Source organism: Nilaparvata lugens, chromosome 7, assembly GCF_014356525.2.
Source record: "Nilaparvata lugens isolate BPH chromosome 7, ASM1435652v1, whole genome shotgun sequence".
Taxonomy (NCBI): Eukaryota; Metazoa; Arthropoda; class Insecta; order Hemiptera; family Delphacidae; genus Nilaparvata; species Nilaparvata lugens.
This window is the reverse complement of record NC_052510.1, coordinates 48,042,350-48,330,707: the sequence shown is the minus strand read 5'-3', so window position 1 is coordinate 48,330,707 and position 288,358 is coordinate 48,042,350. Positions and strand designations below refer to the sequence as shown.

Here is a 288,358-nt window from a genome sequence, read left to right as displayed (position 1 = left end):
CAGAAAGTGAAAGTGAAAATTTTTATTGAGAAAATTGTATTGAACCCAATACATAACCTATAAACCTGAGTGTATATAGGAAATGACATTGGGTAATACGGCAAGGCAAAAGGATCTCTCTGCGGATAAAATCCATATGAATAAATAAATTTAATTTCTAATAAACTCTGATTGGTTTTTGACATTCGCAGACATAGGTCCGGTGACAGTGACCACAGACCACGCCTATCTGATGCAGCAGCTGAACGCCATTCAGGTGTTTGGCGGTTCCGATTGCCCCGAGATGTCCATCCACGCCGTCAAGCTCGCCCTGGAGACGAGTCGCCCTTACTCCTACATCTACGTCTTCACAGATGCCAGTGCCAAGGACCATGCTCTGGTCGACGAGGTCCTTCCCCTCGTGCAGGAGAAGTTGTCAAAGGTACACTCTCATCAAAATCAAATCAAATTCCATCTTCATTGCTTTCAAAATCCATCTATATTGTTTTTTCAATAATAATGCAATGATAAAATAATCCTCAATCCATTCAGCTTGATTGCACATTATAATTTTTACTATTTAGGAATAGAACTATTGATACTATTAATACTATTATTGTTTAATTTATCTTTATTTAGTGAGGAATATTGTTTATTTGAATTGATTGTAATCCATTTCAAATTGTGATGTATAGTTGAAATGTATTTTATGGAAATAAATTTGAATTCAATTCAATTCATTCCCACATGAAATTACAAAACTTAGTGCAAATAAAAAATAATTTAATATTTTACAATTATATTATGCGAAATACTTTAGTTACAATAAAATAATAGAATGAAGGTAAATTACATTTTTTTTAGATTCTAACAATAGAAAACAATTGAAAAGTGGGATCCCCAAGAAGACTATTCGTCTGTGAATGGGGGAGAGTTCCTAGAAGCAGAAAGTGATAAAATGGAAGGAAATAGAGAGTAAAATAATAGTAGGCAAAATAATAGATATAGTAAATCAACAAAGATACTAGAATAGTACCACTACACATTATTACATTTCCTTGCATTACCTTTTTTTGTTTGCTTACAAAACATGCACAGAAATATGTGTGACATCTAGCTAGATCAACAACAAATCGAAAACGGAATATATAACATATTAAATAATCAATATTCGTTGATAAAATAATTTATAAATGCAAAAAAATTCATACATTCTAATTTAGTATTTTAACTGCAATTGCATCGAGTTGCAGCTGCATGGAGTGCATTTCATAAAATAAAATTAAAAATACGTCTCAAAATAGAATAAAATTGAATATAATTTATGAACAACAATTCCATTCGATTATCAAATCAACAATTTTAATTTCGTCTTTTCATTAAATAATACAATAATCTATCAAATTGAAATATAAAATCTTATTAGAATACTCTTTGATTGACTTCTTTGACTTCAGTGATTCCCTATTTCCCGTAGCCTATTTCAATCTTTTCATTAGAATATATTGAATTTTCCGTTGAAATAGGTCACAGGAAAGGGGAATTCTATCTACGGTATATTAATAATAGGGGATTACACAATGAATTGGTCCAATTAAATATTTGTAATAATAATAAATGATAATATTTCATTCCAAAAAACTTCACTGCGAATCAGTAAGAGTACATTTCTAATTATTTTTGTTATGTAGAATTTATCAATATATCGAATAAAGTTCTAAAATATCGGAATATCGAATTGAAACGATATTAACAAAATTGTGATAGGACTAATATTTAGTTCCCAATAAGTATCGCATAAAAAATGTATAACTGTTCTTGCTTTGATTGATATTTTCTTTGATTCTAGTGATTGGAAAATCTCCTTAGAATTATTGTTTTGAATGGATTGAATTTATACATTTATTTTGAAAAAATAGTATGATATAGATTCTTGAATGAAAAACCTTGGTGTGAGTTCCTTTTTTATTTGTGTTTGGAAATAGCATAAATCAGCATTATTCATTATTTATGTGATTAATTTCACTCATATGATCCAAAAAATTGAAAAACAATCGGACTGATCAATGAATACATTAATTGTATTCAACATGAAAGGAATTCACACAACATGTGAATGTTGTGTGAATGATTTATATTAATAATTCCTTTTTTCATTGTTACATGCTGCTTATTATTATTAACACCATCGACTCAGAGAGATCTATTAACTGGATTCAATAACCGGTTCAAAGCAAGAAAATTCAAACTTTTTTAAAATTGGAAAAATAATTTGTCATTGACGGAAACTCCCGGGTCATCTCTATGTCAGGAATAGTAGATAAGACTTCTAAAAACTGCAGCAAAACAATGTCATTCATACTCTTATATCGTAATTTAATGAATGAATTTTCAAATGTAACCTGATTTCCTGTATGAAGTACGATACACTTATCCAATCACATCTGGCATCGATTTAGTTTCCCCTTCGAGTTCAAATATTATTTTAAGGTTCTATATCTATGAGATTCTCGTATTGATCAAATGATTGATTATAGTTTTGTACAGTATATAAGTATTTAGATTGATGAATAATATCGTAGCCACCTCTAATACAAGGCCCCAGCCTACGATATTACAACGTCGCAGTGTAGGTCTAGAATCTAATACATGATTGGTGAAAAAGATTTTTAAAAATACCAGCTCATCTTTTTCACCAATCATGTATTAGATTCTAGGCCTACACTGCGTCGTTGCAATATCGTAGGCCGGGGCCTTGTATTAGAGGTGGCTATGATAATATGCACACAATATACTTAATGGCTATTCATGTTCATATGCCATCATGAGAAGCTAAGCACCTCAATTTTTCCAAATGCATTTCCAAAAGGTTCTATATCTATGAGACTCGTATTGATCAAATGATTGATTATAATTTTGTACAGTATATAAGTATTTAGATTGATGAATAATATCATAGCCACCTCTAATACAAGGCCCCGGCCTACGATATTGCAACGTCGCAGTGTAGGCCTAGAATCTAATACATGATTGGTGAAAAAGATCAGCTTATCTTTTTCACCAATCATGTATTAGATTCTAGGCCTACACTGCGACGTTGCAATATCGTAGGCCGGGGCCTTGTATTAGAGGTGGCTATGATAATATGCACACAATATACTTAATGGCTATTCATGTTCATATGCCATCATGAGAAGCTATGTACCTCAATTTTTCCAAATGCATGAGTGATCAAATACGCATAATTTCCAACTGAATTTTTATCAAACCAAGCCGTAATGTTAGATTTCAACTAGATCTTGAAATTGAATTGTTTCATTGTTTATTTCGATGATAACTGTGATTATCCTTATCTATTAGTTCAAAAGTTATGTTCTTTTATTATATACTGATTTATTAATTCGATGATGTTGTAGGTGGTTTTTGTAATGACTGGAGATTGTGGTAATCCGAAGCATCCGGGGTATTTGGTGTATCATAAGATTGCCGCCACTAGTTCAGGTCAAGTTTATCATCTGAACAAAACTGATGTTAATGAGGTTCGTATAATAAATTACGCTCAATTCCGCATATTATCACCAGTACTGTGTACTCATAAATCTCATTTCTATTGTCTCATTACACGAGTTCCAATTGTAAATAGGCTGAAAAATCGTGTTGTCCTCAAACAAAATTATGACATGTTAATTTTTTATTATTCAATTCAATTCAATTTTATTTCCACAAAAAAAAATCATAAACATATTAGTTATACAAAATAACCAATAATCAAGGGAAAAAATGAGCCAATCATTATATCGATATGATATTTATTTATTTATTTACAATCAACTTAAGGACAAAGAAACAGACTACAGTCCAAAACTTCTTTTCATCCCAATTTCATAAAATAAATTGTCCAAATATAACACTACATCGATACATATAAACTTACTGAATAATATTATTACAAGATAATATTTATAGAATTTTAATAATTTCAGTTGTGATAGTGATAATAAATCATTATTGACAAGAAATTGACATTTATTTTTCAAGAAATGTTCATATAGCCCCAACAGGTAGCCAGTAGTCTATTATTTTGAATAACACATACCGTACCGACATTAGTTTTTTTACTTCAATTTCTCTCTTCTGGACTCAAATTCATAAATCATATGCTAGTTTTACTTCAATTTCTCTTTTCTGGTTTCTAATTTATATGTAAGTTTACTGGATTCAAATTTATAAGTTAGTTCTGGAGTAGGTTGCCTCAACGGTATATAGAATAAGAATTTTCATCTGAATGCCGTGGTTGCCTCTATTATTTGTTCCTGATTGTAATTCAACCAACATTTTTCTCACAAATTGACTTGCTTGGTTATTGTTCATCAAGGTACACCCTTGAGGTAAATTAAGACATTTTTGTTGATAAATTACTTATTCTGTATTCAAGATAACTTGGAAATTTCATGAGATTCATTAAATAAGAAACAACTATGAATATTATAAATGATTTGAAATTTAAATGAATAAATAATCATTTTATTTGCTCACGGACAAGTCATACAAATACAAGTACAAAGTTACAGCTCAATCAAGTTAACATGCACAATATGCCAAGATTGTCATGTCAACCACAGCCACATGCCAAGATTGTTGAACGGACTTGGCTGTCGGGTGGACGGATGGCCCATTAAGTTTTAAGCGCACAATAACCATGCTTCTGAGAGAGAATCAGAATAACTGAATTTACAATCAGCAGCCATAATTTTCTCAAATATATCTATCATTAAAAAAGTATCACTCTTTTGACTTTAATTTTTCTTTATTTGCACATTCAAACTCATTTTATTCTCACTTACCCCTTATTTTCAAAGTTCTTTGCTGGAAGTTATCATTATCATCCTCATCTTATCATTCATATGAGACTGCATGCTCTCTCATCATCTTTATTGATAATTTTCACCTTTAACTCTATTAACGAATGTTTTAGAAGTCGTTTTCTAAGTATTATTTTTTTTCTTTTCAAACATTAGTTTTAGTATATATTTTTTTGTTTTGATCAAACTATATACTGTACTTATTGTTGTGTTATTATTGGAAGTAATAACTTATGTTGTGTTGTACTTATTGGAAACATATTTGGGAAACAACACCTGTTGTTTCCGATGTGATATTGTGAATAAATAAATAAATATTTCAAAGAAATGAAATACTAAAAAAATATCAGTTTATGAAAGAGCACGATTTCACTCTTCATATATCTCTTATTAATGTATCTACTAATAATAGGGTATTTAATTTCCCTATAAAATTATTTGATGCCAATGTGAGTAGCTTCATGCATGGTAGTTTGAGAACTGTATTCTGCTTAGCATTACCTGGTATTCAAACAATTAATAGTATTCAGAGAACAATTACAGAGTTAATAGAAAATTGTTCAGAGAAACAGAAATATCAGTTGAATATGATGATAAGACTTTTCTTAATAAATTTGATATTTGGCTGAGTGAAAATCCTTTCTATGACATTGAGGAATTCTTCGAGCATCCAGATATAATTATTTAGTGTTAAGTATTGGAAGTGCTGATCTGGTATAGGTGTCATATTTGTTCAATCAATCAATTCTGTTATTCAATTCCAAATTTTATTGTCTGTCCTGGTGTTAATTTTTATTGTTTTATTTTATTTTATGTTTAAATATATATAAATATATTTTATTTTATGTTATATATATATATATATATATATATATATAATATATATATATATATATATATAACGTTTTTATTCACCTCAGCTTTAGACTAAGGACTATGCTCCGTTTTCATGACTTTGTCAATACATGGTATAGTTGTGAACGACAATAAAAACATTCGATATGATTTGAATAATCTTGAAAATTCAGTATTTGAAGATTATTGTAAATTTCAGGAACCTGACCCTGGTATTTGGACGTTGCAAGTCGACGTTGACAGTGATTCCCAGTTCACCGTTCGAACCACCGGACTGAGCAGTTCTGACTTTGGCTACGGCTTTTCCAAACAGCCCACCATTAATCCTGCTTACACCGTCGCTCGACCCTTTAAAGGTATGCTACGTCGACTATTACTTTCCACCTCTATTATCTATATATATATACATATAAAAGCGAAATGGCACTCACTCACTGACTGACTGACTCACTCACTCACTCGCAGAACTAAAAATCTACCGGACCAAAAACGTTCAAATTTGGTAGGTATGTTCAGTTGGCCCTTTAGAGGCGCACTAAGAACGGATTTTGAAAAATTTTCCATAGATATGTCCAAAATCTGCGTTTTTTAGCGTTTTCACATCTTTATCGAGAACAAATGACCAGAAAATGTTCAAATTTAGTACAGAAGCTCAGCTAGGGTGTAATAATGTTGTGATAGAAGGAATTTGCAATAACGTCAAAGATACGCCCAAAATCTGCGTTTTCCAGCGTTTTTTTTTTTCTTTTTCTCAGATTTCTCGAGAACAAATGAACAGAAATTGTTCAAATTCAGTACAGAAGCTAAGCTAGGGTGTAATAATGTTGTGTTATAAGGAACTTAAATTATCCAAAGATACGCCCAAAATCAGCGTTTTTCTCAGCTTTTCTGCATTTTCTCAGTACTTTGACTTTCTGATGGAATGAAGCATGCTCAAATGAAAAATGCAGGCGAGCGTAGCGTGCCCGCTGATCTCATTTTTGGACGATCTAGTCGGGGGTCCAGGGGGCGGAGCCCCCATGCTAGGCGGATATGGCGAGCGAAGCGAGCCTGACGGCTGTTACATCATATTTTCGAATTCTAAAGGTGCGTCCAGACTTTCGCTCTGCTCCGCAAACCGAACGTCACTCCAGCAGAGCGATTGATGATCGACCGGGGAGCAAGTAGAGTGGTTCGACCGGGGAACGCGAGAAGATCTAACATCTTCCGTAACGTTCATGATGGGGTGCGACTGCAGAGCGGGGGCGGAGCGACTGCGGTGCGATGGAGGAACGAGGGCGTAGCGTGCTCGGTGAGGGTTGGAGGCGCGTATATGTGTACGCAGCTTTAGAAAGCATTAAAAAATATTTACTAGAGCTCAATAGTGAGTTTCACATATCTAAGAGAGCACCTGATTAACATTGGTTTGCTATCCATTAAATTCAACCGTGATTAATGACAACAAAAATGCAATTAATCAAAAGAATAAAATACAACAATAATAAATTTTGCATGCAATTTGCGGGGAAAATATGAAATATATATTGATTTTTGCCGATTTTTTATTCCTGGAGGCTTGACAAATTAATCCAAGGAGCTAAAATTCTTCTTCCCTGGATTCGTTTCTAATAAAATCAGACTCTGTTACATAATTCTACTATATTTTTTCCTACGGCAAAGCATCGATTGAACTTCAACTCAACTAATGACGTTTGTAGTTCAAGGCAATTTCAAAGACTAAGGCTAAGACAATTTCAAAGTTGTTCTTTGAACTAGAAAAACCAATAAAAAATAAATTGTTCAAGTGTTATAAAATCGTTGTAGCTTACTTTGTTTTTTTCAATAAATAAATGAATGGAAAATTAATCATATTTTTATTTTCAGGTTCTGTTACTAATCTTCTAGTTTGGACGACTGACCCTGAAGACTTGAATGACTTCAAGAGTGTTCAACTGACAGGAATTAATGGCAAAGTGTATCAGATTCTTCCACTAGTTCCCATCGAGGAGTACAATGGTCTTTACAAAACTAAACCGTTCACTCCACCGGAAGACTTCTTCTATATACACGTGAGTTTATCGGTCTCTAACTCAAAATACCTTCAAATCCCATTTCTTTTACATTAATCCATCAACACAATTATTCTAATTCATATGGTTTGTTTATAATCAATCCCAGTTTGTTACCTATGTGTACGACAGTGTTTATCGAATTGCGCTTGAATTGTGCATTATGTTGCTTGAATTGATCAATTTAAACACTGATTTAACATTTTTAAGGATAATGTAACATTTATGTGATTGAATGAAACTTTGAATGACTTAATATAATATTTAAAAGGATAATATAACATTGAAAAAACATAGTTTTATTTTAAAACTGTGTTTTTCCAATATGGAAAAAATCCATGAGTGTTGTTGAGTGAAATTTCATATATATTAGTTCATTTATAATTGAACCTTGAAAAACATTACCATATATGCATATATACATATGTACCATATGTATGGTTTATCTAAAATTAATGCTTCAGATTACAATAATTGACATTTTTTAATTAGTAAGGTAACAATTGGAATATGCTGCTTATGTCTATATTATGATGTGTTCCAAAAGAAAAGACGGATGATATAATCCTGTAAGCCTGTTTCTTTGCATTCCATTCCTTCCGAAAATGTCTATGAATAAATTTGCTATGTACAAGAAGCCTGCCATTTAGTTGCATTTTTTAATAATATAAAATTATTATTATTATGTTGTATAGGTTCATGGTGTAACTAGTGATGGACATCCTTTTAGGAGAATAACACCTACAGCTGTGAGCCCTGCCAAAGAAGGTGAGAATTTCTGAACCAATATTTTAATGTTTTTCTCAACTCCAAACCTAGTTATTTAACTGTGTGTAGTGTTGTTATCTTCATTATAGAAAGTGAAATACGAAAGCCAAATGACATTGATTTCTATGTACATTTAGATTGTAGACTGTAATTATTTTGATATCAGCTATGATATTATTATTAGTTTATGCTTTTAATGATTTTTTGCAGAAAAGCCAGTAATCGTTGTCAACAGTAATGAAGTGGAGGTGTATGCTAATGGGAATGCAGTCCTAAGCGGTTTTGTTAAATCGTATTTGCCGTTCAAAGTTGACTGGCATAAGAATGGAGTGAAATTGGGACCAGAACAATTTTTTCCGTAAGTATCTAACGTTTTTATTTTAAAAAAATTAGGAATCTTGAACAACATAAAATAATAAATTTAGCAGAACTCTTTTTCCCCGTAATATTTTGATGGTATAAGCTTAAGCTTATCATATTGTAGTTAGGTACTTGTATGGATAGCATCTTTTTCTGTTTCTGAATACATTTTGTAATGATGAAATGAGAATCTGAAGTAGGATTGATCCAAATTTAGTAGACAGACTGTCTACTAACGTTGGGAGTGATCTACCTTGGTCAGAAAAACTGAATATTTCATAAACTCACAATACTAGTCATAGAAATCTGGTACAATGAAATGAATAATTCAAATGGCAAGGAGCCATTAATTTTATAAGGTATAAAACTTTAATCCTCATTTCCACTCAAAACATCAACATCAATAAAAATAGATAATTTGAATTCCAACTTTATTTGGATTCAGTGAAAATGTGAGAAAGGCCTATTCATTTTTGATAGTAGGCTATTAAGTTAAAATACTTGAAAACGAATTTACTGTTCACCTTGTCAGATACAATAATAATAGAAATTTGTTTCGCGCACAGTATTTATGAAATCTTGTCAAAGTTTATCAGAAGGTTCTTACAAATCATGTAGGTTCTCCAATTTATATTTTCATTTAAAAAACCCATCTTTTCATTTTTAATACATGTATGATGATTACAATTTAATTTTTATAATATGCTTGCTAGGCGACCCACACTACTCATTTTTGAACTCATTGAAAATTAATTTTCTTTCATTATTACAGACACAGTGCCAATACCACCTATGAAATAAAAAATGTTTCGAAGAATGATCAAGGAATATACATTATTAGAGCCATGAATGAAATTGGTAGAAGCTACAAAACATTAAAGGTGACTGTGAAAGGTTTGTCTCAGTAAATGGTGTAAGCTAACAATCATTATTTTCAATTAAAATATTCGCATGCATGAGAATATCTCCCGTAGTTTTAAATATTAGAAATCTTTAACTAGAACGTGATAAATGGCATGCATAATAATGATCTGCACTGATAGGAACGCTTACAGACATTGTTTTGGCGCAAGCCGCATTGAAAAGAAGGCACAAATTAATTTGTGTATAAGGTATAGAGCAGATTTGTGTATAGGGTCAACCAGTATGGGGTTGATTTGGCAGTAGAACGTTAAATTGACTGACCATGGTGGTATCCAATTTAATTTTTAATGAAAAAGACTAAGAAATTGTCAAAAACCACAGATTTATTGATACTTAGAAAGACCGGTTTCGGTTATTACACCATTGTCAATCTCTGATAAACGTTTATCTGATAATGGTGTAATAACCGAAACCGGTCTTTCTAAGCATCAATAAATCTGTGGTTTTTGACAATTCCTTAGTCTTTTTCATTTAATATGAATAATTACCACAATATCAACTTCTCAACTACACAAAAAGCAATTTATTTTTGCTATAACTTTTGAACGGATCAATTTTTTCTAAATTTTCAAAAATTTTTACTTGTCTTGTTTCATGACGGTTCCATAGACTCCTGAACCGTTTGGATCCGTCAAGTCGTTTTGTCACCGTGGTCGTGTAACGATATAATAATTATATAACAATTATAAACAACCTTCAATATTGCTGTCAAATTATTTTATGTTTTAGAGAAAAGTTGATTGTATTGAAATGAAAATGATGTGTGATGATAGGTGGTATCCCAGTAGTGGTTGCTGGCAGTTCTGCAGGGCATGGTGTCGTGAGAGCGGGGGATGAAGTGACTATGGGATGCATAGTCAGCAGTGACCTGCCTTACACTGTCACTTGGCTCAAACTAGCCAATCCCAATGCAAACGATCTAGCTGGTAAGCGCAATCTGCAACAAATTATAATGTTCTTTCTGAGTTGAGATATAAAATTTCCTTCTCTGGCAGATTATAAGGAAGAGAGAATTGGAGTCTTTGAAAATAACAGCCTTTTCTTTGCCTACACCGAAGTAGAAGACTCTGGAATCTATGTATGCAACGCTGAAACGTCAGGTGAGAATATTTAAATTTGTGTTAACATAATTTATTTTATTCAGAACTTTAATTTTTCTACAATACTGGTTTGCCTAAACATGGCGAAACTTGGAAATTGAAGGATATGAATGTAGAATTGGATGTTTTACTTATAACTCATGTTCTCTCAATTTGGACTTTAGTTAATCATAAAATGATTTCATAAAGAAAAGATAACTTCATTTTATCTCATCCTATCTTTTCTATTATGATATACACCTACTTTTGAAATCATAGTAGCCTAGATGCATATTTTACTTTGATTTACCATTGATAATTTATATGCAGCAACACCAACTCCAAACCATCTGAACTGGGACACCTTTTACTCGTCAGAATTTATGACCTATTTTTAACATGTATCACAATCATGCAATTAACTATTTTCCTCCCTCATTCATACATTCACTATTACAAATAATGCATAAAAAAGAGGTAGCATATAGATCTCAAGACGAACTGGACAAGATTGTCTTTAACAAGAACGTTTTGTGATTTACAGTTGGCGTTGGAAAAAGTCGATTCCACCTCAGCGTCCATGAAGATCCAAAAGTGGAAGTTCTGAAGAAAAGCAATGATGTGGTTGTTGGTGAACAAGTGACATTAACTTGCAAAGCGATAACTGGTAATCCTAAACTAGCATGGACAAGGAACGGCACTCTTATGCACGTGAGTATATAAATGAATGGAGATAATTGAATTGAATTACACATATGAATAATATAAATTGGATATATTATAGGGACTAGATTGGATCTATAATAGTTCCAATTAGTCAATAATTATATTATTATAATTTTTCTGATTGGATTGAGAAAACAAGGCACAATTACTAGTGAACCTACTGAAATGTGAAGCTTTTGCCAAGTTATTCTCAGTTTTTGTGATTTTGAAGTTGAAGTTTTTGACAGATACTGTGTTGAAGTTTATTTTTAATTTCTCAAGTATCATAATTATTCCTGTATTGAGCTGGAAATGATATTGATAGATGTCATTACATACTAAAAGCTTATACACACTCCACTTACTTTAATAATAATTTATCACCAGTAGGCTAAGATGTGAATTACGTAAAAATGATAATCACGTGGAGAACACTCATCTCCATTCTTTTATATTCACAATATCACAAGTATTTTTTGAATTTCGTTTTGTTTCAATAAGCTTAAGCTTAGAAAAAAATTGCATGGTTGCCTGTAAAGTCGGTATACGGGCGAAAGTTTTACGTGACAACGACTTTGAGTGGTAAAATAATTTTAATGTGAATATTCATTCGTATAGTAGGAAGAAGGATGAAATAATAACTCACAATGAAGAAAGAAAGAAAGAAAAGAACTTTATTTACAAGACAATATTATAGCAGTATTGATATTAAATCTATACCTATAATAAATAATAGTATCACTTGATGATATCAATAAGTGTTCTAAGTTCATTTAGCTTGGCATTTTCTGCCGTCAGCCGAAGTTGAGAGAGAGAAAAAAAGCAATAACCACTGTAAACTTTTGGTGATCAATAGAAAACGAGCAATAAATTATAATATCTTGAACAGCCTACACAATTAATTAATTGATCAATGAACAATACAAACAAACAATGTGGCAAGGCTTGCGTTATAATATTATCGAAAGCATGAAATCAAAATAATATACCTAATTTCTTATTCTGAATTAATATTCGCAATTATACAACTTATTTTTCTGGTATAAATCAGTAATTGAACTCATTTATTATTTCCCCTCTGTACTTTAATGCAGCTTTCACATATCCCACTAGATTCCTCCAACTTTTACCATTCAAATACTCTATTACCTCTGTCCTTTCCAATAACCATTGATTAAACCATTTTTTTCTTATTTCTGCCAAAATTTTACATGTACCTACAAAATGAAATATATCCTCGTACTCATTACTATTACACATGGAGCATCTATAAGTGCCTTCCTGTCTTTCCAGCCTGAAGTTGAGTGGTAATAGGGCTCCTCTAGTTTTGAAAATAATACTAATGAAGTGCCGTTTATTACTATCATTGATGTAATCTCTTATTAAAGTCTCATCTTTGTTTAAAGCTGCGTACACTGAGTGGAAGTGAGCAAAGTGAGCCCTGCCTATCCATTCGCTCCTAAATCTTTCCCGTATCTTATCAATCAGGAGCTGACCTATCTCAACCCACCTATCTCTTTGTTCCAATGAATCCGGCCAATCTACCTCATACTCCCGACACAACTCTAGCCAATGCTTATACCAGCCACATTTCTTTCTAATAGAAATTTCCGAAATAATTCGTGGGAATCTTTCGGCGGGCATAGCCAAAGTTTTCAATATATAATTCAAATGCTGGCATAAGGTAGTCAACCACATTTTATCCACCCCTGATTCCAAGTATAACACATAGTCAGGAGTATTCATTGGCAGGGAGAGCAATCTTTTTATGAAAAACCGACCAAAACGTTCAAGTTCCTCCGATTCAATATACCCCAATATATATAAATATTGATTCAATATATATAATATTGAAGATTACCAATTAGATAAGATGATTGAAATGAATGAACTCGACTGCGCTTTGAAGAAACTCCGCGGAAATAAGGCACCCGGATACGACAGAATACCGGCAGAATTTTATAAAAATTCGCCTACTGAGTACAGGGAACTACTACTAACCTTTTTCAATAATATCTTAGACAGCGAATCAGTGCCTACAGCTTTTGTTAGATCAATTATATTTCCACTCCACAAAAAAGGCGACAACATGGACGTTGCTAACTACAGAGCGATTTCATTTGTCAACTCAGCAGCTAAGATTTTTTCAGGAATATTTTTGAGAAGAATGGAAAAATGGGTAGAAGGTGGGAATGTATTGGTGGAGAATCAGGCGGGTTTCAGGAGGGGCTATTCGACTGTAGATAATGTGTTTGTTCTGCATAGTATAATTCATTATAAGCTGAGCGTTGAAAAGAAAAAAAACTTACTGCTTCTTTATCGATTACAAATCCGCATTCGATCTTGTGGATAGAGAGGCTCTATTGTATAAACTACACGGTTTGGGTCTTTCAAATGACGTATGTACGTAGGCGCCACCTTAGATAGATTTCCTAAATTTTCAGAGGAGGAGGTTTCTTCAGCCTTGAAAAATGTCAAGAGCAAAATGTCGAGTGGAGTGGATGATATTCCAAGCAGTATATTGAAGGAGTGTTTCGAGCCAATAAGAAGTATAACAACAAAGCTTATCAATTTATCATTCAGCTCAGGAACGTTTCCTTGTCAATTGAAGGTGGGGAAAGTTATTCCAGTTCATAAAAAAGGATCCACTTCAGAAGTAAGCAACTTTCGACCAATATCAGTCACGAGCTCATTTGCTAAGTTGTATGAGAAATTGGCTATAACAACCGTTGCAGTGCAGAGCACCTTGAAGTAAATGGAATTCTCTCTTCAAGTCAGTTCGGGTTTCGACACGGAAAGTCGACTATCGATGCCATTAATAACTTCCTTTGCCGAATATACAAGTCACTGGATACTGAAAAAAAGGCTTTGGGTTTCTTTATCGATTTCCAACGAGCATTCGATAGTATTGAGCACGATATTTTGATAGAGAAGTTGCGACATTATGGTTTTAGAGGTTCAGCACTAAAATGGCTGAAATCATTCACAACGGATAGATTGCAGATTGTAGAAATTGAAGACACAAAACAGAAAATAGTGAATCATAAATACAGATCGAAAGCTTGCCAGATAAAGAGAGGAGTACCACAGGGGACAGTTCTCGGTCCTGTATTATTTTCATTGTTTATAAATGATTTACCCAGTAATGTACCTGTTGCCAGTAGTGTTCTATTTGCAGATGATGCGAACTTTCTTGTTGTCGGAAATAATCTGCAGCAACTTCTAAGGCAGGGAGAGCTCGTCATAGAAAGCATCGAGAATTGGTGCAGGGCAAACAGACTCAAAGTCAACGTGGAGAAGACCTGTTTTGTCAATTTTTCAATAATTAATGATTCCAACCGCCCTGCATTCCCTAATTTACTGGATTTCAAGATGGATTCGAAAGAAATCAAACACAAGGTGCTTGTGGCTTTCTGGGAATTGAGGTTGATGCTTGTTTGAGGTGGAACAATCATGTTGACGAAGTTGTGAAACGACTGAGCAGAGCGACATTTGCTATCTCAAGATTAACGTTGAATATGAACAAGAGCGTAGTGTTCGCGGCTTATTATGGATACTTCCAACCTCTACTGACATACGGCTTGATATTCTGGGGCTCTTCAACTGGACTCGGCAGAGTATTCAGATCACAAAAGCGAGTAGTCAGGATGATGCTTGGGAAACCTCCCAGAACCCCTTGTAGGCCCCTGTTCCAAAGCGCCAGAATTCTCACTCTTCCCTGTCTATACATACTCGAGGCTGCACTACATGGATTTAAACATAGAGCTTCCTGGGCTAGAGGATCGGACATTCATAGCTACAACACGAGGTCTAGGAATGCTCTAAGACTGGATGTACATAGAACTTCGTTTTTCCAAAGTAGTCCTGATCACATGAGCAGAAAAATATTGAATTCTCTCCCACCTATATTATCTACAATTGAATCCAAAGTTTTGTTTAAGAATAAATTGAAGAACTGGCTAATAGAAATGTGTTTTTACAGTGTGGTGGAACTTTTGATCAGAGAGGTGCTTAAAATGTTATTTGCGATTATTTACGATGGTATTCACATCACATATGTATAAATGTATTTATTACGTTATCTTACATTTAAATTTGTAAATTCTCATGAAATTGAAATTTTATATAGTCTATTATGTATGACGACTGTGAAACATATTTGATACAATATGTAAATGCAGAGAATAAACTATAAAAAAAAAAAAAAATAAATAAAAAAAAAAAAATAAATAAATGCGATCGTTTGATAAGAAACTTGTATAATGATACAAATGCCGTGATTTGGTGTAATGGAGGTATAACACATGGTTTTAATATCGAGAGTGGCTTAAAACAGGGCTGCCTGTTATCTCCTTATTATTCCTGCTGTTTATTCATGACATATGTGAGTCTATAGGGGAGGCTTGACAATAGATGGATTCAGAATCAATAGCCTACTATATGCAGATGACTTGGTAATATTCTCAGACAGTGCTACAATGCTACAAATAATGATAAATGAGCTGCGGAACTACTGCATACGCTGGAATCTTACGCTGAATATGGCAAAATCTAAGGTAATGGTGTTTCGAAAAGGTGGAAGATTGGGCAGAAATGAGAAGTGGTATTATGGAGAAGACAAATTAGAAGTAGTAAACGAATATAAATAACTCACAATGAGAGTGAGTGAGAGGCACGCGTTCCTTCCACTCGGGCATGGTTAGCCCGCGCCCACCTAAGAGCGAGAGAGACAACCATTGACTTGACATTTTGAATTAGTGGCGCAGTCGCAGGAGATTGCTTGCGGCGCCTGCGCAGGTTGACTGCTCCGTTTCACTCTCTCTCCAGGTGAATGCTTCGGGTTGCTGGGCTTGCTGCTGCGAGCGTTGCTCGCCACTGCTCCTATTCGTGCTCTTTCCAGACGACCGTGAACCGAAACTAACGCTCTCACTCGCTCTCATTGTGAGCGCATAACGTGGGAACGTAACGCAGTTTCTTGAAGTGTCTCCCGGCAAACCAATTTATAAGACGTTGTCACGTCAAAATTATCATGATATGAATAATTCAATTCAATTCAATTCAATAAATGAATGAAATAAACAAATATATTTTCAGGGCAACAATCCAAGATGGAAAATTGTAGAAGGAAACAATCAATCAGAGTTAATTTTGAGTGGAATTCAAAAGTCAGATGAGGGAGTTTACAAATGTGAGGCTGAAAACGAAGTTGGAAACGGTGAGTGTAACATTCAGTTGTTCTCCCAATTTTCTAGAAAAAATTAAATTGTATTTAAGTCACATCTCAATCACAAGATAAAAACACAATTCTGCAACATTTCTGATACCTTACCCGTAACAGTGTTCAATTATTTGAAATCCTAATTTTACTTGAAAATATTAAATTGTATTCGAGTCACATCTCAATCACAAGATAAAAACACAATTTTCTGCAACATTTATGATACCCGTAACAGTGTTCAATCATTATAAAAATCATTTCAATAAATTGTTCATTACACAGAAATTTTTAATTAAAGCTATATCTTCCAAACCCAGACTGTACCCAACCAACGATCTATTTACCGATTTCAAAGTTCTAACCGTTAGACAGCTGTATTCAAAAAGCCTCATCCTTTATATCATAAAAAATAAAAACAAATTAGATCTCCGTGTGACTCAATATAATTTAAGACCATCTAGTACAACCTATAATTTTGACCGTACTGTTCTCGAGGTATGCTGTAGACAATTTGTATTTGTAGCAAATAAATTAGTCAATTTTCTTCCTGGTGAGGTACTGGGTATTGCAACTACTTACAATTTAAGTAAGATTATAGATAAATACATATTAGATTACAAGCTTGATGAGAAACTATTCCAATAACGTTACTTATTATAAATGTCCGTATTTGTCTCCTTTTCATTTTTTCTTTTTGGAACGTCGATATATATTTCTTCCAATTAAAACTCGAGTGACCCATATCCTAAAATACTTAATCAGATTACGCTGTGATTTGTCTGGTGTATTGAATAAAAATATCTAATTTTTATTAGATGCAATATTTAAAAAAAACATAAAAATTTCTGGATTAACCTGTCTCTCTCTTCTTAGTTTTTTTTCTCTTTTCCTCTCAATTACTATTTTTAACCGCTAATTCTGAGTTGTTTTTTCTTCTCATTTATTTTTCCCAACTTCACTCTCAACTACTATTGAATTCTATTATAGGACTCATATCTGCTCACAGGTTCAACGTCTATGCAGGTATTAATATTTTCCTCTTGAGTTAGTGTACTGTACTTTTTTGCATAGATTAACATTTATTATTATGTATTTTTCTATATTATACACTGTTTTGTAAATCTCATTAGCGTTTCTCTTTGCTGTAAAGTGTTGTATTATAATGTTTTGTTTTTGTTTATTTTGGGAAATAAAAATCATTCATTCATTCATTTCAAATTATTATTTCTGTCTTCTTTCTTTTCTGATGAAACAATGAAATATTGTCAGTCGAATATTTATAAGAAGCTAAATTGTTAATTACTAATAAAATCTTATCACTTTATTGTATTTCCTAGATGAGGTGGAAACTGCAGTGCAAGTTTATGAGATACCGAAAATCATAGTCGATAAGGAGAGAAAAGTTGTGGTTGATGGTCCGACAGAAGTTGTATTGAAGTGCCACGCTTACAATGTCCCTCCACATTACGAACTAGTTTGGGTTCCAGGACGAATCCCGGAAGAAACAAGCAAGTTATTATTTTTCAATTATTTACTAATAATATGAATTTCCATTAATCAAGGTAGATTAGATGTGAAGAGACGCCTTCAAGAGAGTCAAACAATGACTCTTTCTTGTGGGAGTATCATTATTGAAAACGAAATTTCTTATGATGTTATATTAGTTGTTGAAGAACGAAATCCTTTTCAATTTCTTGGTAAGTTATTTATTGGTTGTTGAAGACTTGAATCAACTTATTATAATAAATTGTCAATTCAATTCCTGTTGAATAATAATTTTATTTGTGTGAAATATACTCGTTGGTTATATGTTATAAAAATTGAAACTAAAACTTCAGAAAGATAAACACGATAATTATGCTGTGCTCTGCACACGTTCTTATCATTGAAGTTTTAGCCTAGTATTTTCTCTGGTTGAACCCTCTTGTATATTGGTGAAATGTGTATAGAGAGAAAAAATATACTAGAACGGATTTTAACAAATACTGTATGATTTTTCAGATTTGACACAGATTTTCTATGAACAGAATTCTTCTCCCAAGTATAATTTAAGCACCAAGGGCTACTTGACGATTAGAAACGTTGATAGATCTGATCAAGGATGGTATACATGTCTGGCCAAATCGAAAGGTGAGAATGAGTAATACTGGCCAATTCGTATCGTGATAATTGATAATATGTTGAGTGCACATACTGTCATTATAATCAATATTTTTCTGGGACCATCGAAATAGTTCAAACACAGTTTGTTTCAGTGTATCCACTCCAGCCTAAGAGTTGCATTTGTGAGTTTGCACCATATAATAAGTCACTCCTGACCTAGAATTATTTATCATGTTTCTGGAACGCCTCTAGTCTGGAATACTTTAGTGAATTTCATGGAGATTCTTGAGAAATATTGTAACACGGTATAGGATTTTGTAGGTGGTCACAAGATTACTATTAATTTCTATCATATTTCACAATCTAATCTAGATCATCATAATATCCAATTGAGATCGTTCTATTTATACTGAATCAGTTTCTCTCCAATTTATAAGTAAGTACCTAATTTATAAATTTTGTGTTGATGCAAGATTCTAAATTTCCAGGTGGAATCAGCAAAGATGAAACGTTTTTAAAAGTTGAGGAAGTGCCCAAACTTACGGTGATTCCGAATTTGATTCAGTTCAAAGAAGGGGAAGATATTTATGTGCAATGCTTCTTGGACGCTGGTTTACCAGTTCCCAACATAATGTGGTTTAAAGATGGTCGAGCACTTACTGTAAGTCGAATTGGTTATCCATTTTATACAACATTTTCATGTAATTGCTATAACAAACAATTTTTTTCACAAAATCAATATTTCGCGTGGAGTGATGAAATAATATACATCACATAATTATATATTTTCCATTTCATACAATATTCTTGCTTTTATATTGATAGCCATAACACATCATTTTTTCACTCAATCAATATTTCGCATGGAATGATGAAATAATATACATCACTTAATGACAAGTTTTCTGAATATTATAATAATTTTTGAACTTTTTTTTGTTTTGATCTTAGTTATACATTTGATATTGATTTATACATATGACATTGACATTTCAAACTTTTATAATTGACATCTTATATGAAAAATTTAACTATTCAAAAGAGATGAATTTAAGTGTATGAAGGAAGTTAGTTAAAAAGTTTACAGTCATAATTATTATAATTATATTAATTATGCAAATCTTATACTGTGTGCCACTTGTCAATGAATTAATATTGATTACAGGCTCAGTACTATCACATTAAAATTGAAAGGAGCAATGATACATTATTGAAACTACAAATAGAAAACGCTCAGTTGAAAGACGCTGGGAGGTATGAGTGCAGAGCTATAAATGATGTCGGTTTTAGTGAGTATTTTATTTTTAAAATGTATAGGTTATTAAATTAGAAGATAGAAATTGTAGTAGTTCTCCTTGACCAAAAAATCAAAGTTGCAAAATAATTGTAATCATAGCCATTTAAAATTATTCAGTCCACATGTTATGGTATCAATCAAACTTTATGACGATAATATTCTTATTAATGTATATGATTTTGAATTCTCTTTAATAACTCAATATTTTCTTGTTTCAAGCTATGATTATGTGAAATATTTATATCATTCTTTAAAATATATTTATTTATATAACTATAATTCTTTAAAATGTATAAATTCAGGGCTACTTTCTTGTATTTTTAAAATATAAATATAGTACCAATTCTTGTTTTATTATTTTATTAATTTTAAAGGGTATTATATTTCTATTTTATAAACTATAATTCTATTTTATATAATTCTATATTCAATTCATCTAAATTCATCATTTAAACTTGTATCATGACTTTGTAAAAATGTGTTCAAACGGTACGTGAAAAGCTCTCACAATCAGTCTTTCCATATATTTATCAGAACATAATGTGTCATTGTTACTGCAAATTTAAATTTTAAAATTATTTGTTTTTCAGGTCAAGCGTTCTCAGATGTCCATCTTATAAAGACACCAACTGCTGTTGCGTTGGAAAAGTCGTCCCTAGTGAAAGAAGGAGACCCTGCCACTTTAACGTGTCTCATTTCTGGAAAACCGCCTCCAGAAGTGAAATGGTATAAAGATTCACAAGAAATACTGCAGAACAGTATTGAACAGCCTGAATACGTAAGTAGATGGAATACTTTCAGTACTTTGATTATATAGTATAAATTGGAATCTAAACAGTTTAGGGCTTCATCATGTTGTTCCTTTCCTTGAGTGTGGTGATGATTATACTCAATGTAGATAAATTAAAAAATAAATATACCGTGTTACCGTCTGATAATTTGGGTGGCTTTAGTAGGAGAATCATTGCAGATATTAGAACGCTTGATCTCAAACCAATTATATAAACTTATGATATTGCTGTTATATTCAATTTAGGTAAATGTGATATCAATTATTAACAGTATATTTTTTATTACAAATTTTCAACACCGTATAGCTTTTAATTTTATTCAGGTAATGAACCAGAACAGTTTGCTACTTGCCTCAGTTGACAAGAGCTCGGCTGGAATCTACAAGTGCAAGGCTGAAAATGCTTTTGGATTAGCTGAGGATTTCATCAAATTGGAAGTCGGCAGCAATCCAATCATCAATGGTATTTCAAACAGTGAGTAGTATTCTTCAAATTATACAAAAAGTATGAACCGTCTGGTTCTAGAATTGAGTAATAACTATATTTTTTACTATATGGGAACATGAAGTATATGAAGAACCAAAATTTATATGGTACTATAATATTATATCATATTAGAATAAGACATGCTTATAATTCCAATGAATTGTGTTTAAAACTGTATGATTCGTCATCTCCGATCTGAGAAGAGTTCCATTCTTGAGAATTTGATTTAGCTATTTAGTATCTTATTTTCTATTTCATTGCTATAATGGTCAGAAAACTAATTCATGGAAAAGTGGGAACCAAAGTATCTCAAAATACTCTCATGCTTTATTTTCTGACCTTGAATAGCAGAGCACTATTCAATTGTAGTTGAATAGTACCATTACCACTTATACTTATCACTTATGTAACGGCGCATCCACCAAAATATGTAACGGTGGAAAGAAGAAGAAGGATCTATTGCTTTCGCTTTTTATTTAACAATACAATCAAAGTTTCTGATTATAATATTCAGATAATAATTTATAAGGGCTACTCGCTTAGCTGATATTTGGTCGTTCAGTTTTTTTGATAATAAAAAAACAAAAATTAATATTTAGAATTATAGATCTGAAAAATTTTTAAATGTACAATTAACTATTATCTTACTTTACCTTAGAAAGAGTCCCTTGGCCTGCTCCTCAAGGTCCAGTTGAAGCTCTCCCGATTTTAAATAAAAAAAAATATATAAAAAATCTCTGCCAGCTGATGAAAAACACCAGCTTTCCCTACAAGATTCAAATCCTGAAAATACAATTATGTAGGTTTAAACTGCCCGGACTGCGACAGCCTATAATTGAATTCTCAAAACAGAATCCTTCAGGTAGCCAAATGCCTTAACTCAACAACTAACTTCACAAGCGGTTCAAGGAATACGGGCCTCGAAAGAAAATTCAAAATCTATTTATGTGAAAAACACATGCAGCCTTGATTCACAGACCAAAAGTCAACTCACTCTTGTTTGTATAGCATGGAGCTAAAAACCATAATATTGCCTTCACGAAACGAGATAAAACACACGTTTCATCTTTGTACATTGGAGATCTTCTCGCTTTATCAATTACATTTGATAATTAAATCCGCGACCAGATCTCCAATTCACAAAATAATATTTCAAAAATTGAATAGGTTTTGATGTCATGTATGACACTTAGTACTTACATTAATACTTATACCATGCAATCGATGGTATTTCATGTAATATCTGTTGTAGAATTGAACATCAATAACAATATTTTTTTTCAGGCACCGATATTGAAATTGAGACTGACGGTTTCCTGTATTGTAATGTTGTCGGCTATCCAGAGCCCAAAGTAACCTGGTTTCGTAAGGATTATCGTCCTTTAGATAGTGAGAGGTTCATAAAAACAGAAACTGGCGAGCTGCATGTAACAAGTAAGTTTCGTTGAACTTTATTTCTGCAAACTGTATTTTGTATCAGGGGATACAACATTTTTGTATTTCCAAAGACTGAGGAGCTCATTTCAATGGAACCTATATATTTCTATATATTTTTTAGAAGCGAACTTAAATTTCATAATGCAATCAATTCATTCAATTCAATTTATTAATGTCAACAAAAATTAATATACAATTCATACTTAAAACATAAAATACAAATTCTTTATAAAATAATGAATATTTACATAAAATATCATATTCTAAATAATATTGTTGCATCCCTCTTCAAGCAAAGCTTGTGAAAATCAACTATTAAACTTTCTACTCTAACATGGAGTTTATCAATCACTCCAAGATTGAACTATTTCTTATTATTCAGATTAACTACTATATGGTACTGAGATTTTTAAAGCCTTATTCTGTATTTCGAACCACTACTGTTGTAGAACATGATCTTATCAATATAGTTTACATTGTGATGCTATTATAACTATAATTTCAAAGTCTACGATTCATAAAAATGTATGATTCCTAAAGATTCCTATGATTCCTAATGTATGATTGGGATGACATTGAGGTTTTGTGAATGAAAGTCATACATAATTTTGCTCCTGGGTTTTGGAAGATTTTGTGTTATAAATAGTCACGGATAAGTACAAATTTTGTATTAATTTCATTATTAATTGTTTCTTGATCACGTTTTATCATTTTGTTTTAGATTTTAATTCTTAATTCTATTTTATAAGCCAAACATCGTTTAGAGGTTATTTTGAGGTTAGGTTTTCGAGATTTAAAAATAAACATAGATAGTTTACTTGACTAAAATTATAACCTAATTAAAATCCTATCATTTATAAATCAATTATTATTATTGCAAGTAATATAATTTCTTAGATAGGAAGATGAGCTCAATAGAACACCGAAGGTTATTAATAGAAATGTAAACATTGCGGGAGTACTTACGCGTTCCCAAAACCAAAATTCAAAAACGCCAAAACCAAAAACCCCAGTTCCTCAAACTACTTTAGCCAAAAAGTTGCTCAACTACAAAGTAGCCACACTAATTTAAAAAACCAATTAGAAGTAACTCTAAAAACGTCTGAGGAAGAAAGGTTAGGGATGGTAGAAGAAATTAAATCTTTGGAACTGATTATAAAATTACAAGATGAAGACCATAAAAAAGAAATACTAAATCTAAAAAATCAATGTAGTCTAATGTCGGAGGAAATAAAGAAACTAAAATCTAAATTTGATAATACTAAATGTATGATAGAACCTCCGTCCAAATGCAAAAAATAGAATCTAACCTAAATGATGGGAAATGCTCTGAAAATGGTCGAAATAAAACGTACAGTGAGGTTTTGAAGACAGCAACCAAAAATATAGCTGAGGGAAATAAAGATAGGAAAGGGAGAGTTCTGCTACTGACGTCCAGTCATGGACGTGATTGCAGTGATCTCCTTGATAAAAGATTGAAAATAAATTTGATGTCCAATGTTTTTTCAAGCCAAGTGCATCAATTAATGCAGTTGTAGAGTCAGCTAGGGAACAAACTAAAGACTTTGATGAAAATGACTATCTAATTGTACTGGGTGGCTCAAATAATATAAATGAACCTAACTTGAATCATCTTCCTCAAGTAACAGAAAAAATCAAGGAAATTGTGCCACTCAGCAAAAAAACAAACTTAATTGGCAGTGACGTTTTCTTGACAAGTGATGAAGGCCCATTATGAAGTTTCGATTAATACCCTATCAAGCCATTAATCACTTGATATTGCTACAAAACCAGCAATTACACACAGAAACAACCAATCTTCAACCACCAAGGTTGTTGCCTCCACGGCATATATGGCAAGATTATTTCCTGCAGGGCACTCTGTCACCAACTTCTCACAACGTCCTGTTGACGAGGAGTGTTTCGGAAAAAACGGATGCCATTTCGTACATAATTAATTTTACTAGTATCTGTTACTCTCTGGTTATTAAAATGGCATTTTTTGGGGTTCACACTAGCAGATAAGAAATTTGATTTTGTTCAAAAATGAGTTTGTCATAGCAATTCCAAATCCTCCATACTTCATTGCCCAACCCTGTATAAATAGGAATATAAACAGTGTTGGACTTGAGCCTGTTGTTCATTTCTATAGTGCTATGATTGTACTCGATGAAAACAAATGAAAAATAAAATAAATATACCATCTAATAATTCGGGTGGTTCTAGTAGGAGTTGGAATCATTGCAAATATTTCACAACACCTAATTTCAAACCAATTATAATATTGCTTCAGTAATTAGTTTAGGTCAATATATTATTAGGTATTTTATTCTATTACAAACCTTTATTGGTTTTATTTTATTATTAGTTTTTAATTTTATTCAGGTAATGAACCAGAACAGCTTGCAACTTGCCTCAGTTGACAAGAGCTCGGCTGGAATCTACAAGTGCAAGGCTGAAAATGCTTTTGGATTAGCTGAGGATTTCATCAAATTGGAAGTCGGCAGCAATCCAATCATCAATGGTATTTCAAACAGTGAGTAGTATTCTTCAAATTATACAAAAAGTATGAACCGTCTGGTTCTAGAATTGAGTAATAACTATATTTTTTACTATATGGGAACATGAAGTATATGAAGGACTAAAAGTTATATGGTATTATAATATTATATCATATTAGAATAACACATGATTATAACTCCAATGAATTGTGTTTAAAACTGTATTATTCGTCATTTCCGATCTGAGAAGAGTTCCATTTTTGTAAATGTTATTTAGTTATTTTGTATATGATTTTCTATTTCATTGCTATAATAGTTACAAAACTAATTCATGGGAAAGTGGGAACCAAAGTATCTCAAAATACTCTCATGTTTTATTTTCTGATCTTGAATAGCAGAGCACTATTCAATTGTAGTTGAATAGTACCATTACCACTTATACTTACCACTTATGTAACGGCGCCTCCACCAAATATGTAACGGTGGGAAGAAGAAGAAGGATCTATTGCTTTCGGTTTTTATTTAACATATAATCAAAATTTCTGATTATAATATTCAGATAATAATTTATAAGGGCTACTCGCTTAGCTGATATGTGGTCGTTCAGTTTTTTTGATAATAAAAAACAAAAATTACTTTTTAGAATTATAGATCTGAAAAAAATTTAAATGTACAATTAACTATTATCTTACTTTACCTTAAAAAGAGTCCCTTGGCCTGCTCCTCAAGGTCCAGTTGAAGCACTCCCGATTTTAAATTAAAAAAAATATATAAAAAAACTCTGCCAGCTGATTGAATCAAAAACACCAGCTTTCCCTACAAGATTCAAATCCTGAAAATACAATTATGTAGGTTTAAACTGCCCGGACTGCGACAGCCTATAATTGAATTCTCAAGACAGAATCCTTCAGGTAACTCCTGGCAGAATGCCTTAACTCAACAACTAACTTCACAAACGGTTCAAGGAATACGGGCCTCGAAAGAAAATTCCAAATCTATTTATGTGAAAAACACATGAGTAGCCTTGATTCACAGACCAAAAGTCAACTCACTCTTGTTTGTATAGCATGAAGCTAAAAACCATAATATTGCCTTCACGAAACGAGATAAAACACACGTTTCATCTTTGTACATTGGAGATCTTCTCGCTTTATCAATTACATTTGATAATTAAATCCGCGACCAGATCTCCAATTCACAAAATAATATTTCAAAAATTGAATAGGTTTTGATGTCATGTATGACACTTAGTACTTACATTAATACTTATACCATGCAATCGATGGTATTTGATGTAATATCTGTTGTAGAATTGAACATCAATAACAATATTTTTTTTCAGGCACCGATATTGAAATTGAGACTGACGGTTTCCTGTATTGTAATGTTGTCGGCTATCCAGAGCCCAAAGTAACCTGGTTTCGTAAGGATTATCGTCCTTTAGATAGTGAGAGGTTCATAAAAACAGAAACTGGCGAGCTGCATGTAACAAGTAAGTTTCGTTGAACTTTATTTCTGCAATTTGTATTCTGTATCAGGGGATACAACATTTTTGTATTTCTAAAGACTGAGGAGTTCATTTTCAATGGAGCCTATTCTTCTATATATTTTTTAGAAGTGAACTTAAATTTCATAATGGAACTGTTAATAATTTTAACTGTTATTAATTAACTGTTTTTTAACTGTTATTAATTTTTCTACTCTAACATGGAGTTTATCAATCACTCCAAGATTGAACTATTTCTTATTATTTAGATCAACTATTATATGGTACTGAGATTTTTAAAGCCTTATTTTGTATTTCGAACCACTACTGTTGTAGAACATGATCTTATCAATATAGTATATATTGTGATGCTATTATAACTGTAATTTCAAAGGCTACGATTCATAAAAATCTATGATTCCTAAAGCTTGAGGAACATCTCTATTCTTATTAACACTTGTCACATAACATTGAATGTACGGTACTCTTGAGATATAGATGTGGATATAAATTCAAACCCTGATGATTCCTATTTTATATCTAAAAATTAATGATTCCTTAAGTTTGATGAACATCTCTATTCTTATTAACACTTGCCACATAGAATTCGGTACTCTTACGGCATTTTACGGTAGTCTTGAGGAATAGATGTGGATAGAAATTCAAACCCTGATTGAATTTCTTCTGGAAAAAATTGGTTACGTCAATTGAAAATGTATTCTGTTGTTCACCCAACAGCTATAGTGTGGTCCACGTTATAATGTCAGTGAATGAAGATAGAAGAATAGCGATGCCGATTCTCTGCATCAACTAATTATATTTCTACACTGTAAAAAACATAATTGTCATCGTTGTGGACCTAGAAAAGGATAGTACCACCGTCTTTGTCGAATGATAGACAAGGATAGCAAAACCAAAGTTGATCAAATACTGTCATTATAACATAGACCTCACTATAGAAATTCATATATGAAAAATAAGGTACCTATATAAATTCGAATGTATTTTTCATGTATATTACAGATGCCAGAAAAGAAGATGAGGGTGTTTACACGTGCGTTGGTGAGAACATTTATGGGTCTGTGACATCAGAGGTTGAGGTCAAGATAACTGGAATTGGTGAGTTTTCTACATTACCTATTGAAAAATTTAATATTTTTATTTGTACGATTGGTGCATAAATGTAATGTTATGAGAAGAGCAATGAGTTTGATACCAAAAGGTTTTTATGAGGCTCGTAGGTTATTTCTAGACAGAGCCATTTAAGGCTGTGCAAAGGCTTAAATAAAATTTCTACTGGTGATATTTTTCAAAGTTTTCCAATTTGTATATCATCAAGCTATCAAAATGAAAAAGTTTTCTCAGGAAAACATTTTTGCGATCATTACTTTTTGAGGTATGAGTGCCTAAAGTTTAAATTTTTGAACATTTCAAATTCGGTAAGAGATAAATCCATGAGGTTTAGAGGATAAATTCTTCATGGTATTGTTGATTGTATAAGACTTTTTTTTTTTTGAAAATATCAATTTTTGAGAAAGATAATCAATTTACCAAAAATAACTCAACTAAAATTTATATTTTTGGTCATTTTTAGTAAATTGAATAACTTTCTCAAAAATGTATATTGCTAGAAAATTTTTGTTTTATACAATCAACAATATCATGATATTAATCCTTTAAATCTCATGGATTTATCTCTTACTGAATTTGAAATTTTCTGTCCCAAAAATTTAAACTCTAGGCACTCGTATCTCAAAAAGTTATGATTGGAAAAAATGTTTTCCTTAGAAAACTTTTTCATTTTGATAACTAGATGATATACAAATCGAAAAACTTTGAAAAATATCACCAGTAGAACGTTTATTTTTAGCCTTTGCACAGCCTTAAGGATGACCGTAACATTAAGGAACTTCTAGTTACTGAAGTAAGGAACAGTAAGGAACTTCAACTACCAGTTACTGATTTTAATTAAAGATTGTCAGAGCAATTGTTATTTCGCCTATAATCTATATGAAAAATTAATGTACTTTATTTATTATGCATTTTGAATGTAAATGAAGCTTTCTCATGATTTCCAAATAGCTTCCATTGCCTTACTCAATCCTCATTCAAAGACCGTAGGTACGATTCAACTTGAACCACATCAATCAAGTCTATGATTATTAAAGTGTGAGTTTTTCATTATGAAAATTTACTTGCTGATGTGTTTTTTGCATCTTGTCTCTTTGTTGATACAGTGAACATAGTTTATTTTCACAGTACAGCCACTCCTCAAAAAGACACAAGAACAAGAAGGAAATTCCAAAGAGATCAAGAAGTTCTTGCTTGGCGCCGGGCAAAATACCTTATAGAGTGAGGGAGATCGAAACTCACTCTAAATAAAGACCGAAGTGGAAAGAGTTCAAGCTTGAGGAACATCTCTATTCTTATTAACACTTGTCACATAACATTGAATGTACGGTACTCTTGAGATATAGATGTGGATATAAATTCAAACCCTGATGATTCCTATTTTATATCTAAAAATTAATGATTCCTTAAGCTTGATGAACATCTTTATTCTTATTAACACTTGCCACATAGCATTCGGTACTCTTACGGCATTTTACGGTACTCTTGAGGAATAGATATGAATAAAAATTCAAACCCTGATTGAAGTTCTTCTGGAAAAAATTGGTTACGTCAATTGAAAATGTATTCTGTTGTTCACTCAACAGCGAGAAATTCATATATGAAAAATAAGGTACCTATATAAATTCGAATGTATTTTTCATGTATATTACAGATGCCAGAAAAGAAGATGAGGGTGTTTACACGTGCGTTGGTGAGAACATTTATGGGTCTGTAACATCAGAGGTTGAGGTCAAGATAACTGGAATTGGTGAGTTTTTTCATTATTGAGACTCTTTACTAGATACACTTTCATATCGATTGGTCCAAAAACATACTTTTTTGGGAAAAGCAGTAAAATTGATAGCTAAAGGTTTCCATGGGCCTCGTAGGAGCCATTTGAAGATGACCATAAGTTAGTAGCATCAAGAAGCTTCTGGTGAACAACCAGTTACTGATGATTATTAAATATTGACAGAGCAATAATTGCTATTTTGTCTGTAATCTCTATAAAAAAATATATACTATATCTCTATAATTAAAGTATATCTGTAATACTATGATAATGTATTTTAAATAGGAATGAAAAGTCTTTCGCAAGATTTTCAAATTTGTTCGACAAATATCATCTATTGCATTACTCAATCCTCACTCAAAACCGTACTTTTCAACTTGAATCACATCAATAGTTTGTCTATTATGATTATAAAAGTGTGAGTTTTTCATTATGAAAATTTACTTGCTGATGTGGTTTTTACATCTTTTCTCGTTGTTGATACAGTGAACATAGTTTATTTTCACAGTACAGCCACTCCTCAAAAAGACACAAGAACAAGAAGGAAATTCCAAAGAGATCAAGAAGTTCTTGCTTGGCGAAAGAGTTGAAATGCCTTGTGTTATATTACATGGTCGACCATACCCGGAGAAGAAATGGTATTTCAATGGACATCACTTGCAAACAACCAATCAAACCAACTCTGTTTTATCTATGAGTGTGAGTACTCATCTTATTAATTTTATTTCGTTCAATACAATATTTCATTACAAGTTCGACTCATTCACATTACACGAACATTCATTCACAAGTAACGATTAGATTATACTGTTCTTGAAAGTGAAACTCTATTTGATAAATCAACGTTAAGCTCTGTGAATTTGTATTACTTTAAGATTAGAATAAATTATCAAGAAATCATGTGAATATGGTATATTATCTCTAATATGAGCGTTCAGTTGAAGTTTTCTATTGGAGCTCCTTATTATTTCCACTAGATGACTTATTCATTTAAGATGTCATTCATTTTATCCATAATTTACAATATTATTTACAACGTGGTCTTTCAAATTTGAAGAAGCTGGCAATACATTGTCAATTGTAATAAAGAATCAATCAATCAATAAAGCTAAATTTCTACAATAGGACTATAACTTGGAAATCCTGAAAATATTTCACATGTATTATACAACCTTAATGATCGTTATTGTTTGTGAATTGAATATATATATATATATATATTATATATATATATATATATATATATATATATATATATTCTTCTTCTTCTTTGGCTGTGCCTTGTCCCATTTAAATGGGGTCGGCATTCCTTTCTCTTAGTCTGCCTCTCCACAAAGCAGCCCTATCCAATGCTTCCTCTTTCCTCCAACCACTCTCCCGCAAGTCAGCCGCTATTCTATCTCCCCACCTCATCCTAGGTCTACCTCGTCCTCTCACACCATCCAAAACCAAATCCTGCACTCGTGAATGAAATATATATTGAAAACCAATAATTTGGCTCAATTTTCCTGATTATTAACATTTTCTTTTTCATTTGTAGGATGATGGCACATTGGTCCTGAATAGTTTACTACCCAATCAAACAGGAATCTATGAGTGTACTGCTTCAAATCTGGCTGGAGTAGATAGGATCAGAATAGAGCTGGAACTGTTTAGTAAGTTTTGCAATAATTGAATATTATTTTAATCTCTCAAATAAATCTTTTGGTTTCTTGGTATTGTTTGCAGTAGCCTATTGAATAATTTTAGAAAATGAATAACCAGAATAACTACCGAGAATATTTTCTTTTTATATTCACATGATTATGTAGAGCGTGTTAACGTCCCCATTTTTTTAATAATTCTGTTGTGCAACTTGAATCAACTTGCAACTTTACTTGACAATCTGATATCGCTGTGCCTGGTCTTGGCATTAACAGAAATCATTTTTGAACGATTGATAGAGCAGATGAATGATAACATTCCTAATTATCGGTTAATTTTAAATTCCATCAAATTCTTTTCTACACTTTCTGTTGAATAATTGTTTAATTGAAATTCAGTATATTTTTCTGTTCTCAGGACAGCCATTAATTTTAGGAGATACACCCAATGAAGTGAGAGGACTACTAGGCCAAAATGTGGAAATTCCATGTATAGCTACTGGAGATCCCGCCCCAGTACTTTCCTGGGAAAGGCCTGGATATCACCAGTTGCCACTGTGAGTTTTCTGTAAAATATATATATTGAAAAATCTCTCATTCATATAACGATTAATAATTTTGGCAATGAATGACAATATAGAGTACCAACTAGTTCAAATCAAGTAATTAAAACTTCAATGATTTCTTCTTGATCGCTTATTCACGCTACTGAAAACAATAGACGCTAGGAGTACACCAGTTAGTCAAGACAAGACATGATCAGACATGTTTAGTCACAATACTTCACATAGTTGCTTATGACGCAACTCACACTGATTAGTCATTGCAATCAGACATGTCTTCATAAGCAACTATGTGAAGTATTGTGACTAAACGTGACTAGTCTTGTCTTGACTAAATAGTGTGCGCCTAGCCTTATGATAACTTACTTGAATGAGAATATAAGTCCAATGAAAGCGTAAGCTTTGAACGCTAGACATAATTAATTAGAATTCTATTTATTTACTTTCAATTTTATTAGAAGATAACTTAGGTACTGATGTACTTTGAAGGTAAATAATAACAAAGAAAAGTCAATAAACTTGTTCAAATATGTTTAAAAAATGATAGTTTTGGTGCATTTCTATCTCAGTTTTAGGGTACTCAAAAGTTATAAAATTATATTTTCTATTTATTTCTATAGGGTTACTTAATCCTATTAAGCAAGCAATTTCTGTATATATGTATTTATATGGTTATATGGTTATAATGGATATATATTTATGTTCAACGGATCTCGAAAACGGCTCTAACGATTCTCACGAAATTTGGAACAAAGTAGGTTTATTATATGAAGATTCGATTGCACTAGGTCTCAACCCTTGGATAACTCGCTGAAGGACATTAAAAGGATAAATACGTCCTTGGAAAAACAGCTGGAAATTTTGTCGTCTGTCGATACCGTAATGGAAGAGAGAGAACGAGTACATGTGTGAGGGATCATCCAGTTGATCTCACGAGAAGAAAAATTCAGCAAGAGAAACTTATTTTTGTTTATTTCTGTTATTTTAGAAAACATGTTTACTTCAGAAAGTCCAAAATAGTAACTAGATGCTGTTAGTGTAGAATAGTGAATAGTATATTAACAAATATTGTAGCAAACATATTAAATCATAGTAAATCGAATTCATAGTATATCTATTTGTAATTGATGATGTGGTTGTTTTTTGACGTGTGAATAAATATTGTTATCTTGATGAGTGATAGTAGCTTAACCTAGATATTGATTTGGACTGTAGTATGAATTTGAAAAGGGACAGTTTTGGGCATAAGCCTGTTGTGCCTCCTCATAACTGTAAAAATAATTGCACGACTGAGAAAAGGAATGAATAAATAAATATTAACTATAAATTCAATTTTTCGTTACAAATTTTCTATGCTTTTACACTCCAGAGCAAAGCTCGGTCCCCCGATATTGGTTCTATTATATACAATCACTGGTAAGTTTCCCCTTTTTATTTTCTTTCAATTTTATTAGTAGATAACTTAGGTACTGATGTACTGTAAAGATAAATAATAACAAAGAAAAGTCAATAAACTTGTTCAAATATGTTTAAAAAATGATAGTTTTGGTGCTTTTCTATCTCAGTTTTAGGGTACTCAAAAGTTATAAAATTATAGTTTCTATTTATTTCTATAGGGTTACTTAATCCTATTGTATTAAGGAAGCAGTTTCTGTATATATGTATGTATATGGTTATATGGTTATAATGGGTATATAATTAGGTTCAACGGATCTCGAAAACGGCTCTAACGATTCTCACGAAATTTGGAACAAAGTAGGTTTATTATATGAAGATTCGATTGCACTAGGTCTCAACCCTTGGATAACTCGCTGAAGGACATTAAAAGGATAAATACGTCCTTGGAAAAACAGCTGGAAATTTTGTCGTCTGTCGATACCGTAATGGAAGAGAGAGAACGAGTACATGTGTGTGGGATCATCCAGTTGATCTCACGAGAATAAAAATTCAGCAAGAGAAACTTATTTTTGTTTATTTCTGTTATTTTAGAAAACATGTTTACTTCAGAAAGTCCAAAATAGTAACTAGATGCTGTTAGTGTAGAATAGTGAATAGTATATTAACAAATATTGTAGCAAACATATTAAATCATAGTAAATCGAATTCATAGTATATCTATTTGTAATATTGATGATGTGGTTGTTTTTTGACGTGTGAATAAATATTGTTATCTTGATGAGTGATAGTAGCTTAACCTAGATATTGATTTGGACTGTAGTATGAATTTGAAAAGGGACAGTTTTGGGCATAAGCCTGTTGTGCCTCCTCATAACTGTAAGAATAATTGTACGACTGAGAAAATGAATGAATAAATAAATATTAACTATAAATTCAATTTTTCGTTACAAATTTTCTATGCTTTTACACTCCAGAGCAAAGCTCGGTCCCCCGAAATTGGTTCTATTATATACAATCACTGGTAAGTTTCCCCCTTTTTATTTTCTTTGACGACATGATCGGTTTTGAGTATTCATCCAAATCAAATCGGTCCTGTCGCCAAAGAAAATAAAAAGGGTACTAATGATTCTATACAATAAAAAAAAACTTGTTTTTTATAATACACAAAATATTCTAATAATCGATTATCAATTGTTTATAATTAATAACCAATTTATTTTCAATCTTAGTGAAGTTCAATGAAAAATTATATGCACATTCTAATATACTAGATTTTTAGATAGTATGTCCTAATAAACATGGAACCATTTACCAAATTCGTCAACAGTTCGACCCTATTTGTTTTCATACAGTGGCTCATATATTTCTGACAAACAAATGGAACCAACTGGGAGTGAGGATGAAAACTTGTCAATAACTAAGAAAACCTACGGTGGATTAGTCCTTGTGAATGTGACCCTGGAAGACGAGGGCACCTACGTTTGCATAGCTGGCAATTTGGCCGGTACAGCCAGGCGGGCTAGATCTCTTCAGGTCTTGGGTGAGTCTTCAAATTAGGCTACTTTTTGGATTCTTCAAAATACAATACACTAGATTTTCATCTACTTTTCTTTTATAGGGCTGCTACAATTATTATTGAAATGAAATAAAAATCAAGTACATTTTTTGTATGAAAAAAATGTTCATTAATAAAATATATAAAAGGTATTTGACGATTTCATTTCATAGATTTTATTTGAATAGTTTAATAGTTTATACTCGGTCAAACATGAAATTACAATTCATAAGATATGACGTAGTTTTTCATTAAATCTATCAATATAATCATTATAGAAATTACTAGCACCCTCTTTTTACTTTTTTATATTCACACGAATAGTTTTGAGGTACTCACGCAATTTTCAAAAGTCAAAAAGAATTCATTTTTCTGGAAATAGAAACTAGTTCTTTCCTAGATACTAGTTGTGTTGATATAAAAAAGTAAAAAGAGTGTACTAGTAATTTCTATAACAATTGAATGACTTTAGTAACCTTATTAAAATACTTTATACGAGTGCTATTTTTTTTCAACTTCCGATCGTGCCGCTAGAAGGCAATGCGAGCGGCATTGGCCAACAATGCGCGGCAGCTGACTATGCACATCTCACACTATAACCTCACTCGTTTTCGGCCATCTGTAGTCATTACCAGTTCATCTAGCGACACATAAACATGGCTAATATGATGGAATCTCCCGCCAAGTGTGAGTTGCGAAGTGTAATTCGTTTTTTGCAAGCTGAAGGGTTATCCGCAGCAGAAATTCACCGTAGAATGAAACAGAAGGATACTGCGGTACATTACATAGTTTGCGGAGAGCTATTGAGAACAAAAGGAGAGGAATGCTCACATCGGGAGAGGTGCTCATTCATGACAACGCCCGTCCTCACAGTGCTGCTGTGACGAAGCGTCTTCTTGACGGGTTTAAATGGGACGTTTTTGACCATCCGGCGTATAGCCCAGACTTAGCACCAAGCGACTATCACCTTTTCCCGGAACTGAGGAAAATGCTAGGAGGACAGAGCTTCCGAACAGACGATGCGCTGCAAGATGCTGTGAAAAACCATCTCAAATCACTGGCGGTTAACTTCTATGAACAAGGTATTAAGAAGCTTGTACCCAGGTATGAAAAATGCCTCAATCTGAATGGTGACTATGTTGAGAAGTAACTAATAATGTAAATAACTTTTGATAATAAATTCATTCAATTACTCTCACTAGTTTCTTTTTTATACCCCATCGGAAGTTGAAAAAAAATAGCCCTCGTACTATCAATATAAACCAAAAGATAACAATGTCTTGCATCAATTAATTCGTGATCAAAATGTATGTTAATTAACTTATATGGAAATGCTGAAGCTATAAAGTTTTGAGAAAAATTGATTGTTACAAAGTTTGAATCGTACTAAGTTATCGGTGACGTATTTATAATAATTGTGAGAAGACTTCGTATGTGGTTCATGTTGTGTTTGATATAAACAGATCATAAAAAGAATATGAATTATATGTATATTCCTCTCTCATCAATTACTTTTATCAATCATTTTATTCACCTCTGCATTCATTTTCTTGCATTATTACATACTTGAAATATTCTCAGTACCTTCAAAAATAACATCTCTGTCTGATTTCCTTCTATTCACCTTTGCATTTATTCTCTAGCAAAATAAAATATTCATTTAAAATATTTTCATTACCTCCGAAAATCGCATCTCCATCAGAATTCCTTATATTTATACCTTTGCATTTATTTTCTTACAATGTTAACTTTTTTTAATATTTTCAGTGCCTCCAAAAATAGAATCTCCATAAGAATTCCTTATATTTATACCTTTGCATTTATTTTCTTACAATGTTAACTTTTTTTGAATAGACTTAGAACGTTGTCAAAAATCCACTTTAATTAAATAAAAATTAATATTTTACAGGAGAATGCTTTCGTGTGTGCTCACACATCATCAGCAACACACACGAAAGCATGCTCCAGTAAAATATTAATTTTTAATTTTTATTTAATTAAAGTGGATTTTTGACAACATCCTAAGTTTATTCAATTATGGAAAAGTTCCACAACATCAACATTCACACTACAAACTTAACTTTTTTTTAATATTTTCAGTGCCTCCAAAAATAGCATCTCCATCAGAATTCATTATATTTCCCTTTGCATTTATTTTCTAACAATGTTACCTTTTTTAATATTTTCAGTGCCTCCAAAAATAACATCTCTATCGGAAGATGTGTCAGTGATAGAAGGACAAGTAGTTGAGCTGTTCTGTGAAGTGGACGGTAGACCCACACCCTCGGTCACATGGCTCAAAGACAACACGCCTCTCAAATTTCACCACGCTTTCAATTCTAAATCTATAAGGTAAGTGGATCGGTATCTCTTCTTTTATATTCACACGACTAGTTTCTTCACCCAAATGAAAAAATCAAGTAAAATCATGAAAATACGTTTTGTTAAGTACATACTGCAATACTGCAGTTGCTCTCTAACTAACTTAATCATTTCATAGTTTCGACACTTTCTTGTGTGTTACCGGTATTTGAGCAGTCCATAAAATTATCAAGCCATGTTTTTATTTGCGCAAAAATGATTTACAAGCATAAAATGGTCGAATTTTATCGCAATTTCACAGCAGTGTGATCAATAGCATATCGTCAAACCGGCTAACTTGGGACAGTTTTCAACTTTGACTTGAGATTCGGTTCCATTATTATTCCATTTTATTTATCCTGTTCCCAAAACTTGGGTCTTTAAATAATACTTCAAATATATACATTCAATTTCATTATTATTCCAACCTGTTCTGAAAAAAAATTAAAAATATGGTGTCCCAAGTTCCCGCAGAGGTTGGGTAACTTGGGACACCAATATGATTTGCCTGTAATTAGACAATTGAGTGGTTGAAGGCGTGGTTGAACTTGAGACATTAGATTTTGAATAATATGTTTCATATTCATAATAAGAATACTCTAACTGTAAAATAGTTTAATAATTCATTATTGAGTGTAATAATTGAGAGTTTACAATAAAGGCTCAATTTCTAGGTTAGAAATATTAGATTGTTATGACTGTTAAAAAAGTATCCAAAACTGTTAATCAAATGTTCAAAACGTTACCTATTAAATATGTCTAATGATGTGTTCCCAACAAATCCACAATGCCAGAACTCGGAATAAATTGCACTAACAGCTGGTAAGTTGGAATTGGAAGGAAGTGGTTAAACTGTCACAAGTTAGCCGGTTTTACGGTACAAGTTGAATCATTTCAAGTTTAGGTTTCCATTATAAATCTATTGTTATTACAACCATCTCTAATAAAACTATCAGAGGTGACTGCCTTATTATCTAATTCAAAATATGCTGGGTTTTGAAGTTATATATATTGCAAATCTATCAACAGTCGTTGATAGATTAGTTACTATATCAAATAGAAACTATTATATAAATGAGTTACGATTTTGGATTTCTTTCAGATTCAGCTCATCTGCCATTGATGAAGGAAAATACACATGCTTAGCTAGCAGCAGTGTTGGATCCGATATGAAGAACACAACAGTCAGTGTACTTGGTACGTTCATTTTTTCAAACTTTATTCGTCTCGGTGTCTCAAGTCACCAAATTAGACATTCTACTAAATTGCTTTGTCAATTATTGTTGATGTTTTTCCCGTCCATTGTGTGATTTATCTGCATTTTCACAATTCAAAAGGTGCATGAAATACCGGTAGCTATTGTGCAACTTGTGTGCAAAATCGGGATTTTTTTTTGAACAAGATATAGAATTCGGCTGAGCAAAGCGTAGCTGAGCTTTACTGTTATCGCAACTCTTACTGTTATCTCAAGCCGATTATTGTCGATTATTGTAGATTTCTACTGTTTTGTTGGGGTGAGAGTATATGAATGGCACAATATGAGAGACTTCCAGCGTCACACACCTTTTTGGGAAAGAAATACGTGGACTATCGGCTTGAGATAACAGTAATAGTTGCGACATAAACGCCCTACACCATGGGATATCTACTCAAGCTATTGTTTCTCCATGTTAATACTCAATAATATAGAATAAAACTTCTCCAATTATTATGGAAAATTAAACATTAATACAGACACATTTTAATAAGCATAGCATTATTTAGGCTACTTATTCATTCATTTGTGGATACAATTACTGATCATATTAAGAATAATTATTATTGGGATGAACAACAGGCTTGGCCCAAAGTTAATAGTTTCTACTCCCAAATTTTGATAACATGTTAAAAAAGGTTATGTTTTCACTGTTGTTGAAAGTTCAAGCCGATTTCGTCCAAAAATTTCGGCCAGCCGATTCCTGCATGCTTGCAAATGTTGATGCCATGCCATTGTCCAAGTTAATGTACCCTGCTATTTAAAGATTTACTGTAAATACATTGTTTACTTTTGTATTCTCCTCCAGTGCCTCCGATTATCAAGAACGGTGGAGAAGAGAGAGTAGAAGTTGTGGAAGGAGACAGTGCAGAAATTCAGTGCTCAGCCTCTGGAGTACCGAAGCCTACAATTTCTTGGCAATGGAAAGGTTTGCAAAATTCGTCGGACTCCATAGAGGATGACCACTTTAGGTAATTACCTATTCCTCTAATCATAATCTTAATTATTGTTATCAAGCTTGACTCGCAACATTTTTCCTTCATCTTAATAACATACTCTTCTCCCAAGAATGTATTTTTTGGTGAGGGTGTTGCCCACTTGAACTTTAGGCTTGTGCATAGACAACGATGTGGATGATAATGAGAGATGAATGGACCTGCAGTTTTAGGTGGGTTCCGAACCACCGGAAAAACCACCATCCAAAAAATAAAGTGAATACAATAGAAGTTACAATATTTTTAAAACATTTTTTTGTTTTTAAACAATTATTCATTTTTTTAAAAACATGGTGAATAGTCTTGGTTAGAGCCAAGAGAAGAAGTATTGCCTCATTTCTAGTACCGTATCCTATTATTTTCGTTTTGTGCTCAGAAAATGAATAGTATTATAAAATATGTGGGACGTTTCCCTGTCAGTCTTTCAACTACACGAAGTTCATGTACTGTAATTTTTCCTTTACACTGCTTTTTCCTGTACAAATTTTTCTTTCATTGATTATTTTCGTCTTCCATCCCAGTTCTAATTAAAAAAAAATTCTGATAGTTTTGTATGCTATTACTATAATATAGCATATTATGATCTTAATGAAATCTATGTTCTTTCATGAATATAAAATCCTCAAAAGTGTTGTGCCTGAATAAAAAAAATGGTCATCCTCCTCCGCCAAAATTAATTGTTTTCTGCCATTAATATTGTGATTAGCTAATTGATTTTCTTTGAATAGTTTTTGTATAATAAGCCTACATAAATGTGAGGTTTCTATTTAATTAATATATGTTTCTGTTTTCAGTGAAAATGAAGACAAGTTGAAGATAAAAAATGTCACCAGGGAGTTAGCTGGCTTGTACATTTGTGATGCTGAAAACTTGGCTGGAATAACGCAGAAGGTGTTTCGTTTGGATGTGCTAGGTGAGTGTTGCTGTCAATACTCTCAACTAAAATTTATTTTTTACACAAATTCAATTCAATTCAATTTTAATCCATTATCCAGAAGAATCCATTCTTCTGGGACTGGAGCTAAGATCAATTATATAAGGCACTGTAAGAACTCTAGAAATCGGGCATATGTCTTACTGTACTGCTGTAAGGAACCATGCAGTTTTTTTGGATCTCTTACAACTAAGTAACTGAAAAGTTTCAAATTGAATTACTGTATATACAGCACTTACTAATGTCATTAGTAAGTATAAACTTACTAAGAACTTACTAATAAGGTATAAACTTACTGTATGTCATTTTCTTGAGTGGTTTTTATTGTGCAATGCTATACAAATTATTTTTTTTCAGTGCCTCCACGAATTTTGGAGGACTTTCCAGTGAATGTGAGTCTGGCAGAGGGTGATGACTTCTCAATGCCTTGTACTGCCTCTGGACAACCCACTCCTGCCATCTTCTGGCAGAGGGGTGCAGTTCTACTGAGATCCGGTCATCAGGATGGTACAATACCTCAAAATTTTTATTCAATAATTTAAATTAATATCTCTATTGCAATGTTTTATTATGACATATCTATGTCTAATGCCTTTGTCCTTAGTATCCTCTAGTCTAGTCTGTATCACATATCTATCTTTTTTATTATTCTCATCCTTCATCCTCTAGTACCGGTACATTGCAAATTTACAATTTATCACAATTAGAGCAGTTTCGGGCTATAGTGAGGTCCACGTTATAATGGCAGTGTTTGATTAGCAATGGTATTGCTATCCTTGTCTAACATTCAACAAAACGGATAGCACTACCTCTTTCTTCCTTTGCTCTGTTGCCGATCGTTTTTTAACAATTTAGAATTAATAGTTAATTAACAAAATACTTCATCTTATTCATTATTTCAAACAAGAATGAACCATTAATATTACATCAATAAACCTGTATCTGCTACCGTATATAGAAGGCATTGACAAGACAGGATCGGTAACATTTTCCTCCTATCTTCCTCCACTGCCATTATAACGTGGACCTCACTATAAGTCTATTGCTCTCACCCAGTCATATCTACATTATGATTTGTAATTTAATTGATTAATAAGTTAATGAATTAATATTATTAGAATTATCAATATTCAATCATGTTGAATGTTATGTTAAGTATTCTGTACTGCATTCAAAGATAAATATGGAATTAGAACAATCGTTGATTGTAAGCTATATTGTCATGAAAAATCGACTACAATAATTGAATTGTTGTGATAGTACAAATCTAATCAAGTTGAAGTCGGAAATTCCGAAGTTTGTACTGTAAATAAGTTATTATATACACTTGAGAATGGGATAACTAGCCTGCCTAATACTATAGTGAGGTTGTCCACATTATAATGGCAGTGTTTGTTCAGCAATGGTATTTTTTATAATAATTATTATAATAAAATAATATAATAATAATTAATTAACAAAATATTCCATCTTAATTATTATGGAAATCCATTATGAAATTATTGAAAAGTATAATTTCTTGCTTAATAAAATATTATTGATTATTTTTAACGATAACAAACAGTTAATATTACATCAATAAACCTGTATCAGCTACCGTCTATAGAAGGCATTGACAAGACGGAGGATCGGCAACGTTGTTCTCCTATCTTACTTCACTGCCAAGTGGAACTCACTAAAGTTGTGTTTTATGTAAACATAAAATATGGATACCAGTGATTTTTTATTATTAATTTATTATATTATTATTCTTTGCAGGCAACAAATTTGTGATGCAAGACAATACTTTGGTGCTGACAGCTGTTACTTTGGAATCGAGTGGTAACTACTCATGCATGGCCTCCAATACTGCTGGATCAGCTAGCAGAAATTACTCGATAGAAGTCTATGGTTAGTACTCACGGAACTCATTTTTTGGAAACTCTGTAGATATGTTTGGTGTGTAGTCTTGTAAGAGAAAATTTATTTAGTTCTATGGATGATTATTATATTTCTAATGAATTGATATCTCTAATGGTTTTAAATTGTAGACCGAATGTGGCTTAGCTAACATCTTCGAGATTGTAATCTAAAACTAGATCTAGGCCTTTATAGTTACTCTTCTGTGATTCAAATTAAAATTTCCATTTTTAATCTATAGTTGAGAGTTCCTCTTTTGATTATTTTTTAATTTGGAAAAAATAGAAGAAATACTTCTACATGGAATTTTTGGAACCAGTCTTTGAATTGGAAATTTAATTCATTTGTGTAAATGAGATTTATTGCAATTTCAGGGTGAATGTTTCGTTCAATAATTTTATTATAAATTTAACAGCACAAGGATAATTTAATCATTTTGATTCCTTTTATCTTATTGTAATTATTTCTACTGGTAAAAAATCTTGATTTATTGTTTTATTTGTAGTTGCCCCAGTAGTAGTGGACTCATCAGAGACCAGAGTGGAAGTTATGGAAACAATGACTGGAAAACTGACTTGTCCTGTTGCTGCAGCATCCATAATGTGGCTCAAAGTAAGTAGATAAGTCTATGCCAATTTTTGCTTTAGAACTATAGGCCTACTCACAGCAATTTAAATTTATGACTTCTTTCGCTTTAGAACTACTCTCGCAGCAATTATTAATAGACTTTATCAGTTATTGAATTTCTCCCAAATACATTTCTAGATTAGATTTGCTGCAGTAATTCCAATCACAATAATCATTAATAATAATAAAGTTGCGTGCAATTACAATAATCATTCATAACAATAAAGTTGCGTGCAATCACTAAAATAGTCTAAGGTGAACTTAGCACTCTTGCATCTTTTGGCGTGAGCACTCTTGATCGATCAAGCTGGATTCTCACTCATTAGTATCAGTGAACTTGTCCCTTACATTGGAAATATAATTTGCATGTGTTCTAATGAGACTATTCATACTCGCTTGGCCGGGCTGAGTGGGAATAGTTCCATAAGAACTTATAAGAATTATTTTTCCACTGTACTGAACACGTTCACTGATATTGATATGTGGAAATCCACATTTATATTGTCTTGGTTTTAGACAATATAATTTTATTAAAATCATAAATTAACCTTCTATTTAAAATATTTCAAACAACTAGTTCCGACCTTTGGCCATTTTCAAGTTCATACTGTGGTTCATTTTCAATACAAATTTATTACATTTATTTTAATAATACGTTATTACATATTTATATATTTGAATATTGGTAATATTAAAAGGTAATGTTTCTGATGACCTCAAAAGCGTTTACAATAAAACATATTCTATTCCATTTCATAGTTTAATGATAATTTATTACACTTTATCATAGAGAAAATATAACATGAGAAGTTATCCCATTTGGTATGAGGCGTTTATGTTCTTGTAATTCAAGCCGATATTCCTAGTAGTTCTTTTTCGTAAGCTATGTGACGCTGTTAGTCTCTCATACTATGCCGTTCTTACACTCACCCGGCCAAGACAGTAATAATCGCCAGTAGTTTACGGCGATTTTTTATTATTATTTTTCTTTTTTCATTTGTATGTGTACAATTTTTATTGTTAAGGAGACATATTTGGGGAAACCCGTTGTCTCCATTGTGAATAAATAAATAAATATCCTTTAGTTAACAAAAATCGGCTTGAAATTTGGAACATTAACCTATACCATCTTACCATAGGATATCTTCTTATGCTATCTTTTATCCATGATTCTATCAACTCTATCGATAAATTGTCAATTGCAGAATGGCAGCGCAGTGGATTTCAAGGCGAACGAGCGCGCAGACGACGTCCACTTCAAGACGGCTGACGAAGGCCGCTCTCTGGAGATCGTGGAGGCAAGCTCGGTTGACAGTGGCGTCTACACGTGTGTGGCTACTAATCCAGCCGGCACGTCGCAGTTCAAATTCATGGTTGATGTCATTGTCTCTCCGTTCTTCCACAACGAATACGCCGTCACCAATATCAAAGTGCAGCAGGGTGAACCGGTGCTTCTCAACTGTTCGGTTGGCGGCAATCCTAAACCTAAAGTAAGGAATTGATGCTAGAATTCAAGTGTTTAATATCGAAATTAGTTTCAAATGCAGGTTTATTTTGAATATCAAATTTGAATTGTCTGGTGAATCAATGAAACAATGTCTCAACTTCCCATTTTTCAACATTTTTCTCCCTATTTACTTTTATTTTTAGGGCTACTGAGTATTGAAACACCATAGAAATTATTACCAAGTACCCGTAGGGTTAGATAACACAGGGTGGTATGCATGATTCGAATCAACTATAACAAACACAGTAGACCTACTCATATTTCAACCAAAGTGAAATTTCATCTTTCAATGTGTAACTTGTCACTTGGATGGATGAAATGAAAATTAATTCTTCAATGTTGTTTTCCATCACGAACTGCTTATTATTAAATCACTTTTTGCTATTAGAAAAAACGACTAGCAGTCAGATATTTTACAATAAATGAATTAATCACTCACTGTGACAATGAGATCTTTCGGCAGGTTCGCCATCTTCTTGGTTGTCACCTTGGTTGACAAGGTGATCTCGTTGTCACAGTGAGTGATCAATTCATTTATTGTAAAATATCTGACTGCTAGTCGTTTTTTCTAATAGCAAAAAGGAAATTAATTATTATCGTTCAGGGAATGTCAAATTAAAACTGTAGCTGTCGATGAAAAATAATGTCTGTCAAATGTGATTCCTGTAATCGTTGTGGGAAGTTGTCTAATCTCCTCTGAAGCATTCCACGTGAACCACAAATTCAAACGAAGCATGTAGCTTACAATTATTGTATCCCTTAGTAGATCAATAACACAAGTCATTTGAGAGGTTCCACCAACAATTTTTATAATGAATGTAAGAAAATTGAGAGGTTCCACGTAAAACTGTTTGAATAAATATGCCGTATGTTGAATTTTCCTAAAAGTTGGCAGGAGTGTAAAGATAGAAATAATATCCACAAGTGTTATACTTTGCTTGTAATCAATGTGTCAATTTTTTACTTGTGATGAACTCTATTTCGAAGTGAAAAGTGTAAATTTAATGTATTGTGTTCACTATATAACCTTAGTGTCCGGTTTCCCATTAGAGAACTTTGGACTATATACGGCGAGGTGGAACTACCCTTGGGTCTCCCCACCATTCAAAGCCATACGCTAATAATAATAATTGTGATGATATTCGTGTAGGATACATTAGAACTTCCTCACAATTCTTATCGATCACTTAAAACTCTAGTTCAATTGATTTTTATACTGGTTTATATTCCTAATCATTCAATGATTAAGTGCTTATGTTATTGATGATAAAGAAATAAAATAAATCTGTTTGTAAAATTTAGAAAATGAAATTATTTTCAAACCTATGATTTTTATCCCCCTGACTGATCCTGTAACTCTGTATTCTGTTACCTAATACTTGTGAATTATTTCTAATCATTGACTATTTTCGTAGATGAGTTGGCGCCGTTTGGAGGGGAATCTGCCAGTGACGGAGCACACCGTTCCAGGAGTTGTATTCGATAAAACCAAGGAAAGCATTAGGATACCGGCAGCTGAATATCATCATGCCGGAAAATACCATTGCTCGGCGTTCAATAAACTTGATAGAATTGACCGCACATTCAAAATAACCGTCTCTGGTGAGTGCCGCATCATGAAAAACTCCACTTGAATTTATTTAAAATAAATATGGAGTGTTATCATAATTATAAATAAATTTATTGTCAAACATTCAAATATGATACTTTATTTTCATAAACATTTCAAATTATACTTTATTCTGAGCATTTTGATGAAATAATAATACCAATAATATTTTTTAATAGAATTAGGCTACCGGTACTAATCTATTACAGTTATACCACTTACAAGAAGTAATCTATGAGAAATAAATCAAAATGTTTAATATGTTTTTGGTGCAAGTACCTTGTCTTGATATATTAATGAGAATTAAATCGATTAATTGGTTTTGTAGGACCTCCCGAGATTGATGGAAAGTCTGAAGAAAGTATAGAAATAATAAATGGTGAAACGCAGATTTTGACCTGCTCAATCTCTGGTGTCCCAGAGCCTGAATTCTCATGGATATTTACAACAAGAAGGTATGCTGATAACGATAAATCGTAGACTTTTAGAGAAATATATACCGGTAATTTATACATTTACTACTTGTGCAAATGATCATTTATTTATTTATTATTTATTTATTAGAACAGTCACAAACACGATATTTGGAAAGAGAAACAGGCAATTGCCCAACACTTCTTCAATTCCTTGATTTTGGCACATAAATAGTCCAAAGTGAGGTTAAGTTTAAAATTTCTGTTTTCACCAAAGATTAACACTCAAAGAATACGTATTCGAGATATGACTGATGAATTTTGAATTTCAAAGGGTTGATAAGAGCCGGAAATAACACTAAATATATATATATATGATAGATCTCATTAACTTGATCTTTTAGGGCTATAAGCCTTGTTTTTTATACCCAATGAAAAAATAATCTATGATTAAGTGTTTTTTATCATTGATGAATATCGGGGTACCGAGCTTCGCTCGTTATTTATGTATTGATAAACAAATTACATTTCTTTAGAATTATACATACACTTGAATTCAGGTCCAATTTCCAGTCCAAACATTTGAAAACAGAAAAGTTCCAATTTAGATTGTTTACAAACCAAATTGAATAACAAAATAACACTCACTAATCACTTAAAACTGTAAAATAATAATAATTAACTCTGAAAATTCTGATACTTTAATTTATATACTTCACTTTAGATACTTTTTAATTCTGATACTTTAATGTACTTTAATTTAGAATGATATACCATGTTATGTTAACAAACAAGATTTTTGATCAATTTGATTAAAAATTTCTTTCTCATGAGATAAGCTGATTGATTAAGAGCCCTCCAGCAGCTGAGTGCATCTCACAACTTTCCTTGCCGTTATGAAAATTGATCACCTGACGCTTGTTTTAATATTTTACAGCTGGCTATACGTCAGTTTATGAATTTCGGGGATGAGATATTTTGATTTTCGCTGACTCACTTCCATTATCCACAGACGACGAAAGTCTCAGCTGTTTTTCCAAGGATGAATTATCCTTTTAATGTCGTTCAGCGAGTTTTCCCAGCCATGAGACCTAGTGCAATCGAATTTTCATATCATAAACCTACTATGTTCCAAATTTCGTGAAAATCGTTAGAGCCGTTTTCGAGATCCGTTGGACATAAATAACCATATAAATAACCATATAAATAACCAAATATATAAATATATACAGAAATTGGTCGCTTAATATAATAGGATTATGTTTCCTGCTGCTTCAATCGTTATTTGTTGCTTTACGAATGTTGATGATAATTCGTATTCATTTGATTTCGTATTTGTTTTTCAGGCATAATAATGTTACACTGAAAGAGACCAGTAACCAGTTGGTGCTTGCTAATTTCACATTAGATGACTCTGGTGTATACTATTGCAAAGCAACAAAATATGGCTGGAATTAAGTTCAAGACTTTCAATGTTTCCATAATCGGTGAGTGGTGACCTACTCTTGATACCGTATGTGAAAATTTTTAGCTCATAATTTTTGAAAACTTTATCAAGTCTCAATATAATATTGAATTATGGAGAAAAACCTGCAAAATACAATTTGAAATTGAGCAGTTTGAACGCATTGTCTGCTGGGATTTCTTATCAGTTATAGTGCTCGATTGTTTTTTTTTTCAATTAAATTCTCTGTTTTTAGCTGCAAACCTTGAAAAATTCAGTAAATTTCATAGGAGAGTCAAGGATTAGACCGGCTGACGTCGCTGATTATCGCTAACATCTCTCTCTAAGAATAATAAATCAACTGAAACTGTAAATAATTAACGCAGCAAATGATCCATTTAGTTTTCTCTCATTGAGTAATTCCTATGTAGAAAGCTAATCATGCTTATTTACTTTTCGCTTTCTGTTATTCAATTTTCAATTTTACCCGGTTTTTTTAAAGATCATTGTCACTCATTTTTATTATGAGAATAACATTTTCATTTCCAGAACCACCTACAATTGAGAGTTCTGAGTTCAGAGAGACAATCAGGGTGAGATCGAATGAGGCTTTGAAACTGAGTTGCATAACTAGAGGAATTCCTCAGCCGTCTGTGGCCTGGCTACGGAACGGTCATATTCTGAAAGCGGGTTCCAACATGCAATCTGTGAATAATACACACACTGCCACCCTGCCAGCTCTCGGTGGAAAATACTCGTGTGTCGCTTCAAATAAGGCTGGAATGACTGAGAAGCATTTCTTGGTCAAAATCTTGGGTGAGTATTCCTATAAGTTTTTGAATAAAACGTACAATTTTCTCATTATGTATGCATCATAACGAAGAATTCATTCATTTATCGACCCAACATAAAATGAGAATACTACAGGCTGACGTCCAAATTTACTCACGAAACAATCTAAAATTACATGAATTGAATGACAACTACAATACAGACATAACAAAAACGGAATAGACTTAGCTGTATTACAATCGCTACACATTATGATGAAACCCTTAATAAATATGACAAATTCAGCCTTCATAGAGGGCTATAGAATGGAAATGTTCACACTCCACTCTACAAAAAAGAAAATGTATCTTTTTCGATAATATTAGTATGGCCTATTAGCTTAAGTACGAGAAAAAGCTGCAGGAATCTTTTCGCTGCACTAAAAAGAAATGTGCTTTTCTCAAATCGGACCTCATAAGTAGGTCGAAAGAGATCAGTTTCCGACGAGAAATCAGCTGGAGGCACGAGAATGTTTTCTTTACCGCCCTAGTGCCGAAAATGTTCACTTTGTCATTGAAAATGTTCACTCTCGGCTCTAGGACGGAAAACAAAGTGACCTTGAATAAAAGCTGATGGTGCCCGATCAAGCAAATTTCAATTCATCAAGTTTTCAGTTAATCAGATTTTCAACACATCAAGTTTTCAGCTCGTCAAGTTTTCAGTTTGTCGATCTCTCATCTTGTCAAGTTTTTAATTTGTCTAGTTAACAGCTCGTCATGATTTCAGTTCGTCAAGTTTTCAGATTGTCATGCTCTCTTTCCGTCAAGTTTTCAATTTGTTTTTGTGTTGTGGCGAAAAATAAAGTTCGCAACTCAAGCAAAAATGTTTTGCCGACTCTCGAACGCTTCAAGTTCTCGACGACAATCTCGAGCCAGCAAACACACATTTTCCGCCAAGGTGCAAAATAGAGGCCTACTATTACCATCATGTTTTACATTCCAGAATCACCAATTTGCAAATCAATAAATAATTAAATCGAAACTAGCATGTCAAGAAATATTATGATTGGATATTGAAAAATTGGTAGATTCATAATTTTAAATTATATAATAAGCATAATACAGTATATATTATTTATACTATTATAAATATAAATAATATAACAATAGGTGCATTATGGTATTAATTTTTTGCCAGTTGCACCACGATGGGCGAAACACGTGGAGAAGCTGACAAGCGACGACGCACTGACTCCAGTGGTTGGCTTCCCTCTGCACATAAAGTGTCCAGTCACGGGCAGCCCACCACCCGACATAACCTGGCTGAAGGACGGCCAACCACTGCCTGCTGTGGAGGGGGACTCGGTCTACTACGCCGAAGCAGAGGTGGCGCACTCTGGAAACTACACCTGCTATGCTGTCAACAACGCCGGCAACTTCACCAAGACTTTCAAAGTTGATGTTCTTGGTGCGTTTATTTATTAATTTTTAGATTTTCAAATTGAACTACAAGACTTAACCTATCTCGGACTATGTGTTATCCAAATTTGGGAGAGAAATAGCACAAGGTTACCTTATTTTCCCTTTCCCTATCACTTTGATCATGTACTTATTGTGTGAATGAATAAAGAAATGAATGAATGAATAATGAATCCTACTTAACGATATGAATGATTGGGAAAGTGACAACCAACTACGTTAAAAACTTCATAAATTTGATTTTATTCTTATTGGAGCTCAAAAGTAGGTACCTCTATACTCTCAAAGATTACATTTGAAAGATTTGCTCACATTCAACGTTTTCAGCCAGTTATGGGTGGTGCAAGAAAACAGGAAATTTTTAAACTATGTAATTTTTACCAATTTTCAATTGAAATTAAAATTTATTTCACACTCATAAATACATGTACAGAAAATCAAAATAGAGTCCAGCATGGCAAATACAATAATTCAACCAAAATTCAACAATAGATTGTAATTGAAAAAAACACTGACATAAGATTACTCTTGTTCGCCAGTGGGAGTAGGAGATAAGATTATCATACACTTAACTTGATTCAAATTAAATTAGCACAAAAGTAAATATATATACACAGAATATAAAATACTAAAAAATAGAATTGAAACAAAATTCATAACAAAATAAAGACATTTTCTCGAGTATCTTATACTTTATAACTATGGTACTCTCTATCTATATTCATATATATATAGTGATTCATATATTACAGTGTATATATAAAAAACATTACATGGGAAATAAGTTAGGATGAGGGAAAATCGTAATTCTGATATGAATGAAAAAAATATTGAAGTTGAAATACAATTCTGGCAAATCGTAATTCTTATACGAAAAAAATCACAAAACATTCAAATTGAAATAAAAATAATTTATCCATAAAACTAACAGATAACTAATGAAATGACTTGTATCAATCATGCCATTCATGATCCATTAATCAAAATGTCCCAAGTACCTCTTTTTTAAGATGACATTGGAAAGATCAAAGATGTGCTTACATCGCGCACAGCCTGTTATAGCGGGTGGTGCAAGGAACAATAAATTTTGAAATAACTTCTTTTCCACCAATTAATTCATAAAACTAGTAAATTACTTATCAAATGGTGCATTTTTCAAATGCAATTTATGATCCTGCAATTGAAATCACAGAGCTGCAAACTGTAGCCTAACATTAAAAATTTCTCGTTTCCCTACATCACCTTGTAAGGTTCTCAACTGTTGTAAAGTATCATTTATCGTTATTCTGCTATTAGCTACGTCATTCATGTTTTAAGAAACTGATAGGGTTTTAGATATTTTTTCTGAATAATCCTTTTTTCTTATCTAGTGCCGCCAAGATTTTTGGATGGAATGGAGACAAGGAGATTGAAATTGGAACCGAATATGACGGCAATTCTCAACTGTAGCTCGGAAGGAAATCCAAATCCGAAAGTAATGTGGCTACGAGGACTGACTCCTATCACTCCTCAGAACACCTCTCAAGATATTCTGGTATGGACTTTTGATTTTTATTTCAGTTTTTCTGTATTCAATGTATCACCATTTCTATATTTTAGTACATTTTTTCGCGAACGCTTCAAAAGTTGGTTTGCTGTGAATACTTTCCTTCAAAAGATTTGAATGGTCTATTCAAACTGATTTTTTTATCTTTTTGACTTGTAAGCAAATGAAAAACTATCTCTGATATCAGAGACGTCAATAACTGAAAACCATTTGCGTTCACAGAAAATTCAGTTTAAAATTATTTCAGTATTGTCTATTTGCTATACAAGAATAGCTTACACTTTGAAACGATTGTGTTAAAAATCCTTGAAATTGTTTGCTCCATCCATATTAATCATGATTATTATTTGGTTCATTTTCTTAGAGATACTTTATAAGTTTCACTTTCCTTGCCCTATTACTATAGGTAAGGAAAAGTATTGCTTTCCGAAAAAAATTAAGGTACCCCAATTTCCAAATATTTCTATACGTTTCAAGGTCCCCTGAGTCCAAAAAAGTGGTTTTTGGGTATTGGTCTGTATGTGTGTGTGTGTGCGTGTGTGTATGAGTGTATGTGCGTCTGTGTACACGATATCTCATCTCCCAATTAACGGAATGACTTGAAATTTGGAACTTAAGGTCCTTACAATATAAGGAAACCAATTAACGGAATGACTTGAAATTTGGAACTTGAGGTCCTTACAGTATAAGGATCCGACACGAACAATTTCGATCAAATGCGATTCAAGATGGCGGCTAAAATGGCGTAAATGTTGTCAAAAACAGGGTTTTTCGCGATTTTCTCGAAAACGGCTCCAACAATTTTGATCAAATTTATACCTATAAAAGTCATTGATAAGCTCTATAAACTGCCACAAGTCCCATATCTGTAAAAATTCCAAGAGCTCCACCCCATCTATGCAAAGTTTGATTTTAGATTCTCAATTATCAGGCTTCAGATACAATTTAAACAAAAAATTTCAAGTGGAAAAGATTGAGCATAAAAATCTCTACAATTAATGTTCAGTAACATTTTCACCTTAAATTGAAAATAAGCTCGAAGTTCGATAAAATAAGATTATTAAATTGCAAACTGTTGGCAACTGTTGATTCTATTAAATCATTCACTATGAAGAGATAGCAGACTTCGTGTGTCTGCAGCGTTATTGTCCTGTCACCAGCTGGTTTAGATCTTTGAATAGTAGACTTGAGATGCGCGAGTACACTAGCGTCAGGTGATCAATTTTCATAACTGCAAGGAAAGTTGTGTGAGTGCGCCACACCATATTTTTTGATTGGAAATACTAGTACACTTCGTTTGATTCTCGAATCACGAATAGTCTCTTATCGTATGGTAATAATATTATAAATACCTGTAGAACAGTTACACACAGAACTATCAACTCTTTCGAAATAATCTGTTATAACTCAAATCTAAAAATGCTCACTATCTATATGGGTTGAAATATTGAAGAAATCTTATTATTTCAGGAACTTGAGAGTGTAACCGGTGCAGATTCTGGTGATTATCTTTGCATCTCTTCGAATTTGGCTGGAGAATTGGAAAAATCGTTCACTGTAGAAGTTCTAGGTCAGTTCGAATTCAACCTTCAACTATGTCTAATAATCATATCTGTATATTGTTGCAAATGATATCCTGAAGAGAGGGGAGAGTGAGAGAATACTATAGGCCTATTGTCAAGGCGCGACATCTTGTTATTTTGTTGAGTTTATCATTTTGCAAATTTTGTCAGAGTTATCAATTCACTCTTTGTTTTCAATTGTTCTCAATTCACAAGTTGTTTCATCTAATTTGATGTCATTGAAATTTTGTTCATATAGAGTCGGTCTATAATGTCAGCCAGTAACATCAGGAGTCATTACATTGTACATTACAAGTAGTGTACATTTTTACAGTCATGTATGGCCGCCGCCTATCATATCAAGACCAGAGTCCTGGCCTACTTCAGACCAAATTAAAAAGCTTACTTATTTACTTTTCTCTATAACATAAACAGCAATGCTTGTTAGTTTATTGCCAAATCATGAACTATTCAGCTTTGGAGAATATTACCGTACGGCTTTAATGAATATATCAGAAAGGATAATATTTCTCATACGACTATAGTTCATATAAATGTTTCAGTAATTATTGATTTATCTTTATTCCTCAGAAGCACCAGGTGTGGATAGCCTCTCCGCTTTGTCAGTTCCCAATTTGTTGGTAAAATTGCATCACAGAGTGACAATAAGATGTCCCCTAACTGGATCCCCTTCTCCCAACATAACTTGGTTCAAGGCAAGTACTCATTTCTCATTACTTATAAGATTTAATTCCATTTCATTCATAATAATACATGATGATATGATAGATTTTGAAGAATTTTGCTTGTGCGTGGGTAATAAAATGAAAACGTTCGAATGATTGATCGAATTACTCATATTACTAAAATTTGTATTTTACTTTCAATGATCAAATTGTATTTTATTATCAATGTTACTTGAGTCAAGATTACTAAGATTAAAACAAGATTAAAATTACTAAGATTAAAACAAGATTACTATACATCAAACAAATTAACTTTCCTTCTGTAAACTTTTATTCAAGCAATTTTCTGCTTCGTTCAATCCGCCCTTCATTCAAGATGAACGCGTTTACTCGGGGACGTTCATTCAAGTTATCTTGAATGAAGTAAACATGATCTCTGAACCGAGTAAAGTTGGCTCAAACAAGTTACTTGAACAATGTAAAGACAGCGTCAATTGTATGATGTTTTCATTCTTTAATGAAGTAAATTTTAACTTTCCATCAAGTAGAGTTCTATCAAACAAGTAACTTGACCAATAAAAAGGTGGATTTAGTTATAACTTGTAATTAAAAAATAAATACTCGTATGAATAGAGTTTATGAATTGGATTGTTAATTTTTGCAGTCATGTTAGACCGCCTGTCCCGGCCTACTCAAACCAGATAAAATAGCCTAGGTACTTATTCCTCTATTAAGGTCCGGTTGCACAAAAGTTAAATTTTAACCGTGATTTATTTCACGAGAACCAATCAGAGAAGGCCTTTTTGATAAGACGGCTTCTCTGATTGGTTCTCGTGGGATTAATCACGATTAAAATATTTAACCAGCATTTTTTAACCGGCACTAAGAGTACCAACATGAATTCAGTCAAACATGTACTATGAACTACAAAGTCTTATTTTTCAACTGCCATGAAATATGTTCACAGGATGGTGAGAAGCTTAGCAGGGAATCAGATGATAATAACTTTGAAATCTCATCAGACGAAAGAGAGGTGCAGATAATGCATGCTGTGACCAGTGATGCCGGCGTGTACCAGTGTGTTGCTCAAAACCAGGCAGGTCACAAGGATCTCTCTTTCGAACTGTCTGTTGTCGGTAAGGATTCTCTGAAACCTTCTTAATCCTGATCTATTTATTAAGATAATTTTTAATATGATTTTGGGATATTCAATTGTTTTTTAATCTCATCCAAACTTGATTTCATTTTACATATTTCACTTATTTTTGTATTTTTATTCTAATGAGACAAATAAATTGTTCAAATTAAATTTAAAAAGATTACGGTAGACAGTTTAACGTTAATGTAATAGATAATAGCAGAAGTGTTGCAGTTGTACAAGACTCAATTAACTAAGTTAGCATGTCAAGAATAAATCGTAATTAATTATCCTCATGTTTAAAACAGATTTAATTACTCTTGATTTGATATTTGCTTTGCGATTGTTGGTTATTTTGAGTTTTGGATGTTTGAAGACTTGATTAAAATTGTTGTAGCTTTAGTTAGAAGCAGAATCAATGTCTTTTATGATGTTTTCCTGAAGGTTTTACATTCTAACGACTCTGTACTAAGAATTGCCTTTACTAAAATCATTCACTGGAGTCCTTTACCAATGATTGCCAATTTAAATTTATCAACACCACAATTTCTTCTGAAGATACCGCTATTGGAATTTAGAGTTTGATAGTTAGCTATTCTTTACCGGATAATAGTACTGTGAGATGTTGATTCTTTTTATTTTGAATACTCGGATTCATGATAGAACTCTTGAAAGTTGAGTGTGAGTAGAGCTAGCATTATATTCCACAAATAAGCCCTGAAAAATCATATATTTTTCATTTTTGAAAACCTTTATTCATTTTTATTTTAATCCATAGATGTTACAATAGTTGATTTAATTGTGTAGTCCCCCTAGAATTAGGAGAATGGATCATTTTTGTAAACCATTCATTTTTCTTTTATCAGATTTGTCAATAGTTGATTATATTTTGTAGTGCCCCTAGAATGGGGAGACTGGAGCCAATGGGAGGTGTGCAGTGCAAGCTGTGGAGGGGGAGAGCAGAGGCGGGAACGCGTTTGTGGCCAGGGAAAGGACCTCGATCTGCTATCTCAGATGAATCTGGTCAACCTTGACAAAAGCAGTTGTCTCGGTGACGCTATTCAAATTCGCAAATGTAATCAGTTCCCCTGTCTTGTAAGTATTGGCTATCTGATAAACCACTATGTATGAAATGAGTTACTAATGAATAAGAACTGCAATACATTCTGCAACCACAAATATACAGTATATGGAACAAAAGTTTAGGTTAGATAACGTCACGGGTTGTGACTTTTTGACCACTCTGTATATCCTATCTCATAGGTGTTTTCATATACAATAAATTAATGAATGCAATGAAATGTCAATCAATTATTGAAAATATTATGTATCATAAATATGGATTTTCAAATGAAATGTGCCTATTTCTGTATATTTTCAGATATTGAATAGCACATATACAATATCTAAAAAAATTTAACATGAGGATAATTTCCTTGTTTCTCACAAGATAGCGTTGAATAGTTACAATGTAAATGAGACCTGGCCACTTGGCTCTACATACTGGACTCCAAGATCGCCTAATCTCACCCAAAACTAAACACTTGAATAAAGAAAATAATGTTGAATTAATAATCTTTTAATTTCACCCGTGTAATAATCATAATCTGTATCTATACCTCCATTTACATCTATCTTGATCATCTATGCAGAAAGCTAAAGTTTTAGGAAGTACATTTAGAGTTCATAGGAAGTATTAATAAAAATTCATATTATTGTAATCTTGTAAATCAACATTATCTTTTATTATATTACTCTAACTACATTTTTTTCAAATTGTCAATTCTTCAAATCTCTCTTTTTAAGATTTCTCTCACTAAAATATTTCAGGAAGTTTCACTCTGAATCTATGAACAGTCCTGTCAGGCCTGGCTGCACAAAACCCTGTTACATTCTAATCATGATTGAATGCCAGTCTTGTAGAGGTCATGTCTAATAAAGAAGAGAAGTTTTAAATTTTTCATTTCGCCAATTTGAACTTTTTCAGACTGAGGGTAGCTGGTCAGAATGGAGTTCGTGGAGTGATTGTTCAGCCAGCTGCGGTCAGTCGTTCAGTAAGCGGTCGAGAGTGTGCGATACTCAGGAAACCGATATGCCCTGCTCGGGTCCTGATTCTGAATTCAAGACTTGCCAAGTTCCCAGTTGCTCCTTCTGGTGAGTAATTATTAAATTAATTAAATTTCATTTTATCATTGCATTTGAATTCCTGTGATAATGAATCTCCTACATAAATTAGCATCTTTCGTGTGATTCTTTTGTTTCTGTCTTGTTGCAATACGAAGCCTTTTGCTTTCATTTATTTGTAATGTTGCTTTATGGCCAATAAAATTTCATGATTCTTGAATCTAGTCTATAATAGCAATAATTCAATATTATATATACTGTATTTGTGATTGAAGGGGCTCGTGGTCTGAGTGGAGCGAATGCAGTGCATCGTGTAATCACGGAACCAAGTCGAGACGTAGGATGTGTGTTGGCATGCCTGGCAGCTGTGATGGAAAAGATGAAGAAACAACCACCTGTAACACACATCGTTGTCCAGGTATATTTAGCACTAATGCCTAGTTAATTTCTATCTACTTCAATTTTAATAATTATTAGATTATATTTAACTTATTTAATAAGTAGTGTTGAGAATATAATAATATATTCTTCTTGTTATACACAATATCACACGCAACCACTGTATATGTGATAGAATATTCTATACAGAGTGGGTGAAAAGTCCGAGAACGGCTTCATACACAAAGGTAATTTGACGGTGGGTGTGATTGGGGATGTTACTCGAATTGAAAATACTACTGTGCTATGACTTTAAAAATCTGGTCCGCCATCTTGGATCCGCCATTTTGAATGCAACTTTATTTTTTTAAATAGGAAGGTGGTCATGTGATACATGATTTCCACACGGAATTACAAGAAAAAATGAATGGTGAAAACTGCACATCGATATCTCAAACCGTTTAGAAGATATTCACATTATTAATCAATACCACTCATGTATTTCATTTCTGATTTGCATGGTACTTATTGATAATGTGTATATCTTCTGAACGGTTTGCGATATCGATGTGCGGTTTTCGCCATTCATTTTTCCTTGAAATTCCGTATCGAAATCATGTATCGCATGACCACCTTCCTATTTAAAAAAATAAAGTTGTATTCAAAATGGCGGACCAGATTTTTTTAAAGCCATAGTAAAGTAGTTCAATTCGAGTAACATCCCCAATCACACCCACCTTGGAATCACTTCTTTTTATGAGATACTAAGCCGTTCTCAGACTTTTTTCTCTCTTTTCTGCTTAGAATAGTATTGATTAATAATGTGAATATTTCCGAAACGGTTTGAGATAACGATATGCGGTTTTCACCATTCATTTTGTAATTTTGGCATTTTGGCATTTTACAGTTATTATAGATAGGAACTCTTCCCCCATACACAGACCAATAGTCTATGTGGGGGAATATTTATTTCCTGAAAATATTTGTTATTGAATTGAGATGTAATTGTTTTATTGATGTATTTTTTGATGGAAATAAATTGAATTGAATTGAATTGAATTGATTTTTTCTCCAAATTCCCTATCGAAATCATGTATCGCACGATCACCTTCTTATTTTAAAAAATGAAGTTGCATTCAATATGGCGGACCAGATTTTTAAAGCCATTATAAAGTAGTTTTTTTCAATTTGTGTAGGATCCCCAATCACACCAACCGTCAAATTATCTTTGTGTATGAGATATTAAGCCGTTCTCGGACTTTCCACCCACTCGATCTGTATGTATTGAGATTTTTCAAGACTTCAAAAGAGTTTTTTTCAGTTTTCAAGTGCTTGTTGAGTGCGATTTCTTTATTTAATTTGGCTTTTAATCTACATAAATTCAAAATAATTTCATGTTTATATGTGTTTACTTCAATATTTGGACAAGTCAAGGAAGCCTAACCTACTTTCTGAACTAAGTCATCACCTAAATTTGGAAAAAAATAACACAAGAATTGGCTTAGTATTCTATTTACCAATGTTTTCACATCAGTGTTGTTTGTTATGTGAATAAATAAATGAATTAATTTTTCAATTAGCATGATGAATGTCAATGACATATATGGAAAGACAGTCAGTATGTTTTCTCACACCTCACCGTCTCAAGTTCACCTTACAGCTTACATTAACTCTGATTAATAATATACAATAAAATGTCATCAACTAAATATCATTGCTTCTTTGTTCACATTGCTTGATTAGAGGGAAACCAATTTAGATATTGGTATTTCTTATGTCTCTATCAAGATACATTCTATTCACACCAATCTGGAGATTTCCTGGCTGAGTTCAACTTTAATAAAAGTTCCCAATTTTTAATATTAAAAATAGGTATTCTCTCCATTTTCCAGTGAATTTATCTGTTTCAACTTATAAGCTTACACCTACTTTTAATATAAAATCTACTTTCCCTCAAAATTTTATCAAGAAGAAACTCAATTCACAATACTTCATTTATTGGAAGTTAATCAATGCAACACAATTGAGTATGACTCTACAATTGGATTTTGAAGTAAAGAGTATATTGTATTGAATAAATCCATCTTTGTTCATTGAATTTAAAAATCTGCGTACATTTTGTCAAATAAGTATTGAATGATGATTGTGTAATTTAAGTAATCCATTCAGTTACTTGAGTATCAAATTGCATCAATTAGCATTAATTAAAATACGCGATGGTTCTACTTAATTCCCGATTACATAATATATTGTATTCCATTGCCATTATAAGTAATCAAGATATTGAACCCCATCTTATCGATCACTACTTATCCATCTTCCTCAACTCACTATATCTAATTTTTCAAGTGATTTTTTAGTTTTTTTTCAATTCGTTTTATCTTGATAAAACTGTAAAGTAGATTTGATTTGCAGATTGAAAAATGTCGTTTGCGTGGCTGCCATAACAAAGCATCTACGCCGAAGTTGGCCAACCTCAGAGTCAATGGGAGACTAAATGGCGAAGAATTGGAAGAAACGAATCTGGTAGCTAAGGTTGGCCATTACAGAGGCAAGAGGGTCGTCACTGCTACTGTCGATGACATTCTCAAGCAACAAGCAAGTATTTTAAGCAATACTATTTTATAAGTCAGCTATTCCATTTGCCACATCCACTTAGAGTAACAAGTATAGTTCATAAGTGTAAGTAAAAGTACTTATAAGATAATTATAACATATCATAACTATTTATACTGTTATTTTTGTATCATGAAAAATCAGAATCGTAGAACTTTTCTTTTCATCACTCATTCAGTTGGAGAATGACAGAACAAAAATGATTCAGCAATGTGTAGGCCTTTCATTACATTGTATGTCTTACTGAATTATTATTACTCAATGCTGTTTTAAATTAGGCCTTTAATTTCATTTTTTGAAATTGTAGCTTCACTCATTGCTGTGTGAGTTGACTGAGGTTTTTTAATTTTCTTATTTTTCATTAACAGCTTCAATTTCACCTGCCCTTGTTGCCTCTTTCGAATGTGAAGACCAGTATAAAATACTATAAAACATGTTGCTTTCCTGATTTTCATTATTGATAAACATCAGGCAGAACGTTTTCCATCTCTCATGAATTGATGAATGAATGCCAAGACACTCGGTATACATTCATTCTTATAAATTTTCCTAATTATTAAAAATAATATAGACAGAAAGCCTGTTCTTGAATTCATTCGCTATTTATAGAGAGTAATGTTAGTGGATCTGATTTTATTAATCTAAGGCAGGATGCACACCGGAGAAACGCGTTTCGTGAAAAAAGTTTCAGGAAACGTGAAACGAAAGTTGCTCGCAATCAACTGATAAGATTAAGCAGGGAACGTTTCTTTTGTATGCATGCGCGAGTGAAACGGATTGCATGAAACAAGTTTCATGAAAGAGGGCTTCTAGAAATGCATTTCTCCGGTGTCTTAGATTCAACGAACCATAGGTATTTGAATACATACTATTTTTTTCAAATAATGCTCTTGTGGTGAAATGAAAGGGATGTTTTCAATTCTACAAAATTTGGGAAATTGACAACATCTCTTTCATTGTACCTTGTACCTTGATAAGGAAAAATTCCACATCTCTGTTTCTAGTGTGAATTCGAATGATATAATATATATATATATATATATATATATATATATATATATATATATATATAGCGAGTTTTTGCAACTTCAGTTATGTCGCTTCTCGCACCCCAATCGCCATCTTTCCTTATTTATCCAGTTTCCTTCAAAGAGACCTCTACTCTCCATTTGAATGTGGACATTGGATACTTTCGCCATTGGATACTCTCCATTTCTTTCGCGGTCTTCCACGCCTATTTCTGTTCGCTGGTATCCAATTTCATACTTGCAAAGGAAGTCTTCCTTCATTCATTCTGCGCAGGTGTCCATACCATTTTAATTGTTTCTCTCCAATGACATCCATTATTGTGTTTTTTGCGCTCATTCTCTCTCTTATTATATCATTCCTGATTCGATCCAGCAACGTCAATCCTAAACTCCTCCTCCAGTACATCATTTCGCCTGAAATAAGTTTTTGAGAAGTTAATTTTTCCACACACCACACTTCTGACCCATACGTCATGACTGGCTCAATCATTGCCTGGTATATATATTTTTTGTATTTTTGGTTATGTTTTTATTCCATAGGATTGGATGTAGTGCTCTTATCATATTTTTTCCCTTCCTTATCTTCCCCATGATATCCACTCTATCCCTTCCATCATCACTAATAACAACGCTGAGGTACTTGTACTCCTTAACATTTCTAATCAATCCATTTTCAGTTTCAATATCCTGTCCTGTGCCTCCGAACTGCATATATTGTGTCTTTTCTGTGTTAACCTCCAAGCCCCATTTTTGTATTCTTCTATCAATTTTATTATCATATAGGTCATGTCCTGATGATCGATCTTCTGCTAAAACTACCTGATCATCCGCGAAGAGGAATGTATGTACCTTGGAATCCTCTAGCTCAATTCCCATTGGGCTGCATTTTTGTGTCCATTTCTTTAGAGCAGTACACATATACATTTTGAATAGGGTTGGAGAGAGGCAGGAACCCTGTTTGACCCCTTTGGTTTGAGAAAAGGCTTCAGAGTTTTTATCGCCAATTTTTATTACTGCTTGATTTTCCTTGTACAATGCTTTCACTGTATTTATGAACACATTATTTACGCCTGCTTCCTTCATTGTGAGCCATAATTTCTGTAATGGAACTGAATCAAATGCTTTACACAGATCTATAAAAGTAGCATGCAATTCCATACCTCTTGCTAGTCGCTTTTTTATTAGAAGTCTCAGGGTGAATAGATTGTCCACACAGGAAGGGCCTGGTCTGAATCCACTTTGCTCCTCTATTTCTATTATTTCCTGTTCTATTCTATTTTTTAAAACTCTTTCATAAAGCTTTCCAATGGATGATGTTACACTAATACCTCGATAATTATTACAATCCCTTCGATTTCCCTTTTTGTAAATGGAATGTATAATTATATGATATCTTCCAGTCTTTAGGAATCTGATCTCCTTTCAAACACCTGTTAAAAATTTCACACAGCAGTTCCAGCATTCTCATGGTGGCGTTTTTAATTAGCTCGATAGGCAAATCACCTGGTCCTGGGGCTTTATTATTCTTCATTTTAAGCAGTGCTGTTTTTATTTCTTCCAACTTGATTGGCTCTGCTTCTCTTATTACTATTTCCTTCACATCTATTCCTGTCTCTAGATATTCAGTACGTTGCTCTGTAAAAAGATTATTATAATGCTCCTTCCATTGTTCTATTCTTATAGGATTAATTTTTCTTTTTTCATTCAATTTTTTTTTTTTTTTTTTGATTGTTTATAGTGGCCCAATATAATTCTAATTATAATAATGATAATAATTCTAATGATAGAGATCTAAATTTTAGAAACATTTTGGCACATAATTAATCCTTTCAGTTGAATTCATTCATTCTTGAATTTCATCAATAATTGATAAAATTCCAGGCAGGCTGGTTCCCATATCTGACATTCCTGATGCCTCCTGTCCAATGGAACACCGCCTATGAAGAAGGGTCGGCTGACAATGGCTACTCGCTGACTAACGGCAACTTCGATCAGGAGTCTCGCTATCAGTTCGCCACTGGTAAATTATTATTTAAATTATTTAACTCCATAATAAAATTGAGCTTACTTTCCTGATTTCAAAAAATTACTCTGATAAGAAAAATAATAACCTAAAAACCTGAAATAATCTGATAGACACCTCTAGAAATAGATCAAATCCGTACAGTTATAATCATCTCTACTTTGAACAATTTATTGAACTGAATTTAAGAATAGTAAACGTTTTGAACAATGACTATGGTCTGTTACTTCATTTCATTATTCTATTCCTTGTAATTAGATAAATAATCATTTTTCTCAATGAAACCAATGTATTACTCTCAAAGATAATAAATTATGATGAATACAGTTTTTTAGTCCAGCAAAACTTATCCGAAAATACGTGACTAAAACTTATCCGTATGTTACTTTTTGAATCGATATTTGTATGTTTTTAAATTAAATAATTTCTTAATTTATATTGTTTCTTCTTATTCACAGGTCATGAACTAGTAATTGACGCAAAAGGTAGAGGAATAGATCCAGACAATGGAACTTTGCAGGTGGATATTGAAGTGATAGGAAATATCCCGATGGCTCAGCCGAAGGCCTCTGTTGTAATAGAACCTTTCACAGGTGAGTAATTGTTTTAATCAATTGGTAGGTGTTAGTTTTATTACCCTGATGAAATCAGTTACTTAAATAGCTTACTTACAGAGCATTATTTAGAGTGAAGGATTTGCCTTGAAAAAACAAGACTCAGTATTTAATGTAAACTACCTAATTATTTTCCTATTGTAAATAGGTAATCGATTTTAAATTCCATATTTCGATTACCTTAATGACCCAACAATATCAATAATATTCTTAACTGTCTCTCAATCTCTTCTCTGTTTCTCCCAATTTTTCTCTTTCTAATTATTTTTTCATCTTGAAATAAAACCTTATTTTTCATAATTATGAGTAAATTTTACAGAAAACTGACATTGTAATTACATTTTTATAAACCCATTTTATGTTGTTTCTTTTTTAATTTTCAGAGGATTTTGTCCAAACTGGCCCCAACAGATTATTCTCTTCGTCTGAATCTACTGTGGATGTTGATGGTAAACAGATACCTTTCTTCTGGAACAAGACTGTATCTTATGACACCGAGCTGGGAACTATGCCGTACGTATAATTTATTACTGCTAATCCACCTTTCCATTATTTAATAATAATAATATTTTTATTCTTGACGACACCTAATGTACATTAAATTGTATTTATTGGTGGATTAACGTATTCTATTCTATTCTATTCTATTCTAATATACCAAATATTATAGGACCAGCGCATACAACTGAACTCCATAAACTATTCAGTTCACCGAATATTTTAAGTAGTGAACTATGAACTTTGAATTGTTGAGCTTACCGTATATCAGGCCTACAAGTAGAGCACACACATTTAGCACTTACTGATTGCTGACGGTATAGTTTTTGACATATCATCTAAAGGTGCGTACAGACTTGAGACTTGAGCGCCACAAACACGCGCATTCCACTTTTCATCAGCTGATGAAAATATTATATCTATTTATAGATATAATATCTTATTATATCTTATAATAGCTTATTATATCTATACCTTACTTTTTCTGTACAAATACAGATAGCTGATAAAAAGTGGAATGCGCATGCTCGTGACGCTCAAGTCTGTATTAGTTTTTAAAGTACGGTACCTAGAAATTTGCATTTTAAAAACACTATAGAAATCATCTTTCTCTAATGTGTTTGAAGCTTTCCGATTTTTTCATAATAAATTTACAATTTCTGTACAATATCATAATACATATTCGGGAGCATAAAGTTACTTCAACTCCACATAAATTTTATCATAGATAGTAGGTATGCTCTAGTTTCATCTGTATTCTATTAAATGTAGCTTCAAAACTATTTACTCTTTCAATTATTTAATTAATTTCCAACAATTCATGTACATAGTACAATGAATTGACTGCTAGTACTATCCTCACCTCACAAACTTATATAATTTCTTACAAACCTGTAACTTATCAAATTAGTATTTTCTAACTAATAACCATACAATCTTTATTCACTCTGCAACTGATACTGTAATGTATTACTACCTCAAGCAATACAACGAAATTTGAAGTTGTTTTCTATGAAATGCATTTTATTAGTATTTCATCAAATACAACAGAAGTGGAAGTTGTTTTCCAGCAAATGTATTTTATGAGTATTTCCTTTGTTTGTAAACAAATATGTTTAAAAAAATAAATTTGCAGTTACCCTGTTGAAAGATTGGCTACAGATGAGATCCTCTCTGACTACGATGCTGATTCCCAGCGCCTGTTCTATTCAGCGGCCAACTCCATTTCATCGCCTTATGGGCGTGACAAGTGTCCAAAGGGATTCAAGCTGGATCAGAGATACCAACATTGTCGAGGTATGATCACATTTTCAAAAACTAATTATTGCCACTTTAGATTAGATTTCTTTAGTCATGCCAGTTTAAATATATACACTAATTTACAGTAAATTTTCATTCCATTCATTTATTAATACAATTACATAATATAGCTGATTATTCAATGCATTTTTAAAAGTAAATAAAGAATTATTGATTAGAATAAATGTTAATGACATTTGAATTTCGATAATTATTGTAGACCTAATGACTAATAAATTGGCGTTGCAAAAGCACTTCGGGTAGATGGACAAAAATGTTATGCTATAGCTGTATCACCAAATAATAGTGTTTTAAACTCTTAAGAAATTGAAACATTGAAACTAGGTAGATGAACAAAAATGTTATGCTATTGCTGTATTATCAAATAAGTGTTCCAGACACTAAAGAAATTGAAACTAAACTAAAAAACTGGAAATAAAGATGGAATTTATATTACATTGATTGGAGTTTTGATTATTATTGAGCAAATTTTATGTTCACAGACATAGACGAGTGCAAAAGTAAAAGAACCAATGATTGTCATCATTCGCAGACATGTGAAAATCTTTTCGGAACCTACAGATGTATTTGTGCTGAAGGATTTAAACTAACAGCGAATGGAAAAAGGTGTCAAGGTAAATAACAGCTAGATTATTTATTCATTCTACTGCTAGATAATTTGATATTTCCTATGCATATGCCTACCTTATCCCGTGTTATCTTGTCAATAACAATCATTTTCACATAAAACATTGGATTTCATAATATAACTAGTACCCTTTCATTCCTTTCTTTCTAATGATAGAAAATAATAATATATACCTCACAGTTGAGTTGTGAGTGATGTTGTGGTACTTTTCCATAATGAAAACACAAATTGAAATGGTAGAGCCACGAAACCAGGTTCTGTATTTATGTTATAATATTTTATAATTATAAAAAGTGGTTGACAATTCAAATTTGTGTTTTCATAATGAAATATACTTGCTTTCCCAATCAAAAAACTATTAAGTAGCTCTATGAAAATCAATTTCATATAAATATTCCTCTTCAACTAAAGATGAATTGGAATAGAATTAATTTTTAGTGTAGTTTATGTGTAGTTTTGTGTAATTATTGATTTGATTTCCATTGCAGATATAAACGAATGTGAAGAAGGCCTACACGAATGCTCTCATACTTGCATCAATACAATTGGTGGATACAGATGTGCATGCCCTCTCGGAATGATTCTTCACCAAGATACTCTCACGTGTAAAGGTAATTGCAATTTTATTCTACTCAGTCTTCCAAAATTCTTTATTTATCATATTGTTTATTGTAACAAGAAAAACCTCAACACTATTTCATTTTAACGGGATATTACTTGTGAGTTTCTATAGTAAAACACAAAATTGTAACATTTATTCAATTAGCTGCTCAATTTATTAGCAGTAGTATTATTAAATAAATGAAATTCAATTCCCAATAACCGGAGAAAGCACAAGATAAATGCAAAGACCTTAAAGATATATAGACCCACAATGCCTATGCCTTCCCAATGATAGCTCTCACTTGAAATTGAAGGCCGCCATTGGGGTATTTTAGCACGAGATATTATATCTATATATTTGTTATATCATAGATTACAAAGGCATTTAGGAGGTCCTGCTTATAGGTTGCCCCCTCAATGGCCGATTTCAATTCCAAGTACGACACTAACGCTGCATGTGAGTCTATGCATCTTCAAGGTCTTTGGATAAATGCATCCAAAGAATATTCAAATCAATTTATATAATCATATACAAATTAAAAGTTCTAGGATATACTATATTGAGCTTAGTCTTAATTATTGCATTAGATAAAATATCTTTTTACCCACATTTCAAGTTTGGATTTCCATTTTGAAAACTCAATTCATTTTTCTCTACTGCTCTAAGAATTCAATTCAATTTATTCACAAAACACAGAAATACAATGAGTAAAAGCAATATACAACAAAACAATAACAGTAACAATGATATTAACACATTAAAAGACAATATTGCTAAAATGATGTGTGCTGGAAGAAAGAGGGGGAAAATACCTTGCCAACTATGGTTTCCCATGTAATAGGCAGGTAAAAAAGTAATAGGCAGAATAAAAGCTTTAATAGTTATTTGTATATCTAGAGTGAAAAGTGCTGTTTTTTCTCCCTGAGGGAAAAGTTTGAAGCCCGAGGCGAAGCCGAGGGCAACAATTTTCCTGAGGGAGAAAAAACATTTTTCACTCGTTATATACACAACATTTTTCCTCCACCTACATTTTTATAAAAACGGCAAATAAAATAATTTTTAAAAACGTATGTGACCAAACAATGTGTTACAACATAATCTAAAAAGTAAACAGAAACAGCTGGCTTGTAATCACAGTTCTCCTCCGACAGCACTATCTGTCGGCTAAAGTTGTAACAACAATGACAGCCACAACTACAGCTATGATTAAGTTCCCGTTTCAAATTTGATTAGTTAATAAGTAATATTCGTTGGCTGGTATTTTGAATAACATGGATTAAAAGAAAAAATATATAAATTTGTTCTAGTATAGTGATATGAAGTTTGTAATAATAATTTCAGCATACAAATATAAATTTTATATATCGATCAAATGTCTGGTTGAGGTATTGAATTTAGATGGTTTAATGACTACTCTATATGCTTCCTCATCTGAGCTTAGACCTTCTGACCTATTCCAAATGAACGTTTTTAAAATAGAGATGCTTCCCATGTTATTTAAATGGAGTCACTTTTACTCCCTAGGGAGTTTTTCTGTTTTTTAGTACCGAGAGCGAAAAAGTGACACTTTAGTATCATGTTTCAGGGAGTAAAGTAAAGTACTTTTGACAGTAGGTGGAGGAAAATTTAATTATAATGTGGTTGAGCTCACTATGACTGAGTGCAGTTGATTTTTTTATCCCACTATTTTAGTATTATAAATCTTTAGTTTCTAGAAGTTAATGGGCCGAAAATTATTGGACATAGAATTAGAAAAATAAACCTCTTTTTGTTCATGTTTCCATTTTTAAAATTCGGGAGAACAGTTTTAGGCTAAACCTGATTCACTCCCTATCATAACTATACTGTATGTTTTGTAGTAATTGAATGAATAAATTAATAAACTTTGATTATTGTTACAGAGGACAGTTATAACTACGATTCAGATTTCGCCAGTGATTGGGGAAATGATGATTCCTATAATACTCAACACAATCGCCGTAATTTGAACTATGATGAGTATGACAGTTTGCTGGCCCTGAATCAAGTGAGAGAAGAATGGCTCTGTCCACCGGGACAAATACGAGAGGATAATCGGTGTATTGAAGAAAAAGGTAACTTCAATATAGGTAATCCGAAAAATACTCATGTTTGAATATCATTGATTATTTTTCTCAATGATAATCTTTAGATAAGAAGTGTTGTTCTTCATTCTGGTTCAGCACATATACAATCACTAGCCGTCAGGCTCGCTTAGCTCGCCATATCCGTCTAGCCAGGGGGCTCCGCCCCCTGGACCCCCGACTGGATCGTCCAAAAATGAGATCAGCGGGCTCGCTTCGCTCGCCTGCATGTAGACCTCAGCGGAACCTCTGTACCGAATTCTGGACCCCCGACTGGATTGTCCAAAAATGAGATCAGCGGGCTCGCTTCGCTCGCCTGCATGTAGACCTCAGCAGAACCTCTGTACCGAATTTGAACGTATTATGTCAATTTGATCTCGAAAAACACCTGTTACTATATCGGCGGATCTTTGGCGGAAAAAATTCTTCCACCTCAGCTAAACCTGTTTACTGATTTTTTTTTAATATAATTCCATCAATTATTGAAAAAGGTGAGGAAACGCAGAAAAGCTGAGAAAACGCTAATTTTGGGCGTATCTTTGGCTTTATTTCAAATTCCTTCTAACACAACATTATTGCACCCCAGCTGAGCTTCTGTAGTAAATTTGAACATTTTCTGTTTATTTGTTCTCGATAAAGCTGAGAAAACGCAGATTTTGGGCGTATCTTTGGAAATTTTTCCAAATCCGTTCTTATTGCGCCTCTAAAGGGCCAACTGAACACACCTACCAAATTTGAAATGTTATGTCATATTTTTATCAAATGTTAGGACGATCCAGTCGGGGGTCCAGACTAAACGTCTGGCTAAACGGATATGGCGAGTGAAGCGAGCCTGACGGCTAGTAATATAATATTCCCAGGAATAGCTCTGATTGAAGTAGCAGTACCCAATCAATTTTTCCGCGATAAATCAAGACCTCCTAAATAGGTATTTAGGAGGTACTGGATAAATTGGTATTTAAGTGGTCCTGGATAAATGCATTCCAATCTTCAACTTAATGCGAACCTGACAAAATTTTTAATTTAGTTACCAGACCAACTGTTTCGAAGAGGTACTGTCTCTAGATTATAGTTCTATATTAACATATGGTATGGACATTTCAATAATTATAATTTTAAGATATTGGGATAAGAAGAATATACATGCTAAAAGACGAACTTTAAACCCTTAAAAACCCTTAAAGAGTTTAAATATCGCCAAAAGATTTCTCAGTGCGCCTCTAAAGGGCCAACTGAACATACCTACCAAATTTGAACGTTTTTGGTCCGGTAGATTTTTAGTTCTGCGAGTGAGTCAGTCAGTCAGTGAGTGAGTGCCATTTCGCTTTCATATAATATAAGATTACACACACACACACACACACACACACACACACACACACACACACACACACACACACACACACACACACACACACACACACACACACACACACACACCACACACACACACACACACACACACACACACACGCATGTAAAAAATGGCCACAATAAGATTCATATAATTTGCTCCTTCATTTCACGTTTTTGAACTTTTTATGTGTGATCAAACTGTTTGAAATTTGGCTTTGTGCTTTTTCAACTTTGAACGCTCATAAAAAGTTCAAAAACGTTAAACAAAGGAACAAATTATAAGAATCTTATTGGAAATTTCTTCCTCTTTCCAACCATGTCCTTGGAATTATATTTTGACTGATAGTTTTCTAGTTATTAAATTTTTTTCAAAAATATCGAAAAATCGATATATCTCGAAAACTAAGTTCGATATAAGAAAATTTTACTGGACATTTTTTGTTGCAAATTCTATGTAGAATCCATGGTCTTCGGCTGTTACACCTTTCGTGGGACACTCTGTATAGAAACTATCTAGATTCTATGAAGAATGAGAATTTTCATTAAGTTTTCCTCCAGCTATTTTTAAAGAACTTTCTGAAATTAATTAATTTTCATTTGGATTTTTAGAATTCAGTAAGCTATTTTTGAAATTAATTTCACGTAATTTGTATAGCGTTATGTACTAATAGGGGGTTTTCAAGTGTACTCTCGTTTTGTTGAAGGAAAAGGCGGCAAAGAGCATTGCAGTTTGGAAAAGTGTGGTGAGCATGAAACTTGTCTGCCAACAGTGAGTGGGTATCGTTGTGTGGAGACTCGTTGTCCTTTGCTCTATCAACACGATATTCAAACCAGGTTCGTTCATATTTATATCTTACTTTTCTACTTAATCCCAGGGCCACCCAAGTCCAAGTCGACATTTGGCCGTACCAACAAAAATCCTCCAGGTGGATCTATCATGAGTATCACCTTCTATAGTCTCCATATCTGACTTACATAAAAATAATAATATGGTGACAGAAATTCATAATTATGTGAATATTCACTTATCAAGTTTATGCATTGAAATGACACATTGTCATGTCAGATTGATTTACCAACCAGACCCAACATTACAAACTGATTGTCTGCTTGTAACCTTCTAGCACATGAAATACTGAAAACACTAGCCTATAGAATATTGTCTGATATATTGTATTTATTTTTAACTTATTACCATCAGTGAACCATGGGTGTCGAAATATCCATGTAATTTTTGAAAAGAAATATTTGATATCAGACAATATCTAGTTCTTCAATGTTGATTTCCATCACGAGCTGCTTACTATTAAATCACTTTCTGTTATTAAATAGAACGACTAGCAGCTTAATTTCTTCAATAAATGAATTTATTCACAACGAGATCTTTCTTAGATGGCGGATCTGCCGAAAGATTGACATAGTAAGTTAATAAATTCATCTATTGAAGAAATGTTGACTGCTAGTCGTTCTATTTATTAACAAAAAGTGAATTAATATTCTAGTGTTTTCATTATGGATAAGTATCACCATATTCATATAATACAGTATCAGAATACATGAAATACAATTTATAATCTATTTCAAATGTGTTTTTCGCTTTTATTCTCCGTTTTTATTCGTTTTGTAATCACTGACAAATGTAAGTTTAATTTGACATTTCTTTGTGTTTTTGTCGGTCAGGAAATGCTTTGCAGTCTGCACTGAGAGTCGATGTGAAAAAGGCGCCAAGGAGTGGGAGGAAATAACATTTGTACCTCTGCCACTTGAATCGGCGTCCGTTCAACAGTATCAAGATCTTCTAGAACTTTCCACTGAGGACGAATCCTCCAATATGATCTATACTGTAGCTGAAAACGAATTCAGTAAGTGCAATTTTATTATTTTATTCTAAGAATTACCTACTAATCAATGAAACTATTTTTTATTCTGTTGCATATCCATAGTTTTCCACTATTAAAATTAAAATTTAATTCTAAAAACACATATGGAGTGAAAATGCACTTACATTGGTAGTGATACTCTCTATCAGAGTCTGATGATGACCGTACAACAGGTCGAAACGATCGTCACTACCAATGTAAGTGCATTTTCACTCCATAAGTATTTTTAAAATTCAAGTTCTATTTTTCTTCAATGCTGTTTTCCATCACGAATTGCTTATTATTAAATCACTTTTTGCTATTAGAAAAAATCCCACATCATCTTTGATTACCTTCTCAGCCACAACAAACCCAATAGACACCAACAGCACCAACAGACACTAATCCAATAGACACCAACAGCACACTAAAAATTGCCATCCTATCCTTCTACTTGTCTAGAAGGATACTTCTACTTAAGTACAACCAAGAAGATGGCGGACCTGCCGAAAGATCTCGTTGTCACAGTGAGTGATTAATTCATTTATTGTAAAATATCTGACTGCTAGTCGTTTTTTCTAATAGCAAAAAGTGATTCTATTTTTTATATTGTTGATGTTTTTTACTCTGAATGTGGAATATTCATTCAGCGAAATTATGATTATGGGCATATAGGATTCTGAAATGAAAAGAAATTGTACATCATTCATCGTTTATATAGAAACTATCTAGATTATATAAACAATGAGAATTTTCGTCAAGTTTTCCTATAGCTATTTCTAAAGTACTTTATGAAATTAATTAATTTTCATTTGGATTTTTAGAATCAGTAAGCTACTTATGATATTAGTTAACGTAATTTGTACAGCGTTTTGTACTAATAGGGTTTTTTCAAGTGTATTCTCGTTTTGTTGAAGGAAAAGGCGGCAAAGAGCATTGCAGTTTGGAAAAGTGTGGTGAGCATGAAACTTGCCTGCCAACAGTGAGTGGGTATCGTTGTGTGGAGACTCGTTGTCCTTTGCTCTATCAACACGATATTCAAACCAGGTTCCTTCATTTTTATATCTTACTTTTCTACTTAATGAATAAATGAATAAATGAATAAATAATGAATAAATGAATTTATTTCCTTCTTAAGAGACATAGTAAAAACACAAACAGAATCTTGGAAATTAACTGATCACGTTATCCAGTTATTGTGATCAGTGTGTAATACATAATATTAAATTTATAAAACAACAATAGTTTGAGTCTAGTCTAGCATAATAAACTTGAATAGTCGTCAGTACTACCTGCAGCGTGTAAACATCTTGTCTAATACACCATGGATAATATGATCATTATTAGGATTTGCAATATTATAATCAGTTAATATCAACAAAGTAAACAAAGTAGGTAATATATAAACATAAGATAATAGAACAGAATAGGCATATAAACGGATAAGTTATCTCAATACAGTTCTCAAGGTCGATGCATCATTCAATTCAAATAGCCAATGTATGAGTTTTTCACAATATTTAGTGTAAGAAGCACATATTTTAATATTAAGTGGTAATTTATTAAATAAATAGGGCCCTATAAACAAACAAGAATTTCTAAAAATACATTTTTTAACTTTAGGGGTACGGTACAGAATCCTATCATTACTTCTCATATTGTAATACAGGTTTTCAATTCCACAATTTCCACTTATTAAATAAAACATTTTTAGAACCTTAAAAATATAAAGATTTTGAATAGGCATGATTTTCAAATTGCAATATAAGGGGAAAGAGCTTTCTCTTTTTCTTTTATGTAATATTAATCTAATAATATGATTTTGTGATATTCGCAATCTATTTATGAAAGTTTTGAATGTTCCACCCCAACATATCAAACCGTACTGGAGCCGAGGATGAATCAAAGCATAATATAATGATTTCATCAGAGTTTGATCACATAAATTTCTGAGATAATAGAATTTCCTTATTGATCTTCTAATGTAACCATGTAAAATCTGAATGTGTTTTTTCCAAGACATTTTTTCATCAAATGTTAGTCCTAAATATTTAAAAGAGTCAACTCTTTCAATTTCTTCGCAGCTGCAGTCTTCTCGAGTACACCCTTGAGAATGATATAGGATTGGGGCGGAAAAGTCTACAGCTCTATAGTCGAAGTTTATGTATTTTGTCTTAGATACGTTAACTATCATTTTATTTTTACTGCACCATTCTCTCAGGATACTCAAATCATCTACTATATTATTTTTTATAACTTCTTTGCTTTTATGGGAGTACAAGAAAGCAATGTCATCTGCAAAGGCTTGAATTATTCCATTGAACTTTATATTTAAGAGATCATTAATAAAGATAATGAATAAAATAGCTGAGGAAACGGAGCCCTGGGGGACGCCGACGGTGACGGGAAGGGGGCTACTGAGGCAGCCCTCAGCGCCAACCCTCACCTGCTGTTCCCTGTTACTCAGAAAACTGCGGAACCACCGCAGCGCCACTCCCCTGACTCCGGCCGCCTCCCAGGGCCACCCAAATCCAAGTCGACATTTGGCCGTACCAACAAAAAGCCTCCAGATGGATCTATCCTAGACATCTTCTTCGATAGTCTCCATATCTGACTTACATAAAAATAATAATATAGTGACAGAAATCCATAATTATATGAATATTCACTTATCAAGTATATGCATTGAAAGTACATATGTTAGATTGATCTACCAACCAGACCCAACATTACAAACTGATTGTCTGCTTGTAACCTTCTAGCACATGAAATACTGAAAACACTAGCCTAGAATATTGTCTGATATAGTGTATTTATTTTTAACTAGTTACATGCATATTCCTACAGCTATAGTGTCATCTTCCGTGTACCATAAGTATCGAAATATTCATATAATTTTTAAAATGTTGATTTCCATCACGAGCTGCTTACTATTAAATCAATTTCTTGTTATTAAATAGAACGACTATCAGTTTAATTTCTTCAATAAATGAATTTATTCACTTGATGTGACAACGAGATCTTTCTAGAGGTGCGTACCGATATACGCGACGCGAACATGAGCACTTCACTTTTAATCAGCTGATGCCAAGCTTTTTATATCTGTATCTTACCGTTTCTGTAAAAATACAGATATAGTCAGCTGATTAAAAGTGAATTGCTCGTGTTCGCGGCGCGTATATATGTACGCACCTTTAGATGGCGGACCTGCCGAAAGATTGACATAGTAAGTTAATAAATTCATCTATTGAAGAAATTTGACTTCTAGTCGTTCTATTTAATAACAAAAAGGGAATTAATATTCTAGTGTTTTCATTATGGATAAGTATCTCCATATTCACCTAATACAGTATCAGAATACATGAAATACAATTTATATGATCGATTTTAAATGTGTTTTTCACTTGTATTCTTCTATGATCACAACCACTGACAAACGTAAATTTAATTCGACATTGCTTTATTTTTTTTGTCGGTCAGGAAATGCTTTGCAGTCTGCACTGAGAGTCGATGTGAGAAAGGTGCCAAGGAGTGGGAGGAAATAACATTTGTGCCTCTGCCACTTGAATCGGCTTCCGTTCAACAGTATCAAGATCTTCTAGAACTTTCCACTGAGGACGAGTCCTCCAATATGATCTACACTGTAGCTGAAAACGAATTCAGTAAGTGCAATTACAGGGTGCTTCAGAAGTAGTGTCGAACATTTTAGGGTATTGTTCCTAGATGATAGGAGACTACAAATGTCGTATTTGAAGAAATATCCAAAATAGTATTGAAGCATCACTTATACGAATCGACAATATAAAAAGTAGAACTTGAATTTTAAAAACACTTATGGAGTGAAAATTCACTTAAATTGGTAGTGACGATCGTTTCGACCTGTTGTTGGTCATCATCAGACTCTGATGGAGAGTATCACTACCAATGTAAGCGCATTTTCACTCCAAAATTTACTTTGTGAACATATTAGTGGTCTGAAAATTTTGCGAAGTGAAGAGCTACAAGACTTAACCTATTTCGGACTATGTGTAACCATATCTAAATTGGGGAGAGGATTAGCACAAGGTTACCTTATTTTTCCTCTCCCTATCATTTATATGATGTATACTTATTATATCAATCAATAAAGAATAAAGAATAAGTGTTTTTAAAATTCAAGTTAAATTCTAATATTGAAAAAGTATGGATATGCAACAGAATAAAAAGAAATGGATTCATTGATTAGTAATTTTTAGAATAAAATAATATACAGGTGTTTCAGAAGTAGTGTAGAATATTTGAGGGTATTGTTCCTGGATGATAGGAGACTACAAATGTCGTATTTGAAGTGTCCAAAACTCAGCGGTTATCCTTATAGCTGCCAATTTGTTTTTTCACTTAGGAATTTTTATCTCAAGAACGAAATGTTGTATTGTTCTGAAATTTGGCATGTATATTTATTCTAAAAAAACTCAACTTTAAAAAATGAAATAAAAAATTCTCGATGTGAATATTCAAAATAACGGCCATTTTCAATTTTTGATGGCGAATTTCACGAAAACCGTTCACTTTACAGAAAATGTACAATATATTTCATAATAAATTTCATGGAATGTTAGTAAATTATGCTTATAAAATTGAAATTTATTCATAACACTGAGACTTATAAGCAAAATGAACTACCCTATCTATATATATATATATATATATATATATATATATATATATATATATATATATATATATATATATCCTATATAACTTATGTACATAATATGATAGATGAAATTCCAATCTACAGTTTGGTTGAAATTTTATCATTTTGGCTCTTTCACAAAAGAAACAGGAGATTTTCAAAAATTGGCAAAATATGCCAGTTTACTGGTCTAAATGAGATCATGGATTAGCAGACGTCTGGGGGATATCACTGCCCCGTCTGTGATACGGGCTCAGACGTGAAATAACAGTACAATAATTTTGACAAAATAAACCAATAAACATCGTAAAATATTATCATAGAGAAACAATAGCGTAAGTAGATATCCCATGGTATAGGGCGTTTATGTCGCAACTTTTACTGTTAACTCAAGCCGATTACTGTCGATTTTTGCTGTTTTGACCGGTTGAGAGTGTATTGACGGCACAGTATAAGAGACAACCAGCGTCTCACAGCTTCACGGGAAAGAGCTACGAGGACTATCGGCTTCAGATAACAGTAAAAGTTTCGATATAACATGGTATATCTACTTATGCTGTTTTTTCTCTATGATATTATCTTCTAATTTAAGTTATATAAATGAAAATAATATTCAAAAACTAACAGAAACATTATCTAACGTCAGAGTTATGATTAAGGTACTTCATTAGCTATTTGATGAGTTGAAGTTACCTACTCTGAAAATTAAACTATTTTGACCTTTGCATTTTCTTACATAACTAATGTACCTAATAAACTCATAAAGGTATATTGATTGAATAAAAAATATAACTAAATACAGTGAAGATATTAATAATGTCATCATCAATAATAGATAAATATTTTGTTTATTAAAGCTTGTTAGTAATAGTAGTTTTGGTATCATCAATTTTAACCTCAATTCACCACCTCATGACTCACCCTTGTCATAAATTTGAAGATTTGAAACTATAGTATGATTGTTCAAAATGGATTCTGAAAATCCGAAAGCGCTCCACAGTGAGTACTAGTTTTAATAACTAATATTCAAATATATTAAACTAGTTAAAATAGTTCACAAAAGGATTATTACTCGCAGTTCGTCATGTATAATGAAATAGATGAACAATATTTATCATAAAAAACTTCATGGAAAGTTATTAAATTATGCTTCTAGAATTGAAATTGAAATTTATTCATAACACTGACACTCAACAAACAAAATGAATGAATGAACTATCCTTAAAACAAAACAGTACAATAATTTTGACAAAATTAACTAAAATACATTAAACAATTATCTGCTAATTTAAGTTATATAAATGAAAATAATTCAAAACCGAAAAAAAACATTATGTAACGTCAGGGTTATGATTAAGTTACTTCATTAGCTATTTGATGAGTTGAAGTTACCTACTCTGAAAATTAAACTATTTTGACCTTTGCATTTTCTTACAGTGATAAGATTTACATAACTAATGTATATTGATTGAATAAAAATATAACTAAATAAAGTAAATATATTAAAAATGTCATCATCAATAATAGATAAATATTTTGATTATTATTGCTTGTGAGTAATAGTAGTTTTGGTATCATCAATTTTAACCTCAGGTAAACCTTTACTTGAGTACCTTTACTTATAATATTATTTATAGTAGTATCTATCATATTTTTAATGTAAGTACTGATTGTAAAATGTTATGGCAAATAAACCAATTTCAATTTCAAGTCTCCACCTCATGACTTACCCTTGTCATAAATTTAAAGATTTGAAACTATAGTATAATTGTTCACTTTATTATTTTTCTATGCCAGCATTTACTCTAACTTATTACCTCTCACAATCATCCTTGTTTTCTAACTTCTAATTTCCAATTTACTGTTGAAAGGATGTATTAATATTAAAACAAGTTGAAACAACATTATGTATTTTGTGGTGTAATTAGTTCAATTCTGTAGAAAATATTTTTTAAATAATGTGTATTTATTAAAGTTCGAGTTTATTTAGATTATGTTTGTTTGGAAAATTTAGATTTTTTATTTATTATCATTATTTTGCAGACCTGCCATTACGAGTTCGTATTGAGAATAATGCTGGAATTCTATATTCGATGAGATATTTCGACTTTGAAGGAGTGAACAAGTAAGTTTTTTATTCTGAATAATTATTATACTTTCTATGCAAAGAAAAACTTGCCTTTTTATAATCACTTGGAGTATTACTTAGACTGCTTTGGTAAATCAGAGTAGTCTCATCATTTGAATGAATTATACAAGTATAGTGCAAGTTTGATGTGATATCAATAGTTAGTTACTATATTTCGTACAAACTAGATACTGCATGTCAATGGTGGAAAGTAATTCAGTTAAAGTAGTGAAAAAGTTCATAGTATTTATAAAGGTGGAGGTGATTTGTAGTTTTGTTAGACGATAATAAATTATCTTTTATTTCAGGGTTGTTATTCAAGCGACTACTTATGAAGATCACACATCAACAGCTCTGAGTATTTATACGTTTGTAGTCTTCGTCTATGATCCATCTTCAATATGATAAGTCTATTTAATAATACAGAATAATATACTTGTATTACTTAGGTGTAGATAAGTTTGTAGCGAAGTTTTTATAGACGTTCATGAGACAATCGTTTTTTAATAATATACATGCCTGTAAGATACCGTATTGTAAAATGTTGTTCTTTATTTAAATATAGAGAATTTCTATGGAATAAAATGTTATTTATGACTCATTTCTATAATTGATATTGATTTCATCCTGATTTATCAATATTTACATGTTATTTTAGTGCCTCCTATTTAAATATTGCTGCAATAATAATTATTGGTTAGATGACGAGGACAATTATTAAGGCTGCTCGGTGAACCTTTTTTATTTAAATTGGATAATCTTTTTCAATATCATTATCTTTATCAATATCAATATCATTATCTAAAATTAATCTTTTTAATATCAATTAAGATCATTATAAGAGTGAGAAAAAGTGGCAACAGTAACTTTTAAGTGGTGTAATAAGCGAGTTATGGGTTGCTGAAATTGCTAACTCTGTTTTCTTTCCAGATCATAAACGTTCTCGAATTTTCCATTAGAGTTTTTTTTAATACATTCAGTATATCATTGTATATCAAAACTCTTCCCTGCATAACTCTCCTCAGTCCTTTTACCACCAACGCATATTTTCAGCAAACATTCAAATCAATTTTCACATGATTCAAAAAATGTATGATATATGGCAGGTTGAAATCAGGAAGTAAAAATAGCCTGTTGAAATTGGGGCAGGAGGTATATCATGTCCGAAGGTCAGTGACTTATATTCGAGCTGAGATGTTTACAAAGCTCATCACAGTTCGCATGATTTGCACTACACAAACAGACTCACCCCTAGAACGCCAATCTAGCACATTTTTTGGACAGTGGACGCGACTATCTTTCACTCATTCAGTTACTCTGTGAGCAAGTTACCGTTTTCATCTAAATCTGATGTGTGATTTATGAAGTGCCATTTTAGATCCAGCATAATTTATTCAGGATGGCTTCTTCAAAATCGGTATTATAAGGTGTGTCAAGACATTATTAGTTTTCCCTATATTTTTCATGTACATGTATAATCTAGTTGATTAATATTCATCAGAAGGAAGTAGAAGCATGAATACTAATAGTTCACTATTTGTTAGGTATCGAATATCTTCAGAGCTTTGTTTCTGTGATCATGTATTTCCATTCAGTCCGTGAAATCTATGATCCTACATCATTCTCATTGAACTTTTATTTATAAAATAATATTTACCCAGTTGATATAAGTTACTCACGATTATGTATGGACTGATTCCAATTTCTTCAGTTTCAAATTTCATAGACAATGAGAAATAGACGAATATACCTACTGAAAAAAGAGAGAATAAGCAGATGAAAAACAGCATAAGCAGAATTCATCAATGACTGATTAAATTGAAAGTGACCACGACTTACAATTTCTAATTGAATACTTTCTCTGATTTTATTTGAAATTTTCTATTATGTTAGTTTACCCAAAACATTTTAACTTTAGGGCAGCCTAATTATGTTTTGCAATTTGATATATGTTGCTTTCCTTCTCCATTGTCATTTCCTTTAGAATTTATTGTGATTTGAAGTTATTCAATAAGTCTGTAAAAACATTATTAAAGGCCAAGCAGGCCTATTTATTAGTAACCAGAGAACGTTAAAATACATAATCAAAGGACGTTGAAATACATAATAATTCAATAGTCAATTATAAGACAGCCAGAATATTAACAGATTACTACTGTATAAATAGTTTTACAATCTACTAAATTTTACAGAATGAAAATTAATTTTTTCAAGAATGCTGATTCCTGAACAGACTTCAGTGGGAGTTTATCAAGCTCGAATGGAGGAAAATGATTACAAGTACAATTGAAAGTGTGAGTATGAATATTTTATTCTAAATATTTTTTTGGATGAACCTTTATTATTCATCTATTATACCTCATAATATATTTTCTTAAATACCGTTATTAAAGTTCTAGTTAATAACTTCCACAATGAATGGTTTAATACAATAAATACCTGAGAGTCATCAAAGTTATATTTAATAACTTCCACGTTATAATGGCAGTGGATAAAGATGAAAGAATAGCAATGCCGATTCTCTGCATTAATTAATTAATTATATTTCTCCACTGCCAAAAACATAATTGGCATCGTTGTGGACCTAGAAAGGGATAGTACCACCGGTTTTGTCGAATGATAGACAAGGATAGCAAAACCAAAGTTAATCAAATACTGTCATTATAACGTGGACCTCACTATAGTGAGAAAGATCTAGTAGGACAATTCTATATTTAAGATAGGCCTAGCAATTCTATAAGTAGCGGTACCAATTAATAGCTTTTCAGTCGGATTGGTAATATTTTTTAGTAAGTGGATCAATCAATAAAATATATTCACTATATTCACCCTTTTCCTACCCCTCTTCAATAACAATCAAAGATTGATCTCCTCACTCATCTCTCATGAACAAATTTGAAGCATCCTTTAATACTACAATAAAATTAGTTCCATTATATTTTTATTATTTCAATTTATTAGCCGGTTATCGTATACCGGTAGGCTACCAGTAGTTATAGCAAAAATGGACTTCAGTCTACCCAAATTTCATTAGGACAGGTTTTTCATTATCTTTCACAAATTTCTGAAAACAAAGTAGCCTATATGTTCAAAACCGACTTATATATTCTAGACCTACAGAATCTGTTCCAAAGTATGTCAGAAGGAATTGTAGCATTCAATCAAATCTGTTATCAAAAATCTGAAAAGTAATTTCAAGCGTCCTTGACACCTTACAAGTTCTCTTGAAGTGTGTTAGGCTATGTTACACACGCAATCCCATGAGGCTGGACACTCTTAGTGAGGGAAATATTGAAGCAAGACCTTGTAGCAGTACCTATACATATGTTATTGTTTGGCTTGTACTGCGTTATTCAATGCTGTGAATATAGGGTTGTCGACTTTTCAAGTATGAAGCTTGTAAATTATTATGGCATGGGAAATGCTTGTCGAGGGTGATTACATACACGCACGCAAAACTGATACACTTCTGTATACTGATCGAGACGAGAAGTATGATTCAGGGCGATGGTTGTGTGTACCCTGCCCTACCAAAATTGTCTTCAGATTGAAATCAAGGTTGATCTCTTGAGGAACTAGTTCTAGAAAGGCATGCCTGTAGAAAAATGGGGAATCAGATCAGGCCTCGAGTGAAAAATGGGGCTCTGATGTTTCCAGAGATGGGGGATGTTATATTGTCACGGATTCATAGTTTTACTGACGAATAGTTGAACAGAAATATTGTTGAATATTTTACCTATAATATAATACTGTGAAGCAGTTTGAAACCATGAGACGCTGAATAGTATAAGCCTAGGCACTACAAAAAGATCTTTTCAATGTCTCATCAAAAGCCAAAGTATTATCTTTTCTATCACAATAAAACGTGGTAGAAGGATGAAAAAATAGTCTTTATTTTGTCCACAAGGACATAATAGCTTTAAGAAAATAAGATAAACTGTAACGAAGATTCACTGTATGAGAGATTTTTTAAGAGTTCTATTTACATTAATGTATGTAGATCACTGTACAGTATCTACAGGTACTGTTACTGTATTGTATAATTTTTTTTATAAAGTAACTGTAGATCACTGGAATGAAATCATAACACCATAGCCTACCGTAGATTTGAGTCATATTTTGAAACTTTACTTTATTTTAATATATTAATTTGTAGAAGTAGCGATGTGTTCAAAATTATTGAGAGACAAAATACAGGTGCAGGCTACCCTTTACTATTTCTCTCCCGTATTTTTAGTACCTAATCTTATTAAACACATAATTTTTAAATAATTTCCTACAATCCTAATATCGTCACAACCTACATTTCAAATATATTTCTATTCATTCTGAGGCTAGGAATATATTACCCAACAGTATAGACCACCCCAACGACAAATGATTTTCCCTCAAATTTTGCTCCACTTTCAGGCAAGAAACTATAACAGTTCGAGCGACCTGGTTCACAAAAGTGATTGGGGTCAATGATTGCAATCAGTTGCCACATAAAATGGGTACAATTCATGTAGATTTTCTCAAGTCCCCAGCTAAGCTTAGCCCGCCCACTGGAAACACCTAGCACACATTTTCATCACAGCGTGAGTGGGGGAAGGCAAATTACTACAGAGTTTCCCCTGCTCATGCTATTGTTGACGCGGTCTTTTCAAACTCAACTTCTTTTCAAGCCGGTCTCTACTTTGTGATAGTCGTTCGTGGGGTTGATAGGCTATTTCCTTATTAAACCTGTCTCTCAGAACATAGATTCTCAATATAGCAGAATTTATAACAGTATTTATAGAGTTAGAGCATAACTTATAACTGTCAACAAACAATTCTCACTAGGTACTCTCTTAACAACTCCTAATATAACTTACGCGTACAAGCAAAACATTACAGAGTATGATCACCAAATTTCCATAAACTCAAAATGTATAAAATTGGTTTTAAATATGTGCTTTTAAAATACCCTCTATCAGTTGATAATATCCTAGCACCGTACCGTACAGTGTGAAATCTGCTTTGAAAAATACCCTCTATCAAATGATAATATCCTAGTACCTTGCCGTGTCAATCCTATTTGACACGTGACAGTGTCATGTTATCAGTGATTAGTTCGATAATTATTTCAAAGTTGGGAAAAGTGCAATTGTGATTAATTGAAAGTGATGAACGTGAGTCATGTCGTGTGGTGTTGCTGATTTGTGTTCGGATATTGCTAATCCAATAACTTTTTATCACATGCGGGCGAAACATTACAACCTTTTATTTGTCAACATTGGAACGCAGATATACCTGTGCAGTGTAAGATATTACTAGCCCTTCTCCTGAAACAATTGCAATATCAATAATTGTTTGCATGCTCGTTTATATCAATTGCATTTTATTCATTTTGTTTCTCAAATAAATCGATTCATTTTAATATTGAACAACGTCAAAGTATTCTAGTTGTCCTTTCAAGATATTGAGATGAATATTCTCCATACAAGAAAATGATCAAGTTTATTTCTATGTCCTCATTTGATGTTCAGTGTTTAATATTAAAGAAATTGAGGATTTTCCATCATAGAACATTGAAAAAATATTCAATCTGTTCCTTGAACAATATTTTTTCAATTTTTCATTTCATGAATGTTGAATGCTTCATAATTTTTGTGATACTCTGATATGATTTTAATTTCAAGAAGTGCTTCTCTGGAATCCAACTTTGTTTCTTCCTATTCTACTACTTTCACAATTTCATAATAAAATAAATCGAACTAAACAGGTGCACACCCTACACTAATAGATCCTACCATAGAACACTATCTAGCAACTACAGTAGCTTAACAGTAACAAAGTATTATTTATCACTGCAGTTCGCAAATTATGAAAAACAGCATGAATATAACTGAAATGAAAAGTACCTTCTTAACATACTTTCCATCCAGGCTCAACATTTCTGATTCCTTTTGTTTTCAAAGATTTTTGCCAATGTGAACAATTCAATTCACAAAATATTTGTTAATGGAAACCATTGAATATGATTTTATGCCAGCTTTCCTTGTATTTCATAGCGTTGTATGCCATTTCCTCAATAGTAATATAGTCTTAATATAAATTACATAGCCTTTCATAATCTCAATTTTCACAGTCTCCTAGTTCCTTACGTTATCATTTTGAGGAATAATATTTGTAGTACTTTTTCGTTATCAACAGATGGTTTTGACGGCTGTCTCAAAATGTTCCCAGTATGAATGTTGCAGTCTGATAGTTCCTTTCGCTATCATTTTGAGACTAATTTGTGGTACTTTGTCGAAATCAACAGATAGTTTTGATGGCTGTCTCAATATGTTCCTAGTCTCATATTTACCAAGTTATCATATTGAGAATAACTTGAATATTTTTCGTGAATCAACAGATGGTATTGACGGCTGCAGCAGCGGCAGCGTTGACAGGTCGTAGCGGCGAAAGACGCGGCAGCGGTAGTGGTCGAAGCGGCAACAATGTGGAGCGGTTCATCGTACGCGGCTCGGGAACCATAATCAAAACCACCTCAAAACGCCTCCTGCCATCGATCAAGAGGTGAGTGCTATTTGCCAAGGCTAGTAAATATACCTATATAATATCATTGGGTGTTTACTCCATCTTGTTACACTCGCCAACTTTGTAATCTTGTCACGTGTCGCGTAATATAGACTGCATTGAACACCTTGTTCTTTGTGTGGGTATTTGCCTTTGCAAGTGGTGAAGCATTTTCTTGTCAACTAATTTGATGTTATCTTTTTTATTTTTGATGGAAGATTTTATTAGAAATTGCAGTTAACCAACTGCAGGAATATTCTGGTCCTTCTGCTACTGTATTTAGTTCTTCGGTCAATATTTGCAGCAGCAGAAGTCCTTAGTTCTATTTATATAGCTTTCATTGGATATTTGAAATAATTATCATACAGTAATGGTTTTCAATTTTGTTAATGCATAATTGAACGTCATTCACAAGTCAGTGAATGTCGGTATGAATTGAATTTAAAAATAAACTGATTATGATAATATGAACTGTATCCTAGGCCCACAATTTAACTCTATATCCTTTGTGTAAGTATTTACTTTTATATTTTGCCTACTTTTGAAGCATCTATGCTCTTATCCACAAATAAATGAGTGCCAATATGAAGTGAATCAGGTATCTGTAGATATAATGTATGAGTCGGTTGATACTCATTGTAATATAAATTTGTACCGACAAATTCATATATCAGTTTTACAAAAGTGCTCTCTGATGTCTGTTTAACTATAGTCAACCGCACGAAAATAGTCCGATGGAAATAATTGGAAAAGATAAGTGCAACGTTGCCAAATAAGAATTGATCAACATTGTCCACAGCTGATTATATATGAGAATTATTCAATATTTCCATAATACGAATTAGAATAATTTATCCTATCACGTAAATATGATCGTGATATAAATGTATTGAATCAAGAAAATTAAAAAATTGAACCATTAAAAGTAATAATAATACTTATAAAACTTTCCAGGTAGACCTATTCTTACAACGCTTTTATATGTTATTGAGAAAGTTTTCAATTTATTTTCAAAAGAATAACTTATTTTTAATCTTCAATATCCAATATTTCAATTGGGAAGCTAAGTTGATTCAATCGGATCTTTTATAAGATATAATCAATTTCTATGTAAAATAAAATCAGGCTAGTCTACTTTTTATTCCATTTCTATCATAATCTACAGCCATAATGACTTATTGCTAGCTATCATTGGAGAATCGAAAGTCACTTCTGGAGTTCATCGCCCTCTGAACCAATCCACCCTCTAATCAGATAAGAGAACGTCATTTGTGAGGTTCATCATTACTGGGCACACTTGAAAGTCCTTAGGGGCTGTTTGTAAATTGCAACGTCTCTATTCCTACTGGCCTACAGAAAAGTAACACTTCCTGGTTCGCATATAGATATTATCTGAATAAACACGAAACGACAAGTGAACAATAAACTTCCGCAATACTTTTCCACTTATTGCTTTCAACTTCGTTAGTGTGTCTCTCTCCCCTTCTCTTCGTCTCTTTTGGCGCGAAAATAGTGTTTCTTGATGTGTTCCACTTATCCTGCCAGTCGCTCAAACTCGCATTTGACGCGTCCAATTTTGAAGGTGCATTTGGGTTGATTGCTAATAATTCTGTCTGCTGTCAATGACCCCTGGCATAGATCGAATTTTCGATTTCCTGTAAAAAATTGAATAAACTGTCAAACGTCCACATTATTTCAATAAACACAATACTCTTGCGCTCCATTTGTAAAATAAAACATAGAAATTAGTCCAACCGTATTCGAATTTAGTATTCTCCCACTTATATCACCATCAAACTGGAACGATTAATCCAAATCTGATTGATTAAGGTACTGAATAAACATTTATGTTATTGGAGGATTCAGGTTAATAGATTATCCTCATTTATGTTGGTGAATAGAATAAATTGTCAATAACGCAAATCAATAATCACAATAACTCTGTGTTCCACTTTCCTAATAAGACAAACAAATATTAGTCTACCTAGACGATTTTTAACGCTGTATTTTCTTTTTATCTTTTACTTCCTTGAAACTAATACGATTTTCAATACATTCTCTCTCATATAATATAGGTTCTGAAATCATAATCAATTAGCTGTAGAGGTTATTGGTATTAATTAATTATCTCCGCTCTACTGTACTGTCAAAATATTTTTTATACAGAATATTTTGCATTTTGATTACCTATTTGGTTATTTTGTTCAAAAATATTTTTAAACACTTAGTGCAGGTTGCACAAAAGCCGGTTATGTTTTAATCGTGATTAATTCCATGAGAACCAATCAGAGAAGCCGTCTTATCAAAAAAGCCTTCTCTGATTGGCTCTCGTGAAATTAATCACGGTTGAAATTTAACCGGCTTTTGGACCTATTAATTGTTTTGCTAATGAACATTGGCAATAGCACCAAAAAGCTTTTGAATTTCAATGAATGGTAGCTATGCTACCTTTCAAAAGATTATAAAATTGTCAATTACATGTAAAAGTTCCATTTATGACATTCTAAACACTGTTGTAGAAAATATACTAGCGTATTACATTAACATGAACTGCAAATGAAGTGGAATAATAAAATCTAGAGAGTTTCAGGTTGAGAATAGATTATCCTAGAATATATTATTTTAGATGTTTATGGGAATAGCAAATGGAAGTGGCTACTGGAAACTTGAAGTTCAAGGACCGACGCATGCTAATCTGGCAGACTTGGTTTGTTGAAAATGCCCGCAATTGGTCGAGTCCGAAACTAGCCAGTGGTCTCTGCTTGTTGCCTATTGATCTCACCCTACACCTTCATGATATTCCCTCCTTTTCCACCCTCTCTTTTCTCCAAGTTTTCCCTTAAAACCTCGTCAGGTCGACCCATACGCTGACCGCTGTTTTTTCCCTTGAAACACGCAGGGGGCTGTTGAACGATCATGACAACAACCATGACTACATGACGATCATTAATCAGACATTGCCATTGGGCAACAATGGAAAACTTACTATTATCACCCCTCGCAATGTTGTTTCAGAAACCTTCAGATGAAAGATTTGTCAAGTTTTGGTTGGTTTGAGTGTGACGTGATTGACCATACGTTCAGTGAACTCGTTGGTCAGTGACATGCACATCTTTTCTTAGCCCTTACATTGACAAAATTGAATGGCATTCAATCGTTGACCTTTCCTTCCTTCTATAGTCATCTTGAATGTGCGATCAAATCACGTTCATATTTCAGGTGAAATTATCAACAAAAAATCGTTGATCATTGTGAATATTAATTATTTTAATATTACTCGTACAACTACCAATTGAATAGTATAATTCCCTACGCCATGAATTGTATAGGTAAAACATCAAACTATTAGAGAGAGAAGGGAGAGAGTAATTTTTCGTGGATAAGTATCGGCATCGCTATTGAAAAATTAAAATAATATTTCTCACTCAATGAAGTACTGTACCAAAATGTAAAAAAAAGATTATTTGAAGAACCATAACAAAGTATATTCCATTCATTTATTGATGCAGAACTTGGGCATTATTGAGAAACGCTTTTAATACCAGAATTCTTATGTTATTGATTCCAAAGTTCAGTCATGTCCAAAGTTCTGAATGTCTTTTTTTTAAAAAGGCCGATCCCTTCAAATATTGGCTTTCTTTCCCATCCTCTCATTATTACAATAGAGTTGGAGTCAATTCCTTTGGTTTTTAATCTGGTAAGTAGTTAGTTAATCTCCCTTATCTCCTTCACGATTTTTGATACAACATTACAAAATGTTTTTGAATATTGCAAGTTATAATACTATAGATTATGGTTGATAAGAATGAATTCCTTCTCAAGCTGATCTTGCATTTATAACTTCAGGAATAAATTTATAACACGTCAGTTAAGTTAACTTCTTGAAATATTATTTTCATGTTTGAATTTCAAATACAACTTCACGTATCTACTGGAAAGTCACCAACTTCAGTTCAAATGAGATGCTGGTCCTCTGTATTTCCCAACTGAAATTTGATGTTATAAACCGAGCCTCTAGTCGAAATTGAGACCAAGGTTAATCTGATTAAGGAACGCCAGGGTACGCAATTTCGCAATACAGAACTTGCTCCGTCTCATAATAACGTAGGCTAACATTCAATTTCTTTCCTGTTTTCTTACTCTACCACCTCGTATTAATTGTGCAACTTTCACTTTTCCCTTTCGACCTCTGACTTCCTCATTCTTTTTCATTATCTCTCACTTAGTTCTTACTTTCTTCTTATCTTCATCCTTTATCATCTCCCCAGTTCCTTCCAACAACCAATTCTACCCCCCTTCATTTATTTCACTTATCTTCGTTTCTTCTTACACTTTTTTCTTGATCGTTCACTCTTTTTCACTTTTATTCTACTTCCTTATCTTCTCTTACTGATATCCAATTCATCTTTATTCAGGTAAAGAGTTTTGTTCGCCTCATACTACTTCTCTATCGATCCATCTGTATTTTCTCCTTCCTCCTTTCACCGCAGCTATCACTCTCTCCATTTTATTCACTTTCTAATTGTCAAACACCCTGTTGATCTGGTTCTAGCACTCATACTACAAGTAGTATTCTTCCCTACTAAGTACTCGTATCTTCTTTATAATTATCAGTATTTCATTATCACTCATCTCATTCTTTCCTTTCCCAATCATTTTCCTCTCCCAATACCGACCTACCCTCATGGTTTCTCATTTTATACTTCTCTTTGTAGTTCTCGTTCCTAACAATGTTCATTTCTTTATACAGTTTCTTTCTCCTCATTCATGAGTTTCACCTATTTCTCTTCCTCTTCTTGCACACCTCTCCCTCAATTTCAATTTTATTTCTTCAATTAAACTTCCCACGCTTACTTCTACTCTTCTCCTGTCATTCCATCATGTTCTCTCAATTCATTCTCTGAGTTTTTATCTCTCGCTCAATTTCTTGACCCCTCACCACTTCCCTCTCTTCCTCTTTACCGGTATCTTTCTTTAATGATAACACTCTGTTTCCATTTCAATTTCCTCCCATTACATACAACTCTGCCTACCTACTTCACAATCTTCTCTTTCCTCACACAGGTACTACATACCTATCTCTTTCAAATCACCCTTCATCTTTGTTTATTATCATCATTAACTCATACAATTCAAAGCTTCTCATTCCCTTCCAAGTTTCCTTACCTTATTCTCCCTCATACAATTGAACTTCTCAACTCTTCTTCCCTTTCCCTAAGTACTCCACAAACATCTCATCTTCTACTACCTAATCATTTTGTCCTCATCCTCATATTTATTTAATTATTTATTCATTCATTGTCACAAAACTTCAATCGATCAATATCTTTTGTAATTTACTTTCCACCATGCATTACTTTTTCTAGTTTTTCAAACATGCTTCATCTTTCACCTCGCACAATCTAGACCACCATATACAGTACTTTACTCTTAACTCTTTTCACACTCACTCTACTTAGTACTTACTCTACTCTTAACTCTTCTCACTCTTAGTGCCGGTTGCTCAAAAGCCTGTCAAGTTTTAATCGTGATTAATTTCACGAGAACTTATCAGAGAAGCCTTCTTTTCAAAAAAACCTTCTCTGATTGGTTCTCGTGAAATAAATCATGATTAAAATTCAACTGGGTTTTGTGCAACCGGGTTATACTCTTTTTACTTCACTTACTCTACTCTTATTATTATTTTCATCCCTCCTACTTTACGTTTTTCTCTTCCCTCACATTCTCTTCTATCTCATCTTGTACACCTGATAATATATTCATAATATAAATTGAAACAGGATACACACGACACGGATAGATTAAAAACACTTGAAAACTTACAATTAAACGAAATTTTTGGGAGCTGGGCCGCCCCCTTTCTCAATCAAACAGGGAGTGAAGTGGTGCAGCTACCGAAAATTTTTGTTTAAATGTAAGTTTTTAAGTGTTTTTAATCTATCCGTGTCGTGTGTATCCTGCTTTAATTTATATTATAAAACTTTGAAGTGTTTTCCGTTATGTGATGATAATATATTCATTCATATCATTCGCTCATTTCTTTACTTTCTTTTTCAATTCAATACATTTGAAAGATGAGAAGAAGAATCTCTTCCACACATTTCCTTTCAATTTTCTTCCCCTCCCCCCATATAACTTTCCCCTTCCCTGCCGACCACCACTTCCACCACCGTGGGGCGATTCAATTGCTTGTCTCACTTCCTCGTTTAATTCAGTGGTGTATCGACCCGGCTAGTGGCTTCTTACTTGCGGCTGAGGCTTGCTTCTTGCGGCTGTCATTATGGTTGGTTGGTCGCGTGCGGCAAATGTGTGGTCACGTGGTCAGTGCTGGCTGACCACTGGCGTTGAGTGACTCAGTTGGACGCCAAGTGTCGCTCGATTCGCATCGCCGTCACTTCCAGTGGTAGTGTAGTGCAGTGCTCTATGACTCACTCTGTGAAACGTCTTCTCCTTCATCCGTGTACAGCCCCATCAAGCACGCTCATCATCATTGCACCCATTGCTTCATTGCTTATCATCATAACTCTATTTATTTTCCCATATAATTTTTACAAATTATTCTTGTATAGATTCCAATAGAATTCCTACAGATTATTCTTATAGAATTCTAACAGATCTTTCTTATAGAATCCTTACAGATTATTCTTATGAATTCTTATAGAATTCTCACAAATTATTCTTATAATAAGTATATAGAGTACCTTATAGGGTACCATACTTACAGATAACCTATTCTTATAGATTCTTATAGAATTCTTACATATTATTCTTATACATTCTTATATAATTCTCACATAATATTCTTATAGAATCCTTACAGATTATTCTTATGGATTCTTATAGAATTCTCACAGATTACTCTTATAGAACCTTATAGGATACCATACTTACAGATTATTCTTATAGATTCTTATATAATTCTCACAGATTATTCTTATAGAATCCTTACTGATTACTCTCATGGATTCATTCTTCTTCTCCGTTCTTTTTATCTTTTTTGTCGAATAAATAACTTATTTTATCATTGTGCGACTTCAAATTAAATCAAATAAAAACTTCATCCTCTAAGATTATTTTTATTATTCTTTCGGTTGAGGATTCTTATTGAATTCTTACAGATTATTCTTATGGATTATTTTACGATTCTCACGGATTATTCTTATGAATCCTTATAGAGTTATTTCAGATTATTCTTATAGACTCTTATAGATTTATTCATCTTCTTCCTCCTTTTTAATCTCTTCTATCAAACACTACTCTTATTTCATCATTGTGCAACTTCAAATTGAATCAAGTCAAAACTTATTTCATCCTTTAAGATTATTCTTTCTTCAAGAATTATTTTATTAATTTGATAAAACTCTTAAGATAAACATTTTAAAACTTACATGTTTATTTGATTCAATAGGATTTACCAATTGATAAACATAAACATTGTTAAACTCCCCTGTTTATCTGATTCAATAGGATTTAGCAATTGCTTATAATAATAATAATCAGAATCTTATTCATAATTGGAAAATTTTATTTGATGTGTTTTATTGTTATTTCTTTAACTTTTCCGTCCTCTGCAACTTTTATTTTATAGCTGTAAATTATACTTATATTTTGTGCAACTCATTTCATTAATTTTGACATTGTAAAGCTTTCCTGTTTATCAAATTCAATAAGTTCAATCAATTGTTCTGGAATATAAATAGGATATTCAGATTATCAATAATGTAATGCAAATATCTGTTGAATTCTGATCAGAGTCTGAATTGATAAATTGATGTGAAATCATGATCAGATTTTGGTAGGTCTCCAATACATTTTCAATATTATTTGTATATTTCTAATCAGGATCTGATTTCGGAATCCTTACTTAATAATTGAAAAACTTCTGTTTTTGAATTTAGAATGAATATTTCTGAAACCAGCACTTTATTTATTCCATCTTAAGAAAATCACCTTATACTTCATCTGTCATCACTCATTGAACCATCAATTTCAAAATTTGAAGAATTCACTTTCCCACAACGAGACTGAAGTGATTCTAAATTTCAGATTACCCGAGTAAATTCTTCCAATCTGTATCCTATAATTTAGTTATCGACCAAGACTTATTTAATAGCAGTTAATCTAACAACAAAAGACTTTTACGTTACCGGTACCATACCACTTCAATTCTTTAAAATTTAGTTCGATCTAGACTTATTGAATAACAGAGTGCTTCTAAGAACAATAGACTTTTTACGACTGAAATTCTTATGACACTTCAAATGGAGTCTGGTCCGAACATTTTCAAAACTTCTGCGAAAAACGGGAATTCGGGAAATTTTCAAAATGAGTCCGTCCAACATGCGGCTCCGACCATCACCCAACCAGCACAACCCGACTTGGAGGTGGAGTTCGAAGTCACATATCCAATCAGACCTCACCATCATCCCGTCTGTGCTCTCTGGAATGCTGTGTGAGTATTTCAATATGAAAATATAAGGTAATCAATGAGAAACAATGCAATAATAAGATGATGATGATCTTAATTTAAAAATCAACTTTGTGAAAATAATTAAGGACTGTAAAATTTTTTGAAGTGAAAAACTACAAGACTTAACCTATTTCGGACTATGTGTAACCTTATCTATATTTGGGAGAGGAATAGCACGAGGTTACCTTATTTTTTCTCTCCCTATCATTTTCATGATGTACTTATTGTATCAATCAATCAATCAATCAATATAGAATAAAGGTTATGAAATTAAGAAAATGTCAATGTGAAACAATGGCGGATGAAAAACCATAATAACTTAATTTTCCAAAAACAATACTTCTCTATATTTATTTTCTCCCATTTCAAACTTCAATTTAAACTGAGATTCATCAACTAAACTGTGAGTTATTTATTATCCTTTGCATTGTTTCTATCGAGTTTAATTTTGGATTTAGTTCCATGTCGTTGATTTATCTAATATATTTTTATTGGATTCAAATTTTTTATGTTTAAAAATAGTTGTTTATAGTTATTTTCATATTTATTAATTTTTTTAATATATTTATTTATTTAGTTTATTTTTCATATTTGTTATTATGTTTAAAAATTGTTGTTTATAGTTGATAAGCGTTTGTTTGTTACTAGTTTGAGTGAGCTCTATTGTATCACAAATTTATCCAGATTGTCTTTGAAGACTTGTGTCTAAAATTTAACATATTCAGGTCTTGTGGCTCCTGACATAAATTCTTTTGATTGAAGCTAACTCTTTTTCAAGAATTATTTCAAGTAAATTGTAGAAAATAGTTCATTACTCGTCAGGACTCTTATGATATTCAATGATACACAAAACACAATTCATTGAAATGATTGGTTAAGGACCAACAGTCACTGCCTAAATTTTGTTGCCCCAAGAATCGTTAAATTTTCTTCAACGTTACCAAGTCAAATTCGAAATGGCAATTTTGAAAAGATGAATGATTTCGTTCATAAAAATACCGTATAAAATTACTCACTATAGAATTATTTTTAACTAAAAAGGTTGGATCAAATATAGGAAAAATTTAGTTCGAAATTTCTACCTAGCCTACTTGTATTGTCTTTGATTAAACTTACTTCATATAAGCAATTAATATTTGAGCCAATAGCATAAATATTGAGTAAACTATTGAGAATCGAATTAAATCAAAACTTAAACGAATCAAATTAAAACTGTATTTGAGTCTTGGTTCTTAGGCCTATATTAATATCACAATACTTAATTTTTCAACTCTAGAAATATAGATCAACAATATATAACACTACTGCAGTTTGAGGTCAATGTATTATCCCTGAAATGGCATTGTGAAGGCTTCTCTAATAGAATTGCAAACCGCCGCATTATTACATCTGATTCTGCAATCTGCTTTATTCTAATCCGGTCCTTCAGCAGAGTGGAATGCGTGAATTTACTGATCGTACTCATTTGTCAGTTTTGGAATCCATTCAATTATTTTTAGTAAACATTGGTTCATAGAGAAATTAATTTATTAGATCATCGTAAGTGACATGAACATTTAATTAGTTCCATAATTCTTAAACTACGCAAAATAACTTTTTAATCATAATCTATAATATTATAAAGGAAAGAATTGCTTATACAGTATACTCGTACAAGATAGGAAAGTCACGAATGACGCATCATCAAGTCTGAACTACTAGGTTGATTAACTAAAAATTTTCATATGGATTCTTAATTTTTTACCATCACACCAATGATGGTTATATGTCTATTTTAAATTTATCAAGATTTCAGTAGGTCAAGCTTTCAGTTTGTAAAATGTTTATTTATACCCTTGTGGAGCACGGGTTACCTGCTTGTTATTAATAAAGTGGAAGATGAATGGATAATAGTCTAAAAATTACTAACACTTTCAATTTCAGAAAACCGAGTCCGCCGGAATTTGTAATTAATATATAAGGGTATAATTAATTATTAATATATTATTATAATTATTCTAGCTAGTATTCCATTATGAATCAATATCACTATATCCCACCAAAAACAGTATCATAAATTGTTATATCTCCACCAATTTCATAACATGAATGTAAGGTTCCTTATCCGTAGATAAGTTACTGATACAGTGAACACATCACTCTCAAATTTTTATTGCGTTTACACTCCTCCATCTGATGTAGGTGCACCAACCCCAATCCATCAAAGCCATGAGAGTTTATAGAAGTTGTAGAATCGATGGTCCACAGGTAACCTTCTCAAAATTGAATAGTGGTCCATAAATTTCGAATAAACTGCTGCAAGTTAGGCATCTCGGCCTCACTGTGATACATTATCCCGATGAATATTTGATGTGAAATGGCCTCGTCCCTACTTCTAACCACTTACTTGTCCAACTCGCATGCCAGTAAACAAGAAAGTAATTCCAAGATTAGTAGACTGCACGACGGTGAACTATTCAATTGAAGGGGTAAGTGGATTAGGGTCATTTTGAGTGGAGAGTGCCTTAACTTAGTTGTATGTAGGAGATTGGAGATGTTGTATGTAGATTAGATGATGGTTCAATCTGATGTATATTTCTAAATTTTATTTCATGCATCAACAACTGGCAATTCTCCTAAAAAAATTATAAAAACACCAAAGATCAAATCAAATAATTTATTTGCCATACAAAAAAATATAATATAGATATAACTGAACCTCCAACTCACCCTGTCTCTTCAATGAAATTATCCTTTATTATACTGACGTTGTTATACAAATTTTGTTTTTAATGACAATAAATGATTAAGGTTTGGTTTGATGTGATTGATATGATGCAAACCTGGAATAATAATCTACTTGTAGCCTATTTTTTGCTAGGATAATGTACGGAAATAGGGTGTATTTCGCCCTGCAGGATATCCTCAAGTCCAAGAATGTGTCAAAAAAAGGCAAAAAAAAAATTTACACAACAGTTTTAAGACCAATAGTCTTATATGGTGAGACCAAGACCAAAGACCAATAGTGACATATGGGGCCGAAGCTTGGACATTGACTACAAGAGAAGAAGGAGGTCTGCTACAGAGATGGGAAAGAAAGTTTTTAAGAAGAATTTTTGGAGCAATCAAGGAAAATGAAATATGGAGGATAAGAACAAACGAGGAACTAGGAAGATTGTTCGAGGAGACCAGTATTTTATCTGTTGTGAAAAGTATGAGGCTGAGACGGGCTTATCATCTGCACAGAATGCCGGAAGGGAGGGTAACAAAAATGGTGCTGGAAGGCAAACCCGGAGGAAGAAGACTACAAGGAAGACCAAGAAAGCGGTGGGTTGACGATGTGGAGGAGGATTTGCGAAGACTGGGTGTAAGAAGATGGAGAAGAACAGCAGAATGTCGAGAGAGATGGAAGGATGTGGTTGTGAAGGCTAAGGCTCTGCATGGGCTGTAGTGCCAATAATGATGATGATGATGATGATGATGATGATGATGATGATGATGATGATGATGATGATGATGATGATGATGATGATGATGTAGCCTATTTTAGAATTTGAGCAATTAGAAATTGCATACATCAATATCGGCAATTAATTAATTAAAACAACATTACATTTGAACAGGGTCACATAATATGATTACGATAAGAGCATTAGCCTATGTTAAATTTTTTGCGACTATGTTTAAAATCATCAAATACGATACGCAGAGAACTTTCCCATTTAGGATTTCCTTATTCATTGATTCTCAGTTTTACACAAATATTATTCCACAAATACAAAAAATACACAATCCAATTACGTAGGTAGTTTAACTTTATTTGAAGCTATGCTCATGCACCAACCAAACACTAAATTAGAAAGAAAATATCAGACTCAGGCAATATTTTATTGAATTATTCAATTTATATAAAGCAATAAGGAGCATTTTATTATTTTAAAAAATACAATATTGTATTTTCACAGTAGTTGCAGTAATTGCTTTTTTAATAACCGTTATTCCCCATTTAAGTGTGGAATTGATTCATATAAAAATTGATCAATTTATTATTTTTAACTTTGTTGTAGTTCAGACACTGTGTTTCTTGTAAATAATTGAAAAAAAACACTTACTTTTCTTGGAGTATTGAGGTAATATTCCAAGAAAAGTAAGTGTTTTTTCAAATATTGCTCTTAGTGTAATTTAAAGTTATTATATAGTATTTCGTCATGGAAAGCAACATCAATTGATTATTATTAGAAAGATATGGAACGAGAAATGATATGTGGCTAGTTAGGCATATTGATTTGAGGCATGAACATTGATTATTAGGCATTAACAATTGTATATTATAAGCAGATAGTAAAGCAGACAGTAAGTAGCTTATGCTAATCCAAAGAGTCACAGATATACTTGTGATACATACATTTTTGTGATGCATTTAAATCCATCCTTCCCTGAAACATCAACTAAAGTATCACATCTCTCTATAAATGTCCTCCAATGAGAGAGGTTCACATTTTCAGGCCATTTTGTAAGGGAAATAAGTTCAGTCCAACCTTGCCTGTATTGGCAAAGTAATCTCAGAACTAATATTCTAAACACTATGCAGTAGAATTCGGTAAGCAGCCGATCGCTGGGCTTAAGTGTTTCATAAAGGGCCAAACAAAATCAGGCGTACCGTATTGAACACTTTACGTCTTGACCCAGATTTTTGTTCGAATTTGCATCACGAATAGTGGTGAGTGTGGCCTCTTTTCCAAGTCAATTCCATTTCTTCTGCAAAACCCTAAAAGAAAAATGGACATTATTCTCTGCTGATTTCTTTCATTTATAGAAAAAGTGTTATATGATTTAGGATTTCAGCATCATATGACTGGGTAATATTCCTCATGTGGCCTGGGCCGCCTGGGTCAACATTATAAGGAATTAGATTTTTTGTCTTTTTATAGAATTACTAGTACCTTTCATCATATAAAAGTTCCCTGTGACCCTGTGGAATAAGATAAAAATGCTGTGGCCCGGTTGCACAAAAGCTTGTTAAATATTAATCATGATTAAATGCCACGAGAACCAATCAGAGAAGCCTTCTTTTCAAAAAGAGCCTTCACTACTGATTGGTTCTCAAGGCATTAAATCATGATTGTTGCGGCAGCTGTTCATATTTAACAATGATTAAAATTTAACAGGTTTTTCTACAAATGGGCCTTTATGTTCATTTCTGTTATAGTTTGATTCTTTCGGTTTTATAGTTTCTTTTGGTTTGTATAATTTGTTTTAGAAGTAGTTTTAATAATATTATTAATAAATTAATGTGTCCTATTATTCATTTTGTTGTATGGAAATTGAAAAATTGAAGTTACTATATATTTAAAAAATAATAATCCTGAATGAATAACACTCCATAAATTGGAAAGAAAAACATTATTGTTCATAGTATGGAATGCTTAGATCTTTCTTCGGTTTAGCTTTTCGTTTCCTATGAATCCAACATGAATTCCAGAAACAGATACATAATATTATGTGTCTAGAAAGGCTCCCAATGATGACAGAGCAACTCTTAATTGGGTGACCTAAATAGACATAACAAGGTTCAATGTCTGAACAAGGCCAAACAAACCCAAATTTACAAATAGGTCTCTCACGTCTAACAATAATCCGACTTCATTAAGGCCAGTGCCAAACGGAGAAACTTATATCCATGATAATAGAGCACAATCTTAGTTTAGCAATCTATGCTAAGAATCTAACAATATTCTGTAAACTAGTAATTAGATTCAGTTTTACAGTAAATCTTTGCTATTAATACCTCTCGTTTTATCGGGTTTAGAGACTAGCGGAAATTAAAACTCAATGTTCTATAAGTTGAGGCAATAGAAGTAACCTCCACCACCTCTTCCTGTTGATCTTAAATTGAATGATTACTTGATTGGTTGGTTACACACGGATCTGATCCATTCTTGAAAATTGAACCTAGGTCACATTATTCAAGTCTATTCATATTCTCAATAAAATTGTTATTCTTAGTTTCTTTAACCAATATTTGATTCAATGAGCTAAGCAGAATTATTACTATTTTTGAATGATTGAAATTAATTCGTATTTCTGTGTAATTCCGCGATATTCAGTTACTTTGAATTCTAGAGTAATGGTCTCTTAACTATTTATTTGTTATTATAGAACAGCATAAAACTTCATTACATACAACTACATTAGACATAAATTATCGGTTGTAAGCTGTTCTCCATGGATTAACTTGATAAGAGTGATCTTCAATATTATAAGCTGTTGTCGCCAATGTTATTCAAATACGGAATTTGTGAAAAATAATCTATGAAGATAGTGTTCTCAAAAATCACAGTGATTTTTATTCTTACTTCCTCACAAAGTAAGGAGTCTCCAACCACTGTAAAGTCTTTTTATTAAATTATTTTTTAATGGAAAACCAGTTCCATATTTTTTTGATACATTTTACTAGTACAAGTCAATAGTTTTCCGGTTCAAAAATATTTTAGAAATATTTTCTTTCACAGGAATGAAGGGTACTAGTTGATTCAATAAAAAATTCCATGTAATATGAAGGTTTTTAAATATTATTATTTGAAGATAAATTCTCCAAACAATTTTTCTTAGATTATCAGAATAAATTTCTCTGAAGGAAGAATATCAATATTTTACTGTACTATTGTCATAACAATATTGCTCTGTTATCGTCATGACTGTTACTAATCTATAAATGATCTTGCAACACATTCTGTAAGTAAAGTATGATTTAAGATGAGAAGAATGCCAACAGAGTGGGTGGGTGGTCTTGATGGCAGTAGAATGCAGTAAGCACGTCGGTCATCAACCCTTAATAATCAATCGATTTATTGTGTTTGTATGTCGTGTCGTGTCGCGTCGCCCTGAAACTTTAATGCGTTTATGCGTAGGGCTTCACATGCACTCAAGCACACTGACTTGCGTAAAGTTCGCATTTTTCCAATAAATTCCCTCCTGTACAGTCGTTCTACATTTCCAATTACATTCTTCCATTATTAGAAAACATACTCATATTTTATTCTATTAATTTTCAATTACTATGAAAACTTTAATTCTAAAATTAAATTCAGTGAAAGAAATTTTTTTTGATAAACAGTCAAAGTTTTATTCAACAATATAACTTTACTAATTAAATGAAACAAACATCAATTTTGTATAAAATTAATGGAATATTTAGCAACAATAATAAATGTTGTTGAAATATTGTTATATACCGTATCCATGTGACTTATTATTATGCATATATGATTACTATGATATTACTATTACTTATTACTGTGATATGCAAATTGTAAATTATGTTCTTGTTTCATCTCTTTTCTGTATAGGGCTACTTGTCATATAAATAGAAAGAAAAAACTCAGTACTGTTTTTGAATTATTTTATCACAACATGTTTCAACATTGATGCCATTTTCAAGTCTAAACTGAATTTCAAGACTTGAAATTATTTTATCACAACATGTTTCAACATTGATGCAATTTTCAAGTCTAAAATGAATTTCAAGACTTGAAAATGGCATCAATGTTGAAACATGTTGTGATAAAATAATTAAAAAAGGGTACTGAGATTTTTATTTTTATTTCCATTTATGTTATTGTTTTATTATCAATAATCACAGAATTTTCTGATTCAATATAGGCTAATATGAAGCTTGAAGAAGTGAAAATGAAAATCTTCTTCATCTAAATGGATAACAATTTAGTAATGCCCTTCAGAACTCTTCTAATCCTCGAAGTTACAAATTAGGGACTACAATCTAATAAAATATGTGGTACAAGTTAAAAAGTAGTTCATGGTTCAATTACAAGTTTATTTATTCTATTTCACAGTCATGTACAAAGTACAAAAGCAGAGAAATATACATATATACAGTCAGTTTCAGTAAGATGTTAGGTTTTAGGTACCGCAGACACTTGTAATGCAAAACACAATGCAATCAAAATTGTAGACTAGAAAATCAAACCTCCAATCTGGAAAGATCAGTACTTCCCGAAAGAAATGAACATGCAATAATAATTTTGTTCATGACATTGTTACTTGGGAAGTTCGTTGACATTGCGGTTCTGAGGGAATCGATTGCAAGGTGTATTATTTTCGCTGCGACGATTTAAAAATAGCCGCCTGAAAAGATCGATATCTCGAGTCTGACTTCCGATTCGATACGGCAATCTATCAGCTGGTAATCTGTCATGCAGCAGTCAGCTGATTGATTTTTGGTTTCTATGGCAACCGTCCGGAACTCACCTGATTCTGATCGTAACCTGCAAAGTGGTGTGAGGTTGGGGTCTTTGTAAAGCTTTTGACAGACCTGAATAGATCCATTCTTTTCTATTCTATTCAAAATCAAAACAGCTCTTTCAAGCAGGAAATAGCTTAAATATCATCTTTCCAAGTTTCAAATTAATTATTTGATCGAGTGTTAATTCGGTGGATAACTTTTAGATTAACTCTGTTATAACATGTCATTTTTTGACTCCATGTTTCATAGTTTTATGAGTGATCCTTTTTTCAAGTGAGTACTCAGTTTGACCTGCAGTATATATACATGCAAACTTTAGCTTATTATTGAATTTGAATGCAAATTGTTCAATTATTTTCCTTGACTAGTCCGATATTTCAAGCTAGTTTCTTAGCATAATGTAATTGCTTATAACTAGGTTAATATGTCGTTACAGGACGCCCCGTTCCAAAATAAAATATATACAAGATAAATATATATTACCTAAATATCTATATTTTCTTGATAAAACAACCTTCTTGACCTAATTAATCATAACATAACGCCAAATCAACAAGATTAAGATAAAACCTCGAATGACTTCCCTGAAAGGAGATAAGAAAAAATTATCAGGCTACTGGAATTTCTCATAAATGCAAAATGAGATGACTGAAATTTTTCATAAATGAGATTAGAGATTGTTGAAATAAATATTCTATAAAACTAAGGAAATAGCTGTAATGTCTTACAAAGTTCAAAATTATTTATTTTGTTGTTGGTAATCCATTTTGTTTTCACTACCTATTATTGCTACTAATGTATTTTATATATAACTTCAAAGTAAAAAAATACTCTTATTCTTTGGTGTGAATTTTTAAGTTATATAAAATTCAATAGGTAGTGATAATTATTTATTTGATTGGGTGTTAATTTGGTAGAGAGCTTTCAAATTAACTCAGATAAAACACTGTTTTAATATGCCATTTTTTGACTCCATGTTTTATAGTTTTATTCTATAAAAATAAAACATAGTTTCAAAACATGCGTTATTTAACTATCAAAGATCTTTGATCAAATAATTAATAGTGTACGTAATACAGGCCTTGCCCAGTTCTATTTATGTTTAGACTTTGAAACATTTTTTAAGAGGAAACACTTACTCTTTAACAGTAACAACGTTTTGTTGGCCATCTTCAGACTGAAGGTACCCTAACTGACTCTTGCTTTAAAATTATAACTGTCCAAGTTTTGAAGAAGCTGATTCTTGCTTCAAGATTATTATTGTTCAAGGTTTGGACAATATTAATAACAAGGTTTGAGGTCTGAAGATGACCAACATCCAAATTCAATCCAATTTCTATCTAACTTTAGGAAAGGAACAGTTTTGGGCTTCAAGCCTGTTGTTCCTTTCCCAATCATTCATAGTTGAGAATTATATTGTATCTATCAATGTATATATAATATATAAATAAATGAAAATAAACAACAGGACGAAACTCCGTCATTAATAAAAAATAATTTAAGTGCTCTCACTTCAAAATTATTTTCTTTCAAAGTTTGAATCAATAGTGGAAAAGAAAGGATTTACAAGACAGTATATACGTTTATAAACATTATGATGGCTACGATTGCCATTCAATTCAAGTATTGTATTGTTGTATTGAAGCGAAACTTAGCCATGAGAATGATTGATCGGCATTGTTGCAGCACTTCGGCGGCGTCAGGGGGCGGCGGAGGTGGAGGGGGTAGCCATGGCGGTTTCCATGAGGTGGCGCGGATGATGGATTCGCTGTACATCGATCCATTCGCGCCGTTCGGCTTCACAAAGATCACGGCCACTCATCGGCCGACGGCCGCCGTACGTGCTAAGCCGCACCAGTCTGCGACTGCGGCCGAGCATCACAAACCGCATCAGTCTGCGACTGCGGCCGAGCATCACAAGCCGCACCATCGTCAGCCGGCTGCCAGTGTTGCTCCTGTGAGGCACCACCATCATGACGGTCAGTAAAACCACCTAACCTAGAAGAACAAAGTCGGAGTCATATAATATAGCAGGTATTTTATTATCTATGTTTGTGTTCCAGAGTACTTCTCTGTGTTGAAACTATTAGACTGGATTCTCACTGGTAAAGTGAGAATATTAGTTATTCCCACAAATTAGAAATTCAAATTTTATTTATTCAAACTCACAATATTCACAATCAGAATCAATAAGAGAAACAAAAACACACAGCTCAGTAAGATAAAAAATAATTAATGGAAGATTAATAAAATGAATACTGGTATGTTTTATTAGAAATACGGTAAATTTGTGAATTGGAATAAAAAATACTACTTGCTGGAAGCAAGTGAAATACTACTTACTGGATTTGCTGGAAGTATACAATACTCCACGTTTGCAAGCAGGAATGAATATCACTTTGATTAATTTTAAATGCATGAATAAAAGGAGAAAGAAAAGACTAGCAACCATTCACTCTCACATTCACTAACCTTGCACACTTTCCAATAGCAGCTCATTTTACTAATGCTTATTGCAAGCCACCAACAAAATTACACAACATTAAAAAACTAGACAAGGAACCTAGATTCGAGTAGATATGCGTTCGTCGCAATAGACTTCTTTTAAGCTGGATTCTCACATATCAGTATCAGTAATGGTGTCAAGTACATTAAAAATTTAATACACATGCGTTCTAATGGGACTATGGCTCCACTCATATTTACGCGACTCAAGTCGAGAAGAGACTTCAACTCTAGTCTCTTCTCGACGCAGCATGTGTTTTCAATTGATGACACTCAGACCAGTCGATTCTAGTCTCCGCGACCTCACGACTGTGAGACTGAGTCGAGCGTCCACTCGACATGTTGGTCGAGCCTCGACTTGAGTTGCGTAGTACCGTGCATTTTCAATGATAGTGAGGTTATGTTTCATGAAAGTGATGCTTTTATCATTTTAGATAAGACAATATATTCATAATAATTATTATAAAATTTTTTACATGCTAAGTAGTAACGAATTAGATCTTATATTTTTAATAAAGTAAGGTTAGAAATGGAGTAGCATGGAACTTAAGTAGTGACAACGAGCAAGAAAGTCGTAAGGTCGAGAGACTGCAGTATCCTCGACTGGAGTCGTACGATTTGAGTCGAGGTAGAGCCTATTCGTATTCGCTCGACCGGCCTGAGTGGGAACAATCCCGTTAGAACTCATAGGTATTATATTCTCACTGAATCGAACACGTTCTCTGTCACCGATAAGGGAACCCAGCTTTGAGTAGGATTCCCATATCAGTGACTGTAAAAGTGTCTGGCACAGTGTATGAGCTCTGATTGGACTGTTCCATAATATCCCATTTGTTAAAATAATTTCCCTCTTTATGCAAGAAGTGAGAATTCCAAAAAACCCATGGGAATAATATTTTCACTGTACCAATCTATTTCACTGTCACTGGTGTGTTGGAATTCTACTTCATTGGAAAAATGTTCATACTGTGCAGTTAACTTTCACTGTCACATATGTGGGAATATAACTTGAGGTTTTCAACAGAATTAAAGTACCTTAGAACACGTCAATAAATAATTCAAACCGTCAATGATCTTCAGCCGAGACCGATAATTCAATATGCACATCCGATAACATGGGATTGACCTGGCTAAGAACTGATGGTGATAAGTGATTTGAACCCGGGATCTTTAGGCTGCTAAGCAAGCACCCTATCCACTAGACCACAGATTACTCCAATAGTATTACTGCAACAGAACTCCAACTGATCTCTCAAATTATTTTAGGGACCATTTCTAAAACCAACGAGAAGAATGAGAACCGGATTTAAATTGTTTCAATGTTAAACGTACTTGTCGTTATAACAAACAATAGTCACATTACTTTTAATGCGAATAATTAATTCCCAGATTTTTGTAAAACGTTTTTATCACAAGCATTATTGACTGAGAATAGCTCTCTCAGAATTGGCAGTCAGTGTTGAAAGTAAATATTTCTAAAACTATGAAGAAGATTAAACCCAGAATTAAGTTTAAGTTTGAGTTTGTCCCACTGAAAAGTTTATTCATTATTATCAATAAAGCCACACAATTAACAAACGTTTTGACAAACATCTTGAAGGATTCAGGGGAGAAACATATCAAATTTTTGGACAAACAGTTTTTGCTGTGAGTTGAGAGATGACATTGTTTGTCTAATAATAATACTCGTACAATTTGCCCAAACTGTTTCAACAGACATACATTATCAATTTCCCGTTAAAAAAATAGTCTAGTATGTAAAAGTCAGCATAAGTCGAGCATAGTCTGTACGCACTTTAATGCCGCATCCACATGTTGACCCAATGAAGGCTAATGACGACCAGCGCCAGTGTGTGGATAGGTGTTTTGCCAGCGCTGGCCTTCACTGGCCTTCATTGGCCTACGTTGGGTCACCAGGCTGGGCCAGCGACTGGCCAACATGTGGACTAGGCATTATGTATAATTCTGTCCAAGTTTTCAATTAATGCCAGAATATTATATTTTAATAGAGTAATGCCATAATTTACTTTAATGCATTGCAGACGGTGGTGGAAGTTTGACAGTGCCAAAGTCGAAGGCTTCAGCGACAAGCGAGGACAGAAGATCTCAGCAGCAGCAACAAGGCAACAGCAATAGCAGCAGTGAGAACACAGCCGGTGACAGGTGGGTGGCCTCTCTAAGACGGAGGGACCCCGAGATACAGCCTGTGCTTCCAGCCATTGCTAACCGATCCAGGTAATCACTAATTGAACACTTGAATAATAAAATAATCTGCTATGTTATAATCGAAACACTATACTTATCGAAAGTATTATTTATTTTATTCATTTTATTTATTTAACAACAATGACAAAACAACTTAATCATAAAATGATTGGAAACGGAAAAACAGGCTTATAGCTCTTACTATTCCATTCCCGAATTTTGATTGCATATGAGCATAGCCACCTCTAATACAGAGGTATTAGAGGTGGCTATGATATCAGTCCAAAAGAAGTTATGATTCTTCAGCAGTTTTATACAGATACATTTTGATCCCAAAATTATCACAAAATATTTTGAAGTTAGAATTACTATAGGAAATCAATTCAAACAATCTAGGTACTGTATATTTATAGTATCAAGTCAAAAACTTGGAAAATATCAACATTAAAAATTTTGAGCCATAATAAAACACCAATATTATAACTATAATTGATTGTTATAAAAATAAGTTTTATTCTGTTTCAATAATCAATTACCCTTAAAAGAAAAGTAAATAATGTTATAATCGTATAAGGAATAGTTTTCTCTCCCTTTCGAGATGACACCACGATACACATCGTTGTCTGTCTTTGGGTTTCAACTTTGTTCGATCAGATTATTTATAGAAGGTTGTGACAAGGCAAAGGATTGACATCACTATCTTTCTCCACTGCCATTAAAACGTGGACCTCACTATAATTGGTTTTATACGATTCCTCAGCTAATTTTACATACTAATTAATTATTCAAGTTATATTTTATATTAATATTTCGGACTATGTGTAACCTTGTCTAAATTTGGGAGAGGCATAGCACAAGGTTACCTTATTTTTTCGCTCCCTATCATTTTGATAAGTTACTTATTGTATGAATCAATAATACAATAAGTATCTTGAAGAGGCTGTCCCGTGCAATTTACCGTCAACATCATCTCGGTATCGAAGCATTTCAGGACCCATGTTTCCATATTGTATCTCAACCTAATTTGATCGTCTTTGATTGTGAAACCACACGTTAAACCACACCTGCAATGGTAACTTGCTATACGCATGCACCGTGAGGGTCGGCTTAATCATTCAGGGCTCATGGCAGTCTGGACAAACTATAGTGCAGTAGCTTATATTTATTTTTGTTGGGATTTCTTGTATTTTGGCAAATAAATTAATTCATTCAATCTTAAATCATATGATTTGTTGTGCATAGACCGGTAGTGCAGGTGAGCGGAGTGCGGAAAAGCCGCTCGGTAGAGACGGCGGCGCGTAAGGAACAGCGCAAGATCAGTCTGCGACCGGTCGTCAAGAAGATTGTGCCGCAGGACGGGGGCGGTAACGGAGGCGGTTGCGGCAGCGGAGGCGGCGACAGTAGCGGCTACTCGTCCACGGGCGGCGAAGACGACAAGATGGACGCCGAGGAGCGGCTGCCGTTCAGTGCGGCTGTCACGGGATACGAGCCGCATCTGGTAGAGATACTTGAAAGGGATATCTTGCAGCGCAACCCTGACGTGCAGTGGGACAGAGTGGCTGGATTGGAGGAGGCCAAGACCGTTCTGCAAGAGGCCATGGTGTTGCCGATGCTCATGCCTGACTATTTCAAGGTAATCTAACGTCATATTATCATAAATCAAATCCAAATAATTCGTTATTTGCCATACTACCGTACAGTTTTCAAAATAAACAAAGGGTAAAAAGACCCCTTTTTGTATAAAGGAGGTTGATACCGTACTGCGTGCTCCAACATGTCAATGTCAGCCTTGAACAGAAACAAATCATTCATTGAAATAGTTTTTATTGCCATGAACTTGTATCGACAAACAAAAAGTCAAGTTTATGGAATTTAACTTTGGTCATACTACACTTAGAAAAATTGTGTACTCCAAGGCCGACCATGCACGTTGCGGTATACCGAAGAGGTATTAGTGCAGGTGACTTGTACAAGTATACCGGAGCATGTATACGAGCCACTTAAGGCAAACCTGCACAGGTAGACCGACCTGCGCAGGTGACCGGAGAAGAATCGAATTTCAATCCTTTCTACCTCCGCAGGTATACCTCTCCGGTATACCGCATCGTGTATGGGTATGGCCGGCCTAAGAAAATTTACCAAGAGGGAAAATAGTACCGGTACCTGCACAGGTTTAGTAAAATTTAAAGCTTCTGTGACTTGAAAAAATAAAAGCTTATGGGGCGGTTGCACAAAAACCTGTTGAATTTAAATTGTGATTAAATACCACGAAAACCAATCAGAGAAGACATATTTTCGGAAAGCCTTCTCTGATTGGTTCTCGTGGTATAATGATAAAAACTCAACATGCTTTTCTGAGACAAAGTCTGCATATTCAAAGAATTATACAATACAATAAATAGGATTTTTAACCAGCTGCGTATCCAATTCTCAGATAAATACAGTACTTTAAATAGTATTATATAACAAATCCAATAATATTGATAGAGAATTCAACGTTGTGAAAATATTTCTAAATTCTTATAACACTTATGTCAATCCCATCTCATCTAAATCAAACAATGATTACTCATCGCGCATCATCAAAGCAAAATAAAACTCATATAGATTTGTGAACTTTGCAGGGGATCCGGCGGCCTTGGAAGGGTGTCCTGATGGTGGGCCCCCCTGGCACAGGCAAGACCATGCTGGCCAAGGCGGTAGCCACTGAATGCGGCACCACATTCTTCAATGTCTCCTCTTCCACACTCACTTCCAAGTATCGCGGCGAGTCCGAGAAGCTAGTCAGGCTGCTCTTCGAAATGGTCAGCATCCCAGACTAACCAAATGTCACAAGTATATGAAATTATTGATTAAATAATATTTTATGTAATTTATTGTTATAATATTATTGGTGGCTTCTCTTTGTGTGTATGTGTCGAATCACCTGCTATTGAAATAGATTGATAGCAAGGTGTTGTAGCACAGTTACGACTGTACCTGTAGATTATTACTGTAATAGATTTTTCTATTATCTGTGGTTGTAGGTTATGTTTGAAGAAGCTGATTGAGAAATATTCTTATAGAATGTAGATGAAGGAAAAGTGTTGTCAACATCTAGGCACTAAAATGCAAGTTTTATTTTTTCATTTATTTGCTATATAAGTAATTACAAATTGTAATTATTCTCCTTAATTCTTCATTTATAAAAAGTAAATCTTCATTGGGCAAATTAAATGAACGTTTATCTCGAGAAAACCTTGCACTTCTGCGTTCTGCCCCTAGATGTACAAATAGCTACAGTAATAACTAAGACTGGTAATAATTAGAAATTTACTCTTAAGCTGCGTTTACACCAAAGTTATTAACAAAATATTTATTTCTCCGTACTTATAGATTCTATTAGATTGAACATAACTTATCATACACATGATGAGCATAATTATGTGTTTGTCAAGTTCCGTACAATCTAATAAAATCTAAAAGGACGGAAAAATAAACATTTTGTTGATAACTTTGGTGTAAACGCAGCTTTAGGGCCTAGGGATTTAGCTAAGTTCTAGACTTTAAACAGGTGGAGTCAGAAAATTGGCTTTCCAAAACGGGCGCAGTCGCAGTAAATAGTAGCAGCAAAATGATGTTTATTTTCTCATTATTCTAAAATTGTAAACGTTTTTCCTTGACGAAATTAAACATTCCTAAATAATTCAAAATAGCTGAAACCTTACACTATTTTCTCTCTATTTTATGTTGTGTTCAATTTTCTAGTTTTTCGAAATTTAATTTAAACGTGGACTACGATCTCGCCCCGTTTCAGACAGCAAATTTTCTGACTCCAGCTGTTTGAAGTCTAGAACTTAGCTAAATCCCGAGCTCGGAAAATCGGCCCTTAAAAGTGTTCTACTTGACCAAAACACTTACTTCCTTTTGTGTTCTAAAGTCAGCACAAAATTACTGCGAACAGTTTATTTATTGTAATGAGTAATTGGCATGAGATGACACTGTAATAATAACAAGAGCAACAATAATGAGAACTCAAGTTTCAAGCTGGTATGAAAACTTACAGCACTATCATTCGATCTGAAACGTTTCTCATTTGTAAACTATTTTGCAGTTTAGGAAAATATTATAATCAAGTTAATATGATATCAAATAAAATTAATTTAATTAATCAACATCTTAAGTTAACAAATTAACGTGTTTAAGTTAATCAACATTTTTAATATAATTGTAAATTGCTGTTTATATCATGTTAACTTAGGCTAGGCGCACACCAGTTAGTAAAGACAAGACAAGACATGATCAGACACGTTCAGAAAATATTTCTAAATTCTTATAACACTTATGTCAATCCCATCTCATCTAAATCAAACAATGATTACTCATCGCGCATCATCAAAGCAAAATAAAACTCATATAGATTTGTGAACTTTGCAGGGGATCCGCGGCCTTGGAAGGGTGTCCTGATGGTGGGCCCCCCTGGCACAGGCAAGACCATGCTGGCCAAGGCGGTAGCCACTGAATGCGGCACCACATTCTTCAATGTCTCCTCTTCCACACTCACTTCCAAGTATCGCGGCGAGTCCGAGAAGCTAGTCAGGCTGCTCTTCGAAATGGTCAGCATCCCAGACTAACCAAATGTCACAAGTATATGAAATTATTGATTAAATAATATTTTATGTAATTTATTGTTATAATATTATTGGTGGCTTCTCTTTGTGTGTATGTGTCGAATCACCTGCTATTGAAATAGATTGATAGCAAGGTGTTGTAGCACAGTTACGACTGTACCTGTAGATTATTACTGTAATAGATTTTTCTATTATCTGTGGTTGTAGGTTATGTTTGAAGAAGCTGATTGAGAAATATTCTTATAGAATGTAGATGAAGGAAAAGTGTTGTCAACATCTAGGCACTAAAATGCAAGTTTTATTTTTTCATTTATTTGCTATATAAGTAATTACAAATTGTAATTATTCTCCTTAATTCTTCATTTATAAAAAGTAAATCTTCATTGGGCAAATTAAATGAACGTTTATCTCGAGAAAACCTTGCACTTCTGCGTTCTGCCCCTAGATGTACAAATAGCTACAGTAATAACTAAGACTGGTAATAATTAGAAATTTACTCTTAAGCTGCGTTTACACCAAAGTTATTAACAAAATGTTTATTTCTCCGTCCTTATAGATTCTATTAGATTGAACATAACTTATCATACACATGATGAGCATAATTATGTGTTTGTCAAGTTCCGTACAATCTAATAAAATCTATAAGGACGGAAAAATAAACATTTTGCTGATAACTTTGGTGTAAACGCAGCTTTAGGGCCTAGGGATTTAGCTAAGTTCTAGACTTTAAACAGGTGGAGTCAGAAAATTGGCTTTCCAAAACGGGCGCAGTCGCAGTAAATAGTAGCAGCAAAATGATGTTTATTTTCTCATTATTCTAAAATTGTAAACGTTTTTCCTTGACGAAATTAAACATTCCTAAATAATTCAAAATAGCTGAAACCTTACACTATTTTCTCTCTATTTTATGTTGTGTTCAATTTTCTAGTTTTTCGAAATTTAATTTAAACGTGGACTACGATCTCGCCCCGTTTCAGACAGCAAATTTTCTGACTCCAGCTGTTTGAAGTCTAGAACTTAGCTAAATCCCGAGCTCGGAAAATCGGCCCTTAAAAGTGTTCTACTTGACCAAAACACTTACTTCCTTTTGTGTTCTAAAGTCAGCACAAAATTACTGCGAACAGTTTATTTATTTTAATGAGTAATTGGCATGAGATGACACTGTAATAATAACAAGAGCAACAATAATGAGAACTCAAGTTTCAAGCTGGTATGAAAACTTACAGCACTATCATTCGATCTGAAACGTTTCTCATTTGTAAACTATTTTGCAGTTTAGGAAAATATTATAATCAAGTTAATATGATATCAAATAAAATTAATTTAATTAATCAACATCTTAAGTTAACAAATTAACGTGTTTAAGTTATCAACATTTTTAATATAATTGTAAATTGCTGTTTATATCATGTTAACTTAGGCTAGGCGCACACCAGTTAGTAAAGACAAGACAAGACATGATCAGACACGTTCAGACACAATACTTCACATAGTTGCTTATGAAGACATGTCTAATTGCAATGACTAATCAGTGTGAGTTGCGTCATAAGCAACTATATGAAGTGTTGTGACTAAACGTGTCTGATCATGTCTTGTCTTGTCTTGTCTTGTCTTGACTAACTGGTGTGCGCCTAGCCTTATGGAACAATAAAGAAGTTTCAAAGTCAATCAATCAGTTTCAATGAGCTAATTTTAATTGTCTTATACACGTATATATTTTAACGAATATTTAATTGATTATCTTGTATATGTGATCTAATAGAGTTGCTGTTTTTCAGGCGAGGTTCTACGCTCCAAGTACAATCTTCATCGACGAAGTCGACTCTCTTTGTTCTCAAAGAGGCTCAGACTCTGAACATGAAGCGTCCAGGAGGTTCAAAGCTGAACTGCTCATTCAAATGGATGGACTAAATTCTAGTGGGTGAGTAGCAATTTGTTCCTAATGGTTCGCATAAAACGTGCCTACTCTAAATACACTGAAAGTGACAGATCATGGGCCAAATTCTATTTTGGGCTTTATAAAGGACACTTTGAATGTGTCTTCGACGTCGTTACAAGCTGATGTCCCTGAATTTTTGTAAAGGTTTGAAACAACTGTAGTTTACTGTACTAAACCGGCAAGTTTCTGTTGGAAATTCAAGTTATCTGTTATTTTTTGGATTAAAGCAATAATTATATTGCGTGCACATCCTCTTTGGTGCTAACAAACCGAACTGTTCAGTATTGCTCTTTCACTCAATTTATATTGAGTGAATCCATAACTTTATTTTGAATTTGTTAGATACGAGAATTTTCTCAAGTGATACTAATTGTTTTGTAATACCGATATACCGTAGAGAAAATATAGCATAAGTTACAGCTTTTCAAGCATGCTATTTTTCTCTCAATGGTAACAATGATAACAGCCTGACGCGTCACATGATGTGCGAGCTCTGCTCGATTTATACAGCTTTCTGTAACAAAAATTAAACTAAACTACGGTAATCATATTATTTTCAGGTGTTAAACTCTGACACCAGACCTGCGCCAGCCAGGTCACTCGATATTATTATTATTATTATTATTAGGTGTGAGTGTAATATAATGTCCCACGAAGACGAAAGATGTAACAAGCGGTGCTCACCTTGGATATTTGCAGTTTTCATTACTCTGGTATTGCAATGTTCCAAACAAGTTTATAATCATTTGAAAGCTTATAAAACAGCGAAGTTTTCCCATTATCACCCTGAAAAAATCGAGGGAAAATTGTTTGAAATTTGGCTTTGAACTCGACGAATACGCTTGTTTTTAAAATTGAGCGCTCATAAAAAGTTCAAAAATGTCAAACAAAGGAACAAATTAGATGAATCTTATTGGAAATTTCTTCCTATTTCCAACCATATTCTTAGAATTTGATTTTGACTGATAGTTTTCCAGTTATTGAAGTTTTAATGACGTTAAGTAGGCCTATTTCAAAAATATCGATAGATCTCGAAAACTAAGGTCTATATAAGAAAATTTTACTGACCATGTTTTGTTGCAAATTTAATTTAGAATCTAAGGTCTTCGGCTGTTACACCTTTCATGGGACACTGTATAGCAAGTTTATTAGATGCTTAAAGTGCTTGAAGTTCGAGGCACTTGAAGTTTTTAATTTACGTTTTTCTTTTTTCAGTAATGAAGATAAAAGTATGATGGTTCTGGCAGCAACCAATCATCCTTGGGATATCGACGAAGCGTTCAGGAGACGCTTTGAGAAACGTATCTACATTCCATTACCTGATGGTGAGTCAAACTGTCAAATCATCTCCAATGTCATTAGAATCGACTTAATTTTGTGTTTAATAGTTTCAAGAATCTATAAAAATAATTAAATTGATTGTAAGGTATTGTTATTATAAACAAATTCTGGAGTGGCCGTAGTCGAGTGGTTTAGACGCTGGCTTGGATTTATTTATATTTCCAACATAAATCTGAAATAGAAAAAGGTCTCCTTTAAGAAATCCTACTGTATTCAATTTATACTGATAGTAAACCATATACATTACTAATTGGGCTATTCAATTTATGCTGATAGTAAACCATATACATAACTAATTGGTCCTACTATTTTTTAATAAAATATGTTTGGTTCTAGTAGGTAAATTTGTTATCATTCAGGGCAGAAACAGCTTTGGATTAAGCCTGTTATTTAGGCTATTTATTTATAATTTCTACAAAGTAGCACTGATTGGGAGAGAAAAACTAAGGATACTCCTTGTACTATTTCTCTCCCAAATTTAGATAACATTTTAAAAGTCCAAAATAGGGTTATGGTTTCACTTTACTAAAATTTAGTCCATTTTCACTAAAAAACAACGGAAACTAATAATTTTAAATTTTGACGGTTAAAAACAGAATAGAAAACAAAAATATCACACTCAAATCACCATTATGTTCATTTTATGATTTGTGAAAGTTTATATGAATAGAATAGAATGACTGCCTTCATTTTTTCCAGAGAGTGAAGTTAGGGCGCAGTCGGCCCTCTCTAACACTCAACTCTCAATGAAAGTATCTAACTTCCTAACTTGTATCAACTTCTATATTGCTTTCATCTGTTTGAATCAAACAATAAGCAAAATTATACATAAGTACCTATTGTACCACATTACAAACTTACAGACGTCAGTATTATAATTTTGTGTATTATTTAATACCATTCATGTTTGAACAATACATACCTACGGTACCTCAATTCTTCAAAAAATTATAGTGTGAGTCATAATATGGCTTAGGTATATTTGAATTCATTCCTTGGAATTCTCAAATTATGCTAGGCTTTTAAAACAAATTATTTTTGAAACCTTATTGTAATAATTAATTTCGAAAATTATTTCAACAAAAAAGTATTTCAAACCTATTTCATGAAAGTGTGGGATAATTGGATAAGAGTCGTTTTTCTTTATTCTAGGCAGAAATCTTTGTTTCGCATTTGATAAGTAACACAGATAACCATACATATTTTAAAATACATTTATTTGTTTTTCTAGTTGATACAAGAACAGCGCTGTTGAAATTGTGTTTGGAAGGAATAGCAATTGATCAAGAGTTGGACACAAGCATGATTGCCGAAGACTTGGAAGGTTACACTGGATCCGATATTACAAATGTTTGTCGGTGAGTGTCGATTCGTATGTTTTTTCAATTATTTTTATTACAGTTGTATAACATTGTATCATTATTTAGTTTTCAGTTAAGATGCATGTTCTACTATAAATAACTTCATTTTCAATCTTACTCAACTTTGTAATAAGATAATACTCAAATTATTTTATAATGGGTTTGTAAAAACCCTACAAATCATCTCTAACCGATCAACTAATTTTATGTTGTAAAAACTTGGTATCCCATTTTTTACAAATTGAATTTATGATCTGACTGGGACACTTATCTTTGAAATCTAGAATTATTATTACTCTCTTCAATTTACTGATATATCGATTTTATGATGCCGCTTATCATCCAATACTTACGGCAATAATTTTACTCAGGACATAATAATACTGTTACAGTACTTATTGAAATAAATTCAGATATACCATTAATAAGTAACATTAATAAGCTGACTGAAATCCGATTATAGTTTACAGTTTTTACACCAGTCACCAATCATTGAGAAAATCAAATTGAAACAACATCATAATTGTGTGGATATGTATGTATTCTGTAAAACTTCAAACGTAACTATGCCATGTTATTTCAATTAATTTCTTTTATGATTGATGTTCACTAAGATCTGATTTCAGTCAGCTTACTAACAATTCAACTTTGAAAGGAGAAATGAAACTAATGAAAAAATGAGCTCATAATATAGTTTGAACTAGAATTATTTATTTTTGAACATTCATCTAATTATTGTTTAGACTGGGACTATTGAACAACATTATTATTGTTCATAAAGGTATTAAGGCTTCGTTACACTATTTTCTACTATTAATGTCACACCTTTTCATCGTAGCTGCAACTGTTTGGAAGTTATTCCTGTACAAGCTAAAATAGTTTGATATTCAACGTCATATTTTTTATTAATTTCCTAGAGGTAATGGTATTTTTGTTTTCGTATACGTCCCTTTTTCCATAATAATTATGGAACAAATAATTATTATTTATTCTGTTTTGGACATCATTTGACAAGTTTTATCCAATTATTTGCTATGTTCTGTTCTCAGAGATGCCGCCATGATGTGTATGAGACGGAAAATAAATGGCCGCACCCCGGCTGAGATAAAGAAGATGAAAAGATCGGACGTTGATTTGCCAGTTACAGCGCTGGACTTTGAAGAAGCAATGGCAAAGTGTAAAAAGAGTGTCAGTTCCAATGATGTAGTGCGGTACCAGGCATGGATGGAAGAGTTTGGAGCGTGTTGAACAATTCAGACCAAAGTTGAGGAGATATACCGAAAAAATTACGAAGTTGAGTGGTTCCTGATGGAAAATGAAGCCAAAATTTCCAACTTCAAGATGTGGTTCATGTTGGTAGAGAGTGAGAACCAAGGTAAAATTCACGCCATCAAACATGTCTGTCCAATTAGACATTGAAAATAACTCTCATCTTGACTTGTAGTTGGTAGTAGATTGGGATGAATTTGAAGCTACGAAACTAACCGTACTCCATTAAATCTAGTTGACATACAACGCTAGTTTATTTTACAAACTAGCAATATTTGTACCTATCCAATCCCATCATTAAATCATAATCCTATTCAAATAGTTTGGAAGTTGGAATTCTTTGAGGCATTGTCATTAAAATGATACTCATACTATTTATATCCTTTTTAAAATTATTCTCGTTTCAATATATCTTTCTTATCTTGACTTGTAATAGTAGATGTTAGAAATTCCTGTAAGGGTTATTAATAGAAGAGTAAACTAAACTCAGGTAAAACAACATTTAGTAATGTAGGCTTTATTGTAATTAATTTATCAGACAATCAAACTTATTGAATCGACTGATGTGCAAGTAGAAATTTATAAAATGTGTCATCTAATTTTTTATGAATGATTCGGCTCATTGTTTTATCTGTGGTAAGTTTTGGACTAAGTGATTTATTTTGTTTTGAAGATTGTTTGTTTCTAGAATTTGAATGATTTGTTATGTTTCTAAATTTAATAAAATTATTGTTCAGGAATGTGTTCTGTCTAGAATTATTTGTGTACGGTATTAATTGTAACGGTATGCTAAGAAGCATCACCATTTCACAACTACTGTAATTCTTCAATTATTGTTTATTTTGGATTGAGATGTGTAGATAGTTGTACAGTAGTTTCCAGTTTAGTGGTGGTGGTATTGAACGGTAAAGAGGAACTAATATTTTCAATTTTATTTCTTTCTTACATAATAGCAATGATAATAGGGTTTTACCTGGTGCCCTAATATTAGAAATTTATATATATTTGATTCTTCAATGTATAGTAATGATTGTGAAAAAGGATCGTGAAAATTAATTCTCAACATTCAATTTAAATTTATTTATCTTTCTTCAAAAATAACAACAGACCCTGCTAAACATTTAAATATTGCTAATATTTTCATTGGTATTTGAACAACATTTAAACATCAAAAAGCATGCAACATTTCGAATATGTCATCAACAGCTTGTTTTTACAATATTGAAATAAGAGATAATACATTTGATGTTACATAAACAGTCTCTGAACGTTCCAAGGATAATAATAGATACATGTTAATTGGTTCACGTACATTGGATTATTCGAATTACAAAAATATATTTTCACATTGAATATTATTAAGTACACGATTAGTTTTCCTACACACAGTCGACAAACTATTGAAAATGAGTAAACTCTTCAAAGTTATAGATTTTTGTTTCAGTTTCTGTACAAAAAGATGAAATGCAAATCTAGATTTTTCTAGAGGAGACTTGTTCTAAAATGGTCACATGAAAATATAAAAATAGACAACATTTTATGCTGTTTAGATTCATTGTAGTTTCGATGTGTTTGGTTAAACTGAAGAAATTTTCAAAGCATATTCACATTATTCAAGTCTTATCTAATATTTACTAGATTATATTATCCGGTATTTAAACCATTGACCAAATAAAAAAATCGATGCTTTTGCATACATATCCAATATATAATTTTATGAATAGACTTCACTTTCCCAAAAAAGTATAATGAAATAGCTATAATAATTTGCGCAAGTCAAAGTGAATAAGTAGACATAATATAACTTTGGCTTTATAAGCAATATCTGCAAAAACACATCAAATATTGTTTTGTTAGTGTACATAATGAGGTCAATAATAATTTCTTAAATAAATATTTTCAAATAAAATTACGATGGAAATCCAATCATTACTATTTTGGGAAACTAATTGCAGGTCAAAATAACAACGTATTGAAAAATCAATTAACAAAAATAGTTTATTAAATTTCAATAACATCAACATCTTAAAAATAATGGAAAACGTTTTCAAATACACTTTAATAGACTGACCGAAGAATAATTAATTTATTCTCGAGTTATTAAATATTCAACAAGGATAGATTATTATTTATCAGTGAAAGAACGTAGTTACGATATGAACAAAAAAGCAACACATTGATGAATAAAAATTTTTACTTGAGAAAACTCAGAAATCAAAAGATAAACAACCACTCAAATGAATTAAAACATTTCAAATCTATCCCTAATAAAAATCACGTTCAATTAGAATAGAATACCTCGATCGCGTACCATAAATCATAATATTATTTGACCAATAAACTTAATATCTAATTAATTTATGCATTCGATTTAGACTCAACACTCCGTGAATTGAGGTAAATTTTCTTATTCTAAACAAAGATAAGAGATAATGAGAGGGAGATAGAAGATCGATTTTCGTAAAATTAAGTTGAAGAAGACAAAGAAAGACAATTAGAGAGAAATAGCGAGATTCTCCAGTCGAAAAGGGTGAAAATTTTACTTAATGATACGCTATGTATGTAAATGCAGTTAATACAATCAGTTCTCAAATATTGAGTCATTATGACATTCATAGAAAATAATTTCATGCATTCATTTTCAATAATACTTTCTAATAACCACCCATTAAACGCACTGAAAACTGCAGGTATAAAATTGTACTTGATATTGAGTGGTAAATAGTTTTTTATAATAAAAAGCAACAAGATTATTTTCTTGATTCTGCTACGATTCTGCGATGTTATTCTTCAATACAAAAAATTATAATAATCAGTTTACTAGTTTAAAGGAAATGATATTATAGACTACAAATGAACATAGTAGGATAATATACTAGTAGAATTTGAATAATATGTATTTGGTATAATTGTATGGGTGGTTCTAGAAAGTACGCCTGTTATGTAGTACTAACCAAGTTCATTCTATGGGAAGTACCATAACCTAAAAAATGAACAAATTATCTTGGCCAAATACTTAGTTAGAAAAAACTGACTGAAAGGATACCAACAGCATTTATATATTCTTAATAATTTAGACACCAATTTCTAAGGCAATAGTCCTATAACTAAATTTAGCAGATCTATTCAAACAACGATATTGGAAAAGGCTCAGAATAGTGATTAATTGACATAATTATTATTCTCTTCACGAAAGTGAGATAATGTCGAATCACCTGCTACTGGTCTGATTTTTGATGGGAGACCATTATCTTGACTGTCCAAGTTCATATCAGGTATTCAAGATTCAAGGTTTGTATAGCTTATAATATTATAGTGTTGAAAATGTTAGGGGTAGTCACCACAACAATATCAGGTACAAACTGAAAAGTTATCATAAACTTCAAACTAGACAGTCTGTGACATATCAGAAAAATATTTACAATTAAAGCTGGGTTTTTGTTTGTGCATAGATGCCGTCGTCCACCACGACAGGGTCTCAGATTGGGTAGATTTCAATTTGTCTAAATAACCTAAAAGATTATGTTCAAATTATGTTTTAATGGGGGAGGTTGAGTTTATACTTTTAAATGGCAATAAGTTATTATTCTTGAATAATAAACACAAATAATGAAAAGTTATTTGATCAGCTGGTTTAGCACACTTGAAATTTGGACAATATGAATGTCAACAATGCTTGTCGTCGTCGACTGCGGAAATTTACGCACAAACGAAAATGCACCTTTAGTTTGATAATTTGTGCTAAGGTCATATTCAATGACTTGTTACTAACAAAGTAACAATACTTGTAAAGTATTCAATGTAAATATTTCAAAGTAAATATTCAATGACTGATCTCTAGGGACATGGAATTTTATATCAAAAAGATGAAAGAAAAATCAACTATTGGTGGATTGTTTCAGTTTAATAGTATTGTATTTTGTTATTGTTTTGTTTCATACTTGAAAGCCATTTTTTGGAAGAAAACAAGTATTATTTGGAAGAACTAAAGAAGAATACCACTTCCAAGTACCATACTTGAACACTGTAGAAACTGGATGAAATATAGTTAACTTGAGGACCAAGTATCCTACATTTCAGATTCAGTTTGAGATTTACAGAAACGTGGAGATAGTCGAGAGAGAGCACTTCAATTTCCACTCAACAGCAATTATAAATATATCTACAGTATAATATTCTGTACAATAATTCGATACGACATACATAAATACACCGATTAATATTACTTCGTTTTTCAGTTAAATACATAATTTTGAAGCTACGACTGAACACAATGCGGTCTTGCCTCCTTACTTATTCTGTCTTTTTCGATCCTCGGGCTGTCCACGCGACTACAAGGTTCCGAGCGAAGAACAGCGAAAAACTGTGCACCTGCACTGCCAGCAGGATAAACGCATACCACAGCAGGGCTACCGGATAATCCTGAAAACACACAATTTTTGAACGAGCGTTAGCGAAATTCTCACTTTTGACTTACTAGAGCCCAAAGTCGTTGTCCGTCTATGTGTATGTTCGACAAGAACTTTAGAGAGAATTGATCAATCAGCTTCAAATTTTGAACACGAATTCTTCGAACCTTTTTACAGGTCAAGTTAGTTGGACAACAAAATTGTCAATTGGCATTGCCAGGCGCTATTGCAATAAGCATATAGTAATCCTGTCAGGCAGCCCTCAAGGCTCTTGACTCCAATGAAATCAAGTCCAAATTGGTGTGGGAGTGCCACAAAACGCTCAGCAGGCTTGCAACGCTCAACTCTGTGCATCTTGGTTGGGTACCTGGCCATGTAGGCATAGGAGGTAATTAGCGTGCAGATGAGCTTGCTAAGCGGGGTTCTAGTATGCCATTCCTTGGCCCAGAGCCGGGCTGTGGCATAAGTAAAACAACTGCCCTCCACACAATAAATAAATGGTCCAGGGACTTACATCACCAGCAATGGCAGGGTCACCCTGGTCAAGCACTTGGCAAAAGACTGCTGACAGACGCAAGCCCTCGCTTCACCAGGTGGCTGGTGAGTCTGGGTAGAGGTCAGGTCAAGCAGGTGATTGCCCTGATAACTGGACATGGCCACTTCAGGAAACATCTCCACACAATTGGACTCAGAAATGAAAGCCAGATGTGTAGGCTTTGTAATCAGTCTAAGCATATCATAATGGATTGTGAAAGTCTTGGAGCTAGAAGAATGGCTCTGTTTGGCTGTAAGCAACCAGGTGAGGAATGGGATGTTGGTATAGGGAAGAAACTCCTGGACATTGTAAAGGACACAGGGGTTGGTTTGCCTAACTAACATACTTGGGACACACAATAAGCTTCGGTTGACGTGTGAGGTTCTTCGAAACTTTGGATTCTTGAATCCGTCCCTTCAAAACATAAACATAAACATAGTTGGACAACACAATAATTGTCTCACTCCGTCGTCCTTTTTCAAGATATAAAAATAACATTGGAAGTGCATAAGTAAAAAAATTGTTTTGATTGATTATTATTTATAAAGCTCGGGACACATATAACAGCACCAAGCCCGTGCCGAGGTACGGCCGAGCTACGTCCGCGACACGGTGATGATGGTAGGAGAACACACATATCCGTGCGACAGCTGAGCGGCAGCAGTGTCTCAGTTCTGTAGTGCTACTGTGATCTGATTTCTGAATGTGTTAAACTATTGTTAATAATATAACACTATTAAAGCTTGTTACATCCGATTTAAATTTATATTTTTCAATTTTAAACTGTAGACAATGAGAATCATAGTGCTGGTATATATTTCAGTGCATAACAATACCACAATCAATCATTTATCGGAAATATATATCAGCAATAAAATTGTTATCTTCTGCCTTATGTATCTAAACGTAATTAGTTTTAAATTTAAAATTTAAGACACAGTCACGGGTTCCTTCTTTTATACTTTTTGTTGTTTATTTTATTATTTATTATATTATGTCTATCATACCTTTGGCTTGACTTATTATTTGGTTATACTTTTACTTTTGGTTCAACTTATTTTCCGTTCAACCATATTTCTCTTCACTTTGATCATAAAAAACTGGAAAATTCCGTATCTCATCAATAAGTTTTTCACTCTATGTTAAACGAGCCCGCAAAAAGTAAACTGAACTAGTCGGTGACGGCGCGGGCACGGCTCGGGCAACAAACACGGTGACGGTGCTGACGCGGTGCGGTAGTATGTGTCCCTACACGTTTGAAAGCATTATTTGTTTCCTCACTCGCCGTAGTACGTCTATCCACGGCCGTGCCGCGGCGCGGATATGTGCGTCCCGGCCATCAGTCAGCTGGAATTATTTTCATGCTATTTCTGTAATAGCTGATGCTATCATTTGGCAGTTGTCAGACAGACTTCATGCGCCGACACATGATTTTAGCTGAATAATACCATAGAGAAACAATAGCATGAGTAGATATCCCATGGTATAGGGCGTTTATGTCGAAACTTTTACTGTTATCTCAAGCCGATAGTCCACGTAGTTCTTTCCCGTGAAGCTTTATGACGCTGGTAGTCTCTCATATTGTGCCGTTCATACACTCTCACCCCAACAAAACAGTAAAAATTGACAATAATCGACAGTAATCGGCTTGAGATAACAGTAAAAGTTGCGACATAAACGCCCTATACCATGGGATATCTACTTATCCTATTGTTTCTCTATGATAATACACAAAATTAATTTATAAGTTCTATATTAAGACGTCTATCTGCCTGTCTGTAACATACACGTAATTATTACTACTTGTGATAGCATTTGCTATCACAATTTTTTTGTTCAAAGTGTTAAGGACCCAATATGGCGGACAAAAGTTTTGAAGCGACAGAAAGTTTTTTTTTCATCTGGGATAGGATTCCCATGGAACCTACTACTGTAATATCATAAATATTGTAAAATATATATTTAGCTGTTTCCATAATAATTCTCGCCAATGTTGTATAATTACAAGTTGCGGATCTCAAAGATCAATACAACAGTCATGAGCGAGTTCTTAAACCCAGGGGGTCTCTAGTTATTTAATTTTCAATTGTTTGAAAAATTTCTGAATGTGGAAAGTCAGAGATAAGAGAACCAGGTATAAGAGTTGAGAGATGACAATATTATTGTGAGCAATTTAATTATTCTATGTCTGAATTTATAAAATTTGATGCATGTATTCATACTGTTCATAGAACTACTACAGTAAGATCCACGTTATAAAGGCAGTGTTTGTTTGACACTGATGTTACTACCCATTCTATCATTTGACAATCTATCATTTCTATCTTTGTCTATCATTCAACAAAGCAGATAGCGCTATCCTTTCCTATCTCCTCAACGTTGCCAGATCACTGTAGACGATGTAAAAAATATAATAAATTAACTTTTTTCTTATTCAGGTACTGTATTATAATTCTGTACTGATAAGTATAAAGGTGTTAAGTCAGTTTTCATAATTTTTCAGGAGAGCAAAATCAAAGTTCAAAAATGAAATTATGAAATTTATAAATCATTATTGAAAGTATTGGAACGCTAATCCTTGCTCTACATATTTCTTCACATCTTTACTGTGTCCAATGATGGTTTCTCACATATTGACATTTTTATACAGGTGTAAACAAAAATGTGTACGACTTGAACCCTTTGTTTCAAGTATTTTATGACTTATTCCTTTTTGATCTTGATTTGAGTTGATTTGTATCATTTATATCAATACCCTATTGCCGCGTCTTGTATTGATTTATATCAATACTTATTTCTTCTTTTGAAAGTTATAAGTTGACTTGTATCATTTTTGCCAATACCTATTAGATTTAATTTCACCTTTTATTGGTTATGAGTTGACTTGTATCACTTATATCAAACATGATTGATATTTTTCTAAGATGTATCCATTTTTACCATGAGAATAACTCTAAAACAATACCACATAGACTTGAATCCTTTATACCAAAAAAAGAACAAATTTTTCTGAATAAGAACATCTAGAAAAGTCAAAATTGACATTTTGTTACCAAACCCCTTTTTACTTACCAGTACAGAACAGAATTAGTTGCTTTATTATCCAATGAGTGAACAAATTATAATTTAATTGTTGGAGAAATTCATATTTGTAGGAATTCTGATGAAATTACGAGCTTACCTGCCAAAGAGTTATATCACCCGGCTCCTCTTCTGAAATGTATTGCCAGAACTCTGAGAAATAGTAGACAGCTGCGAAGAGTACTGGCCCAAAGCCGAACACTATTATTCCGTACATGTATCTCTTCATTGTCTTGATGCGATTTTTCCTCACTGCTGACAGTCCCAGAAACGACAGCAGCAAGCTTATGCACCAAATGTATTCCCACCAAAGAGGCTGAAATTAAATTACATCGAGTTAGAATTCATAAATAAAATTCCATTGTCAATAATAATAATATAGTAATACAATTATAATATAAAGTCTTCAACTTCTGAAAATTTCAATGGTGACGATTAAGCTGCAAAAACGGGCTGCTAGGATTATAACTGCAAGCGAACATCATGCACATTGCAAGCCCATTTTTGTTAGGCTGGTTATCCTAACAGTGGTCAGCCACTTCCTTCTTCTCTGCCTCATGTGTATCAAGAAAATCAACAAAATTTGTTGACTCGGACTGATGTACATCACCATAACACCGTGCAGATAATTCCAAATTCAATGCACAAGGCTCTAGAATATCACTATTGTATGAACTAGGTAATATTATTTGTCGAGAAAAATGCAAAGTTTTATTGAATAAATAAATTCTTTGTGAACTAACAAAATAAATTACTAAACTGTAACAATTTTGAAGTTGACATTCTAGCCAGCTTATAAAACAGATATTTAAGTCAGTTACGGTATTTTTATATTCTATTATATATATTTTTTTCAATTCAGAGACCTGGGTTCAAATCCCTGTCCGGGCAAGATATTTTTCTCGAGCCACTCCAGTATTTTTTAGATGAGTACATGTAGTCGTCTTTCATAGCTGCCGCCAAAAAACAGACGTTAGGTCATGTCAGAAGCCCTGAAATTAATCAGGTGCAACCTGAAAACTCTGACATCAGACTAGAGCCAAGCTGAAGTTATCAAGCAAGGCTAAAAATGGGAATGGACCAAGATATTTTTTTGGTGATTGAGGCGATTTTGGTTATCAACTTAAATTGATTAAAGTTTACCAAGAGTAGCCCAAGAAAAAGTTGAGTAGTATGTAAAAGCAGCAAAACAATAACTAAATAAATTTAATACCTTTGGTACTTGTAGTTCTTCAATCTCCAATATGAAAATATCTAATCTGTCAAGTATGTCCGCTGACAACTTTGCTAGCATTGCAAAGAACAGTAGGTAGTGGAAGAAAATGCAATACTTCAATCTGGACTTATTTTGGGCACTGAAAAAGGTTAAAAACAATCAAAAACAATAATAATAGTGTAAAGAATAACTATACTTGTAATAAACAACTTTTATAAAAATACAACAAAGTTAGAATGATAAAAAATGAGATCAATGTGTTAAAGTCCAATGATTCTCAAATTCTAACTGACATCTTGTACAGAATGAAACCTGTGTTACTCTTTGTAAATGAATCAACCATTATAATGAAAGATTGTTTGATATTGGATGTTTTACATTATTATTGATTTGGTGTGAAGTGAAAAGAGATGTTGATTTAATGCACTCATAAGTAAACCTAACCTAGCTTTTGTGATAGAGTTGTATTCTCTATAGTAAGTTATACGGTACTAGATTATTGGATGACAAATTTTTATTTAAGCATTCAAACTCTAGCTTTAATTTGCCAAAATAAGAGAATAGCTAAAATGGTAAAGAAGCATTTTTCAATTAAGTCCACATTTATACAAAATGTGCATCTTTAGTGACCACAAAATGCTGATTGTTTTGATTTAATAAATATTATATACAAGTATACAACGTATAAAAAAGAATGAACAACCTGAGATTTTCTAAAAAGTACAAAGATATTATAATTTAATATTTAGTTTTTCAAAAATTATTAACCTTGCTTAAAACCTAACCTTGCTATTTACCTTATTTGATATTGAGCAGCGACTCTTTCACGATGAAGATAATCATTTCCGTCTGTTCCAGCTACAATAGGCCCACCTTTAGATGCCATCGTTTAGTTATTTAATGGAATTATTCACAATTATTGAGATACTAGCATTCCAAAATTAGGTAGAGCTAGAACCCCAGACTTTATGTAGCAAAATACAGTCCAACACCAACAGGCGTCAGGCAAGGAAAGCGTCTGCTGTTCACAACATATGACTGTACTAATTCCAACGTAACACAACAAATTTAAAGGTAGATGTTCTTGAATAAGTAAAAACATGGATAAAAATAATTTTAAAAAATATGCGAATTGATTCAAACGTTATCTATCTTGTTGGAGATTGATGAGTATATTATTCATAATATATAAATACAAGTAAAAATAAAAGATAAGAAGAAACGTATCAATGATTGGAATAACAATAAACTTAAAATATAATAATCGTTCTTTTTAATCTTTTGAAGAGAGAGAAAGATAAAAAATTATATAAATCATTCTTTGTTTGGCTTGGGTAATCATCCAGGTTTGTTCTATAACTTGATATGCAGGACTCCATGGATGAAAGATTGTCTTTATTCTTCTAATACGTTGTGGAAATGATGAAAATGTGTTTTTCTGATAAAACTCTCCTCATAAGTCTTGCTTTATAAAAGATAAGTTTTATTTTTAATCTATATTTTTCATAAATATTGCTTTTTATAATAGTTTTGAAGTTGACTAGTGCAGTCGTCGATTGTAGATGATAATTTCAGACTTGCTGTGCTCAAAAAAAGTAGATCTCTTTCTGAAGCTTATTTTTCCATTTTATTGTCTTAATACAACAATAAATAGAAGTTTGTCGTGTTAGTGTGTTACGAATCTACTGATATTTCAAACATAATCATTTGATCAATGATATTTAAACAATTTCATCTTTTGTTATTGTCGCGGAAGAATATTTTATAACCTTTCTGCCCTAACCTCCTTTCGCGCTATTCATCTATTGATGTAGAAATGCGAAATAACGATGTGAGTTGTGTGTAAAAATGTGTCCGTTTCGGTGTACTTTTTTTGTAGGAAGTGAACGGTATTTATTTAAAAATGTGTTTGTGTGAGTGATGGGAATATTATGGTTTTCTGTGAAGTGGCTCTCGAACATTTTCGGGATAACGTAAAGAAAAGCTAATGTGTTTGCAGCGGCGGGGTGTTGGCAGCGGTCGAGGCTCTGCCTAACATGGCTGCAACGCAAGCTGAACCCCAGCAAAATGAGGTGAATCGGGATTTAGTGCAACAAGAACAACCTCCAGCTTTAGCAAACCCGGGTTTACAAAATGGTACAGACAAGAGTGCTAATCGTAATTTAGGCGGATCCGATTTAGCCGGTTCTAAAGGTAAAATATCGAGTCAAATTAATCACCCTGTAGAGATGAGTCAATACCGTCAGGAATCTGGTGCAGGTCCCCCTCTTCATAATAACGATCAAAATGCAAACAGCAGTGATGAAGTGGCCGGTAAGATCAATAATTCGGATAATAAACCATATTCTCATAATTCGGAGCAAGGAGGAGGCGGAGATCAGAATTATGGGAAAGGTCCTTCGGACAATAGCAACCAAAACATGCAAGGATACGGCATGCCTTTTGGTCAAAGGCAGGGGTATCATCATTCTGATCCTAATAGTCCAATGCAAATGCCTAGTGATAACAATTTACATCATCAGAGTAATTCGTATGGACAATACAATCCTCAAAACATGAGACATGGCTATCCTGGCTCGAAACCGATGCCAGGCCCCCCTAGACCCCCAAGTGGAGGCTCTGTTATGAATTCAGGTGCAAATTTTCCCCACGGACCTCCTCAGAGGTTTATGACAGGTCAGAGCATTTCCCAGCCGACTGGTCCGACTCCTACCCTCAACCAGTTGTTGCAGGCGTCGAATCCAGTTCATCGGTACCAAAATAGTTATCCGGACTATAATATGCCAAAATCAGGGGAACAACCACAGGGAAATATGCCCTATAACCAAAACTGGCCTCCTCCTCGGTCAATGCCGCCATATGGACCTCAGCAGGGTTCACCAGGATTCAGGAATCCTCCTTCATCGGTGAGTTGTCATTTTTTATATTTATTAGTTTTGTATAAGTTTATGTCCCAAATTTACGCTTATTAACTAAACCTTTATATTGGGCTTAACTGTCAGATTAGTAGGTAAGGTTATGAATTCTTTAGTATGTAAGGTTGTGCCGAATTCTTGCTTTAAATGTTGTGGAATATCACTATAGCTTAAAATATTATGTGCTAAAATCCAATATCCAGAATTATTAGAATCTAGAGGTGTTAGCATTACCTCAAAAGCAAACTTTTGTAGAAAACGGTACCATACTGTATAATTGGGTAGCCTACCTATGGTAAAGCATTATGTGCCTTATTGTACCATACGGTACTGCACTGTAAAATCCGGAAAATCCCTTGAATTGATTAGTAAAATTACAAAACTAATTTTATGTGTTATTTGTGATTTAAAAGTAGGCCTACCTAGCTAGCATATTCTGAAAGCTAAATTTTTCATTTCAGCCAAGAATTTCTTAATAGGTTATCCTTATTTCAATATTTTTTAATAAGTAAATAATCTCAACATGATTAGAAATCTGCCAACTTATTGTAGATCTAACTTACTTTAGTAGGCTTATCTGCTTTTGAATAAAACTTTATCTTTATAAATTAAATTTATGGAGTAGGCTACATTTTCCTATGAAAATGTATGTATTCCTATGTATTTTTCTTGTTCTTTATCTTACTTGGCATTTAGATCACTGCTTTCTCGTAATAGCCTTTGAAACAGACAATTATAAAACAAATTACAACTATAAACATTGCTTATAATTTATTGAACACCTCATTTATATTCAATTTCTCCATAATTTCTGTTCAAATCTATGTAGAAATTTGTGGCACAGAACAAGTAAGACTTTGTTTTTAGTGGTAGAGGGCTCAAACTTCAATAATTTTTAATAATAAATAATGAATAGCCTAACTTTTACTATAAATGCAGTCTATTGCTGCTTGTAATGGATGCACAGATTTCATAGCACATAACCTAACCTGTATGAACTTTCTTGAGCCTAAAATTTGAAGACTGAAAAGCTACTAAAAATTTACTTCTTTCAATTACGTGTTTTAAGACTATCATGATGACTATTTGAATGTTGTATGGTCTCATTTTAGAGCCTTATGCAACATTATATACTGCAATCAGAATGACGTCGTTGGCAATGGCAGAATTTTTAACCGGCAGTGAAAAAATTGAAATTTTAACTGTCTCCGCCACCGTCATTCAATTTGCAGTAGTGTGAACAAGGTTTTATTCTTTAGAGTTTACCTCATAATACATTAATTTAACTTACTCTGTTCCCAAAAATCTCCCTCAAATTCATTAGGTAGACCTGAATACATTATATTAGTCAACAGCGATTGATTAATTAGGGGTTCAAGAAATATCTAGGCTATCATATTTTTCCGATTGAAAAACAGTTTTGCTTGAGTAGGCTAACTATAAAAAAAGTAATTTTTAGAACCACCTAAGCTTTACCAGTCGTTGGCCATTGATTTTACCTAATTTTCTGACAGATAATTCCCCCGTATATTATGACCAGATTTATTGATGTTTTAATCTATTTAAAAGTAGATAAGATTTATCATTTCTTAATTTATAAATAGAATATTTAATTCAAAGGCAATTGAAGTTTGTTCAATTCAATTTGAAGAGAATTTAGGAAAGAGCAGGATCTTTACTAATAGTATAAGTGTGTTTTTGCTTAGAGAATCGATCAAAGAGTTTTATAACATGTCTAATTTGATAAAAATAACTTATGCCACAGAATACATAACAATGAACAGTAAGGGCCGTTTGCACAGTCGAAGCTTAAACTGAATTTAATTAGCTGTTGGCTTAAACTCAATGAAACATTATAATATACGATACTTGATACGGATTTAATCCAGTTTAAAATGAAATTTAGTTTAAACTGTCACTGTGCAAACGGCCCTAAGTGTTTTTTACTCCGTGCTTATGCTTTTCAAATATTCATGAAATTTTAATTTAGTTTCTGTTTCCTGTAATAGATCGAATTACGGTACCGTACACTACGTTCATTCAATTTTTCATATAACTAATTTATTGCGCATACGGTATACAATATTATTTTGAATAGTTAGAAATGTATCTTATTGGGTAGTCTAGTCAATTTAGACCAATTTTTATTTTTCAAATGAGTGTTTTATTAAAATTGCGTCAAGTGATTAAACCAACATTTCAATCAGAATCATAGCTTGTACTGTGTGAGAAACTCTAATTGGGCCTATTCGAACTGTAGCATAACCTGTATATGATAAACCTTCCTATATCATATTGAATAAGAAACTTTTGTTTGAGTGACTATGTTGATATATTGATGATCCATACTTGACAATAATAATCATAATATAGTACTGTATTCTATTCATGTATAATGATGTCTGGAACTTCTTTGTCAGATGCAGTCAAGTTTGTATAGAGTTAAGAACTTGCAATACAGGACATTTATTCTTCGCATGTGAAATGTAGGAATCTCATTATAAATTACAGTATAATCATCATTCTTCCCATTAAACCACTTATAGGACTCAATAGGAAATTATGGTGGTAATTTATCCTCCTTATAGCTTATAATTATCCTCCTTAACTCATTGTTCAAATAAAGTACAGAATGCAATAAATAATATCTTTATTGATGTACTGACAATGTTGATCATTGTTATCTATTAGCACAAGTGCTATATTATAATATGGTTGCTACTGTATTTCTATGTCATTTGTAGCCCTTCACATGTAGGTAACATAGTACATTTAAAGCATTACTAATGTAGCCTATATCTAGCCTACTTGTTTAATAATCAACCTAAAATAAAAACAAACACAAATAATGATTATTCCATCAGTGTAATGCCAAAATCTAAAAACATTTTTGCTTGTTCAAACAAGAAGCTTTTACCATGCTAATCTGTTTGAGGAGCAGCGTATGTATTAATAATGTGGATTATCGCATTTGTTTACTTTTCGAGTGGCATTTCCATTCACAATCTTGGCACATTAATTAGACGTTTGATAACCGCAGATGTAAACTGAGCAATATTTCTATTGGGAGCAGATTGTGGGGCATTTCTTGTCAGTTGGCCAAATTCTAGGTACAAAGTTTCCTTTCAACTCTCAGCACTAATTTCCCATTAGATAAATGCTTATTTATCAAATTAATGTTACATTTTCATTGCCGACTAGATTTATTTCCCCCAAAATACTGTGATTGGTTACGTTTAATTACGGAGAGGAGTATTACTGTTTTCGTACAGTAATTTCATATCGTTTTAGAAGAAGATCAAATATGTTTGTCAATAGTTTATTTGTTTTTGAAATTCTCCAAGTATCCATTGTTTTCTGTAAATCGTGAATATTGTTGTTATTTTCACTTGATTGTTAATATAGGTATTTTTGATAAACAATAGTTTATTTTTTTTTTAAAAAGGATTGTTTTTATTTCATCATTAAACAATAGTTTGTTGTTGAGCATTTGCTCAAATAATAATACTTGAAATTTCATATTTAAATTATATCTGTTTATTTATTTTCACTTTAAATAATACACCAATCATATAAATGATTAGGAAAGGATCAACAGACTCAGCTCTGAACTCTCCTTATTCCAAACTATGATATAAACATTTCCAAAAGATAGATAATGTTTTATCTCTTCAAGACACGAATATAATTATTTACTCATTGTCTTACCTCTTAAGTCTACACAGCAGTCTGGTGAGTCGTTTAATTCAGTGCCCAATATACTTTGAAAGTAATGGAATAAAATAGAATAGAAATCTTTATTTGTCATAAGGGCTATGTCCTACAAAGAGTTGCACACAAACATCACTAATAAATAGGCCAACATAAATCACAACAATATAAAAACACTGTAACTTACAGAAAAAATTGATAATAACAGAAGCACATTTATAACATCAACACAATAAAGAATATAACAAGCAGATAAAATTATTTAGGATCATTAATAGCATCATCAGGTACCGATCACATTTGGTGTACCGGTACACTAAAAAATTGCAGATTCATCAATATGGCAAGCCAGATTTGATAGTAATAGCTATTTTTTTCTCATCACTGTAGATAATAATACAGATGAATAGATAGGTTCATGTTTCACCTAATCACTTCCATTAGATGCATAAACCAAGCTTGACAAAGATTAGCAGTGTGCTAACAACCCTTTATATCATGAGAATTGTTTGTATATTCTGTTTATCGTAAGAATTGTTGGTATATTCTGCTAGTACACAATGGTTTTTATGTTGGTACTGCCTAAAATCACATTGATAATATTGCATTACTCATGTTCTGTTTGTATTGGATGTTCAAGAAATCTTATTATATAATTATGTGTTCCTATTATTATGCAGGCTATTTTGATTTTTTTTTCATGAAATTGAATTCAATATTGTTATATCAATATTCTTAGTGATTGATACACCTGAAAAAATGTAGCAAAATTAGTCAAGAGCTAACAAGAAACAACCAATAATTATTGTATGATTGGGGATATAATTTTGGGTTTTATTCCATTATTAGAGAATTAAGGAATTGCTCATTTCTAAATTCATGAATATAAAGCATTTCTAATTGAAAATACAATAATTATTTATTAAGATCCTACCCAACTTCCATCACATTCTACGATCTAAGGATGTTTTGCCTTTTACAATCTTCAGGAACTATTAATGTTTATTCATAAATTGAGTAGGGATTTTAAAATATCTATAAAAATATACGGTCATAGAGGAATATTATGATTCCTTGAAAATTTGATACTGAGGAACTATCTATGTTCATTCATGAATTGAGTTGAAATTTCTACAAAAATGAAATAGTGGAATATTATGATTCCTTATAATTCTTTTCATTCTTCCAGTGAATTGAATCTTATTTTTTCCCTACAAAATATTTAGCTCTTGAAAAATACTATACAGTTTTGTGAACAGAATCTAATTGAGGTTGATTCTTCCAAACTATACCTAAAAGTGTATTAATAGTTCGAGGATTCTGGTTAACAAGAATTTTAAAAAGTTTTTAAACCAACATTGTTGTAAACGAGAATATTCCCATATAAAATCAAAAAACCTTCCTAGCCATAATCCTAACCCTTTACCTATTCACAGAATGAAAAGTTATTATTGTGAACGGGAGTAGGCTTCAATTTTCTAGTCAATTCCTATCATTTTGCGGGTGAACCTAATTTTGTTTAGGAAATGGCTAAGGTGTTCAATCCCATACCAAACGACTTTCCTCTACACTACACTAGTGCCAGTCTTCCAAAATGGTTTCAATCACGTCCATTTCAGATTCGCAAATTCAGTGTTATGAAAATATGTTAAAGAATTGGATGTAACATCTTATACTCCTAGAAATATGTTCAATGATAATTTCAAATAATCTCTTATCAATACTTTTGATTTTTTGAGTTGATACAGAATAATTATGAAACTATTCAATTACTGACAATGCTTATTCTCAGAATAGCCAAATTACTATCACAAAAGGTGTCTCTAAAGAAGCTATCGAATCAAAATGGTTTTAAATTGAAGCAGGATTTATCTTTTCATATTATTGAGTTTGATAATAGGCTATTCCAATTGCCACTGCAGTACTGTACTTTTAACCTTTGTTAATGTGCATTATACATATTATTGTTTCCTAGGATCTTCATCAGACAGTGTACATTATTACTATTTTCATTTTTTTTGTCAACTTGTCATTTTTTCAGTTATTTTTGTAATATTGTTTACGGTCAAGTCCGTTATCAGTAAATATATTTTATTGATTTGCAATTTTGAATCATGTCCCTCCATATTAAATTTCAGCATCTCTCCGTCCGTTACTGACATGAATATAGAATTTATGTGTGTGGGCAATATTCCCATAATATACCTCTTAAAATCGAGGGAGTTGATCATCAGTCTTAGAGGAAACACAGCCTTATATTGATGGAGAATCCAATTGAGTCATTTTGGTATTCCATACTCATCTATTCTTTGTATATCTAAATCTAGAATGACTCGTGGCTCTTGTAGGTATATTGTGCCTATACTTATTGGATGCCTAATGCTTAAAAGGATATCCTCTAAGGTGGAAATTGTTATATATTTTGAAATATAGTTCAGATGAGAATGAAAAATATAAAGAATCGATTTCTAAGAATTTGTTGTTGAGATTGGGAATAACTTTGTAAACATGATATAGCACTTGACTTGAATGGTGTACTTGGGCATTTAACATGTCCTATACTTGACCACGTGCAATTGCTGCAAACCGGTTTCATTGGCAAGTCTCAAATAATAATGTTTCCCCTCTTCTCCACCTCCTCATCATACTTTGAATCTGATATCATTTATCTGCTTCAACGATGCCGTTTGTTGTTGTTATTTGTGATGGGGTGGGAATGTGTGTGGTGGGGGGGGGGCGAATGGGGAATGTGTGGAAAGGTCTTCTAATCACATCTCGCCGTGACAAGCACTGACCTTGACCCTCACAAGTGATGTGCTCGTTTCTTTTTCGTTCTCTTTCTTTCAAATTAATGATGCTCTTTTCCCGCGTTTTTTGATTAGGCCATCAATCTGTCATCTGTTCCGTTTTATCTTATTTGTGTGCGTATTGAAAGTAAAAGACTGATTCTAACTTTCTGCATGCTTTATTTTTATATAGGCTACACAGAAACTCCTTAGGATTCTTTGCCCTTTGGCAAAGGATAATGGAATTGTGTATAAAACCGTTTCTATTGACATCATATCCAAAAACGTTGCTATTTGCTAGTTCAACAACTGGCTTATGCTAAGCCACATTCTTCGTTAGATTACTATCTTCCTATCTAGATACTAGAACACTGAAGGAGCAGTCGATTGTTATCTATGTACAGATAATACAGATTTTCATGTAAATTCCGACTTGGTGTAATAAGTGATATATAGGGAATACTATTCGGAAGTTACTTCAGAGTACAGTATAGTTTCTAATCTTGTAAAGGGTTTGCAAGTAGAATAAAATTGTACATTGCTTGTGACGTCTGTCTTTGTTTCCGATTATGTGTCTTGAATTTTCATTGGATTTGCGTTATTATGAATTTTGTAACTAAGTTAGTGAGGATATAGGAGAATATAATTTTATTTTTTGTTTAGTGATGCCCACATGAGTTCTAGGCTTGTGCCTGGGTAATAGAATGGACGCAATGAATAATTTTCCGCAGTTAATGAATTGAAAACCTTTTCTATCAGCTTTGGATCAAGGCAATTCAATGTGTTTTTAAGGTAGAATAACATAGGATCAAAGGATCAAAAATGTGGATTTTATTTTTGTGTTTTCAATTTAATGAAGATGCTCGAGATTCAGCTGAAGATCTCTTGCTCGATTAAGTTTGTGTGCCAGTCAGTGGGTAAGGACCAGTGGAACTAAAAACCACTCCACGATCTCCAAGAACTGAACTCACAAAACAGCTGTTGTTTCCTGTAGTTCCCAGTCAACAACAATATTCAAATTAAATGAGCGTACAAGTTCACACAGTTATTAGGTATTGTTTGGCGTTAGTTGTCCAGAGTTAGTGAGCAAAGCGCTTCTCACAAAGAAACTCAACTCTCAGTTACTAGTTGTTGAAGACGTACAACTCTCATTTAATTATTAAGCATGGTTGCTTTTATCTTGATTGTTTTTTAATTAAACTAACAATTTCTAATGAACTGGTGGTAGTAACTGGAAATAGTCATCCTATTTCGAGTTGATAGTAGTAGTAGTAAAACGAGGGAATCCATGAATAGAAGATTGGAATGGAATCTTCCATTCTGGTCTGTCACATGTCACAATCATTGCTAGAAGAGATGTCTCAGTATTGAATCCCTTCACCAAAATTTCATATTGGTCATCGATTTCATCCATTAATTCTGTCACAAATATTACCTTAAGAGGTTGAATGAAAAAGACTAAGAAATTATCAAAAACCTCAGATTTATTGATACTTAGAAAGACCGGTTTCGGTTATTACACCATTGTCAGTCTCTGATAAACTTCTCAGAGGCAATATGACGTTTCATGTTTATCAGAGATTGACAATGGTGTAATAACCGAAACCGGTCTTTCTAAGTATCAATAGATCTGTGGTTTTTGACAATTTCTTAGTCTTTTTCATTCAATATGAATAATTACCACAATATCAACTTCTCAACTACACAAAAAGACCTTAAGATGTGTTTTGATCTTGAATCCTTTATCCAATATTAAAATCTGGTCGAAGCTCATTTCATTGATTGATTTTCCAAATTCCCCTTCTACAAAAACAAATTGAAATCTTGCATTCAACTCTGGTCTGCTACTCTCTTTGCCTTGTTCCGATTTTTAATCTTTTTTTTTAATATTTAAATCTGACCATAGGTTCCATAGACGTTTTCATCCATTAGTTGATCGAAATTTTCTATAATTTATTTATTAATTTACTCACATTTCATAATACACAAATGAAATACATGATCAGGAAAGGACAATTCCTACAAATTTCAACTAGAAATCCTGACTGTGTGCATGAATTCTGTAAATTACTCACTGTCATATAATATCCATAGATACTAAATCCAGATAGTATAATCCATAGATATTATATATACATCTATATCCATAGATATTATATTATCACAATGTAATAATTCATCATTTGGCCAAGTGTAGTTAGGGTACAATGTTGTAGAATGTGGTGGATGCAAATGCATAACTGAAAACTCTGTTGTCGCACGTGAATAATGTAGACGTCATTTGCGCTGGCAAGTGCACTAGACCCCTCCCCCCCCCAAACCCATAACCTCAGTGGTTGCATCTGCTTGCATCCGATGCAACGTTGCAGTCCATCGTGTCTGAGTGAAAAGGTCAGCTTGTCTGCTCACATGCAGTTGTAATGTATGGTAATCCCCTGCTGCCAATTCCCTGTGTGTCACCCCTCATTCAATCTTGAGGCAGGCTGTTTGATGGGGGGGGGGTGGACCCGTTTCCATGCTAATCAGCAGGTTGTCCCTGCCCCCTCTCCTCCCAAAAACCATCACTGAATTGATTATTTATTAGTGTTGACATCAGCTGAACTTTCTCCATTCAACAAGCTCACCCTGTGGGCAGGTCAGTGACAAAATTAGTTGAATTACTTTGGGATTCTTCATTTGCATAGATTAACAATTACGGTTTTTTTAAACACTTTCAAAGAATAGGAAAAGGAAGTCTTAATCTTGTTGGTGTGGGAATTTTGGGATCTATGTGGCTTTGTGCTTCACTTTGGCATATAGGGAAAATAATTGTTACTATTCCTAATCTCATTTTCTAGACATTTATCTCAAGATCAATAATGCGGCAGTTGTTAAAAGCCTTGTTATCAAATTTGCTTGTAGTAAAAACTCCAAGGTTGATACCTGTATCAATTCATTGCACTAGAGTCTAGATTTTTCGTGAATGACAACCAAACATGTTCAAAGCTTATCTAGATTTTTCGTGAATGACAACCAAACATGTTCAAAGCTTGTCTGTATCTCTAGCTAAGGACTAGGAAAAGGGTATCCAAATCCACGCCCAAATTCTATGGTTTTCAGCGTTTTTATAATCTTTTTCAATAACTATTACGACTGAAAATGTCAAATTTAACGCACAGATTTAGCTGAGGATAGTTTAGATCCCAAAATTTACCATTTCAGTTATTCGTTTGAAGTAATGAGCGTTTGCCTGATTAATTGTCAGTTACCATCCAGTGGTAGAATTTGGAATGTATCGATTGACCAATCAGAAGAAAATACACTTGAAAATTCATGCAGTTTTAGATTGTTCATTACCTAGTTATTGCTGTTTAATGTTTTCTCTTGTCCAACATTCTATGATTGTTTGAATTTTGAATTTTTTGTGAACTTTTCTACAAAAACTGTTTTGATTTTTCATGCAGGTTCAGCTTAGAAGGGTTTTGCAAATGCGCCCAAATTGTGCCTGAAACTTTTCAACTAGGCTACTAAGTTTTTTGAGTTCCCCTTACTATAAACTGTCGAAATTAAATAATAGGCAACCAAAGATTTCTATTCTAAAGAAGTCTATTTTTATATGTATTTACATAATTATATAGTTTATGCATTCACATACAGTATAGTATGTGTATGAAATAAAGAGTAATGTAACATTCCATCCTCTCTGGCATCTACTAAGTTGATGGCGGTAAGGGGAGGAGGTTGTTGGGTCGCAAAAATGGGTTACCACTCTAGGTCCCTCAGAAGACATTGTTGATTATATAGTAATTAAAAAATTTTAATGATACAAACGGTTGAAACAACAAGCTCAGTAATTAGAAATGTTTTAACAATACAAATCTGCTATAGGGAATGATAAGTCCTAAAACTTATTGTTTCTGTGGAGTCGTAAGATTACAAGCCACTTTCTACTACAAGATATAATATCCAAAAATGTGTTGAAATTGAGTTAAATTTTGGGATTGAATATTAGCAAAATAGTCGGGTTATTTTGTGTTGTTTTGGAGAATTTAACGTCTATAGTCTATAGAATAAAATATGCACTAACAAGGAAAGACTACCGGTAGAATTTATTTATAAATCTTCAATAGTTATTCAAAATAGTCAATGTCGAAGTAGTTGACCATGTTTTTAATATTTTGCACCTTGCACCCTGTTTTTTCTACTAGAACCTGACTGAGCATCAAGAAATAGTTCAGGCAGGGTCATCAGGAATAGTTTTGTTCAAACCGAGAAGAATATCATCTGTCTCGTAATGCAGGACTACACCTGTGCTTTGTTATTCTTCTATCAGCTTGCGGAATTCTACCTTCGTCCTTGACTAAATTTTCCGCATCACTGCTCTTCTGAGGGGAGAAAAGTGACCCTCTTCCTATAACTTCAACCCATAGTGAATCAGCTCAAGACAGCTGCCGCTCTTTGATTGTACTCAAGGAAACATCAGATTCTACAGGTTGCACCTTTGTATTATCTTACAGGGATTATCAACACCTTCATGCATACTATTGAATGGCTGATATGTTGTTCATCCGTCTCAATCCTTTATGAATACGATTCTTTGTTTCTCCCAATAAACAAAGTCAATATGAACTTGGACAATAATGTTTTTGTAATATTTATTTCGGTAAGAATCGGTGACACAAGGTAGTAGAAAAGACAGCTTTTCAAGACAAGCAGTTAGTTATTCTGTTTGCTTTAAATGTGTCTTATTTCACACACACACAAACAAGTTTAATACAAATTAACATAAAGAATACATTCAAACAACAACAACAACAAATAGAAGAAGCTCAGTATAAAGTTCAGTTATAGTGGAAAAACAAGGATGCTAATACAAACAATTAATCTAGATTTGTATGATTTGTATCATGGAATCTAGCTAAAATTGAATTTATTTTGTTTGATTGACTGTAGACGGTTATTGAGAATATTTTTATGTCGTTTACGTTTGAAAGCCAGCGCTACTCCAAACCATTTGTTATTGATAAAACAGCCCCAATTTGTATATGTTGATCAATATAAAATATTCAGTAATTTCCCTATTGATACTATTGAGTATATTTCCCTATTGAAACTGCCCCAATTTGTTTATGCTAATCAATATTATTAAAATGATACAGTTTTTTCCCTATTCAATCTATTAGTGTTATCTGGATTGTTTTTCAATAAAGCTTGTCTTTTCATCGAAATACATTTGATAACTTACCAACTAGGCGCACATCAGTTGGTCAAGACAAGGCATGATCAGACACGTTTTGTCACAATACTTCACATAGTTGCTTATGAAGACATGTCTAATTGTAATGACTAATCAGTGTGAGTTGCGTCATAAGCAACTATGTGAAGTATTGTGACTAAACGTGTCTGATCATATCTTGTCTTGTCTTGACTAACTGGTGTGCGCCTAGCCTAAGGTAGCTGACAACTTTCTCATCTGTTTTTTTGTCAATTATTGTTGAATATAATCCGTTTATTGGTTGTTAATAATAAACTTATTATTCCATATCTCTCGAATTCATCATCTGGAATTGGTCATCGTTTGAGAACAATTCCGTTCTAGTTTTTTAATAATAAACGAGCAACAATTCTTTCTGTAGTGCAGTAGCATTCATTTCGTAAGAACGAATTATTGAGCTGAATTACTGCTCTTGACCATATTTCAATAAAGGCTTCCCTTTTCTGGGACATCCCCTTTGTTCATTTTGCATTTCCAGAGAGAAAGAGAGGGTACGAACTGAGTAGGGACGAATAAAAGGGAGAGAAGAAGCTTTTGAGAGAGTTTGAATTCATCGCTGCTATCTGACAGACATTGAAGCCGCAAGGTAGAAAGAGAAATGTCAGTTGTTTGAAATTCAGGCAGGGATGGGCGGGCATACGAAAATTATTCGTGGGATGGACATTTGAGATTCTGTGAAGGGAAGAAACTTAGTTTGAAGTGAGGAAATTGGTTGCGGATGAGGGAAGAGAGGGAAACTGATATGAAGGGATGGTTGAAGGGCTTAGTAAGTGAAGGGCTGGCAAAAATAAACTTGAGAGACATATCGGAGGGAAAGACATATCTGGTGTTTCTCTCTCTTCTCAGTACGTTGGTTGGTTTCGTCATTTATGAATCGTCCGTCTTTCCCTGCCTCATCCTGGTTTGCAGTTTAGTTTCTCTCTCTCTCTTTTCGGTACGTTGGTTGGTTTCGTCATTTATAAATCGTACGTCTTTCCCTATCTCCTCACCTCGGTTTGCAGTTTAGTTTCTCTCTCTGAGTCGCCTATCTGTGGCAGCAGAGAACTCAATGGGATTGGCAGACACAAAGTGGTGATGCCAGAAGAAAGGGATGGTAGTCGTGTCTGTCTCTCATCTCTCTGGCAGCAGGCAGGATAACTGGAAGCCCCAAAGAACGAGTGGCTCCACGCTTTGATGTGGCTGCTGATGCTGCTGATACCGCATGATGTCATGACGCCCCCACCCTATCCATCGGTTGGGGAGAAGAGATAGCGTAATGTAATGGCCGCGTGGATTTAGACCGTCACAAGTCGGAGGGGCTGCGCTGTCCGAGGGTAAAACCCTCCACCAGCTGTTTTTTATCTATCCAGTTCGCTTCTCTCTGCTTTCGTCGTTCGCTCTTTCTAATCGCTTCCTCTCTCTGTTACAATAATAGTGACGATTGTGAAAGGCTATCGCACAACTGTTGTCGCACTACCATCCTGACATCCTCTCTTTCTATTATACCCCTTTCTCTCCACGACTACAATAATATAAGTCTCGTTTTCCTGTTTTACTGTATGTCCATCCTTTCTTGTTTTCTCTTACATTCCTTCTCCCATATGAGGCACATACTTTTGCTTTTCTCATTCTTTTTCATCCACTCCCGTTATGTATGTAGTTTTCACTCAGATCTTATCTTTCTTCGTTTTCTCTCTTTACTTGAATATATTCTGTCTTTTCATATGAATGCTTCGTAGCAATGGTTTCTCCTGACATCCTCTCTTTATATATTATTCTATTACCCCTTTCTCTACGACTACAATAATATACCGTCCCGTTTTCCTGTTTTACTCTTCTGTTATGCCCATCCTTTCTTGTTTTTCTTCCATTCCTCCCATATGAGGCATATACTTTCTTTATCATCCACTCCCGTTCTGTATGTAGTTTTTTCTCATAGTATATCGTTCTTCGTTTTACCTTCTTTACTTAGATATTTTCTTTCTTTTCATATTATGTATTATGCTTTGTATCATTGGTTTCTCCTGTCATCATTATCAGTATCATTTCTATATCCTTTCTAGTTTCGGTCCCCCTTTGCTTGCCGTTTCCAACATGCTCAATTGTATTTTTTCATATAGGATGTGGCAACGATGTTAACCATGATTTATAAGTAATCCAAGATGTGTAAAATATCCGATTATAAATTATTTTAATAATATTAATAATTATAATAAAATTTGACGTGTAAATATAAAAATGAAATACATAGACTGAGAGAATAGAACGGTGATAATGATATGGACGGAAGTACACATTATTTGTAGTTCATCTATTGAATATTTATAATTATTCCAAACAATTCATTCTATATATTCTATTCCTGTATTAACGTATATCTAATCAAACTGTTTGCCCCTCAACTTCAACAAATCATTGACGATGAGATGAGTATGAATATTCATTGATGGAGGTGGGATCTCGGTTTTGAGAACGGTTTTGATTTTTTGATCCATAACATGAATATGATGAATACACATTCAATATATACATTTCTTAACGAATCAACTTTCACTGTTACAATGGACCATGAATATAGATAGCGTAGAAATGTCAACCCTTGCAATATCAAGAGCAATAATGGAACCAGGTTGTCAGCTAAATTGATTGCATTGATTAATATTCTTGATTGAATGTTGAAAAGTTTTTCTATTTGATCGCGGAAAAGGGGTCGCAGATGTTTTTTGTGTGTTTTAATAATTGGTTTGCGAACCCTGGAGGTAATTATGATTCAGTGCACCCTGCAGATCCACAGAACATATCATTAGTGCCTGTGATCTTTGTCGGTGTGCAACGTTGCGAAATGTAGATTAGGAGTGGTGCCGGAGTGGTGGGGGTAGTTCACCCCTGGACTTGGCCGTGATCAATCGCCCCCTCGACAACCCTTCCCTTACCCACTCCTCCCACCCCTTCGAAGCCCATTGTTAAGGCTCTTACAACTCGATTCGTTCCTCTTTCCCAACTTTTCCATGTCGTTTCACTTTGAAGCACGTATCCATTCATGTCATTCTGCAATCTCTTTCAATTCGATTTCCGCCATCAACCCACCTTTTTGTCTTCTATATCTGTCAATTCGTTGCCCCGTGGTATCTCTCTCTGACGAATGATTTAATTCTCTCGTTACAACTAGTAGTTCTGTGATCAGTAGACCTCACGAAGTATTCTCATCCATAAGTACCTGATTGAAACTATTGACCTTATGGAAATACAGCAATAGACTGGCTTCTCCACACATCTGTGTAATCACTTGTCAGCTGATTTATGATGAATAATACTATAGTCTGATTTTTACTCTTATATTGGCGTATGAAGGAGGGTCCTTTTTCCTTTTATATTATCCTTGAAATACTGAATTTCCAAAAACCTTGAATATACGTCGACGTGCAATTAAAAAAGGAACATACCTGTCAAATTTCATGAAAATCTATTACCGCGTTTCGCCGTAAATGCGCAACATATAAACATTCAAACATTTAAACATTTAGGGTCGGTTTCCGAGCCCGGGATTTGGCTAAGTTCTAGACTTTAAACAGCTGGAGTCAGAAAATTGGCTTTTCAAAACGGGGCGTAGTCGCAGTTGTTATTTTCTCATTTCTGTAATTATTGGAAACGTTTTTCCTTGACGAAATTAAACATTTCTAAATAATTCAAAATAGCTGAAACTACACTATTTTCTCTTTATTTCATTCTGTGTTTAATTTTCTAGTTTTTTGAAATTTAATTTAAACGTGACTTTGACAATAACTAGGCCTACGACTACGCCCCGTTTCGGAAAGCCAATTTTCTTACTCCAGCTGTTGAAAGTCTAGAACTTGGCCAAATCCCGAGCTCGGAAACTGGCCCTTGAACATTCAAACATTTAAACATTAAGAGAAATGCCAAACCGTCGACTTGAATCTTAGACCTCACTTCGCTCGGTCAATTAATAGGCAGTTTGATAGTGTATCTTTTCAACGATGTTCCAAGATTACCCAGGACGTTTGGTATTCAGTTCATGAGAAATACATTTCTGAAATTTGATATTGAGAACTCCGTGTTATAGCCTACTGTTTCACTTTTTATAAACTTTTAAAATTTGTTGATCTGTCATTCGTACTCTTATAACATTTCAATGTGAGAATATCATTGACCAATACCATTGAAGGATATCATAGCACTAGAAGAAAATACCTCAAGTTATGAAGATGTATAGCTACTTTTATGAGTAAACCTTACTTGTTTGAAGTGTACTATAAGGTATTCTCCCATGTATGAAATAAAATTTCCAAATATTAAATTCTGAATTATCTTAAACAACTGAAATTGATTTTCTCTTCTGTTGGTGTAGTATTACCTGAACTTTTGTTTGCTATTTCTGTTTCCACAAAGTATGTATTTATCCTTAGATGTACTTTAAGGGCCGTTTGCACAGTGATAGTTTAAACTAAATTTCATTTTAAACTGGATTAAATCCGTATCGATTCTAGTTTGTTATAATGTGTTACATTTTTAGTTTAAGCCACCATCTGATCAATTTCAGTTTAAGCTTTGACTGTGCAAACGGCCCAGTCATCAGTATTCTTTCTTGAATTGTACTGATTCGAATTACAATATAATCTGTTTTTGGAATACGCATTTTTAGAGTATGAGGAAGATTTAGAGAGCATGAATTAAAGGACATTCCTGTAAAAAATCTGGATAACTAGACAGGAAATGATGGAAAACAAATTATTTCTTCGTGTCTGAGGGAACCCCTCCATCTCGTTTTAATAGACTTGCTGCACTTGCTGTGACACAGAGACAGCTGCTGGCCTGGTACGTGTTATGTAGTGTGTAGTGCAGGTGACAGAATGTCGTGTGTTTATCGCCTCTTGAATAGCTTCCAATAGGGTGCCATTGATATCCAATTAACCTTGGGGTCGTCCCTATTTGGCCTGTAATCGCTGTAGCCCTTGTCTTAGTTTGTGTTGCTATCATCATCTGTGTCATCAGTTTTCCTTGATGGGGTGTATGCCTTTGATGATGATGATGATGATGATCGTGCAATTGCTGGTGGAAGTCATTACCTCGACTATTGTTACGACGGCCAAACCATCCCTCCTTCCAAACATTGTTGTATCCAATACCACAATAACACCAATCGTCTCATCACCTTCATCGTCCTTCTCTCTTGCATTACTTGTGTTATCCCTATCTTCCTGCTCTGTCTACTCCTTCGTTGTTATAATGATTACCGATTTTTCCATGTAGCAGCTCTATGAATGTGAACAGTTTTTCAAAATTATTTTTTTGATAAGAGGCTTTTTAAAATTCGATGCTTTTCAAAATTATTTTCTTAATAAATAATGAGGCTTTTGGCTTCCTGTACCTGTAATATTCCCTTTGAAGAAGATTTAAATTTTACTGAGAAATAAAACATGCTAGTAATCTGTTGACAGTGTTCAATCTACTAATTTATTCTCCCATGTATGAAATTTACGATTATCCGGAGGATTATCTCAAGAAAGTAAAATTTATGTTCCTTCTCCTCTTGTATTCTGTATTAACATTGGCAAAGTTGTTCGGTTGTTATGTATGCATTAGCGAAACGGCATCACAATACTTGAAAAACTTGTGGAATTTACAGATGTTTGACAAACAAAAATACTCATGACTACTATATATTATTGCAAATTCTAAAATTAGACTGTTTTCTCAGTGGAAACTAAAAATGTTTTTATTTTTGTTTACAGGTGAGTTGGTCATTGAACAAAGACTCTGTACCTAATGCACTAGTGATTTCTTGTCAGTCCTTGGAGGTAAGCAATGATTTTCACTACCGTATCTTTCCTTATACTGTATTTCAGAAAACTTTGTTCTGAATAACATTCTCCATTTGTTAAGAATTTGCTATATAGTCTAGTGGCCCTAGCCAATTTCACTTTATTGAGTACTTCAGCTACAGGACCCTGTTTTATTCAAGGTTTCATCTTTATACTGATGAAGGTGAAGATGTGATAATTTCACATGAAACCTTGATTTTGTAACTTGAAAGTAATCAATAAATTGGAATCTACTACAGCCTATAATCAATTTTCTCAATGATGGAGAAGTTCCATATCATCAATTTGTGTTCTACAAATTTTGTTTCTATGTCTTCCTTAGTTTATATTTCCTTTGATCTTTTACCCTTGTATTTTAATTTTTCAATAGATTGTACTGCTGTACTAAAATGATTTATTACATTTTGCATTAAAACAACTCATTTTCAATAGCTTGACGGTTTTTACCTGACCTGAATAATGTCTTATCGATCCCAATTCAGTTTTCATTCATCATGATACAGTAATGTTTACTTAACATATTCAGGTTTTCCTATCACTTGATCGCATATTTTACGATTTGACATTAGTTAAAAACTTTTCAACAACAATGTTTCTTGAGACTTTGGATCGAGGCCAAAACGTTCCTAAAAGCGCTTCAATCATTCAATAACAGTTCTCTTTTTTTCTTCATTGCTTGAAAAGTAGTGTCTACTATTTGCTTTAGCCATGTCGATAACATTGATCGGTCCATGAATTGGGAACGTTGCGAAAACAGATTCAGAGAGATTCATATCGGTCTGTCAGCATTGGTTTGAATGGGCAGCATTGGTGTTACTTGTGAGGAATGCTGACAGTATAAAGTGGATGGGTGCGCCTGGCAGCATTGGTTTGAATGGGGGACATTAGTGTTTTATTCAAGGGAAGCTGACAGTATAAAGTGAATCTCTCTATAGGTGCGCCTGGTTGGTTGTAGATGGAAACGGATAGAAGAGAACGTTGTTGGAGTTGGAACGCTTTGGTAGCTTGCCTCATCGGTTCTAGTTGTGCGCATGCGCAGTTGTTGTTGGCTTGGCTTTGAGAGCGTGTTGAACGAGCGAAGAGTGTGTTGTTCCATTATTGAGTGAGGAGTGAGTGGAGCGCTCTCACTCGGTCGCCGGTCTCGCCCCAACTGCCAGATATTTTCCCCCACCACCTCGTTTCCTACAGGCTTGCCAACCTACTTCTCTGAAAGCCACAAATTTACCTGCACAAAATGCGAGAATTGCTTGGTTTTGTGGTATTGAAATGAAGGTTTTTTATGAAATTGATGAATGTTGAAAAATGAAGATTGAACTACAAATCTGAGAGCATTGTGCAATATCAATATCAATTTATAGAGCATTATCATTCTAGGCCCATAGAAGAAGTATTATACAAAAATAATACCTACTTACAAGATTATCCTTCAATTTATACCATTATCCTACAATTTTTACAAACACCAAACATTTACATTATCAATTATAAATCCCCTTTTTCAAGGATGAATTTTCTCTAAAATATCCCTGAACACCAAAATCATGGCTTTTAATAAGCAAGAATATTTTAATATTCTCTTTTGAGAACATTGAAGCTCATTGCAATAACGTTCAGTTCTGGTGGATTGAAGGGTGGTTCTTGAACGTTAATTTATTAATATTCACAGATTTTTCAGCATCCTTTTGATTACACCAAAGTTGAGTTTCATTTAATTGATTCATGGAGGTTCTGATTTTAGGAGGAGGGTTCTATCCGAGAATGAGAATCATAAAACCGTAACTTTCTCTAATTTATTACTACATTTTCATTTCACATGATTGGTTCTATTTTACATCTTATGCAAATGTATTTATGAGCAGAATTCCAGTGATTTCATTCATCCATCACAATACTTGAGTATATTAAATTTGCCTCATTTTTGCTTTTTGTGTATTACCAGATTCTTGATAAAACTCCACTTTGAGTATATTTTCCTTGTAGAAATTTGGATTTATATAAGAACTGTATGCAACGAATAAGATCCCCTTCTCTAAAGATCCTGGATCAACCCACTTCTTCAAGTGTCAGGCAGTCGTTTCTTCCAGCAATCATAGCTACATCTCTCAAGCATTTCAAGCATCTGCTCAACATGTGAATTATTGTAGCGGATTTGGTTCTCAAAATAACTTTTGTTCCTTCGAAAGGAAGATACGAATAGTTTTTTCATGTAAGATAGAAATCACAGTCCTTGATCGCTGGAATTCTGTTTGGTCTGAACATGTGCTGTTGGGTCTGTCAGTAAGCTAGTAAACAAGCTGGATATCATCCCACTTGACCAATTTTATGCCAACTTCGAGCATGTTTTGTGGATCGTATGTGAATATTTCAGCTTGATTCTGTCATTCAAATGTACATGAAATTTCTCATTCCATGCGTGGAACAGTCTCACTCTAACTTGACGAACTATCACCTGAGTCAAGTGGCTCCGTTTTCGTCAGATTTCCTTTCGCTCTCTATGAATTTTTTTAGCCGGTTGCACAATAGCGGGTTAAATTTTAACCGTGATTAATTTCACGAGAACCAATCAGAGAAGCCGTCTTTTCTATAGTTTGTGTAAAATAAGTTGATACTTGGCCCTCCATCCGAAGAAATTATAGGGTTGCCAAATCATGTGAAATTGCAACTTTCTCAAATTTTCAATTCAACGTCAGAATTGGATTAGACTATGTAGCTATCTTATCAATGAAATCTTTTTTTTATTCGAAAATAAAACCAATTTGTTTCATCCCATTTAACCGGAGTTTCTTCATTTACTGTATTGCTGAAATTCAATCACAAGGGTACTGATTGTCAGAGATAAAGTAGTACAGGTAGGGCCACTGTTTTTGAAGTTAAAGTTTGAGTTGAGGGTAGTTTAAGGTTCGTTTTTGAGGTGACTATAATAATTGTCAACCGCACGAAAATAGTCCGATGGAAATTGTACAGATAAGTATCCCTAACCTCCTCCTCCCACCACTCATATACTTCGCCAATTCATCAGGTGTATTATAAAAATATTTATCAATTATCAATTCTAATCAGCTTTGGACAACGTTCATCAACTTTTATTTGGCAACGTTGCACTCATCTGTTCCAATAATCTCCAATAATCCACTCATCTGACTATTTTCGTGTGATTGATTATAGCTAAGGTGCGTTATGGTGACCTAAAAACAGCTTTTGGATAGAGCAATCAATGCAATGCAGTTTTTGCAAAATTCAAAGTCATAATATAGGCTAGTTAGACCTCGACTGAAAAAGTTTATTGCTTTCCAATTCTGTACCTATAGGGGAACAGAAGGTTGGCTGAAGAATCAACTTACGCGATCTCTGGTGGCAAAGTTTTCCCCAAAATAAGTTTATATCTTTTCCATGGAAGCGCTAGTGATCGTGCTCATGTCAAAAAATTTCAAATTCATTTAAAATAAGATTATTTTTAAATTCAAAAGTAGGCGCTCTGCCTGTATCTGTATCATCTTATCTCCACACAATAAGTTTCTACACGGAAGCGCTAGTGTTCGAACTTCTGATCCCCTATTCACTTTGACAAATTGGGCTAGAGTTGAATGAGAGATTTTGTCGTCATGGCAACGTAATGCCAACTTTCCACTGAACAAACGTTGAACAACAGGTCACATGTCAAGATCAGCTGTTTAAATCTAATAGCTGATTGTTATGAATGTCAATCAAGATATTATCTCATTCTTGTTAGATGCGTGTTCTGTGATAGCTGTTTTGTTATTGTTTCAACTTGGATTAGTGTGCACTAATGATTAAATTTGTGTATTGGTACAGCATAGTGTTTCTATATTATTAAATTTCGTTTTCATGTGTTACAATAGGCAAGTTTCATAATTCGAATAATTTCCAGATCCGATTTGCTTCTGTATTTTCAAATGAAAAAGACTAAGAAATTGTCAAGAACCACAGATTTATTGATACTTAGAAAGACCAGTTTCGGTTATTACACCATTGTCAATCTCTGATAAACACCGTTTAACGCAGTTTGTCAGAGATAGACATTGCTGTAATAACCGAAACCGGTCTTTCTAAGTATCAATAAATCTGTGGTTTTTTGACAATTTCTTAGTCTTTTTCATTCAATATGAATAATTACCACATTATCAACTTCTCAACTACACAAAAAGTTCTGTATTTCCCTTATCAATTACCTTTTTACGATACGAAACATTTATAAGATTGCTTACAAGAAAGGGAATTCAGTATTGTAATTGATACATAAGAAAAATGCAAATCGAATATTTTTTGCTGAGCATTTAATTAACTACAAAATGTACTAGTATTGTACTATATCATATTATCAGAGGTCATTACTATCGGAAATGAGTCACTTGAAATCAATTTCATTCGTTATGTTTCCGTAGGAATTACGTTCTATCAAATTAATCTCCTCTTTGAATCGTAAAGTATTGCAGTTTTATAGTAAACTACAGTGTAGTGATATTTGCATTTTTGTTCACGGTTTCCTTTCAAATTATCATCGTCATCGTCAAACCTTTTTCTTCCTTTTCTATTCGCTTCTTCCTCTTCATCATCAAAACTTTTTCTTTCTTTTCCATTCGTGCTTCTTCCTCTTATTATCAAACATTTTTCTTCCTTTTCCATCCGTCCTTCTTCCTCTTCATCATCAAATTTTTTTCTTCCTTTTCCATCCGTCCTTCTTCCTCTTCATCATCAAACCTTATTCTTCCTTTTCCATTAGTACTTCTCTCTCTTGATTCCGTTATCTGAATGTTGATCAAAGTAAAGCTCCATTTCTGGTACACTATTTTCTTTTTATATTGATACGTGATCTTGAGATGCATTGTTGAGAATTGATTTATTACCCCACCAATGTACTCGGCATTCTTTGGAATCCAACAATTTCCAGTTTGGCATATCTTGAACAATATAAATTTCCTCGACTAAGATGATTGTTGTCTTCATAATTATCTTGTATCAAATCTTTTCTTATTACTTTTTAGTGTATTGTAACAGTCGCTTATAGATGCAAGTCAGAACACCTCAGTGCATAGGATTGATTTCTTCCGTCAACTAAAAACAACTTCCAATAGAATGTTGATTGTTAGAAGGGTATCAAAATATCTCAATCAAGAACTGATTCTCCATGTAACTTATTTCAAGGGAGCATAAAAATTAATCATTGTATCGGTGTATTCTTAACGAGCATTATGAACGACCACGCTTATCGTAGAGGAAAAATGGGGGAATTAATTGAATCTAATGTTGACGTTCATTTGACCATCTCCTCTCCTACTCTCCCTACTCGTCTATCGTAGTCTAGGAATGTGTTGAACTAACTGGCCTTATTCTGTTATTTTTTAAAAAGTAATTTGTGAATGTAAACGTAGGATGGTAAGATTAATTATCTTACGATGATTAGAAGTATGTATTGCAATTGATGCTGCAAAAGTAATACAATTACAGTATTATGTATTGTAAACAAATTCACTATTAAAGTTTGAATTTATATCTTGCAACTAAAAAATAATCTGAAACTTCGAGAGGATCGATTTTATGTATATATTTTACCATCCACCTCATCAATTAGTTTCCAGGTCAATAAAAAACCTACTGATTACTCCAAAATTGCAAACCTGAATAACCTCACCCCACCTCTCCACCCCTCATTTGTTTACTCGCACGAGCCATAAGGGCAGGGGAAATGGGGGAATTAATTGAATCTAATGTTGACGTTCATTTCACCATTTATTACCCCTCCTTCTCTCCCTTCTCTTCTCTTTCCTCTCTTTTCCTCTTTCCTTTCCTTTGTCTCTCTTCTACATCCCCTTGCCGCGGTGTGTTGGGAGTTGGGAACAGCCGGCAAATTTGACGTGAATAATAATATTATTACTGTTGTTATTGTTCTTTGTTATGTACGTTTTGCACTGCGAGGCAAACAGGCTGGAGGCTGTTTTTGGATTTGCCGGGCTGTTATTTTGGCAAAATTTGAACGATGGGTGTGGAGGCTGGTACACGCCCAGGTAACCTGAGTATTTTCAACAGTGAGGGAAATTTAGTTGGGGAAATTTCCCAGGTACCTGTTACACTGTATGTTGTTTGGAGTCCACCCATCGCCTCCAGGTTGCTAATGATGGCTAGGACCTACTTTTCCTCGAGGGATATCCCCCTAAAGCAGGATTCCCTCTTCAGTATCAGTGAACGTAAAATTCACACGAGCTCCAATGTGACTATTCCTACTCAAGCCAAGCGAGAATGAATAGTCCCATTCGAACTTATGGGAATAATATTATCACTGTACCGGACACGTTCATGTGGAAATCTAGCATTACTCATAGCTTCCCGATCCTCCATCACGATTTTAATGTTCTTCTTTCATTCCCCGCTTTCATACCATGAATTTAAGGCTGTGCAAAGGCTTAAAATAAACTTTCTACTGGTGATGTTTTTCAAAGTTTTTCGATTTGTATATCATGAAGCTATCAAAATAAAAAGGTTTCTCAGGAAAACATTTTTTTCCGATCATTAGTTTTTGAGATATGAGCGCCCAAAGTTTAAATTTTTGGGACAGAACATTTCAAATTCGGTAAGAGATAAATCCATGAGATTTAGAGGATAGATTCTTAATGTTATTGTTGATATAGTAGGCTAAAACAAAAATTTTCTGAAAATATGAATTTTTGAGAAAGTTATTCAATTTAATAAAAATGACCAAAAATAACTTTCAGTTGAGTTATTATTGGTTAATTGAATAACTTTCTCAAAAATCAATATTTTCAGAAAATTTTTGTTTTACTAGATCAACAATACCATGAAGAATCTATCCTCTAAATCTCATGGATTTATCTCTTACCGAACTTGACATGTTCTGTCCCAAAAATTTAAAATTTAGGCGCTTATATCTCAAAAAGTAATGATCGGAAAACAAATGTTTTCCCGAGAAACCTTTTTCATTTTGATAGCTCCATGATATACAAATCGAAAAACTTTGAAAAAATTTCACCAGTAGAAAGTTTATTTTTAGCCTTTGCACAGCCTTAACGTGTAAAACTATAAAGCTACGTTTAAAACTTCTTTTATATTCGATATATTGGATTCAATTTGTATTACTTTCCAAATACAGTATCTGACATCAATATGTAGAGTTGAATGTTGGCTTTTCCAAGCATTTAAAACTACTTTTATATTTGATATATTGGATTCAATTTGTATTACTTTCCAAATATGACATCAATATGTAGAGTTGAATGTTGGCTTTTCCAAGCATTTAAAACTAGTTTTATATTTGATATATTGGATTCAATTTGTATTACTTTCCAAATATGACATCAATATGTAGAGCTGAATGTTGGCTTTTCCAAGCATTTAAAACTACTTTTATATTTGATATATTGGATTCAATTTGTATTACTTTCCAAATATCTGACATCAATATGTAGAGCTGAATGTTGGCTTTTCCAAGCATTGCCTTTTTCTATCATTACTCCAAAGTCCCCAAGTTGAATGGGAAAGATAAAATAACTTAATCGACAAAATTTGAAGAAGCTAGTGCTGCTATAACAGTGCTGCACAATTCTTGCATTGTGATTCTTCACTCCTCATTACCTCATTTTCATAATCCTTGTCCACATCATTTCCTTTAAAACCGGGAAGTTCAATGGGATAAGGCAAAAATAGAGAGGATCACAACAAGATATGATCTGTGCATAGAGAACTCTTGGAGCCAATATTATACTACAGTATAATGCTATACTAATCTTTCCAGTTGGACGGTATCCCAACATTCGACTATCTTGAAGCTGTAGAGCACGTCAAGTGGGAGAGAATACCCAAAATGAGTTTTCCTTTAATAGTTTCTAGTTTATCTTGTTGTGTTTTGTTATTCTCTCTAGCCTTGTGTAATGAATGATTCGAACAGAATTGATTCTTCTGTATGTACGAGTACAGGAAATAGAAACAATTATTGGTTCTTTGGAGTCTCATGTTTTTGAACAAGTTCACTTTTCAGGTTGATAATATCCACTTTTATAATCTCATTTCACTTTAGTCCACATAATCTCCATTTATAGGCTCTTTCAGATTCATTAATCTTCTAACAGCTTGATAGCTTGCATAATAATGATGCGAGACATCTATTTACATCTATTTTCTCTGTTTATAAACAGCCGAGTGTTTCTAAACTTGTTAAATTGAGAAGTTCAAGTGAAGAACAAATGTCGTGAACTCATCTAGCAATAGAACCCCCAAATCAACGATTACACTTTGTGTATGCATTCCCTTCATTAGCAAAGACTTTTACACTTTTTCACAATCTCTATTATCTCTAGAAATGCGGTTAAGTTTCATTTGATACAACTTATTTGGATCTGATAATTTGAAACGATACTGAAAGTGATTACAAGATCCAACGTATCAGCAACTTGAATCGTTTTATCGTTTATTTTCATTCTCAGTGACGTTATCACTTGAACTGAGAGAAATCTTTTCTTTGCTGTGTCTTTACAACTCTGATCTTCCAGCGATAATTTATCGATTGGTTGGGATGAAAGAGAAATAAGATTTTCCTCCCAATTAAGATAAATGGCGGAGTTCGGAACCCAATGTTTTCCTTGTGAAACCTTCTTGTTCTCTTTCATTCGGATAATTACTCGATGTTCGTTGTTTGGTATCAGATGTTGTTCTTGTCCACCCTATCTTTGTTTTCGATTAGCGGTTTCTTTCCAATCACTACTACTTTTCAAGTTGCGACATCAACTTGTCCAAGGATTGGAGAAGCTATTTTGCTACTCTTTCCAGTCCCTCCTATCACATGTAATCATTAGAGAGATCTCACTTTTTGAACTGAATTGAACTCTATATTCTCAATGGGGAATTGAGTTTCAACTCGCTAATATTAACTTACAGATTGGATAATTTATCCAGTTTCTTAGTCTACATTTTACATAAAACATTTTCCCCAATAAAACGAACTACAGAGTTTTCTTATTTGCGTCATACTATCAGATTCTAACAAATAATTTAATTTTTCTATGATTGAATTTTTAAAAATAATAATTACAAATAGATGAACTATAATATTGAACATTTTTCGAACTCAGAAGATGAACTGCAGTGACTTCTCATTTGCGTCTTATGAACAGATCCTTACGAATAATTGAATTTCTCTTACAACATGAAGAAAGGTCAATAGTTTAACGGAGTGCCAATAGATGATAAATTAGTCATGAGGTAACTTATTTTTCAGAATCATTCAGTACTTCTTTGAATCACAGTGCTTCTAGTCAAACACAAGCACACCCACCTCTGTAAATTATTGTCTGAAAACATAATTTATGGCAGTCAGAAACCTTAGGATGAGTTCAAGAATGAGCACTTTCAAGATTGTGTGAAACCAGTTTCGTCTCCAAATCCTTTTAAGCTAATTCAAAAAGTAGGTTCAATTTTTTCAGCTCATTCTAATCCTTGAAAGGCTTGAAAATTTTATCAAATCCCATTATTCCATATCGCTGAGTCCTGACCTCGTTGGAGAGGGCAGCATGTAGTAGGGGCGTTTGCCGTCAGAGATGGGTTGAAAGAAAGCAGAGTTGTTCGGTTGGCAGAGAGGTTTGTGTTCTGTTCTGTCCTAATCGCGGTCCACTTTATTTATTGCTGCGGCTTGGTCCGCAGATATATCAAAGCACCGTAAAGGGGCCAACTCCTACATCTTCTTTCCATACTTTTTCAACCATATCTAAAACCTTCCTTATCGTCAACTTCAACTGGATCCTATTGGAAGCTGTTCCACTCATCCTATATTCCATCACCTCCCTCAGTTTATTCATTGGCTGCCATGTTTTATTTGAACTGCCTATTCAAATATTTATTTGATTCAAATGAATATTGTTTAGATTTGTCTTTTATTACGTTTGTGTTTGGATTGATGGTTTTTCTACATCACTATGAGAAAAATCATATTCAATAAAAGATGAAAAAATTACCATCTCTATTTGGTTTCAAATCATGAAATCAAAATCAGCATCACATCAGAAAAATATTTGATAAAATTAATCGCCTTGAAAATCGTTTGAATTTGTATTTTTTCTTTGTAGGTTTGGTCACTTATTTTACTGAAGTAGTAGAATGATTCGTATTTCCTTTTTCTGTTCATTGGTAATCAACCTCTTGTAATCTGTATGAAGTATCTTGTGAAACCCATTGGGAAGCGGTTGTCTCTATGGTCTTGCTGGCATCTATTCCCTGGCATTTGATAATAAGTAGAAGTACGCCTGCTACTTTAACGGATGACTACTTGAGCCAGCTTCGATAGTCATTACTAGGTATCTAGTTATCGCTGTTATCACTAGGAGATCAAAGCTATCCTATCATCTCGTTATCATTCACCTATTTTCTGTTCTGAATATGTTGATTGTTCATTTGTTTTCATTATAATTTAGTATTAATATTGATATGCAATGGGTCTTGCAAGACCTTGCAATACATTGTCATTTGTGATGATTAATCAATTCCCTACACAGAATCTTGGAGAATGTGTGAGCATCACATTCAACCAGAAATCATCATCATTTATCGCCTTGATTTTTGTATGCTGAGCTCTTGGTGAAAGTCTCATGGTTTCACGTCACTCAGGCTTCCTGATCTTTCTACCTGGAAAGACTCCAGTGATTCATCACCAGTTCTACCTCATGTCTGGTAGTCTGATGAATCATTGTTATGGCTAATGTCAATGATTCACCATCTTCGGCTAGTTTTATGTCTAAATCCGATTCAATCACTTGAGTTTCTCTGAGGCACTCAGTTGAAAGATTTTGATTTCAGGTTGTAACTACAACAAGTTATTCTATTCCCCAAGTGTTTCTGTGTGTTTGCATCTGTGTCACAAGTGTTCCCGGAATCCTCTTTGTCATTTTCCTGCTCTTGTTGCTCTCCAGGATATCATCAATCTTCCAGAGCTAGATTAGTTAGGGAAAACGTTTTTGTGTAGTATTGAATTCATATGATGTTACTGGAGAGTGGAGAGCTACAAATAGGATTCCAGGAACACTAGAGACAGTGGGACACAGAAGTAAACTCACAGGAACACTAGGTACAGAATAGCATGTTGTAGTTACAACCTGAAATCAACATCTTTCCGAACTGGTAATAGAATCGAAAACATTGAAACTCTTATTGGTGAGTATTCAAAAACATTTTTCCTCCCATGTCAGAATAAACCGTCTATCGTTCTGGAAGATGTTCGTTCGAATAGAACACTTCAAACACTAAAAACTTGTAAAAAACTTCACAGCTTGTAAAACATGTTTCAGTTGACTGAAACTTGCTAAACATTTCTCAATAGTTTTCAGCCAACTTACAACATGTTTCAGTTGACTAAAACTTGCAATACCTTTTTCAATAGGATTCAGTCAACTAACAATACGTTTATTAACTGCAATGCTAGGCTACTACAAGTTTTCGTTTACTAGAACTTACCTAACGTTTCGATAAGTTTTCCACGTGAAAAGCAGTATAGAGAGTGATGCTGTTGATCAATAGTAAGGGAAAGTGAGCTTTTGATTGGAATTGCATTCAGGTGAATTGAAAGTGCAGTCTGGATTTGGCGCGAGATGAGTGGATCGGTTGGTGAATGGTGGTGGGTGGAGGGACGGAAGATGTGACAGATTTGTGATTGTGAGCGCGCGTGCGAGTGCCGACAAGCGAAGGTCAAGGCCGCAAGGTCGTTGCTTCTGATGACGATGATGATGATGATGATAGTAGCATCAGGATCATCGTCATCTTCAGCATAGCCCGATGATTGTGACGCTTTTGCTGCTCCTTTGTTTACAATGGAACACGCACGCTTCTCTTGGCACCCTCCCCTCCCCCCACATACCCTTTCAACCCCCCCATTTTAACCCGCTTTATTTCCATTCCCGCTACCGTTTCCCTGCCCTTTGTCGTCAATCTTGTGCCAACCCACACCAAAACTCGGCAAGAACTTGACGCGAAATCGGAATCCGGCCACTTTGGCTGTGTGCCAAATGAATGGTGATGTGTTGCTAGTATTTAGTCCTGGTCCCTTCGAAAATATCAACTGATGAATGGTATGTTGTGTCTGGTCATCGTCTGTTATAATCACTTTCCATTTTTATCTCAGCCTTCTAATATGAATTTGAGTGAAGATTCATTCATTGAAAAAGTTTCAGTCAGCTGAATGGCAAGTGGTTTACAAGTCTGCTCTTCCCTTTTCATTGGTGTTTCCACTAAAACTATGAAATGATGAGATAATATGTTGGCAGGAATCAAATTCAGAACTGTCTTTCTCTCACTTGGTGATTAGTAATGGTTTAGATCACTATTCAATACTTGTCTTTTTTTGGGCCACTTCAGGAATGCTAATATGCTCGTCTGTAGTCTGAAGCCATTTCATCGTATGGTGAGGAAATAACTGTATTTTGGTAACTGGAAATACTGTAGAGGTGCATACAGATTCACGCGCCGCGAACATGAGCAATTCACTTTTAATCAGCTGACTATATCTGTATTTTTACAGAAACGGTAAGATACAGATATAAAAAGCTTGGCATCAGCTGATTAAAAGTGAATTGCTCATGTTCGCGGCACATAGTGACTCGTAACACATAGTGAATTATGAGGAGATGCCAAGATGAGAAAAGCGCTTTGTTCCTTTGGATGCAGCACATTTGATTGGGTGGTAGCATAAAGTCTGTGCTTGAATGTTGTTGGGATTGAAACTGAGGAAGAGCAGACTGCATAGTAAAACCTCACAAACTCACCTATTCGTCCTATTCTGAACGAAAAACCGGATTAAAATCACGATTTTCAGGTACTAACTTGGTTGATTAATTGATATTTTTCCTGTATCGACATTGTTCAATGCTAGATTGGAGATTACTGCCCAAACGTAGCCACATCATCAAATAAAAATCCTCATTTCATTCTAATCCTGTAGTTATTCTTTTACTGTAAGCCAATGTTGGAAGTTTGTGTTTTGCTTCACTGTTAGGTTGAATGTGCTTGATCTTCAATCGAGATGGTTCAGAGTTCATCATTATTCATATGGTCTTCATTAAACAAAACTTTATATCATTCGTGGCTCATTATATGCTCTGAAAGGTCTAATTGTACAATAACAGATTGCAGATCGTGTATAGTTATTTCTGGGGACATTGTTCACTATGTTGATATACTTCACATTGTCGCTATGTTGATATATATTGGCTTGAACGTTGATATATTTCCCCTCTCATAACCAGCAATAAACTAAATATCACAAGTGCACTCTATATTTCCAAACAGTAATAAGGATAAGAGGAAGAAGAAGTATGGAAGTAGAAGTAGCCAAGATAACAACAGTGAGCGTGGACCCAAAAAAGGAAGGATGAAATGCAACCTGTTTGATGAGACGTCCATTCATTGCGACGTCTGTTGAGTCTACAATGTCCATTGAGCCGTTCATTCATAAACAAGCAGATCGTACCCCGCGGGCGTGCCACCTATTCGTAGTAAAGAAAAGAGTGAGTCAATAGGAGTGAAAGAGATGGAGAAAATAGTGAATGAAAGTCTTGAGGGAGAGAAATGCGGTCGTGTGGAGGGGGGTGGGTTTGTCGAGCAGTATAAATTGCTTTTTTGTAGCAGAAGATTTGCCCGTAGTCCTGCGTAAAGAGCATGTATATGAAGATGTGAAGGAAAGAGATGGAGCAAACCAAGAAATAGACGTGCAAGAGAAAGAGGAGATCACAGTGCTCACGTGTAGACGGTATCGTGCGCCCATGCGGGTGCGAAAGTGTCTTCGTCTGATAGCAGACGTTTGTGTGAGTGTTGGCATTTACGTTCGTTCGGTCGTCTTCCTCCCTCTCCCCCCGTACCACTACCCCCCTGCTCATAAACAAACGGGGTAACGTGGGAATGACTGCGAGGGGGAGTATTTATTATCATGAGTCTAGCCAGGGTCCAGACACGAACCGAAGAACGACCCGGCCCCCATAGACAGACTCACGCGCATTCACACTCACATATCGTGGACCATTACCAGTGTTGATAATGATTCTCGTCGAATTCAGTTCCGCCTGTTTAATAGGTGTTGCCCTTGCCTTACATTACTAAACGATCAATTTATCAATCTAAAAGCAAAAGCTCTTTTGTGTGTCGTATAGCAGGTGGAAATGTTGAGTTGTGTAACTGGCAGTTTTGATATCTAGCATAAACTTAAGAAAAATATTGATCACAAGAGTATAGATAAGAACAAGGTACCTAGAATACATTCTAGGTACATTGGATAAGAGTATGAGATCAAGATTTTCAAGAGTATTCTATGATCCGGAAGGCATTTCGCCGCTCCACTCCAATTCAGTCATTATCATGTCTAAGTCTAGATGATAATTTGGATGATTTTCGGCAAAAGAGTCCACTGAATTGAAAGTTGCTGAAAAATTAATACACGATCATCCACAACATTTTATTTTACAATGATTCTATGAGATCGAGTGGTTTGAACTGCAGTTTGGAAAAATGATCAATCTCGTGCTCATCACGGTTAGGAGCTGCTCGTGGAAAATTATCATTTAAGTTGTTCATGTAGTTGAGAATTTATCAATCTGATTCTCATCAAGATTAGAGATGCTTGTGGAAAATACTATCAATCATGTTGATGATCTTTATCTCTTGAAATAACAAATAATCTCAAATATTAGCATGGTGAGGAGATTTCATCTTTTGCTAATTAAATATATTCTTCGTAGAAAATCTTCCTACGCATCCTATTCATTTCTTCCGATCACTGGAAAAATACTTTGAAAATAAGTCTGTTCGGTTGCTCTCCCTGAACTGCCTGAAACAGTAACTGCAAGACAGTCAATTATAAATAGTTTTTTGCTGACGTGACCCTGAAACTCATCACCCCTATTGCATTATAATTAACATTTTATTCCACAACTGAGGGACTTTCAAGTACAATGCCCATTATAATGATTCATTCTAATGTCATTGTACATAATTTTATTTTTGTCAGTTTTGAATTAGAGTGCTTCAAACGTGAATGAAATAACCAATTCTTGGCAGCAGGGAATAAGAATCCTCTGGTTCCTATTTTCCCAACCAATTCAGTCCCATAGCCACAGTGTTGCCAAGTTTTCCTTCACCACCCACACACCCTTGCAAGCTTTCCCAACAATTTTCCTCGAGTGTGGGTGTAGTAAGTAGGCCGGCCACTCTGTTATTCACCACAGTCGACCCTGTTTCTCAATAATGTTACCAGCTTTCCAATCTCTTTCTCTTTCTTTCCCACGCCTGAAGTAGTGACACTAAGTGCGATAGAAAATTGTTGACTTGTCGCTCTTCCCTATCAATCTAACTACCCCTCGCCATACTGCTACTTGTTTTCTTACCAAACTCTTTCTCAATAATGTTACCAGCTTCCCAATCTCTTTCTCTTTCTTTCCCACGCCTCAAGTGGTGACACCGAGTGCGATAGAAAATTGTCGACTTCTCACTCTTCCCTTTTCCTATCAATCTAACTACCCCTCACCATAATACTGCTACTTGTTGTTTTCTTTTCAGCTCTGTCATTCAAACCACGTGCCAGCCATCCTCTGTCCTTCTCCTGCCCACTCATACTGTCCCATTTATTTATCGGCCGCACTCTACTATGCGGTTCTTCCGTTAATGCTTTACCAGTTTCCATAACAACCGTACCAAAACTGTAAACGGCAGTTCGATATCTCCTTGACAAGGTCACTTGTTGGATAACGACACAACAATAATGATGATGATGATGTTGATGATACTGGTGACTACTTTGACAATGATGGTGATGACCATGATGATTATGATGATGATGATACTGGTGACTACTTTGACGATTATGTAACAAACGGTACCACTCCCTTCACTCTTCAACAGCTGCTCGTAGTTGTAAATCTCTCCTTTTTTCTCTTATTTTTCTCGAAAGCGTGCCGCTCACCGCCGTCACTTGTATCCCAATACACATTGTTATGTTTGTGAGTGTGTGTGTGCGTGTGTGTGTGTGTGAGTAGGCAGGCGCCGTCTCGTCTCTCCTCTTCATATATCTCTATATATACATGTATGAAAAATACTGGGATTTACCTACAACGGTTTCTGTGTCGGATAAGGTTACGACCTTGACATACATTCAGCACACGATAAAAGATAGGTCAGACAGTGTGTTAGTGTGTTGTGTTGCCGCACTTCCTATAATAGAGTATTGAACCGAAACTTGTTTGCATAAATAGAGTGGCCGGCGGCGATTCGAATAGAGATAGCACTGTTATTAGTTCTTGATATTTGTGCTTGGTTTATCGTATTGTGTTTAATGTCTTTAATGTTGAAGTGGAACTATTGATTGAGATTGGATGGAAAACTGTTGGAATAGTGGTATTTATTATTGATGTCCTCATTGATTGGTGATGTTACTCTTTACAGCCATGAAAATATTCCATGTTAGAGGGACTTGACTATTATACTCCAAATGAAACAAGTTGAGACTTGGACATAATACCCGTGTTACCAAATTGTTCGAATTTTCAATGCAACACATACGACTGGATGTATTCAAATCAACAACTGTGTATCAACTATCTTGTTAAGTTGTAGAGTGGATGAGTGCAGTATGAAATATTGATAAGGAATCGACAGGGTGTTTGAAAAAGAACTTCCTAGTTTTAGGTATAAATTTAATGTGTAAATTAATGGAAAACTTGAAAGAGAGAATCTTCAAGTTTTGTTCAACATCAGTACACTTCAACATGGGATCCATTTGTTGCTATAGTTGAAGTCTGTGTGGACCTTTGTGGGATGGTCACTGATGGTTGTGCGAGATCACTTGCATCAACTAGCCGTTCATTTTGGTTGCTTGAGACGTTTCAGTTCAGAAATATTTTTCTAGAAATAATCTGAAAATGAAGTTAGATTAAATAAACTACAGATTTTTCTGAATTCATAAATCTCAGTATGGTGGACACCTATTCTGCTATTATCTACTATATGAGGGACAACTATTCACCTATTTGAATGTGTTTGTAGCTTGATTTTCTGGCTTAGTTTGAGTTGTAGGTTACAGGATAGTTGTTGTTGTATAGATGTGCTAGAGTTGTGTTTACTAGGCTCGTGGTAGAATGTGTTGAGAGCGATTCGTTGTATTGGTAGACGAATTTGTTTACCAGAACACAACTATTCACTTAGCCAGGCTACACAGTCTTGTTTTTTGCAGTGGAATCTGTTGGGTGGGGAAATTTAAGCTTGTGCGAGAAAGCAAAATATCTTGGAAGTAGAATAACGGTCTGAAATCTTTGTTAGAAGTAAACAAAATAAACTATTGTGAAATGGGAACTACTTTAGTGGTGATCCAGGTTCAGAAGATCCTGTAGTAGGCTGAAGGCAAACGGACACAGCAACAGACGGACGTATGGAGACATAAGGAGTAAAAATACATCCCAAGGTGTTCGAATATTGCAATGCACATTGACGTCCGTCTGTCTCCATATGTCTGCCCATGTCTTCATACAGACGTTTGATTTTTTTCTCCGTCTGTCTGCTGCTTTGTGCGTTCTCCTTTAGGCAATAGTTCAATGTGAAATGATATTTGACTATGATAACATGACAATATTTTAATTTCTGTGATTCACATAGATCCCGTTAAAATTAGTTTACATTGAACGTTTCCCAAAGTTGTCGTCATCTAGAACTAACAAAAATGTCTTCAAATCAACTAGAATTCGACTTCATCATTGATTATAGGGCTTCAACCCTAAAGATTACAGTGTTGTCATCAGTCACGAATTTTTATGTTGATGCTGAATTTTAAAATTGTGAACGGTATTATTTGTCACCAATTTGTTGAGCCATACTGTAATTTGACGATAGCAGTCATTCTTACTGACTCATCTCTTCTACAGGACATCTAGCTGTTTTTGTTTGTATTTTCAACCCATCTTCTTCTCTACTTCTATCTCATTTTCTTGTCTATTATTTTCTTCTCTATTTCCTTGTCTCTTCTATTTTTATTTTCCTAGTCATCCTTCTTTCTGCCTCACCTTTCAACAGGCTATATAATTTAACCTTTATGCTATGACATTCTTTTTCCTTCCACCTTCATTTTCTTCCATAGTGATCTTCCTATCCTCAGAATGATTCACTATTATTATTATATCGCCTTTCTTCATGCTATGACATTCTATCTTCTTTCTTCCTAGTGATGATACCTATTTTTCTATCCTCATCCTCAAAATGATTCACTATCCTTCTATCACATCCGTTCTCCTGCCATGCTTCTATCCTAGCCTTCTATACCATTCGTTCTATTACCATCATTTTCTCACTAGTGATGGTATCTCATTCTCTATTATGTTGCCGTGTCCGATTCGCTAGTAAGGATTCCTTGTCGGTGGTCTACAATGACAGCTGAGTTGGCCAACAGTTAGGATTCACTTCAAACTGTCAGCATTAGTGATATCAACGCTTCCCATTCAACCAATGCTGCTAAGTGAATCAGGAAAGGTAACAGTGGGACTCACTTTAAACTGTCAGAATTCGTTATGAATAATATCAAGGCTTCACATCCAACCAATGCTGCTGACGTTGGCAAATCAGTCTCACTCTAACCAAAGCCAAAATGCGTTCAGTAATTCGACGCGGAGAGAATACCGAAATTGCTGTAGTTATATTCAATTCCAATGGCAGTATTGGTTGGATTGGTAGCATTGGTGTAATATACAAGGAATGCTGACATTTTAAATTGAATCTGACTGTATGTATGGCCCGCATCTTGTCTTATTCCCGCAGCGGTGTAGTGTTCGCAGTTGTAATCTATTGACCTGTATGTGCAGTAAAATGATTTCAACATCATTATAATGACAGTTTCTCGACGAATGTTGGAACTGTTTCTTTTTTTTTAAGAAGAAGAATAAGAAGTGGATGGTGGTGTAGTGGTCAAGTGGCCAGTTGTGGTCGACTGTGGTGGTTGTGTTGTGTCTAGTTGATTTATGAATGCACACCAAATATTGGACCGTCATGCTGGTAGGCAGGCAGGCATCCGGGTTAACGTCAAACCTCAATGATTCAATGTTGGAAGGGTGATTGTTTCCTGTGGTATACGCTTATGGAGAAGTGATAGGCTGAATATGAGAGCAAGAGAGAGAGAGAGAGAGTGAGAAAGATTGAATGATTGACTGACTATATACTGGCTCATACACATATACAATAGCTCACAATACAACGAAGTTTTAGATACATTTACATAATATAAACTGAGAAAATAATTATTGAACTGTTATTATATGAAAAAAATTTATAATAACTATAAATAACATTGATATGCATCTACATAAATTGGCGGAGCTTTGGACATAATTATCAATGTCCATTCTTCGGAAAGAATATTCAAAGTATCATTCCCAGTAACTCTGTACTGGAACGTAGTGTCAGAGAGAGAGAATGGATTATATTAGAGTTCTCGAAAATTCGAACTTTTGTTTGCATTTTGCACTGTGGTATTCATTGTTATATGCAGTATTCACATGAATGGAATCACAAATTGAAATTGTCAACCACTACTATATAATTATTGTCAACCTACTAGTACATAAGTAGTAGAACCAACCACCATATAAAAGTGGTTGACGGATTTCAATTTGTGTTTTCATTATGGAAAAGTATCACAACATAACTGTAATATTCACATGATATTGTACCTCAATTTCAAGATTTATTACAATATCCCAACAAATGTTTGTCAGTTTATCATTGAGAACGAAATTCGGTTTGTTAACTGAAAAAAGTAAAGTAAATTCGTATGGCTTTTGTTGGTGGGGAGTCCCTTGCGGGAAGGTCCCACCGCCTGAATATATAATTTAAGCCGTCAATGGGCCTTACGACTGTCATACTTCAGCCGGGACCGACAATTTAACGTGCCCATCCGATAACACGGGAGTGATCTGGTTAAAAAACTTTCGGTATTGAGAGGGTTCGAACCCGGGATCTCTATGCTGCTACGCGAGCGCTCTATCCACTAGACCACGGATCACTCCAACTGAAAACAATAATCATGATGATTTTGGAGGTGTGCATTTGATAGATCTGCAGTGAACTGTTTGGGGGATTTGCACAAGTGGCGGTGTGAACTGCAAGCTGCATTCAAGTGCGCTGTGACATGCAATGCTATGCACTCTGCACTGCACTTGATACTGCTGCCACATGATACGGCTGGCTAATTGCCTAGGACTCCACACGAGCAGCTAGCACTAGGCGCTAATTGTTGCTACCCTAATAAATTGCACCAGAAAAGGAGAGGGTCGACTCGTGATAATGATGATGATGATGTTGATGATAGATGATAGCAATGATGATGATGATGATGATGATGATGATGATGATGATGGTAGCTGTGATTATTATGATGATGATAATAGATTATAGAAATAGTAATAATCATGATGATGATGATGATGATGATGATGATAATAGATGATAGCAATAATGATGATGTTAGCTGTGATGATTATGATGATGATGATACAGTTTTAGTTTTGTGATGTGCTTCTGTTGGCAATTGTTTCTCATTTTAGTTTTCATTTTGAGTTCATGATGTGTATTTAATGGTTGTCGTGTGCACAAGACTGAAGACTGATGTGAGGTCCTCGTTATAATGGCAGTGGAGAAAGATGAGAGAACAACGTTGCCGATCCTCTGTCTAGTCAATGCCTTCTATAGATGGTAGTTGATACAGGCTTATTGATGTAATATTAATTGTTCATCTCCGTTCAAAATAATCATATTTTATTAACCAAGAAATTATTTTTTCAGTAATTTCATAATAAATTTTTATAACTTAACATGAAATATTTTGTTAATTATTAATTCTACATTTTTGAAATCGATCTGGCAACATAGCAAAGCGAGAAAGAGATAGCGCTATCCGCTTTGTTGAATTATAAACAAGGATAGCAATACCATTGCTAATCAAACACTGCCATTATAACGTGGACCTCACTATAGTTTCAGAGAAGTAACTAAGTAACTGTACTAAAATTCACATGAAAGTTGAATAGTGTATTTGTTTTTTCCTTTCAATGTCAAATATCTGGAGATTACATCGTTGTCAAGCTAAGTTTTACAGGATTCGATTGTCATTGATGCTAATTTGAAAAGTATTAAGGTCCCATATATTAATTGTATGAGTCTATAATCGATATCATAGCTATTGGGAGGGAACTATCTATGGTGGAAGGGGACTAGGCTCTAGCTCAGGAGTTAATCTCTAATTTTTGGATTCCTGAAATCTTCAGAATTGATCATTTATGATAATAATAATTCATAAAACATATTCAATGTCTACAATAAATCATTCCCATATAAATAAACTCTAGACTGTATATTCTAAATTAAGGTTTAAAGCCGTTTTGGGCGGATTTCGGTTCTTTGAATTGCATATGTTTATGAATGAATAAATTGAATAAATCTATTTAAATGGTTTACATATAAGTGTTTATGTAATAAAAGTTAGAAAAAGGGTACTATGTACTACCCTTAATTGATATAGAAATTATTTTATAGAAAATATTGATATAGAAATTTGAATTTGTTTGTTGCAGGTGCAGCAAGTACAAGGCAGCCGAGGAGGCTACGGAGGAGCGCCGGGTGGCGGGTCCGGGGGTGGCGGAGGAGGTGGAGGCGGTGCATCGCCCGGCTATCCGCCCCCGGCGTCACCGGGAGGCGGTGGTAGTGGTGGTGGCGGGGGTGGCAGTGCGGGTCCACAGCACCACTATCCGCCATACCCGCAACGGTATCCGACGCCGCCGTCGGCCGGAAGCGGGCCGCAACCGCCCCATCCTCAACCACCCCATCAGCAACCGCCCCATCCGCCCCCACAGCAACACCCGCCTCCGCAGCAGCAGCAGCAGCCGTCACCCCAGTCGCCCAGTCAGCAGCGGCAACCGCCCTACTCGCCACACCAGGTTAGAATTACTCATAAATTACAGAAGAAGTCAATAACTATACAATATACAATGCAATATTGAAAATAAAAATAATGATGAATTATTTTAAAAATGAAATAATTCTACAAAATACAATTTTAGGTACTAATTCCCAAGAATAGCAAGCTCGAGCTTGGGGAAGGAGCCAGCCCAAATTTGGAAAGCTAATAGCAACTAAGAATCAGTGAACATAATAATGATATGACAAATAACATAATAGCAAAATGAAATTGAAAAATAACAAAATGACAAATTAGTTTCAATAGACTATCAAATTGAAGGTGTATAATTCAAAAGATTCGTTTTTTAAGTAAAAATAATAATGGATGATGAATATAAAGTAATGTTATCAACAATTTTAATCACTACGAAATACAACTAAAAAACTAGTTGAACATTTCAAAATACAACCATAATAATGGAAACCGTAATGTATGAGTAATAGTGCAAAAACAATTATTTAATTAGAATGTATGAATTCAGGGCTTCTTTCTTGTATTTATAAAATAGAATTATAGTACCCTTTGAAATTAATAAGAATACAAATTAAAAACCTGACGATGGTGTGGTCACCGAAACTAGTAGTTTGTATTCTTATTCTGTTATTTCATTAATATCAATGGGTACTATAATTTAATTATTTTATATTGAAGAAGTAATTGATAATATGTCTAACTCGAAATATTAATATCATCAAATATGTGTTACTATATTTAAATAATTTTCCCTTTTTCTACCTAAAGTATATCTATAATTCTATAATGATTGAAAATTTAAAAATTGGAAACTTTAAAATCATTATACTAATTTAACAATATTGAATGAAAAAGACTAAGAAATTGTCAAAAAACCACAGATTTATACTTAGAAAGACCGGTTTCGGTTATTACACCATTGTCAATCTCTGATAAACGGTTTTTTGACAATTTCTTAGTCTTTTTCATTCAGTATGAATAATTACCACAATATCAACTTCTCAACTACACAAAAAGTAATTTAACAATCTTCTAATGCTTAATTCATTACTTCAATTATCCTTCTACAAATTCAACAATACTTTATATTCAATTGAAATTACAACTAGACTTGAAACTATCTTAATAGTAATTGAAGCGTGAATGTGTTGAACTAATGACAGTCTCTGTACACGTTACAATTTACACTGATCCTAAATTCATACGGATCGTACCAAAAGAAAGTTTATCGGCTCCATACGAACAGTATTCATCTTCATTTTGGAAAATAACGTTATTTGGGTCAAAAATATTCATATGTTCACAGTATCATTTTTTTCAATACACTAGTATACTATGTAATTTTTCTTTTATATTAGGAAAAGTTCAATTCATCTCTATCTAACGATCTTTCTCTATAACGATGAAATAGTCTGGCCCTTTGGATATCGTTCAAGAGAGAGTTGATTATATATTTTTACCTAAATTTTTCAACAATTTCCGATCAAATGAATTTCAATATTATTGTATGATAATACGTCTGTCTCTTAGAGTTGATCTACAAATTTGATGCACCGTTCTCCAAAATCCCTCTGTTACTTATTTCAATCAGTGAGATCATTTTGATTGTTGAAAGTTCCATTATTCGCAGTTATTGATTAACTCTCAAATTCTACTTTATTTCTCATAATAGAAGGTAATGCTAAATGACAGAATAATACAGTATTTCAAGTATTTTACACTAAAGTCAAGAAGTAGCAGATCTCATGTCAAGTACAGTAGGTGAACGTTGATTCTGTTTTATTTATTCATTACATAACTGTTATCAGTATGAATGATATTGTGATTTATGTATTTGTGTCGATAGATAGTAGAGGCATTATGGTAGAAGACCCGACCCATGAGAGATGTTAGAAATAGATGTATTGAAGTCGTATCATTTTATGATGTAAAAATGGGCTTGGCTTCTGTCGGTAGGTCTGTGGTTATGGTCTCCAGACGCATTTCAATAAGTTGCAAATAGTGTACGTGTGTGTCTGTGTGCTTTTGTAACTGAAATGTCGCATTTCTCGAAGCACGGGTCAACGAACTCACCGCAAACACACATGGGGCCCATTCACAGTTCTTTACCTCTTCACTGTTTGTCTTGTTCTCTCTACATTTACCAAATGCATTTTCCAGCTCTCAGCATATTGATTTAGCGTTTAGAAGAGAGTACAAAGTAACGCAATTAAGACTAACCTTGGAGTTAGATAATTGACAATATTGTTCCAAAACTTACCTTGGCGTAGAATAATTGTACCATTGTTTCAAAATTTAAACTGGGAGTGGATGTTTTCCATCAATAAGGATTGTGATTTGGATGTTTTCTATCATGAAGGATTGTGATTTGAATGTTTTCCATCAATAAGGATTGTGATTCTCATCATCGTATCATTCTAATCAGTTATCCTATGATGATTGAAATATTTCCATTAAAAAGTTCAATATTTTTCCATTGAAATTTGGGAAATTTCTAAGAATGTTTGAGATCTTAAAAGTCGTCAATATTTTGACTTTACGTGATGAAATGTCAAGGGATGATTGTGGTAATATTGTTTGAGAGTTATCCCATGTTCATCTTGTATATAATATTCATGATCCATTTTAGCTCAGTATTCGAAATACGGATTGCATTATCTTCTTCAAATTGTTTCTAGTACTAGGGTATCAAAATGCTGATCCAATATCAGGATTACACCTCAGTTTCATTGATGTGATTTGCACAAAAATTCTCAAATTATTAATTTCTAATCCTGTATCAAACTGCTGATTCATTATCAAGATTAAACCTCAGTTTTATTCATGTGATTTGCACAAAAATTCTCAAATTATTTCTAATCCTGTATCAAACTGCTGGTTCAATATCAGGATTAAACCTCAGTTTCATTCGTGTAATTTGTGAAAAAAATGTTATTGAATCATTCCAAACATAATTTAACAGCTACTGCCACTGAAATTGCATTTCTCAGATTATAAACTTGGTTTAGACTGTGCAAAATCAGTAAGCCAGCCGACTTTGGCATTTGGAGATTTCTGCAACAGGAGCCGTCGAGGCTGCAACAACGGAAGCAACAATTTCCTTCGAAAACGCTTCTCGTGTGAGCTCTCTCTCTCTCTCATTTCCTGGACTTCTCACTCTTTTTCTGGCGTCTCAGGATGCTTCCACTAACGAGATTCTGGCAAGCCTTTTCCACGTCTTTTTTATATCTCAACTTATCTCTTCTCTTTTATTCCTCTATCTCTCACCATCTTCAGCAATCACGAAGCGCCATCCAAAAATTGATCCTTAATTTACTCGGTTCATCCTCATTTTTATTGTTGACTCTGGATCTGCTTATCTGCTTAGGCCTTAGACGGTTTTTTATCTGACATTCTCTAGTCTATTATTTTCTACCCTTCATTTATAGTCCAATCCATAAAAAACACTGTATAGCACAGTATGCATATGGGAACAAGAGCAAGTGAGTTAGTAGAGTGAGAAGTTAGAGAAAATAAGAGTGCTTATTATTAATAATTTCAGGAGACATTGCTCTCAATTAGTAAGTGATGTTCGCAGCTTTCATAGAATACTTGTTGATTGTCGTGCAAATCACGTTGAATGACTAATTTCGAAAATGATAAACATAATTACGATTACTGCAATTCAAACTGTGTAGTAGTATTCTTATGATTGGCACAATGTAGAATATTGTTGATTCTGTGTAAATGATAGTGAATGAATTATTATATCAAAATTGATTATCATTATTGTGATCATTCCATTTGTAACTACAGTATGTAGTACTGTATATGTATTGACTAAACCTAGAAGATCTTACATAATATTCTTTATCCAACTCCAGTCAATATTTCATATTGACCATTAATATTTCATTTTGGCTTTTTATTTTTCGTGTTTACGAAATCAAACCATTAGGTTCATATTTCATATTGACTATTGATATTTCATATTGGCTTTTTATTTTTCGTGTTTACGAAATCAAACCATTAGGTTCATATTTCATATTGGCTTTTTATTTTTCGTGTAAATAATTTCATTTAACTGTGAAATTAGGTAGCCTACTCTCAACCGCTCTTATGCGGAAATTAAATTTCTCACATGAAATTTATAATGTTGAATTTGACCGAAAGTATATGAAAATATCTCATGAAAATGTATTGTTACTTGATCATTAACACTTGTTTGGTAAGTAATGTTCCCATAGTGATATTGTTCCCAATTTGAGTTCCCAATAAGTAATATTCTTGTTGGAGTAGTTTATTTCCATTGATTGCAGCAGCATTCAAGAACGATTATTTTGGTTTGATTGTACCTCAGTTGATATTGAAAACATTTTATTTATTTATTATTCAAAACATTTATTAAATTGTTTACTTATAATTGAAAACATTTATTATTCGTGGACAGAATCACAAATCATATAAATATGATTAGGAAGGAACAACAGGCTTGGCCCAAAATTTTGAGCAAGTTCTTCCTCGTCCATTTACGTTGATTGATATTTTAGTAATTGGTCTCTAGTCCTGAGATGTAATGTGCCAGGTCGGCTTGACAAAACCACTATCACTGCTGAACAGGATAGCAAGTGGTTCTGTGCACTGTCTCTCTCCCTGTATAGTACTTGTGTTTAGTATATAGTGGTAGATGATACTCGTATGCGGCTAGCAAAACATGTATAGTATACGAGTATACGGTGGTATATGGTACTTGTATGAGGCTAGCAAAAAGTATATAGTATACAGTGGTAGATGGTACTTGTATGAGGCTAGCAAAAACAACCCACCATCTCCTTATCTTGGCCTGGTTGCAAAAACATTTCGAGCCGGTGGGATATGTGAGGTGTTATGGCAATAGCAGAGGGGTGTTGGCTCTCAACAAAAACAAACCCGGCTCATGCTTTCAAACTCCTGCATTGTGTACATTGTACAGGCGGCTTACCTATCTTGCGCTATCTGTGGTCTCGTATAAAAACTAACCGTTAAAGAAAAATGAAAATTCATGGAACGCAATCCAATTATATTAGCTGATATTGAGAGTGGTTCGTTAGTAACTTTCTGTACAAGCTGGAAGCAATTTTTGTGTAATTTTGTTTGTCAACACAGATGTAAGCTTGTTTGCCTATAGAATAGAATAGAATATTTATTTTATTCAACAATAATACAGAAAATTTCCATACAGTTGAATAACGTCAGGAAGATTTTCAGTCAAAAAACTCTATAAAAGATAATTCACACGGCAAGTTATTATGTAAATCATACATTAAAATTACATTGACATACATAAATAACATTATAGTACAATATAGTGCAGATGTTGAACCTCGGTGTAAATATAGTCATTACTTACTTGGAATTATCGGTGTGGATGATTCATATCAATCAATTCAATGGTATCTCTCTCACTTCGAAAAAGTCATTCTGTTCTAAAACTTCACTTCAAATTTGATTCTGGTTGTATTAGAGGCGCTCCCTAGACCCCAGAACATTGGGAAATTGTAGAACTATTCTGATCAGTAGGAGTCTGCATATTTGTAGTTGGATTACGATCAATATTCGTAGAGAGTAACTAATACTCGATATTTATTCATTTATAAATAATTTGTGTTCTGTAATTACTTGTACAGTATTAAAACCGCTCCCTAGACCCTTGTACACTGAGAATTTGTACAGCTTTTTTGAACACTAGAAGTCTGCATACTTCTAATACTTTGATTACTTTAGTTACTTACTTTAGTTAGTTTACTTTAGTTACATACTTCTAGTTGAATTACTATCAATACTCATATGAAAGTTGTGGTCGATACTTGTTAATCGGTATACTTTACCCCTTATTCTGTATTAGTTACTTATCCGAGATTTGTGAAGCAAATTGAAAGAACTGCACTCAGGTGTGAGTTGAGTTAAAAGCAAAATAATTATTGAACTGTTTACATTCATAAATTTGAAGTTCCAAGTTCATGATTCAAGCTTATAACTCTTCTCAAATTCCAATTATCATCAATTTAATTTTAGGACTTTGATTTTGCAGAACGATCTTTGTTCTCACAAACAACTACTTTCAAGAGTGCTTAGCTGCATCAAATCTTCATGTTCACGATAAGAGAGCGTTATCTATATTCTCAAGCACTTATAAATAATGTCTCTCCAACACTTGCAATATCGTAATTGGTCTGGCAATCACCAAATGACATGACTGGTTGGGATCTAGATGCAGTAGCTTGGCTTACTTTTGTGGGTCGAACTAATAAGGCGCCAGCGTGTTTACGTAATCGGGGGTTTCTCTCTATTACCCACTCGCCAGCTTCCGTCTCTTTCTCACTGCCTTCTCTCTCATACACAGGCGTTTAATGGTTTTCCATCTTGCTTGCCGTTTGAAGCGCTGGGAGACTGATTGAATGCGACCTTTCTCAACACGTCGGCAGTGAAGAGGTCATTGCTCTCTTCCTCTTTCCCTCCCAACCCCTCACTTCCTCATCGTGCTACCGATGATGATGATGATTATTATTGCACTTGCCTTCCCTTCCGACTCCACCCTTCCCCTCATCTCTTTCACTCACACTACCATCAATATCTTCTATCTCACTAACCTTGCTTTCTTTCTTTATTGTTTACATCGTTTTAAAACTTGGCCAAATCCATTTCTTTCCTCCTCCAATCGGTAAACTTGTATTCCCCCCCCACCTCTTTCTTTAGTACTATTACTACAAGTAGTATTTTGCCAAGGAGTGAGTCACTCACTCCAATTACTAATCGTTTATGTGTGTGTGGGTGTGTGTGAGTGTTCTGTGGTCGTTTATTTTTTAGCTGTGATCTTCCGGCTCACTATCATCATCATCATCGTCATCATCATTGTCATCACGGAATGCCTCAGTGACCCACATAATTTACGGTTCTGCTTCTCCCTGTTTGTTTATCGTTGTCGGTTGTCGCCCTAATCCGCTATTGATTGATCTTGAACAGCTGATACAAATGACTGTCTGTGGAATGTGAGCGAATTGTTCTTCTGTAGGAGTTGGAAAGGGCCTAGTCTCATCTGTCGTAACTTTTCTAAGCCGCTCATCTTTTCAATAAAGAGTTCAGAAAAGTATTCTATGAGATATGAGAGTATGCAATAGTGAGTCATCATTTATGCAGTGGAAAGAATGATTCCTATACCATCTACTCATGGCCCTTTTACGACGAAAACTTGTGGAACGTCAACACTTATAAAAGTGGTTGACAATTTCAAATTCTGTTTTCATTTTTTTTGTGTTCCACTCACAAAAGTGTTCATCACTTTTACACGAAGTCATAAGAATCCAATTTCGAATAAATTTTCCGTCATTACTTTTTTCCAGTTGTCTTTACTTCTTGAACATGACTTTTTACTGGTCTTGAGCATTCTCAATGTTTGGATGCATTTTCATTTTTTGAAATAATTCTCGCTCATTTCGATATTTTCGCTTTTTATTGACCCAGAATCAATAAATTAATATTTTGATAGTTTGGTTTGTTGAATATCACGTTCTTGAGATTGAATATAATTTAATGACCTAAAAATTTCCAATACAGTCATTCAATAAAGCTGGACCTCTTTCCGTAAAACTTCCGTACTTCCCTACTTCACTTCACTGAAATGTGCGAAGATATTTTCCAAGCTCAAGAATTTTGTACACTGTAAGTAGAGGAAGATATTTGTTCAGATCAACATTGAGCCATTTATTATTTTTTGTCCGTACAACAGTAGACCAGTGGTGGAGCTGTAGAACTGTTTTATTACAATAATATTAATATCAACTGTCGGACATAAATTCTACTGTAGGGAAATGCACAATGCTCGATTTGGTGACACAACCAACGGACCACCGATCCGGAAAGCGAGTAATTATTATTTCTGGCTTTGTCCAAACATGTATGTTTAGGCTACATCCACTCCAACCAAAGTACTACGGTATACAGTATACACATAAGCATAACATATATGCAGCTACCACGCACTCACGCTTTGAGTAATGAAGTTGAACTCCTGCGTATTTTGCATTGGTGGATGTGTATGGAATAGCAGGTTTAATTTCATTAAAGTTTACCACAACAACGGAATTTTGTAGAGTGATACGCAGGGTCCTGGTTTAATTGCTGATAATACTGAGCTGGAATATTTTTCCCATAATTAATGATTTGGTTTTTTTTCAGTAATGGAAGATTTGAGGATTTTTAATAGCGTTATGAAAAGTGAAAGTGACATAACCAACGTTTTTATTTGGACAGTATAGTATAAATTGGAAATGGGACAGTTTTGGGAATGTGCCTGTTGTGCCTTTCCTCAAGTTGAGTACTTGTACACAATGTGATGAATGAATGAATAAATGAAGTAGAGGAAAACCTTAGAAATCGAGATTACACAAGTACATAATGCATGAAACATTAATTGGTGTTGTTTTTCCAATCAAAGATTCAACGTAAACGGAACTCAGTTTGATTTGAAAACATGTACAGTATGTGGATAAACAGATCAAATCAATTCTGCATTCTCTCCCAATCATGTATTTTATGTTGTGATAGTGTAAATAAATGAAATAGATAAATAGGGAAAATAAACAAATTCGGCTACCCGACGTATCCTTGTGTTATTATAGAGACGGTAAATAGTTATCATCATTCTATTTCTCCATGATGGAATTGAGTTTGCAACTCCAGTCTTCGATTACTGCACTGGTTGTAGGTTCGATTCCCATTTTGTTTGACATTTCATCATCACTCATCTCATTACTTCATAGTGATTTGATTAATTCATAGAAATTAATTAATTTCACTATTAATTAATTTATAATGATTCGATTAATTCATAGAAAAACGTTTATGATTGATAAAGAGTTTTTTTACATTAAGATCGTTGTTACAGAAAAAATTCTACCTTGAATGACAAATTAATTTGTATTCAATACTTTTTTCAATTGAAACAATAAAATAATATTGAGCTATAAACTTGGGTTGGTGCTTGTAATATTGAGTTTTATGTGTGTACTCAAAATTTGTTCTATCGTGAAGTTATCAATACTCCCAGTTTGAAATTACTCATCTTTATAGGAGGAGCTGGGAAATAGCAATTAACTGCTTCCAATGTTTTTATGGATGTCATAAAGGCTTTTGATTGATTCCCACATTTCGGCCGGGTAGATTTAGTGAGGCGAATGGAGGATGATTCTAATTGGCTTGTTGAGAAGCTGGCTTCCTCTGTATAGTAGGCTGCTGGCTCTGGCTGGTGACTTTTTCGTGGAACGGTTGGGCCATTGCGGTTTTGTCGGTCGTCCGACTCCAACCAACCGGTCGTGGTTTTTCGACAATCGTTGCCAACTCTGCCAAAAAAGCTCTACCGGTACACTCACCTCAAACTGCCAGCGTTGGTTGGGTTGAATGGGAAGCTTTGCAGTAAGAATTGCTGACAGTTGAAAATGAATCGCCCATGTTTTTGGCAGTCGGGAGGTAGCAAGACTGTGGGAATAATGTGACCGCTCAAATAAACTCTGAATTTTTATTCGAATGAGGCTCCTTTGAACGCCACTGTTGTTATTTCAACGTTTTCCATGTTTCTTTGTTGGAGCACCGGTGATGTTTGGTTGTAATCAGTTTTAATCCAGGATTAGTGCAATGTTGAGTACGTTTGATCAGCTGAAAATACTTGATGTAAAAATGTTATGTCTGTCAGAAACTAGCATCTCATTGTCAAGAAACTAGTTATTCATGTAATATTAGAATTATTGAAGAAAATCGCTTCCCAGTGGTTCGGAACCCACCTAGAAATGTAGGCCCACTCATCTTCCATAACCAAGAAAATAATTCAAACTAGATTGATCTTTTGAAGGAGTGGTTATGCAAAACATGCACTGGCTATTATTAGTTTTCTTTTAATATACTGTTCAACTTGATTATGATTAGAATATTGATTCCAATAAACTTTTCAACTTATTTTAATTTTTGTGCTAAATATGCCGTTACGGTAGTCAATATTTTATCCTTACTGATCTCTGTTGTTTTTTGTTACTTATGTCTCCGTTCTTGTATTATTATTTTAATTACTTGTAACAGTTACTATGTTCTGGATGATCGGGTTGAAAAACAATTGCCCTTTCCGTATGGTGAGTTGGGTTGAAACTTGGAAATTACTCATCAATAATTATTGATTAATTAAGGTTTATAATAAGAGAAATAGTAAGCAGGTGATACAAAACAAACATTATTAATTTAGTGGAATAAACTGTCGTATATCGCATTCCAATCACGGATTGGACATTGGAAAAAAGAATAGAGGCTATTACATTAATTTCGTTCCTTAATTTGTTATCAATTATTATTAATGATCATAAATAATCTTTTTATTTATCTTTTTGCTGGTGATGCCTAGATTTTATATTTTATTTTTATTTTGATTCAAGTACGGTTTATGTATAAGTAATTATGTTTATTCAATTATATTTTTAATTATATGTCATATTATAAAGAGTTTGTAATATGTTTTCAATATTCTAATTGGCAATAAATTAAATTGAATTGAATGAAACAAGAATTCAATAATTTATAATTATGATAAAGCAAGTAAGTAAAATACATTTTTGTTTGTACAGATGGTTGGCTCTCCGTACGGCGGCCCACCCCCGAACTCGGGAGGCAGCTCATCCGGGGGCGGTCCCCACCAGTCGCCACAACACCAGTCGGGTCCAGGGGGTCCACCGCCCCCAGGACCCACCAATGGCCCTGGACCACCACCGCCCCCTCCTGGCCACTCGTACGGAGGCGGCGAGCGGTGGCCACCCCCAGCCCCTGCGGCAGGTCCGCCCCCCAGTCCTACTCAGCCGCAGCCGCAACCCTCTCCCCAGCCGCAGCCGCCGCCCCCTTCACCGCAGCAGCATCAGGTAATTTTTTTGAAATTGAAACTTATTAGGACAATAAAATTAATTACTAACTTTATGAATAAAACATAAATTTATACAACATACAAAACTTTTCTGCAAATTAATTTCTGTACTACCAACAAAAGAAAAACCTTTAGTGTTGACAGTCAGTAGCAAGATACCACTCCAATGCAATTAATTGTTCATTTTTAATAACTTATTTCAATAGGACCACTTGAGTGTTGAATTAATAAAGAATATCGCTAGTATCTTTTTGTTATACAGTATTTTTATATAAACACGACTAGTCTTGAACACTTGAGACACTTGGAATGGCATAATTCATTTTCTTCATTCAATTGTTGATTCATTCATTATTTTAGTCCTCATCTTCCGCATAAATGGTTTTCTTCTTTCTAGTCGCCAAAAATAAATCCAGTTATAATTTTTCTAAATATTTTTATTGATTGCCTACTCAATATCGTAGAATTTCTAATTATGTTTTTATATTCATTGTTTAGATATTATTAGTAGTATAGATATTGTGGTTTTTGACGTTCTGAAAATACTTCTCTATGTAGAATTCCACAATCAAAATCAATTCTAACGTGATTGATTCATTTTTAGTGCTCTATACATAATACACAGCTATGCAACAGTGAGTATAGAATCTAACATTCAATAATCACAGTTACATTCATAGTTACATTCTATACTCACTGTTATGCAACCAAACAGTTAATCTTCACAATCTCCTGATTGATTTTTTCATTCAAAATTCTATTTAATCGAATTTAACTCAGCTTATTCTATTCTGAAACATTTATTTCATTAAGCAAATTCACTGACAGCTTGTTTGTACTGGGATCATTTTTATCCTGTTATATTCAATTTATATAATATTTCTTTTCTTTTTACAGTCATTTCCAAGCCGCCCTCAACAAGCTTCAACGCCCAATGCGCACGCACCTGATCCAGGGGTGAGTTGACCAAAATAATTCATTCAAATTTCATTCTTTATTCCTTTCAATCTATATTCAGACTTAATCACTTATTATACGACCATACATTTGTTGTAGTTTCGTTTCTCTTGTTGGTTGTAGGAACTCTATTGCTCCAGTCTCTTACCGTAGATTCCTTTATCATTAATACAGAAAGGAATTTTCTTATTGTAATTAATTATTCTTTTTCTTATGTTTCCTAGACATGAGGAGATAGAATTTTACAACAAAAAATTTCCCCTTGTGCAAAGCGCGTTACCCTGCTAGTCGAATATAAAAGCGGCTTGGATCTATAATTTTGTATTGTTGAAATGATGCGGGTTTTGATTGGTAATATACCTGGTTTTGGAATTTGCCTCAAAGTTTATGCAGTTTGAAGTTACATGAGCTAAATCATACAGTATTGACGATTGGTGAAACACAGAGTTGCAATAATGTTCAAACCACATTAATCTCTATCTAAAGTTTCAGATAGGAGAAGAGAATAGAGAATGTATTTCTCAATAGATGTTTGGCTTCTGTTGGCTTTTGCCTTATTGAAATGATACATTTCCAACTGGAAAGTCTGCCTTTGTATCCTATGCATTCCAGTGCTCCAGCAATTATGCATTTGAAAGGCATCAAAGGCATTAAATTAACTGCAGCGTCTCTATTGGAAAGTGTAAGCTCTATTCAGTAACTACTCGCCACTATTACAATATTATTCAAAGCCGGATTCTTGCATTGTATTTGGCCTACGTATATTTTATTGAATGGCCATTGTATTGAGATGAATGTGAATAGATTTTGTATTTGTTTAGTTTCTGTTTGACATTTAGCAAAGTTGAAGGTATGTTCACCCTAATGTAATTGCATTCCATTCCATTTGAATGGTAATGAAATTCCTGATTTTTGATTGAGCGTGAATTTGTTATTGGATTTATCCCAAATGAAGTTTTATTATTGACGTACAAGAAACATATTAATTTTTTGAAACATTCCTGTTGTTTTCATCAAGTCCTGTTGTAGAACCTCTTCATTTCCTGTTGTAGTAAAATCAAATCTTTTTCAAGACTTTCCTCTCAATTTCGCACCAAATTTTCAATTGATTATAATGCAAATTCACATAATTGAATTACCGATACAGATTGCTGAAATTGTTTTCCTGGTCCAGATTTATATCAATATTGTCTTCAATAATTTGAACTTGAGTGTTGTATATTTCCTATCTTTCCACGGTTTTTGTATCCTCTTCAATATTCAACATACTCTTCATAGCTCCAAGGTGATATCTCGCACCAAATTTAAACTTTTCGTTCGGGTTTTCCATTAACTGAAAAGTGAGTGTATTATTCAACATTTATCATGCTTCTAGAATACCTTCTGTATGCTCTCACCAATATTATAACGTGTTAAGCCCCTCACACACATCTCTGATATTTTTCGATAATTCATGAGCCATCATACAAATTACTGATAGAAAGCTTCCTAGAAAATTCAGTTTTCCACAGATGCAACTTTTTTCATGATAAATATCAACGCTTAGAAATAATCTAATTTGTTCATTTATTACCAAACTTGATAAATAACCAACCTAAAGCCCCACACACACATATCGATTTTTGTTCGTACGATATTTTGCTGTCCCTATAAATTCTATTAGATTGAATGGAACTTGACAAACATAATCTGTTTGAAATCATCTGTTCAATAAGGAAGGCAAAATACCGTACGAACAAAAATCGATGTGTGTGTGGGGCTTTAGGTTGGGTATTTATCAAGTTTGGTAATAAATGAACAAATTAGATTATTTCCAAGAGTTTATATTTATTATGAAAAAGTTGCATCTGTGGAAAACTGAATCTTCTTGGAAGTTTTCTATCAGTAATTTGTATGATGGCTCATGAATTATCGAAAAATATCACTTCTGTTACGTTGTCAGTGATAAGTGCAGAGTATCGTTAGAAATTATTCTTTTTACAATCTCGCTGGCAGTGATTTTCATCAGTGGTTTGTTTGTAATCTGCAGTGGAGCGAAAAGTATCGTGTTGTAATTCCAGTGGATACGGAGAAATTGCTAATTCCCAGAATTCGAGTAGGTGAAAAGTGAAAATTTTTCATTGTAGTTTCGTCGTTTACAATTCATTCATTGTTTGTGGTTAGTGATTGTGTCGGGGAAGGGGTGGTATGCTTGAAGCACTGAAAGCTTGCTTGCTATCGGATATAGGGGGAAGGGAGTTGCTGCTTAATTGGATTTTTCGCTGAAAGTTGGCCGTCAAGCTGGTATTGTGTGATGATAAGGGATGATGGTGCGGCAGGGTAGGGTGGCACTTGCAATATTATCCGTCTCGACTGTTCAATTCAGGTCACAGAACAGTTTGAAAACATTACATCATATCGAGTGACGTCATCCTTTGAGCGTAATGCTTTTCTCACTCGGATTTCCAGCCAGTTTTCCCTCTTTGTTCCAGTGTATAAACAGTTGATAAAATAATGGAGCTTTTGTGTTGGAAATTTAATTCTATTTTCATATTTTACTGATCATGAACCACAGCAAACAAATTGCATGTGGAATTTCAAATTGAAGAGAAATAGTTTCATGGATGAATCAGTCAGATCAGAGACAATTTTTTCAATAATATTTACAACAAATAGAACAGTTTACAGATTTTTGAAAACATACATAATTTGAAAAAAATTAAAACATTCAATTTAATCAAAATATTTTTATATATTAACCTTATCTTGGACTTTTTGACCTATAAATTTGGAAGAAAAATAGCCCAAGGAGTATCTTATTATTTCATCTACCAATGTTACTACATTGTTAGATGTAAATATTATTACAATTATTTACAATCATTGTTAGATTGTAAATATTTTTGTCATATTATTTACAATTTGCATTGTAAATGAATAAATACAGTATAATAAAAATATTCATAACAAATAGTACAGCATATAGACTTTTGATAGTATGCTACTCCATTTCTCAGTAAAGATTTGATTTGATTCGAATGTGAATCAATACGAAATGAGTGAATGCTATTTTTAGTTATAATACTCGATTAATAGGACATTTTTCTGTAGTTCATAAAGATAATGAAGAAAGATTCATCTGTTTATTCACAGACACGATAGGGAATATTTTATCATCTGAAAACCTCTTTCTTCTGGCTTAAGATCCCAACCCGAGAGGATGCACATGGAGTTTAGGGTCTTTTCTTATTCCTTTTAAAAATTTTTAATGAATTATTAAGCCAAACCCTTTTTTAAATGTAATGTATGTTTGTTGAATGTTAATTGTTTGTGAACTCAGTGCTGTCAAAGAGTTCGTAATTGTAAAGATTCCCATAAAATAGCTTTAATTCGAAAGAAACTTATAAAAATCTGGATCACGCGTTAGCCCAGCAGTGACGAAAAGGAGCCTACCCAATTAATTATTGGAAATAATTAATTCAATCCACGAGAACATCTAGAACTTCAGTCAGTGAGTGATAAGTCAAACCAAATGAGCTCATTTTTCTACGTTCAGTGGGGTAATAATTAATAAAAAAGCGCTATTTCAATTAATTTGAATTAAAATTAAGAGTCACCACGTGTTGAACAATATCACATAGTTCATAAGAACATTTATAAATTTATTTATTATATGTAGGAAGCTTACTTCCATGCACAGCCCGAATTCATATAAATCCCTGAGATCTCATGTTTGAATATTAATTTATTAATTATAAATTTGTTTGTTGAACCAAGTATAGTATATCAAACTATAGACCGAACAGGTTTTATTTGCAGAATTTCGTATTGATTGGAAGTCTAATATCAGCATTAAATATAATATATTTATAAATTTGAAACATACTATTGTGAATATTAGCAAACCTGTGATAATTATTCAGATTTTAGAAAACATTTATTTAAGTAAATTATAGTTATATCGAATATTTTATGCACATCTTTTTTATGGGAATATTTTGTGTTTTATGTCAGCATACAAACTTATAGAATTTTTTATTATATCCCAACTCATCTCGTGTTATATAGTTTGAGCTGTTTTGGTACCAACAAATATTTAGCAGCACTTAAAATCATAGAATCAAATAATATTAACCTTATTCAGAGCACTCAATATTTATCATCCTTTGATGATATTCATCTTATCAGCCAGAACAAGTATATTAAGAAATTATATTAATAAGGTTCCAGTTATATCATATAAGGATCCAGAGAGCTTCAAGAACTGGCGTTGTAAGTTCTAAGGAATTTTGAAAGGGTATATGGTGAATACTTGTATTCACGACGAGCGTTTTAAGAATCAACTAGAAACAACTATAGTTGGTCCTGATTATTCTCTAGTGGTACATGGTTACTGATAATCAGTCATCAATATTCTTTTAATTTCCTTACTGGTATTCTTCAAGAACTTCATAGAAGCAGCGGTAAGAATTACCAATTACCGATCACTGAACCTTATGGTGATTATTTGTATTTATAAAATTCATGTTTCTACCACTGAGCTAGAGCTGAGGTTTGAACCCAGTAATTTTGCGAGCCGGAAGGCCTTAATTTTTTGTGAATTTATTCGCAAAAGAGGGAATTTAGAGACTGCTCTTATAAATACCAGAAACATCGTATTATCTGTGAAGGAATTACAATCTACAACTTCTCACAATAGCTTCATAACGTGGGACTCTATCATAAGAGATAACCCCCCCAGGAGCACAACTTCACACAATGGCACCCAACCAGTGGAGCATGATGAAAAGCTTACCTACTCAATCTCACTATCAATGATTAATGAAATTATTGATAAAACTGAAAACTGCAAGAAGCATAATCTGAAGTCGATTCGACAAGATATATCTGATAATCTATTGTAAGTTTCTGGCTAAAATAATTGAGTTGCTCTTCAAATTAAAATTTTTCAAGCTGCATAAATACAGACAAACTGTATCACACGAGTTTGATAACATAATTCTCATAATAGAGAAAATTGGATGGAAATTTCCATAAAAGTTATAGTAAAATTTTGATTTTGATTTTTGAATCTAGACATTGTATGCTGACCAGGGTTATAGGTTATTTGAGGCATCACAATACTGTTGTTAGTAAGGAAGATAAGACCCTAACTAAAATTTTAAGAACTATATTAGTGTAATTTGTAAGCCATACCTGTCTATTGATGTCCGTTTAGTAATATATGTACATGACACTTGAAACTTTTAACACCACACAATTTTATCCAGAATAGGCACTATCACTGAATCATTTTGATATTTCTGAAATTTGGCAACACACTTGGCACTTTATTCGAAGTAATCCATAATAACGTCACCATGAACCAGTCGCCAGCTAACTCACAAATTTCCTACTTCAGCGACCACCCCCAAAATATGTAGCTACGACACCGGCCAATCAACAACCTCAGGACAATGCAGCGGAGACCCCACGAGAGAGAGAGGGAGGCAGCATATGCTCCATCAATTTCGACCCGCAAAACTTGGCCCAATTGTCTTCTACGAAGATCGATAACGTCGTTGACGCGATTAATTCCGATGAGAGTCCGGCTGAGGGAGATGAGGGAGTGAGGGCGTCCAACCCGGTACCGGCGTCTCCGCAGATCGCTCCAAGTGTCGCCGAGGGAACAGAGAGTGCCGCCACCCAATCGCCACTGACATGACCAGTCAACCACCACCCGCCGCCACCAACCTGGAAAAACGCAATATTACCTTAGACTCTTCAGTGGCTGTGTTACAAATCACCTAATGAATGATTCCTCGAGTGAGTTTAAACTCATGATCAACCAAGCCATGGCAGAGTTGATGAAAGAGATAAAAGCAAGCCAGGATAAAGGGGAAGAAAATACCAAAATCATACAAAAAGATGTCAAAGCTGTACAAGGAAGTGTGGAAAAAATGGAAGAGAAAGTTGAGGGAAAATTTCTGAATTCAAGGAAGAAATGAAAAATATGATAGACATTAAAATAGATACGCAATCTACAATCATCAAAAAATTAGAGACCGTATAGATGACGTCACCTGTCAGATAAACGAACGGTTGGATGACGTACCAAAGGAAGTTGAAAAACAGGTGGACGTATTGGGTAAGGAGCTGGGCACCGCTATCATGGGAACGGTCATGGGAAAGGTGTTAGAAAATAAGGGCGAGATAGAGTCGAAAGTGGAGGAAAATAATAAGAAAATAGTAGAAATAGTCAAGGAACAAAGTAACGTGCAGGCATGTATGGCAAATTTAGCGGAGGAGGGGGCAAAATCAAGTGAGAGATACAGCATATTGGAGAAGGCTATAGGCGGACAGCAGTTGAAGCTAACCGGATTGTATGATGAAGTGAATACACATAAGAAAATTATGAATGATAAATGGATCGCAAATGAAGAACGAGTCTCCAGATTAGAAACACGCATGGAAAATATCCCAGTCAGTCAAATGCAGTATACACCGAATGAAGTAGTAAACGGCACTCAGCTTTTTCAAAGTCTTGGAAAATTCGATAATTCCTACCGTCATATGCAACCCAGACCATTCATAGATCAAATAAAAGCTATTCAGGAATTGATACCCACCTCTTGGTTAGTATGGCGCTTCCAACTGTCCAGTCTACTACTTGGCGAGCCGCTGATGTTTTTCCAGGGCCGGATGCGAGATATCAACAGCCTGGAGGACTTCATCTCCCAGTTCCTGCAACAGTATTGGAGTAAATGTAAACAGATGGACGCATTGTCAGAAATTATTTTATGCACTTACGATAGCAGAAATGGACAATCCTACACTGATTTTATAACAGATTTAATGTATAGAAACTATCAGTTAGACGAATCTCTAGCTGATTCATCACTGGTTCACATCTTATCAAAAAAGCTTCCTTACAATGTTCGCATGACACTGGCAGTATCTTCGATTCCAGTTGTGAAGAAATGATAGAACATTTACATTCTATCCAATCAGCTACTTCTGAGCCAATCATATAAATAAACAAGCAAGAAATTTTAATCAGCAAAATAGTAATTTCAAACAAAACAGTAATAATGAACATCATATAGCAAATGCTAGAGCAAATGCGCAAAGAGCGAGTATACTGAAAATAATAACAGAGTTCAATCATTTGATAATAATTATAGAAATAAGTTCCAATACCGAAACAGTAAACAGCATCACAAAGAGGCATATTATGATAACAGAGATCACTGGAATAGAAATAATAAACGGAAAATAACCTTCACAAAACAGGACGAAAATAAACAAAATCATAACCAAACAAATACATCTTATACAATAGCACATACAACAAGGACAACACAAAATCAACATGCAAATGACCCACCACCAGACACACAGGAGCCCATACAAGACAGCCTACCACACAAAACCGCCGCCCGCCATGCACTTGAAACGCCCTGTAAACATCAATCCCTCTTGAGCCTTATATTTCCCACTGAAGAACCATCACCGCAGGAAGAGCAACCCGCCACCGAGGAACACCAGGTTACAGTAGAGGAATTATGTAATATGGAGCCCACATGCGAGGAACTCGTTTTGAACGCCACACCCGCGCATCAAAGGACCACCACCAAGCATCCGCGCACCGAGCCTACACCCGCGCATCAATCGACCACACCGAGGCATACCAAGGATGGGAAGGAAGACACCAGTGAGTACCGGGAGGACAACATGCAGGATCGGAGGAACGCCCACCGCAAGGCCCGGAGGCGGAAAGTCAGGCGGAAGAAAAAGAAGTGCCGCGCGCGACGATACCGGCCGCATGCACGTTTCAAACGCCCGAGGAGGACACCGGACCAAAACCAGGATGGAGGACCGGAGATCGACGGCATGCATCCACAGCACATTCGCTTTAAACCAGAAGATCAGCGATGTGACCGGCAAAATGGACATAATAAATGGAATGAAACTGGAGCTACTGGAAGGACTAATATGGATTCATACAGGGTTAAAAACGGAACTGAAAGGAAAACTACGATTGAAACATGCAGGGATGATAATAATAAAGTGGACTATTTATGGAGGTTGATAAAGGATGGAAAGTGTTTAATAAGATTAAAAGAAATAAGAAATTATAATAAGAGAGTGAAAGTACCTGACTATTACATGTTGAGAAATTATATTGTTAAAGAAATGATAAATGTTCTGATATATTGTATACTATTTGTTATGCTGTGATATGGATAAAGGACTGCGTTATAGGTATGATAGAAAATATTATGTTGTTGTTATTAGAAGAATCTATTATTGATGATGGGAAAGGTAATATTATAAAAATGTTATTGTTGTGAGCCTACTAATTTATAACGAACTGAAACCAAGAATATTAATGAAAGTGAGAGGAAAAATGCATAAGACTACAAGATGATTGGAAAAAGAATGGACTGAAATATATAACCATTAAGGAAGCTAAGAATTGTTTGAAAAGGTATACAAGATACCGAGGTTTTATATTTATGAAGAATAAATCATCATAAGGACAGCCTCATCTATAAATAACACCGGACAGCAGCCGTAACTGAACGTAATACCGTTCAGTTGTATGAAGAAAGCAAACCAAATTTAACTTGGTGGGAAAATATTTCTAATCTCAAGCTGTATTATCGAGACAATAAGCGATAAGAATATAAACAATAATATTTGGATTCAGGATCTACCTGTCAACAAATACGTACCAAACAAACACCAGGCAACACACTTATTTCGCAGACGAGTATCCACTTCGAACAACAACACCTGAAAATAAAGAAATAAAAAATTTAGAAACCATTTTTTAACACCTTTCTTATTAATGAAACAAGAGAATAAATAACTTCTAATGTTAAAAAGCCAACTTACCTTCATGTAGCAGGAAGAAACATCAAGATGGCGACAAGTGACAAGCCGAAGCCAACGTAAACCAGCTGTACACTACGAAAACCAGAATAGTCAATGCCTATTAAATCATCAAAGTTGATACCCCGAATAAGAAGATCAAGTGTCATATAAATGTGAATTGCATGTAGAGATATTATAGAAATATTATATTATTATTATTTATGTATAAGCTATTAAGAAAATCATTAAAATTATCCGCCAAATGATCAAACCGCATAGTTACCACCAAAAGCATTAATCCCAAGTCTCAATGTATTAGAGGAATAAGAAGTTCGTGTTGATAAAACCTACCAAAGATTATCTTTAAAAACATCCATTACATGAAAACAAAGCCCAATTTCTGCAAGAGAATGAAATGAAAATGTACAAGTCACTGTTCTATGTTGAGGGAGAAAATATGTTATACTCTGCAAGTCGGAGAATTATCAGTTTGTTAGGTTGGCAATGATTTTGCACCAACATTCAAATATGCTTCTGGCCTGAGGGCAGAGCGTGGATTAGAAAAAAGATTTATATTATGTATGGAGGAGGAGATAGTCTATATTGTGTATTGTGTGTAGAAGGAGATTGGCCGATGTAAGGCGTATGTATTTGAATTGAATTTATTTATTGTTGTATATGTTGTTGAATTGTTAGGAGGTAAGATTCTCAGTAGAGTTATTAGCAGATTTTGTAACATATATGATTTCTGATCCAAAACCAACTGGATCATAAAATTTATATTATATTCTCGAATTGTCGTTTTAAATCAGAAATCAGAGGGCGTTTTGTGTCACGTGGTAATTTGAAACCACCAAATATTTCTAAATGAGCCAATAAAATGTAATAGAACTATAAAATTGGAAAGAAGGTTAGACCTATCCAAAGAGTAAATCAACTCAAATCAAGTATTATTAGCGATTAGGAGTAATAGCATTATCAACAACGATAAGAAAACATGTATTATTGTGATTTAATAATTATGAAAACCCATTGGTAAGATCAAAAAATTATAAAGCGGCATAATTATTATTGGCGGATTACAAAAATAAAAAATAAAATAAAATGCATGAATATTGAGGTTAGAGTTACTTGTTTACGTTTTGAAAAGAATTAGTCGATCTTGGATAAATCGATAATTATCCGAACCAATACTGAACGAATCAGCTGATTATTCGATCAACCCATATGACCGGTTGAATCATATAAAATTCACTCATAAAGAATATATTATGTATACTAAAGGAAGTCGATGTGTAGAATTACAAACAACTATTATTTCTATACAAATATTTATTACAATCCAAAAAAGCATGATAAATCAAGAGTATAAAAAACTCATATAAAAACAAAATGTATTATCTATTAAAATCATATGTTACGATTTATTTATGAATTCAATTTAAGATAAATACCCCATATATTTGTATAAAAACTTCTTTTATTTAATTTTTTCTATTATAAAGCCGAGGAAGCCCTGATTCCCAAGGCAACCAATTGTATTGAGTCTATTAAATTGAAGGCCAATCAGAGAGTAGCTTATAGAATTATTCTAGGAAGAAGCAAATTTTTCTGAAAACCTCTTCCTTCTGGCTTAAGATCCCAACCCGAGCGGATGCACATGGAGTCTAGGGTCTTCTCTTATTTCCTTTTGAAAATTTTTTAATGAATTATTAAGCCAAACCCTTTTTTAAATGTAATGTATGTTTGTTGAATGTAAATTGTTTGTGAACTCAGTGTTGTCAAAGAGTTCGTAATTGTAAAGATTCCCCATAAAATAGCTTTAATTCGAAAGAAACTTATAAAAATCTGGATCACGCGTTAGCCCAGCAGTGACGAAAAGGAGCCTGCCCAATTAATTATTGGAAATAATTAATTCAATCCACGAGAACATCTAGAACTTCAGTCAGTGAGTGATAAGTCAAACCAAATGAGCTCATTTTTTCTGCGTTCAGTGGGGTATTAATTAACAAAAAAGCGCTATTTCAATTAATTTGAATTAAAATTAAGAGTCACCACGTGTTGAACAATATCAAATAGTTCATAAGAACATTTATAAATTTATTTATTATATGTAGGAAGCTTACTTCCATGCACAGCCCGAACTCATATAAATCCCTGAGATCTCATGTTTGAATATTAATTTATTAATTATAAATTGTTTGTTGAACCAAGTATAGTATATCAAACCTATAGACCGAACAGGTTTTTATTTGCAGAATTCGTATTGATTGGAAGTCTAAATATCAGCATTAAATATAATATATTTATAAATTTGAAACATACTATTGTGAATATTAGCGAAACCTGTGATAATTACTCAGATTCTAGAAAACATTTATTTAAGTAAATTATAGTTATATCGAATATCTTATGCACATCTTTTTTATGGGAATATATTTTGTGTTTTATGTCAGCATACAAACTTATAGAATTTTTTATTATATCCCAACTCATCTCGTGTTATATAGTTTGAGCTGTTTTGGTACCAACAAATATTTAGCAGCACTTAAAATCATAGAATCAAATAATATTAACCTTATTCAGAGCACTCAATATTTATCATCCTTTGATGATATTCATCTTATCAGCCAGAACAAGTATATTAAGAAATTATATTAATAAGGTTCCAGTTATATCATATAAGGATCCAGAGAGCTTCAAGAACTGGCGTTGTAAGTTCTAAGGAATTTTGAAAGGGTATATTGGTGAATACTTGTATTCACGACGAGCGTTTTAAGAATCAACTAGAAACAACTATAGTTGGTCCTGATTATTCTCTAGTGGTACATTGTTACTGATAATCAGTCATCAAATATTCTTTTAATTTCCTTACTGGTATTCTTCAAGAACTTCATAGAAGCAGCGGTAAGAATTACCAATTACCGATCACTGAACCTTATGGTGATTATTTGTATTTATAAAATTCATGTTTCTACCACTGAGCTAGAGCTGAGGTTTGAACCCAGTAATTTTGCGAGCCGGAAGGCCTTAATTTTTTGTGAATTTATTCGCAAAAGAGGGAATTTAGAGACTGCTCTTATAAATACCAGAAACATCGTATTATCTGTGAAGGAATTACAATCTACAACTTCTCATAATAGCTTCATAACGTGGGACTCTATCATAAGAGATAACCCCCCCAGGAGCACAACTTCACAAGCATAAAATAGATGCCTGTCTCATTTCCGAAACTCATTTCACCAAAGAATCCTACTTTAAAATTAGAGGGTACAAAACGTACCATGCCATACATCCCAACAACAGCGCTAGAGGCGGAAGTGCGGTTATTGTAAGAGAAGAGCTAAACCATCACGAGTTCAAGAAGATAGAATTGCAGGAGTTCCAGTCGATTTCAATCAAAGTCAAACTTATCGGTAGACCATCTGGTACGATCACAATTGGAGCCGTCTACTGTCCACCACGATTTAATTGAAGAAGATAGAATATATTGATTTCCTAAGCAACTTCACAGGGAAATTTATCATAGGAGGAGACTTCAATTCAAAGAATACACAATGGGTGTCCCGACTGACCACAACTAAAGGAAAGGAGCTATTACTGGCTGTTAATGAATACCACTGCGATGTTCACTCAACAAGGAAACCAACTTACTGGCCAACAGACAAAACAAAAATTCCAGACCTGATAGATTTTTTCATCACAAAAAATATTTCACCAAACTGTGTTGAAGTTGAAGAAAAATTTGATCTCAACTCTGACCATTCGCCAATAGTTTTGACAATGCACAGTGCAGCTGTTAAAAAAGAAATGCCACCTAGACTCATCAACAGGTACACAGATTTAGAAACTTTTAAAAATATGATAAACTCTAGAATAGACTTGAACACATCTCTGCAAACTATAGATGAACTAGAAACTGAAGTCCAGGAGTTTGTAATCAATATCCAACAATGTGCCTGGGAAAATACACCACTACTTCAAAGCAGGATTTTCAAAGGTAATTGCTATCCTGCAGCGGTAAGAGAGTTGATAGAAAAAAGAAGAAGAACAAGAAGATCATGGCAATCAACAAGAAATCCAAGAATTAAAACAGAACTTAATAGAATTACTAATGAACTGAGAAAGATGATACAGGATGTAAAACAACATGATATCAATAAATACTTAGAAGAGTTAACCAATGAGTCTACTACAAATTTTTCATTATGGAGATCAACCAGGAAACTGAAGAGACCTCTTGAACAAGTTACACCGATAAGGAAGAATCAAGATTGCTGGGCAAGGAGCAATAAAGAGAAAGCCGATTTGTTTGCTGATCATCTGGAAAAGGTTTTCTCACCTCATGAGGAAACAATTATAGATGAGAATCCTCATCATCTTGGAGCAGGAGTTATCACTCCAACATCGCCAAGGGAGGTAGAATATGAGATTAAAAATTTGAGCAGAAAGAAAACGCCAGGTTTCGACTTAATAACTGGAGAGATTCTACAGGAGCTCCCAAGAAAAGCAATTGTGAAGCTATGCCATCTCTTCAACGCTTCATTCCGATTGAAATATGTGCCAAGTTTCTGGAAGGTAGCCGATGTCATCATGATACCAAAACCTGGAAGCCACCACATGATGTAACCTCGTATAGGCCAATTTCACTACTGCCAGTAATATCAAAATTATTTGAGAAACTTCTACTGAAAAGATTAAAGCCTTATCTGGATGATAATGGATTAATACCAACCCATCAATTCGGATTTCGAGATAAACATAGTACAATAGATCAGGTGCACAGAATAACAAATATTATTGAAAATACATTGGAGGAAAAGAAGGTTTGCTCTGCAATTTTCCTTGATGTAGCACAGGCTTTCGACAAAGTATGGCATTCAGGATTGTGCTACAAAATGAACCAGTTCTTACCAACAGAATACAGTCTGATACTGAAATCATATCTTCAAGACCGTTATTTCAGGATAAAACAAGATGATGCTTTTTCATCTCTCAGAGAAATCAGGGCTGGAGTTCCTCAAGGAAGTGTACTGGGTCCCCTCTTGTACCTCCTATACACATCTGATATACCTCAACCCGAAAACGTAACAGTAGCAACATTTGCTGATGACACAGCAGTTTTATCAGTTGGTGAAACTGTTGAAGTTTCTACAGAGAAATTGCAGGTGGCAGTCAACAGAATAAATGTTTGGACAAAACACTGGCTTATAAAATTGAATGAAGCAAAATCAGTTCAAGTCAACTTTACAAACAGAAGAGTTCAATATATCCCCTTAACACTCAATGGGAATATTGTACCCTACTCCAACACTGCAAAGTATCTAGGCATGACGCTGGATGCCAAGCTTAGATGGAAGGAGCATGTGAAAAAGAAAAGAGAACAACTTGGCATAAAATTCCATAAAATGTACTGGCTACTTGGGAGGACATCAAAGTTGTCAAATTATAACAAATTGCTTCTTTACAAGCAGATTCTCAAGCCGGTGTGGACCTACGGAATTCAACTCTGGGGCTGCACCCGACCATCCAATATCGACATCATCCAGCGCTTCCAGAACAAAGTACTCAGAAGTTGTGTAGACGCTCCTTGGTACATCAGGAACTCTGATCTCCACCGCGACCTGGGAGTGGCGACAGTCATCAGTGAAATCCAAAGATTTGCAGAAAAACATGAGAAAAGACTTCATCAGCATGTGAACGTGGAAGCAATCCAGCTGCTCAACGTGCATGGAGTAAGAAGACTGCAACGCAGAAAGCCACACGAATTAGTTTAGTGCTAAAGTGTTCAATTGGAAGTGCAAAGGCAGAATACTGTATCCTTTTATGCTAAAAATAATCTTTATTTAATCCTTGACCAATATAGAAGGCTTAACCAATGGGTTTTACCTTCACAAACAATATTCTTATCAATTTATGTCAAAATAGAATAGCTTATTAGTCTTTAACTAGGTGCTATAAAAATCAAGAAAAAAAAAAAAAAAATTATTACCAAACTTGATAAATACCCAACCTAAAGCTCCACACACACATATCGATTTTTGTTCGTACGATATTTTGCCGTCCCTATAAATTCTATTAGATTGAACGGAACTTGACAAACATAATCTGTTTGAAATCATCTGTTTAATCCAATAGAATTCATAACGACGGCAAAATACCGTACGAACAAAAATCGATGTGTGTGTGGGGCTTTAGGTTGGGTATTTATAAAGCTTGGTAATAAATGAACAAATTAGATTATTTCTAAGAGTTTATATTTATCATGAAAAAGTTGCATTTGTGGAAAACTGAATTTTCTTGGAAGTTTTCTATCAGTAATTTGTATGATGGCTCATGAATTATCGAAAAATATCACTTCTGTTACGTTGTCAGTGATAAGTGCAGAGTATCGTTAGAAATTATTCTTTTTACAATCTGGCTGGCAGTGATTTTCATCAGTGGTTTGTTTGTAATCTGCAGTGGAGCGAAAAGTATCGTGTTGTAATTCCAGTGGATACGGAGAAATTGCTAATTCCTAGAATTCGAGTAGGTGAAAAGTGAAAATTTTTCATTGTAGTTTCGTCGTTTACAATTCATTCATTGTTTGTGGTTAGAGATTGGGTCGGGGAAGGGGTGGTATGCTTGAAGCACTGAAAGCTTGCTTGCTATCGGATATAGGGGAAGGGGGTTGCTGCTTAATTGGATTTTTCGTTGAAAGTTGGCCGTCAAGCTGGTATTGTGTGATGATAAGGGATGAGGGTACGGCAGGGTAGGGTGGCACTTGCAATATTATCCGTCTCGACTGTTCAATTCAGGTCACAGAACCTTTGTACAGTTTGAAAACATTACATCATATCGAGTGACGTCATCCTTTGAGCGTAATGCTTTTCTCACTCGGATTTCCAGCCAGTTTTCCTCTTTGTTCCAGTGTATAAACAGTTGATAAAATAATGGAGCTTTTGTGTTGGAAATTTAATTCTATTTTCATATTACTGATCATGAACCACAGCAAACAAATTGCATGTGGAATTTCCAATTTAAGAGAGAATAGTTTTATGGATGAATCAATCAGATTAGAGACAATTTTTCCAATAATATTTACAACAAATAGAACAGTTTACAGATTTTTGAAAACATACATAAATGAAAAATTTTTTTAAATACATTTAGCCTAATTTAATCAAAATATTTTTATATATTAACCTTATCTTGGACTTTGTGACCTATAAATTTGGAAGAAAAATAGCCCAAGGAGTATCTTATTATTTCATCTACCAATGTTACTACATTGTTAGATGTAAATATTATTCACAATTATTTACAATCATTGTTAGATTGTAAATATTTTTGTCATATTATTTACAATTTGCATTGTAAATGAATAAATACAGTATAATAAAAATATTCATAACAAATAGTACAGCATATAGACTTTTGATAGTATGCTACTCCATTTCTCAGTAAAGATTTGATTTGATTCGAATGTGAATCAAATACGAAATGAGTGAATGCTATTTTAGTTATAATACTCGATTAATAGGACATTTTCTGTAGTTCATATGACTCGAAGATATAATGAAGAAAGAATTCATCTGTTTATTCACAGACACGATAGGGAATATTTTATCATCTGAAAACCCCCTCTGTATGCAAACCTGATCTCGATATTTTACAGGTGAAACATCTATAATATTTTTTGTAAGCTAATTCATAATTTTTACCCCACGAAATAATCTCATAATTTTTTATGATTCTTGGGTCTGGTTTATAAATATGTGAAAGTCCTGTAATCAATACGTAAAAAGCTGCCCACATTTATGTGTTTTTATTACTTGCATGGACTCTGTAAGGGGAGCTTTTCGTGTCTACAGGATCATTATTATGAAATAGGCGCCCGGTTTCAGGTGCAATGGGAAACGAACCGATGACTGACCGGTGTTATAGCAGATTGTAACATTGTTCAGTCAGTCTTGAGGCTTTTCAAACTAATCAAATATTCAATTATTATAGAAATCATCAGTACCCTCTTTATACTTTTTATTTGAACACGACTAGTTTCATGAGTGCTGCTGAAACTAATGTTGTGTTTGAACAAAGAATATATATTAAAGGGGTACTAGTGGTTTTTTTATAATAAAACAGTTCAAGTAGCCGTATTAAAAATCTTTATCACAAATCAATCATATTTTTGCTGCTCAAGGTACCAGTGGTATATGCATCAGATTCGATGGACATGATAAAGGGATCTCTAGGTTATTGGTGATTACTAAATCATTTCCAACTCATTTCTATTGATCATGGAAGATCTATTGCGTGAGTACGATAAATATTCATTCATTTTTCATAGTTGATTTCCCGGTGCAGTGGAATATTTTCATAATTCTATCCCTGACATCGGTTATTATTACAAATAGATATTGTCCTATCTTTGAAATAGTGGTAGTGGATTGGTGGTCCGTGGTCCCCCTGTGCTCCAATACCAGATAACGTACAACATACATATCTGATGAGCATCCGTCAGTCCGCACGCGCGTTCCGTTTCATCTAATTTCAAAACGAAAATTGTTTTCTCGTTAACTCGACTCTTGTTCGACGAACTCCCTGGTGTGGTTGATATCGGGTGAGGGAAGGGGTTGCAGCAGCGTGTTCAGCTATACTTTTCGTCAGAACACACAGAAGAGGGATGGTGGAGAGGGTGGTTATATTTTCACATTTACGACAAGCGACAAAGAAGAGTAGAACTAGGCTGCTGCACCCCCCTCCCACCCTGATGCTAACCGGACGAGCGCGCGGCAGTTTATAATGATAATGAATGTACTCGGTCTGCACCACCCCTCCTCTCATCCCTTCACTGGCATTACTGAGCTGTCTGTCCGACTCCCCTGTGGGGGACTCGCAGCGCAGACCTTGCTTCATCTATCTATCTATAGGCCCGATGTATAAAATATAAGTGCCGCCGTCATGATGACGCTAGTGACGTGCCTGTGTGAAGGGTGAGTGGTTGTGGGCTGGGGGGAGTGGTTCTGTTGTGTTTGGAGCGCCGTTCCTATCCGATGGCAGAGGCAGAGCCTGCTGTTTACGTGCACTGAAATATACAGCCAGCCAACCAGCTCTGTTCTGTATACCCAGTCTTCTATACAGCAGAGCAGCCTTCTCTGTCTGTTGAGTATACAGCGCACTGTAATATACAGCGTCGTGTATAGTGGATGCTGCTCTGGCTTCGTTAAGCCCCCCTCCTACTATAGCTGTGTATAGTTGATGATGATGGCGGGCGTAGAGGGGGGAACTTGTTCCGGTTATATGGCGGGGTGCGGCGCGGCTTTATTGACGCAAGGCTAAGTCCCCCGGTGACGTCATCCGTTTGTGTCAGCGTTGCCATGGCAACCGGCCTCTCTCTCGCCCCCGTTCTACTGGCATCGTTGTGTCTTTCTCGCCTGTGCGCCGCCCCGGAACGAACTCGTTCCATAGAAGGGGGCAGGCAAATCCCCCTTATACATGTTCCACCATTTGTGTGTGTGTGTGTGCCTGTATAGGAGGTTCTGTATACCAAAAAAATTGCCCGTCATTTTGTTTGCTTCGCTGCTGCGTTGGGTATTAGCGAGCGAGCGCAGTGTACTTTCTTTGGCTCACTCTGTCTCTCTCTATCTCTCTGTTCTGTGCTCGGCGTTTTTCGTCGATCTATCTGTCCGTCGCTATCTAGCCGGGAAATGGGATTCATTTATTACTAACGTTTTCTTTTCCTTCCACTACGTTCTCCCTCTGTGCTGCTTTTTCTCCTCATCCTGACTTTGCCCGATTTTCGTCCTGCTGCCGTCGCCAAGCCCCTCCTCGCCCTTCCCCCACTCCACGGTTCTTCATCTCTTCTGTCACTTCTCTCGAGTTTCAAATTTTTTATTCAAGCTCCGCAGCAACGCTTGCTTCTTGAGCGCAAAGAGAGTCTAGGTAGAGAAGTATTTAGGGGGGTTATGGTGAGACGTACAAGTTGGCGTTTAGAGCTGTTGGCTTTTCAAAATGTTTAAAATTTCTCCCTTTTCCAGGTCCCTCTTCCCCCTATACATGCACGTACTGTTTCCCCTTTGAACAGATCGTTTCTCTTTCCACGTTAGCGATTCCTCGTATTTGTTTTGCGTGAGTTTCCCCCAACTACGTATCATCCATCCATTATCCCACTCCACCAAGCTATACATCAGTCATATCCGATGTCAATGAATGTATTTATCGTTCACTTCCTTCTACTTCGCTTTATTCTTCCCTCCCCCTTGCCAGGCTGAGTACGCCGATAAAAAAGAATGAAAAACTACTTTTCACTTTTCTCCAGTGTTTTGTGAGCGCTGCGTTATTCTGTACGGTAGAGAAAGGAAGAAGTGATCTGTTGTTGTATTGGTAGATTGAATGCCGATGCTTCCATCCCCCTCTCTCCCTCCCTCACTGTTCTCCAATTAGAAAGCTAATTACCTCGTCTTCATTTTTCCCTTCTCCCCATGTTTTTCCAAATCGTCTATCACTTCTCTCTTTCGCCCCTCCCACCCTTCCATCATCTTCCTTCCACCCTTTCCTTTTATATTTTTTCTCTCACGCACCAATCAGCATTTTTTATCCTTTTTAATCTTACGTTTGCCCGTTAGCGTTCTGATGAATTTATTAGTCGATCTCTTTCAAAGGGTTTTCTTTCTCTCGACGTTCCGATCGTGATGTTTTTGCACCGGTTCTGTGTCCGAATAGAACGACTTTTAATTTTTTTAATAGGAAAATTCCGATCGCTTGTTTATTTTGGAGAAGGTCTTTGACGAGAAAAAACAGAATGAAAGAGTAGTGTTTTCGTTGGTGATCGAATTCTTGTTACGTTGAATGGAAATTCCCCGAAAGATGAATCCTCTAGCTCGATCGATAAATAATGATAGCTGTTAATTCTGAAATTGATTTGGCTCTACTCGCCTCAATCGTTCTACTCTCATCAATCTATATGGTTGGATTGTTTATGACTGGTAATAATTTATTGTTCTGCCAAAGATATAGTCAGAATCGTTGGATAAAATTATTTAAAATATTCATTAAAACTGTTATCAAGATACATTTAAAACTTCAAAGATATGAATTTCAACTTTAAATTTTCTATTATTGATCAATCTAGTTATCATAGTAGTGCCATCCCCACACATATTTATAAATAGTGGTGGCCACATTTTCTGTAATCAGCGACTAATCAATTTATTGTATCACAATTGTATATAATCGTAGCTCATAGGTTCCATGTAATCTGAATATTATTCGATTATAATGAAATTTTTATTTCATAGAGTCGTTCATATTAAATTCCTTTCTGATGAAACATGAGTGAATGATTGGAAGAGGAAATTTACGCAAGAGGTATTATTTGAAGAGATTATTGCCTTTGATCATGTATTGATTTGTTTCCAAGGAACAAGGTACCTTCTGTTTCTGAGTTATTCAATTTGAATGTTTCAAACTATGTGGATTAAAAGAAAATACGTATACCTTGAAAATACCTAAAAACACCCTCCGAAATATTTGGAATTCAATTTGAAATTAAAAATAAAATTTGAAATTAATAATATCACAGATTTTTCTGAAAGCAATATTTGAATTGTTTTTATAGAGAGAGTTCCTCATTTGTTTTATATACAAAATCCGAGAATGTTTGAGAATATTAATTCTTTCCTTTCTTTGAAAGAGAAACCTAGTTTAAAGCAGAGTCGCCTCATTATTTTCTCGTCCCTGCATTTTCTCTCGCTCCTCCAACATGCATCGATCTCATCAATGTATCTGTGTAGCAGTAAATTACACTTGATGTGAATTTAGATGCAAGGAAGCACTTCAGTTGAATGACGTTTTCCAAAAAACAAAAGGTGAACAGAAAAACGATTCTTTAATCAAAACCGTTTCTCCAGATCACTGAATTCAAGTTATATGAACTCTCGAAGGTCTGTGGCGACTGGGAACTTTTTTGATGTTCGAATTCCTTCTTGGCAAAAACTTCTCGTTGACCTACATTAACAAGTTGCTTTGTTCGTTGACCCGCTTCTTTCAGGGGCTCATTGAATTTCGAAAGCTTTTTCTTTGAATCAGAATTTCAAAATGGGCAGTGCATGTTTTTATACTATTTTCTCCAAAATTTTCAAGACATGAGATTTTTTATTGATCTTTTTGTCCGTTTCCAAATGTTGAACGTTTATACTGATAAGATTATTTATTCATGTAGTGGATTCCTCCATAAAACAGCTGGAATCTCTACACAGTCTTTCTAACCCTTCTATAATGTTGTTGAATCTTGTTGACTTGCTCTCAAATTTAGGTAGAATATTAATTTGTTTTTGGACGTACGGTACTTTAGTCTTCACAACTGTCCTAACCAATGAGAAGTTTGGTACTAACTTATAATAGCATCAATAATAGCATACTTTGCAAAACTGAATATTATTTTGGGAAGTATTGAATAGTATTTTATTGAATGATTGATCAAGTTCTTTTCATGGAATGAAAACATGAGTTTTTTGTTTGTGTTTTACTAATTTTTTTAACAATATTGAAACATTAGATTTTTTGTGAACATTGTATAATTATGCACTATTCATAATTTTGTATTGTATTATGAAAATTATTCATTTTGGGATTATTGCCTACATGTCAATAATGTTGAGACGGCTTTAAAGCTCATTTGTCTTCCAATAACGTTTTATTGATGAATATGATGGTCTATTATTACAAATAAATAGATTGATCAAATGAAATACTTATTTAATCAGATGTTTTTTTTGGATCATTATTAATATATATTTCATAAATAATACATTTGAATCTTTCATCCTTTGTTGTTCGTTGGAAAACATCTGCTCATACTATTGTAATTCTTAAAAGTTTCCCATGACAAACGGTAATCACATTTTTTCATTTATGTGTTTTCATCATTCAGATTTTACAATTTTTTTCAATTTAACAATAGACTTTGATAGTTATGCATAGAAGTATATTTTCTTATTAAATGAGTATTTCTCATAAACTTCTTTGTAATTTCTTATGCAATTAATCCCATACATCTTTGTAGTTTCTTACGAAGTAAGCCCCTGGTTGAGGGGGCACAGTAATAACACAGCGCTGTAGTTGTGTTGTATAGTGAGTGCTTGCTGAGCCACACAGTTGGTTGCCAGGCTGATGGCAGAGCAGACAGCTGTGAGGCATTCTGCCATGCCAGTTCTGCCAGGCCACACTACTCTGCCATGCAATGCCATGCCATGCCATGCTGTTCTGTGTGGCCCGCCCGTCGAGTTAACGATTTCCTCAGGCGGTGTTGCCGTCTGGTGCAGGCAGGCAGGCCTCTAGAGCCATGCCTCCGCCTGCGCTGTTGCCAAGTCGTCTCCCGCCTCCCGTCTCCCTGCACCGCCGCCTCCTCACCTATTGATTTTCCACCCCCCAACCGCCCCTCGCCATTATCTTGATAGTGTATCAAGTTGTTGTCCAGCAACGGGGTGGTGTGTGTGTGTGTGTGTGTGAGTGTGTCATTTCCGCACAGCGGCCAAATAATGTAATCGGTCTTCCATTATAATGGATAGACCTGGATGGATACACTATATATTTAGTTGGAGAGGGATGGATAGATTCCACACCATACAATTTGAAGGGAACAGAGTGAGAAACTAGATGCAGAATATCAATATATAGTGGGTGGCGTAGAGAACTGGATACATAGTATCATCTTGTGTGTGAGAAACAGATAGCGTGAGGAAGAGAGAGAGTCTGGATGAATTGTATCTAGTCATCTAATATTCTATTGAGAGGGAAGGGTATGCCGCGAACACAATACCTATTGAGTAAGAGAGAGAGAAACCGACAGATATAGATGGGTATGAGAGGGTAGTATGCAATGTTGAGTATTCCCATCCCCTTGAATCACCCCTTGTGCCCTCATACGTAACACAACATGGAACTATTAATAGTAGTCTTCTAAATTGATGGATGTACCCCACCTTCAACTACATACACCGTATTCTGTATGTGCGTGTATGTCTTGGTTGTGTCACTTTTGTTTCTGGTCGTCGTATGTTGTAACGTAAACCATTCATAAGTCAAGCCACCACTATGGCCAACAGTGTGAGGTGAATGGAAATTAGATTTTGTGTCCAATGAGAGAGAACCTAGGCTATTCTAGGGAGAGATTGTAAGGAAAGAAAAAGGAAGATAAAGCCATTTCATATAATTTTCTTATGACACTGTTATTATTATCAGTCACATAACGAGATATTTTCGGAATTTTCAAAAATATCAAGTAAGTTGTGAAACTTTTCCATATCGGTATTGTGATGAGCGAAATTACAGTTTCATTTTAATCCTTGTGCGAAATACTGTAAAATTGAATGGTTTCCTAGAAAATACAGTTCCCTCGGATCTGTTAACTCTTGTAAACTGGTCTACAATCATCTCTTCAGTCCTATAAACATGAATCATAAAGACTCAACCATTAAGCAAATAATCGAAATTATTTCAGCAAAAATTGTCATCGTTCGTTATATCATTTCAATGATACAATATCTGTATTGTATATTGAGTTGATCATATTATTGATTGAAGCAATTAAGCAATTAATTAGAAGCCTGGTGCAATGATAGTACAGTACTTATAGTTAATCGAATCAAATATTGAACCTAAGAAATTAAAAGTTTGATGAGCCTTGTGCAAAGCTTGGAATTTAATTTGAATTTAAATACTGTCATGGTATCATCTGGTACATGTTTATTCACTTGAATACATCTTTTATAATAACTGTAAATATGTATTCTTAGTATTATAGAAGTAGCAGGAACACTTTAGAGATTATAGTGATAATGTACCTATTATAGAATACAATGTATTCTAGGTACATTGGTGATAACTGCTGAATTGATGAATGATGAATTGAGATAAGCCGTGAGCTGACTGTTCTTTGCATTATGCATTATCTCCTATGTCCTCTCATAATCAGATTGAAGGAAAAGGGTATGCAACCTTCGCAACTTCATCTGTCACCTCTCTACTGTATCAGTATAGCAGTACTCTGTTTAGTCAATGACTACCTTCACCAACATAAAATTGCTACAAAACAACCATTATTAATCAATCTCATATGTTGTTCCAAATTTACTGGCCTCTCAATTCTCTGTCTACCTGGAATCCTTATGAAATCAATTAACCCTATGCTATAGCAATTACGGCATTCACACACTGATCCTTTCTTCCCATTTCTTGTTTCACTGGAACGCTCGTAAATCATATTATGAGATGTCTCATTCATAACAAATTTCTTCAGTAACCTGCCGGCTACTACTTAATTAATGTTGTGAAGCATATCATTACACCATATTATAACCTATCATCATAGATGATAACTTTATAGTAATGAAGTAGGTTTTTCAGTAAAGCCCTCATAGAATAGAATGGAAGACCAGTAGCGGCGTATCAAGCTATCTAGGATTTTGGTTCTGGTAATCCATGTTACTCCATCTTTTTTCCAAAAATATTTCTCAAGAGGTTCAGTCTCTAATATCTTCCTTCTCGTAAAATTTTGGTTTAGAGTATTTGAATATTATTTCAGTACTCGTTATTATAAACCCATCGTCCACTTCAAGGAATTCCTTCTGGTCTGGGCAAATTACCCTTTGGAAACGTTCATTAAAAGAGTATTAAATTGACGATTTCTAGTAGATCACAACACATCATTTTTTGGAAAACTCTCATGAATGTAATCAAACTTGATCATATTTTCAATTTTGCTTATATTTTTTTAGAACTCCGAGGATGGAAGGATTTGATTTCCCACGTTACAACACTGTTTTAAACAAGACTATAACTCTGTAAAATAATAAAAATAGAAATACAAATCTCAGTACCCTTTTTTGAAATATTTTATCACAACATGTTTCAACAATCATGCCATTTTCAAGTGATTTGAAGTAAATCAAAAGAGACTGTAAAATAATCTATAAATTCGAATTGATTTTGCTAGTTTCTCATTTTGTTATTGCAGGAATATTTCCAAATTGTAGTCTATCTTCTTTTCCATCGGTACTGCTGGTTAACAATATAACTAACCTTCATCGGTTATTGTTATTGGCTACTGAGTCTAAATAGTCAGACTTCTGTTCGAAGCAATGTTGTTGCAATGAAACGTCCTCGTTGACCATTTGTTATTGCCCAGACTTGTGGGAATGCATTTGCCAAATGATGGAAGACGCTGTTTAGAAGAAATGAGCAACATCTTTTCAAATGAAGCTTAGTCACATTATCGTTAGCAAGTAGTTTGTTACGTTTGAGAGCTGCTACCTTGCATCTGTGTTATCATTTGTGCACATTTCAACTACTGAATTGTGCAACAAATTGTAGAGTTTGTAAGTTGAAGAAAACTTTTTAACTATACTGTGGATATTCTAATCCTTGATTCCGTTTTTAGCAAAGATTTTTAAGTAATGAACTTATTCTGAATACAATATTACCACTCTGTAAAAGTTTTGACTTTTCTAGTTGTATAATGTTGAGAAATAGAGTCTGTTCGAAATAAATCATGATTTCTATTACCTTGAGACAAAAGAATATTTCAAATCAGAAAATATTTCAAATCGGCAAATTTCGACTTTTCCATTGAGATTTTCTCTGATCTTCCAAATTCTCTCCGAACTTGTATAGGCCTACAACCAGTAGCCTAACTGAAATGTTTGCGATCAAATGTTCATACTGTATTGATATCTAGCTAGATGAAAGCAGATAAATCTGCAAGTCGATCGAATAACACTAATCTACTGAATAAACTTCCACTCTCATTTCCAGTTACAAATTCATTATGATATTTATAAAATAGAATTCTAGTACCCTTTAAAATTAATAAAATAATAAAACTATAAAAATTGTAATGTAACTACTAGTTTCGGTGATCACACCATCTTCAGGTTATGAAAATAAATTTTCAATACAGTTTTACTTGAAGTTTTGTTTTTTAAATAACATCTTCAAGTAAATTATTTTAGCAGCTGTCCCTATCTATCAACTGATTTATTTGAGATTTTTTAGTTTTAATTTTTTTTCATTATGATAATATTCAAACCAATTGCATTATGTAATTTTTCATTTAGTATCTACAACTTTCATTGAGCATCATCTATCAGAAGACTTTTACAAATTACATACAAACAATAAATTGAACGATCTCCAGTTCTCATTGACTTGTTTATGAGATTTGTGATTCCTTCATCCATCAAGAGTGTTTCTAGTTCAGCAGATAATGATAGAGATAACCTTGACTCAGTACCGGTGATGGACTAATTATCGTGGGAAACACTTGCCGATCTGCATGCTAAATATCAATTATTTCAACAGCTGCCTTCATTCGCAGTCTCCTCAAATAAATCACGTATACTGGCTCCTCCCAATTTTCTTTCTCATTCTATTACTTTTCTTCTTTGCCTCCTTCTCTTCTCTCCCTCCTCTCCCACCTTCACCCATAACCACTCATCAAATTCACTTTCGCTGTTCTCGCCAGTCGATTTTTTTCAGTCGTAATCAGTTTTTCTTCCTTCCTTCCTTCCTGAGTTAACGACCAAGCCATCAACTCTCTCCCCATCCCCCTCTTTCTTTACCTCATCACCCTCCCGCCCCGCCACAATTAACTTATCTGCTTCGGTCTGGAAGCGCCTTATTCAATTGGGCTATTAATTAGTGTTGTTAACGGGACCAACCGGTGTTGGATTTTAATGATTGGACACCTCCGATTGGTGGCATGCTAACGAGTGTGTTCGATTTTCCCTCAGTGAATTGAACTGTTTTCGGCGTGTAAGCAATGCTTTCCATATGAGATTCTATTGATAAGTTAATTAAATTGCTCTTGGAAGTAAAACTCTTGTTAATAAATTCAAAAAACTGTTGTTATTGTATAGATTCCAAATGTACAACGTTTTTGAAACAATTCAAAAAATCACAGGGAAATAATTTTCACGTATAAACTTGTGATATTCAAGCATCAACCTTTCACTCTTCTTTGCAATTATTGATTTCCGTTGTGATAGTTGGTTGTTAAAAACTGTTTGCTCTTGACTGTGATAACTGTTATTCATCTATTTTACATCCATTCACGTTTATTTTTCTACAACTAAACTCAATTTGGTTTGTTATTGGACTAAAATTTGGATGACGATGGAATTGAGAAAATCATCCCGACCTGAATTTAGGCATTTTAAGGAAAATATTATTCGAATGAACTTCTATTCCAAACCACTCTAATACAATCGTTGAGTGAATGGTTACCGCGATTCTATCGCCAGTTATCTTTAGGAAATGTGTGTTTAGATGTGAGTTGAAGACTTTCATTTTGTTGTGGTGCCTTACCCAGACTTTTCCAGTAGTTCTTCTTATTTTCATTGCCCAAATGATTTTTCTCAAGTTATTGAAAATGCTATCTATGCTTTTTGTTTCTGAAAATGTGTGAAATGTGTGTTGAAGTCACATTGATGAATAATGACTGTAATTATTACAGAATATGATCTAGTTACTGTAATTTTGTCATTATTACAGAAGACGCGTCCTAGTTACTGGAATTTACTTTTTTTAGTGACTGGAATCTTGTGGACACGAGGCTTATTTTACAGAGCCTGTACCATAATATTGTATCATATATAACCTATAACCTAAACTTGAAATCCATCCAATCAAGTGGCACACGGTACTAGTCACACGTTTCCTTCAACCTGCCTGGACTAACCGGAACGTCTATCCGAATAGTGATAACCAGACAGACGTAAGAGGACGTAGGATCATTCAACGGAATTGAATAATTTTGTATGTGATGGATGTAGAAGTTTCAAGAAGGCACATTGACGTTTTGCAGTCAAGAGCAATGAAATGTTGGATAGGAAGACAAGTGTCTGTGTGGTGAAGAAGGGGACCAGGTGCCAGGATGGGCACGTGCCATCATATTCTCTCTCTCTCACTATTTCTCTCCGGACATGTGTGAGCTGGTGCTACATCCACCTGCCAGCCAAACATCCATCCTGCCAGACGCATCTAATTGCTGCCACCCTTTTACCGGCCAAGTGTCCCAATGTGAAGGGAACTCCAATATTATTACTGGCTCATTACACCTGCTGATGGACCTACAGTGAGATTCTCTTCGAACGGTTAGAATTTATTTTACATAGAAACATCTCTCTAGAAACTTCTCAACATCATTGCTCGTGCCATTCAATTGAATGAAAAAGACTAAGAAATTGTCAAAAAACCACTGATTTATTGATAATTAGAAAGACCGGTTTCGGTTATTACACCATTGTCAATCTCTGATAAACAGTCATTGTAATCTCTGTTTATCAGAGATTGACAATGGTGTAATAACCGAAACCGGTCTTTCTAATTATCAATAAATCAGTGGTTTTTTTGACAATTTCTTAGTCTTTTTCATTCAATATGAATAATTACCACAATATCAACTTCTCAACTACACAAAAAGGGGGGGGGGAATGCTGATAAGTGATTTCACTATACTCGATTCAGATATTCTTCAACTACATGTTGTATTGGAAGATGAAAATGAAAATGTTTTATTGGCAGAAATATAAAATTACAACATCTTAGAAATACTCATAATAAAAGCAATACAACTTTTACAACATGAGAAAATACTATTACAAAATAAAATGCAATGCTAATTGAGTATTTGCATCTCGAGGTACTAAACCTGTTTGAGATGGTTATATAAAATTGATTACAAAACTAAGATTCTAAATATTCTACATGTTCAATACAATACAAGAATAAATGGGTTGAGTAATGATATCAATGAGTTTACATACGTTTGCGACGTCTACTTAGCAGCAAGATCATCGCCATGTCATGGGGAGTCCGCACCGCTTGTAATTATTCTGGTCGCTGTGAATTCCATGTGCTCTGTAAGCACCATCTACTCATATAATCTGAAGCTGGATGGATAGAATCAATAGATAGGAAACGAAAATAGATTCATAGCATCCCTGATCTCCCTCTAAGGAGGTATACTAATTTGTCAGACATAAAATTATAGGTTGCTGTTGACAGGGTGGAATGAGCATTTGTACAGTGTGATTCTTATCGAAATTGGAACAGCTGTTGTTTTGAACTCAACAATTATGGAGAATTATTCCTTATGGCGAAAGCAGGCATCGAAAGTAAAATACAGTAGTACTGATTACGAATTATTATCAGGCATGGTTTTCTTGTAAAACTTACCCTAAGGTCTAGTTTCATTGAATTGACTGCAATATATTTCATGTGAGAAATTGATGAGTGGTCAGTTGCATTCAAATCTTGGAATTTCCACAATAATTGTTGTGATCTTTTTTTTCATTTTTTTAAAACTAGAGCTTATCAAAAGCGTTTATAATGCATCTGCATTTTGAATAAATAGGAGTGCATTTGAACTTCAAATTTATAAAAATAGTGGAGTGTCGGTCTCGGTTGTGAAACCACAGTCAATAGATGAAGGACCTATCAAGGAGAACGTCTGTCATTGGCCAAGACAAGCCACTCCCCCTAATTGTACACACTGTGTATGGTGTATGAACGACTTAGGGGAGTGGCTTGTCTAGGCCGAAGTATTTTGCTCAGTAGCACAGATTCCTGGTTTGTTTAGATATTGGAAGGTAGTGAGGTCATTCCTTTTTCTACATATCCTCTTAATGTTTAATCTTTTCTTTCCCAAACTGAAAATTCAAGACTACAAACAGGCTTATAGAATCATTCTATAATATAGAATGAATCATTACTTGGAATAACGTTATAACTTTTAGAACAGCTATTATCAACACTTGTAGAATCGTTACTATATTCTAATTGAAATATGTCCATCATTCATCAAAATTGTAATCTGTATCTAGTAGTATTCATGAACGTGACAAGCTACTAAACTTTTATTGGTTCATTCAAGTATTGTTGAATGGAATCTGTTCTATTCAAATCAGATAGCAGAGATAGTAAAATAGCCGCACCGCTAACAATGTGCCGGCTTCAGTTCAAGTTCAAGTTGGATAATAATGATTTGCGACAAGTAAGCTGGTTCATTCGCACATTTCAGACGGGACCTGTGAATCACAGCGAAATACCTCCTCCCCCTCCCCCCTTCTAACACTCACTGCTGTCAACACCCCCTCCCATCCCTTTGCATCGTCGTAGCCGGATTCCCTTTGTAAATCGACGAGACCGCATTTTATTAAAGGGGACCATCCCAACGGAGGTTCAGCTTTAATCGCAATCTTGCCCTGTCATGCAATGCTGCTGCAACCAGACCATTCACAATCGCACACTGCTTTACTCCATTCTTGATTTCAGTAGTGCACATGTCCTTGAAGGTTTGCCAACGAAGCCCGATATTTATGTGATTTATCGGTTTCTTGGTAAAGAAGTAGTGTAAGGCTTTCTATCATCATATATATGTTTACAGTATTATGGAAAAAGATGAGTTGGATTGGTGTATGAATTGAGTGCATTTAAGTAAGATTCTCTATCAACATGCGTTTACAGTTTTATGGAAAAGTAAAGTTGTAATCTGGTTTATGAATTAGATGCATGGAAGAATAAGGCGAGGTCGATGGCTTGAAATATATTGAAGGCTGAATTTGAAACTAATGTGCTCTAAGAATAATTAACTCATCATTGGATTAAATCATTATGTATGACTTTGTTTCGCTGATATTATTCTTATAACGAGAAAAATTCTAATTTTAGTTCTTCGAAACAACTTCCCTATTCCTGAGTATCTGTTTCTAAGGTTTGTTTAATATCGAGTAAGTCTTGCTTAATATTGTTAACCACTCAGGTTTTCTTGAACTTGGCTAGAGGTAGGTATTATAAAAGAAAAAAACATGCTCTCCAATCTTTCATTCTCCAAATAGTATGCAGGGTCGAAAGAGTATCCAAATATAGGTACGAATAGATAAAATAAAAGAACTCCATACCTGGGTGAAAGAAAATTTTTTTTCAATTAATGATTTGGTTTGATATTGATTAATGTTGTATGAATTTAAAATTCAGCTTTATGTATATCTTTAATTATTGTTATTTCTTAGAATGCAATATTGAGTTGGTTGAATGTTAATTATTGTAAGCCTATATTATAATATTTTATATATTAATATTAATGTACAAGTGAATAAGATATATTAAGACTCCACGTCGGCGTACAAGTTTTCTTTTGCCGACGTGTAGCACAAAGTTGTTTTCCTTTTGTTGTATTCTGTATATATTTTTGTGCAATAAACGATTTGATAAACGATTTGATTTGATATCAGTATCGAAGTTTGTACTGTGACAGATCCAAATTATATGAAATAATTGAACCTATTACCTCATTTTTTAACAACATGCATGTTAGATTTGACCGGGCTGAGGTTGAATGAATTACAAAACCTATTAACTCAATTCTATCAACCCGCAATTCTCCAAACTGAAGTGTTTCCTATATGTAGGATTGAACTGGGTCGTGTTTGAGCTTCCCATGAAACTCGCAATTGAGACGCGCCAGTGTCTATCTATAGTTGGGGAATTGGACGGACGATTGCTGGAAGGCTACTTTCGAATGACTCATAAACCGCTAAGGTTATAGTCGACGGCAGAGAAACTGAAGGACCTTGCTTCCTTATCCTCCCACGATTACTGTCTCTTGCTAGTTTCTGCCTAATGCTATTGCTGTCTCTTAAATACTAACTTCTCCCTAACTGTTGCGGGCTAAAGGGCTGGGGGAATGAGGTTGTTAGTGTAATAGCGTATCGCTTTGAGGCATACTTAATTTTAGAACGCTCGTTAGGCCCAAATTGCGCGACAGCATCGCCGATAGATCCGCTACAACGACACTGTTGTCAACTGGCAACCCCAAATGGAAAGTCATCATTTTGAATGCCACTGTCTCAATAATATCTCATTCTTTCCACTTCTGAAAGTTTCATGACTTGTATCATAGGGTTATAAAATGTGTATTCACAGAACTTCTTCACGTATGCTCGTTCTAAAACTTTCACAGGTTTTAAAGTGTAGTACATTACTTCTGTAATGCTCGTTCATTAAACAAAACTCTGTGATACACGCATACTAGTATCATTTGTCATTATCGTATATTGTCATGTTTGTCATTTGTCTGTATCAAGTATCAAGTCGTCTCATCTGATTCATCAGGAGGTCAGACATCCTTCAAAAACCTCTTCCTGGAGTCATGGATCACTGACTATCATGTTCCCATGTGCTTTACTGTCAATAGTTTTTCTATAATAAATTATAGTTACTAATAACTATTAATAAACTATATACTATATTATTATAGTAAACATGTTTAGTTACTAATGAATTATAATTACTGAAGTATTGAAGGAGGGACTAAGGGATCTGAGAACGAACTAATATGAACTTATTTGTGTAAGCTTCACTTTTTTATCGTATGTTAACAACTCCTTCTTCAATATATTGTATTCTTCAAGTCCTACATCCTCTTTTCTCTACCACGATATCCTTAATAGCGATTGAGCACAAATCAAGACTTTGTATTTACCTTTAGTGTAGCAGGAAATGAGAATTGTGCTCGATAAAAAGTTGTGCATGTAAAAGGGGAACGAAACAATCCAGTATTCCAATGCTACTCGATTTTACTCTCATACCATTCCTCGTCTGTACAAACATTTCTGGCACTATTCTAGAGATTTATAGAATGAATTTCCCCACATACGTTTCCACAATACATTATACTTTTCTGCTTCTCCAACTCTAAACGGTACTATGGAAACGAGTCCAAACGATAAAAGAGTAATAAAACCATTTTGAAATACAACGTCCCCATTCAATAAATTCCATCGCTACTGCAGGCATTCAATGCAATGTAAAGCATTTCGATACGCTGTTTTCTGGTTCTTTGATTTTTGTCTTAGTGCCGCCTCTCTTGAAAGTGAGTCAAGGCCAATTGGCAGGCCGGCAACTCTTTCCTTTTCTTCCTGTCAAATTTTCCTTCTGCTCTCCGCATTCTTGGTTAGCTCTGCCAAGTCCATGCGCCATGAGAACATTGAATACGTCTCTGGTGGTCCATGATCTCAATAGGTCACTATCCTTTTCATTGCAAGCTCTGGCATGTGTTTGCATAATGTATGTACAGTATGTGTCTCTGTGTCTGAGCATGAATCATAGATGAGCATTCCAGCGGTCTGACTTCCAATCGTACACATCTGCATTTTATGTGATCAAATCAAATCAAAATTTTTTATTCACAATACAAACAGTTGAGGGACCTGCCAAACCCAAAGGTTTTTCGGCGAGTGCCCAGTTACAGGAAAAAAATTAGTTACAAAAGATAAATAAACTTGGACAAAATAAATATCACACTTCAAAGATTTTAAGTAAAAAATGAAATAAAACTAATACAAAATGCAAAAATAAAATGAGAAATATACATCAGATTTTGATACAGAATTAATAAAAAAAAGGGAAAATTAAAATTTATTGGAAAGGAATGAAATAATAAGGAAAAGGGAAAAATTGTTTTACACAAGTAATAGTACATTTTTATCGTTGAGGCAGGCGGCAATGACAATAAAAGGAAAATTTTTAAACTTCAGCCAGCAAAAATTGAAAAATTCTAATTATGTAAGCATATGCTGTCATTTTTTTAACTTGACGATTCTTAAATTATGTGTACGTTTGTAATATTATTAGTTTTATAAATTGATTGTGCTGTTATTATTGAGATACAACATTACATCTTTCTTAGAGTAATCACGAATATTTGGAGGTAGTCTGTTAAATAAGTAGGGAATTACATAATGTAGGGATCTTCTACCATAAATATTATTGAATCTGGGTACTAAATATTTTGTCGGAGATCTTAAATTGTGGGGTGAGGGAGGAGCAATGAGTCTATAGTATGAATTTTCTTTGTGGAGTATTACAATTTTGAAAAGATAGAAATGTTTGGGCGATAAGGTATGATAGAATATTTGTAAGCTACGTGGGTTGTATGGATCAATATTATTAACATAAGGAATTCTGGTAGTTATACATTTTAATGTTCTTAATTGTATTCGTTCAACTCTAGATAAAAGATAATTGGCTGCACTTCCCCATGATTCAATGCCATATCTAATTATTGGTTCCATCAAGGATTTTTGAAATTTAGTCTATGTGAGGACACCATCTCAGGCTGCTATCGATTATATAATGCTGATTGGTAATATTATCGGAACATATCAGCTATGTTTCAAACTGTATCTGGTTTTTGTGTGTGGTGTACTACACAGTGTAGGGAGTGTAGCTGGAGATCTATATATAGGTGGGCTACATGAAAAAAATTAGCCACATAACTCCGTAACCCATATTAAAGCTGGATTCCTACACAACAGTGACAGTGAAAATAAAATTCCCATAAGTTCTAATTGGTCTATTCCCATTCAGTGTGGTCCATCGAGTATGAATAATCCCATAAGAAATCCAAATAGAACTTGAGGGAATTATATTTCCACTGTCACTGTTATGTGGAAATCCAGTTTTATTGTAACCCATCTAGTGGTATGCAGCACTGATATAAGTTGATTTGTAGCAAATATCGTGTAGAACACACGTACAGTTGAACCTAGACACAGGGTAGGCTTACACTATGTTATTGTAACAGAAGTGAATTTTACATGTGGTGAATTTTTCGCGTTGTCTTTCATACTTTGGATAGCAAGTAAAGGTTGGTATGAATCAATAACATCATTGAAAAACTAATTCACTACAAAATCTCGTCAACATCTTTCTCTAGAATATACTTGAACTTGAGAAAAGTTGAAGCGAAATCAGACATCTTTTTCTAGAAAAGACGTTGATCTTGGGGAAAAGTGAGAGCAAAATCAGTTGAAGATGGTTTGTCTAGATTCGAAATGTGAAAAGCGCATCGGGAAATCTTTGAGGAAACTTTCTTTTGGTTGTCGGGTTGGTCTTTTATCTTTTCTGTGTGTAAGTTGCAGTGAGTGACTCCCGCACGCGTACCGACCCGCATCTCATTCTGACGGAGTAGTCAGTGTGTATTCCTTGCATTGCACGGCACGCTGCTTTCTGTCCTTTCGCTATTTCCATGGCAACGCCAACTTCCTTGAAACATTCTCAAGGTCTCTTCTGTGTTGAGGCAGATGAGTCCTTAACTCGGTTTATATTCTCTATCGGTTTGATGTATTTCTAGCGCATCACCTAGTCCTAGGTCATGGACCAATGTCAACCAACTTGTTTTCTTACTTGTCAATAGTTTGGCAGTTTCATGCCAAGTACCTACAGTATTCGGGAAAAATATAATTCAAGATTTTCTGATAATCCCTTATGTTATCTCACTTGACAATAGTTTCTTATCATGTATTTGAGAATTTAATACCGATATTTTTGAGCATACTTGGTTGAAATTTCCTACTGACTGAATAAATGAAACTTTGGTGATCACATTTGAAATTTCAAATTTATTTATTCATTCACAATGATAAAATCATGATCATTATATGATTGTAAATTGAAAAGTAGGCTTATAGCCAGCCCTTAATATTCCATTCACGAATTTTGATTGAAAATATATTAATCTAAAAGAGGATATATCAGCACTTTCAAACTGATTAATTGCATAATTGATTGGGAACCGATAAATTGAAGTAAAAAGGATCAACTATATTATTCTGATAGTAATGTCTGTAAACCTGAATTGACGATGAAGTGGCGACAAGAGGAGGAAACTTTAAACAACCATTTTATATGTTTGAAAGATATACTCGTTTGAGACTTTAATTACATTGTATTTGGCACTATACATTGCTCGAATAATACGATGTAATATAATACATGCTGTCATAGCCACCTCTAATACAAGGCCCCGGCCTACGATATTGCAACGTCGCAGTGTAGGCCTAGAATCTAATACATGATTAGTGAAAAAGATTTTTAAAAATACCAGCTGATCTTTTTCACCAATCATGTATTAGATTCTAGGCCTACACTGCGACGTTGCAATATCGCAGGCCGGGGCCTTGTATTAGAGGTAGGTGGCTATGATGCTGTATAATGATATTGTGAGGTATAATTATATTATATTCCATTTGATAAGTTGATGTTTAATTCCAATATAAAACTGTTTCTCTATTTGGTAAGCTGCTATTTGAGGTAGGCTATTATAATTTTTTTATCCTATGAAAAATTATAATAAGATTTATTTTTTGTTTCAGGTGAGTGTTCTTGAATTTGACAGCTCAGGTGATTTGGTGAGTCGTATTCATAGCAGGAGAATTGATGAGTCATGTCTATAGTTGTTACAGTATTGTGAGCTGAATGCAAGAGTTAATTTCAATAGTTCTTGCATTACTTTCATTATTACTCATAATTTTAATTGAGTATCATGATTATTATAATTATTGCTCATAATTTTAATTGAGTATCATGATTATTATAATTACACATGTAATCAAGATAAATCATTATTACTCGTTAATTAGTTTCTCAGATTGTTCATTAACGCACATTCCTTTCTGTAACCCCGTACTAATTTGAAATCTTTATAGAATCATCTTCGAGCTGAAATCTATATTCCTGTGTAGGAAGGACGAAAAGAAAAGTTGTGCCACCACTATTCCATAAATAGACTACTTATGATTGGGGCTATAAGGATCAATCATTTCATTTATCAGAACTTTCAATGTTCTTCATCATATGAGAACAATTTGCTTCAAGTCTCTTACTCATTCTTATTTTTGAACAATATAGAAAAGGGCTGCAATAATATTATGAGTCCATATTTTTCATAGAAGTAGATGGTATGAATCAATCGTTATCGAATTACAAACAAATAAACATTGTTTTATTTTAATTTAATTGCAGTATACTTGTCAATTTCTAGCACTGTTTTAGACCATTGCGTTATTTATATCCCAATTGAGAATTATAGATTATGAGCATAAATTGATATGAAATGTATTATCTCATCCAGAATGCTAATTCATTGAATGAAATGGTAATTTGCAATGCATTATCACAAGTCTTGTAATAGCCAATGAATAATGCAGTTCCGATTGAATCATAGCTGTGGTCAATGTTTTCATGAATGTCGATGTTTGTGGTAATGATACAGATTCAGTGATGAGTGATGAGAGTGATTGAGAAGGGTGAAAGTTTGCTGCAATGGGTGCAAGGGCAAGGATAAACAAGTGTTGTTCCGCAAAAGACGAATAAGAATGTAAGTGCATATTTTGATTTACGAGCAAAAGTTAGTAGTGGTAGCGTGGGACACCTTTTCAACGGATGCATTTTGGAGTGCATCTGTATGGAAGCGCTAGGGTAACTACTAGCCGTGGAGAAAACATGAGCTCGGTCGGCACACTGCGTGGCCGAGTCGCCCGCCGAGCATCCTATATTTGCGCCGTTCCCTCTGCTATGATAGGGTGGTGGTGGTGCGGGGGAGGGGGGCCTTGTAGTGGGGGCCGGCCTCTCTCGTCGGCATGGCATGGCCGCCAACCCCGCCATTACTCACCTCGCGTTTGCGCTACGGCCCCGATTCTGTGTCTGTGAGCGAAGTGCCGGCCAACTAAATTCGCCAATTTATTTGCCGTTTCTCTGCTTATTCCAGTGATATTTTCTAGGAAAACTTATCACAATTCTATGAAGTGTGTATTTGTGCGTAATCCAACTTTCTAACCTTACTTCTACGGGAAAAGAGAGCCGTGTATCGAGCGGCATACAGTGTTGTTTTATCATTCATCCAAGTGTCAATTTCTATTTATTTTCGAATTCCTATTACACCTATGTACAAAATTTGTATAATGTATTTAAAATAATCTACCTAAGGAACTTCTATTCATTAAATAACTTTTGTGTTAACAATAAACATCTCAAAACTCGACAGTGAAGTGAAAAACTTTGTAGCAGCACAAAAGCTGTGCTCTCTCTTGTAATTTCTCTGTTTATCACACCGTGAAAAGTTGTGTTATCAATTTACATGATATAAACAGATCCCTCTCGATTTAGGAAATATTTTACCGTGTTGGATAAACTCAGAGTGTGTAATGAGAAGTGCTACCTCACCTTAGAAGTGTTTTTTCTCACCTTACATGGTTGCTGCGCCCGTATTGGAAGTTTGAAAGTCGAGTCTACGTTGCAAGAGTTTTGTATGCTCCGAGGGGCAGATTTGTAGAGAATTTGTGTTGCATTTTCAATGTATGAATATAGCAATTTGTAGTAGAATACAATCGAGTTAGCCGTGGCGGGCAAAGTGATTCCTCACTCACACTTATTGCCACCTCAGCATCAAGAGTGGCCTCCTCCTGATAATCAAGTAAGTGCTTTTTTGCTGTCATATTTTGTCACAATTTGACAAAATTAATTTGTATGCGCATTGGTTCAGTCACAAAATGCTGATAACAAAATTCCGAAGTACAGTATAAGCTCTTCTTGGATGTTTCCATTCCAGTTTTTTGGCACTGCATCATGTTTTCTTATCAATCCAGTACCTAGTTTTCTTATCATGTTTGTAGATTTCTACCATTCTATTTAAATAATACACTCAGCAATGTTCGGTGCGATCTTTTATTTGGGATTTATGGTACAGCGAAAGTTCAGGAGATATTTTATTGATTGTTCGTAGTATGGAATTTGAATTGTAGTCATGCTCCAAAAATCAAATCTTTCTGTTTGACGTTAGTGTTTTCAGGTTTTAAAGATAATATTCCGTTATGTTTAGCTTTGTTATCATTTTTAGTAAGCTTTTGATATGAATTTTGTCCACTGATTATCATATTACCCATAGACGATTACATTCTTTTGCAGTTGTCCTCTAAGTTTTAAATATATTTTGCGTGCACTATTTTGCTTTTGTGCGAATGAAATGTAAATTAGTAATCTCATTTAATTTTGAATTCAATTTTTCATGATTTCCACAGGCCCTCAGGTTTGTTTTAGACTAGAATTAGTCCTCATAATGATATTCAAGTGAGTGTAGCATGAATGCGAATCGTCAGATGTCCAGAATTCGCAATGAATCCGTAAAACCTACGTAATGATTCGTGATTTCTTAATTCTTCATTAATTTTTTAATGATTTGATAATGGATTCTGGCGATTCATGGTTAGCTCCTGCAGCAAGCGAATTTGTGTATGATCATATTGTTTTCTTTGGATATATTTGGTTCATCAACTTCCATATTTTGAACAGCTTTTCTATAAATTGTAATATCGATTCTTTCTTTTTCCAGTGAATGAAATGTATCGTCAATAAATTAAACTTATACCAGCACTTCACTGATGATTTCAATATAGATTAATGTTTTTTTAGTACCTAACAATAATGATCTAACAAGAAAGAGATGAAAGTGAATTCAATTATCAATTTATTACGAAATTGTGTTAATGAAAAGGGTGGTAGGTGTTTCATTTTAGATTTCTTTGTGAATCAATTTTCTATCTCACTTGGGTTATGAGTGTGTAATCATATTGTAGGAGAGGAGAGGGATTTCCCAAAGTATTTACTTGAGAGAATTGAGAATATAAAAAACAATTGAAAACTTCAATATTGTAATCCATCCTTATCACAGATCGGTTGGAAAGTAGAATTTGAATTTTCCCTCTGTTTTTAACGACCAGCTGACCGTCACGGAGGGTGGGCGTGCTTGTGTGTGTGAGTGATTTACGAAAGGAGTTGTGGCAAGAGCAACGTGTTAATAAACTTTGAAAGTCGGAGCGTGTGCGTGTGAAAGCTGGTCGATTTTATTGCACTCACACACACACCAACCATGCATTCTTGCCAGCTGAAGTTAAATTATTGCCTTTATCCTTCTCTCTTTCACTCAAACTCTTGTTCCATCCTTGTCTACCTCCCTCCGCACTGTCCTCAATTGCACTGCCTACTCAGAATCACATTGCTTTCGTACGCGCACTCACGGCTGGCGCTGCCCGTTTTCGTAATTCACGTCAAGCATACAAATCTTTCACCGATCAGCTGATCCCTTGTGTTTTGCCGCTAGCGAACCTAACCTCTTTCTTTCTTATCACTTGGCCGCCGGTCTTCATTGCTAATACCAAAAACCTGTGCAAAGGCTGTGCAAAGGTTAAAAATAAACTTTTTACTCGTGATATTTTTCAAAGTTTTTTGATTTGTATATCATCAAGCTATCAAGATGAAAAATTTTTCTCAGGAGAACATTTTTTTCTGATCATTACTTATTGAGATATGAGCGCCTAAAGTTTAAATTTTTGGGACTGAACATTTCAAATTCGGTAAGAGATAAATCCATGAGATTTGGTGGATAGATTCTTCATGGTATTGTTGATCTAGTAAAACAAAAATTTTCTGAAAATATCAATTTTCAAGATAGTTATTAAATTCACTAAAAGTAACCAAAAATAACTTTCAGTTGAGTTATTTTTGGTAAATTGAATAACTTTTCCAAAAATTGATATTTTCAGAAAATTATTGTTTTTCTAAGGTCAACAATACCATGAAGAATCCATGGTATCCATCTTAATCTCATAGATTTATATCCTACCGAATTTGAAATGTTCTGTCCCAAAAATTCAAACTTCAGTCGCTCATATCTCAATAAGTAATGATCGGGAAAAAATGTTTTCCTGAGAAAACTCTTTCATTTTGATTACTTGATGATATGCAAATCGAAAAACTTTGAAAAATATCACGAGTAGAAAGTTTATTTTTACTTTCCGAAAAAAATTAAGGTACCCCAATTTGTAAATTTCTATACGTTTCAAGGTCTCATGAGTTCAAAAAAGTGGTTTTTGGGTATTGTTCTGTATGTGTGGTGTGTATGTGTGTATGCGTCTGTGTACACGATATCTCATCTCCCAATTAACGGAATGACTTGAAATTTGGAACGAAAGGTCCTTACAATATAATGATCCGACACGAACAATTTCGATCAAATGCAATTCAAGATGGCGGCTATAATGGAGAAAATGTTGTCAAAAACCAGGTTTTTCGCGATTTTCTCGAAAACGGCTCCAACGATTTTGATTAAACTCATACCTAGAATAGTCATTGATAAGTTCTATCAACTGCCACAAGTCCCATATCTGTAAAAATTTCAGGAGCCCCATCTATGCAAAGTTTGATTTTAGATTTCCAATTATCAGGCTTCAGATACAATGTAAACAAAAAATTTCAAATGGAAAAGATTGAGCATGAAAATATCTACAATTAATGCTCAGTAACATTATTTTCACCTAAAATTGAAAATAAGTTCCAAATTCGAGAAAATGTGATCATCCAATTGCAAATTACTGTTGATTCTATTAAATGATTCACTATGAAGAGATAGCAGACCTAGTGTGTCTCCAGCGTTATTGCCCTGTCACCAGCTGACTCAAATCTTTGAATAGTAGTAGACTTGATATGCGCGTGAACACTAGCGTCAGGTGATCAATTTTCATAACGGCAAGGAAAGTTGTTGTTGTGTGAGTGCGCCACACCAGATTTTTAGCTTTTACACTGCCTTAAGAGATAGATATAGACCCACAATGCCTATGCCTTCCCAATGATAGCTCTTACTTGAAATTGAAGGCCGCCATTGGGGTATTTTAGCACGAGATATTATATCTATATATTTCTAATATTATAGATTACAAAGGCATTTAGTAGGTCCTGCTTATAGGTTGCCACCTCAATGGCCGATTTCAATTCCAAGTACGACACTTGCGCTGCATGTGAGTCTATGCATCTTAAGGTCTTTGGCTAATACTGAATCTGAATGACATTCATTCCCTGTGCTATCTTTTTTCATGTTGTTCGAAACTGTTTGAGAGTTTTACTATTCAGTGAATGATTTCAACAAGCGGCATTCATAGTGTTGGCATCGTTCCTATCTCTGCCAAGTTTTATTGATAATATTTTGGTGTATTTAGCATATTGAAATTCCATTCAAGTTTATTCCATTTGCAATAATTTCCATTCAAGTCAAGCATCCCTAGTTTGGGATTTGAATTTGGTGTATTCTGCATTTGAAATTTAATAATAATTTCCATGCAAGCATACCTAGTTTGGGATTTGAATTTGGTTTATATTGCATTTGAAATTCAATAATAATTTTCATTCCAGCATCCCTAGTTTTTATATTGTTTATTGTCGATTTTATCTTATTGTTGAATTGTTTCAGTATAAATGTATTTATAGAAATTCCGTAATAAAGGAATAGCAGATTTTACTACAAAAGTTAGACATGCACTCTCATTACATAGCACATCTTCAACATGTTTTTAGTGCCACTGGACCTCCAATTGCTTATGAAACAGCCCTCAAAATAGAAGCTACTAGAATCTAATAGATGAAGCAGTATTGTGAGGCAGGTATTGTGTGATCTCGCAGAGGAGAGTTAGAGTGAATTTCGTGCAACACTTCTCTTGTTTATTTATTCGACTTGAAAACAGTTTTTCCTGCTAATGGTACCCATTTGACTCAAAGCAATTTTTCTGGTGACATATTCAAATTGTGTTTGGCAAGAGTCGAGTGAATTTGTCAGTTAGTACTGTCTGTACATTTCGAGAATGTTCTGCGGCTCACAACTCGGACGTTGAAAATTCTCGACGTCCACTTTGTAAATCGTCTTTTGCATACAAAGATGACTTCAGACATAACGTCTACTCGTTTACTTTGTTACAACAGTACATTCATTGAAATGATGGCTCTCCCTATACTCACTCAATGATAGAACCTTTGTTTTCCAATGCGATAGAGGTATAGCTATATTATATAGCTAGTAGAGTTTTGCCATTTTCTGATCATGCCCAATCTCAACTTTATTTGAATAAAACCAATGAAAATTGCATGAGCAGCAGTAGTATTTACAGCAGTTTCAATCTCTATCGAATGCTTGACTGGTAGATTTTGAGATTACAAATTAAGTCACAACCGAGAACTTCCTAATAATAAATTCGAAGTAGCCTATTCTGATGAATTCATTTATGTACTGGACTGAACTCATTCTTGGAATCAAAGGTAGTTAAGAAAACTGAGAAAGTTGAGGGCTTAGCCCTAGTTGTTTTTTCAATAATAATATTTTAGTCCAATTTTTATTTTGTGATTTAGACTATTATGGAGTGAACTGGGGAGTAAGCTATAAAACTTGAGTTGAAAGTAAAATTTTTCCAGTCACCCGAAATTCAATTGTAGCAAGCTGATTTGAAGTTGGCGTTGTTTTTAGGGAAGTTGGAAATGGTTTTCCGGCCATTTCATTTGCGTTTCCCGTCCTTTTCGAGTTGTTTAGTCGACACCATTTGTGTCTATAATGCGCAATTGGAGCATGAAATACGAATATTGAAAAAGCAATTGAGGTTGAAGCTGGTGGCAGTTGTGAAAGATCGACAAACGCTCTATCGAGTATCGAACCACAATCGACTGGCAGGCTGTCGTTGTGAAAGTTCATCTGAAAATTGCGGCTGTGATCGATCAACGCTCCATCGAGTATCGAACCACCGTCGACCTCTGGTGTCATGTTCTATCTATCTTCTATCTGCTCCCGATAAATAATAACGACTGTGATTTATCAGCGCTAATCTATTTACGAAATTAATTATTGTACGCCCAATTTTGTTGCTTGTCTGTGTGGGAAATTCAATTTTCCCCTTGCTGTTTTCTCTGCGTCAGCACTGGACTAACGATTGTCACTGGAAATTCGCCGGCGTTTGCTATTTTGTATTGTCCGTTCGCATGGCTGTATTGTTTATTGTTGTACAAATTCAGAATCATTATTGACTGACAACAGACAATTTATTATGTCTTCCTTTGTGATTGTGCCATCTCTACACACTATATATTGGTTATTTTTCCATGTTATCATCTATTATTTTATCAGTTTGTTCTAGTTGATAACTTCATGAATAATAACAATACACTTTTGAATGTATCCGTTCGTAAATTAGCTGTATTGTACAAATTCAGTGACATTAGTGACAGATAAGAAACAATTTATTGCCTCACTTTTTTATTTGATCCGAAAAACATGCGTTATACGATTCTCTGATCAGTTGGGTCACTGATATCAGAAGAATGATGTTGTTTTGTATTATCAATCATTATGTTTGTTTTATCTTCTTGATTATTTGCTATACCCAAACTGTTTTTCTTTCTTCTTTTTGTATGTTCTTATCTCTAATAGTTTGCTTCCTTGCTATTGGTTTCTTCATGAACAATATTAATAATCTATTCATCTCCTATTAGAATAATAAATCGTTAAACTCAAACAGCGTTTCAGGTATGAATGTATAATTTTGGTATCGTCTTTATCATGATCAGAATGAAACGATATAATTGATGCATTCACGAAAATGTTATTGAAAAGATCGAATAAGGTTGTGCCAATCGATCAAGAACAATTGATATTAATTAATGAATCTTATACCAAGAATTTTCGTGTGACATAATGATACATTTGGAACCGATTGGAATGTTGCTAAAATACAGCACCTATGAGTGAAATAAACAATATTTTGTTATGAATAAATCACCAAAGTGTTCCTAAAAAATGTACAGGCAAAGAAACAAATCTAAAAAATAAAGTTGGACTGAACCTCAAAGATTGAGAGAGCAGGAAAAGGAGAGAGAAAATGCAGATAGCTGCAACATCTGTAGCTATCTCTTATTATTCAGGACCTCCGATAGGGAGTGTGATCCTTCTCATTTGCAAGTAAACAAGTAACCTTCTTTTCATTCATGGAATCTCTTTCACTACTACTACCACCACGTCGCTGTAGTAAAAAGCGCACAATTATAGCGGGCAGTGCCCATTCACAAGATCGGAAACGCATCTCTATACCGATATAGTCTTCAGATCTTGCTATAGAACATGAAGAAGAAGTAGCTGTTGAACAAGATGAAGAATAACAATAAGATCGCCGTTGTTTCTATGGTGAATGTCGTCTTCTCAGTCCATTACTTGTACACCCACTTCTCCCGCAATTTTTCCTCCATCTCCTCCTCATCCTGCTTCATCTTCGTTCTTCTTCTTCCCACCTAAACTGTCTGGACCTGAGCCGGTTAGGTAATAATGGTCTTCTGTGATGCGACCAGCATTAACTTATTCTGCGGCACGATTCTGTCTCAGAACGGAACAAGTTGAGATAGTGGCAATTGCCTGCTGAACCAGTGAGCTACTGGTACACATTGCATTCGGTTGATCTGGTCATCGGTTGAATACAAACATTGTTGTTGATTCCACATTATTTATATCATTATTATTATTATTGTTATTTCATCGTATAAAACCGCATATGATAAGCACAGCTCAAACGGTGTACGACATGTCAAATATATCAAGTATATGGTTCCCCTCAATTGAGGGAAAGTTTTTCATTTTACAAAATCGTCTGGATAACTTCTGATCTCTAGGATTTCAATGAGAAGATCTCATAACATTCTCTTGATGAATACGGGCAGCATTCAATCAGTAGGCTATATCTTTGAGAGCTGCATAAAATTTATGAAATAAAGTTCGTCCGTCAAACAGTTGAAAATTCTGAGCCCAGCATAATGTGGTCCCCCCTCCAAGAGCGAAAGTCTATGAGTGGGGTACTGGAGGGTAAACATTTTATGTCTTGTGGGGTGTCTGTGTGAAATGTTATCCTCCATGAATTTCTGCTTATTACTGTAAACAAAAGATGCAATATCCAAAAAATAAAGGGCTGGAATTGTTAATAATTTGAGTTTTTTTGAAAATTAGCCTAGATGAAACCCTAGATTCGGCTCCCTCAATAACCCTGATTGAATGCACATTGTTAGGTTAGTGCAGGTTGAGGGTGTTCAGTTGATGTTCAAATTTCAAATTGATGTTCAGTTGTTGAATTACAACTTATTCATCAATATACGATTTTCATAATTGATTTAACATCAATATCGATTGAATGTTTCTATGTATAATATTTACACGATTTTTTGGAAGTCACTAAGCACTTGAATCGTGGAAATGAAATAAATGTATGCCGTTTTCGCTGTTTCGAATTCGTCAATCGTGTGTAGTCTGTTGCGGAGTGTATGATCTGAAGCCTATAGGTGCGTACAGATGTTAGATATACGCGCCTCGAACATGAGCAATTCACTTTTAATCAGCTGACTATATCTGTATTTTTACAGAAACGGTAAGATACAGATATAAAAAGCTTAGCATCAGCTGATTATAAGTGAATTGCTCATGTTCGCGGCACGTAAATCTGTACGCACCTTAAGTTTAGACAGACCACACACGATTGACGAACTTGAAACCGCGATAACGGCATAAACTTTTTCATTCTCACGATTCAAGTGCACAGTGACTTTCCGAATTCCTGTACTGTTTTGTCCAGTGGTGTTGGAGGTAGTAAATTGGAAGTGGTGCTGAATCTTGAGCAATCAAATGATGATAATTTGAAAAATAAGTTGAAATTTCATTCATCTCACTACTGATTCTTTTCCCTGCTCAATTATAACTGAAAATTGAGACTGATGTCTCATCCATATCGTAGTGTACCCATATCCCTCAACTGTGAATGAAAATATTTTTCTCAACTGTATTACTACAGTATCAACTTGACTACTTGTATGTGTTTTTTTCTGAAAGCTTCACTTGGTGCTAATACTAGTTTACCATGTATACTTTACTTATCTCTTGTGTAGCACTTCGTCATTCGGTCTTCAATGATCTTGTCCTAACTAAGCATTTCTGAAGTTGAGGATTACAGTTCTTTGTATTCCATTTGATATGTCTCATTTTATTTGCCTCCACGCTATCAGAATAGAACATGCTTGACTCCAACAAGTTCTAAACTGACCTGTTCACTTATTTGCAGTAATGATACTATTGGCATATGAGCAACATTATCCAAATTATCACTCATAGATTATGTATCCTCTTCTATCCAAATATTGACTTATATGTCAGTTTGATTGTAGACTACAATGTAGGAAGTCATCCAAGGTATATCTTTTCTACTTCCAGTCTAATCATACATGATCTTCAATTCGTCTAGTGCAGTAGTAGATGTAACTGTAGTCTACCTCTACATTTCAGTTCTTGTTTGATCTCATCAATTCAATCAATTTGAATTCATACAATTCATTGTAGATCTCATCCAAGGAATCTCTTTAGCATCTTATCTTGTGTAGGCCTATCCATTTTCAATACTGTAGTCTATGCACTACTGTAGCCTATCCATTTTCAATACTGTAGTCTATGTGATATAATGTGCTATTCTTCGACTGATGATTTTCATGATTGTATATAGATGAATGAGCTGTTCTGTTACAGGCAATGTAAGCAATACAATTGAACAACACAAGACACAAATCTAATGTAGTTGTAATCCAAGGTATATTTATTTATTTAAACATCTAGTGCTGAGATTCATCTCTAGTAATAATATATTTGAAAATATGGTGCAAAAAGGGTTGGTTAATATTTGTGAAGTGGCATAACAGATTCACCGAATTCCCAGTTGTCTACCAGCATTCGTCCTTCTGTTGAATAATAATATTATGTAAGAGACCGGTGCCGGAGGCTGTGAGAGTGTGTGTCTGTGTGTGAGTGAGCGCTCGTGTAGGTGTGCACGCGTGTGTGAGTGAAAGAAGATGAGAGAAAAGCGAATTGGTGAGAGGCGACCTTGAATACATTACCGGTATCTGTGTTGTGTTGTGCAGGCTCATGTCTTTGTAGTGACGTTGGACTACTTCTCTTTCACAATTTATTATCATTCTAATAATAAAAACAACAACAGTCAAGAAACGATATTTCACTGCGGATTGTCGATTTGTAGTAGGAGTTGTAAGCGTGTGCCTGTGTGAACGCGTGCGTGTGAGCGTCTTTGGACAAGTGGTGAATTTATGAATGAATGAATTTTACCGCAGTTCTGTTGCTTTTGAATCAATCGAGATAAATATCGCTGTTCTTGAATACGACCAGTTTCTTTGATTATGAATTATAGTAGTCATGCATTTTTGGATTTTTTCCTTCAAAAGTTGAAACAGCATATTCCTAGGTTACTCATGAATTTATTTCCTATGATAATGATATCAATTGTTATTCTGTATGTTAGTTCACATCAAGTATAGTGTATAAATGTACACTATTCTTGGGTTTACATATATCAGGCCCACTGTAAGTACCTCTTCACTAGTTGGTTCTCAAATGAAAGAAGTAAACATCTATTTCTAGTGAAACTTGATCGTATTCATTATCAGGCCCACTGAAGGTATTTTTTGAAACAAAACTGACGAGTTTTTGAACACTGCAAAGCATTGACCATTTAGTTATTGCATTCTTACCAATTTTATTGTTATAGAATCGCATAAAGGTAATCAGATTCGTAATATTGCTTATCTATTCCGTAAGCTGGAGAAATTTGTGAATTGCCTGAAAGTTCCAAATTCAATTGTAATAAAGTACTAAATTTTCATTATTATTATTTTTTTGAATATATTGTTCAGTCACTTTTCATTTTCGTTACAAGAAATCATACTTCATTCTTCTCTCCTTAGTCATGACCAGAGGTCTGAATTGACTGTGTCTCCTCAATCATTATGTTCTATCAAACATAAATATTATTAAAAAAACACTTCACTTGAATGGGCTACTTTTACAAATTAATAAAAACAATATGGAAACTTGAAGTACCCTTTATTATTAAAAATATCACAACAACTAGTTCCGACCCTAACTTGGTCATTTTCGAGTTGAAATCAACTAGGGTCGAAACTAGTTGTAATATTTTAAATAACAAAGAGTACTTCAAGTTTCCATATTGTTTTTATAAATAAATATTATTGTATTCTTTACCTGTATTCTACCAATGGAAAATGTTGAATTGAATGCGAAATTCAAATTACAAACAAGGTGAAGATGCTGATCATCGTCATGTTAAATTAGTTATAGAATTCCAGAGGTTTGATGATGCTCATACTGTTTCAGGTTCATACTGTTTGTCAAAGTTTCCCTTTCGCAAAAGTTGCTACTAAATAATACAACTCTCAATATCGTTGATAAAGTAAGGGTTGTAAACAAATTACAACTCAACCGAAACTGGCATGTTATCGACATGTTACATAACTCAACAACCACGTAATGAAAATTCTCAGAATTTATCAGAAAATGTCCATCAAAAGTTATGTAATCTCTCTGCTGATCAATACTACCACAAGGGTTGTGTCCCACATAAATTTATCTGCATTGATGCTTGTATTTTACTACACGTATGAGAGAGATTAAGCTTAATACTTTGTTTGAACACGAAGCTATGAGTTTGTTCTGTGCATGTGTACATATCCAAGCTGTGTTCTTTATGCTTGTTCAAATGTGTGTCTTCTCTTTCTCTCTTATTGAAAAATATTGGAATATTGGTTCTCGTTTACAAGCTGGTGCGTGATTTGAATTGATGATTTTACTCGTTTGATTATGTTTTAATGAACTTGTTCATGTTAATTCCATGCTGGGATGTTGTAGAATTATTACAATGTAGTTACACAGCAACTCATGTAAAACCATTATTGTAAAACATTTAATCCATTTACCGTATTGAAACTGGAACATTATCAGGGTATAAACTATAAAATACTTGAAAAATATTGTGACATTAAGTTACAATACTGCCTTTCTTTTTAATCCGGTTGAAGCTTTGAACCATTATATATTGCCTATGTTTGAACCAAAACATTCTCATTTTTTGAAATATATATTCGAAATTTTATATTCAAGTTGATTGAATATTACCTCTAGCTCAGTCCAATGTGTAGATTAATTACACATTTACATTAATTTTTCATTCTTGACATATTTTTCCATAGTTTGTGATTCATGTATAAGATCCCTTAACAAAATTAAAACTCAATTAACAAAATGTAGAACAATTTGTTGATAGTAAAACTGAATCATCATGATAGTACTGTGAAAGATCCTCAATCACAATGAATCTCCAAAATAAAAACTTGCTTGAAATTAAAAATCTCAAATCAAAACACTGGGTGCCTGTTAGTTGTCAGATTCTGTTGTAAAGATTTAACACTTTCTGGACTGGTTAACCTCTAGTCAGTCTCTTTTCCTAGTAAAAAGACGAAGTCACTTCTTACAGCGATGATTTGCATGCAACTTGGATCCGGTCATGTTGCACTTTCAACTCCCCTTCCTCCTCCTTCCATCTTCCTTGGCATATAAGTATGAGAGCAGCTGTTGTCTTCACCATGACTGGCTTCTTTGTCGATAGCATCCGTCTGATGCAAGTTGACCACAAGTTATGCAAAAATATTGAAATAATATGTAGTCGTTTCTTTGCACATGTTGATCGAAGTAGGCTATCTAGTACTTTTTAGCATTGAAGTGATTCTAAGGATCCTGGTACAAAAATGAGGTTGATTGATAATTTTTACCATAAAATTTTGAAGTGATGTGAGAAACGTTGAGAATTAAGAGCCACGAGAATTATGCCACGTTCTACTTGATGTACCTCTACTCCATTTGATTTTGATGTAACTTCTTACTTGATTAACACGTATTATAGGGAATACAAAATGTATTTTAATTCGGAATGTACTTCAATATTGGAGTATATATTTTATTTGACACATGTCAACAATACGATCAGCTGTGCCGAGGGATTATCGTTTGATAACAGAAGATCTGCAAGTGTGTGTATGTGATATTGGAAAGTGATGTTGAGGGGGTCAACAAGTGCAATGAAGCATGTTAGAAGGTCGGTGGGCCATTTCAACACAACCGTTCATGATGGATGGGAGGTCTCAGATCGGCTGCTGCAGCATCCAGAGGTCGGCGACCTCGTAAACAATACAGGAAGACATCGATAACAACACTGAAACCCTTCTTATTTTTCTTCCTTTTCTCCCCTCATCATTCGTCGAGTTTGTTGTGTTTTTATTTGTATGCTGACCTCCATCTGCCACCGAAAGTTGCCGCTGCACAAAAGAGACATCGTCACAATCATCATCGTCAACATCATCGTTATCATCGAGGATGAGGGGTGGTTCGGAAACGAATGCTCAGTGCAGCGGAAGAACAATACTAAATCCCGTCGTACCTGCTCTGCTTTCACTCCATCTCTTCTCGCCTGGTCTCAATGCAGGAAGCAAATTTATGCGTTCGTGGACGAAGTGCGGTTTGATGTTGGGATTGGTGAGGGGAAGGGGAAGGTTTATAAAGCAACGACCTTGACCTGCATCAAGGTCGTTCGTTTATCGACTTGTCTGTCCAAAGGCACTTACTAACACAATTATTGCTGAATGACTGATGTGTTAAAACTGCATAGGGTTTGCAAGACTAGCTTTTCAGGTATTTGATTTATCAATGTGTGTCTTTGTTCTTCGTATTCTTTGTCAATCTAAATTGGTTTAGATGAAAATAGTTCTGCATTGAATTCATGTAAATGCTACAACTAAAACTTGTTGTAGATGTAATATTTGAGTTGTATGTAGTTGCAGTTTTTCGGTGTCAATAGGATTTGCATTTTGCAAGGCTGGTTTGATTTTTTAGTTTATTTATGGAATCAGAAGATTGCTATGTTTTTTCAGGGATTATTGTATTCCCTAGATCTAGATCATGTAGGGATTGTATTATTTATATTGCGAACTGTGGGGATTGTATTATTTATACTCCGTACTCTATTGAATCAAGTTAAGACTTGGAGAAATATCCGTGTTGCCAAATTGTGAGAAATTTCAATTTTTCTATGCAAGCCAAAGTATAGGACTGGATATACTCAGTATATCCAGTTATATGGACTCTATTCAGAGTATAAATCCCTCTTGTACCAAGATAAGTTGTGATTTGAATTGCTAGTTATGAATGCAAATCACTTGCAGATATTGATGTGAACTGTTGCTTCCATCAACAATTTGCTTTCAACTCAATTTGTTTTTGAAAATTTTAAATATTCTCCAATAACGCTTGATACAATGAGGTGTTTTGTTTTGATGTAAATACTGTATGATAAATAATACAGTATAATAATAATAATAATAATACTGATAAATACAGTATAATCTGTACTAAATAGAATATTGCTTAGGAAACTACAATAGAAAACTAATGCAAAACTAATTTGTGGAAGTTCAATATAATACAATAATAAACAGCTCACTTCTTTTCTGTTTATTTGACGCAATTCACTACTATTCAAATGCATTGACAGCGAAATAACAATAAATTGTTGTGGGAAAATTTTCCTAGCTTTCTAGCAATCAATTTTTAAATCTAAGAATATCTGCTATTGTGAGTTATGATGCAGCACATTATTTGCCTTTTAATATATACGAATTTTGTTGAACGATTCACTCTAGATTATCGTATTTATTAATAAATCTTATTCCACAGTTGAATTCAGCTATACAATACTTGCTGTCAAAGTCATGAGCTGAGAAACCCACTCCTCCATTTATGAAACTTTTAATTCGAGATGCTACTAGATATGATAATTATTTGAAATTTAACCAGTGTGTAGATTCTATACTCTGGATTTGACAGTCGAAATAATGCAGCAAATGCAGAAGTGTATTTTAAATAAAGGTTCAAACCGGTTTTGGGCAAATGCCTGTTGTTTTTACCTGAATTGCATATGTATATGAATAAATGTGTGAATTAAGTTATCATTTTTTATTAACTCTCGATTGTGTATTCTAAATAAAGGTTTAAACCAGTTTTGGGCAAATGCCTGTTGTTTTTACCTGGATTGCATATGTATATGAATTAATTATTAATTAATAATTCTCGTGGAAATATTGAAGTCTGGTTATGTTCCTTCAGTATTAATTTCCTTAAGAAATATAATATTGTTTCACAATATACCAGTGACGTATTTGTGCTACAGATACTATATTTGATATCACCCAGTATTACAGTTGAGCTTGCATGAGTGTATTGAGTATGTTGTGACACAATGGGGACAGTTAGTTTGCTGGACAATATTATTGTAGAGCCAAGCTTGGTAGAGCCGTCGATGGCATATGGCAATCGAACGTGATTAGAAGCCCGTTATCGGTAATTGTGTCCAATGTTCCGTCCAACTAATTAATTAATCAATTTAGCTGGCGTAATTCGGTGCCTTGTTGTCCGTTCCTGTCTCTCTCTCTCCCTCACATGTGTAGTCCAATAACCGAGCTGGTTCACGGTACCGAGTCAAATGCACCAATATAAACACTCATTTCGTTTGACGCTCCAAACTTTTATGTAAATCCCAATGGTGTGTTCAGTAGTATCTAGAGTGGAAAATAATCGAGGTCCACATAATTTCACTTTTTTGGAATATAATTATCAGTGCTTTTCAACAACAAAATTCAGTTACACTGATTGATTTTGGCTTCAACTTTCGTTGATTCCTTATCTCTTTATCCAACCAATTTATTCACAATATCCATGCACATAGTATTCAAGCTCTACTACTATTGATTAAAATCGACGAGAATTGAAAACTTATATAGCCTATGAGTTTTTACTCACATTCTATCATGGAGAAAGTTGTACCACAACCTCCGTAAACAAAGCCGTAGTGCATTCTGATGACGTCAGCACAGTAGTGTCGTGCCACTGCTTCTGCAATTTTGTTTCATCTTTGTAGGTGATTGCCCAATCTTCTCTCTGGATTCCTCTGTCAGTATAATCATTTTTGTAAAGTCCTATTCACAGTTGTGTAGAAGTTCCAAATAACTGACAACCTTTTCCCAATAAAGAAGATTTCATTCATGAGAGGCACTGCAACGTATTTAATTGGAAAGTGATAGTATTCATGAATGAATGACAAGCATTCAATTAACCGTGCCTGGGCGTTGAAAGTGTGCTAAATATAGAACAGAATGTATTTATAGACATTTTGGCGTTGCTGCTCTTTCAGAATTGGATGAGGAAGAAAAAGAAGATAGATAAAATCTCGTCGGTGATTGCGTAACAATGGAGACGCTTTTCGTGTTGCCATGGCGACCGTGTGATATTATTTACTATCACAACCGTGGATGATAACAAGGTCGGCGGCATCCTCTTCGATCACAATAATTGCATTACAACTGACGGCCACATTCCTCGGCTAATGGTAATAATAAATGTTCTGTCTCTGTCTGAGCCTGGCGTGCCTAAATTGAATTAAAACACATCGACCTCACCTCCTCTCTCTCGCTCTATCAGTCTCCGTCTCTCGCTCACACCGACCAGGATTCAATAGCGTGTAAAGTGATTAATAACACTTGAATGAAATGAGTCATTTAACCTCGGAAGTGCACCGTGTGTGTGTGTATGTGTGTGTTTTGTTTACGTTTTTGCAGTTTTATATTTGGAACAGACTGAAGAATTGAGAGACAAGGACAGATTGCCCAGCCTTGAACTTGACTTGTCGTTCGAGCGATCGAAGTTTGTTGTAATGTCTGAATTATTGATGCTTTCAAAGGAGACGTCTTGGAATGAATTTGGTGTGGGAAAGTTGAGATCAATCACGAGATGTCATGAAAGATGTTTGAATTGAAATCGTTCTGTACACGTATCATTCTTGCAACTACAGAAGGTGAACCTTTCTAAATTCTTTACAGTCTTGGAAAATAATTTAAACAATTCGCTTGAGATCATTTTTAGTATTTTTCTATCAATAGAGAAATATTCTGGCTGTTGAAAAATGAAACAAAAAATATTCCATGTATTTCAGTTTTAGAAATGGTCAATTTTTATTTAGTTTTTTCCTTATTCAATTGGAGTCAGTGATATCTGAAGGAGTATAATGATGCTCTGATTCAATAATTTGAAGAAAGCTTTGTTCTAGTTTCAACTAAGGAAATTTGAGTATAATATTTTTCCAGATACAGAGTATTCTTAAATTCATCATGTGTGTGGAAAAGTATGAAATAACATTTCCTCTTACTTTATTCGGAAGTGTTTATTCCGAAAGTTTAAGGGCAGGTTTCCGAGCTCGGGATTTGGCTAAGTTCTAGACTTTAAACAGCTGGAGTAAGAAAATTAGGTTTCCGAAACGGGGCGTAGTCGTAGTCATTGTCAAGTCTCGTTTGAATTGAATTTCAAAAAACTAGAAAATTAAACACAAAATAAAATAAAGAGAAAATAGTGTAAAGTTTCAGCCATTTTGAATTATTTAGAAATGTTTAATTTCGTCAAAGAAGAATGTTTTCAAATATAGAAAAGAGAAAATAAAAACTGCGACTACGCCCCGTTTTGGAAAGCTAATTTTCTGACTCCAGCTGTTTAAAGTCTAGAACTTAGCCAAATCCCGAGCTCGGAAACCGGCCCTAAAACTTTATTCCGTAGAGCTCTTATTATCACGATTGTTTGTATTTTTGCGGAAATGTGAGAGAAATGAATTTCAGTTCATGAAAAATTTTGTTTCTTGACGCAGGTATCTCAAACTGACATTAGTTGAATCATATCCACAATCCGCAAGATAGAACTTATCGTAGAAGGGACAAAAAATTAAAAAATATATCCATTTGAACTTTTTCTCTATCTTGTGCATGTATCATCAAAACTTTTAGGAACTATTATTTTGTAGGGATATTTTCAGTTTGTTTCCAATGCTGTTGTTGGACCAAATATTTTTAGATTGAATACCGTACTTACAATGTACCAAATACCAACTAGATTCTTGTAGAATTACTACTTTTTTATTTCCGAATTTGATCGAGATTTGTAAACAAGGTTTATGGGCTCCACCAATTTTCAGTTTTTTCTGAACATTTTATCCTGGTTTTGGTGTTTTTAATATTTTTTCATTCCCAATAATATTATTCTTAATGTAAAAAACATGTATTACTCAATCAGTTTTGTAAGGTATTTCTAAACACAGGTTTATCTATAAAAATACTCTCCACCATCAAATACTCTACCACCACAAGTTAGACTTTTTAGGGCATTGTAAAACTTGGAGAAAGTTAGTGTTGTTTGTGAGCTCAGCTGATAGGACGGTGCACAGTGGCTGTTGTCTATTATCGGTTGAGTTGGAACACAAGTAGTAGTGATAGCTGCCAGCCAACACGTGGTCGGGTTTTGGATAAGAGCAGAGCGAGCTTTGGGTAGAATAATACAGGCAGGCAGTGTATAGGAGCCTTGTCTCGGTTTTCCCTCGGGAAGTGTTTAGAAGTAGCGCGAATGCTGAATGCCGTTCTGTGCCAGCCGAGCGCTGAGTTGGCTGGCTGTTGCAATGGTGGGAGCTCGGTCGGCACACCTTGTAAGCTAGTCGCCCGCCGAGCATCATCGTAGCGAGGTTATATAGGCGCTGGCTGCGTGTCTCCAAGCCACCGGCCGGTTCAAGCCATCTGGCGGTGTTGCCAGTTTTACACAGCACTCTCTCCTTATGCTGGCTGGTTGGCTGCTTGGATTGGGCCTACATTGCATCCGCTCCACTCTCTCAGCCGCCTCGGCAGTGTTGAAAATTTTGAGAAAATTGAATTTTCTGAATTTTACATTTTTTGGGGAATAGATTTGTTGGTTCAAGATACATTTGTTGAATATTTCAGTATAAACGATCTGTAGGTACGTTTCATTTTGTAGTCAATTTTTAGTCATGATTGTTCAATATAATTATTTTTATTTAATTATAATGATATTTTTTCAATTGTTGATTTCATTACATATTTTGGAGAGTTTTGTTGACTTGAAGATTCTATTATTTGCAGGGTTTGTAGGCCTGTGATTTTATTTCTGTAATTTTCAACAACTATATTGTATAATTTAGTTTATAACAATTTTATAACAAGTTTTTCTCTTTGTAGGTAGTTTACTTTCAATTATAATTCTTTATATGATTGTTGTTGAAATATCACTTCTATCTAGGACTCACCTAGATTGTTGAGATGTTCTCAATTTCACCATAATGTTAAAAAATCAAAAATAGGTATATATACATACTAGTTCATTATGAATACTTTCAAATATTTCTTGAAGAATAATAAATTCATGCCTGCAACAAGATTCAATAATTTCCTTTGTCATTATTATGATTTTTATTTTATAAATAAATTAACTCAATTTTCATATTAGCATAAGTATTCTCACCGTATTCCTTATTCTTTGTATTTCTAAAACTCTCGTTCTATCAAAATACAAGGCTAATATTATTGTCTCATTTTTGGCATAATTGAAAGACTGCTTGCATAATATGTTGGTGCTAATCTAAATCTCATTCTGCAATAATTACCACTAATAACTCTGTACTTACGTTCTAATGAAAACTGAAGTTTTCTGCTTTGATGAAATTATCTTTTAGATTCAGTATTTATGACCAAACTTAATGACATGGAAAATTAGCGTTCGCGTGAATCATTTCATAGTTTCATTCCTAAGCCTGAAAAATATACAGTTCTAATTCGATCTCTCATTTTTCTTACTGGAAGACAGAATCCTTGAATGTTGAAGTAATTTGGAGGTCTTGTGGTAATCCATCACTGTTGAATCTTACGTTAATTGATGGGGTAGATCATCTCATGCCTTGACCCTTGCAACTTGATACCGTACATCCAGTTATGATGCAATTCCGTGTGATACAGTATCCTTAGTATATTCAATTACACATTCCTCAATATACTGGTCCAGTAGCATTTCGTTACATTCAACATGCCTCTTGCAACTTGCGGCAAGCTTCGTCAATCAGATGCGTCTATGGTATGTTGGCTTTTGGCTCTGCCATTTCGGCAAATGCCAAGTGGCATGGCCTGTTATCCATATTAGTGTTGGCATGAACCATTGACATTCCGTCACACAATGTGTCATGGATTCTCCACGCAGTCTACGGATGGTATGCTTGCTACGTCCACACTTATTTGCTCTGATTGGCTACGTTCGTCTATCATGAATATAGATGCAAAAGGCTTGCATGACTCTAGGTAGGCTACCCTATTTGTCTAAGTTTACTTTTAAAATGAAGGAATAAATGGGAGAGATGAATTTCAAACAGTAATCCAGTTTCCAGTAGTTAAAATTTCAGCAGTATTTATTGATTAATTGTTTCTGAAAATATTTGTACTCTGATCATTTCTTCATACCAATCATTGTTTTTCTTTGCTCTTTCCACAGTCGATGGGTTTACATTGAGTCATGTAAGAGAAATTATTAGGTACTCTTTTTTATCGTGGCTACTTTTACATTGAATCATAATACATTTGTACCTTCATTTAAGTGTATTAAAATTTGATAAATAATGTGAGTCTCATTATATCAGGATTCACTGTATTTGATTATGAGTATCTCAATTGGAGTGGAACAAGGTACGAGAGCTTTCCCTTTTTGTAGGCTAGTTTTACATTCATATCTATATCATCTAAATCTGGAACTAAATTGATTAATGTTCAATTCAGTTTTTGCAGTCTTCATCTCCTGAGGATGACCAGCGTCCAACTACTGGAGTATTGTATCGAGACTTGATTATCACTGCCTTGAATAATGATAATGATCTGAACTTGCACATGTCCATAAGTGTGTTGTGTAAACACGTGGTTGTGTTTACTGGTGTCAGTGGGATGGGATGGGATGGGATGATACGGAGCCCTAGGCAAGGCTAGGCTAGGCTAGGCGAAAGCCGTTCACTGGTTCACTTCACTTGATATCTACCTCATTAGCGAAACAAACAATACCATTGTGGATGAGCGGTGGCTGATACAGGGAGGTGAAAGGCAATCTGCCCAAGAGGGAGCAAAGACTATTCAATTTCATTAGTATTGAGAGAGACAGAATGAGAGAGTGTATTTGTCGTTTGCACGCGATTTGCAAATTCCGGAAGTGCACGTCCGCGAAAATAGCTCATTGCTAATGAACGATGACGAGGAGGAGAGAGAGTGAGCGAGATAGCAATCATTCATAAATGAAAACGAAACTTCATGTAAATTGCTATTATCTAAATAGAGATGGTATGACAGAAAGGGGAAATGAGTGAGTGATGGAATCTTCAGCTACCCGCCCCCTCTTTCCTTTCCTTATCCATAGTTGCTGTTTATATCGTTGGTTATTATTACTGTGACCACTAATCTATAATCTGTTATCGTAATGCATTTTCACCACTTATCAACCTGTTGATATTCTTCCGAAACTTGTTCATTGCAGTTGTGGCGGCTTTTTATAGCCATCCTCAACATTGTGTTGATTGATATTCAAGCTAATGGATAGGTACTTTTTCAATTAGAAAACAACTTGTTAAGGGTAACATATCTTTATAAATTTATGATGAATATATAATTCAATATTGATTACTCTGTTGCATATCCATACTTTTTCACTATTAAAATTAAACTTGAATTTTAAAACACTTATGGAGTGAAAATTCTTGTAAAATGGAGTGAAACGATCGTAACTACCAATGTAAGTGCATTTTCACTCCATAAGTGTTTTTAAAATTCAAGTTCAATAATTATGTTTTTTCTATATTTATGTCATGTCAAGAATGATTTAAGTTCATAACTTCTGATATTGATAGGCACTTTTACAATCTGAGAACTACTTTTTACGGGGTAATAATTATATCATTGTGAATATACGATGTATTACGGCGAATATTTTATTCAATATTGATGTTTTTCCAACTACGGTATTTCAGGAATACCAAATTCAGATTTATGAACTCAAATTTATAATTTCACTTTTATTCCTTGTCAGCCGAATAGGCCTACTTGACGAACTTGAATTTCAAATTGAGAGAGCTTGGAATTGGGATCTTGGAAATATGGAAATGCAAATAAAGTTATGATTACAGCTCGATATTAATTTGAAATGAGAGTATAAACAATCATTTTACTCTTTCATTTTTGAAAATCGACTTCAACCGACCTCTTGACCATCACCTTGAAACCAATCAATTGGTGGCTACCAATTCAGATGTTTGAGCTTTCAGATATCTTCATGATAACGTGAGAAAAATTGAATGTCATCAGCACATTGAAACACACCATCTTCATCATCAACATCTTTGTATTCCTTGATTATTTTTACTGACTAATTTGGACCAACTGGTGATTTTTAGTAATTTTGACTTTTTTTCAAATTTTATGTGAGATGTGACGGTATTTTACTGTTCTGATTCGGTAATTTGTTGTCATCCAATTTAGTATGTAAATTTAGTAAGCTAGTATAAATTATTGTTTGGTTTTGTTGTAGGATTTGCACGGAGGCAACAGCAATGACAGCTGCAGTGGTGGGGGTGGGGGCGCAGGCACCCCCAACTCGCAGGGGGGTGGCATGAGGCCAACCCCCTCACCCACGGGCAGCACTGGCTCCAGGTCCATGTCCCCGGCTGTCGGTAAGTTCATTCATTCATTCATTCATTTAGTTATTTATTTATCTATCCATTTGTGCAAAATCACTCATCATTAGAATGATATTGGAAGAGGAAAAACAGGAGAACCCTTTAATATTCCTCTCCCAAACTCAATCATTACTGTACGAAAATTCAAATTAATGGCCGATAATAAGCGGTCAACCACTATGAAGACAGAAGATAGGAGATAGCTGGGAGAGAACAGCTAGGAGGAAATTCGACTACTGTCACTTTACAAATAATAGGTGATTCTCAATAAGTATTGATGAGAATATGCAGGAAAATTCTACCTGGAATCAATCTGAAACGATTTTCAATAGCCAGAGAGTAAAGTATCGCATATTTTGTTCACATTTGAATACTCTATCTAGAATTTATAAACGTTCTTCCAATTTGAGAATGTAATGTTCTCTGAATCAATTCCGAAAGTATCCTAAATGGAAAAAAATTCAGAGTTATTAAACGATGATAATAGTATTAGTAATAGATATTCAACCCATAGCAACTTGACAAGTCGCTTGCTTCGTTCAAATTATCCGGAATCATATTCAATACTCTATCCTTCCCCTGAAGTTCAAGCAGTCATGTGAAAAAGCCAAGAGATGGCAGCATGGCACCTCATTCATTTCCACTTTTTTCTATTTGATATCCAGTTGCCCTGGTTTTTCAGTAATTCTTGTAAATATGAACATACAAGGATGCTAACCTTTGTTTTGTGTTCACGAATAGAATTTAATTTTGCCTAGTTTACAATAACTGTCATTGTTCCTACAGAACTCTTTTAATTTATAAGAATTGCTTCGGGGATACAGTTCTATTTCATACTGATTGGTGGTATTGTTGTTGAAATTTTAATGTTCAATGATTCAACAATAATTTATCTTGAATGTTGAAATATTTTTCATCTGAGGCCTACTTCCAAAATACTTCAGCATTATGTTTGGACTGATTTTAACAAAATTCCATCATTAATATAATCTTCAATTCCTGAATGGAAATCAAGTTCAGAATGTGAAAAATCGAACAATAATGACATACTACCAGTGTAAGCTAGCTCTATAATGCTGGTAATCAAGCCACTCAATATAAACTGCAGTGCCTTAGGACAAAACTATGCCACTAATGTCTACTTTATTATGAAGGTTGAGAATCAGATTGTCATTATGACGCACTGTGCTGTGGCGAAGGTGAAAGTGTCGTGTCGGTTTGTGTGGAATGACGGATCTGTTTCTACTGTTTCTGTTTGTTGCGTCCGTCACAAAGGCGTCGTCTAGTGACGGTCACGTCACGTCATTTGTCCGTCATTCATTCAAATGGACCCGTTCACACTGACTGGCTTTGACCATTCACACTTTCAATATGCTGAACTAATCACCAAATACTGCCGTTGGCTGTTGGTGCAAACACCCCTCCCCCCATCTCACTTCTGAGCCACTCTCCCTGTCACTTTGATGTGTAATGATGACGAAACCCGGTCTGCTGCCCTAAGCTGTTGTCAACCTTTGATGATAATTATTGTTATCAGTCGGTCATATCTGTTGTCAGCTGTCGAACTGTTATTACTGGTAGTAGTTACGTTAATCACATTCTAGAATCTCATGTAATTAGAAGTAGAGGTTGAACTTGATTCGAAAATTTGACTTCAATTCTTGAAAGGGAAACGTTATTTTAAAATGAAACACTAGAATATTGTCTAAAAATATCACGAATTTATTGAAAAATATAGTAATATAATGATATCGAGTGACCTGGGTGGCACCGCTGGCTCAGGTCTGGTGACAGAGTTTACAAGTCGCAACTGATCAATTTCAGGGCCTCAATTTTAGGACATGACCTAACGACTGCTTTTTAGGCGTCCGGGACCGATGGTTAATGCGTCCATCCGAAACACGGGAGTGGCCCGAGAAAGATATCTCGCCCGAGCCGGGATTCATCAAAATGTTACGAGCATGTTTCAACACCTATGTAATTCTTGCACCATATGTATTGAAACATGTATGTAACTTTTCAATAAATTCCTGACATTTTTAGACAATATTCTAGTTTCATTATGGATAAATATTACTATATCTCACCAAAAACAGTATCTGGAGACGATATTTCATTTAAATAGATATTATAGACACTACTCGTATTTTCGATTTATTTTTTCTTGGATGTCCCTATTTATTTATCAAAATAGATTCGAAACATTTAGATCTGAAACATTTGCTCTCTTTCGATCATTGTACGATCATCATCACGTTCCAGTACAGCCATCTCCTTTACACAATAAATTCATTGTTTAGTCCTACGAATCCCTGAAGTTTGGTGCTTTGTAATATAAATAAAATGAGTAATAATATTTGGCTTGCTTCAGCAGATGGATTCTATTGGTCTCTTGACCATTTCATTGCTTCCTTCAGATACTCGGTTTAGGATGAAGACCTATTTCTCTTAAACTCCAGTTATGGTAAACGTATACCTATCGTTATCCATGAACTGAGCAATGGATATTTGAGATCTTGTTTGTTTGTTTGATAAAATGCGATGTACATAAACATACAATAAACATCTTGTCCTATAAGAATTGGAAGTAAAGGATCATTAACCTTCAGGATGGTGGAAGTATGATTATCCTTTGATATCATTCTATATTTCTTTAGTCTGCATCTTTGTTTAATTCAAGATACCGTTTTATTTATTCACAAGAGTTGCAGAACACAGTACGAACTCCTATTTAATGCTCAATCTCCATTAAACTAGTCTGATCTGCTTAGTCATTGATGTGAAATATCAAAATGAAAAACTCGCCAAATTGAGTGTATTGGGACAGATATTGTTAGGTCTGTCTTCATCATGAAAGCTTTAGTGTGCTCGCAGAGAGAGCAAGGCAGATATCATTTTGTGAGCAGTGAACATCACTCGGTGCATTGGGCCATAAAGGAGGGAGTTGGCTGCTGCTGCAGTAAGGCGGAGAGAATTGAGAGATAAGGCACGCACTCGGCAACATCTCAGAGCTCACAGCTCACAACTCAGAAATCTGTCTTGCTTGCTTGCACTCGCTTGGCTTGTTCCTCAGCTTGTTATATTCACTGGATGTATTGAGTCTTCTCAGGCTAAAGACTAGCTAACTTGGGATTCTCCTTCAACTTACATTAGAACAGCTATAGTACATATCGCAACATTATAATGAAAATAATTTTGTTGTGTTGAATTGTATAATAGTAGACGTATAAAAAGTAATGAGTAAAAATATTGAAGTTTTGTAATCAGAATTAGAAATAGCCCGGTTTTAACAAGTTCGGTCAAGACATGTGAACATAGTAAAATCGCCTACGCTTTAAGACTAGTGCACTGAACATAGGTGATTTCTATGGAGATATTGAAAAAATATTTTAAATGATTAAATATCGATAATTCAGAGCACTCGTATAAAGCGTACTCTTGACCGGGCCTTTAATCAGTAGTACTCAACACTATGAAAATACTTTTTCTATTGTTATAAAATAGAGTACCATTCGCGAGTAATTGATGATTGAGTTCTCACCTATGAGTTCTTGACTGACTGAAGGGAGAATGATACGACTCAGTGTATCCAATAGATAGATCTTTTACTAACTTCTAAGTAGATTGCACTTCTATTTTTGATTACTACTCAAGATTTCAGAAGTTTAACTAATCTTTGAATGAGTTGAGTGTTTATCAGGGGTCAATTAGGCAGGTATGTTTGTGTTTAGGCACATCTATTGTTTAAAATCTAGCTAAGAAACCCCTAAAAACTATACTTCAAGTTGATAATGAAGAATTCGTTTCTTTTTGTGTAGTTGAGAAGTTGATATTGTGGTAATTATTTTCATATTGAATGAAAAAGACTAAGAAATTGTCAAAAACCACAGATTTATTGATACTTAGAAAGACCGGTTTCGGTTATTATCAGAGATTGACAATAGTGTAATAACCGAAACCGGTCTTTCTAAGTATCAATAAATCTGTGGTTTTTGACAATTTCTTAGTCTTTTTCATTCAATAATTCGTTTCTAGTGAAATGTATCTTTCTTGAAGTACGTACTTTTTTAATTGACTGGAATTTTCAGTATTTGTATTAGATTGATGAGCTTGTAAGTTGATAATGTAGAATTCGTTTTCAGAGTGAGGTGTATCTTCCCTCAAAGTACGTGCTTTTTGACTTCATCCTGAGGAGCTCTCAGTTTCTATTAAATTGACGAGCAGTACGATTCTCACTGAAGATTATATTTCAGTATAATCTACCAAGTAATGGAAGAATTATGAAGCTGGAATTTCTGTCTATAAAGCATTTTGATAACCATCCGTTTTCTGAGAAACGTATTTCTTCTCGCGAATCCATTAGTAACCATGAATATGAATGAGCTTGAGATCGTTTCAAAGCGGCTCGTAAAAATAATAATTATTCGAGTAACGAAGCATGGCAATATTTCCTTCCTGCCTTTGGGCTAAAGGGAGACAGCGATGAATAAAGTCAGTTGATCAGCTGATAGCGACGTCAAGTTTATACGAGCAGGTGCGTGCGGGAGATGTTTCCCATCTCTCTCGCTACCTCGGGTGAGGTCTATTTGCCTCCTTCTCTTTCTCCCTTACCCGTCATCCACTCTCCATCAGGCGAAGAGTACCTACAAAGTCCTTCTGTGACCTACTTTCGATTCTTTTTATTCGATTTGACCCCTCTCCAAAACAGCTGATATTCATTTCTCATCTCGTGTGTTGAGTTCTTGACATAATTTGGATGAGCACAGCGGGGATTCTCCGATGCTTCGGGCGTTTTATTATTTGTTTTGCCGCGTGATGTGGGATGTGAAATGCATTTTGAACGGATTAAGCAGAGTGCCCGGTTATCCACTTTCAGTTTCTGAATTGATTTATGTGCTTGATGGAGATTATTCTGATTCCGCTAAACAATGAGAGAGTGCTTGATGCCACTACTGGACTGCAGTCTGATTCGCGGATAGATTGATTGATTTTCTGATTTGCATTTTTGGTGAATTTGGTTGTGTGAACTGCGAAGTATTATGGAACTTGATTCAATACACCTTACACTCTTTTAATACACCTTATCATAAATTTTTCATTAATGCACAACACTCTAGCTTTTGTCATATAGTCGCTGTATATTTGTCAATATAGTCAAGTCACAGACTTGAGCGCGACGAACATCCGCATTTCACTTTTTATCGGCTGATTATAATTATCTGTATTTAAAGAGTGAGTGATTACATATATTGTAAAATGTAAATAAAAGTCATCTATCTATTTGTACAGAAACAATAAGGTACAGATCAAATAATCATAGCATCAGCTGATGAAAAGTGAAATGCGCGTGTTCGTGGCGCTCCAGTCTGTACTCATCTTTATACTGTACTGCACATTGTTTCTTTGTTGCAATATAATGTAATACAACCTGTTGCACTGTGATAGTGATAGTGTTTGACCAGGAATTCAGGTAGTCGACGGGTTCATAGCCTTTGTTGACAGACTGGTATTGTTCGTCATGTGCTCGGTCCAATTCCACGAATGGTGACTCAGGGTTTCCTAATAATGTCGTTGAGTAGACACATATCTAGACACCTCAATTATACACTTGAGTTGATTCTAGAGGACCCTAATATTTTGTCAACAAAGGTCTGGGCATTCATTTGCTACCTGTGGTTGACAGCTGGTAATTTTGCAAAAAGAAGGACTGGCTGTTCCACTTTCACTGGAAATATACACTTGTTTGTATGAGGCCGTTCAATGGTCAGAAATTTTGTGACTCATCGTGGGAGGGATCTTCCTTACAGTCTATATGGTTGTTTATAATTTTCTTATAATATGATTGAATCAACATAAATCTCTCAATTATCCCTTGGTGTAGATAACTGTTTAATTGTATTGTATTATTATTATTATAGAAAGAAGGAGTCAAGATTCCTATCATGATTATATCCTCTCCTTATCAGTGTGCTCTGATTATGAATAGATTTATCATTTCTGATCTAACTAATAAATCCATCCAAATTTGTTTGATTGGCCGTTAATTGGCATGAACCATCAGGGTTGTGTGGCAGAGATGACCTTGAGTCCTAACTCTGCCCTCAATAAAGGCAATTCAATTCATTCGTTTGTAGCTTGATCAGTGATAATGGCCAGAATTTGCTCAACACAATGTATAATTTTAGTTGATTCCACCGTCATCTTATCCTACCAATTATTTTTCATCAAAATCTTCTTACTAATGATTGATAAAACCCAGAAATTACCAAAGCTACAAAATCATTTTAAAAATTCAATCTGAACGATCGGGAAAACTGATCTGCTGTGAGGATGAATCCAGAGCCATCTTGAAAATGATCAGCATTGAATCAGTCAGTTTGCGTGTATTTACAAGTTTCTATGTCAAGGAAAGAGCCTTGTGTCGGGTGGAGTGGGGTGTGAGAATTGCAGAGTCTGTCTCTGGTCGGGCAAAAGTTGTGAACTGCTTGTTGTGTGTGGGTTTTGGTGGTGTTGAGGGGTGGGGGTTGGACTCGCGAATTGTATGGTCTGAGAGCCGCCAGCCACCAGTAAATGGAATCGTTTGATCCTGGTTGCCGTCAGCTTAACCCCCCCCTTGCCATCCCTTTCCTGGTCGAGTCGTTGTTCCCCTTTAAGTTGCACTACTCTATCACATCCCTTGTAAATGTATGTGTGTTGGTTGGTTTGCCTCTGCCCTCTATCCGTCCATATCTGTACGTACATTCGCTGTGTACCACCTCCCCACCCGTGACCTCCCTATCTGTTGGTGAACACAAACTTCTCATTCAGAACTCTTCGAAACCCCCCACCCCCACCCTCTTTCTCAATGGGGGTGGAATGCAACGCATACCATTACTACTACAACTACGCCACTCTTTACTACTGCTCGTGATTTTGATGATGATGATGATGACGACACTGCATCACTCAGCTGACGGTCTTACCCGCCGACTTCTTTCTCTCTCTCTCTGTTGCGTGTGACTCGACCTACTTACTTTCCCTGTCCCCTTGAGACGTATTCATCTTATCTTCCATCTTTCTGCTATTTTTGTTGTTGTTTCTTTCAACATTCTTGAATCGATTGAACTGCTGCCACGACCTGGTATGTGTTATCAGTGGTGTGGGAAATTGCATTTCGACATCACTTCTTGAATGAATTTATTCAGTGTCAAGGTTACTGTAGTGGTGACCTTGATCCTTGGCTTTTTCAATGTTCAAGTATTCGAGGTTTAAATTCGACCTACACTACAATTTCCAATTTGATGAATTTTCAGTCCTAAAACCAAAACCTACTTTTCTTCAAGTGAGTGTCAACCCCAATTCTTCTGGAACACCGTTGGGTTGACTCTCTAATGGAAACAATTGGGTCCACTATATTACCATAGAGAAATGATAACATAAGAAGATATCCATGGTATATAGTGAGGTCCACGTTATAATGGCTAGATAAAGATAGGAGAATGGCGATGCCGATTCTCTGCATTAATTAATTATATTTGTACACTGTCATCGTTGGCATCGTTGTGGACCTAGAAAAGGATAGTACCACCGGCTTTGTCGAATGATAGACAAGGATAGCAAAACCAAAGTTGATCAAATACTGTCATTATAACGTGGATCTCATTATAGGGCGTTCATGTTCCAAATTTCATTTTAACTGAAGCCGATAGTCCCATAGTGAGGTCCACGTTATAATGGCAGTATGTGATTTGAAATGGTGTTGCTATCCTTGTCTATCATTCAACAAAGCAGATGGCACTATCTCTTTTACGCTTTGCGATGTTGCCACATCGTTTATCAACAATGTAGAAATTCAACTAATTGACAAAATATTTAATCTCAATCATGAAAATTTATTATTACATCATAAGAAAATATATTTTCTTGACAAATAAAATATGATTAACTATTTTCAGCAATAATGAACAGTTAAATTCATCAGATATACCAGTATCAGCTGTTTTGGTGGCAAGGCAACCAAAACATTTGGGAACCCTTTTCTCCTATCTTCCTACACTGCCATTATAACGTGCACCTCACTATAGTAGTTGTTTTTCGTGAACCTATGTGACGATGAGAGTAATGTGCGTTCTCACACTCTCTTTTGGCTAAAACAGTAATAATTGACAGTAGTGGACAGTAATCGGCTTGTGTTGACAAAAAATAGGCTTGAAATTTGAAACATAAACGACCTATAATACCATGACATATCTTCCTATGCCCTCATTTCTCTTTGATATTACTTATTGAAAATTTGTGTGACTAGAATTGGCAGTCAGTGTGACTCAAGACCAATTTTATAGAGTTATATTGATCATATTTCTATTTATTTATGAAGTCATAAACATTTATAGATCCTAGTACAATAGAATATTATGAAAGAAATATAAATCGCTTGTTGCTAAGAAACAAGAATTGCTAATCGTCATTCAAACTACAGTTTCCCTCTAGAATTCGATTTCTCGTTACTGAATGGATAAGTTACATTTAGAAAAGTGTGATGAATTATTGTCTACCATTGATATGGATTGTATGAGGAGTGTTGAAATGTATCGGCATTACTAGGTGTTATTCCAGCTACTATTGCCAAATGTATGCTAGTCTTGGTATTTATGCTATTCTTGATAAACATGTTGACAATGTGCTGATGTTGTTGCTTGTTGCAGGCCAACAAAACATTCCGATGCCTCCGAGGCCCCCCAGCAGCCAATCAGACGGTGGCGGTCCGGCCAGGATCTCACACTCACCAATCGCCGCTAGCCAGGGTGAGCAAAAGCGCCAAATCCGAACAGTTTTTCAATTTCAAATTTATTTTTCAATCAAACAATGTCAATTAAATGAACAATATTAGTCACTGTCGGCCTCACTAACTACTTTTTAGCGCTAATTTTGTGATTATTTTTATATTACGATCTCAAACAGGTCTGTTGTGTTGAAATAGGAGGGATGGTAGATATTAGATTAAACTTTGACGTGTCATATACTGCGGCATCGTTGCTCCCTTAATGCAGTTCAGTAATTGTGACGAACAAGAAAAGTAAAGTAAAGAGATGCAAATACTCAATTGGCATTTCATTTTGTAATAGTATTTTCCAACGTTGTTAAATTTGTATTGCTTTTATTATGTATTTCTAAGTTGTAATGTTTATCATTTTTGCCAATAAAACTTCTGATAAATAAATAAATTACAATCAAATAGTAGATATTACAATAAAGTATATTAAGAAAACCTCTTCATACATGGAAAATAAAAATCAAACTACATGATATTACGAGGGTGAAGAATCATCGATTTCATAACGGTGCCCACGAAAAAAGGGAAGTAGTCGCTAGGTGAAAGCATGCTCGGCACTACTTTATATACAGTAAATTCTCAAAAAATTTCCAGCGCTCTTGAATTTCCCCTATGGTTTTGACATTTGTGTGAGGCAACACTGACACTGATCTTATTTCACACGATTGGCATCTTCACACGTGAAGGTGGATAGAGAGAAAATTCAAGACTCGTTGGTTACTTTTTGACCACTCTTAGTACAGACCTGTCCTTGCTTTTGCGCAAGTGACTAATTACTCTTCTTTCTCTTCAAATGGTGGACATCGTTTTGAAGATGAATTTCCAGAATATGGTTTTCATCCCATAAAGGAAATTATTGTAAATTAAATCTGAATTGAAATTTGTTACAGTATTCGAAATTTATTGAGTATAAGAGTGGGAAATTTGAACAAGAAAACAAAAATATAGTACTTGAGTTGTCACAACTATTCATTCGATCATAGGTGCTGTGTAGACTCCTCTAAACACAGAGACATCATCATTCATGATGGAGTTTTTATTGCTCATTTGAAATTGTGAAGGATATTTAATGTATTTTGTATTTTATGTGCAAGAAAGTTTTAATTTGAGTTAGATGTCGAAGAATTACAATAAATTGAATCAAATTTAATTTTATTGTCTTGAAAAAATTGAATACACAGCCTGCAAATTAAAATTGAATTAAAGACTGCACATCACATACTTGGAATCAGCACTTAATACTGTAATAGATATAGCAATATATTAGTTTCAGTGCTGGTGACGAGTAACAAAGAAATAAAACTATTATATTACTTGATGTAGAGAAATTATACTATCGGTACTGTATTTTATTTTGATTTTCAAATCATGCAAAAGTCTGCTATGAATGAGTGATTGATGTATTGTTTTGTTGTAGGTGTTTACCAGCAACAGTTGGCTCCCCCAGGTGGACACATGCACAATTACAAGATGGGACCAGGAGGTGGCGGGGGGCCAATGGTGGGGCAGCAAATGGCCCCTGGGTCACCCTACGGGGCGGCAGGCCAGCAACAGTACCCGCCTCCACCGCCCCCGCAGCAGGGGGCAGGGGGTGCACAGGGGTACCCGGGTAGTCCACGGCCCCCGATGCAGTACGGGGGTCCACCGCCTCCCAACCAGAGCTACGGCCCACAGGGGTCCGGCCCCCCCAACTCGCAATACCCGCCCTCCAGAGGCATCCTCAACCACGTGTCCCATTCTCAGTTTGGTGGCTACCAGGGCTGGGGCAGTCCTCAGGGCCCGCCCCCGGGTCCTCCCATGATGGGCCCCCATCCTGGCGCCGGCAACAACCATGTGGCGGCTGGGGGCGGCAAGGGTGGTCCCGGCCCTCAGCCCACGGGACCCTCGGGTCCCTCGGGACCGCCCCCAGGGCCACAGACGCCGCCCCAGCCAAGTAATGCCTCACCGCGCTCTCACACGCCGCCTCACTACCTCAAGCAGGTCAGTCTCTCAACATTCTGTCTACATTTGCAATTTTATAATTATTTTGAAATATTGTTTTGTTAGTTTATTGTTTTGTAAGTAAATAAATCATTCATTTTCGATTGAAGACTATATTGAAATTGAAATAATCAATTGCAATTTATATTGATATTGAAATGGAGATGAATTATTAGTCCAACAAATCTAAATTATAATTAGTATTTAAAAATTCTATTATTTACTTTTACAATATTCTCTGTTATCTTTGATTGGAAGATTTTTTTTTAATTTATCAGTTCAATTCGATAATAAGGCTGTTCTCATACGGAGAGCAAACAAGTGATAGTAAAGTGACGGAATCTGGAGCAAATACATAAGTTTTATGAGTTTTGGTAGTCGCGTTGCTCTCAACCCCACTATGAGAGACACAATTTCAACTTGGTATGTTTTAATAGAGCTATCCAAGTTTCCTCCAAGTCGCTATCAACTAGCTGCTCTCTGTTATCAACAATCTACAATCGGTTAATAGTTATGCCGCATCTGCATGTTGGCCCAATGAAGGCCAATGTCGACCAGCGCCAGTGTTTGGATGGGTGGTTTACCAGCGCTTGCCTTCATTGGCCAGCGACTGGGCTAACATGTTTCTGCGCCAATATTTGAATGGTTATGTTCAATACTTTCTGCGTTGTGTAGATATAGTGAATGAAACCCGATTGAAATTGTCAAAATCACTGATTTATCAAAACAATGTTGAGGTAGATACACAGTTTTGGTTGTCACACATTTATCAGTCTTTCGTAAACAGTAAACTAATTCACATCTACATCTTATGTCAATGTCAGTCAGGGGTGCCCATCCCCCCAATGGTCCATGTCGCAAAATTCCCCCCCAAAATTCTTAAAATTTGGTATCCATTTAGATACTTTAGAAAACTGTATATTGAAAAATCCCCCCAATTTTCCTTAGTTTTTTCCAAAAATCCCCCCAAAATTCAGCCTCATGTCGCAACTTGCGACATCAAAACATGCTGTGGGCACCCCTGATTGTAGAATTATTTAGGTAATCAATTTTTAGTTGTGAAAACATTATCATTGTAAATTCCCACATTTTTGAACATAGATTGAATACTGAGCATTTTTATTTCTTATTGTGAGATAATATCATTGCCAATAATATATGACTATGTATCATTATACATATTTTGTACATTGTCTTGACAAATTTTTGATAATCCAATTGTTACATTATCATCAATGAGCAAAGAATGAATTAGATTGGAAAATTATGATAATAATAATAATAATAAAAGCTTTATTTACATTCATTAATTGAACAAAAGCCTCTCTTTATGAGGTAATTGTGGTTGGCAAAAATTTTCGAATATTTACAGATTTACAATTTGTATTTAAATTTGTCTCGTAATCATTGTCTGGCTTCTTCTAGATTGCTATAATAACTTATAACTTTTCCACTATTTTACTTTCCACTATTTTAATTTGGAAAATTATATATTGGTTGTTTTTTTTGCAGCACCTACAACACAAAGTGGGTCTTAGCGGCGCCGGAGGCATGCCCCCAAGTCCCGGGGGCGGCTACCCGTCGAACGCAGGGGGACCGATGCCGCCCCACCACCACGGGGGGCCGATGGGTCCACCGCCCCAGCACATGGGCATGGGTCCACCGCCCCCTTCCAGCATGGGCCCACCGCCCCCCAACAGCCACCACGACCAGCCCATGCCGCCTCCTGCGTCCACCCCCAGCGGGGGACCACTGCCTCCCCATTCGCCACACATGGCCGACATGCATGACAACGGCATAACCACCACCGCTTCTGGTAAACTCAACATCTTTTCATGAAATATACATACTTAATCATAGTTTAGAAATCAAATAGATTCGAATTTAAAATAGATCATAAATAACATCCTGTGTTTTAGATGATATTTACTTACTAAAAACTTGAAACTATCTGTTGGATAGTTTATTCATGACCTGTCTTGCTCAATTAGTCATAGTTTCTCATATTGTAACTGTGAAACTGTGCTTATTATCGGGTAAATAATATTACATTGAAGTTAAAATTCAGTGAAACTCATGACCTTTCCATGAACTGAACTCAACATTATATTTAGTTGAACTTTATTTTAGATTGATGCTCGTTGCAACACACGGTTCTTTGGTTTCTCTGAAAATTCATGTAAAATTGTTATAAAAAGTTCATTATTCCACGTTTTGACAATACCTTTTCTCGTTTTATTTGAACATTGAGTATTTAAATGATAGATTATGATTAGAATATGTGACAAATGAAGAGATATGAGATTTTCTCATTTATTTGATCTTCAATTTTAAAAATTTTAAGATATTTTTTTTAGTAACTGGAGTTCTACTGCATTTCAATTTCATTTTTTTTCTAATTTTTAGATATTCTTCAGGATAAATTGAACTAATTTTGAAAGAAGTATGAATATGTAGAAGAGAATGAATGATTGAATGTTGTTTGTTTAGGCACAGTAATGACAAGCGTGAGCGGCAGCCAGACGACAGGTGGAAGCGTTACGTCAGTCGTGACGACCGGTCCCGACGGCACGCCGATGGACGAAGCCTCACAGCAGTCGACGCTGTCAAATGCGTCTGCCGCCTCCGGGGGCGGCGAGGACGGCGGCAGCAGCGGCGGCGGAGGCGGCAAGTCGCGGGGCGGCAACAAGGATAGCAGTATGTTATACCACCATCCGCACCCGTCACCCGTGTCCGGCCCCCCGTCCGCCCCTGGCCCCCCTGGCCCTCCTGGCCCCCCCGGCGCCTCCATGCACGACAACGACTATCCGCCCGACAACAGTCCCACCTGGTCCCGGACGCCTTCCAGTCCTGTAAGTACATTCATTCAAATACATTACAAAACTCATAAAAAGTTAAATAACCACAAGATATGTTATCTTCTCTACTTGTGTAGTTTTATATTAAAATCTGTAAAATTGTAACAAATTTAGAAATTCCTAAATTCTCACACAAGTTCAATTCTGTATAATAATTTAATATAGTTAAGAGAATTGAACAGATGAATACATTTATGAATATAAGTCCAGAGTTCATATTCATTAAGAGTCAATTCTACATAGCATTATTGTTTACTTGGAATTTTGAATAAATAATATTATGTTTGAGATTGAAAGTCAAGGCTACTGTCTTAAGGGAAAAATAAAAGCAAATACTCTGGTTTCAACCCTCATTTGGAACCGCGATGTGATGTATTATGACTCATCAATTTGAATAAGTTTTTGTTGAACGTTCAGCTGAACAGCGAAGTCATATCATGAAAGCTTTTATTAGCTTGGAAACCGTAAAAATGGCTGTTCGCTTAGAAGAAATAAGCTTGTCTGTATAAGAATGAGTAGTGATAAATATTTCCACTATCAAGTTATTGGAAAATTTGATAATACTTGAAAATCTCTAATTTAGTAAGCTGATCAATCAAATCGTGATTAATCATGTGTGTAATGACTCCAGGATTTTGAGAGAAGTGGGTTCTCTGTATCTTCTCATCATCATACTTGAGGAATTTGATCTAATAACTTTCCTTCGTAATATATTTTATTTAATTTGTGATACAGGACTATAATCACCCTATTCTCCCAATCTCAATGCTTACAAGCTTTTATAGTTTGATGGCCCATTCAGTGTTCTCATTTTCGGTGACCTTAATGGAGTTCATGACCCCTTTCAAAACAATCAAGAAAAGGTTGTAATATGTTTGAATATTATTTGTGTCTTTTTACAGGTATTTAACAGTCATGTGCCACAGGATCTTTACAGAACAAAGGTTATTATAGACATCATTATATTAATGTTGGTATTTTGGGTTTTCATTAACACACAAAGCCTTGCGAAATTCGAGCACAAATAACCACGCTAACGTTCATTTCTGCTTGTTATAGATAACACTCGCTAATCCCAATAAGCATGCATTTCGAAAAAATATCTTATTTCAATCAATTTTCTTTTCCTTTTCGTTGACGTTACTTTCCGTTCGTTACTTCCTTAATTCTGAATCCAACTTGATAGGTTTTCTCTCCATTTTCATTGTTTAATGAGTATGATTTGGATTGAAGTTATGATTCTCTGTTTTGGTAGGAATTTTCCATTTATCTCGGAAACTGAGATTGAAACCTGGTTTTTAATCTGAAACCTCTATAGTTACAGTTTTTGGATGATGTCTGACTTTCAAAAATACATGATGGCAATGTATGCGAAAATTTGGTGTGTAAAATTATTCACTAGTATCTTCTTTAACACAAATTACTGACTAGTGACAGTGTTCTCTATTCTTTGACCATTACAATTTCCACCTGTAGTCGTAAATGATTGCTCTGTTCCTCATATTTGTTTTATTATGTTTCGTTATTGTTTATTTTGCCATGCGATTCAACTGAATGTGAATGTGTGTGCTTCCAGCCTAAAACCTTCAATGCTTCATTTTTAATTCATTCTCTTGTAAAAATATAATAGAAAATCCTTGGTTAACAAGAATGTTGTTCAATGTTCATCCCAATAATCGCATGTTATATATAGACCCTCTCACAAGCTTGATTTGGCTGCATGAATCAGCATCAAATATTTTATTTACATCTTTTCATTTTTGCATAAAAGTATATCCTCCCACAAATAAAATTTGTGACTGCTGACCACATTTTTGTGTTTTCATAATTTTCTCCCCATAAATTATCACTACTGACTTGAACTTTCTATATTTTGTCATAATTAGATAAATGAATAAAAGCTTGTTGATAATCGAAAATGAATGTTGCCCACATTACTGAGCAAAGGAACCCAGTTCCTGTTTGCCATTAGTGTTTCATCATCAAATCACAGTTCATTAATTACTGTATTATTATTGTATGCGTCTCCATATCCATTCAAAACATTCCTGAAATATCAACAATTCGTGAAATTGTTATCATGAAAAATCAGTGTCCATATTACTGTTTGAGGTGGAAATTGAAAACAATAATTTTTATTAAAGATAAATTTTGTTATCAATGATGAATAGATGTGATGGAACTTTTTTTAATATTTATTCATTTGATCAGCATTTTTATTGTTGAATAAGTTGACCACAGTCATCACAAGGATCTAGTAGAGATGGGCTGAGTTTCAACTCTCCATTCTTCCCTTATCTTATCTCGTCTTCTAATCGTGTTGCACGATCCCTTGAAATGCCAGAAGACGACTGAATCAAATGATACAATCAAACCATGCAAATTAATTGCTTTATTCAGTTTGATACGTTGCTCAAATATCCAACATACTGATTGATAATCAATGTCAATATTTGCGTTATTCATAAAACCCATTTACTATCAGAAATAAACAAGATAGTCTGATAATTAACAACTACTATTTGTAGTTTAACAGTTGTTTAGATACCGTCCTAGACAATGAAGGTAATTTATCAATCTGATTTGTGCTACTCATTTTTCTGTTGATACTGTACATGCTTGTTTTTAACAATCATTAAATGTCCTACTCATTTTTCTATTGATACTATACATGCTTGTTTTTAACAATCATTAAATGTGATAGCAATAGATATGCCAACCTGGATTTATCCAATGCTTTTTTTGTAATCACTGTATTCAGTAATATTGATGAATCCTTTCTCCAGCTTGATTGATTGCTATGTTTAAAACTGTCTTTATTCTTTTTTTTTATTGATAGATTTCTCATGCAACAAATGTATTATCCCATTCACTTGTGCTGATTAAATAGCTTGCACCTCATTCTCAGACAAATGTTCAAATTTTTTAACATGTTACAAATGTTCAATTTGTACTTAATTATTTATTTTATCTTGAAGAGTGCGTTGTATTGTTTTAAGCTTGTGTATTGTACTTTGAAACGTAATTGGGTTCATTCACATAATCGTCATTCTGAATGTAGACATCACTTCTAGCCAGTGATTAATCCAGTGGTGAATCAAAATACAGTACTATTGAAATTTTGGATACCACTGATGGCATATAATCATTGGTTTGACATATTGATACGATTAGTTTGACCTATCATCATTATTAGTTATATGGTCAGTGATTATATCTTAATGCCATTGATATTTGGATGCCACTGTGATCATAACATTGGTTTGATATATTATTTTTATCAATACGTTTGGTTTTTGACCTATTATTAGTATGATAGCCAGTCATCAATTGATCATATAGTTGGTTTGACACATTTATCTACTCGTCACAAGTTTAGGTTTCATTATTCGATTTCACCCAATTTGATTAAAAGTTGTTTGTACAGAACAGAATTTATTATGATTATTAATCATATCTGAAGTACGATGTCTCATTTTACTTGTGTGTCTCAAATTTTATCATATACAGTAAAGTTATCCTTTATTATTTTATCAAATCGTCCTTCAGTTATATTAGTTAAATGGCCAGTGATCATACCAATGTTATATCTAAAGACCATTGATATTTGGATGCCACCTTGATAATTTACTTATATAGTATTTCACTATATAAAACTATGCTTCACTTAAAACTTGAAACTACATCAATTTACTTTACTATCCTTTACTATAATTTGTATTTTATCAGTGACTATTATATTTTGTTACTTGTGCAATAAAATTGATTCGATTTGTGTATTGTATACAATGACGATTGTCTAATGGACTGTTGTTTTGTGTGGCATGGCCCAGCAGAAGCACGACAGCCTGGGTAAGTTGTACGAGATGGACGAAAGCGTGGAGCGACGAGTGTGGCTGGACAAGCTGCTGCAGTTCATGGACGAACGTGGCACGCCGATATCCGCCTGCCCCACCATCTCCAAGAATCCCCTCGATCTTTTTCGACTGTACCTTTACGTCAAGGAGAGAGGGGGATTCATGGAGGTATGCAAGGTGCAGTGTAGTTCCATGGTAGTAGTTATTTTCATTTACTCTCTATCTGTCTGTCTGTCTCACTAACACCACTATGTGTGTCAAGTGTCCCCCACCCTCCTGTCAACGTACGTACAAGTCTCAATGTTTTCGACTAACTCGCATGCCGTAGACTCGTGTCGAACGCTATTTGTTCAAGGATTGAAGAAAGTTACTAATTTGTACTGTTCAAAGCTTTTTTCCTTTTTTATAAGACCCGTTCAGAGTGCTGCCCAATCAGAAGGTCCTTTCAAATTATGCAAACTGTAAAATAGCTGTTTGAGTTCGAATTTATTGTCAGAAAATATAAAACAATTAGACTTGATAGTAATTATTCAACCAATTTGCTGTCAGCCTTCATCTCAACTTGAAAGTGAAGAAGACATTTCGCAAAACGAATTTTAAATGTGGTGTTTGATTGACAAATTGTTAAAAGAGTGTTTTTGAAGAAAGTTTTAATTAGACAACTAGAGAAAATATTATTTACTAGTAATTAATTACTTTACTGTTACCTTTAATAATTACTGTTTACAAAATTACCTTTAATGTTACTCATTTTATGTTCTAGTTCTAACTGGACAATAAATTGATTGTTGTTTTTTTAGGAAGTAGAAGGATGCTACTTTTTTACTAAAGTAGAAAATACTTATGTATTCATTCATAATGACCTAGGCCAAAGATTGTTTTCCAAGGCTAGGCGACACCAGTTAGTCAAGACAAGACATGATCAGACACGTTCAGTCACAATACTTCACATAGTTGCTTATGAAGACATGTCCAATTGCAATGACTAATCAGTGTGAGTTGCGTCACAAGCAACAATGTGAAGTATTGTGTTTAAACGTGTCTGATCATGTCTTGTCTTGTCTTGACTAACTGGTGTGCGCCTAGCCGAAGAGTTACTATTCATATTACCTATAACATATAACATATATCTTTAATACTGTTATTAATATTTAATAATCAATACATGATATTATGTCCAAAAAATGATTTTACAGTGGGTATAAATAAAAAGATAACAAGTATAAAAATGAATCCTTGAACAAGAACAGCCTATTGATGCGATTTGTTTGTAACATTGTTAATCATTTTAATGTTGAATTCTTCTTATTTATTCTGTCCGATTATTATGAAAAATCTTTTCCTTTCTCACTTATCTCTTTTCATTTCTCTCTATTGCTGCCTAATCGCCACTAAACTGGTTTGCGGTGCAGTAATTGAAATAACAGTATTTCTTCCAACATCGTGGGCTTCTTTATGGGTTATGAACCGAGTGAATGACGAATTTAAACTTTTAACGACTTCCGTGTGAATGTAATGCTGAATACACAAATTGATCCATCTAGAATCCAGCCAATCGATAAAGAATATTAACGTCGAACGCTTTAGCTCTAGGGAGAAACTAATTCCGCTAGATCGCTCCAGCGATCACTTGCTGCCCCCGAGCATAGCAGGCTTAAAACCGTGCTTTAAAGGTACACATACCAGCGGCTATTATTGTGTCTATAAAAGAAGTTTAAGCATCAAATTTATTCATCAAGAACAGCGCTACAAGCTGCTATGAATTTCAAGTCTATAGAACGAACATTGAATGTGAAAAAGGAGTTTAAAATACATAAAAAATTTAATGATTTAGTGATTTAGTGATTTTCAAAAACAAAGTTGACGTAATTTTATCTATATTGAAGAGGAGACATGCATATTTTTCTCAAATTTTTCTGACCAGTAGTTTTTGTAGGGTATGTGTACCATCTGCCTCAAAAAAGTGACTTTTGAAGCCCTATTGTTAGCTAACAGAAGCTGATAAAAATATTTCAATTGCATAGATTATGTTCTAAGAACCTGTCCAATAGATTAGAAAAAGAAAAAAAAAAGTTTTATTATTGAATGCACAACCTTGATGTTTTTATCTATTGTTCAAATCTTCCTATTCAAAGGCATATAAAAATGTTTTCTTTGCATTAAAAAGTGGAAGGTTCAACTATTATTATGTCTACAGAATTAGCTGTAGATATGATTGATTTCCATACTTCACAATCAAATGCTGAAATATTGGAGCACAGGCGAATCTCCATAGATCTCCATTATTTCCTTTTTCACAGATAAATTTGACATGATGGATTATATGGATTATTATTTGTGAATTCTGTTTTGAATGATTGTATTCCGTTTTGTGTAGCTAAGTGTTTGATTCTTCTGTTCATCTTTGTCTAGTTTTGAAGTAGTGAATCAAATTTTTTTCAAACATATTCATATGATATCAGATTGATAGTTTACTGTACAAACTAAATAATGGCAGAAATTACCAAAATAAAAGTTGTATGAAAAAAATATAAATAATAAATTGAATAAAAATAATGGAAAATAAGGAATATTTGAACTTCTCCAATAACTTTCATACTTATTTGATTCCTGATTGTAAAGATATCTTCTCATTACAAACCATGTTACTTGATGATTGAAGTTAGAGGTTTGATCAAATGAAATATACAGAAGAATTGCCAACAAGAGCTTCACTTGGAGTGGGTACTCTTAAGATTAACAAATTTTCTAAATCTGCAGCTAGATTAATGCTAACTGCTTCTGCTCATCTTTCAAATTTAGTGAACCCATAGTGAACTACACAATATACTGCACATTTTTCTTATTTTATTAGTTTTAGCCTACATTTTAATATCTTAATCAACTAAATAGACTAATGATAATTTGTAATTTTCGCAATATTCTACCATCTGCAGGAGGCTTTGGTATCCTGTCTTGATGAATCGATACTTCAATAATAATAATATTTTTTCTATTCTCTGTTATTGCTACACTTGGTGTTGGAACTACCATTTCATATACAGTATTATCTACGTTTCAAAATCTAGATTTTGGAAATGTATATGAGGTTGAGATGCTACAAAGAGTTTTAAGAGAGAATTCAACTTTTACTGTCTTAGTTTCTCAAATGTGATTAGTGGCTCTCAAAATTTAAATTTATCATGGGTACAACCTAAAGGATTCTAATAATGAAAATGTTTCATTTGAAATTCTTGACACAAGTTGAAACAAAACCAATAATTTTGAATCTATGTAAATGAAAGTTTTGAACAATTTAGATATTTTCATTCCTGAAGAACATAGTCACTAAATAAAACTTTCCAATGACTTTCTAAGACTATAGATACAGATAATGATAATAATATAACCCATCTTGAGTGAACCAATAAGTTATTCTATTCTATTCTATTCCTTCAAATATCATTCAACGCTTCTATTCCTAATTTATTTTTTTATTATATCCTGTCTTTTTTGGAACAAATCTTTCACTATTTCTTAAAATCCCTCGGTTAAGCATTATATTATCACCCTCTGTCTTTTCTCCGTTTACTGTATTCCCTAAAAGCTTCCCGTGAATTGCTTTGAAATCATCGTACATTTTTTCTGTTTCCTAATTATCTATGTAGATAGATGGGATGCTCTATTTATTGTCATTTGAATGCTCGTAAACTCTGCGATTCTATGTACATTCTATGTATTCTATATTTTCTTCCCAGTTACATTCTGAGATGGTTTTTTCGTGTGATTTTGTAGACCCTGTTGTTTTATGTGTATTCTATTTCATCTCCAGCTATAAGATGCTCTTTTTTGTGTAATTGTTTGTAGACCCTATACTTTTATGTACCGGAAAGTTGTCTAAAAATTGACAGTTCGGATGAAATGAACACATTCTATTGAATCATACATAATATGCTTACTCCAAAGGTGTTCTATATATACATTTAAATTTTCTCAAGTTATATTATAAATATTTATTATTCTCTTTTTAGTTCCAAGTTATTTTTCATTAGAACTCTTTCCCCACACACATACTTGTCTATGTGGGGAAAATTCACAAGTGTTTTATATTATTTATACATGTACTGCATTTGTAATGATTTTGTGAATAAACTCAATTTGAATTTGAATACCTTTTTTATATACAACAATTTGCTATAGAATAAGCATATTTATATGAATAGTTCAACTTTGTTGAATTATATTTGAATTCAACTACATGTTGAATTTGACCCATCGTCATTATTTTAGACAGCTTTGCAATACATTTTACTTTTCTCTATTTTTCACCTCTCGTTACATGTTTGTGTATGCTCCGCTCCCTTCCTGCTCCCCTGTGTGTTCTGTGTGTGTTTTGGGTGATATCCACTTCATCAAGATCTCAGTTGATCGAGAACCAGCCCGGGTTGACAACTTCAGTACATCAAGTTTTCAGTTCAAGTTCCTGTTGCTTTGAGAAAATCCAGTTGATACAGTATCATGTATCTTATTCTGAAATAATCAAAACATTCTCAATAATACTAGAACATTGCTTTTTAAAAGCAAAAACCTTTCCTTAACCTAAAATCTGACTAACTGCTGTTAGTTGAAGGTGCTTCTCAAAGGTTTCTTCTGAAAGGTTAAGAAATACCTTCTCAAGCTGGATTTGCACACAACACTGACAGTGAAGAGTGAAAATATCATTCTCATAAGTTCGAATGGTATTATTCATACTCACTCGGCCGGGCTGAGAGGGAATAGTCCAATTAGAGCTTGTGGAAATTATATTTTCACTGTTCACTGTCACAGTTTTGTGCGAATCCAGCTTCAAAGGTTAGTTGTAGTTGCCTCGATTTAGTTCATTTTCCTTATACAGTTCTTACTAATCCCGAACTAGTGTGCAACGGTGTAGCCGACCGTGTATCAGCCTGCAACGAAATCTTGATGCCGTGAAACTTTATGAACTGAATGGCTCAACTTCTCATTTCTGAAACAAATCAAATAAGAAAATTGTATTGCAAATAACATTGAACAATGTTATAGCAACGTCAAAATACATAGAATACAAAATCCAAGGTAGTCTATTTCCAGTAGTACTAAAGAAATTGTCATAATAGGTACAAAATATGAACTGATGACGTGAAGCTTGACTAATTGAATGGCTCAACTTCTTATTTGTTTCAGTATCAAATCAAAATATTTATTGCAGAAAACATTGAACAGTGCTATAGCAACGTAAAAATACATTGAATACAATCCAAATTAGTTTTTATCTCTAGTACTATCTCAATAAATGGTCCAAATAGGTACTACTTGATGAACTGATGCCGTGACGAACTGAATGGCTCAACCTCCCATTTTTTTCACACAGAGCCATTCGTCAAGTTCATCATGTTTCTCGGCATTAGTTCATAATGTATCTATTTTGACCATTGTACTTCTTGAGATAGAAACTACTCATCTCTCTATTGATCCATTCATGGAATCATCACAAATAGAAACGTTTGTACTGTATTATCATTCATTCCACCTGGGCTTGAAATACTTGTGGATAGTTGCCTTTGTAAATACATTTACATTTACATTTATTACATTCCTTAATCACAAATACATAAAAGCAAAATCATTAATACTTAAATACAAGAAAAGGTCAAAATAGGTACCTACTGTATTATCATTCATCCCCTCATCATCACCTGGACTTGAAATACTTGTGGAGAGTCGCCTTTGTAAATGGTCTAAATAGGTACTTGATGAACTGAGAACTTGACGAGGTGAGACCCTGCCTGGTGTAGGGGGCGACATAGACTGATGTATTGTGTGATGTATGATGTAGGTGGCGAAAAACAAGATCTGGAAGGACATAGCGGGCCTGCTGGGGATCGGCGCGTCGTCAAGTGCGGCCTACACGCTGCGAAAACACTACACCAAGAACCTGCTGCCGTTCGAGTGCCACTTTGACCGCGGCGGCATCGATCCGCAGCCAATCATCAACCAGGTCGAGTCCTCCACCAAGAAGAAGGGCTCCAAGGCCAATCCGGTGCCTTCTCCCGGCACAAGTCAGTACCACAACTCATAACTAACAATATTTGATCACTCGTATCGACATTTTAACGTAGTATCGATATTAACGATTGAGTTAGTTAGATGTTGATCAACTTAAGAAGTTGGCCATGGTTCACTTCTCAAGTTGGTCAAGGTTAGATGGTATCAGGTATCGATACTGAAATTCAATAATATCAATAGTAAAATGCTATACTATCTTCACTGAAATTAGATATTAATAAAAACTAACTCTTTTTTTATTAAAATTGATAAAAACTATTAGTTAAAAATTTAGTTTTATTCAAAACTTTGAAACATTTCAACGACTTTCGGCCTACTTTGGCCATTTTCAAGTTGAAATGCAAAAATAACAAAGTTGGCCAAAGTAGGCCGAAACTAGTCGTTGAAACGTTTCAAAATGTTTTAAATGAGAAGGGTAGTACATGTTTTATATTATTTTTATTAATTTTGATTGAGTAGCCCATACAAGTGATTTTATAAAATTTGATACTATCGATACCATTCGATACTGAAATTTTATACTATTGATACTGAAATTTCATACTATCGATTCTTAAATTCGATATCGATACTGAAATTTAATATCGATACTGAAATTCGATAAAATCACTTCAGTATGGACTACTTTTTTCTAAAAATTATTTAAAAAACAGTATAGAACATCAAGTACCCTTTCATCTAAAAGCTTTTTGAAATGTTTTAAATAAAAGGGTACTTCATGTTTTATATTATTGTTTTTCATCATTTAAAATTTGATAATATAGATATTAATAGTGCACTCAAAGTAGAGTGTCGCCAGATTCTCTACAAACTGTTAGTATTAGAATTAAAATTCATCAACTAAAAGTTTCAATTCAATTGAGCAGAATGCAATAATGTCAAATATATAAATTATGCTATAGTAGATTCATAGAAACAATTATGTTGAGCCGAAATGCAATCATGTTTTAGGAATAAGCAACTGTATGGAAAAGCGTGTTGAAACATTTATATCCAAAGAAAGTAAGATATTTACTGGATATATTGTTAGAGGAAGGATTCTATTTTGCGTAAATCACACTGATAATGTTTTGTTCAGGTTTTGAAAATGAAGTCCATCAAAAGGTGAGCTAACAATAACATGGAGTTTGCGCTTGTGTGCGAAAAAGTATTGACTCATACCCGCTGTAAAGTTCGTAAAGTTCAGTACCCTGAGTGAAATGAAGACTAGTTTTAATCAGGGCTTTGTGATTTTAGAGCCCAATTCATTTAAATCTCAGCCTACTGTTTTACCTGAAAGATTCAAGAAAATGGGTTTCAGAACCGTATTTAGATATTGCTTTATTCCGCTTGAAACGTGGAAAATAAGGGATGAAATTTCCTTCGCTTTCTATATGAGTCATTTTGTCGTAAAGAGTCACACACTATTTCAAAACTGTGAATTATGCAAATTTGTAGGATGATTATGAGGCATAAGTTATCAACGTTCAAGATGTCCAAATTCGGCGTTGATTTGTTATTCCAATAATATTTTATTTAATTTCTTTCAATTTTGTTATCCTTGACTGTTCTCATAATTGAAATTTCCACTTCCAATTCATACTTTTCAGTTATTATTCAATTAATTTTTTATGACTTCAATTTGAATTTTTTAAATCAATTTGAATTTTTTAAATCAATTTGAATTTTTTAAATCAATTTGAATTTTTTAAATCAATTTGAAATTTTCGTTTTGCAATGTGCAGGTTCATCAAATTCACAAGACTCATTTCCAGCCGGTGGGGGAGGACCGGGCAGTGGATCGATGGATGGCTACAACTACGGCTACCCTCAAGATTACAACAACCAAAGGCCTCCATCTCAATCCAACCAAGGTAACACTTCAAACTTTCTTGCAAAACTGCCTATCAACTCCCTTTGCTGTGCTAATAATAAATAATATCCTGTAATAAAAGCAACACTTCACACATTCTTATATAATTGCCTACTTTTTCTTCGCTAATAATATTACATGAATCATTACATCTCATGTAATAATAGCAACACTTCAACCACTCTTTCAAAATTGCCTAACCATCATTGCTTTACTAAAAATGAATAATCACATCTCATGTTATTCTTGCTATCGGTTTTAGGAAAGACTGCTTTGCCTGATGTGATTTCATTCCATAGTTACAAGTCATTAGATACGAGAGTAGATTGTACAGTTGAAAATCATTAGATACTGTGTTAGGATTGACATGAATTTTATTCTACTGTTAAAAGATAGATAGTAGATTTCTTATAATTTCATTTTACAGTTTTTGATCATAGTAATCACACCCTTTACTAGTAATCACTAGTATTGATACTAGTAAGGATATGATACTAGTAATCACACCCTTTCATCAAATACTTGATAGTTGTATTTTTTACCAATGCAGTTTATTTTATTTACCTCGATTTTTATCTACTGTTGTATAATGTTTTTGAAGCTGAATCTTTATTATCAATCATTACCATTACAATGATTAAAAATGAACTATCGTTGGGCTCGTAGGTTGTACTTCTCGAGAATTATTTCACACTGGTTTTTTCGACTTTGTGACTTCTTTACTTATAATTCTAAATCTACATTGCTTAGCATTTTATAATTACAGTAGTTGAGTAATGTTTTAAAATTTTTTACATTCGCTATTCTAAATAATCTCTTAATTTAACATATTGCTAACGGTTTCTGACTTGGATCAATCCTGTTTTTGAAATGGTTTGCACCACACATTGCAGATCTTACATAATAGTGGTCTAGAAGTAGAATTTCTACCGTATTGGATCAACATTTGGAATCTCCAATATTCGACCATGTTGATTCACATTTACCACAAGATCTTATCTACTTATAAAGGTCTACAAACAATATAGTGTTACAGTATAACATGAAAACTATGAATATAATTCACCTGAATGACATTTTTGTATAGATATTATTTTGCTCTACAAACAATGAAACAAATATACTGTAACTATAAAACTTGACATATCATTTAATTTTTGAATAACAAACAATCTGACTCTAAGTTCAGCGTTCAATTTACCTCAATTACTTATTTGCTTCTAAAATATTTTGCTCCAATGAAACAAGATAGAGTAACTATAACATTTTAAAACTTACATACCTACAACTTGAATTTTTGAATAACAATCAATCTGACACTAAGTTCAGCGTTAAATTTACCTCAATGACTTATTCGTTTGGAAAATATTTTGCTCTACAATGAAATAGTATAGTGTAACTATAACATTTGTAAACTTAACATACCATTTACAACTTGAATTTTTGAATAACAAACAAAGTTGAGCGTTCAATCTATCGAGGAATGAATGATTGAGTTTCTAATCGACTGTGATATAGGGAGTGGAGGATCAGTGACTGGAGGGGCGGCTCCCGATATAAGCGTGTCAAATCCCTTCGAAGACATGCTGACCAATGCAAATAGCAGCCTCCCTCCCCCCCTGCGGGGTAGGCACCCCCATGTCCCACCAGGTCGAACATTTACTTACAGCATGCCACGTGTTTATTTCATTATTAGTTTGTGTTTCCTTAGTTGAAATTTGCATCATTCTGGGTATATTTTGTTGTTCAACTTTCAACTATTATCTCCACTCTTTAAAGATTTTCCTTCGTTTAAAAATTTGTTGAAATTTGCATCATTCTCCTCGGTGTTTTCTGTTGTTCAACTGTTATATACACTCATGGTTTTCCTTCAATTCTTAACTTTACTTTCTTATCTCCAATCTCCTCAACCAACTATCAACTCACAGTTGAACCTCTGTGTAACGAAGTTGATTAGGGTATATCTAGAAAATTTTCGCTTTACTAGTCTACTTAGTTTTACATTAAAAAACCAGTGACATTTCTAAAATGCCATGTGGCAAAATTCGTTACTAAGAGGATTTCGTTGATTGAAAGTTCTTTATACAAAGGTTCGACTGTATTTATGTGTGTATTCAACTTTTCATCTTGTATATTTCAAGTTGTGCAGTTTATCTTGTCACCCAGTGAGTGTTCTCTGTGTAATCGTTTTCAGCAACCATCAATGCATCATTGTGTTTTCCTCCTTGTAGTTTTATGTTCAATTTGTATCTATTTTCCATCTTGACTTTGCTTTTTGAAGTTGTTGTTAAAATTCAGTCCTCTTTCCTCCATAGTTATTTGTCAGTGTTCCAGTATATATTTTTCACTTATATATGTATTTTAGTTGTTTGGTATTTGTTTTTATGGTGTTTATTTCCAATTAGGTTTCATGTCTTCTTGATTCTTATCAATGTTTTTGTTTTGCAAGTAAATATTAGTTACTTTTTAACTCTGTGTTTAATAAATCTCGGATATTGTCGTCTTTTATCCTGAATATTTTCTGTTTTGAGTTCAAAATTATTTTCTCTGTAGTCTTCACGAAAAGTAGTCGAGAAAGTCATATTGCCATCAATTTAGTTGTGTTTTTATTGATGTTGTATTGTTCTTTTCATAATTAATTTGACAAAAATGCATCAACCAATATTTATTCATCATTGTACAAATAAATGTTGATTATATCTGTTTCTATCTTCATTATCACTTCTCTCAAATTATATTAATTTTCATCCCAAGAAGTAGCTAACATTTCTGAAATTAAAAAAAATCTAGACAATGCCTTCCCACTGGAGCACATATTACGGGGTATTTGAATATCTCATGACCATTTGCTTGATAACCCATATTGAAAATGGGAAGATACCGTTAAAACGCCGGTTGGGTAGTTCTAGAGCGTTAACAAAGTTCAGTCTGTTGGCACTGCCTTGTAATCCCGCTGGCGGCATGTACGTTTGATTATCTCATCAATCATCAAATCATCCACGCACTTTCTATTACCCATGCACTGGCAGAAAGGTTATGAGAGCATAGCCTAACTACATCAATTTCAATAAAAATAACAAATCATTAAATAAATCATAAAAATAACCATCCTTTTTCTCGAAAGTATTTTTTAAAATCATCTTCATTACACTCTTTAATAATTTATCGTATCTGTTGCATTATTGTGATTATCATTATTATTTTGTCATTAATCATCATTTTATAGAATTTGAATGGGAAATGTATGAATAAATGAATGAATTTCTGATTGAATTACAGGTATGTTAGGAGGTTACCAAAACCAAGGTGGATACTCGCAGTATCCCGACCAGTACAATCAGCAGTACCCGGGAGGCCCGGCGCCAGGTGGGGGTAATTACCCACCCAACCGGCCCATGTACCCCCCGGCACCCTATGGTGCTCCCGAAGCTGAAAGGTAAACTTTTATCAACTTGCATTTGATCTTTAATAAATACTTGTAATCTTTTCCTTTTGCTTTCCCTTACAGATTTTTAAATTCAATTTTTCTCCCAGTACAATTGAGATATAGAAATAATTCAAAAGGAAAATAGACATAGACTTACTGGAGATAATTTAAACAAGCAATAACTATAATTTTTTTCAAAATCCGCGAGATAACAAAGAACACTATCTTATACATTTTAACTTATTTTACATTTCTGACCCAATAATATTTTTTTGATACAAATTCTATCAGCACATCGATTCAGTTCCCTTCTTTATGCCACAATGTTTTTGATAGTAAATTTCTTTTCCGCATTTATGATATTTTCTATACATTGGTATTGCTTTTTATTGTATTGTATAATATGAAATTGAATATTGAGAAATTTTTAGCCAAAATTCATTTTTACTAATGAGACAACAGGTGAAAGCCCATTTTGTCTTCTTTGCTCCCATACAATTTGGGTGTAATTGAATCGGTCTGAAGAGAAAAGGAACATGTCGAAAATCAGAATTTTTCAGGGGAGAGAAAAAACTGAATAAAAGTATTGATAATTTCAAGATTGTTTTTTGTCATTAGGGTGCAAACTCTTTCAAGACAACAATTTTAATCCAGTAGTATACGCACTTATATAAGATTCACCCCCTAAAATTGAGTTTTTTGTTAACTTCCTTTTACTCATGATGATATTATAAATTATCACTCTTCAACTTTTACAATAAACACCTCAACCGAAAGCAATCTAACCTCAAAGCAACGCGTGAATCAATGATAACCTAACAATAGCATAAAAATCACAACTGACACAGTTGATTTTCGAATGTTCGGGGTTGAAAGGAAACATGTGTGTCATGACTAGTTCCCTTTCACTCCAGTACAGCAAAACTACGATATCTGTTTCTCGTATAAAGAGAATGCTTACATGTCCCCTTTCAACTCCAATTGATGTATCCCACAGTAAACAACTCATTTCAACCATAAAAAAATGAAAATTTTTGACATGTTCCCTTTCTCCTCAGATCGATTCAATTCTAAAATAATTTATTACAGCACAATTCATGACAGCTTAGGGCAACTTGTATTTACATGAAAATTGAATTCTGTGAACTTATAAATGTTGAATTCTGTATTTTGTATTACACATGTACACTACACTATATTTCTATGTTTTCTAACGACTTATACACATCCCAATTTTGTAAGATGTTCTGGGAAATTAAAAATCTCGGATCTTGCATTGATAAGTTTATTTTGTTCATTGTCATGGAAATAGTGTTGAGTTAAATATGCTGTGTCCAATAAATATATATTTGTTGAAAAGTATATTTTGATTTTCAAATTTCATTTAAAATTTTCAGTATAATTTGTGAATTTGAATATATTTAATATGTAATTGAATTTGTTGTACAGGGGCTATAGTCAAGGAGGCGCCAGTAGCGGCGGTCAAGGTCCAGCTGGTCAGGGAGGTCAACCGGGTGGCGGCCAGGACCCCTACCGAGGCTATCAGCCCGGCTACCCGCCCCGTCCCGGTGGCTACCCGCCCCAGGGGGGCCCAGGTCCCGGCCAGGGGGGTGCAGGCGCGCCCCCGGGGGGCAACGCTCCCTCACCACAGGCCGACTACTACAACAGCAGCGCAGGGGGGCCCAGCAAGTGCATGCCCCCTCCGCCTCCCTCCAACCAGCCCCGTCGGCACCCCGACTTTGCGTCCAAACCCCCCGACCAGCCCCCGGGACCCCCACCCCCCGGACAACCCCCCTACCCGCCCTCACCCTACAACCAGCAGCGGCCGCCTGCCATCTACGGTGGACAAGGTCAGTCAACAAATCTCAAATCCAAAATTATCAATCACTCTATTATCAAGAAGTTTAAAATGTGACTTTATCTAGTTTTGCGGTATGAAAGCACGAATGCAAAACAACAAACTGCACCAATAAATAGGGCGAGACCATATTAGACGTTTTCCCAGATTAGAAGCCAACCCAATAAGTCAAACGGAGAGTTTCCTGCAATGAAGACTCTAAAAAAGCCTAAAAAACTGTTGATAATATGGTCTCACTACTCACTTCTGCAGCTGTTGTACAACGCTGCATATATTATATCAATCCATTAAAAATACCAAATTGAGTCAGTCACAAGCTACAATAAATAAATGTCGACTATTGCATGAGAAAGTTACAGTCAACTGAGACTTGATCATAACTGGAGAATGCAGGCCCTCACAAGTTGAAATATTGTATTGATTTTTCCCATGAATGTTATACTGATCATGTAAAGTTCACAATAGTAATATACTGTTACATACAAAATTCAGAAGTACGGTATAGTAATAATTCATACCAGTATACGTAATTATTATAACTCAAAAATTATAGTCCCACTACGTAGATAAGAAGTATGTATAGAATCACTACGTAATAATCTCGTATACTAAGATTATTACCTAGTAATTCTATATTTTTGTATTTACGTAGTTGAACTATAATTTTTAGTTATCCATCGAATTTTGATGAAATAATAATTATTGTCAAAACTTGTGTTAGGTCATCTTTAGAATTACTTTATAATTATTATTCTAAGATGCATCTATTACTAATGAAACACTGCATCAAATTTGTCAACAAAATGTTTTTTTTCTGCTTATAAATTCTTATTATATTCTTCTCCTTTCAGACACAAAATTGAGAAAATATATAATTTATTTCAATTTGATTGTGTTTTTAGGAGGATGGTCGAGTACAAACAACAACCAGTACCGAGGCCCGGGCGGTCAGTTTGCTAGCCAACCACCAAGTGGCGCAGGAGGCGGAGGCCAGTGGGGCGGTGGAGGCCCCCCTCGGCCGGGTCCGCCCCCGGGGCCCCAGCAACAGCCCCCGCCACCCGGCAGTCAGTGGGCAGACCAGCACCGATATCCGCCCAACAGCCAACCGCCGTTTCAGTCCCCGCAGCAGGTCTGTTTTTCAATTTTCAGAAAATAATGAATAATTATCACATTAAATAATAAATAGTAGTCTTTTCTTGGGACAATGTTATCCCTGGTAAAGCGCCGTCTGAAAGATTATTTTTAGTATTATTATGATGTTAGAACACAAGGTTGTATCTTGGAATGTTATTTGTAATTTCTTGATTCCTCTCTTATTATTTTCTCTTATTTTAAATGGTTTCTAGTATATAGTATAGTCAAAGTCTCTAGTATTCAGTATATTTAGTTTTCAGTATATTTTCAATTTCTTTGTAAAGTGATTAGGAATTTTTTTGATTAGGGAGCAATTTTGGGGGTTTTCCCGTATGCTCCCATATTGTTTTAAATGAATAAATAAACAAATATGTATCACAAAACTTTGCATTCCTATAAAAAAAATATGGCAGTTTGAAATCAATCAAAAATCATTGGAAATGAAATGAATGGCGATTTTTTTTAATCGACATTAATCTATATTTTAAATCAACATGCGTGCAACCGGCCTAAATGATAGGTTGTTCGTATTATATTTGGTGTTGATGCAATATTTAATCAACTATTTACCCTTTTATTGAAATTTCTCTAGGTTTTAATTCAAAATGATAACAGTTTAATCGTGATCAATTCAACGAGAACCTTCTTTGCGAAAAAACCTTCTTTGATTGATTCTCGTGGAATTAATCACGATAAAATTTTAACCGGCTTTTGTGCAACCGAGCCTATTGGTTTTTTGATCCGTAATCAGCTGTACATTTTTTGAGTTGATCAACTCCAAATCCTAAAATTTCGTTCCTCTGAACACCTGATTCATTATTTGAAAATAGTTGCCATCTGTATACGTGATGAATTTATTCAGTCTCATGCTTTCTTCAGTTTGGCAAATGCACTCAACAATCCGAATTTCATTAGCTTTTTAATACAATGTATGTAGTTAAACTGTATGCTTCACTAAATCATTTTTGAACTTAAACTATACTAATATTTAATTCATTTTGTTTAATTGTTTGCAGTGGGGTAGTGTAAATAATATGAGCAATTCAATGGGGCCGAACGCGGCGATGAGACCTCAGCTTGGACCAAGAGCGAACTTCAGGCCAGATGGCAAACAATTCGGCCAAATGCCTGGTGCACCTGGAATGAAGGTATGCATACATTCAATTTTAAATCTATCAAAATTGAAATAAGCTTACACAAATTTTATCAAAATTGATATTGTATTTTTTGGGAATAATTGTGACGTTATGGACGTTATCGATATAAATTTATAAAACTTTTATAGCATCATTCGATATATATAATAATAATTTGTTTATTTCACTGCATTTTTACAATAATTGGTAATACAAATACATACATTAAACATAATGGTTGAACATTACAATGGGTTATATAATACAAATACATACCTTAAGCATAATAATTGAACATAGATAATAATATTAAGCATGTAACAGAAAAAAACAGTGCATCCCTCTTTAGGCTAAACCTGTGTTGAGGGATGTCTCGCCCTCTAGTTGAGTCAACTTAATTATAATACAATAACAATTTTGAGGTATCAAACAATAAAGTAAATTTTATACAATAATCAGTGTGCTTTTCACAAGATGGAATTATGAATCTTTAACAATAAATTAAATTTGAATGAAGACAGCAAAAAAATGTAAATAATATTACACCTCTATTAAACGTTTTTCTTCATAGAAGCGATTAAGTCTATTCTTAAACAAATTGTAACTGGGTGCATCTGATATATCTGATTGCAGTTTATTGAAAAGTCGTGGTCCCTTAGCAAAAGCATGTAAGGAGGCCACTCTACTTCTTGTGAAGGGTTCTTTTCATTTATTAGCAAGATTTTGACGAGTGGAATATACATGTTCATCCATAACTGGAAACTCTGAACGTCTTAAATACACAAACTTCAAAAGATTTATTTCAAATAGGGTATCAACACTAAAAACGCCAAATTCTCTATACAATACTTCGGTTGGATATCTTATGGGTCTCTTTAAACATATTTTTATTATTCTTTTATAAAGAATTATGAGAGGTTGCAAAATTGAACTCCCACAACTTCCCCAGGATACAATACCATAGCAGATAATTGACTGTATCAGTGCCAAGAATACCATTCTTAATTGATAGATAGGAAGGACATTCCTTAATTGAACGAATTTATAAATTAATTTTCTAAGTTTTGAACAGATGTATGAAATGTGCGAGCTCCACCGTAAATGTACATCCAATACTACACCTAAATATTTCATTTCATTTTCTTTCTCTAATGTAGGACATCCACAGCTGTAGTATGGACTGGCACAATTTATATTATGTGATACTAGTTTACAGTCAGTATTATCTGGAGGCAATCCAGAGGACGACAATGAAAAGGGAAGAAATCTAGTTTTTTGAATATTCAAATGTAGGAGACTATTCTTTAACCAGGACTTGATAACATCAAAGCATTTATTAGCTCTCTGGAAGGTGATTGGCCAAGTTTCCCCCCAAACTATAGCAACTGTGTCATCCGCAAAAGAGTACAAGGAGCAATTCCCTAGATTTATATTTAATAAATCATTTATGTATATTAAGAACAAAACTGGCCCAAGCACTGTTCCTTGTGGAACTCCAATATTCACATTTAATAGTCCACTTGTCTTTTTATCAAGCCTAACTTTTTGTCTTCTACAATAAATTTAAATATGACTCAAAGAATGACAATGCAATACCTCTTATTCCTATTGCTTCCATTTTATCCATTAGAATTCTATATCAAACTGGTGCTTCATTCGATTTATCATTAATTTCAATATCGATAGTAGGGACTCAAGATACGGTTTGAATACCGCGTTAAGCTCATTATATAGCTCGTATGGAGCTGTTATATAGCTTATATAGAGCTGTTACTCGTAATAAAAATAGCGTGTACATATTATTATGACACAACATGACATACAGAACAACATGCAAAAACTACTGAGTAGAACAGGAGTAGAACAGGACTTCATTCAGAAGTTGGTAAAGAATATGCATGTAAGATTCCAACTGTGTCCACAAATCTTAACGAATTATACAAAGCCCCTTTACCGTCAATATGTCAATCTCTATTCCTCAGACCTGTCACAATGGAGGAAATAAGAAATATTATTAAAACATTGAAGAATTCAGCAAGTCCTGGGATGGACCAAATCCATAATGTTTTAATAAAAAGAATATGCTGTTGGATCGAAACCCCTTTATGCTATATTATAAACAAATGCTTTCAAACTGGTAAATTTCCAAAATGTTTCAAGATAGCCAGAGTCAAGCCTCTATTTAAATCCGGTAACCGCAAACTTCCTGAAAACTATAGACCCATAAGTTTGATTAGCAACCTGGCTAAAATAATGGAGAAAATTATAAAGATTAGACTAATGGATTTTATTGATAAGCATGATATAATTGATAAAGATCAATACGGGTTCCAAAGCAACAAAAATACTGAGGATGCCCTGGCCAATTTTGCAAATGAAGTATCTGATAGTATGTCCTCTGATAAAAATAAGTGCCTTGCCATATTCATTGACCTTGCTAAGGCCTTTGATACTATTCCCCATAATAACTTACTCAATAAATTAAAAAGCTACGGGATTAGAGGTCTCTCATTTGAATTAATCAAAAGTTACCTAAATGATCGTTCACAACTGATTTCTGAGAATGACCATTATACATCAGATATCTACAATATCTGAATGATTAGCTGAATGATTTCGGATTGCCGAAAGGTACCGTCTTATCACCGATTCTATTCCTACTCTATATGAACGATATATTCAAAGTAAAAATTGAAGATTCAAGAATAATTTCCTTTGCTGATGACACAGCCTTAATAATTAAAGATAAGTCATGGACCCAAACGTCTTTGAAAGCAGAAAAAGTTATGTCAAATATTAAAAAGTGGCTTGATCTGAATACATTGAGTATGAATACTACTAAGACTAAATATGTTGCTTTTTCTCCCACTGTGATTGGACAACCACCAGAGGAAATTGTACTTAAAATACACACGAATTGTGAATCGGAGATGTGTGGAGAATGTGCTTGCCCGAAACTAAAACAGGAAAAAGTGGTTAAGTATTTGGGGATTATGGTAGACTGTCATCTCAAGTGGGACATGCATATGGAATTCATTTGTAAAAGGCTAAAATTTATATCTTATATATTTTACAAAATCCGTAAATTATTAAATATACAGGAGTTAAAACTAATTTATCATGGATACGTTCAGTCAATTCTGCAATATGCGTTAGGAGTATGGGGGGAACTTATGATCACATAATAAATAGGATTTTTGTCATTCAAAAAATGATAATAAAGACTATTCTGAATAGACCAAGAATTCATCCAAGCAGGGACACATTTGATGAATTCAAGGTAATGACCATACGCCAACTATATATTAAAAAAATTCTCTACTACATAAGAAAAAATAAAGATAAATTTACAATAAAGAATAATCTAGCCACATATAATTTCAGGTTAAATTTTCATAATTTATTCAACATAAATCACACTAACCTAACAATATTACGTCGACAATTAAATTATTTAAACACAAAATTAATTAATTTAATCCCAAATGGTATGCAATTTTTAACTGAGGATAGACATGGGGCACAGATAAATAAATGGATAATTGAGACATTTTTCTTTACTCTCGATAATATTTTATAATACCGTATACATTTTTTTTCAACCTTATTTTTTTTGTTTACTTACGTGATTCTAAAATTTTGCCATATTTATTTTTATTTTATTTTTATCAAAATAATATTTGATATAATAATATTGAACTGATGCTCACGCCCAGCGGACAGGATTTTCCTTGCTGGGTTGTTGCCTTAATGAATAGATTTTGATTTAAATATATTTAATTTATAATTTTTGTTTTGATTGTAAGCTATGTTTTATTTTTATTTCTATGAATTTCTTGAATAATTTATTGTAAATTGTATTGATGGCAAATAAAAAGAATTGAATTGAATTGAAAATTGAATTGAGTAGCAGCCTTCATATGAACCATTCAAGGTACTCAAATGTGTTTTTAGAAACGATGATATTCCCAATTCAACTTTATAATTTATAGTTCAACATCATGATTGTGCTAAAATTATGCCGTGTTAAAAATAATGTGGAGCATGTAAAACTTGTTTTAAATATGAAAATAGCGTAGTGGGATATTTGATAGTTGCGATTTTTTATTATTGTCGTTGAATAACATAGTCAATTGATCCAGGCGCAATTTGAGCCTATAAACTCGTTTCTAGATTTTCGATGTCTAAAGTGCAGCCGTTGTTTCTGTTCAGGGCCAAGGCGTAGGCGTGCAAGCAGGCACCAAACGCGAGATGGTGTTTCCACCGGAGAGCGTTGAAGCGACGACGCCCGTGCTCTACAAGCGACGACGCCTCACCAAAGGCGACGTGGCGCCGGTGGACGCTTGGCGCCTCATGATGGCACTCCGCTCAGGCCTGTTGGCCGAGACGTGTTGGGCGCTGGACGTTCTCAACATTCTGCTGTTTGACGACAACGCTGTCGCGTACTTTGGACTGAGTCACCTGCCTGGGTTGTTGGATATTCTGTTGGAACACTTCAGGCGCGCTCTGGCTGATATGCTCGAGCCCAACTCGACTGATGAGCAGCCGCCTGTTGTTGCTGCTGCTGCGTCGACTGCCACCAGTGAGAAGCATCAGCAGTGGTTAGTGCTCACATTCATAGATTGTCAAATTCAAGTGAATTTATTTGTTATGCTAAAGAAAATAATTATAAAGATATGGAAAAGGAAATTCATAACATAATTAACTTATCTCGATATTAAAGAGTGAATTATAAATACATCATGTCCATTATTTTATTTTAAATTATTGAATTGTGTTAGTACTACGTAGCCTACTATCAAATATTGTATTGAATTATGTTGTAATTGTGACGAAGGTGATTCTTCAGAAGTGGCTCCAATAAAACATTATTCTATTCTATTAAAAATGAGTTTTTTGGTACAAATTACTTTTTTTGTGGTTGATTGACTTCTGTATTTTGATCAATAATATGGTTCACGATACTAAAATTTGTCAATAACAATCTTTAATCTGTTATTATATAATATATTATACGACCTTCTCTAGAATTGGTAAAGGAAGTTTAACATCCAAGGGCAATAAATACAATTTGAATTTTGTTTGTTCAGGTACGAAAGGTGCGTGCAGTCGAGCGCAGACGTAGACCTTGGCCAAGTGGAGAAGCCACCCGACCCCACCGACCGGACACCACTAGTGGCGTGCGGCGAACATACACTACGCACGCATCGCGGAGTGGCCGTGAGTGTGGTGCCGGCCTCGGACGACATATTCGTCCTGGACTCGAAGCGCGCGTGGGACACGGACGCCGAGTTCATTATGCCCGAAGATGGCGGTTGCGACCTGCACACGTCGCTCTCCTACATCGTGCCCTGCTTCCGGTCCGATTTCGGAATTGTGCCGTTTGTGCGCCTCCTCAAAACCACCAAAGTGACTAGTAACTGTGACCGTAGGACTAATGAGTGCACGACGACAGTGAAAGTGAAAAAGGAGGAGGAGGAGGAGAAGGGTGAATCTAGTGAAGTGGACGATAGTAGCGTTAAAAAGGAAGTGAAGGACGATAGTGAAATTAGCGAGAAGGATAAGGACCCGGCGCTGTCGAAACGGATACGTGACCCGGCGGGAACCCTAAAGCAGCGCAAAATGTCTGACTACGAGGACGAGTGTTACTCGCGGGACGAGGCGAGTCTGTCGACGGTGACTGAGAGCCAGGACTCGATTGCGCGTCGCTGCATCTGCCTCTCGAACATACTACGAAACCTGACTTTTGTGCCGGGCAACGAGCTTGAGTTTGCCAAGAACTCGACGCTGCTAGGCCTGCTGGGGAAACTGTTGCTGCTGCATCACGAGCACCCGCTACGCACTCTCAAGCAGCGCAACTACGACCGCGAAGAGGACGCCGACTTTGGCGACTGCTGTTCGTCGCTGCAGGGCGACACTGAGTGGTGGTGGGAGTGGCTGCTTGTGCTCAGGGAGAATGCCCTGGTGTGCGTCGCCAACATTGCCGGACATATTGACCTCGAGCCCATCTGCGAGGAGGTGAGTGAAATCTGTTAAATTTGGGTTGAATATGACCAGTTAGGGTTGTACACCATGATTTTGGAAGCTTTTCACTGATGTCATAATCAAAGTTCTTTGATTTGGATACTATCAAATAGATTAATTTATTATATTTCAAGGATACATTCTCTAAGATTGTTCATGGAATAACATATTTGATTTCTCAGAATGTCAATTATGGGATATCAATTGGATTAGATTTTTCTTGAGGGAATAAATTTCCCATTGGAAAAATTGAATTTAAAAATTAAATTAGATTGGAAATTGAAATTCCATTTTGGAAAAATAACCGAATGTTCTATTATTTAAAACTGGAATAAATTACTCCATAATTAATATTCTGAAAAATCAACCATGTCATAAGATGAACCATATCATGAAAATGTATTTATATTGTGTTGAATTGAATAAAATTACTGACTGATTATCCTCGACATTTAATGAATTCACTTGCTACCTATTATGAAATAAATGACCCATAGATTTCAGTTTTGTGTAATTGTGTTTCTCAAAAGTGGAACTCATCAAACATCTTTGAAATTTGTTCTGTTTTGGGAAGTTGATAGTATCTTACATTGAAAAATGTCACCAATAAAAAGTTTGCAAGAGCGTGGTGCACAACCTTGAGATATGGCACCACAGCTACCTCCAATGAATGTCATATCCTACTGTAGATAGAATAGAAGAGCTGCCTTCATTTTGAAATAGGAGGCTGGAGTTAGGTGGATACAGTCAATTATCTTTTATCTGGTATTGCAGTTCCGTGTTGAAACCAACACATCTTTAGCAGTAGCCTACTGCTGTTGAAAACTTTTTCCAATCATTGACAAAATCCACAATATTTATTTTATATAATAAATATAATAATTTATCATTCATAATGATCCACAATATTTATAAATTTATTTATTCACACGTCATAATACACAAATCAAAAATATACGAAATGGACCAACTGGCCTAGCCAAAAACTGTTCCCTTTCCGAACTTTGATAGAAATATGTCTGAAACGTAGGTTATGCTGCTTCACTTTGAATATTAATATTCCTATCCAAAAAACTTTGTTAGGCTTGTCACTTACGGGTAGGACATGGCAATCATGTTCATCACAAATGTTCATCTTGCATGTTTTGTCATCAGCGAGAGGCGTCCAACATGAAATAAACAACCAATAACAATAAATAAACCACTGGAAAATCACAAATTATGTTACAAAAATAATTCAACCTCAAATAGAGCAACGAAGAGAAAATAATTCGAAGATACAAAAACCTCAATACATTTTTCTAGAAGCCTTTCGCTGTGATGGCACAACAATGTATGACGTCATGTTTATCTTGCATGTCGTACCGTTAGTAGCCAGCCTTAGGAAATGAGATTACTTATTCACTTCATAGCAGTTATTATGAAACATATATGCAAAAATAATTGATAATGAATGAATGATTTGTTGTAGGTGTCACGACCGCTGCTAGACGGCCTCCTGCACTGGGCCGTGTGCCCGGCAGCCCAGGGCCAGGACCCGTTCCCGTCGGTGGCCCCCTCGTCGCCCCTCTCGCCCCAACGACTCGCCCTCGAGGCACTCGTCAAGCTGTGCGTCACCGACTCGAACGTCGACCTCGTCATCGCCACGCCTCCATTCTCGCGGCTCGAGCGACTCTGCTCGGTGCTCACGCGGCTGCTCTGTCGAATCGAAGAACAGGTAAAATCACCAACTACGTTTATCAAAATTAACGAAATTATCAAAACTACTAATTTATTAAAACAATTCCAGATACTATAGTGAGGCCCATTTTATAATGGCAGTATTTGATCACGTATTTTATTAATATTTCATTCCGATTGCATTTATTTACTGGATTATCATTACATTCAATTTCAAAAATGTGACAATAGGGTAAATGAACTAAAGTTTATTTGCAAACTACATGAGCTTATGTCATGGAATAATAAATGCTTTGTAGAATAGTAATTGCAGCGAAATTTTCTGATGCCAGGGTGGGGCTTAGTCAAACTTCGGCTTTGTCCGCTCACAATCGGTGGTTTCCATTGTCAGTTATGAAATCTGCAGTGATTATGCTTTGACTGCTACAATTTGATTAGTACCGACAATTTTTTGTCGATTTGGAACTGGTTGACTGGTATTCATGAAGACCTCTCGCCTAGAAACTTGTCTTCGCCCAAGTATCGTTTACTTTCCATCTCACTTGTCTGAAAGTCCAAAGGCTACTATTTCTCTTGCTGTGATACTTTTCCCTCACCCTCATTGATCACCTCATCAGTACAATTTCTTTGAATTTCAAGTTGAGTTTATGATAGCAAAAGCTATTGAACTATGCATGAAGCTCTAGAAGATTGACCTCTATGTGTTAAATATTTAATATAGCACACATTTGTCCTTCTCTCTCACTTTGCTCACTGTCGAAAAAATTCAATAAACATATAAAGCAGGTGAGAATTAGACTGTCAAGGTTGATAGGTAATCAGTCACATGTAGGGTAAGGCTAGGGATTGGAATTATTATTCTTGTGGCCTCATTATAAATGAATAAATACAAATATTCAATTTTGAAATTTAATTGCTTTTTTGGGAGAGTAATTTTCCTTATGAACTAGTGTAGAATTGCAGTGAATTTTGTATGTGTTCTAAGAAACAGAAGAATTACAGTTGTCTTTGTTGTTGTGTTGTGAAGGTGCTAAGAGAATTCGCGGTGAACCTGCTGCACTACCTAGCAGCTGCAGACAGCGGAATGGCACGCACGATCGCGCTGCAGTCACCAGTGGTGTCGCTGCTTGTCGCCTTCATAGAGCAAGCCGAAGCCAGTGCACTGGGAGTGGCCAACCAACACGGCATAGCAGCACTGCGCGACAACCCTGACTGCATGGGCACGTCGCTGGACATGCTGCGACGTGCAGCTCGCACCTTGCTGCACCTTGCCAAGCACCCTGACAACCGGCCACTGTTTCTCCAACAGGAACAACGGCTCCTTGCACTCGTCATGTCGCAGATACTCGACCAGCAGGTGGCTGCACTCATTTCCAGGGTCCTGTTCCACTGCTCGCGACCCCCCTCGTAGGACACGTACTGTACAGATCACTCCACCAGAGTATAACAATGTATAAATGAACAGTTGACGAAGACATAGAGTGATATATGTTGTGTAGTTTGAGTCTGACCATGTTAATCGTCGACAGGGCATGAAGCTCTCCGATTGGCTGATTGAGTTGGCGCCTGAACTCAAGAACACCTGAGAACTCTTTTTTTAGAGTCGACAGGGCAGGAAGCTATCCGATTGGCTGATTGAGTTGAACAACCGCTTTATATGGTCTGGTCCTATATCTGTAACTAAGGTGTCGTTTGTTTTGTAGTAGAAAACACATGGCCCCACAAACAGGAAACACAGTGAATGACTTGGCTGGTGTGACTTGTGTCTACTTGATGTCGTCACTATCTGTGTAATATACCGTATTACTACACTGAGTGTCACTTAGGGTCGCTTTCTCCAAAGCTGTTCAACTATTAAACCAGTTTAATCAATGTATAGTCGCATTCATTATAATGTGTTTCAATTGAGTCAGCTGATAGCTTAAACTATAATTTAAGTTTAAATTATTAGAGGAAGCTACCCTTGATGTTACACGAGTTTGTAATATATTGACACTGTGCTATATTATATACATCTCATCATGGTGTGTGTATGTGTGAGCGAACTTTGAAATGAAGTGAACTTTCCATGCTTGTGGGAAATAGTGTTGTGTGTTGATTAGCGCACGGAATTTGTAAAAAGTAGAGTAAGTAATTTCGACTAGAAGTAACGGTTGCAAAACAAATACTAGAACCGTGCATCGATCGATAAAGCGTATTAATGTATTGATTGATTCAAGATACTTAACAAAATGACACAATGTGATTTTTAGGTTTCGTCCCCCGGATATATTATTATGATTACAAGTGTTTTGTAAGGTGTCGATAACTGTAACTGTCGATTGTGTCTCTCGACCTGACTGATCGACTCAATTTAGTTGATATTAAAAGTTGTTGTATTATAAACTGAATAAACGAGAATGTATTATCAAATTGATATTGAGAGTTATTGTGTAAGAGAGTGAACGCTTCCCGTATCTGTTTGGTATTAAACCTAGATTATTAGAGGTCAGGCTGATGATTAGCTGACTTTTTAAAGACTTGGTGGATCTCTTTAGAGTTTCTCTGAAGACTGTTTTTTATTAACAACTAGATTTATTTTTTATCAGTTGGAATTTTTTTAATCTCTTCTCATCAGATGCGAATACATTTAATTTTTCTTCTCTCATCATCGGATCATAATCACGATACGTATACTTATAAATATGTTTACAGTTAATTGTAAATAACTAAAGCAGTCTATAGCATAGAACTTCATAACAGCCTTTCTCCCAATTTTAATTTATTAAATATATAAATATATATGAAATATATAAATATACTGTATTATTGTTACTATATTCCTAATAAAGATTAATAATGGTACCGATTTGTACTGGAAACAAAAAGCAAACCTTGGACATACTTGTATTTATACGATGTATTATGTACTGAATCATTTTGGTTAAAATGAAGAAAATAGTGAAGAAAATTGAAATGAAATGTTAATATATTAATGAAAACCTGTTAACAGAAAAATGTGATAGTAATTGAGTCATAATTCTTTTTTCTTTCTACTGTTAATTAATTTTTAAGTGTGTTGTAAAGAAAACTTTTAATCGACAACGGAAAATTTTAATATCAATTTATATTATATTATATTTGTTTGATTTAAACACAATTTATAGAATAAAAATCAATTTGTATTGAATGATTTGAATGAATTTATTGGTTTTATTTAGTTGTTTTGTCGATATTTTATAATACCGAAACGATACGGAATGTTGTTTTCTTTATAGAGTTTCTAATCAGTCAAATCGACAGTTACTCATATTGTTTATTATTTACGCAATGTTCATTTCATGTGGCTGGAGATTTCTATTATTTATTATACAGAATGAAAATTCAAATAATAAATATGTAAAATAATTGTGTAATATATTAAAACGATGAATAATTTTTTCTTAGTGCCTTGACGTTGATATAAAATTCTTCAAGTTCAATATTAGTTATGATGTAAAATCCAACTAGGCTACTACTATAGGTACGTTATGACAGATTATACAAGTTCTTAAAGCAGCGGTTTTTGAGAGCTTTCGATGGAGTGGTCGGTTCAGAATGATGAGACAGAATGTCAAATTTTTCTAAATTATCTCAAAACCAATAAATGAAAGTACTTTTCTTCAGCATCTATAGATGCTTTATTCATGAGAAAAATGTTGAAATTGCAGCAGCCGACATTTTTCTTGTGTCTGAACCATCTTCATATTTACATTGTATTACCGTATTTTCCCGGAATATGTTGGAAGATTTAAATTCAAAGTGCCAGTTACACAAAAGCTGGTAAAATTTCAATCGTGATTAATCCCACGAGAACCAATCAGAGAAGCCGTCTTATCAAAAAGGCCTTCTCTGATTGGTTCTTGTGAGATAAATCACGGTTGAAATTTAACCGGCTTTTGTGCAACCGGACCAAAGACATGTACTTCAATAACGGCTGCTTGTTTCTGACAAACTAGATTTCATTCTAGATTGTAGCTGGATTCGCACTAAGAAAGCTTTTGACAAACATGTTGTTGCAACTGTTGGGACAATTAAATTTCATTCTAATTTAGAGCGGGATTCACACTGAGAAAGTATTTGACAAACATGTTTGTTGAAACTGTTGAGACAAATTTTATTATGTTTTTACTAACAGTTTGCCTGTATGTTGTGAGGCATTTACCGAGGCTCATGGAAGAGAAGCTACACTCTGCATTCTCATAATCGTCTGGTCTGAATCACCCAAACAGCCCTCAGCCCTATCTTGAAGTACTGTAGTCGCATTATTGTGCAACAATTAGAAAAATCTAGGTATCAAACTAGATACCATTAATTTGGAATACTTGGCAGTATACGGTTGATGCTCATTTTTATAAACACAAATTTGAGTACCGTATGACAGGATGATGCAGTAGATCTATAAGCTGATTCCTTGAGCTGAATCTAGTATCTTCAAGTTCCGTTCGCACAAAATCTCAGCTTGAACTGGATTGATACAATGTTTCGTTTAGTTTGCTGCAGTATAATGTGATTAATATTGAAATTGAAGATTGGACCACCCGTTGCTTCATTTCAGTTGAAGCAATCAATGTGCAAGGTGATTTTTTAAGAAACGAAATGAATTTCTGTTATTTTGGGCAGAAAAAGAAAACAATTGATCCTTATGGGAGTATTCTGGAAATTCATTCTCTCAATGTGAACACACCTATAAAAACCAATTATATATTATTTTTTTCTGTCTAGCAGATCAGAAATTTATAGAAAAGGAGAGCTCAACCACCCTCTGGTGAAACTCGATGAACACTAACTGTAGTTTTAATTTGATTACGAAAGTCTAGAAATGTAAGGACTAAAATACCCGCCATACATAAGAATTCTATTAATGAAACATGGGAATATACACATAAACCATAGAGAAAAGATAGTATTAGATGTATATTTTCTCTATACGTCAGCGCAATTCACATCAACATCATAATTATTACAGCAATATAATTCTCCTGAACGATAATCGCTGATCTCAATTCTCTTCATCTGGGGACCCGGCTTCACAGAATGATATATGCCATGCCATATATGCTTCACATATAATGCCATAAATAAATGCTTTTTGTAGGGAATCTTTATTATTCTTTTTTACGGTGAAGCACAGATCGGGAAAGAAAAACTGAGAATACCTTATACTATTTCTGAATCTGGAATGAAAGGTGGCTTAATGCGCAGTATTTATCCAACATATTAAAAAATACGTGGCTGTATGAAAGACAAGCGGTGATTGATTAGAACTTGTCCCATTTTTGGATCAGTAGATTTTACAAGATAGGCTCACGATAGCAGGTATTTACTGCACATATTGAACAGTTAATTAACTGCGCGTGAAAGCCACCAACAAGCATAGAGAAATGTAACATAAAAATAGTTGGGTATCTTAAGCCGTGTCCACACTGAACAAATGTTCAACAAACATGTTTGTTGAAAAAGTTTGGGCAAATTTTATTATGTTTGACAAACAATGTTTGCCCGTGGCCAGTGTGGACACGTCACCAAACAAAATATTTTAAGCGGGTAGTACAGGTTTTTATGTTTTACAGCAAACACTGAAAATGTTTGGAAACAATAGTAATTTTTTGTTAGACAATGATTGTCCAAACTTTTAAAAATGTTTGTCCCTGAGCTCCTCAACAAACATGTTTGCCGAACATTTGTTCAGTGTGGACACGGCTTATTTATAGCAGTAAAACTCCTGTCGAACCAAGCAGTAAAATATAGGTACAGCCTGTGGAGCCGACGTCCTGCAACGAAAGTGCTTTTGACAAATCTGCATATTTGCACCAGAATATAGTGCGGACTTAGTTGCTGAGCAATTGAATACTAGGATAGTATTAAGAAGTAATCAACAATGTTTCTCTTTTCTTTGGCCCAAGTATTGCTAAACCGATTCTAATAGAATCTTTGTTCATTGGTAATTGCCGTCATTGAGGCCGTAAAGCACTCTCTAGTTTTAACTACAATAACTATATAACCAATATGGTATAGTTGCTGTAGTTTTAACTGTAGTTAAAACTACTGTATCTGGGTTATATAGTATTTACTGTTGTTTTAACTAAATCGTATCAGCTGATGGTTTTAACTGGATTGCCCGGTTGCAAAAAAGCCTGTCAAATTTAATCATGATTAAATTCCACGAGAAAAAAATCAGAGGATTTTTGAAAATAAAGCTACTCATATGATTGGTTCTTGTGGCATTCAATCTGGTTTAAAAGTTAACATACTTGTGCAACCGGGTGTATATATGTATCACATATAAAATTATTGCGACTATAATAAAGATGTACCCGCCGACCGGGGTGACTTTGTCTACTACCCCGGGCCCAGGGGTGACTGTCCCACCTCGCGGAAAATTACTCAAATCAGTTATCTCCTATCTCTGTTATTCGAAATCGATGTTTAACAT

The 288,358-nt window shown here is 34.2% G+C and overlaps 5 protein-coding genes across 19 annotated transcripts in view; 4 read left to right on the top strand and 1 right to left on the bottom strand.

The window, feature by feature from the left end:
* The window catches only part of LOC111052975 (hemicentin-1-like), a 54,310-nt gene extending 4,065 nt beyond the window's left edge, over window positions 1–50,245 (top strand). Inside the window, exons 2-39 of the mRNA XM_039431959.1 lie at window positions 192–421; window positions 3,396–3,633; window positions 5,774–6,052; window positions 7,560–7,744; window positions 8,440–8,512; window positions 8,723–8,870; window positions 9,645–9,766; window positions 10,570–10,723; window positions 10,765–10,787; window positions 11,420–11,586; window positions 16,675–16,795; window positions 18,136–18,306; window positions 18,800–18,928; window positions 19,390–19,562; window positions 20,067–20,190; window positions 20,789–20,976; window positions 25,298–25,448; window positions 26,756–26,905; window positions 27,923–28,018; window positions 29,159–29,227; window positions 29,685–29,780; window positions 30,313–30,503; window positions 31,345–31,459; window positions 31,866–32,004; window positions 34,761–34,948; window positions 37,153–37,315; window positions 38,427–38,521; window positions 39,388–39,550; window positions 40,369–40,487; window positions 40,866–41,015; window positions 42,267–42,398; window positions 42,913–43,019; window positions 44,240–44,524; window positions 45,957–46,143; window positions 46,479–46,605; window positions 47,910–48,050; window positions 48,557–48,823; window positions 49,976–50,245. Coding sequence (XP_039287893.1) covers window positions 192–421; window positions 3,396–3,633; window positions 5,774–6,052; window positions 7,560–7,744; window positions 8,440–8,512; window positions 8,723–8,870; window positions 9,645–9,766; window positions 10,570–10,723; window positions 10,765–10,787; window positions 11,420–11,586; window positions 16,675–16,795; window positions 18,136–18,306; window positions 18,800–18,928; window positions 19,390–19,562; window positions 20,067–20,190; window positions 20,789–20,976; window positions 25,298–25,448; window positions 26,756–26,905; window positions 27,923–28,018; window positions 29,159–29,227; window positions 29,685–29,780; window positions 30,313–30,503; window positions 31,345–31,459; window positions 31,866–32,004; window positions 34,761–34,948; window positions 37,153–37,315; window positions 38,427–38,521; window positions 39,388–39,550; window positions 40,369–40,487; window positions 40,866–41,015; window positions 42,267–42,398; window positions 42,913–43,019; window positions 44,240–44,524; window positions 45,957–46,143; window positions 46,479–46,605; window positions 47,910–48,021 — 5,360 coding nt within the window. The 3' untranslated portion in view covers window positions 48,022–48,050; window positions 48,557–48,823; window positions 49,976–50,245. The remainder of the gene's footprint in view (window positions 1–191; window positions 422–3,395; window positions 3,634–5,773; window positions 6,053–7,559; window positions 7,745–8,439; window positions 8,513–8,722; window positions 8,871–9,644; window positions 9,767–10,569; window positions 10,724–10,764; window positions 10,788–11,419; window positions 11,587–16,674; window positions 16,796–18,135; window positions 18,307–18,799; window positions 18,929–19,389; window positions 19,563–20,066; window positions 20,191–20,788; window positions 20,977–25,297; window positions 25,449–26,755; window positions 26,906–27,922; window positions 28,019–29,158; window positions 29,228–29,684; window positions 29,781–30,312; window positions 30,504–31,344; window positions 31,460–31,865; window positions 32,005–34,760; window positions 34,949–37,152; window positions 37,316–38,426; window positions 38,522–39,387; window positions 39,551–40,368; window positions 40,488–40,865; window positions 41,016–42,266; window positions 42,399–42,912; window positions 43,020–44,239; window positions 44,525–45,956; window positions 46,144–46,478; window positions 46,606–47,909; window positions 48,051–48,556; window positions 48,824–49,975) is intronic.
* Window positions 50,246–60,096: 9,851 nt separating this feature from the next.
* Window positions 60,097–79,742, top strand: LOC111055483 (hemicentin-1). Its single transcript, XM_039433001.1, has 12 exons — window positions 60,097–60,288; window positions 63,216–63,354; window positions 63,816–63,950; window positions 64,355–64,484; window positions 65,605–65,765; window positions 66,272–66,403; window positions 66,906–67,028; window positions 68,923–69,114; window positions 71,184–71,313; window positions 72,160–72,341; window positions 79,057–79,138; window positions 79,450–79,742. Exons 2-12 carry the CDS (start codon window positions 63,246–63,248, stop codon window positions 79,544–79,546), a joined length of 1,473 nt encoding a protein of 490 aa, XP_039288935.1. The 5' UTR covers window positions 60,097–60,288; window positions 63,216–63,245; the 3' UTR covers window positions 79,547–79,742.
* Window positions 79,743–81,343: 1,601 nt separating this feature from the next.
* Window positions 81,344–118,367, top strand: LOC111045853 (katanin p60 ATPase-containing subunit A1). Of its 4 annotated transcripts, none has more exons than XM_039432999.1 (10): window positions 81,344–81,435; window positions 85,518–85,681; window positions 104,080–104,372; window positions 106,941–107,133; window positions 108,346–108,736; window positions 109,728–109,907; window positions 113,492–113,634; window positions 114,868–114,977; window positions 116,225–116,351; window positions 117,404–118,366. In XM_039432999.1, exons 1-10 carry the CDS (start codon window positions 81,412–81,414, stop codon window positions 117,600–117,602), a joined length of 1,824 nt encoding a protein of 607 aa, XP_039288933.1. In that variant the 5' UTR covers window positions 81,344–81,411; the 3' UTR covers window positions 117,603–118,366. The 4 variants fall into 4 exon arrangements, with proteins under 4 accessions (XP_039288933.1, XP_039288931.1, XP_039288932.1 ...); XM_039432997.1 differs by lacking the exon at window positions 81,344–81,435 and adding an exon at window positions 84,284–84,421 and having other exon boundaries at window positions 117,404–118,363; XM_039432998.1 differs by lacking the exons at window positions 81,344–81,435; window positions 85,518–85,681 and adding exons at window positions 92,038–92,084; window positions 93,728–94,133 and having other exon boundaries at window positions 117,404–118,363.
* Window positions 118,368–118,688: 321 nt separating this feature from the next.
* LOC111045854 (protein jagunal) lies at window positions 118,689–128,195 on the bottom strand. Its single transcript, XM_022331329.2, has 4 exons — window positions 127,662–128,195; window positions 126,862–127,003; window positions 125,749–125,964; window positions 118,689–122,045 (listed from the first exon to the last, which is right to left on the bottom strand). The coding sequence occupies exons 1-4, from the start codon at window positions 127,748–127,750 to the stop codon at window positions 121,917–121,919; spliced, it is 576 nt and encodes a 191-aa protein (XP_022187021.2). The 5' UTR covers window positions 127,751–128,195; the 3' UTR covers window positions 118,689–121,916.
* Window positions 128,196–128,204: 9 nt separating this feature from the next.
* On the top strand, window positions 128,205–285,325 carry LOC111045849 (trithorax group protein osa-like). Of its 12 annotated transcripts, none has more exons than XM_039432932.1 (22): window positions 128,205–129,770; window positions 168,952–169,314; window positions 179,933–180,220; window positions 181,120–181,179; window positions 241,076–241,217; window positions 249,908–250,006; window positions 251,453–252,015; window positions 253,528–253,831; window positions 254,506–254,867; window positions 255,776–255,817; window positions 258,707–258,925; window positions 264,564–264,786; window positions 266,518–266,646; window positions 268,164–268,295; window positions 269,925–270,081; window positions 271,522–271,922; window positions 272,833–273,059; window positions 274,081–274,212; window positions 278,413–278,801; window positions 279,291–280,218; window positions 281,696–281,941; window positions 282,932–285,325. In XM_039432932.1, the coding sequence occupies exons 1-22, from the start codon at window positions 128,901–128,903 to the stop codon at window positions 283,313–283,315; spliced, it is 6,660 nt and encodes a 2,219-aa protein (XP_039288866.1). In that variant the 5' UTR covers window positions 128,205–128,900; the 3' UTR covers window positions 283,316–285,325. The 12 variants fall into 12 exon arrangements, with proteins under 12 accessions (XP_039288866.1, XP_039288869.1, XP_039288867.1 ...); XM_039432935.1 differs by having other exon boundaries at window positions 258,710–258,907; window positions 282,932–285,309; XM_039432933.1 differs by having other exon boundaries at window positions 258,710–258,925; window positions 282,932–285,309.
* The last annotated feature ends 3,033 nt before the right edge of the window (window positions 285,326–288,358 follow it).

Bases quoted from the DNA above. Each gene is read 5' to 3' on its own strand.
- LOC111055483 (XM_039433001.1), top strand. From the start codon at position 63,246: ATGCCTCCTGTCCAATGGAACACCGCCTATGAAGAAGGGTCGGCTGAC. The intron at 63,355-63,815 runs GTAAATTATTAT...TCTTATTCACAG, and splicing joins TCGCTATCAGTTCGCCACTG to GTCATGAACTAGTAATTGAC. The intron at 71,314-72,159 runs GTTCGTTCATAT...TTTGTCGGTCAG, and splicing joins CAACACGATATTCAAACCAG to GAAATGCTTTGCAGTCTGCA.
- LOC111045849 (XM_039432932.1), top strand. From the start codon at position 128,901: ATGGCTGCAACGCAAGCTGAACCCCAGCAAAATGAGGTGAATCGGGAT. The intron at 129,771-168,951 runs GTGAGTTGTCAT...TGTTTGTTGCAG, and splicing joins TCAGGAATCCTCCTTCATCG to GTGCAGCAAGTACAAGGCAG. The intron at 253,832-254,505 runs GTAAACTCAACA...TTGTTTGTTTAG, and splicing joins CATAACCACCACCGCTTCTG to GCACAGTAATGACAAGCGTG.
- LOC111045853 (XM_039432997.1), top strand. From the start codon at position 84,299: ATGTCGTGTGGTGTTGCTGATTTGTGTTCGGATATTGCTAATCCAATA. The intron at 85,682-104,079 runs GTGAGTGCTATT...GCATTGTTGCAG, and splicing joins CTCCTGCCATCGATCAAGAG to CACTTCGGCGGCGTCAGGGG. The intron at 104,373-106,940 runs GTCAGTAAAACC...AATGCATTGCAG, and splicing joins GAGGCACCACCATCATGACG to ACGGTGGTGGAAGTTTGACA.
- LOC111045854 (XM_022331329.2), bottom strand. From the start codon at position 127,750: ATGGCATCTAAAGGTGGGCCTATTGTAGCTGGAACAGACGGAAATGAT. The intron at 125,965-126,861 runs GTATTAAATTTA...ATTTAATTTCAG, and splicing joins AAGAACTACAAGTACCAAAG to CCTCTTTGGTGGGAATACAT. The intron at 122,046-125,748 runs GTAAGCTCGTAA...GTGTGTTTTCAG, and splicing joins GTGATATAACTCTTTGGCAG to GATTATCCGGTAGCCCTGCT.